This window comes from Pongo abelii, chromosome 6 (genome assembly GCF_028885655.2).
Source record: "Pongo abelii isolate AG06213 chromosome 6, NHGRI_mPonAbe1-v2.0_pri, whole genome shotgun sequence".
NCBI classification, from domain to species: Eukaryota; Metazoa; Chordata; class Mammalia; order Primates; family Hominidae; genus Pongo; species Pongo abelii.
The window spans coordinates 82,693,089-82,981,446 of record NC_071991.2 but is presented as its reverse complement, the minus strand read 5'-3'; the positions used below and the strand labels follow the sequence as shown (position 1 = coordinate 82,981,446).

General features: G+C 35.9%; 1 protein-coding gene and 1 long non-coding RNA gene across 5 annotated transcripts; one reads left to right on the top strand and one right to left on the bottom strand.

Moving 5' to 3' along the window:
- Positions 1–69,632: 69,632 nt before the first annotated feature.
- CALCR (calcitonin receptor) lies at positions 69,633–222,899 on the bottom strand. Of its 2 annotated transcripts, XM_002818256.3 has the most exons (16): positions 222,867–222,899; positions 222,464–222,681; positions 141,598–141,668; positions 132,623–132,699; positions 125,106–125,259; positions 123,288–123,398; positions 117,890–118,002; positions 114,567–114,658; positions 107,857–107,904; positions 106,613–106,739; positions 88,909–89,062; positions 83,493–83,553; positions 83,343–83,409; positions 81,236–81,454; positions 79,549–79,590; positions 69,633–71,726 (listed from the first exon to the last, which is right to left on the bottom strand). In XM_002818256.3, exons 3-16 carry the CDS (start codon positions 141,623–141,625, stop codon positions 71,493–71,495), a joined length of 1,527 nt encoding a protein of 508 aa, XP_002818302.1. In that variant the 5' UTR covers positions 141,626–141,668; positions 222,464–222,681; positions 222,867–222,899; the 3' UTR covers positions 69,633–71,492. The 2 variants fall into 2 exon arrangements, with proteins under 2 accessions (XP_002818302.1, XP_002818301.1); XM_002818255.4 differs by lacking the exons at positions 107,857–107,904; positions 141,598–141,668; positions 222,464–222,681; positions 222,867–222,899 and having other exon boundaries at positions 71,118–71,726; positions 132,623–132,673.
- On the top strand, positions 181,834–207,737 carry LOC129060408 (uncharacterized). 3 transcript variants are annotated; one of them, XR_008527102.1, is made up of 5 exons: positions 181,834–182,357; positions 199,048–199,176; positions 199,799–199,973; positions 206,609–206,733; positions 206,847–207,737. It is a non-coding gene; the product is annotated as an uncharacterized LOC129060408 (long non-coding RNA). The 3 variants fall into 3 exon arrangements; XR_008527103.1 differs by having other exon boundaries at positions 181,840–182,357; positions 199,854–199,973; XR_008527101.1 differs by lacking the exon at positions 199,799–199,973.
- Positions 222,900–288,358: the final 65,459 nt, after the last annotated feature.

The following is a 288,358-nucleotide window of genomic DNA, read 5'->3' as shown; positions in this document are numbered from 1 at the left end:
GCTAACAAAAGTTAACAGAGGACTTGACTATTTGTGGATTTTTATTTTCTTGAAATTCTTGGTTTTGTTCTGAATTTTCATAGTAGGCATAGATTACTCTTACATTCATAAAATGGGTTTCAAGTTTCAAAAAGAAATAAGTGAACCATAGTTCTTTCAGTAGTATAGGTTACATGGCATCCATTAAAATTTTCCTCCCCATTCAATCCCAGCAATAAAGTACGTATACTAGTAATAGTCATTTAGGCCATCACAGAAATATGTTACATATTTAATGTGGTTGATGGGTGTTTCTTTTAATAAGAATAAGTTTAAAATGGAACTTTTTTTTTTTCCATTTCAAAGCATCTTGATATAACAGGAAGAGAATGGGTTTTTCCATCCCCGTATATCTAGTCAAGAATCCCATCCCTTCTGCTTCCCAGCTATGACTTTGGGCAAGTTGGCCAACATTTCTGAAGATGAGTAGGGCTACTGTATGGGATTCCTGGCAAACGGTCTCTCTTCTGTATTCCATTCTGGGGTGGTGAGTCTGAGGCTCTGGAAACTTCATGTCCTAGGTTTCCTTGCCAGCTGGATTCCAGTATGGTTTCATCAATGGGAGCCATTTGCTGGTGATTGGCAGGTTTCTAGATTCTTTCAGCATCTGCCTAGTTGCAGATGACAACTCCAGCTCCAGCTCCAGTTTCCAGTTTCTCTAAGTGCTCTCAGTCTCAGCTGCACTAAGTTCAGAATAGCAGCTAGCTGTTCTGCATCAATTGGTCCAAGCACTCCAGTGTGGGCCCCAGAGGTATCAGCATCAGCCACACTGCACATCTCCTGCTCTATGTTCTCCCTCAAAAAGCCAAGCACCATGGGGCTGGGCCCTCACCTCAGGGGTTCAAGCATCAGTTCTGGAAATGGAAGAGGGGGTCTCTCCTTTGATCCCCTGGGTTCTAACAATTTAATTGTGCCCTTCTTTTACCCAATGTGAATGCCTACTAGTCTAACCATATAGCTAAGAAACCCCTTTGTTCATTTATCCTTGCAGTGGTTTTGTATCGAATTTGTGCCTCAGCAAACCACCTATTTTCAACCCTTTGGGTTGCTTAGGAGTTGTCCAAATGGTGCATTTTAAAGTCGACCATGTCATGGATCTATTGTATTTCTTAAAACTGTTAATAAAAGATCAGTCAACAAACCTGACTACATCTGCACATCTGCAGAGTGTTTCAAAGTCTGAAAATTCCTTTATCCACTGTAAAGGCAATTTAACCCCAGGAAGTTCCACGTCCTAAGCAGGTAAGTTTCCAGTTGATCAAAGAACTGATTTCCCCCAAATAAAATTTTAGTCTTTCCTCCAAACCACTCACTTTTGACTCCTTACACCTTCATTCCATTTTTTTTCTTTTGGGTGGAGGTGGGGAAGGAAATAAACTATAGTAATACAAAATGTTACTTTAAAAAAGACCTCTACTTTAAAGTTCCCTAGAGTCCCTTAAAAGTTTTTCAGTCAGTAGGTACTCCCTCCAAGATAATGCTCAAAGTACTAAGGATCTTTTTATTCATACATTCAACTTTTAGTTGTGACATGACATTATCACTGATGTGATATATACATGACATATACAACTTCTCTCTCTAGGTAAGAAAAAGAATACAACGTATTTCTAGCATTTCCTGACAGATTCAATAATCAACAAGTAAAAGAAATCCCATCAACCCATAAGTTTGTTATTAGTCAACATAGGCTTTTGATGGATGAAGTCATTTTGGGAAATTTCCTAAATTCTAAGGTGTACAGAGGAGGATAACTGGATCTCAATTGTCCTCTGAGTCCTATGCTTCTCTGGATCAATTTTAGAGAACACAAAGTTTTAGTGTCTTTTTCCACTTCGATCACTTTAAATCAGAAGGAGTACCTGGATGAAACAAAAATGAGTTTTCCCAACTTCCATATTGACTACATGTGCTCCGGCAGTATCACAAGTGTTGAGCTTCTTTGTCACACAGAAGTTTCAGGATTACCTTGTCATGCTCATTTAAATGTATGATGGATTGATTTGTCTCGCTTCACTTTTCTCTCCTACTGTTTGAGGTTCCTGGGAGGAGTTGTTTGGAGTGAAGGGAGCAGGGGATGATCTGAAAAGCTTTGAGGTCTGTCTGGAAACAACTTTAGATGTGTAAATTCTGCAGAGCTTAAGACTTCTCCTGCCTTTATGATAGAGACAGTTCTCTCAACACATCATGATTGGTCCTGGTTGGCCCTAAAGGAAATGCAGTCCTTTCAGGGTGTGTAGGATGAGGTGCTATTGCTGGGGCAACACATCGGAGTCTAATTGCAGGAGTTAATTTACTACCTGGAAACCGGAGGAGAGCTGTGAAAGGAAACTGTGGTGGCATCTGATCCTGAACCAGCTAAGTTTTGAGTCTTTAAGAGGAGGTAGTTTTCAAGCAGAAAGTGAAAAAACCATTTTCACAAGAGGCTTGGTGAGACTCAAGAGCACAAGAGGTAATGCTCATGTCCAGGTACAAAGTTATGCTGAGAGTGGGAAGACAATCACCTTGACACAAACCACAGAGTAGCTCAGGTACAGTGAGGATTGAAGGGATAAAGCACTCTTTTGTGCTTAACCCTAAGGTTTTGCCATTTTAGCAACTGAAGGTGATTATACTTTGGGCTGTTTCTGAAGACAATATCCAGGAGGATCCACCATAGGGATGTGACCAAACACAGGGGATGACTACATAGCTGGATGAATGACCAGAGGACAAGGCAGCATGGCCCATGCTGAGAGAGGAACAGCACCCTGTTTAGGGTGTAAATCATTCCTGGGGGACAAGTGTGCTGGGAGCTGGTGCTTTCCAATTAGACACATGAAGGCTACCAAATATATACCCACAGACCGATTGAAAGTGGACATTTTCAGATTACACCTTACTTATATATTTAACTTTATATTACTATTACATGTTAAACCTCACATGTATCTAAAATGAAGTTACCAAATGTTTGACTTGCAAAATATTTTCCAATCTAAAAGCCATAGTTTTCATTGTTTCATCAAGACCATTGTTCTTGAGATATCTAGTTAAAATGTCTTAATTCAGTCTTCTTATCTTTGTGGTTTTCCAATGCCACCAAACTAAGACTCCAGATAAAAACCATTTTCCTTTGCAATGACTAAAATCAAACATCTTAGATTTTTCTATCCAAATCATTACCCTATTTGCCATCACATTTCAGTTCTGGATATGTCTGAAAGTAAAAATAAAAACATTTTCTATATCACAAGAAAGCTTATTTGAATAGGAACTTCGGTTAACCACAGTTTCTCTTCTACTTCTACTAAAAGAAATAAGCAAATGCAGGAAGAAAGACCTCTAAAGAAATATTTTAGATCTCCTCTGGCACTTTGTATCTTGATGAATTGCGCATTAACTCCAATTGGGCTTTTCTGCTTGGTTTTGCCGTGTGCATTTTGATGGCGTGTGGCTGCTGCACTAACGTGGTTTACTGCCAAGCAGCTGGACCATTATAATGGAAACTCTGAGCTTGTGAGACACAACCACTTTTAAAAAAAATTTAATTTACCTTTAGAATCATATCTTATTTTTCAGCAAGAAGTTGTCTTTATATTTCCCACTAATTTCAGAGGAAACACTGACAAGTTAAATTTTAGCAATTTTAATTAATTAATCAAAACAAATAAGGTGATTGTATAGTTGGTTCTATTTGGCTTTCAGCTGTCCATAGAGATGATTAAATGTTTTGGCAAAAGTACAAAAGCTCAGCAGAATTTGATAGACCAGCTCTTTTCTCCACTAACGGACATGGCTGATACGTAGTCTTGGAAAGGAGAAAGATAAACTGTTTTTGATAGTGGATTAAGGGCAGACCTCTGCCATGACCTAGAAAAGAAAGTGCTAAGATGAACTCTCCCTCAAGTTCTTGAAGGGAACTTAATCCTACCTCTTTCCAGAATGACTATTGTATCTTCTTTATTTCTGCCTGGCTGGGCTTAGTGTTCCATTGACCTTACTCTTCCTGTTGAATGTGCAGAACTTCCTCCAGCATTCAGAAAAGTGGGGATGTGGCTCTGGGAGAATGTGAGGGTAACACTATGGTATAGTAAGTAATGCAGGCCCAAGAACAGGTAATTTAAAGGCAATCCTGTTTTAAAATTACTCCAGATGACAGAATGTGTAAGTAGGGTCTGCAAGGAAATTCATCAAACCTCAGGGACAGAAGGACTGTATCTTTAACCCAAAGAGGATGTTATCTGAGCTATCTCAGTAAGAAAAAAACCCAAATCTTTCATTAGAAGACTGCCAGAGAAGGCAAGCCATGTCTACCTCATTCTAGTACCCTGGAAATACACCACTCTGTCAGCTATGATGGTTCCCCGAGTACTTTCTCCAGTTTTCTAGCCAAACCACTCTTAAGCTCACCAAATCTCATTCTCACTTTACTACTGTTGACATTTCTAGGGCCTAGCAAACAGTAGAATATTTCAAGTTACAGAATGTTCTTTGCCAAGAGCAAGAAGGAATTCTGAACTGCTCATATATCAGCAGTCAGCACTTTCCAAAATTGAAACAACTGTTTTTTTTTTTTTGATAATGGGCTACACTTTTCCCTCAAAAGATAGAAAATAAAATACATATCATAAAATGACTGTAATTGCCTATAACTTTTCATTTTTATTTCAAATATTATCTCAACTTGAAGATCCTCCCTCTTACCTACCATCATTTGGATTGGTAACTTCAATTTATAGTTACACTCTTACTTTATAGAACATCACAGTTAGAGATGTTATTCTTTTAGGAAATAATCTCACAGCACTGTTTCTCACATTCTACAAGTTTTTAGTCAACAGTGGCATTATACTCTCTATAGCTACAGAGAAAAAAATTAATCCTTAAGGAGCTAACAAATTTTCATTTCAAGCTAATTGAGTCCCTCATTTCAGGCACCTAAAAGTCCCTCACAGACTAGCACAACTCTAGCTCCCCATAAAGGGAATGTTATGCTCTATGCTCTACTTGCTCTTGACTACAGCATTTTAATGACAATCTTCTATGAAAGTGAAAACACTTCTCTGAATGTATGCATGTCCCAGGGTTCAGATGACCCATTCTAAAATCCCACCTTCCTATTTTCGGAGAAACTGAAAAAGTACAAAATAACTGAAGATGAAGAAAATAACTCAATTCAGAACATGTCGCTAAATCCCTTGTCATTGATGGTGTAGACAAGGACAATGGCTTGAGATTATCTCCTTCCAACATCCTATTCAGATGTACACATTTACACTCTAGCAAGCACCTGGAGTAATTTCTAAATAATTTTATCATAGCTTAAATCAACTTTGTATTTAATCTAAATTGTTACTATTTTGAAGGTTTGCCAGTGATAAATACTGTAGAAATAAACACATAGAGACTAAAGTTAAACAGAATTATTTTACCAGAGCTGAAGAGGAATGCTTAGGTAGACTAACATTATCCTTCCAAAGAAGATGTTCATATGTAAAGAATGAATACTTTACATATGGGTAGCCAGTTTTCCCAACACCATTTATTAAATAGGGAATCCTTTCCCCATTTCTTGTTTTTGTCAGGTTTGTCAAAGATCAGATGGTTGTAGATGTGTGGTATTATTTCTGAGGGCTCTGTTCTGTTCCATTGGTCTATATCTCTGTTTTGGTACCAGTACCATGCTGTTTTGGTTACTGTAGCCTTGTAGTGTAGTTTGAAGTCAGGTAGCGTGATATGTAGAAAGCTGAAACTGGACCCCTTCCTTACACCTTATACAAAAATTAATTCAAGATGGATTAAAGACTTAAATGTTAGATCTAAAACCATAAAAACCCTAGAAGAAAACCTAGGCAATACCATTCAGGACATAGGCATGGGCAAGGACTTCATGTCTAAAACACCAAAAGCAATGGCAACAAAAGCCAAAATTGACAAATGGGATCTAATTAAACTAAAGAGCTTCTGCACAGCAAAAGAAACTACCATCAGAGTGAATAGGCAACCTACAGAATGGGAGAAAATTTTTGTAATCTACTCATCTGACAAAGGGCTAATATCCAGTATCTACAAAGAACTCCAACAAATTTACAAGAAAAAAACAAACAACCCCATCAAAAAGTGGGCAAAGGATATGAACAGACACTTCTCAAAAGAAGACATTTATGCAGCCAAAAGACACATGAAAAAATGCTCATCATCACTGGCCATCAGAGAAATGCAAATCAAAACCACAATGAGATACCATCTCACACCAGTTAGAATGGCAATCATTAAAAAGTCAGGAAACAACAGGTGCTGGAGAGGATGTGGAGAAATAGGAACACTTTTACACTGTTGGTGGGACTGTAAACTAGTTCAACCATTGTGGAAGACAGTGTGGCGATTCCTCAAGGATCTAGAACTAGAAATACCATTTGACCCAGCCATCTCATTACTGGGTATATACCCAAAGGATTATAAATCATGCTGCTATAGAGGCGAATGCATACGTATGTTTATTGTGGAACTATTCACAACAGCAAAGGCTCAGAACCAACCCAAATGCCCATCAGTGATAGACTGGGTTAAGAAAATGTGGCACATATACACCATGGAATACTATGCAGCCATAAAAAATGATGAGTTCATGTCCTTTGTAGGGATATGGATGAAGCTGGAAACTATCATTCTCAGCAAACTATCGCAAGAACAAAAAACCAAACACCGCATGTTCTCACTCATAGGTGGAAATTGAACAATGAGAACACTTGGACACAGGAAGGGGAACATCACACACCGGGGCTTGTTGTGGGGTTGGGGGAGGAGGGAGGGAAAGCATTAGGAGATATACCCAATGTAAATGACAAGTTAATGGGTGCAGCACACCAATGTGGCACATGTATACATAAGTAACAAACCTGCATATTGTGCACATATACCCTAGAACTTAAAGTATAATAAAAAAATAAAAATAAAAAATAAAAAAAATAAAGAAGTGAAACATATAGTCAGTAGGAGGCTTCTATGGGCTTCTCCCTTGCTGGAGCAAGCCAAAATAATAAACAGTTTTACATTCCTAGTGCCAGGACCTGTCTCGGGTCAACAAAATCTGAGACAAGTCGAGGTAACAGAGGCAGCTGTTTGAATAGATTCATTGGAGAGTCTAAGGCAGCTCTCCCCAGACCAAGCTGTATAGGAGATAAGATAGAAATAATCACTCCGGTACCACGGTAGGCAGGCCTTGAATGTACTGGGGCCCTTTTAATCAGATTTAGCAAGCATTTTCTGCCTCTGACCTTCTAGTTGGAACAAAATTAGTTACCAATAGACTTAGGCAAATGCTATGCTGTAGGCACATAGCCTCAATCTATATAAGGACTAAGAAAATTGTAACGCTGAGTTGGTCTGGTGGAATTACCTCTGGCCTTCTCACTGTATCCAGTTACAGTAATAAATTCCCCTCTTCCTAGTTTGTCTGCTTCTCATTATTGGGACTTGAGATAATGCAGCCAGACCTGACTTCATTCCAGGAACACTAGTAGGAATGTAAAATGGTATAACCACTCTGAAAAACAATTTGACAGGTTCTTAAGCAGTTACACAAACACTACCATATGATCCAGCCATTCCATTCCTAGGTATTTTACCAAGGGAAAAGAAAGCATATGTCTACACAAACACTGTACATTAATGTTCATAACAAATTAATTTATGATAATCAAAAGCTGGAAACAACCCAGCTGTCCATCAACAGGTGAATGAATAAACAAACTAGTGTATCTGCACAATGGAATTCTCCTCAAAAAAAAGAATGAATACACTCCTGAGCTATCTGTCTCTGCATCATTGCTAATTTATGAAAAGAAAAAATAAATTGTCATAATTTATAGCCCCATTTCCATTCTCACAAGGTTCTAGCTTCCACCACATGATTTACAGCCCTTTATCCATAGTGTGATCAATCAAGTACTACCAAGACCAAATTTCCTTTCCCAGGTATCTATTTAGCTACTTCTCTGGCTCTTACTCTAATTAACATGTTTCTAGATTGACTTTTCAATGGTTCACAACTTGCCACTTAATATTTATGGGCTGTGGCTTCTCATTTTAGAAAAACATATTCCCTCTTTAACAATTCCCTCCAAATGAGTAGCAAGTTTACTGGTGTGAGCAATCACCTGCCCTTGTCGGATGTGGCCTCTCCATAGGCTTTACCATTGCCAGTTGGCTTTTTTTCTGGGTCCTGCATATGTTTTACAGTGTGAGACTCTGGTGCTAATTCTGAATAACTGAGAACCTTGTTCACCTCTCCAATTCTATGATCCAGATGTTTCCATTTCCATCTAGAGTCCAGTCCACAACCACTTCTCAATGAGGACTGTGTCTGTCTCCTGTCTCCCAGCAGGGCTCCAGTCTGAACCATGCCATGTAGAATGCATGAAACAGCAGCCTGTGGAGCAACTGAGAGCTGTGTCTCCTCCTTACATTTGCCGTTGCAGAGCACATAAGTAGTAGCTGCATTATAGCAGTGGGAAAATCCCTGACCCATTTTCCCACCTTTCCGTTACTTCTACTTCACACAGCCAGGAAGAAAGCTCAGGCAGAAGAGAGCATGAGGAATGCACTTCAAAAGCATGTCCACATCACACTTGCACAGCTTCTGTCCACATCTGTGCTTCTTCTGCTCTATTTTTTGATATGACAAGGAATGTACCATCAGCAGAAAATGGTGGGTGGTTTTAAATCTATCATCACCTTTTCACATAGAAGAGAACCAAGGTGCAAATGGCATTATACACATTGTCCCTAAGTTTGGGAAACTGGTGGGCAATAAAGTTGGATTAAATAAATGAATGATTGGGCTGAGTCAACACCAAGCCCATGATTCTACTGTTCCTCAAGTAATGCTTCAGACCCTATGTTCACTCAAAAGTGGCATGTGTATTGAAGTTTAGCTTTTCTCCTTTTCTTCAGCTCCCAACTAGACCCTCCCAATCAGCCCTGCTCCAGGTCAGGACATAGGACATGCAGGGGCATTTAGAGGGTATTAGAAAAAAGAATAATGATATTGGAAGTATGGGGAGGCTGATGAAGGGAAAAGGAGTATAACATGTTTCTAGTACATTCTTCCTTCTCTTTTACCATATACTGTTTCCTGCCACGTAGTTCAGAAGGGTAGGATTTGCATGGAAACTGTCCAAAGTTGCTTCTGATTTGAGCCTAAGCATTAAGGTCTATTTTGCCATTTCTAGCATAAACCAAACAGGTTTAAAAATGGCATGCTTGGGAGACCGTGGGCTGCTATGGTTGTATTGAAGGATCAGTACAAGAGACTCAAATACAATGCAAAGAATTTCACAACATTAAAGAAGGACAATGGCACAATGGATGAAAATTGGAAAATTTCAGAAACCTGTACTCAAGTTAGAGAATATTTTATTAATTAAAGCAAGAGATACTAAGAACTTGGAATCAGCCAATGGTAGTGTCAATGAAAAGGGAATAGCAAGTATGAGAGGAACTTTGTGGGCAGAACAAACTAGAATTAGTATTTCATAAGTTGTGGAAGATTAAGGGAAATGAGGAGTTGGAAATGGCTTCAAGATTTCCAGCCAGGAGACTAGAAGGATGTTTATGGCATTAACTAAGAGAGGAGGTTGGTGAAAAGGAAAAGATGTGAAGAAATAATGTTGTAGGTAGAGAAAATGTTGGGTTGGATTTATAATATGTTTCAAATATAAATAAAAGCATGAACAAACGAACAATATGATCCAAGTTTGTCAAGAAACTTAAAGATTGTCATTTTAATCTTTTTCTTGCTGAAATTTATAGTCTTACCAAAACCCAGTTCTTATTGGGAGATTAATGACTAAATATATATTAAACTTTGTTTCTCTAAAACTCTGTTCCTTTCTGTGGGAGATAACAACCAGCAAATTATGACCATGAATCAAGAAACCTGTAATCAAATAGTTCATAACTATGAATAGTTCATAAACAAATCACAGCTTCTTTGAAGCAGGCTGTAGATTCACACTTCTCTAATAGCCTCTAATTTTAAGCAAATAAGTGAGTATGTATAATTTTCTACATTATTAAATAAACTTGTAATGATAAACCATTAGAATAATTATGTTCACCATTTTCATAACAGCAAAATGTCCAAAAGATTAGGGCAGACACACTTGGAGAAGGAAGAATATTCCTTATATCATGTTCATATTTAAATTTCCTTTAAAAATTTACTAGTTGTACTCAAAATATATAACTTTATAAGATTGTATAATCTTTAAAAGTATAATCCAGCATATTTTAGTGATCTGAAGCCATAGTCAATTTCAGACTTTTGCAGCAATGATTATTCTGCTTTTGGATAAAGCGAGCAAGTATTTTCCTAATAAGCTAAAGTGACAGTTTAAGTGCTCCTCTTAGTAAGCTTCATGTTTAATTCCCATGAAAGGTTTATGGAAGGTTCTCCCCTATAAAACTAGTATATTATATTTAAATTTCAATTATATGACAAGTTACACTCATTTAACCTTTCATGCAAGATTTGTGCTCTCTGAGTTATAGTTTTTCTGCTTCTTGCAAGTGATAATAATTTCTTGTAAGCTTAAAGGCAAAAATCACTATTCACCCAAAGCCAAAAGAAAGAAAGGTAAAAGACATGTAAAAGGCCTTTTTATTTCATAACCTAGATCAATCCATCATTCATTTATTCATTTATGTATTCATGTAACAAGTATATATTGAGTATCTCCATGTACAATTACTGTCATAGATAATTGCATTTACAAAGTTGACCAGCATAGGCCCTCTCTTAAAGTTTAGTAAGGGATGTAGACATGTAAACTAACAAATATTGAATGATCACAGCAATGATGGAATGACTTACCAGGTGATGTGGAAACACAGAGGATGGAGGGCGATCTATACCAGAATGGAGGAAGTCAGAGAAAACTTTCAAAAAGGCTAAGCCTCAGGTGAGTCTTGAAGGATGAATGAAGCCCCTGTCTCTTTAACAACTATGCTTGAATAAAATATAAAGATGCCAAATGCTATGATTGAAAGGACCCTAAAGATCCTTCCTTATAAACATAATCCCTGCTAACATGCCACCTTGTAAGTCATTTTATATTAAGACTCTGCCTGAGGAAGACCATTGTCAGATGAAAATTCTTTAAGTATAAAGGTTAACACAGGAATAAACAACCATCCATAGATTTACTCATATACTTCATCTATTTCTCAGCAATGGGCTAGATGAAGAAATGGGATTCTAAATAGAGATATTTGGCAGCAGGGAGCAAGAAGAGCCAAAATCCCATAGAATTCTATGAAGGGCAGATCCCAGTGTGGGTACAGCTATGGGGTTCAACAGACACTAGATTCTTGGCAAAGTTGTGACTACAGGTGGATGAGGAATAGAGCAGCCCTCAAGAGAAGAAGAGGGAGAAGTGGACCAACTCACTCATAATTTCTCCTCATGTTAAGTCTTCCCCACTTCCCAGGGAGGGAGAAGAAAACACTTGATAGTTTAGATCTCCTCAAATTAGAAGGAAGGCAATCCAGTGAGCAAAAGCCAAAAGGCAAAGCTTGGGCTTCAGTTTTTATTTGTAATTGAAAAGGCACCAATAATAGCCACTGAGCTGTCAAAAAGAATGTGAAGGTCAGAATCACGTTTAACTGCAAATACAAATCAAATATACAGAGTTGACTCCAAGCTGGCTGAGAAGATAGGAAACTGACACCTATTCAGCCTACATACATTGAAAAGCAAGCAGTGGTACCTATAACAAAGATACTGTAAGGAATCTGGCTTTTTAAAAATTTTTATTATTATTTTATTTTTTAAAAAAACATTCTGAGAAGCTGCACTCCCAGGAAAATGAAGTATATGTAAATTTCTCTATTCCTCCCTGGAATAAAACCCTGGAGATGATACACGGACAGATGATAGATAGATAAGAACTCTGAAAGATGCAGGGAAGACGACAGACTAGCTAGAGACCTCAGGACCCCCTGGCAAAAAAACAGTGGTAAATCCCTTGAGTTTTCTTTTTGCCTCATATATCCCAGAGTAGAAGTTGAAGAAGCCAGCAACACAGAAAAAACAATGGTCACAGATCAGAAAGAGTCCCAAGAAAAGCCTACTCTCTCTAACCAAAGGACCAGGAAAGAAGCTGTGATGGTTAACACTGAGTGTCAACTTGATTGGATTGAAGGATGCAATATTGATCCTGGGTGTGTCTGTTAGGGCGTTGCCAAAGGAGATTAACATTTGAGTCAGTGGGCTGGGGAAGGCAGATCCACCCTTAATCAGGTGGGCATCATCTAATCAGCCGCCAGTGAATACAAAGCAGGCAGAAAAACGTGAAGTGACGATACGGTCCTAGCCTCCCAATCTACATGTTTCTCCCTTGCTGGATGCTTCCTGCCCTCGAACATCAGACTCCAAGTTCTTCAGTTTTGGGACTCGGACTGGCTCTCCTTGCTCGTCAGCTTGCAGACAGCCTATTGTGGGACCTTGTGATCGTGTAAGTTCATATTGAATGAATACTTAATAAACATGAATATATATAAAATAAACATTTATACATATATATGTATATATAAATACATATATTTATACATAATGTATATATATTCATACATAATGTATATATATTCATACATATACGTATATATATTCATACATATACGTATATATATATTTTTATATATACGTATATTTTTTTATATATACGTATATTTTTATATATACGTATTTTTTTATATATATACGTATATATATTTTTATATATATACGTATATATATTTATATATATACGTGTATATATATTTATATATACGTGTGTATATATATTTATATATACGTGTGTATATATACACGTATACATATTTATATATATACGTATATATACATATTTATATATACATATATACATATTTATATATATACGTATATATACATATTTATATATACATATATACATACATACATATATACATACAAATATATACATATGTATATATATTTATATATACATATGTATATATATTTATATATACATATGTATATATATTTATATATACATATGTATATATATTTATATATACATATGTATATATATTTATATATACATATGTATATATATTTATATATACATATGTATATATATTTATATATACATATGTATATATATTTATACATATGTATATATATGTTTATATACATATGTATATATATGTTTATATACATATGTATATATATGTTTATATACATATGTATATATATTTTTATATACATATATGTATATATATTTTTATATACATATATATTTTATATACATATATGTATATATATTTTTATATACATATATGTATATATATTTTATATACATATATGTATATATATTTTTATATACATATATGTATATATATTTTATATACATATATGTATATATATTTTTATATACATATATGTATATATATTTTATATACATATATGTATATATATTTTATATACATATATATTTTTATATACATATGTGTATATATTTATATATACATATATGTGTATATATTTATATATACATATATGTGTATATATTTATATATACACATATATGTATATATATTTATATATATACGTGTATATATATTATGTATATGTATATATACGTGTATATATATTATGTATACGTATATTACATATACGTTATATATATATATAACGTTATATATACGTATACGTATATTACGTATACGTTATATATATTACGTAATATATATTACATATACATATATTACGTATACATATATTATGTATACGTAATATATATTACGTATACATATATTACGTATACATATATTACGTATACGTAATATATGTGTATATATACGTATATTTATATATATATACGTATATATACACATATTTATATATATATATACACATATATATATACTGACTAATACAGAAGCCTAGCAAAAAGAAAATCTTTTAGAAAAAATTACCCCACTGCTCAAACACCCCAAATAAAATGGTGGACCCACCCTCATCCAGGCCAGCAAAGGCTAAATGAGGAGCCTAGGCTTCCACCACCACCAAGCTATAAGGAGGCATCCCAACCTACCCCGACTTTCATCAGGGTGTTGTCAGGGAGAGCTGAATAAAGAGGCAGAACTTTTATCCCCACAGGACAGTGCCAAGGTTCACTCCCCATCATCACACCTCCTCACTTCCACCTTACCCTACTCTCTGTACTTTCCTCCTGATGAGGAGCAGCAACCAGCAGGGAAACCTAAATTTCTACCCCTTCTCAGCAGCATTACAAGGAGTAAAGATAGCAGACACAAATTACCAATATCATGAATGAAACAGAGGATGTCACTATAGTATCTAAAGACAACAAAAGGATTAGAAGGGTATACTACACACATACATTTGAAAGCTTAGATAAAATGAACAATTCCTCAAAAAACAGAAACAACCACATCTCACCCGGCATGAAATAGATAATTTGAGTAATTCTATAGTTATTAAAGATTTTAAATTTGTAAGTTAAAATTTTCCAGAGGGGCTGAAAGCGGTGGCTCACACCTGTAATCCCAGCATTTTGGAGGGCCAAGGCTGGTGGATCACTTGAGGCCAGGAGTTCACGACTAGCCTGGCCAACATGGTGAAACCCCATCTCTACTAAAAATACAAAAATTAGCTGGGTGTGGTGGCAGGCACCCATAATCCTAGCTACTTAGGAGACTGAGGCAATAGACTCACTGGGAGGCAGATGTTGCAGTGAGCCGAGATCGCACCATTGAACTCCAGCCTGGGCAACAGAGTGAGACTTAAAAAAAAAAAAAAAATCCAAAAGAAAAAATAAAACCAAATCTATGTAATCTCTCCCAGAAAAGGGAAGCAAAGAGAATGCTTCCTAATTCATTTTATGAAGCTGGTATTACCCTGATACCAAAATCAGACGAAAACATTAAAAAAGAGAGAAAACTACTGACCAATATTCCTCATAAATATTGATGCAAAAATTATTAGGAAAATATTAGCAAATGGATTTTGGCCATATACAATGAGAATTATATACCATGACCAGGGGGTTTATTCCAGGAAAGCAAGGTTGGCTCACTAGTTGAAAATCAAAGTAACCACCATCTTAACAGATTAAAGAAGGAAATCACATGTTTGTGTCAAGAAATACAGAAAAATTATTTAACAAAATTCAGCACACATTCACGAGAAAAACCCAGAAAAACTGTAATAGAGGAGAACTTTCTCAACTTGATAGAGTATCTTCAAACAACCTACAGCTAACATTTTACTGAATGCTTTCATTCTAAAATCAGCAACAAGGCTAAGATGTCCACTCTCTTCTTATTCAGTATAGCACTGGAAGTTCCAGCAAGAAAAGAAAGAACAAATAAAAGGAGTAGAAATAAAAGTCATATAGATAGGAAAGGAGGAAGTCCAACTGCCCCTATTTGCAGGTGACATGAATATCTGCATGAAAATTCCAAGGAATATATACAAATACTCTTAGAACTAATAAAGTGAGTTTAGCAGGGTCCCACGATACAAGATAAAATATAAAAATCAGACTTTATATATAAAAAAAACCACACAATGAATCATAGACTTAAATGTAAAACTATAAAAATGTTAGAAAAACACAGGAGACAATCTTTGAGATCTAGGGCTAGGCAAAGAGTGTTTAGATTTAACACCAAAATCATGGTCCATTAAAAAAAAAACTGATAAACTAATTAATCAAAATGAAAAACTTTTTTTCTGCAAAAAACTCTCTTAAGGTGATTAAAAAACAAGCTTCAAGCTGAAAGAAAAATTGCAAACCACATATCTAGCAAAATACTAATATCTAGAATAGATAAAGTTTTCTCAAATCTCAATAGCAAAAAAAGAAAAAAATCCACTAAAAATTGGGCAAAAGACACAAGAGATTTGACCAGAAAGGATATACAGATACAAATAAGCACATGAAAAGGTGTCAAAACCATTAGCCATTAAGGAAATTAAAATTGCACTGAAATATCATTACATAACTATCAGAAGGGCTAAAATACAAAATAGTGACAACATAAAATTCTGGAAAAGACAGAGAAATTGAATGACCCATTGCTGGTAGGAATGTAAAGTGGTACAATCACTCTAGAAAACAGTTTTTTAGTTTCTAAAAAACTAAAAATGTAATTTTCATATGATCCAGTAATTTCACTCCTAAGCATTTATTCCAGATAAATAAAAACTTAAGTTCACATGAAAACCCACACATGAACATCCATAACAGCTGTATCCATGATAGCCAAAACTGGAAACAATCTAGATGTCCTTCAACAAGGTATTCAATTAGGAAAAGAGGAAGTCAAATTGTCCCTGTTTGCAGATGACATGATCGTACATCTAGAAAACCCCATTGTCTCAGCCCAAAATCTCCTTAAGCTGATAAGCAACTTCAGCAAAGTCTCAGGATACAAAATCAATGTACAAAAATCACAAGCATTCTTATACACCAACAACAGACAAACAGAGAGCCAAAGCATGAGTGACCTCTCATTCACAATTGCTTCAAAGAGAATAAAATACCTAGGAATCCAACTTACAAGGGACGTGAAGGACCTCTTCAAGGAGAACTACAAACCACTGCTCAATGAAATAAAAGAGGATACAAACAAATGGAAGAACATTCCATGCTCATGGGTAGGAAGAATCAATATCATGAAAATGGCCATACTGCCCAAGGTAATTTATAGATTCAATGCCATCCCCATCAAGCTACCAATGACTTTCTTCACAGAACTGGAAAAAAACTACTTTAAAGTTCATATGGAACCAAAAACAGAGCCCGCATCACCAAGTCAATCCTAAGCCAAAAGAACAAAGCTGGAGGCATCACACTACCTGACTTCAAACTATACTACAAGGCTACAGTAACCGAAACAGCATGGTACTGGTACCAAAACAGAGATATAGATCAATGGAACAGAACAGAGCCCTCAGAAATAATGCCACATATCTACAACTATCTGATCGTTGACAAACCTGAGAAAAACAAGCAATGGGGAAAGGATTCCTTATTTAATAAATGGTGCTGGGAAAACTGGCTAGCCATATGTAGAAAGCTGAAACTGGATCCCTTCCTTACACCTTTTACAAAAATTAATTCAAGATGGATTAAAGACTTAAACATTAGACCTAAAACCATAAAAACCCTAGAAGAAAACCTAGGCATTACCATTCAGGACATAGGCATGGGCAAGGACTTCATGTCTAAAACACCAAAAGCAATGGCAACAAAAGCCAAAATTGACAAATGGGATCTAATTAAACTCAAGAGCTGCACAGCAAAAGAAACTACCATCAGAGTGAACAGGCAACCTACAAAATGGGAGAAAATTTTCGCAACCTACTCATCTGACAAAGGGCTAATATCCAGAATCTACAATTAACTCCAACAAATTTACAAGAAAAAAACAACCCCATCAAAAAGTGAGTGAAGGATATGAACAGACACTTCTCAAAAGAAGACATTTATGCAGCCAAAAGACAAATGAAAAAATGCTCACCATCACTGGCCATCAGAGAAATGCAAATCAAAACCACAGTGAGATACCATCTCACACCAGTTAGAATGGCAATCATTAAAAAGTCAGGAAACAATAGGTGCTAGAGAGGATCTGGAGAAACAGGAATACTTTTACACTGTTGGTGGGACTGCAAACTAGTTCAACCATTGTGGAAGTCAGTGTGGCCATTCCTCAGGGATCTAGAACTAGAAATACCATTTGACCCAGCCATCCCATTACTGGGTATATACCCAAAGGACTATAAATCATGCTGCTATAAAGACACATGCACACGTATGTTTATTGCGGCACTATTCACAATAGCAAAGACTTGGAACCAACCCAAATGTCCAACAATGATAGACTGGATTAAGAAAATGTGGCACATATACACCATGGAATACTATGCAGCCATAAAAAATGATGAGTTCATGTCCTTTGTAGGGACATGGATGAAATTGGAAATCATCATTCTCAGTAAACTATCGCAAGGACAAAAAACCAAACACCGTATGTTCTCACTCATAGGTGGGAATTGAACAATGAGAACACATGGACACAGGAAGGGGAACATCACACTCTGGGGACTGTTGTGGGGTGGGGGGAGGGGGGAGGGATAGCATTAGGAGATATACCTAATGCTAAATGATGAGTTAATGGGTGCAGCACACCAACATGGCACATGTATACATATGTAACTAACCTGCACATTGTGCACATGTACCCTAAAACTTAAAGTATAATAATAATAAAATAAAATTAAAAAAAGAAAAAAAAAGAAACCTAAGTGGTTAACAACTATGCCGTGATATCATCAATCTCACTAGTAAATAAAGAAATGCAAATTTCAAAAAAAAAAAACAACAAAGAAACAAAAAAAACCCAAATGAATGGTTGAAAAACTGTGGCATATTCATACCAAGGAAAACTATTCAGATACATTCAACAACCTGAATAAATTTCTAGAAACTTATGCCGAGTGAAAAAGCCAATTCTAAGGTTATAATCAGTTTAATTCCATTTATATAGGATTTTTGACAGGACAAAATTATAGACATGAAAACAAATTAGTGATTGCCAGGAGGTAATGAGGAGGTGAGAGTGAGAGGGAAGTGAGCATGTCTGTAAAAGAGCAATAGGAGGGATCCTTGTGGTGATGAAGGCATCCTGTATCTTGACTATATCAATGTCAATCTCATGCCTGTGGTACTATAGTTTTGCAAGATGTGGCCATTGGGGAAAACTGGGTAAAGGCTAAAGATGATCCCTCTGTATTATTTCCTACAACTTCGTGCTAATCTACAATTATCTCAAAATAGAAAATTTAATTAAAAAGTCAAAACAAAAGTGTGCTGTTTCTCTGCCTAAGGGGACTGGAGAAATTACATGGGGGCCCAGAAAATAAGAAAGCAACAGCCCACTCAATCCTGGCTAAGGAATTAGAAACAAAGAAGAAACCAGGAAGCAAAACAAGATTTCCTTCTTATGACTTGGTAGAGCTGACAGTTGAGCCTGACGTGGAAGGTTAGGTGGTTGGGTTATGGTCAACTGCCATTTGCCATATGCTCACTGTATTAGTCAGGGTTTTGTACAAAACCAGCAAGATGTGTACATAGAGAGAGACATTTATTTTAAGGAGTTGTGTGTGTCTGTCTGTGTGTGTGTGTGTGTGTGTGCATTCAAGCAAGTCAAGTTTTAAAAACTAGGAAAAAAAACGATGACTCACCTGGTGGGAAAAGATAGTTATAACCATCAGACAAGGCATCCTATGCTTCCATGCTGTCTTTAACACTAGCAGAAAAAGTAACTTAATAACTCTGCTGCAAGATGACTGGCTGTTTTCTAAACTATCTGAAGTTCTCTCAGGCCATCCGTGGGATAACTCCATTTTATTTTCTCTTCTACAAATATTTTAGGTGTAATCTCACATGCCACAATTTGTTTGTCACATGTGTCACCTGGGTATGATGGTTCGATTCATAAATTTCTCTTATTCTCTGCTAATTTTCCTCTCTCTCCTGTTCACCCCCAAATCCCAAGCTTCTCTTTTAACTCATAAGACATTTTAAAGATCCGTGATCTAAGCCGGAGAGGCTAGTCTAATTGAACAGCATTGTCAAAAAAAGGGCTAATATTATATCTCCAAAAATTTACATAGTTTTTATTATTAGAATGCTTTTCTCTGTACGATATTTTAAAATCACAGAGTTGTTTACATTTTCTTGTATATTTACATATTTTAACACTTCAAGACTTTAAAAAGTTTGAGCTTAGAATGGACTCACTTTAAATGCTTCTGTAAATTAAACACAATATGAAATAAATACACCCTGAAATGTCATGATGGCTTTGTTCACCTTTGCATTTGGTTGAAGAGACTGAACACAAAAATCTGAAGCACACCATTGTTTTTGGAACATAGCTTACTTGGTCCAAATTGCCAGGAGTGCACCAACACATACAAGACTCTTAATGCAAACCAGGAACAGATGGCCTATCCTGACAGAAAAATTACACACAGAGGCCCCTTCTTCTGCATGACCTCTTGGAGCTGGAAGTAACTTGTAGGGGTTGGTCCTGGAGGAAAGGAAGATTTTCCATTTTTGAGGGCTGAGTGGGTGGTAGGATGCAGCAAATCTTTCACTACTTCTTGAGAAAAAAGTCACATATGCTAGACCCTTAAATATTCTGGTCCAGTACACTTTGAAGTTTCTCACCCAGCATCACATATCAGCATCCTGAACATGTCCTTGTTAGTTTCTCTATCCAGTTTTACGTGCTCATTTTGGTCCTTTCCACCACACCCTCCTTCTGAAATAGTTCTTCCACACTTACCATGGTTCTACTACACTTACCATGGTGCTACTTCTTCATGTGGTGTTATCCCTTCAGCTTGGCCAGTCTTTCTAAGCTGTCTATTGGCCTTTTCTGTATCTTTCCCTGTGGGTTAGATTTTCAAGGCCATTGGTCATGTCTGCTACTTATCTCTGAACTCCTTCCATTTTGCCTACACTTCTCAGGTAGTGAGCTGCTCACCAGAGTATAACAGAAGGAACACACAGTCTCCCAAGATTATGATGGAATTCCTTGGGGTATGCTATTTAGTAATTTTAAAAAATTAATTTCCCATTTAAGATTTGAATATAATTTTATGTCTACGAATAACTTTAGTTGTATTTCTTCTCCCTGGATCTATCTTTCTAGTTCAAAAAGTTATTTGTGAAAGTATTTCTCCAATTGGATTAGCTTTGGTTTTTAGAAAGTGTAATATTATTTGTATCATTTACTTTTTTTTTTTTTTTTTTTGAGGCAGAGTCTCACTCTGTCATCCAGGCTGGAGTGCAGTCATGCAATCTTGGCTCACTGCAACCTCCGCCTCTTAGGCTTAAGCCATCCTCCCACCTCAGCCTCCCGAGTAGCTGGGAATACAGGTGGGTGCCATCACACCTGGCTAATTTTTGTATTTTTAGTAGAGATGGAGTTTTGCCATGTTGCCCAGGCTGGTCTCGAATTCCTGAGCTCAAGTGGTCTGCTTGCCTGGGCCTCCCAAAGTGCTAGGATTACAGGCATGAACCACCATGCCTGTAAAATTAAAATTTTTTAAAATTATCTTTTAAAGGTAATCTTTGTCCTAATTCAAGGTTGATAAATATCATGTTCAATATCCTAAAATGAAAAATTTACAATTTTTTGTAAAAACATGTAAAGATGTAAAAATACATCTTTAAAAAGATGTATTTTTCAACCTGAACCTGACCAAAAATTTTGCATAAATGAAAATTAAAAAGTACTTTTTAAAATGCAAAATCTTTCAAGTACCCTATTAGAAATCTGTTTAGAGAATGCCAAACTAAATCTATTTACATAACAAATCCCTACAAATTGCTTTTTAAAAGCAGGATTAAGGTGCATTATAATTAACCTTTTGCTTTAACACAGCATCAAAATAACAAAGTACTTTGCAAATTACGTAGTTTTCTAGTTTGTCAGGGGAAAAATGTTCTCAAGTGTGTCTTATATAAGAATGATTATTCCAGACTATTTGAATTATATAAGTACATATAATTTTAGAATTTTTAGGAAATGTGAAGCAATAAAAAGAATCTTCAAATAATATTAATTCAAATGTATATATTCATAGCAATTTTTTTTTTGAGAATAAGACATCACTCTATGTGAGGTAGTAAATACCAAAACAAACAAAATTCACTGGTTTTGTCAAAGAACAAAATAAAACCAATCAAAACAAAACTCTTCTTGTCCATCCAGGCAGCTGAGGAAGGCAGGAAGGCAGGTAAGGTCAGTTCACTGAAAATCAAATGTTTTACCAAAAGCAAAGAACCATTTATTAAAAAAAAGTCTTGAGACCACCAAAAGAACTACCATAAACAAGAAGCTGTCATGGCCATGTGTGCCTGTAATCCTAGCAGTTTGGGAGGCCAAGGTGGGCAGATAACTAGAGCTGAGGAGTTCAAGGGCAGCCTGGGCAACATGGTGAGGATTATGCCATGTTGTGTGTATGTGGCGTGTGTGTGTGTGTGTGTGTGTGTGTGTGTGTGTGTGTCTCGAGCAGATTCTGGCTGCCCCAGACTCACTAATGCTGCCTCCTGGTTGTATGTTCTCCAGGAGATAGTTTTGGATCCTTCATCTATTATAAAATGCATTTTGTGTGATTTTCTTCCTTTTGCATTATATTGCATGTTATCAATTTAAGGAAATAATCCTTTGGAATTGTTAAAAAAACAAATAAGAAGCTGTGATGTGACAATGAAAAATTGCTGGGTCTTAAAACATTTGTAATTTGTGCATTTTAGGATATTGAACATGATATTTATCAACCTTGAATAAGGACAAAAATTATTCATAAAAGAGAGAATACACTAAACAAATGTTGTCTACTTGTATCTGACAGGAAAGGTTTTCCTCTTTTTAAAAAGATAATTCATAGGTCCAGCCCTGCCAAAGAGCAACACTGGATCATTGCACGTAACTGAAGCATTGACTTGTTTTTCACCTGAAAGTTTTCAGAATATTCTATGTTTATTACCAAATGGTAGATCAGGTATAATAAAAATAGACACCAACCATCCTCCTAGGAAAGACTTGAGTAGAAAGTAATGGGATTCTTAATGCCTTTCACATGAAAGACACATATGGTAATTAGTTTATTCTCCTCATGTATGGTGTAAATAGCAAAATGTGACTTTGAGTGGTTATTGTAGGCACTCTTTCCTTAGAGTTTCATTAGAGTTTGAAAGTATTTCTGGGAAAACATCAAGCAAAATATTCCATGTTGCTAACTGTAATGTATGTAAATGGGGTTTTCCACCTTTTGGTGACTCATCTTGACTTGATCCTTAATCAGAATTAGAAAATTCCTAAATTTATATGTGGAGGAAGGAAGCTTTGGGGCTCCCCTCCCCAGTGAACTAATACTTAATGTAAGCCTGACTTCAGACATTGTTATCAACCAGGGGTCTTAGTTGGTCTTGAAAGATCTAACTTGTGTTGTAATAGGACTGGGACTATGAGGAATCAGATGTAGGATCCAGAAAAGGAAGATTTTCTGGACTGACATAATATCTAAAATACCTTAATACTGTACTTCAAAAGTAACTTGAATTTTTAGTAAAACATACATACATATTTAAAAAATAAATCAGACATATATGAGGAAGGAAAAAAACTCTACCAGGTTTCATTTCCCAGAGCATTACTGGTATAATACAAAAGCATTTGTCTAATCTTCCTGGCAGTTGAAGAGGAAAGGCAAATAGGGCATGTTATGTAGAAGTCAAGTCTACTTTAAGGCAATTCCAGGTACATTTATGGGGATCAGAATTGAACTGAAGCTTGTACCTTCCTATGAAACTTTTTTTTTTTTTTTTTTTTACAAGATAGCTTTGTATCGGAGGATAACTCCCCTTGCAGGTAGGACACAAAGGAAGAGGCCCTGGAAAAACATGTAAGTGTCAGGCCTCCGAGCTCAAGCTAAGCCATCATATCCCCTGTGACCTGCACGTACACATCCAGATGGCCGATTCCTGCCTTAACTGATGACATTCCACCACAAAAGAAGTGAAAATGACCTGTTCCTGCCTTAACTGATGACATTGTCTTGTGAAATTCCTTCTCCTGGCTCATCCTGGCTCAAAAGTTCCCCCACTGGGCACCTTGTGACCCCCACTCCTGCCCGACAGAGAACAACCCCCTTTGACTGTAATTTTCCTTTACCTACCCAAATCCTATAAAACGGTCCCACCCCTATCTCCCTTCGCTGACTCTCTTTTGGGACTCAGCCCACCTGCACCCAGGTGAAATAAACAGCCATGTTGCTGACACAAAGCCTGTTTGGTGGTCTCTTCACATGGACGCAAGTGAAATTTGGTGCCTTGACTCAGATCAGGGGACCTCCCTTGGGAGATCAATCCCCTGTCATCCTGCTCTTTGCTCCGTGAGAAAGATCCACCTATGACCTCAGGTCCTCAGACCGACCAGCCCAAGAAACATCTCACCACTTTCAAATCCAGTAAGTGGCCTCTTTTTACTCTCTTCTCCAACCTCCCTCACTATCCCTTAACCTCTTTCTCCTTTCAATCTTGGTGCCACACTTCAATCTCTCCGTTCTCTTAATTTCAATTCCTTTCATTTTCTGGTAGAGACAAAGGAGACACGTTTTATCCGTGGACCCAAAACTCCAGCACCAGTCATGGACTAGGGAAGGCAGCATTCCCTTGGTGTTTAATCATTGCAGGGATGGCTCTCTGATTATTCACCCACGTTTCAGAGGTGTCAGACCATGCAGGGACACCTGCCTTGGTCCTTCACCCTTAGCGGCAAGTCCCACTTTTCCGGGGGAGAGGCAAGTACCCCAACCCCTTCTCTCCGTGTCTCTACCCCTTCTCTGACTTTCTGTGGGACAAGAAACCCCCAACTCCTTCTCCTTCACCCCTAGTGGCAAGTCCCATTTTTCTGGGGAAGGGGCAAGTACCCCGACCTAGTATCTGTGCACCCCAATCCCTTATTCTGTGCCCTGACCTCTTATATCTCTGCGCCCCGATCCCTTATTTCCACACCCCAACCTCTTATATCTCTGCACCCTGATCCCTTATTTCCACACCCCGACCTTGTATTTCTGCACCCCGACCCCTTCTCTGCTTTTCTGGAGGGCAAGAACCCCCCACCCCTTCTCCACATCTCTACTCTTTTCTCTGGGCTTGCCTCCTTCACTATGAGCAAGCTTCCACCTTCCATTCTTCCTTCTTCTCCCTTAGCCTGTGTTCTTAAGAACTTAAAACCTCTTCAACTCTCACCTGACCTAAAATCTAAGCATCTTATTTTCTTCTGCAATGCTGCTTGACCCCAATACAAACTCGGCAGTAGTTCCAAACAGCCAGAAAACAGCACTTTCAATTTTTCCATCCTACAAGATCTAAATAATTCTTGTCATAAAATGGGCAAATGGTCTGAGATGCCTGACATCCAGGCATTCTTTTACACATTTGTCCCTCTCTAGTCTCTGTTCCCAATGCAACTCATCCCAAATCTTCCTTCTTTCCCTCCCACCTGTCCCCTCAGTCCCAACCCCAAGTGTCGCTGAGTCTTTCTAATCTTCCTTTTCTACAGACCCACCTGACCTCTCCCCTCCTCCTGAGGCTGCTCCTCGCCAGGCCGACCTAGGTCCCAATTCTTCCTCAGCCTCCACTCCTCCACCCTATAATCCTTTTATCACCTCCCCTCCTCACACCTGGTCTGGCTTACAGTTTCGTTCCGTGACTAGCCCTCCCCCTCCTGCCCAGCAATTTACTCTTAAAAAGGTGGCTGGAGCTAAAGGCAGAGTCAAGATTAATGCTCCTTTTTCTTTATCCCAAATCAGATAGTGTTTAGGCTCTTTTTCATCAAATATAAAAATCCAGCCCAGTTCATGACTCATTTGACAGCAACCCTGAGACACTTTACAGCCCTAGACCCTAAAAGGTCAAAAGGCCGTCTTATTCTCAAAACACATTTTATTACCCAATCTGCTCCTGACATTAAATAAAACTCCAAAAATTAAATTCCGGCCCTCAAACCACACAACAGGATTTAATTAACCTCGCTTTCAAGGTGTACAATAATAGAAAAAAGTTGCAATTCCTTGCTTCCACTGTGAGACAAACCCCAGCCACATCTCCAGCACACAAGAACTTCCAAACGCCTGAACGGCAGCGGCCAGGCATTCCTACAGAACCTCCTCCCCCAGGAGCTTGCTACAAGTGCCAGAAATCTGGCCACCAGGCCAAGGAATGCCGGCAGCCCAGGATTCCTCCTAAGCCGCGTCCCATCTGTGCGGGACCCCACTGGAAATTGGACTGTCCAACTCACCTGGCAGCCACTCCCAGAGCCCCTGGAACTCTGGCCCAAGGCTCTCTGACTCCTTCCCAGATCTTCTTGGCTTAGCGGCTGAAGACTAATGCTGCCTGACCATCGGAAGCCCCCTAGACCATCACAGACACTGAGCTTCAGAAAACTCTCACAGTGGAGGGTAAGTCTGTCCCCATCTTAATCAATACCAAGGCTACTCACTCCACATTACCTTATTTTAAAGGGCCTGTTTCCCTTGCCTTCATAACTGTTGTGGGTATTGACGGCCAGGCTTCTAAACCTCTTAAAACTCCCCAACTCTGGTGCTAACTTAGACAATACTCTTTTAAGCACTCCTTTTAATTATCCCCACCTGCCCAGTTCCCTTATTAGGCCCAGACATTTTAACTAAATTATCTGCTTCCCTGACTATTCCTGGATTACAGCTACATCTCATTGCTGCCCTTCTTCCCAATCTAAAGCCTCCTTTGCGTCCTCCTCTTGTACTCCCCTACCTTAACCCACAAGTATAAAATACCTCTACTCCCTCCTTGGTGGCCGATCATGCACCCCTTACCATCTCATTAAAACCTAATCACCCTTACCCCGCTCAATGCCAATATCCCATCCCACAGCATGCTTTAAAAAGATTAAAGCCTGTTATCACTCACCTGCTACAGCATGGGCATCTAAAACCTATAAACTCCCCTTACAGTTTCCCCATTTCACCTGTCCTAAAACCAGACAAGGCTAACAGGTTAGTTCAACATCTGCGCCTTATCAACCAAATTGTTTTGCCTATCCACCCCATGGTGCCAAACCCATATACTCTCCTATCCTCAATACCTTCCTCCACAATCCATTATTCTGTTCTAGATCTCAAACATGCTTTCTTTACTATTCCTTTGCACCCTTCATCCCAGCCTCTCTTTGCTTTCACTTGGACTGACCCTGACACCCATCAGGCTCAGCAAATTACCTAGGCTGTACTGCTGCAAGTCTTCACAGACAGCCCCCGTTACTTCAGTCAAGCCCAAATTTCTTCCTCATCTGTTACCTATCTCGGCATAATTCTCATAAAAACACATGTGCTCTCCCTGCTGATCGTGTCCGATTAATCTCCCAAACCTCAATCCCTTACAAAACAACAACTCCTTTCCTTCCTAGGCATGGTTAGTGTGGTCAGAATTCTTACACAAGAGCCAGGACCGCACCCTGTAGCCTTTCTGTCCAAACAACTTGACCTTACTGTTTTAGCCTAGCTATCATGTCTCCGTGCAGCAGCTGCTGCCGCTCTAATACTTTTAGAGGCCCTCAAAATCACAAACTATGCTCAACTCACTCTCTACGTTTCTCATAACTTCCAAAATCTATTTTCTTCCTCATACCTGATGCATATACTTTCTGCTCCCCGGCTCCTTCAGCTGTACTCACTCTTTGTTAAGTCCCACAATTACCGTTGTTCCTGGCCTGGACTTCAATCCTGCCTCCCACATTATTCCTGATACCACACCTGACCCCTGTGACTGTATCTCTCTGATCCACCTGACATTCACCCCATTTCCCCATATTTCCTTCTTTCCTGTTCCTCACCCTGATCACGCTTGATTTATTGATGGCAGTTCCACCAGGCCTAATCGCCATACACCAGCAAAGGCAGGTTATGCTATAGTACAAGCCACTAGCCCACCTCTTAGAACCTCTCATTTCCTTTCCATCGTGGAAATCTATCCTCAAGGAAATAACTTCTCAGTGTTCCATCTGCTATTCTACTACTCCTCAGGGATTATTCAGGCCCCCTCCCTTCCCTACACTTCAAGCTCGAGGATTTGCCCCCACCCAGGACTGGCAAATTAGCTTTACTCAACATGCCCCAAGTCAGATAACTAAAATACCTCTTAGTCTAGGTAGACACTTTCACTGGATAGGTACAGGCCTTTCCTACAGGGTCTGAGAAGGCCACCGCAGTCATTTCTTCCCTTCTGTCAGACATAATTCCTCCGTTTAGCCTTCCCACCTCTATACAGTCTGATAACAGACCAGCATTTATTAGTCAAATCAGCCAAGCAGTTTTTCAGGCTCTTAGTATTCAGTGAAACCTTTATATCCCTTATGGTCCTCCATCTTCAAGAAAAGTAGAACGGACTAAAGGTCTTTTAAAACCACACCTCACCAAGCTCAGCCACCAACTTAAAAAGGACTGGACGATACTTACCACTTTCACTTCTCAGAATTCAGGCCTGTCCTCGGAATGCTACAAGGTACAGCCCATTTGAGCTCCTTTTTATTAGGCCCCAGTCTCATTCCAGACATCAGACCAACTTGGACTGTGCCCCAAAATACTTGTCATCCCTACTATCTTCTGTCTAGTCATACTCCTATTCACCGTTCTCAACTACTCATACATGCCCTGCTCTTGTTTACAATGACAGTTTACACTGTTTCTCCAAGCCAGCACAGCTGATATCTCCTGGTGCTATCCCCAAACTGCCACTCTTAACTCTTGAAGTAAATAAATAATCTTTGTTGGCGGGACTATGCTGAATCTCCTTAGGCACTCTCTAATCAGATGTCCTGAGTTGTCCCAATTCTTAGACCTTTTATACTTGTTTTTCTCCTTCTCTTATTCCATTTAGTTTTTCAATTCATACAAAACTGTATCCAGGCCATCACCAATAATTCTAAATGACAAATGTTTCTTCTAACAACCCCACAATATCACCCCTTACCACAAAATCTTCCTTCAGCTTAATCTGTCCTCTCTAAGTTCCCACACCGCCCCTAATCCTGCTCAAAGCAGCCTGAGAAACATCGCCCATTATCTCTCCATACCACCCCCCAAAAATTTTTCACCATCCCAACACTGTACTACTATTTCATTTTATTTTTCTTATTAATATAAGAAGACAGGAATGTCAGGCCTCTGAGCCCAAGCTAAGCCATCATATCCCCTGTGACCTGCACGTACACATCCAGATGGCCGATTCCTGCCTTAACTGATGACATTCCACCACAAAAGAAGTGAAAATGACCTGTTCCTGCCTTAACTGACGACATTGTCTTGTGAAATTCCTTCTCCTGGCTCATCCTGGCTCAAAAGCTCCCCCACTGGGTAACTTGTGACCCCTACTCCTGCCCACCAGAGAACAAACCCCCTTTGACTGTAATTTTCCTATACCTACCCAAATCCTATAAAATGGCCCCACCCCTATCTCCTTTCGCTGACTCTCTTTTGGGACTCAGCCCGCCTGCACCCAGGTGAAATAAACAGCCATGTTGCTGACACAAAGCCTATTTGATGGTCTCTTCACACGGACGTGAGTCAAAGTAAGAATTCTTTATTAACAATCATGACAGGGCATCCATATGTCTCTGTCTCAGTCTGCCTGTCTGTCTGTCTGTCTAATCTATTTATCTTATTTGTCTATCTTTTTATGAATCTAATCTATCCTATCATCTATCATCTATCTATAATCTATCCAAGTGTTTATCCTATCTATCTATCTATCTATCTATCTATCTATCTATCTATCTATCTATCTATCATCTCTCTCTCTCTCTTTCTCTCCTATATCTGCTTTCAGGGTATAGTTGGTATATTTATAGGGACTAAAATAGAAAAGACCCATATAGTATACTGTGATGCAAATCAAGTTATTCTCAGCATATACTGTTCGGTTTGCCCTGCCTTCTTTTGGGAATTGTATCTCTCATCTTCTGGGAACCATTCTTTCCACCACTGCAGCCATAACAGAGCTCTCATGGTTTTATCCAAAGTTGTCATCTCCCAGCTACAAAAATTAGTCCAAGGATGTCACTACTTCAGGCTGAGCCAGTCATAACCCTTCCCCAGGATTTTAAAAACTGAGTCCAGAGAGCACAAGCTCAGTACCCTTTCATGGGTGAAGCTGAGACTAGAGATATTAGGAGCTGTAGATACCCATGTTTCCAGCATGGCAGAGTCCAGACTGAGAGAATGAGCCTGGCACACAGGCCTAGCATAGACTTGAAGAGAGAGACAGTCCTGGCAGTGTCTGAGTTCTTGAAGCCCAGCCTGCTCTTGTGCCTTCCCAATGGTTTGATTTTGTGAACCAAAAATTTCTTTTTATTGTTTAAGTTACAGTTGGTGGTGTCATTGCATGTGGTCAAAGAGTCCTGACTACTTTTGATAGGTATTTGTAGGTTTTACTAGCCCATCATCTTTTTCTTCTGTTTCTAGTGACAGCACTTTGATTTTCTTTTTGTGAAGCACCCCTCTTCATTCTGGTAAACTGGATCACACAGACTCTCATATACCCACTTCTGGCTGCAAGCATGGACGTACAATCCAGGCATGGCTAATAAGACTTATTCTCAATTTTAATTGGAGCTAGGGGAAAAAAGAAGCTAGAAATGTCTGGGATTATTAATTATTATTAATCAAAGAAGCTTAAGAAATAGATCCATGGCTCAGTGTAAGCTACTTTGCCTCAAGAATACGTATGTGCCAAATTTTGATATACAAAACTTTACAACTAAACTCTCTGTTCAACAAAAGGTAAGAAGAAAGGAAAAGTGATTTCTTACGTAATGAGAACCTTAAATTCACAGTTAAACGTCACAGTTTGCAAAGTAACTTGGTGAGGCTGTCAGCATCAGGGCTGTTGCCATTAGTATACCTTGTTGTCACGTGCAAAAAACAAAGTGTAGAGAGGCCAGTGATTCATCTAAGGCCAGAAACCCTGGTCTTGGACCCATGCTCTGTCTGACCCCAGAGCTCCTTCCACAGCCACACTCAGCATTCCTCCAACAGGCTCTGAGGGGCTGCCCCAGGGCCCTGGGAAGACTGTGCTCTTTGTCTGAGATTTGTCATTATCTTAATGAAGAGATTCTCATAAATCATGACTCTTTCTGATGCTAAAAGTCCTCTGCTAAGTAAACACAAATGCTTATTGCAACAGTGAAATCTTCAAAGTGTTGGTTCTTACAAAGACCACGAAAAAGGGTTCTTTCAGCTAAACCTCCCTATACTATTTATTAAAATACAGTGAGGATTAGAGAATCACATTTCAACATATAAAGTCACCTAGAAAAGTGTTTTTGCAAGACTGTTCTCCCAAGATATTCCCTGAGCAAAATATACCCGTTGTTTTATTAGTTTTCTATGGCAGCTGTGTAACAAATTACCACAAACTGGGTCACTTAAAACAACAGAAATTTATTCTCTCACAGCTCTGGGGGCCAGAAATCTGAAATCAAGGTATTGGCAGTGTTGGCTGTTTCTGAGGGCTCTAAGTGACAATCTGTTTCATGCCTGTCCTCTTCTATCTACCAGTGACAGCCAGCAATCTTTGACACTCCTTGGCTTTGAGGTACATCATTCCAATCTCTGCCTCTTTCTTCCCATGGCTGTCTTCTCTGTGTGTGTCTCTTTCTTCTTATAAGGACACCAGTCGTATTGGATTAAGAACCTGTCCTACTCCATATGACCTTATCTTAACAAATTATTTCTACAGTGACACCATTTCCAAGTAAGATTACATTCTGAGGTACTGGGAGTTAGGCTTCAACACATATTTTTTTTTTTTTTCTGAAAAGAAATTTAATACTATATTGAACTAAATCAAACTGAAAATACAATTTTTATATCTTTGTTGTCTGTCAGAGGGCCAGTCTAGTAAGAGTTCACTTATTTATTAAATTTTGTAACTACTTCTTAGAAATATTATGTAACTTGTTGGGTGGGTTTTAATACAAATAGTTATTTCCTGACATTTATCAGGTTAGGTTTACTCTCTTTGTCTCTGTTGTTTTTATGTTTTTATTTTTCTTTTCTTTTTTTTTTTTGTGAACATAGGTTTTTATTTTTATTTATTTTTATTTTTTTCTTTATTATTATTATTATTATTATTATTATACTTTAGGCTCTATGGTACATGTGCACAATGTGCAGGTTAGTTACATATGTATACATGTGCCATGCTGTTGTGCTGCACCCACGAACTCGTGATCTAGCATTAGGTATATCTCCCAATACTATCCCTCCCCCCTCCCCCAACCCCACAACAGTCCCCGAAGTGTGATGTTCCCCTTCCTGTGACCATGTGTTCTCATTGTCCAATTCCCACCTACGAGTGAGAATATGCGGTTTTTGGTTTTTTGTTCTTGCGATAGTTTACTGAGAATGATGATTTCCAATTTCATCCATGTCCCTACAAAGGACATGAACTCATCATTTTTTATGGCTGCATAGTATTCCATGGTGTATATGTGCCACATTTTCTTAATCCAGTCTATCATTGTTGGACATTTGGGTTGGTTCCAAGTCTTTGCTATTGTGAATAATGCAGCAATAAATATACGTGTGCATGTGTCTTTATAGCAGCATGATTTATAGTCCTTTGGGTATATGCCCAGTAATGGGATGGCTGGGTCAAATGGTATTTCTAGTTCTAGATCCCTGAGGAATCGCCACACTGACTTCCACAAGGGTTGAACTAGTTTACAGTCCCACCAACAGTGTAAAAGTGTTCCTATTTCTCCACATCCTCTCCAGCACCTGTTGTTTCCTGACTTTTTAATGATTGCCATTCTAACTGGTGTGAGATGGTATCTCATTGTGGTTTTGATTTGCATTTCTCTGATGGCCAGTGATGGTGAGCATTTTTTCATGTGTTTTTTGGCTGCATAAATGTCTTCTTTTGAGAAGTGTCTGTTCATGTCCTTCATTCTTATACATCAATAACAGACAAACAGAGAGCCAAATCATGAGTGAACTCCCATTCACAATTGCTTCAAAGAGAATAAAATACCTAGGAATCCAACTTACTAGGGATGTGAAGGACCTCTTCAAGGAGAACTACAAACCACTGCTCAAGGAAATAAAAGAGGATACAAACAAATGGAAGAACATTCCATGCTCATGGGTAGGAAGAATCAATATCGTGAAAATGGCCATCCTTCCCAAGGTAATTTACAGATTCAATGCCATCCCCATCAAGTTACCAATGACTTTCTTCACAGAATTGGAAAAAACTACTTTAAAGTTCATATGGAACCAAAAAAGAGCCCGCATCACCAAGTCAATCCTAAGCCAAAAGAACAAAGCTGGAGGCATCACACTACCTGACTTCAAACTATACTACAAGGCTACAGTAACCAAAACAGCATGGTACTGGTACCAAAACAGAGATATAGATCAATGGAACAGAACAGAGCCGTCAGAAATAATGCCACATATCTACAACTATCTGATCTTTGACAAACCTGACAAAAACAAGAAATGGGGAAAGGATTCCCTATTTAATAAATGGTGCTGGGAAAACTGGCTAGCCATATGTAGAAAGCTGAAACTGGATCCCTTCCTTACACCTTATACAAAAATCAATTCAAGATGGATTAAAGACTTAAATGTTAGACCTAAAACCATAAAAACCCTAGAAAAAAACCTAGGTATTACCATTCAGGACATAGGCATGGGCAAGGACTTCATGTCTAAAACACCAAAAGCAATGGCAACAAAAGCCAAAATTGACAAATGGGATCTAATTAAACTAAAGAGCTTCTGCACAGCAAAGGAAACTACCATCAGAGTGAACAGGCAACCTACAAAATGGGAGAAAATTTTCGCAACCTACTCATCTGACAAAGGGCTAATATCCAGAATCTACAATGAACTCCAACAAATTTACAAGAAAAAAACAAACAACCCCATCAAAAAGTGGGCGAAGGACAACACATATTTTTTTAGCGGGAAACAATTCAACCCATACACTGGTCAAATATGGTTGAGAAATATTGCACACTATACAATCCTCTTTGCAAATGTGTATTAGCATATTAAAGGTTTTGAAGCCAATGAATCTGTTTGATTTTCTTTTAACCTAGCATTTCCAAAATGTGTGCAACCACACATTATTTTATTCACTTAATATCAATGAACATCCTGAGACTCAATGTTCTGAGAGGCAAACCATTTGAAATGTTCATCAGGATGACCTTCAGCATATCAGAGACACTCCCCCACTTCCTAGTTGTTAATGAGAACCTCTGTGGCTGGCATGCTCAGTAGTTGGTCAGTAATGACAATATGGTTGGAAACACAGCAAAACTCTTTCCACGATGCTATAAAACCAGCATCTGTGCATCTTCTTATAATTAACTCACTTGGCAGTATGGCAAATTCATCCCAAAAAAGATGTGGGTGAGAACTTGTACTTAGGTAAATGTAAAGCCTTATCCATTGCTGGGAAAAGATAACTGGAAGAACATATCCTGTGGCTATTAGGTAAGAAGCGCTATGAAACTTTTTTTCTAGTTAGAAAAGTGTGTGTGTGTGTCTGTGTGTATGTGTGTGTGTATTCATCGAGGGCCAAATTTATACTTTTCTCAAGTTCATGTATTCTAATTTCATAGCACGGTGCTTTGGAGTCACCAATTCATTTAACATTTATTTTTAAATACCCACTGTAATTAATCCAAAATATATTTATTAAATATGAAGCACTGGGGATGCAGCAATGGATGAGAGGAACAGAATCCCTGGTCTCAGGAAACTTATATTCAAGTGGAGTAAAACAAAAAGTAAACAAGAATAAAAATAAATAAAATTTCACCTATACTGATAAATACTATGAAAAAAGGAAATGAGTCAGGGTGATATAATACAGAGAAACTAGGTGACTGCAGGGAGAATGATACTTTAGATAGAGTTACCAGTTGAATAAGTCATAGTTTTCCACAGAAACATGTGTGTGTGTGTGTGTGTGTATAAAATATACAAAGTAAGGATTTGGCTTATGGCATAATGGAGACTGGAAAGTCCAAATTCTGCACAGCTGATGTCCCAGTTCAAACCCAACAATTAAAGATGCTGTAGAACATGGTAAAGCTGATGTCACAGTTTAAAAGTTGCCAGGTAAAAGAATTCTCTTACCCAGGGGAGGTTCAGCCATTTGTTCTATTCAGTCCTTCAAATGTTTGAATGAGACCCACCCACACTAGGGAGAACAATCTGCTTTACTCAGTCTGTTGATGTAAATGGTAATCTCATAAAAAAAATTACTTCATGGAAACACTCAGAATAATGTCTGACCAAATGTCTGGATACCCCATGGCCCAGTCAAGTTGACATATGAAATTAACCATCACAATGGGCATCTTTGAGCAAGCTAGATTTGCATTGAGCCCTGAGTTATGAAAAAAAAAAGCCAGCCAGGGGAGATCTGCTGGGAAAATAGGCACCCCCTACTTAGCAGTATATGGTCTTTAATTCAGATGCATGCCTCACATAATGTGGGTAAACTGAACACCAACTGAAATAGAAACTAAAGTTGAGTAGAGAAAGCCTCACCACAGCCCTGCCCTGGGATTTAGCATAATGGAACTTCTTAATATGCACTCTTCTGAACACTTTAGGTTTCACAATCTGAGAAATACAAAGGAAATCCTGAATAGCATCTCTGAAAAAGGACATGATACACTAACTCTAAGCTTTCAATGAATTTCTCATGCTCACATGGTGACTTTACAAAGGATCTACTTTCAGGCACTGCTGTGGTTTCTCTCTTTCCTCTTTAGTTCCTTTTCTTCTCACCCATTCAAGACATCCAGTAACCACAAATCTACAAGGAATCCTTTTAGAATGTTTAGGAAAGCAGCATAGAGCATTCTTCTCCCAAAACCTGCAAACTTATTTTAGAATATGTTCCACATCTGGTGCAGCCCAACTAGACCTGGTTGGTTTGTCAATTCAGGAACTCCAAACAATGCTAAAGGTTGTATTTTTCACTTACAAACTCATTAGACAAAAGACTGCTTACTGCCAAAAGCAGAAATGGATGATGCTACCAGTTTAAACAGACATGCACGTGTTCACTCAAGTGAAGTTTCGGTTTTACTCCAATGGGAATATTTTTCTGTAGCTGACATAGAAGGAGAGGCTCTGGTCAAAGCAAGAACTTTCTGAAATCACCCATCTTTTCTGAAATGGCATATTTCATATGTGTTAAAGCTGTTGAGCTCAGTAAGAGAAATGAGACCAGAGAAACTAGCCAATATTCATATCTCGATAGGGCCCAGGAGGATGCATTCAAACTAGGGAAACTTATTGTATTAGGATTCCCCAGAAAAACTAAACCAATAAGAGATGTTTGTGTGTGTGTGTGTGTGTGTGTGCGCGCGTGTGTGCACGTGCATGCGCACGTGCTCGTGTGTGATTTAGACCTTCAAACTGATTAGATGAGGCCCACTCACATTAGGGATGGCAATCTACATTCCTCAGTCTACTGATTTCAATGCTAGTCTCATCCAAAAATAACCTCACAGACACACCTAGAATAGTGTTCGACCAAATACCTGGGCACCCTATGGCCCAGTCAAGTTGACACATAAAATTAACCATTACACTTTCAAATAAAAGTATATCTTAAGCCAAACATTACAATTAATTTTTTCATGGAGGTTATAGAGGCAAAGACTTGCCTTTTCTCATCCAAAAATTAATGTTCCACTCAGAATATTTTCAGGTTAAGGGTGCCAATAAGAAATACTGGAATTTTTATGCCATAATTTTTTGTGTGCAATCTGAATTATACCTCATGAAACTTTTTGCAATTAAAACTTATTGAAGTTATTTAAAGATACAGATTCTCTTTATATTGTCCCTATCATTAAACAACTCATAAACTTCCTTCATGAAGGATCAAATTGTCTCGATAGCCACTGACCAGCTTCAGAATAAAGATAAAATCTCAAATAAACACAAGCTTTGATTCAATATCATTTTTGATTCAGTAGCATTCCTTTTGTGAAAACAGAATACAGTTAAAGAAGCACAAATCACAAGATTTAGTGAAAATACTCACCCCCCAAAAAGGACAGATACAGTTCATCTCTTTCACGTATATTGAAATGTTTGAATTTTAAGAATTAATTCTGAGATTGATGACTCTCAGTTACTATAAGGTATTTAATCAATGTCAAAACAAAAACAAAACAAAAAATGTCTCAACCCTCAGCTATTTACCAATAGTGTGCATTTACCAGACTGAGATATTTTAGAAATATTATGTCAATAAATATTAGGCCCAAAAGGGTTTGAAGGTTCTGCTTGAGTTTTAGAGTGAGGCAGGCCTCAATGATAACAAGTATAATGATGTACGGGAGTAGAACAAGTTTCAGAAGGGGCTTTGTGTTTTGTTCTCACTGCCAGAGGAATCTAAATGTGTTCTTAGTGTGGGGCCCCTTTCCCGAGGAGACTCTTCAAGATTTTGTGCTTCATCACTGACATAGAGCTTGTTGGTTACTGCTTTCTTTTACATCTTGCTTCTGTGCAGGACTCCGGATGGGGCTAGGAAGGCAAGGAATGTTGTGGAGGGTAGCTACAGAGCCCTAAGATGCTGTGGGGGCCTCTGGGTCTGAGCCTTTGACTTGTAAATAACAGGGAGTAAGTTGTCTCTGAGGTAAACCCATGTATGTTGTCTCTGAGGTAAACCCAAGAGCAGAGGTAGAACCAGACCCCGCAGCAGCATCAGTAGCAGCAAAAGTCAATGGGAATGGGGAAGACCAGGTCCTGCACCCATTTTCCAGAAACCATGGGAGACTCTGTAATTCTTATATGGTCTTAGTGGAGGGAAGGGCCCCTAAGCATGACTGAAATTGAACTTCTTAACATTGTAGCAAGTGTAAAATAATACATAAGTGTATTTTTTTTCAGCAGCTTTATTGAGGCAAAATTGACATACTATAAACTGCACTTAAGATGCCTTAATAATAGCTAATGATGTTGAGCATCTTTCCATGGTCTTATTTTAGTCAATATATCTTTTATGCTGAACTATCTTTGTATATTTTGCTCATTTTTAATTGGGCTTTTGTTCTCTAATGTTTGAGTTTTGAGGGTTTTTCAGATACTCTAGATGCAATAACTTCAACAGATATATGATTTGCAAGTATTTTCTCTCAGTTTATTACTTGTCTTTTTTCTTTTAATAATGTCTTTCAATGTGCAGTCCATGCCTGTATTAAAGTGCAGAAGTTCTTAATTTTTATGCAGTCCAATTTATAAATACTGCTTTTATGGAACATGCTTTGGATGTTGAGTTTAAGAAATCTTTAATCCAAAGTCAGAAAGAATTATTTCTGTTTATTTCTAGAAGTTTTATAATTTTAGGTTTTATATTTAGGTTTAGGATTCATTTGAGCTAATTTTTGTATCTGATGCAAGGTATGAATCTATTTTTTTTTGTTTTGGGGGGTTTTTGAAAGTGCTTTTTTCTTTTTCTTTTTTCATACAGATATCCAATTGCTCTGGAACCATTTGGAAAAGACATTCTTTCTCAAGTAAATTATCTTTGTATTTTGTTGAACGTCAATTGACCTATATGTGGCTCTATTTCTGGACTTTCAACTAAGTTCCATTTGTCTATATGTCCATCATGACAGCACTACCAAACCATCTTGATTACTGCACCTTTATAAAAAATCTTGGAGTAAAAGCAGGTAAGAGTGTTGAGAGCAGACATCCTTGTTTTGTTCCCAATCTTGAAGGGAAAGAATTCAATTTGTCACTGTTAACTACAATGCTGGCTGTAGTGTTTTTGTAGGTACTCGTTAGCAAGATGAGTAGGTTCCCCTTTATTCCTTTCCCTGAGAGTTTTTATTATGAATAAATGCTGATTTTTCTCTAAATTGCTTTTTCTGCGCTATTCTTTCGCCATTGAATTTATTCCAATGGAACCAAACTGGAATCAATAGCAAAAAGCTAATAGAAAAATCTCCAAACACTTGGAAACTAAGCAACACACTTCTAAATAATCTATAGGTCAAAGAGAAAGCCTCAAGGAAGTCAAAACATAAATTGAACTGAATGAAAGTAAAAATACAACATATTAAAACTTGTGGGAAGAAGCTAAATCACTACTGAGAATGAAATTGTACCAAATGCTTACATTAGAAAAACGTCTCAAATTAATAATCTAAGTATCCATCAAAAAAGATCAAAGTGTTTTGAGAGCCTCCAAGTAAATTGGGGTTTCAGTACCAGAGTGGCTGGCAACCTTGCCCTAATAGAAATTGAAGGGGAGCTGGGTGTGAGTGTTTACAGCATGCCTTTCATGGGATACTCCTTTTTTTTTTCTTTTCTTTTTTTTTTTAAACACTGGAAGATGGCCTAAAGCCTAGTTGTTTGACTGGAGACCCATGGCTCCTTTACACAGGATCTTTATTTATAGTGGTAGATGCTCTTGTGGTTATTTTCTTTATACCTGCCTGATCTTTATTCTGGCACTGGGAGCGCAACCTTGTGCTCTCCCTGGCATTTGGGGGCAACTCAACCTGGGGCAGCCCTTACTTAGTCCTTCAGATGGAAGATGCAAACTCAATATACTACTACAATAGGAAACAAGTTCAAAGATTTTCTACTTACAGATTCTGGGCAAGGAGGGTGCACTGAGTTGGGAGGGCAGGCCTCTGTTTGGGTCACGTGAGGCAGGAATGCAGAGTCAGGTAGGGAGAGATGAGCGCAGGGCAACTGGCAGTACATATAAGGGATGAGGGTGTGGGTTGCTTTAAGTTCCCAGGCAAGAAGTTGAATGGTTTGTCCAAAAGAAGTGGAAAGAAAGTGGGGAGAGATTCCTTTGAATTCTTATCTCTGGCCACCAGCTTGAGCCATCTGGATGTGTTGTAGATCTGGAAACTGTGTCAAGAGTGACTTTCAAGTTTATGAAAGTAAAATTCCCAAAGTCAAGGGTGACTGAGCTGTGCTTCTGGCTTGAGAAAGTTAAACTTGTATTCAAAATGAATGCTGAGGCAACATAAAATTATAATTCATTACACAAAGGAACCCAAAGAAAGAAATTAAAGAAAAAAAAGAACAGAAGTCATTAAAATTGGAAACGGAAAAGCTATAGAGAAAAGTCAATGAAACAAAAGGTGATTCTTTGCTAAGGCCGGTAAGATTGTCAAACCTCTAGCAAGATTTACAAATGCTAAAAAAGAAAAGACACAGATTACCAGTATCAGGAATTAAACAGGGATGTCACTACAGACACTGCAGACACCAAAAGGATAATAAGGAACTATTACAAACATTTGAATAGCTCTGTATCTACTAAAGAAACTATAATTGTAATTTAAAATTTCCAAAGAAATCTCCAGGCCCAGATTGTTTCACTGGAGAATTTTATCAAACAGTTAAAGAAGAATTAATACCAATTCTAAATAATCTCTTCCATAAAATAACAAAAGAGGGAACATATCCCAATTCCTTTTATAAAGCTATTATTACTCTAATACCAAAACCCTACAAAGACCATTCAGAAAAGAAAACTACAGACCAATATTCCTCATGAATGTAGATAGAAAAATCTACATTCTAATCTAATTAAAATATTAAAAATACAATTCAGTAATATATAAAATGAATTATAAACCATGGTCAAGTGATGTTTATCCCAGAGATGCAATATTTCAATATTTCTAAAAGCAACCAATGTCATCAGCAATAAAATACAGGAGAAATTACACGTGGATTACACTTTCCTCACTGACCAGAAGTACAACTACATTACAAACACAGAAACATTTTTCCACTAGACCTTCTCTGAGCATCTCTCTTCATTTACAAAAACTATCAATTTATCAATCCATGCCATCATGATCACCACCCTATTGTGGAGCTCCACCTACCTTGACAATTTCTCTAACCAACCAGAAAAGGAAAAAGGGGGTTGTCAGTTATTTTTAAGAGAACAAAAATTGATAAGAAAGAGTCAGGGACAGCACTTCTGGCCTCAGATATATAGCATGTACTGAGTTTTGGCGGTGGAGGGAAGACTCTGAAGTAATGACTCAGAAGTATCACCATAGCTGGGAGGACTGAGACATTTGATGGGAAAAGAGTGATAGAAGAATAGATCTCATTAAAAAGAAACTGATCTACAAGAATGAGTAGAGAGTAGCACTGGATGTAAGGACAATGCCAAACAGGGAGCATTTGTGTTGGGACAGAAGGAAATCAAGTTTAACTATCATATGTGTATGCAACAAACCATCAAGCTAGAGGCTGTAGTGGGGGCAGAGTGTGGGACTGAGCAGTGGAGGACTATCTCCATTTACTGACCACAGCATGACTGTGTGAGAATCTGTCTCAAGCACTTTCACACACATTGTCTTACATTGACCTCATGTCAACCCTTAGATGTAATTTCCATTTTACAGATGAGAGAACAATGGTTAGGAGCATTTATAAAAGTAAAATTCCATCACAAATTGAGCAGTGAAGTCAAGTTAAACTCAGGCTGGAGATCCACGGTAGCTTCCTATCACCTTTCCTTGAGAGGCAAGATAGAGCAATGTGGTGAACCTCGAATCTGAGACTACCTTCTATAAGGCTTATTCTGCTAAAGGAAGCTTATTCTGCTGAGGAATTCTTGCCTTGCTTTCCTGATGGTTTCATCATTCAGGAAGTAGTGGAATGAACAAGGGACAGTGAACATTTTTAAGAGGTATTTGTTCTACTGCAGTTGATATGAATATTGCCTGCCACCCCCAGAGTTGTGCAGTATACGGCATGCAGCCCCGGGATCAGCTACTTTATTTTTTTTAATTTTTAATATAACTTATATTTTAGGTTCAGGAGTACATGTGCAGACTTGTTATATAGGTAAACACGTGTCACGGGGGTTTGAGATACAGATTATTTAGTCTCCCAGGTACTAAGCCTAATACCCAATAGTTATTTTTCCTATTCCTTTCCCTCCTCCCACCTTCCACCCTCTGGCAGGCCCCAGTGTCTGTTGGAACAGCTACTTTAAACATCATTCTTCAAATAGTAAACTGACTAATAAGGTAAAGATGATGAGAACCTTGGTAGAATAGAATCAGATTCTTAGGATTCATAGTAGCATGGTCAAAAATGGTCCCTAGACCATAATAATAACTTAATATTTACCCAGTAATGGGATTGCTTGATAATATGGTAGTTCTATTTTTAATTTTTTGAGAGAACTCCATACTGTTTTCCACAGTGGTTGTACTAATTTACATGCCATCAACAGTGTATAAGGATTTCCATTTCTCCACTTCCATGCCGGCATTTGTTACTTTTGGTCGTTTTGATAATAGCCATTGTAATTGGGGTGAGATGGTATCTCATTGTGGCTTTGATTTGCATTTCTGTGATGATTAGCGATATTGAGCATTTTTTTCATATAATTGTTGGCTACTTGTAAGTCTTTTGAGAAATTCCTATTCAGGTCTTTTGTCCATTTTAAAATCAGATTGTTTTTTGCTATTGTTTGAGGTCCTTACATCATTTGTATATTAACTCCGTGTCAGATGCATGGCTTGCAAATATTTTCTCCCACTCAGTAGTTTGTGTCTTCACTCTGTTGATTGTTTCCTTTGCTGTGCAGAAGCTTTTAATTTTGATGTAATCTGATTTGTTGATTTTTTATTTCGTTGCCTATGCAAGAAAAAATCCTTCTCCAGACCATGAAGCATTTATGCTCTTTCAGGTCATACATTCAAGTCTTAATCCATTTTGAGTTGTTTTTTTATAAGGTGAAAGATACTGTTCTAGTTTCATTCTTCTGTGTATGAATACTCAGTCTTCCCCGCACAACTTATTGAAAATACTCTTTCCCCAGTGTATGTTCTTGGGGTCTTTGTTGGAAATCTGTTGGCTCTGTGTGGGTTTATTTCTGTATTCTCTATTATGGTCCGTTGGTCTGTGTGTCTGTTTTTATGCCACTACCATGCTGTTTAGGTTATATAGCTTCGTTGTATATTTTGAAGTCAGGTAGTGATGCCTTCAGGTTTGTTCTTTTTGCCTAAGGTTACTTTAGCTATTCAGGGTCTTTTGTGGTTCCATAGGAATTTTAGGATTGTGTTTTCTATTTCTGTGAAGAATGCCATTGGTATTTTGATGTGTTTCTATCAAATCTATAGCTTGCTCTGGGTAGTATGGAAATTTTAACAATATTAATTCTTCTAATCCATGAATGTAGAATATATTTCCATTTCTTTGTGTCCTCTTCAATTTTGTTCATCAATGTTTTATAATTTTAATTGTAGTGTTCTTTCACCTCCTTGATTACATTTCTTCATAGGTGTTTTATTATTTTTATACCTATTGTAAACAGAATTGCTTGTCTGATTTTTTTCCTGGATAGTTTGCTATTGGCATATAGAAACACTGCTGAATTGTGTGAGCTGATTTTGTATTCTGCAACTTTACTGAATTTGTTTATTAGTTCTAACAGTTTTTTTTTGTATGAGTGGAGTCTTTAGGGTTTTCTATATATAAGATCATGTAATCTGTAAAGAGGAGCAATTTGATTTCCTTCTCACCAATTTAGATTCCCTTTCTTTATTTAAACTAGTTGCTCTGGCTAGGACATTCAATACTATGTTAAATAAAAGTGGTGAAATTGGGCATCCTTATCTTCTTCCAGATATTAGAGGAAAAGCTTTCAACTTTTCCCATTTCAGTATGATGTTAGCTGTGAGTTTGTTTTATATGGCCTTTGTTGTGTTGAAGTGTGCTTCTTTTATGCCCCATTTGTTGAGTTTTTAATCATGAAGGGATGTTTTCTCAAATGATTTTTCTGTGCTTATTGAAATGAAAATATGAGTTTTGTCTTTGATTCTGTTAATGGGACGAATCATATTTATTGACTTGCATATACTGAAACATTCTTGCATCCCTAGGATGAATCCCACTTGATCATTGTGAATGGGCATTTTAATGAGCTGCTGAGTTTGTATGCTGGTATTCTGTTGAGAAATTTTTCCTCTATGTCCAACAGGAATGTTGACCTATAGTTTTTTGTTGTTGTCGGCCCCTTGTCAGGTTTCAGTATCATGATAATACTGGCATCATAGAATGGGTTTGAAAGAATTCTCTCTTCTTTAATTTTTTTCCAATAGTTTGCATAGGATTGGTATTAGTTCTTTAAATGCTTGGTAGAATTCAGTAGTGAAGCCATCAGGTCCTCAGCCTTTCTCTGATGGGAGAGACTTTTTATAACCCATCCAATCTTGTTACTAGTTAATCGTCTGTTCAGATTTTCCTTTTCTTCATGATTTAATTATGGCAGGTTGTATGTGTCCAGAAATTTAATCATTTTTCCTAGGTTTTCAAATATGTTAGTGTATCATTGTTTATAATAGTCTTTTATGATCCTTTGTATTTCTGTGATATTGGTTGTAATGTCTGCTTTTAAATTCCTTATTTTATTTATTTGAATATTTTCTTTATAAAGTTCGTTTAACTAAAAGTTTATTGATTTTGTATATCTTTTTAAAAAACCAACTTTTCATTTTGTTAATTTTCTGTATTGTTTTTTAGTCTCAATTTCATTTATTTCTGCTCTGTTCTTTATTACTAATTCTTTATTATTTCTTTCCTTCTACTAATTAATTAATTAATTATTATTTCTTTCCTTCTAATTTTGGGTTTGCTTGGTTTCTCCTTTTCTAGATCCTTGAGTTTCTTCATTAGGTTGTTTATTTGGAATCTTTTTACTTTTTTGATATAGGCATTTATTGCTATGAAATTCTCTTTTGTACTAATTTTGCTGTATCCCATAGATTTTGGTATGTTGTATTTGCATTTTTGTGTGTTTCCAGAAACTTTTGATATCCTCCTTAATTTCTTTATTGACCTATTGGTCATTCAGGAATATGTTTTTAAATTTCCTTGTGTTTATACAGTTTCAAAAGTTCCTCTTATTATTGATTTTTAGTTTTATCCCATTGTGGTCAGAAAGGATACTTGATATTATTTACATTTTAAAAATGTGTTGAGACTTATTTTGTGGCCTAACATATAATCTATCTTGGAGAAATTTCCATGTGCTGATGAGAAGAATGTGGAATGTTCCCTAAATGTCTGTTAGGTCCATTTGATTTAGAGAGTAGTTTAAATTTGATGTTTCTTTGATGATTTTCTGTCAGGATGATCTGTTAATTGCTAAAAGTGAGGTGTTCAAATTCCCTACGATTATTTATATCTTTTTATATCTAATAATATTTGCTTTATGTATTTGGGTGTTCTGGTTTTGGGTGCATTTATGTTTACATTTGTATCCTTTTGCTAAATTGACCTCTTTATCATTATATAATAATTATCTTTGCCTCTTTTTACTGTTTTTGATTTAAAGTCTATTTTATCTGATGTATGTATAGCTAGTCCTGTTCTATTTTGGTTTCCATTTGCGTGTTATGTCATTTTCTCTTCCTTTAAATCTATGTGTGTTTTTACAGGTTAACTGAGTGTCTTATAGACAGCATATAGTTGGGTCTTTTTAAATTTTAATTTCACCCACTCTATGTCTTCTAATTGGATAATTTAATCCATTTTCATTCAAAGATATTAACTTTTGCCTTTCTGTTAATTGTTTTATGGTTATTTGGTAGACATTTTTCACCCTTTTTTTCTCTCTTGTTTACTTTTGTGGTTTTGTGGATTTTTACAGTGCTAGGCTTTGATTCCTTTCTCTTTCTCATTTGTGACTCTGCTGCATTTTTTTCATGATTACCCTGAGGCTTACATTAATAAATAATATAGTTATAGATGACTATTTTAATCTAATAACAACTTAATTTTGGTAGCATATAAATATTCTAGACTTTTACCCTCCCAGCCACACTGGTAATTTTTTTTTGCTTTAATTTACATATTTTTATATTGTGTAATCCTTAACAACTAATTTTAGCTATGGTTATTGTAGACCATTTTGACTTTCACCTTCATACTAGAGATTTAAAGATTATATCTCATCATTAAAGTAATAGAGTATTCTGAATTTGTTTATGAGTTTACCTCTACCAGTGAGTTTTACACTTTCGTGTGATTTCATGGTAGAAATTAACATCTTTTTGTTTCTAACTGAAGCACTCCCTTAAGCATTTCTTGTAGGGCTAGCATAGTGGTGATGAATTCTCTCAGCTTTGGCTTGTCTGGGAAAGACTTTTTTCCTCCTTCATTTCAAAATGATAGCTTTACTGGGTATAGTATTCTAGGATGGAAGTTTCTTTTTCTCCTTCAGCACTTTTAATGTATTATTCCATTCATTCTTTCTTGGCCTGCAAGGTTTCTGCTGAGAAATCTGCTAATAATCCAATGGGAATTCCCTTATATGTGAGTTGACACTTTCATTTGATGCGTTGAAAACTCTCGTTGTGTTTGATTATGACAGTTGATTATAATATGCCTTAGAGGGGACCTGTTTGGGTTGAATATAATTGGGATCCTTTGGGCTTCATAGATCTGGATATCCATATTTCTCTAAAGACATGGGACATTTCCAGCTATTATTTTGTTAAATAAGCTTTCTGTGCCTTTCTCTATCTCTTTTCTTCATGAAAATCCCATAATGTAAATTTTTGTTTGCTTAATGGTTTCTCATAAGTCTTACAGGATTTTTTTTGTTATTTTTCATTCTTTTTTCTTTTTATTCCACTGACTTATTTCAAAAACCCTGTTTTAAGTTAAAAAATTCTTTCTTCTGCTTGATCTAGTCTGCTGTTGAAGTTTCCAACTGTATTTTTAATTTTTTATTGAAGTCTTCAGTCCCAAGATTTGTTTTTTAAATTGATATTTATCTCTGTTAAATGTCTCATTCAGATAATAAATTGTTTTTCTGATTTGTTGAATTGTCTATCTGTGTCCTCTTGTATCTTGCTGAGTTTCCTTAAGTTCATTATTTTTAATTTATAAATTATGATTTCTTTGGGGTCAGTTACTGGAGAATTACTGTATTTCTTTGATGAAATAATGTCTCACTGATTTTTCATATTTATTGTATCCCTGCATTGATAATATCTGTGTGTCTGGTGGAACAATCACCTCTTCCAATTTTATAGGGTAGCTATCATAGAAAAAAATTTTTGCTTGTTGTCTTGTCCTAGGGTGTTGGTTTGGTAAGATGCATTGTCTTTGTTTCCTGGTGTGTGTAGTGTAACATCTGTGCAGTTTCTTCAGCAGTATTAAATGTCAGTGATGCCTGTGAGTGCCTCAGTGGCCTAGGCTGGAGGAGTTTGTGCAGCTGCTCTGCTGAGTCAAGCCTGGCTCTCCCACTGGGGTTAGGGGTGCTGGCTGTTCTCTGTGTTGAGAGTGTGCCGGGGACGCTCTGCTTGTCAGGTGTGGTCTCCCAACTGGGGACAGGAGTGCCAGGCTATTCCTCATGCCAAGGGTACATGGGAGCTGTTTTGCTGGATTGGACACAAGTCTCCATACTGGGCAGAACTGCTTGTTTTCTAGGGCACAGGACATTACATGAGCTTAGGTGCCAGAATTATGACTGTTCAACTGGACTTAGGCTCTGAGTAGCTGGGTTTGGGGTATTGCAGCCATTAGGATGGGGAAGATGGAGTGCCTCCTAGGTAGTTTATTCCCAGTGTGTATGAAGCTGTAACTACTCCACTGGGAAATAGTGTTACCATGTATATCTGCCATGTGCTGGCAACAGAGCCTCAGAGATGGAAAGATGCAGTACCTACTGGCCCCTAGAGCAAAATCTGCTTTAGAAGTGGCTCTGGTTTCACAATGGGGCTTGAATCATGTGAGAGAGCAGAAGGGGAACAACATGAACGTCTTTTTTGGAGTAATGCATCCATGTGAACTCCAGATGGTTTACTAGACTGGTCTCAGGGCCTACGAAGACTACAGAGTTCTCGAGCAGTGAAGATTGTAGGTGTCTGCAGCTTTAATGGGGACAGTCGGAGGTCCCCTGCTTACCCTTTTCTCACAGGAAGAGTATCTCCCGGTCCCAAGCTGATCCCATCTGGGAAGACAGAGTGGCAAAGGCAGAGTGGGCTTTTTTCCCCCCTTTTAATGTGGGCATCCTGAATCTCTGCTCCCCAGTGTGTCTGCCACTCGCCTGCTGTACTCCGAACCTCTCCTTCAGATACTCTAGTCAAAATGTGGTTGTTTATTAATTGTTTTGGGTCCATTTTGTGTAGGGGGATGAACGTTAGGCACCTTTAGTAGGCCACCTTGTTGACATCACTCCAGAATATTCTGTATCCCTTATAAGACTAATGTGATATAAAGGTTTGATTCACGAGCACTCAAAAATCCACAAGCATTATGAATTAATAAATCAATCAGAATTTCATCATAAAAAGTGTTTCCATTGATAAGAATAAGAATTTTTTTCTTCAGTAAATGAGGTATGGCATGGGCTTACCTCACCCATGGTCTGTTCCAGAAGTCTAAGAATTTGAATACTTTGTTTAGTCTTTTATTTTCTTCACATTCGTTTTGGGAAAAATTCCCTGAACTATAATTTTTAAAAAGTGAGAGGTGGGCTTGTCTTTTTAGACTATAGTCCTGGTTTAGATTTCCTCGATACAGTTGGTTTTAAAAACCTTAACTGGAAAAATGTATAGCTGTTCTCCCCTAGTTGAGTGCCTTTTATCACTTAATGGTTGTGTGACATTGAGCAGGTTAGCTGGCTGAGCCTTAGTTTTGTGATCCATAAAATGAGAATATTACCTTTGTGGATATGATGTTTCAGGCAATTAAATGAGATGATATAAGTAAAGTGCTTAGCATAGCATACAACCAAAGTAAAACCTCATTTATCCTCATTGAAGAAACTCTCCTGATTTGTCAGGTGAAGCCATGATGTTTCTTCCCTTTTTAAAACATGCTAGTGGGTTCCCAGGGCATGCTGAATGCTCATGACTAGAAGTTGCTCAAGATGGTGTGATCAAGGACCAACAGCAGTTGGCATCACCTCCATGATCATCTGGTGTTAGTAACCCAACCTCAGACCTGCTAAATAGGAGTCTGCATTTTAACAATCTCCAGATGATTCATAATCACTAAAGTTTAAGTGATTCATAATCACTATTACAAGTATACCTGCATAACAAGTACTTGTTCCCAAGTCATTTGATACTAGTTACTCTTGCTTTTGTAATTACATAATTTAACTAAATATCACATGAAGCTAATAAGAGTGTGAAAAGAGAGTTGTGTTTTTCTGAGAAAATTAAGTTAAATTCTTTGGAACAACAATGATGAGTGAGTTACAAAAATTGTTGTTGAATTAAGGATGAGTGAGACAACTTTAAAGGTTGGAAAATGCTAAAAATATATATGAATATTACTCTTTAAGTTCTTCTCTTGCATGTTTTGCTTCTGGACTTTACCTTAAAGAAATTTAGTAACATTTAGTCATTGGCTGGTGCCACCCTGAGAAGAGTGTACACTCAGCTTAAAAAATGGGTACTGGGTAGCCAGTACTTTCTGAGAGGGGTAACAAAATGACACTCTCCATGTCTGTCAAAACCCCAATCTGTGTTCTTTTAAATATGTAAACCTGGGGATTCAAGCTTGGTATAAATAAATAAGCCTAGGAGACCAATGTCTCACTGACTTTGTTGGATGAAAACCGCTGCCAATGCAAAGACTTTGAACATCCTGGGTGCAAAAATGATTTATAAATTTTAATGATGGTGCTTGGAACTTGGCAAACAATCAATTATGCACAGCAATCTCTATAAATATAGTCATCAACAGTCATCCCCAGAGCTGTGAATTAGTTCCTATTTTCAAATTATTGTGAATTTGCTAACTAATCAAAATTCTGAACACAAACGGGCTTATTGCAGATACATGATGCATACTAAGCCACCAGGGAAGTATCTGAGTGGGCTTAGTAATATGTCTTCCACCACTTGTATTAAATTTTACAAACTAAAAACAGCCAATAAAAAGAAATGTTTTTCTGAAGCATCTATGTATATCTCAAGCTTTGGCACATAAAGACAAGCTTATTTGGCAAAAGAAGTGAGATTTAGAGTATGAAAGCTTGCGTTTGAGGCTGGCCTCTGTCATTTAGTTCCTGACTTAATGTCATTAGGAAATTGGTAATGACCATATTATCTGCTGGAAGCTTGGGAAGGAAAAGGGAAGTTGATTTGCTGATTTCTTACAATGAGTCAGTGATGTTATTATATTTACATATGACTAATTTAATTCTCAAAATGCTGAGAAAATTAGACATTATCTTCATTTAACAGATGGGGAATATGATATGCAGTTACTAATGGCAGAGGTAAATTTTTACCAAATTCTATTCAATAATAGAAGCTGTGTTCATTTCATTATACCAACCTGCCTACAAATAAGAAGTTTGTGAAACTCATATACATATAAGTTAGTATTATAAATAGAATGTCAAAATGTGTCCTATTTTTAACTGAGACTACAATGGCCAAGAACAATATGTTAGGTGTCTAATATCCCTACAGAATGTCCTAAAGCAAGGTGTTAGCCCACATTGGAAGTCCCAAGGTATTGTAAATATGTTTTCCGAATATTGTTCTATCATGCACTTTGAAGCACTTAAAGGATTGAAGTAAAGAGGCCTAAAGCAAAAGGATTTCTTTGGAGAGTTGTAAATATTCAACAATCCCCAACTTCCCCTTTTCTCCACCAATGGCATAAGGAAGGCGATGTCTTCCTCTTCATCATAAACCAGAGTAGAAGTGCTGAAATGAGGCTCACTGAGAGGAGAGAAGTTGATATGCTGAAAGAAGCGTGAGAAAACAGAGGTCAGATGTCCACCACAGAGCCCGTAATTGTGAGACAGGTTGAAGCTGCCCTGCCTTAATGGCAGATAGAGAGGGTTTCTGGGCTTGCATTCAGTGGGGCAAAGATGAATGCTCTCCAGGGATCAAATGTGAACTTAGTGAAGGGGAGCCAGCCTGGAATGAAGAGGTGACCTTACCAGAGCGGGTATATGGTGGAGTCCCAGGCTGAGAGAAAGTCAGCTCATAAGAGAGTAGTGTCTTCCCTTACCCTTTGCCCCCATAAATGAAGCCTCCATCAGAAGGTCAGAGGGTAGCAACCTCTGGGCAAGGATGTCTGAGGACCCTGCACTAGAAACAGCCAGAAACTGTGGGTCCTATACATCCAGAATGAATAAAGACAGATCACAGATATAACTACCATGTAAGACTACTTTTTTCTCTCCTAATACTGCCATCCCTATGCCTAACTCTGGAGGAGTCAGAAACATCAGCTAGAGTGTGGGGAAGAAAAACTGACCAGCCCTATCTCCCCTACCTCCACTGTAGTTTGCTCTGCTGGAGGCTAAAGGGGGAAAAGGTTTTAGGTTGAAAGAATTTCCAAGTTATGTGCTTATTACACTCTCTTAAACATTTTAATTCCAGAAATGAGATTGTTCTTGTGAATGCAAAGGTGCCTTCCCCAGACATTATCAGGCAGTGTGGAAGAACCAGTTTACAAAATGAGTTTAAAGGAAATGATGAGAATGAAAGAAAGTGCTTGTGATTTCTCCCTCAAGAGGTGAGATCATTCACACACCAGCTTTACAATTATCATCCAAAGTGTGGACTTGCCGATGGTCCTCATTCACACTCACTAGGTTGTGGGTGATGTTAGAGGTCAGGGGATTGAGGTTTCTGCGTGTGTAATTAGAGATCTGGAAGAAATCTTTATGATCTTTCAATATCTAGCACCCAGCACACTACCCCACATCTTACAATATTAAATGTTCCATCAACACTTGTTGAATTGAATGTAGTCCAAAAATCTTCATTTTACAGATTCAGAAAGTGATGTTCAGAAAGGTGAAGTGGCTTGACTAAGGTTGGATAACTAGTCAGGAACATAATTGAGACTGTCTTTCAGGCCATGATCCCCTTATTACATCTCCATTCTAGTGTAAACTGCTTCAAAAAACCCAGTTATGAGTCTGAGTAGCCTAGGTTGTATTGCTGTAACAAATTAGCTTACAAAATATGGATTTAACACAACAAAGTTCTTATTTTCTTGCATGTCCCTCATGGCTGATGCTGGCTAGGTGAGGGCTCTGCTGCAGTGAAGCCAGGTTGTTAGAGGGTCTTCTGCCATCTTACGTTGCTGTGACTTCTATAGTTGCTGCAGCAGAGAGAGCAATGAATAAAGCACACTTTTTTCACTCTCTGGAACTAGAAGCCACACACATCATTTTCTACACTCAGGCCATTGGCCAGAATAAGCACATAGTGCCATTACTTGCAAGGAAGCTGGGAAATCTTCCCATGTGCCCATGACAGACAGAATAACTGGATATAATGAAGCTGGTAACTGCTATCACGTGCAGAAATTAAAACTCATTTTAACCTTTGTTTTCTTGTTTATTGACCCAAACTCAGAAATGGTCTCTGTCAATCGTAAGGTCACATAGGAGGACTGCTGATGGATGGCCAAGGCAAAATATCTCTTTAAAAGCTTTTGGTGTGCCATGTATAAACTCATACTTGCTTAAGAAATTTCTGCAAAACAGATATTGCAGCCACATATTAGAGCAATTCTGGTAAAGCAGTCTGTAGTGCTGACATGGTAAAAGAAAGTCCTGTGATGAGATATTTTGTTAACAGGTGTTATGTGTTTTTTGAAATGAGGGTTTTCCAATAAAAAACAAGCCCTGTATTCCCAATAACTGAATTATCTCCTAGCAGGAAGATCACACTGCTTTCATAAATAACATATCCTCACAATGAATAGTTTCATATAAAAAATGTCAAATACTCAAGTTCAGAGAAAGAGTGGAGCATGGTGGCATGTGTTGATTACATGGCTTCTCAAACTAGTTCTCAAAAATCCATGTTTTTGTCACCATCCCTAGACATTCTAATTCCAGAGACTTGGAATGGGGTCTAAGAATCTGTATGTTTAATAAGCACATCAGCGATTGTGCTGCATGTGATCCTCGGCGTCCACTGAGAAACACTGGTATATAAAGAGCACAAGTTATGGAGTCAGACTTAGAATTTTGGCTCCAACACTCACAACCAGTGTGACTTCAGGTTTCTATATCTGTACAACCACTTATAGATTCTGGTAAAGATTAAATGAAATAATATATGTACAATGACTGGCACACAGTAGGCCCTTGAAAAATGCTAATTCTCACACACAATAGAAAATATATACCTGTTTAGCTCACCTTTGTTGCCATTTCGGAGAGTAATTATGTCTTATCCCCTCAGTATAGGAAACTCAGCACCGCCTGAAAAACTGCCTAAGTCTTCTTTTTCATTTTGTGACTAGTTATATTTTCCCACAAAAATGCTAATGTGAAATTAACTTTTATATTTGCTAAAACTACTAGAAACTAGAAATAAATCCTTAAAAAGTCAAGATATACTTTATGTTCCTCCAAAGTATAGGGGCATTTTTTAGCCTACCAGGTTTCAACTATTAATATTAACTTTCATCAGACTTTTTCCCCTACAGGAATATTGAATACAAGGTTCAATATGCCTTTGAGAACCATGTTTACATGTTGAAAATACTATTCAGAAGTTTATTTGATTTTAAAACTAATATTCAACTCATTAAAGTTATAAATTTAAAAGTCCAGTTTTTCTTTGTGCATTTAACTTCAGTTTAAAAATCTCATTATTCTATTCTTATGTCTACCAAATTTTAACAACTAATTTTAGAGGGCTTTATATAATGTTTGATCTCATTTATAACCTTAAACAACCCCAATATTTTAAACTGCACATATAAAATAAATGTATTTGATTTCTCTTTTATCTGACTCATCTAAGCAAATCTATTATGGAGCAATTTAGCTTATAAATGTAGTTATTCTAAATTTCCCTAAACATTTATACACTATATATCAACTCAGCAAGACTTCCACTAACAAGTTCATGTCTAAATCAGTTAGTACAAACTTTGAATTGAAATCACAAGGTTAACCTGTCACTTAAAAATATTTATTTTATTGTAGTAAGAATGCTTAACATGGGTAGATCTCTACCCTCTTAATATATTTTTAAAGTACACAATACAGTATTATTAACTATAGGTGCTATGTTGTACAGCAGACCTCTAGCACTTATTTATCTTCTATAACTGAAACTTTATGCCTGTTGATTGGCAACTCCCATTTCCCCTTCCCCTCAACTTCTGGTAACCACTATTCTACTCTCTGACTCCATGAGTTTGATTATTTTAGATACTTCATATAAGTGCAATCATGAGCTACTTGTCCTTCTGTCACTGGCTTATTTCACTTAGCATAAAGTTTTCAAATTTCATCCCTATTGCTAAATGTTGCAGAATTTCTTCCTTTTTTAAGGCTGAATATTATTCCTCTGTAATGCCACATTTCTTCATCCAGTCATTCACTAATGGACATTTAGGTTGTTTCCACAACTTTGGGTATTGTGAATAGTGCTGCAATTAACATAAAACTGCTAACAGCTCTTTGAAATCCTTATTTTCATATTTTAACTTTAAATTTTTTATTCATTTTAATTGACAAATACAAATTGTGTATATTTATTATGTGCAAGATATTTGAAATATGTATATATTTTAGAGTGGCTAAATTGAGCTAATTAATATATACATTATCTCACATACTTTTTTAAAGTGGTGAGAACACTTAAAATCTACTGTCTTAGCAATTTTCATGTTTTGAAATACATGTATTTTTATGCCTTGAAATACAATATATTGTTATTAACTATAGTCAACATGTTGTGCAACAGATCTCTTGGAATTATTCCTCCTGTCTAACTAAAATTTGGTATCATTCAACCAACATCTCCCCAACAGCCTCCCCCAACCGCTACCATTCTATTCTCTTTAAGATCAACTTTTTTGGATTCCACATATCAGTGAGATCATGTGGTATTTGCCTGGCTTATTTCACTTAACCTAATGTCCTCCATGTTCATTCATGTTGTTGCAAATGACAGGAATTTCCTTTTTTAAAAAGGCTGAATAGTGTTCCATTGTGTATATATACCACATTTTCTTCACCTGTTCATCCTTGGCTATTGTGAATAATGCTTCACTGAACATAGATGTGCAGATATCTCTTTGACATACTGACTCCATTTCCTTTGGTAGTACCCACTAATGCTTTTGCTGAGTCATATGGTAGTTCTATTTTTAATTTCTTTAAGAACCTCCATACTAGTTTCCATAATAGTTGTACTAATTTACATTCCAACAGTATGCAAGGGTTCCCTTTTCATCATCCTTGCCAATGTTTACCTTTCATTTTTTGATAATAGCCCTTCTAACAGGTGTAAATTCATAGCTCATTGTGGTTTTATTTGCATTTCTCTGATGATTCATGATGTTAAGCAATTTTATCTGCTTGCCATCTGTATGTCCTCTTTTAAGAGATTTCTATTCAGGTCATTTGCCCATTTTTAATCAGATTATTTGTTTTCTTGCTATCAAATTGTTTGAGCTCCTCATATATTTTGGATATTAACCCCTTGTCAGATATATGATTTGCAAGTATTTTTTTTTCCCATTCCATAAGTTGTCTCTCCTGTGTGTTGACTGTTTCTTTTTCTGTGCAAAAGCTTTTTAGTTTGACGTAATCCCGACTGTTCAGGTTGCTTTTGTGTTAATATCCAAACAGAAAAATCATTGCTCAGATCAATGTCATAGGGTTTTTCCCTATGCTTCCTTCTAGTAGTTTTACAGTTTCAGATTGCACATTTAAAACGTTAATCTATTTTGAGTTGATTTTTGTAGACAGTGTGAGATAGGATCTAATTTACAATAACTACAAAAAATATTCAGGAATGAATGTAACCAAGGAGGTGAAAGACCTGTACACTGAAAACTTAATAGTTTTCAAAAATAATTTTATGAAAAATAATTTCATTTAAAAATTAAAGAAGACACAAATAAATGGAAAGATAACCCATGTCTATGAATTGGAAAAAATAATATCATTAAAATTTACATATTTCCCAAGGCAATCTACAGATTCAAAGCAATCCTTGTCAAAATTCTAATGATACGTTTTCATAGAAATAAAAAAAATCCTAAAATACATATGAAACCCCCCAAAACCCCAAATAACCAAAGCGATCCTGAGCAAAAAGAACAAAGCTAGAAACATCACACTATCTAATTTCAAGATATACTGCAAAGTTAAAGTAGTCAAAACAGCATTGTACCAGACTAAAAACAGACATATACACTGACAGAACAGAACACAGAACACAGAAATAAATCCACTCATTTATGGTCAATTAATTTTGACAAAGATGCCAAGAACACACAATGCAGAAAGAATAGTCTCTTTAACAAATAGTGATGGAAAAACTTGATATGCACACGCAGAGGATTCAAATTATACCCTAATTTCACTTCTTTTGGATAAATACCAAGAAGTGTGTTTACTGGATCATATGGTAGTTCTATTTTTAATTTTTTGAGAAACCTTCATACGGTCATAGAGACTATACTATTTTGCATTCCCACCAACAGTATACAAGGATTGCAATTTCTTCACGTTTTTGCCCATATTTGTCTTTTTTTTTTTTGATAATAGTCATCCTAAGAGATGTGAGGTGACATCTAATTATGGTTTTGATTTGCATTTACCCGATGATTAGTGATGAACATTTTTTCATATACCTGTGTTGCCCATTTGTATGCCTTCTTTGGAGAAATGTCTATTGAAATTTTTAGCCCATTTTTAAACTGGGTTAGTTTTTTTTTGTTGTTGTTATTGAGTTGTAGGAGTTCCTTGTATATTCTGAGTATTTATGCCTTCTCAGATATATAGTTTACAAATATTTTCTTCCATTTCATAAGTTGCCTTTTGCTCTGTTGATTATCTCCTTTGCTGTGCAGAAACTTTTTAGACTGATGTAATTACATTTGTCTGTTTTTTCTTTTGTTGCTGTGCTATTGGTGTCATATTTATAATCCTTGTCAATACCAATGTCATGAAGCTTTTCTCCAACGTTTTCTTCTATTAGTTTTATAGTATCAGTTCTTACGTTTAAGTCTTTAATCCATTTTGAGTTGATTTTTGTTTATGGTGTAAGCTAAGGGTCCAATTTCAGTCTTTTGTAGGTGGATACTCAGTGTTCCCAATACCATTTGTTGAAGAGGCTATCCTTTCCACATTGTGTTTTCTTCACACCCTTGTTGAAATTCAGGTGGTCATATATGCATGGATTTATTTCTGGGCTCCCTATTCTGTTTCATTTGTCTATCTACTTATCTTTATGCCAGTACTATTCTGGTTTAATTATTTTAGTTTTGTAATACATTTCAAAATCAGAAGGTGTGATGCCTCCAGCTTTGTTCTTTTTTCTCAAGGTTAATTTGGCTATTCAGAGTCTTTTGTGGTTCCACAAGAATTTCAGAATTGCTTTTTCTATTTCTGCTAGAAAATTCCATTGAGATTTTGGTAGCAATTGCACTGAATCTGTCTATAACTTTGGGTAGTATAGAAATTTTAACAATATTAAATCTTCCAATTCATGAACACAGAATTTCTTTCCATTTTTGTGTGTATTTAAAATATATTTTATCAATATTTTCTCATTCTTAGTGTTAAAGTATTTCCCCTGTTTAGTTAAAGTTATTTCTAAGATTTTCTTTTTGGTGTTATGTTATTATAAACCAAATTATTTTCCTAATTTCCTTGTCAGTGAGTTTTCTATGTATAAGATTATGTCCTGTGCAAACTGGGACAATTTACATCTTAATTTAGATTTTTTTAAAGATTTTTTTCTTCTTTTTATTGTGGGCATTTAGTGCTATAAACTTCTTTTTTATTACTGCTTTTGCGGCATCACATAAGTTTTCATATGCGGTGTTTTCATTTTTGTCTCAACATATTTTCAAATTGCTCTTTCGATATTTTTCTTTGACCTAGTGTTTGCTCAAGAGTGTGTAGTAGTTTAATTTCCACAACTTTTTAAATTTTCCTATTTTTTTCCTGCTATTGATTGTTCCATTCCAATTTGTTAGAAAAGATACTTGGTATTATTTTAATCTTAATTTTGTTAAAACTTGTCTTGTGAGCTGACATGTGAATTATTTTGCACAATGTTCTGTATGCACTTGAGAAGGATGTGTATTCTTCTCCTGTTGGGTGCAATATTCTGCATGTTTTTTATATTCATTTGTTCTACAGTGTTGTTCAAGTCCACTTTCTCTTTATTGATCTTCTGTCTGAATGTTCTAGACATTATTGAAAGTTGTGTGTTGAAATAAACTGTAGTTGTTGTGTTGCTGTGTATTTCTTCCTCCAGGTGTCTCAATGTTTGTTTTATGTATTTGGTTTCATATATCTACATAATTGTGATAACTTCCGGGTGAATAGATCCTTTTAGCATTATAAAATGTTTTTATTTCTCTTGTGACGGTTTTGACACTTAAAATCTATTTTGTCTGATATAAATATGGCCATCTCTATTCTCTTTTGGTTATAATTTGTATGGAGTATCTTTTTCTATCCTTCACTTCTGCTCTATATGTGTTTTTAAATTTAAAGTGAATCTCTTATAGACAGCATGTAGTTGGATCTTGTTTTTTTGTCCATTCAATCACTTTATGTCTTTTGATTAGGGACATTTTAGATTTAAAGCAATCACTGATAGGAAATAACTTGTTATTGCTTTGTTGTTAATTGTTTTCTCTCTGTTTTGTAGTTTTTTCCCCTCTTTTCCTCTCCTGCTGCCTTCCTCTGTGTTTTGTTAATTTTTTGTAGTGACATAAAAACTTTGATTTCTTCCTCATTTTTTGTGTATTTTTGGCTTCAATCAACTTGTCCTTTAAGCTTCTTGAATCTGGATGTCCATTTTCTTCCCCATATTTGGGGATTTTTTTGATCACATATCTTCAAATAAACTTTCTGTTCCTTTCTCTTTCTCTTCTTCTTCTGGAATTCTCACAATGCATATATTGGTTTGCTTGATAGTATCTCATAAATCCGTTAGGCTTTCTTCCTTCTTTACTGTTTTTTTTTTTGTTTGCTTGTTTGTTTCTCTGACTGAATAATTTCAAATAATCTGTATTTGAATTAACTGATTCCTTTTTCTTCTTAATCAAGTCTCCTGTTGAAACCCTCTAGTGAAATTTTCTATTCAGCTATTGTATTTTTCAGCTCAAACATTTGTTTGGTTTTTTAAATATTTTGTCTTTGTTGAGATTTTTATTTTGTTCGTGCCTTGCTTTCCTGAGCTCATTGACCATCTTTATGACACTTATTTTGAATTCTTTATCAGGTAATTCATATACTTCCATATCCTTGAAGTTAGCTTACTTATTTTATTTTTTGATTGGGCCATATTTCCCTGTTCCTTCTATTTATATGTAAACTCTGGATAATTTCTTGTCACTCTTCTTCCAGTTCATGAATTCACTATATCTCTGCCTGATCTCCAATAAAACTATCCCATCAACTGTCTCTCAAATATTATATTTTTTCATTGTAGAAATTATATTCAATTATTGTACCATTTTATCACACTTTGTAAAATTATTTTATCATTTGCATATATCTTAATATTTTAATATGTTTAAACATAGTCAGCAAAATTGTTTTATAGTCTGTATATAGCAATTTCAATACTTGATATCTTCTCATATTTTTTTCCCAGTTGTCCTCATATAGCCTACTTTCTTATGTGCTGAATTATCTTTGACTGTGTGCTGGATAGCATATTTAAATTTTTCTTTTTTGACTATTAAAAAAGCTTACACTTAAAAAATAGAGTATTTAAGTGTGCTTCTGCCAAGCACTTGGGAGCATAAGTATTTCTGGAGAACTTAAAATGAGTTCAAGGGTTTACACTAGGGAGTGAAGTGAGCTCATAACTCCATAAGAGTTGTTTCTTTCTAATTCATCCTTATCTTGAAGGTATAGCCTTTTGTGGATGCCAGCTTAACATGGGGAGAAATTTTTTTGTCTGTTATTTGCCCATTCTCCTTTTCAGTCAAAATTAAGATTCACATTGGCAAATACCCTCAGTGTGCAAGATGATTTTAATATTTAATCAGAAATTTTAGTTGTTTTCTAAGACAAAATTATCTGAATTACCTGATCAACCACTAATAGAAATAAGAGTTTCAGCTATGCATTTTTCTTCATAATGTGCTTCATGCTGCTTATAGAGTTTTCTGAATAACATACTGATTACTTTAGATGCTCTTTCCCCCTCTCCTCATCAAGTCCACTTTTGGTTGTACAAGCAAAACAGTGATTTTTCTATACATTTGTAACATACTATTCTGGCCTTCCACCCCTTCAATAGGTGAGTCCTTTAAAAAAAAAAAAAAACAGAAAGCTATCACATTTTTTATTGCTGCTGTCTCTGTAACTTTGTAAGATCCATGTGATGTTACTTTTCTATTTGTTTTCAAATTTCTAAATCACCGTGGTATTCTCAAGCTGCCCTGTTATATAATGATTGTAGGACATACAAATTATTTCTGACTTTTTTCCTAGATAATTTCCCATGAAATGTATCCTATTCTTCTCCTGTAGTTCTATTTTATCTGTCTGCTGGGGTCCTCCAGAAAAGATTTTAAAGCTATGTGTGGAAACCATTATCCCTTTCTGTCTAATGTTTCAGTTTAAAAATGTCTTCATTTTACCAATAGGTTTTCTGTCCAATGGAATCCTTTCAGCCTTTAGGTTGGACAAACAGGCCCTCAGCAGTTACTCAATGTACTGTTGCAATAAGATTCAGAAAATCAAATTCCTTTTTTTCACTGATATCCTCAGATGAATTCTTCTTATTTTATCTTTCTTTTCTGGCAAAACTGCTACTTCATTTGGAAGAAGAAATGTAAACTATCTGTGCTTTCATGATCCTCAGCTTCTTACCTATAACCCTCTGTGAAAGGAAACATATTTTTGACATTACTATGTATTCTCATGGGAATAAGAAGAGTATATCTGTTGCATGTAATGAACCTTTGTAAGCTTTTGTTCAGGGCCTAGATATATGGTCTAAGAAGCTAATTATTCTAGCCAGGCCAAGTTGTGATGTTAGGAAAGAAACCCACTCAAAGTATTTTAGGACAAAAATGGATTAATTGTGAGAATATAGGGCAGCATTATAGAATTCAGTTGTGAGAAATACGGCCAGGTCTCTTAAGATAGCATTAGGAGAAATACCTAATGTAGATGACGGGTTGATGGGTACAGCAAACCACCATGGCACATGTATACCTATATAACAAATCTGCATGTTCTGCACATGTACCCCAGAACTTTGAGTATATGCGTGTGTGTGTGTGTGTGTGTGTGTGTATATATATATATATATATATATGTATATATATATATATATGAATAATCGAGCAACTATTTGGACTTATATCTCTAAGGTCCATCACCATGGTTAATAGTTTTTATGTCTATTATTGAAAATTCCCAAGAGAGGTAAATTGATTAACCCAGCTCAAGTTAGGTGACTGTCAACATCCAATGTTCTATGGCAAAGACAGCAAGGTCACTTGGTCTAGACATGTTGGCCAAAGCCATGGGTAGGGGACAGTCTCTTAGATAGTGGTGTGTACAAAGAGGTAGTTAGTGGCTTATTAGTACATCAACACACTCACTGTTCTAGAATGGGTAGAGATTTATCCACTTTTTAAGCACATTAGTTGCCTTCTTTGATTCAATCATTTCAAGACATATACTGACAGCAGGGAGTAGACATGTTATTTCTTATTATTAACCGCTGGTAAGTTTTCTCTGTAGGCTGGTAAGTTTTCTCTGTTATTATTCTTGCTGTTGACTAAACACTCCAATTTTACTCTCCATGACCACTTAGCTATCTTACAAATCACATAAAGTTATCTTTTCTATGTGTGTTTTTCTATTTACTAAGTTTCAAACTTTGACTTCGTTTCCTTTCTGATCTTTCAGAATTACTTTCTTCTATTCTTTATAGTCTTCCAATGAACTGGAGGAGGGTTGGTTTCCCCCAGTTAGGAATACCTGTTTGTTCCTAAAGTACATAACATCTGTGACAACTTTTGAGTCAGACAAACATAATGCCTACTTTTCAGGTTCCCCTCTCTCACGACATTGGGTGGAAACTCTGGTGGTTCTCCCGAGAAATACTAAATACTCTGTTCCTATGTGTAATAGGAGCATCACTTGAGTAAGCATTTTGCTAATTAATGAGTCTGTGCCTATCTTCACATTCTTGTTAACCTTTTGGATTGCCTTTGTTGCATCTTCTGTGAACTGCGTGTGCATATCCCTTATCCATACTTTCTTGTTGATTTGCTGAAGTTCTTTTTATGTTCTAGATATTAATTCATTGTCAGATTTGTCTTTAATGCTATCATTTGTCAATTCAAGATATCTGTTTAATAAGGGACACTATTTCTTGTTATCAAATATTTTTTATTTTAATGTAAACAAACATTTCTTTTTGCCTTTTGATTTACACTATTTGATAAATTTTTTCCTACTCTAAAATATTTTCATACATATTCTTTTTAAAAATGTATAGATTGATCTTTTACAATTAGATGCATAATCTCCTAGGAACCTACCTTTTTATGTGAGATTTTTCGGAGTTCAGTTTTATTTTTCTCCATGTTGTGAGCCTGTTTCTCCAACATCATCTATTAAGTAACTCATTATTTTTCCCTGATTTGTATTGCCACCTTCATTATATATTCTGGAAAATCTTATATATCTGAAAATTATTTTAAGATAAAAATTAATACTTCCTCAATACATTTCATAGAACTTAACTGAAAAATGATCTCAGGCTGTAGTTTTTGACTACATATTTTACTCAAGTTCTCTTTTTGTGCCTATTTTTTTCATATATAGATATCTTTAGAAATTTGTTTCATCTAAGTTTTCAAATTTATTAATGTATGCTTGCATACTGAACATATATATGTGAATGCCATAATTATATTACTGTTTTTATAATCTCTGTGATACCTTTATTATCCACCCTTTTATTATATATATTTGAAATAAGAAGTCTCTTTGTACCTTGATCAGTCTCACTAGAGACCTTTTTTATAATACTATATTTTCAGATACCAAATTGACATTGCTGTTAAACAATCTTATGTTGGAAACAAGAAATGTTTCTAAATAACTCTTACTTTTTAAAGAATATTAAGAATTATAGAATGGTGCCTCAGGGTCAGGTTAGTTTTAACTAATATGGTTAATTCTGTTAGTTTTGGTTTTGTTGGTTTTCTCTCTTGCTCTTTCTCTCTCTCATTCCTTATTTCACTGATTTCTATTTGAAACACTTGTCCCTTTGTGACATGTGTTTGATGAGTTATTTTAGAACATTTGACTCTGCTATAGAACGTGGAAAGTGAAAAAGAAGTATGAATAACAGGTAGTTAGTAAACTGTGAGATATATTAGACATAGAATGAGTTGAATAGAGCAGATGTGTGTTCAACATAGACTTAAATTTTCTACCCCTGGTGACACCTGTTCTACTTCTTGTGTCCTCTGCCCAAGAAGTGCAGATAAAACCCATAGTTGATAATAATTAGAAAGCTCAACAGTAGCCACAAGTACTTGTCCCTGCAACTCCTTGATAGAGTAAGTACCATATTTTGGCTCTAGTCACCTTTCATACCCTGTATCCCATTGCTCAAACTTCAACTCTGGTTTCTCACATCCACATCTTCAGCAGGGAATATGTGATTAGAGAGGACATGTGAACACTGTACCCAACGATTCACGTACTGTGGCTATACCATCATGCTAACACTCTATCCTAAGTGTGCTAACCTACCTCATCTCCTTCCCAAAGCTTCCCACTAAGTGTTTTCAATTGCTTAAGTAAGCTGCATGATTTGAGCATCTTAATTTAGTCTGTGAGCCTTTCTAGGATAGCTTGCTTGAAAATATACTTGGAGGTTATTGTTACATGAAAGTAATGTCTCATATGACATTGCCCTTCTTGTGTTTTTGCTTTTACTCTGTTGCTCACTTTCTGATTTCTTCTTAAAGGTATCTAAAGTTTAAGCTTCCTTCTAGGAACTGCTCTAGGCATGTTCCATAAATTTAGAGACATAATGGTTTCTTTATTGAAGTAGTATTAATACAGTTGGCCCTCCATAGTTGTGAATTCCACACCTGCAGATTGAACCAACTATGGATAAAAACTATGTTTAAAAGACAGTACAATTAACAATATGATTGAAAAAATAGAAATGAAAATTACATTATAATAACTACATATTATTTACACTGTATTAGGTATTATAAGTAATCTAGAGATAATTTAAAGTATATGAAATGATGTATGTAGATTGTATGCAAATACAACACCATTTTATATAAGTAACTTTAGCATCCTTGGATTTTGGTATGGGGGAGGGGTTCTAGAACTAATCTCCTGGTGGACAGCCAGGGACAATTGTAGGTAAAACTAATATGTTGCTGATATAAGATTGGTACCATTCTCTAATTCTTACTATCCTTTTAAAAGCAAGGATTATTTAGATATGTTTATTGCCTCCAACATCGGATTGCTTAGGCTACAATTTTGCTATTAATTTCTATTTTTTTTTGCATTATGATCAGAGATCTTCGGCATGGTATTAATTCTTTTCTTTTTTTTAAATTTTATGTTTATTGTGGCACTATTCACAATAGCAAAGACTTGGAACCAACCCAAATGTCCAACAATGATAGACTGGTATTAATTCTTTAGAATTAATGGAGGTTGTCTTTAGGATCTTAAATATGGCTGTTTAGTAAACATTCTGTCTATATTTAAAAGAAAGCATGTTTCCTGTTTGTTGAGTATAGTGTTTTGTATATTTTTAATTGCTTGAGATTGATAGTTGTATTTTTCAGGTATTTTACCATACTGCTAATATTTTATTTGTTTGATCTAGCATATGTGTTAAAGTCCTCAATTACAACCGATAAATCATCTGTAGGGTCTGAATGTTTGTGTTCTCTGAAAATTCATATGTTAAAACTTAATCCCCAATGTGACAGTATTAAGAGGTGGGGCCTTTCGGGGAGTGATTAAGTCATGAGTGTGCCTCGCTCATGAATGGAATTAGTGCTCTTATAAAAGAGGCCTGAGATCCCAGCTACTCAGGAGGCTGCAGCAGGAGAATCACTTGAAACCAGGAGGCGGAGGTTGCAGGAGCCGAGGTCACACCACTGCACTCCAGCCTGGGAGACACAGCAAGACTTCATCTCAATAAATAAATAAATAAATAAATAAACAAATAACTAGACCTGACAAAGCTCCCTTACCTTCTTCCACCATGGGAAGACAAATAGAAGATACCTTCTTTGAGGAACAGGCCCTCACCAGACACCAAATCTGCTGGTGTCTTTGTCTTGGACACGCCAGCCTCTGGAACGGTGGGCAATCAACTTCTGTCTAAATTACCCAGTCTAAGGTATGTTGTTACAGCAGTCTGAATGTATCAATATGCTACTCTTTATGATTTTTTTTGTCTTAAATTCTATTTAGGGCCAGGCACGGTGGCTCACTCCTGTAATTCCAGCACTTTGGGAGCTCAAGGAGGGTGGATCACCTGAGGTCGGGAGTTCGAGACCAGCCTGACCAACATGGAGAAACCCCCATCTCTACTAAAAACACAAAAAAATTAGCCAGGTGTGGTGGTGCATGCCTGTAATCCCAGCTACTCAGGAGGTTGAGGCAGGAGAATCGCTTGAACCAGGAGGTGGAGGTTGCCGTGAGCCGAAATCGTGCCAATGCACTCTAGCCTGGGCAATAAGAGTGAAACTCCATCTCAACAACAAAAAAATTCTATTTAGTCAGATATTAAGAGAGAACTTCCAATTTATTTTGGTTCATATTTCCCCAGCATAGCTTTTCCCATTCATTTTTAATCTTTTGTTTTCTTTTGTCTTATGTATATCTCTTATTGCCTGTTGTGCTTTGTGTCTTATGTGCATCTCTTGTTGTCTGTTTTTTTTTTCTATTAAGAGAATCTGTTTCTAATTGCCGACTATGATCACCTTATTATAAATGTTATATGAAGACTTATTTCACACATCTTAAGACCCATAGTCATTAACTTACCCATATTGCTTTTTAATTACCAAATCTCTGTCTTTCTCCTAAAAAAAATCTTTATCCTTCTCTCAGGTCACGATTTCTTCTTGCCCTAATCTTGTCAACATTAACAAAATTTTAGCTTGGGGCATTTATTTGGCCATTTTGGAGTTATTGCTAGTTGAGGTCTTTTGTCTTTAACCATACAGAGTTTTAAAACATATTTCTGTGAATATGTCCCCTCCTCCATTTTCATTTTTTTGTGTCTTTCTGGTACTCCTACTGTTGATATTGGCAATTCCATTTCTATAGCTGTTGGTCTTTCTTTTCTGCTTTCTATGTCTTTATTCTTTCCTGTTTCCTCTGAGATTTCCAATCTAGTTTTTAACTCACTAATTAATTTTTAAGCGGTGTCTAAATTATCACGTGTTACTTATTTCAACTATTCTGTATAGTGTTACTTCAGGTATTGCATTTTTATAACCAGTGGTCCCACTGGCTTCCTTTTTTTCTGTTGTTTCTTTTTAAATTAATTACTAATTATTGACATGCATGTGTCCTCTCTGCTTCTATAGTTTGTCCAAGGTTGGTATCCAGAGAGGGAACTAGCACTCTAATCAGTTTGCTATCTTGGCTGTCCCTTATGTTCCTCAGTGTCTCTTCTTTCTTGACTGTCTACCTTTTTTCATCATCTGGTGCATAGTTGAATGGGTGAATGATATTCATAATGTTCATCATCCTACTTATTCAGACCACAATTCTCGAAACTGATAAGTGGAAATCCTGCTAGCAACAGTATTAAGTGTAGCCATGACTACTTATATGTAGCTTTTTTGCAGGCCTGAAATTAGGACTGGTGTGTCCATTGAGAAACCATGGAAACTTTCCCAAAACATGTTTTGTCTCTCAAATATCTGCACAAAGACGACATTCAAAGTGAAGAAACTGCAAACTAGTGTTGTGTTTGAAAAACTCTCTGGCTAAAAATAGAAATCACCACTATGGAAAGAAACCCTTGAAACTACAGAAAAATAAATTTCATCTGAAGACCCCTTTTGGTTGAAGGAATCTATGGACATTCAATTAAGTTAATTTTGGACCAAAAAGATACATGTTGTGAATTATCTCTCTTCTCTTAACCTATGGGAACTTACTATGTAATATTTTTTAGAGCTAAAAAACGGGAACAGCCTTACCCGTGAGAGGCTGGCTGGTATAGTAGGACCACCAAGATGGCAATTTAAAAAGCAGAGGCATTGGGTATTCTTGATTCAAATCCTAGCTCAGCTACTTACTAACTGTGTGATTGTGGTAGGCAATTTATTCAATTTCTCTTCCATGTAATTTTCTCATCACTAAAATGGGCATAAAGAGAGGATTCATAATGTTATAAAGAGTAGGTGAGCTAATGTCTATTGGTCTATTACATTGAGTACAGTGTTTTAATGATTAGTGTTTATCTCTCTCTCTTTCTTCTTAAATTATCTCTCTATTAAATGGATGCTCTCAACATCTTTAAGCTCACAATATTCCTCTCCTGATGAGAGCATACAGAAGCTGCAATGCATGAGTGCAGTGAAGAAGGGACTACATCCTGAGAAATGCTTGCTGAACAGAGACTAGCCACCGATTCTGCTGTGCAGAGATTTCAGGAGTTTACAGCTGGTTCTATGTTTAGTTGTATGACCTCTGTATGAGAGACCAGTGTGCTAGCTTTAATCAGCCAGTCTGGCAGGTTTGGATGGAGACAGATTTCTCAATCTTTTCTGATTTTTTTTTCATTAAAGACATTTCAACTAGTTGTATTGAATTTCTATTAGGCACTTCACCTGCAAGACTGAGATTTTATTGGAGGCAAAATTTTCCAAATTAAAATAACAGGTCTCTTAAGTAAAAGAGACTATAGTGACATGAGGTGACATTGCTGGTCAATAGGTGAAGAGGGATGGCACAGCTTGTGTCTCAGTGGAAGAATTTCTGGGAAAGCTAGATAGAAGGCATTGAATTTCTGTAAATGGAAAATGGGCATTGATCAGTGATTTAAGAGACTGGCTGACCAATGCTTCAGATACTGGAAAATCTCTGAAAATTGTCAGAGATGCTTGCTAATCTGAATGGAGGAAGACATGATATTAGAAAATTTCCTGTTCTTTTTTGGTTACAGTTTCAGTGACTGCGTTTTCTCTCCTTCAGTGCTTCATATTATTCAGAGATATTAAAAAATGTTAATTTCATGTCCAGAAGAAAAAAAATCAGAAATAGTTAGTCTTAATTTGCAAATGTTGCTTCTCTATCTTCCTTTGCCCTCACATGCACATATTATCATCCTTTTCTGCATGTTTCCAGTTATTGTTTCCTGTAACCTCCTGCTTGATATGAGTTATTAGTTCAGTAAATCAACTTTCATAAGCTTAAGTTAGGAATGTCATCTTGTTTACTCTGTCAAAATAGCAAATAGAATTTCCTGCTTTAACTTGATTGCTCTTCTAATATGGATTCTGATCTACCCTCTTCATAAATAATTTAATTTTAAACCCCAAAGTGTTAACTCCTGCGATAACTAGTTAAGCTGTAATCTAACCATGAAAGAACCACCATTGTAGACCTTGTTGTCAAGAAAGTGAGTCCTGCTTGAGACTTTGTCCTGAGATGTTCTGAGAATGTTTCTTACAACTAGAGCTCTTATGTCCAGTGTTAATGAGGAGGGAAGATCACACTCAGCTACCACCTCCAGCCACATGTGTCACTTTGCTCTTCCACCCTCAAGATATCAGTGGTTATGGTTTTAGGGTAATGGTTCACTTAGCAGGTTTTGATTTTTACCCCTGCACCAAAAAGAAGCAGTCCCTACTGTAAAGAAGGTTTGCCTTGATAACTACCATTAATAAATATTTGTTATATAGCAGGATGGGAGGCATATGAAACATCTGTTGAATCGATGTCTAATGAAAGAAGTAATGAATCAGAATGATTGTAGCTCAAGGATGATAGCATTTTTGTCATGTTTTTTCCAACATTTTCCCCTGCAGTAACTGTAATATTCATTTGCACCTAAAGGCCTGTTTTGGATCAAAAAATAGGAGTCAAAGCAAAAGGAGAGCTGACCGTCTGAGTACAAACTTATCTCTTGAGGAATCATGTTTTATGGTATGATGCAAAATTGTTTTTGTTCCTCAAGATCACAATGATAATAATATCTATTTGTATTCCCCCCTGGAATGTAAGAGAAAGATGTAATCCTTACATATCCTTTCGGAAGAAGTTTCCCAGATCTCATGAGGCCACAATTTTGGATGTTCTCACATAATGAGAAGAATCTACAAATTGCTCCTCTTCCCCATTTTAGTCCATCAGAGTTCTCATTTAATCCTCATTTTTTCCATTTCATGCTTTCCAGATCTGAAAATCCTTCCAATGGTGGCCTTTATGCATTCTAATGATAGTTAATTGGTTGCCTTTCATCTAGCCTTAGTCTCTCTCCCAAACTATATTAAAAGCCAATGATTGTAACAATTCTAAGGATCTGATGTGATATTGGACAGGTCAAGTCTGGTCCCAGAATAATAAATAAAAAAACAAGAACAATAAAAGGATATAATACTTTCTTACACTTGATTTCTTTGCTGTGCTTCCTAAACCTATACAATATTGATTGACACTTGTGTGTGGTTTTGTGTTATCAAGTGCATGAGAACAGTGTCACTGAATTTACAATCAAATTGAGACTAAAGATGTTTGTACTAATAAAGATAATAACCTTGATATTTTTGTGTATTGTTTCTAACCTATGCTTTTAGATTATCTTTCCCACTCCTACAGTGCAAACGAGATGGGATGGTAGCAGCCCATGGCTGAAATGAAAAACAGCATGGAATGAGCAGGAGACGAGATGAATGAATGAAAAGATGAATAATATATTTCTTTAGAAAAATATGCAAATATACATCTTTTTGCTTTTAACATACTCTGTATTAATTTATACATATACACAGGCATAAGCATTTCACATAATCTGGGCAGAACTATGTGCAATTCTATAATAAGCTATTTTGTTTTCTTCAGCCACTACTATATTAGCATAACATCTAAAATATTTTAGCAATATATTATCACATTTGTACCACAGCTGACAGAAATACTCTGTTTTCCATGTTTGTAAACAAAAATAGAACAATACTACATAACACTGTGATTGGAAAAATACCTTCTTTTCAATCCCCCCCTTACATTCAGTAAAGGAGACTTAAACTACTTTAGTATCCCAAATTCATTTTCTCTGTAGAAATATAATTTTCTCTGGGTGCGCTAAATATGTAACCATAACAAATCAATTTATTATCTTTCCACAACTAAATCACTTCTGAAAGGCAGTGGCAAAATATGACATAAATGAGACTGGAGATTTGGAGGGTTTCAATGTATCTCCTCATTTAGTATACAAATTAAATAATGGTAACTCTGATTACTGTTGCAAATTCACAAATTAATTTCAGGTGCCAGTAATGATACTGGTTTATTCAGGATTTTCAAAAATCTTATACTGGGAAGTAAAGAGAGATATGAGAATATAATACTGGATTTTAATGGGAAACGTTAAACATGAATTGATTTATGGTTAAATTTGGAGCAGTTAATTTTTTCCCCTCCTGTTTTGGTAATAACAAGAAACAAGAGGTCAACCACAAACTGATATCTAATTAGCCCTCCTGGATCTTCCTGGAAAAGACAAATCTTTTTAAGCTTTGAAGCTGGGTGGAAAGCAGTTAATGGACTTATGTGGAGTCTTTTAATTACCAATATTCAACAAATTTATCTTTTACTGCTAGATAGCACCCAAGGGCAAGAGGTAATCTGCTTTATAAACCTTGGAGTAATTTGCTTTATAAATCCTGGAGTTTAGGGAAGTGGCAAACTCTCTTTAAAGGGAGTATTGTCTTCTACTAAGAATTATATTTTTGGCAGTTTTGTAAAAATTTTTAGTGATAGATTCTTTGTGACCTCTCAGTTTATAAACGTCAGCAACCAAAATACATTCAATATTAAGACCAATTCTTTACAACAGCTAGGTCCTGCCCAATGGACAAGCTTGTCCAAAACCAAGCTGAACATGTAATGTTTTCAGCAAATTGACTCTAAATTTCTTTTGCATTCAAAGCACACATCTTCCTGCCAAATGCAGGTCTTTTTCTTCACATATTTACTCATCTCTCTATTAGAAAGCCGCTTTGTCTTGCAGAGGTCACGTAGTTCATGTGGTTTACATTGTAAGGATGGTAAAACATCTCAGTAACATCAGAATTGACTGAAATTAAAAAAATTAAAAATCAGATCCATAGCCAAATACAGAAATATTCTAATTCAAAATCCGGAGTTAAAAATAAACATATTGACAGTGATTTTAATTTTTCAAAGGTATAAATGGCTCAGTATTGACAAGGAGCACCCTGTATCTGAACTAGGTCAATTTCATTGTTTTTCTTTGATACTTTGCTTGCATTACTGTGACATTTGCATCTCAGTCCTGGATGAATGATGGAGTTCACAAGTTGCAGTGGGAGGCTCCATTCCTAGACTGTCTCCCAAAGCAATAGTACCAAGAATAACTTTCTTCAGATTTACAATGGACAAATTCACTGAATAATTCTGCACAAATGATATGTTCGGTTCCTGGGAGGATGGAGAACACTTTAAATGCATGGTCTTTCTCCCAGGAAATGATGGCTCAGTGATCACGATGCTGTGTTTGCTTCACATTCAAGCAGATGACTCTTGCTCTATGATATTCAAAGGGATGATCTCAGCACTCTCCTCGCCTTGGTTGTTGGCTGGTTCATTCCTCGGCTCCTGATGGCAGATGTAAATCGGGATGTCGCCAGCCTCCGCAGCAGCAGCTGCAGCGCGAGCCGAGCGGTTGGAGGGGCGCCTCCCCCAACGCTGGTTCCATTGAATTTTGAATTGGGCCCATTGGCGCTTCACAGTGGTTTGGACCTGGAAGAGAAAAAGGAGCCTTGTTTTTATATGATAGTCAGAAATGATCCATGCAAAGTGTATGAACATCATTCTTAGAGCTTATCAGATTTAAAGAAAGTTAAATTGTAATTCTGATCTAAAGGGCTGGGCTGTGTATGCTGTGGCCACAGAATATACCAACTTGGAAGAAGAATTTGCAAATGGAAGAACTGAGTTACTTGCTTAAATTACCCCTGGCAAGGTTGTTTGCTAGTTTTAAGAAAAGGTTTCTTTAGCTTTCATATCCAATGAATAAAAGTTGATTTGGTTTCACAGGTAATGTGGTATACATGTCATAATAGGGAGAAAGGTTGACAAAACTTTTCATATGCTACCATCCCTGATAAGGCAGAGGTTTTTAATTTCAGTGTGCACATGAAAAATATATATGTAAACCATAGCACAGTTCTGGATTTTATGATAATGGCCTCGTACAGTGAACTTTTCCTTGTCCGACATGACTTGAGATGGGGTATGCCAGATACATCTCTGGTTAATACCATGACAACTTTTTAAGAATAATATTTTATTTCTCTTTCTTTTGAAAGACTTCTAAAATGTAAACAAACTTGCCAGGCTTGTTTTATAAATACGATAAATTATATATTGAAAACAAAAGGCAAAGATGCTAACATCAGAAAGCTCTAAATATGAAAACTACAATAACCACAACTGAAAACAGTACCACAGACAGTGAATTTGCTTGTCTAGCTCTGCTTTTTATAGAACCGAATTCAATTTAGTAGTTAAGTTCCTCCTTCCTGTTGTCTCCAAACTTCTTGCTTTTCTCTATAGCTGAACAAAACTAAAAAAGAGATTATTGCAATAATCTCTATTCTGTATTTCTGAGTTTCTATTGCTCAATACATATGACAAGCTTACATAAAAATATTTGCATCAATTTATTATACATCCTTAGTTCATTCTGCTGCCAAACTCACATATGACAGCTAAACACATGAGAGAGAACCTGGGGAATATATAATGTGAAATAAATCATGTAACTACTTGACCATGGAGAATCATTTTATCTACTTTACATTTGTACAAATCTGAAAGATGAGAAAAATGACAGCAAAACTGATTAATGTTATAAAACTATATGTATATATAAGGCTGAATGGTTCTGTGGCAAACATACTTTTTTTTCTGTATCTAGTAGAGTAATAATCTCCTCTGAGAATAATTAGTATTGTTCATATATTTTTAAAGATTTTACTCAGGGAAAGACAAAGTCAAATGATTCCTCAAAAAGCAACTAAAGGGGGTAGTTTATCTTCACACAGCACAGCAACTGTAAGGTTCGAGGTGACAAATGGCAATCAGAATTATTTAGCAATCTGATAATTTGGAATATTAGACTTTTCAGATTACACAGGCAACACATCCTGAGCTTTGTTTTATTTTGTTTTGGGGTTAATGAGTGCTTGCATGCAGGGTACTTTATATGTAAAGTGATTTAAAACAGACAAAGACAAAAACTTTAAGTGCTAAGGAACAAGGTGGACCATGCAGCTGAAAGTTGTATTGAAAAAAGTCACACAAGAACAAAAGATAGAATAACAAGTTTCAGCTGTTTATTGAGTATTTACTACATACCATATCATAAGTATGTGATTTGTATTAACTTATTTAATCCTCACAACAGCCCTATGGGAAGGGCACTACTATCTTCACTTTACGGATGGGGCACTGAGGTTATGCAATGTGTCCAAAATCATATAGCTAGAATGTGGCAAAGCCACAGTACCAAGCAGAGCCTGGCTTTATTTGGGTGGTACTATTACCGTAGCTTTAAATGCCAGGGTTATAATCTAGGAACCATCAAATGCCCCATTGAGAAACTGGGAAATATACAGGTTCAGCACACTTTTGGAGAAGCAATGTCTCCAGTCAAAGGAAGCTGATAGGCCGGTCGTGGTGGCTCATGCCTGTAATCCCAGCACCTTGGGAGGCCGAGGCGGGAAGATCACAAGGTCAGGAGATCGAGACCATCCTGGCTAACATGGTGAAATCCTGTCTCTACTAAAAATACTAAAAATTAGCCGCCGCCTGTAGTCCCAGCTACTCAGGAGGCTGAGGCAGGAGAATGGCGTGAACCTGGGAGGCGGAGCTTGCAGTGAGCCGAGATCATGCCACTGCACTCCAGCCTGGGGGACAGAGCAAGTCTCCGTCTCAAAAAAAAAAAAAAAAAAAAAAAAAGCTGATAATTTCCACGGATTCAGCATCTTTTAAATACCAAGATTATCCTTGTAGCTGAAACTTACACAGATATTTACAAGTATCCAAGCAGGCAGTTATGAGTTTAGAGTTAGTTTGCAAAAGTATGCAGCATGAAAAAGAGGTCTTTTATTTCTCACCTGTCCTTTTAAAATAACTCCCATCAGAGTATCCATTTATATTAATAAAGTACACAGCCCAGCATGGGGCCAAATGGTTTGATTTCTATTTTAATTTTTTAAAGTTATTATTACAGAAAGGTTCACGGCCTTCTCTAATTGCGTCCAAAATCATAACCCATCCTTTTGTGTGGACATGGCAATCTGCTTTGATTTGTAAACTATTCATATAATAACAGGCCCTTAGCAGCATATAAAAGACACTTAAAAAATTATAGACTAATAAAGGCAATTATCTCCTACAATATCACAGGTTGAGTCTGATGCTGCTCTGATGACAAGAATAAGGGCATTTAATCTGAAAAACAAAACAAAACAAAATAAGGAGAGTTTTGTTGCTCCTGAAAATAAAAGAAATGTTATCAGTTGTAAGTGGGATAAATGTAACAACAAAAAGATTTGAATTATATAAATTCATCACTCACTAAAAAAGCAATACACACTATTCACTTTACATTTTTTCCTGATTATATCCATTTATGTATTGCCAACTTAAAAAAATACAGCCCTGGACTCACAGTTTGAAGACTCAACTATTATACCTGGCTCTATTAATAAGCTTTGTAAACTTGGTATATTTAGGCTTCAGTTCCTACATTTGTACAAAACAAAATAAGGTTAGAGTCTTCATGGTTGGATTTGAATGTTTTTGTGTTTCACCTTTTTTTTCTGAGTTCATTCTGAGTACCTACTATAGTTATGTACTGCGGAATAGAAGGTGAAGTTTTCCTCTGGAGTTTTGATCCAATGAATGCAAAGATTGTAACGCCTACTCCTTCACACTGTCACCACAATCTAACAGACCTGCTGCAACCTGAGCTTAAGCATTGGGAGATATACCTAATGCTAGATGATGAGTTGGTGGGTGCAGCGCACCAGCATGGCACATGTATACATATGTAACTTACCTGCACATTGCGCACATGTACCATAAAACCTAAAGTATAATAATAATAATAATAATAATAATAATAAAAGAAAAAAAAGATTTAAAATCATGATTTAAAAAAACACTTTAAATTCTCTGGAAGTTACAAAGTAATTGCACACTTTAGATGGTTTTTTGTTTTGTTTTGTTTTTTTGTTTTTTTTGAGATGGAGTCTCTCTCGCTCTGTCTCGCAGGCTGGAGTGCAGTGGCGCAATCTTGGCTTACTGCAAGCTCCACCTCCCGGGTTCACCCCATTCTCCTGCCTCAGCCTCCCAAGTAGCTGGAACTACAAGGGTCTACCACCAAGCCCAGCTAATTTTTTTTGTATTTTTAGTAGATATGGGGCTTCACTGTGTTAGCCAGGATGGTCTCAATCTCCTGACCTTGTGATCCAGCCGCCTTGGCCTCCCAAAGTGCTGGGATTACAGGCGTGAGCCACCATGCCTGGCCTAGGTGGTTTTATACAACTTCTGAAAGCTAGATTCCTATTAAGCCCTATTAATTAGATGCTAAGGGATACTTGTGAATATTATTTACAAAGTTGTTGCCAACATTCTTTTCAGTCTTTTGGAGGCCATAGCAGCAATATCTCTACTGGTCTCTGATTTTATCTTACAAAATTTATATGCTCTATAATTTGAGTTAATTGAGTACTTGATTATAGAATCAGAGCTTTCTGATTCCCATTCATTATCTCTTTTCTTGTATTTGGGGAAGGTTCCTTGCTCTAAAGGATAACAATACATAAGTATCATTTATAATAAAGTTAAACTTTTTGAAAACATTTAAGCATTGTATTTCTTAATTTTCTTAAATAAAATTTCCCACATCTCCCCAGTTCATTAAGTCAAGGTCATCCACTGCTTGAAGAACAAGTATGATTGTGTCTAGAATAGTGGTTCTTAAAGTGAAGTCTCTGGGTCAGCAGCATCAGTATCACCTGGGAACTTGGTTAGAAATGCAAATTCTCAAACCCCACCCCAGACCTACTGAATAGGAAACTGCTGCTGGGGCCAAGCAATCCCCGGTTTCACAAATCTTCCAGGTGATTCTGATGTACGCTCAAGTTTGAGAATACTGGTCTAGAACAAATAAAATTATTGCTTAGCTTTGAGACTGAGTCTCAAAGCTGGCTTTCTTATGTCTCTAGAAAGACATTGTATTGAAAATCAGACTTTATTGAGTGGGAGAATTCCTAAACAGAAAAAACTTCTCTTTGCATATGTTGTGAAAATCTTACTGGTCTGCAGATAGTGTTTTACTAAAAGCTACAGGGTAGAGAACATGTAGAATATGATATAGGTAGAGACCCTCACAGACAGGAAGGGGAAGTGGTGAGTGCACAGCCCTAAGAGGCCTGAGAGGAAGAGGAGAGAAAGATGCACAAATGGCCTTGCATTTCCCCTTCGTGGTGGGAGTACCTGGGAAAATGGGCAGAAGAAATCAAGGAAGAGATAATTTGCTTTCTTAGGAACACTCCATTATATCAAGTTTTTCTTTTTGATTTGAGAGCACAGTCCTGAAAATAGCCAGCCCTGAAAAGAAACTCCACATTTGCCCCTGACACCATGTCCAACAGCGGAGCAGCAATGGCTATGGCATGTGCTGAAGACAGATTCACAGGCTCTATGTGGTGTGAAGAAAGGAGCTGGAGTTCCAGGCTCCTCGGGCGGCTTGGCGGAAAGAATTTGTGAATCAGAATAGGGCTGTGGCTTCATCAAGGAGGCCACAGGTGAAAAGACTTCTTGAGGGCTTAGTAGTGCGGGGAACCAGTGTGAACTTCAACAGTGGGTGCTGGCATTATAACTTGGTAGCCAGTTGCTCTTTTGGACAAAGGTTTTTTGAATTGACTGAATATTTTCTATAAAAAGACTGCTGTAAACCACTAGAGGTTGGTGGAATAGTCTCTTGAAAGCAAGATAAGCTACAGGAAATAAAATTTTAGCTTTTGCACACTCCAATTTGTGACAGTTAAATGGAGATGTTTCTGATCATGCTACTTCCATCTATAAACTATTTTATCCACGATGTACGGAGAATAGCAAGACACAAGAAAAGGGAGAAAATCTAGTGTGTTGTTAGAACTTTCTTTTCTATGCTACTTCTTGGAAACAAATTGTGCATTTTTATAGGTGCAATCATCTTTTTCAGGTCTCTTAGGTACCTAATAATTTACTGATATGTTTGGATAATCAATGTCCACTCACTTGGAAGAGTCATTGTAGGAAATGCTTGATACATAAGCATGCTCTCATGGTCACCTCCTGATTTCTATTACTTTAATTCTTCAAGTTCCTTTCCTGCTTCTAGTCTACCCACTGCCTCTATATAATTCATTTTCATAATGATCATTTCACTGATAACATAACAATAATGAATCAAAATTCAAAAATGAAATAATAATTTCACTGATAACATACCAATCATAATCAAAATTAAATTGCACATAACACAATGTGATGTGATCTCATTATTACGTTGAGTTAGCCCCCTAGATTTCTGCTAAAACTCAGTATTCAGCCAGGCATCATCCCATCACAGCCCTATCTTAGATGCAGCTGGAAATAACTTCCCGCATGTGTGAGTGCCCTGCCTGTGTTCAATATTGTAAGGTGATGCATTCGCAGAATGCCCAGCTGAGACCCAGATGCCTAAAAATCCATGGGCCTGTGATATTACATTTGGCACAGTACACAATTCTATATTATTAGAAATGTCACACTTGTACCTTCCCCCAGTAACGGGATCTTAATGAAAATGGAAATGGTTTCCTTACTTCAAAATCAGAGATAACATATACTCAAATGAACTCGAGACATTCAATTGCTAGGGTACCCCTGGGTTTGCTTTCTATGTCTGACACTTCCAATGACAGTATCATAGATAAGACACAATAAATATTGTGGTATTTTTACAAATGCATGCAATCCTCTTGTGTTTTTCCAGATATGCCCCACTGAGCCTGATTTCTCATATTAGCTCTATTTTGATATTATTTTAGATAAAAAATTTATTTTGCATGCCACCTGAAACAACCCAAAAGGCATGGATATACATTCACAGAAATTGATATAAACATGGGGTGACTTATGCCCTACTCATTTATTATTTTTTATCATTCTAAAAAATATTAAAATTCTAAAAATATTGCCACTCTAACAGTGGGCAATGGAAGGATGTCTTTTCATTTCTATTCTAGGCCCTTAGTCTAGCCCTTAGCAATAGTAAATGCACAATGTATTTTTGTTGAATGAAGGAATGAGTTGGTAGATGAATGGATGAAGAAAGGAAGGAATAAAATGTAATAATTAAAATGGAGAATAGGAACAATAAAAACTTTGTCATGTTGGGGTTGGAAACGGGTATGAACAGGTCACAGAATAGCAAAATATTGTAGGCACTCACTACATATTATTTAACTTAGAAAAAAGATAGAGAATAAATGATCAACTGACAATGGTTAGAAATGTTTCTAATTACTAATAGGAAAGTAATATATTGACGTCTTGGCAAAATGTGATTTGCCCTGTATGGAATTATTCTTACTAGGAATTGATTTAAAATGTTCAAAAATGCTTTGACATTAAAAGTTGTGTGGTCCTAGAAAAAGCATACTAACATAGCTCCAGGAAGGAATTATAGATATAGATAAGTTAATTGAGAGTTAGTCAATTTAATTGAAAAACAGGAAATCTGTGTTCCAGTCTGGGTTATAACCATAAGTGCATTTGTGACATTGGGTAAATCACATGATCTTTCTGGAGTTTAGATTTCTTCCCTGAAAAATGAGGAAGATTTTGAATCATGTTCCCTAAAACCCTGGAAGTTCTTTGGAAGGATGTCTGGAGCTATAGAAGTTCCACTTTTATGTTTTATAGATTTGGCTCCCAGGCAAGATTTGGTTGGAAGAAAGGGTAACTCTGGCTAAAAACACCCTGAGAACAGAATGGATCAGCCATATGGCTCTCTAGATTTTACTGATCTAAATATTCACATTGTAGATTATTTGAGAATCCTTTTTGAATCTTAACTTCAGGGTGATTTTCAAAACACTGAATAAGTAGTAGGGTGTTAGCACCAAGCAACTGGAAAAGAAGGTGAGGAACTAGTACAAACCAAATGGAGATGTCTCTGCCCTAGTGAAGGCTTGGGTCTTCCAAAGGGAATAGGAATATGACTTCTCTTTGTAATGGCATCCAGAATAGCTTTCACTATTGCTCCTGAGGGTGCTGATCTGTTCAAGATGCAACCCAAGGAAATTAGCTGCCTGTGTGAATCATATTTGCCATTGTACTACACATCCATAGATAGGATTCAGCTTGGAGTAGTGGAGAAAACATAATGTTGCTAATCACAAAACCCTATGAGGTCAACTGTAGAAGTGAGATGAAATGAAATGTGTACGGAGGCCCTTTGGAAAAAATGCTGCCTTTACATAAACAAGTGATAGTATTATATGAAATGCATGCTTACCTCATTGTTGCAGAAGCAGTAGATGGTCGCAACAAAGAAGCCCTAAAAAGCGAAGGAAAAATACAGTTGAAGTTATTTTTGTGTGCTTTATGTTGTTTAGTAAACAATATAATAGACTGCCCAGAGAAGGCCTGATGAAGGAAAAAAAAGCAAGAAAAATAATTATCTACCATTCATAGTCAGTGCTGCACTACAAGAATATTCCCTTAGAAATATATTTTTCTTGTTAGGATTCCATTGTTTGGCTAAAAGGACAGCTCTAGTAAATCTAATTAATATTTTGCTCCCTTTAACATGGAGATTTATAGCAGCATATGCTGATTATGGTGAATTTGAAAAAAAAAACTACACTTAGAAAATTTAAAAATGGAGACCTTGCAGAATTCAGTAGAGGGATCTTTTACAAGGACAAGTGTCATAGTGGGTGGCTGTGGGTCTGTGTCCTATGTTGTCATGGTGAACTAGTGCAATACTGTACCCACCGCCAAGTTCATCACTCAGATAAGGACATGGACTAAGAAACTGCCTGAGTCCTGGTCACTGCTTGAAGATTTCTTGTGCCCAAGTTTTGATTATGGCCAAAAGAACAGTTTGAACTATTCAAACGATCCCTAAACTTTCTTTCTAGCCCTATTAATTTTGACCTCCTCCTCACATTAAGCCTAATATAGAAAATAAAACTATTTTGAAATTTGTAATAGAGACAGCAAAACTCTGGCCTAAGAGTCTGTGATAGAATTACTCCTGCCGAGGACTCCCACATCCTATCTTGCTATCCAAATACAGCGTTATGCTTCCAATGGGGCTTTAGATCTGGGGAAAGGTGAATGCAACTAGGGCAGCCATTCTGCTATCCAGTGTGGCAGACACTGGACAGCCCAGGACAGCCTCTGAGAGCCCACTGCATTCTCTCTTACATGAGGAGAGGCCTGGATACAACTTCCCTTTATAGCACTGAACCGTCATGAATGGATTCCTAACATTCGCCTGACAAATGGAGAGTGATAGAGCAGGAGGCACGGACAGCCTTGTGCAAATTCCTCATTACCCCAGAGCCAGCACTTATTTATAAAGGAAGATCTGACAATTTCTGTATCTATGACCAAGGAGAACATGCCTGGATGGGACCAGCTGAGGGCCCTGGGAATGACAGGAAAGCAGGCACAGAAAGAAACAGCAACAAAGAGCCTCAAAAATACTGGTGTCCTTCAGAATTTTGGCTGGGCTTATTGAATTGGAGGCTTAAATGTTAAGACATTGAAGATCATGGGCTTGTCAGGTGTGTGCAGTGGCTCACGCCTGTAATCCCAGGCCGAGGTGGGCAGAATACCTGAGGTCAGGAGTTTGATACCAGCCTGGCCAACATGGTGAAACTCCGTCTACTAAAAATACACAAATTAGCCAGGCGTGGTAGCACACACATGTAATCCCAGCTACTCAGGAGGCTAAGGCGGGAGAATTGCTTGAGCCCGGGAGACGGAGGTTGCAGTGAGTTGAGATCGTGCCACTGCGCTCCAGCCTGGTGGACAGAGTGAGACTCTGTCTCAAAAAAATAAAATAAAATAAAATAATAAATAAATAAATAAATAAACAAATAAAATAATAATAAAAGATCATGGGCTTTAGAGTTAAAATCAGCTAGCTGAATAAGCACAGTAGTTGGAAAATACACGTTTGGCTTCCTGACCTGGAAATGAATCAGAGAGTGCATCACATAATCATATATCTTCCCAAGCATCTTGTTGGAAGGTCTCCAGGGAAAGACGACAAACTGGATTCCCAGCAGGGGCACAAGGATCATGGTGGCCTTCACAGCCTTCAGGTACATGTGGGATTCCGCCTCATGGGTTTCCCTCATTTTGGTCACAAGCACCCGGACAATGTTGAGCAAAAAGAAGAAATTGACCTGCAAATATACGGTGTTATGAGCAAATCATACAGAAAAGTATCACTTAAGAATGCGCACTGTTCTCAATTCTTGTTTATCCAGTGTGAGCAACAAATGTTACCTACATAGAACATGAGAGTCTACCTGAGAGGTAGCACAATTTGCTCAGCATTTCTAGGGCTCTAGAGAAATGGTTTAATTTTATGTTCCCTCCAGCAGTATATAAAACAGTTCCAGTTGCTCATCACCCTTGCCAACACTTGGTATGAACACTCTTTTTAATATGAGCCTTTCTGTGGCGGGGTGGTGGAGGGGTGTAGTATTACCTCATTCTTGTTTTAATCTGCATTTTCCTGATGATACACGAGCTGAACACTTTTTCATAAATTTATTAGTCTTTATTTGGGACATTGCAGATACCTTCTCGGACTCTAAGTTTTGTCTTTTCAGTCTTTAAATGTTGTCTTCATGTTAATGTAGTTGACTTATCAATCTCTTCCTTAAGTGCCTTTTGTATCCTGCTTTAGAAATCTTTCTGTTTCTGAAGCTCATGAAGATACTCACATAATGTGTCTTTTTTGGGGGGCCTCTATTGTTTTGTCTTTCACATTTAAACCTACAGTTCACTAAAAACACATTTTTTTGTGTCTGGATGTGGAAGGAATCAGAATTTACTTTTTCCCCACACATATGCAACTACTAAATACACGTTTGATATTTTTTCTGTATGTATATCTTATTGACCATCTCCTTCCTCTGCCCAAAAGTGCTGCTGTCATAAATCAAGTGCCCATATTTACACAGGCAGCTCTTTCAAAATGAGAAAAATCAACAATTAAGGTATAAATGATTCACCTTGTTAATTGCTGAATCTTTTTTTTTAGTTTTGAAATGCACTAATGTGCATTTCCTTTAGTCATGAAATTAATAAGAATCCCAAATATATCAATTTCTGTTAATTTATGGTCATTCACAGGGAAGTATGCATATACTCATCTCAGATACACATTTATAATTTGGATCCTAGAATCTGCATTTCCTTAAAAATTTCTAGATAATTAAGGCAAGAAATACGTGTTTTAGAATTTTAAATACAAGAATAATTGCTAAAGTTTTTACTTCACTTTACTTCATTTATTATTTTATTAGGAGATATTTTATAATCATGAATTTATGAGTAGCTACTATTGTTTTTATTATTTTTAACAGATAAAGATATGGAGCAGTACTAAGTTTTAATGACCTAGAGTTAGAGATTATCTCCCAAAAGTACCTGAAAGATTATTTAATCTAACTTTTTCCTTAAAAAAATCAGGGGACATTTTTAGGTTAATTGATTTACCTAAATTTTCAGAGCTGGTAGATGATAGAGCTAAGACATGAGGCCAAGTCTACTGAATCCTAGGTAAGTAAGAACCGTAGCATCCTCAGTAAGAATCTGACATTTGGCTGGGAGTCCACTATTTATTACTAACTCACTAATTGAGCTTGTGTTGAATATTTGAATTTCTGGACCTTAAGTTCACAGAACCAAAGATTTTTAGAGCTCTGGAATGTCAAAGTTTTCAAAGATCCTAGATGTTCATAACACAAGCAAGCTTCTTGCAGCCCCTTGGCCTCCCACCTTTACCTAGGAGAATATAGTAATAAAAATCTTAAAATATGAGCTACATTGCTATTATAGTGTGAGTCTGTAATGAAAATGAGCTCAAGATAACCACTCCATGTGTAAGTAAAAGGCATTTTTTTGAAGAGTCTAAAATCAAATTGCTTTTTTTAACTATAGAATACCGTCAAATTAGCTTCATTTTGAAGTTATAAAACATATGATACATAGAACTATATATGCAGAAATCTCAACTAAGAGATAATACTACTAATATTGCAGTAAAAAACTAATTCTCACCACAAGCGCCGCCATGACAGGTCCATGGATTATGTAAAGCAAATGGGTTTCCACACTCAGCCAGCAGCTGAAAAAGGGCAAGGGGACAATTAATACACAAATACATTTTGTTTATGAATATGTTAACTTAAACATCACCATAATACTTACTTGTCATTGAAGTACACGGCCCTGGTAATAGCATGGATAGTGGTTGGCACCAGCGGGAACCCTACAAATGTGAAAAGTACAAATCACACTTGGTTTCTTGGTCATAACCTTTAAGTACAGCTGCATGGAAAATGGTAGTGTACTTGCAAAAATACTGGCAAATTGAGTGCATCTGTCAAGATGTTCCCCTGATATTTTCACAAAAATCATCTTTGGTCAAGCCAGTCAAAATGCTCCCAGTTAGAACATCATGTGCTTCTGGAGAGTTTGGTTAAGAGCATCCAAATAATTAAAAGCCTTTTACAAATTGCTGAATGTAGTAGGTACACTATGACTATTATTACCATTGTTATGTTTATAATGATGACTATTAACTGAGACCAGAAAGCCTTTCATTGTAGGTGAACTGGGCTCTCTCATGGAGAGGAGCTGGGTCACCCCAGAGGGATGTGACCTGGGATGGTGTATGAAAGCAATAGTCTGATTGCTCCTAAAGCCTTAGCTGATGTTCACATTCTTTCTTCTAGGCTTTTTTGTTTTTCTGTATGTTTATATCTCATGGAGTGATTCTGTTTCCTTTTAATATGAATACTTCAGAGAAGCCAGTACATTCCCTACCTTCTGTAGGTTCTGGCTAGAGAAACTTTATGAAGGCAGCTTACTGTACCTCCTTGACTAAACTCAAAAAGTGCCAGTAAAAAAAAAAAAAAACTTTTTAATTTATAAACAGAAAAATGGACACAGTTATTGGAATATGTCCTTCTAGATTATAATTTTTTAAATCAATTTTTATTCTGTAGTATAACCTAAAGTTGTAATTTTCATTAAAAAAGAAAAAATAAGTCTTTTTACTCAGATGTACAACAATAGAATATTGTTTGATTTGACTGAGACATCTGTAGAAAGAGGTTTTGTTATTGTCATCAGATTAAGAAATGTGTCTTAGGAAGGAATTAAATCAATGCATTTTTATTTTCTGTGAGTTATATACAAAAAGGGGTCTCAAAATATTGAATTTTCACCGAAGAACAACCTCAGCTTTTAAACCTAGGAAGCATATATTCAATAGGACCATAGATTTAATGTTTGGCCTGAAATAATTTTGAGTTTGCTTACACAAAACGTGATTGTGTTATTCGCAGCAGTTCTAACATACCATTTTTCCACGGGCTCAGAAAGAGAAACAAAGTCTCTGGATTTATTTTGAGATGCGTATTTTAGAATTAGAGAGAAAGAGAGGTATATGGAAAACTGAATCCTACCTCATCATTTTGTAGAAAGGAAAGTGCTTTCTACTTCATCTGGAGATGAGTATAGACCCCACACCTTTTAATGCCCAGGGCTCTTTGCTTTCTTCTAGCTATGATGCCTCCTTTTAGGTAGTTTGCTTTTTCTGTTTTTTTTTTTCTTTTTTCTTTCTCTTCTCCCCAAGGTCCCAAGATCCATAACAACCCATTCCTCCCACCAAAGATGATGAGATTCAGAATAATCCTGTGTAGGGTTCATTTTTTTAGAGGGATTTAATAAATTCTATTTGTTCAATATAGAAGTCCATGGGGGAAATTTCCTTCCCTTGATTTCTAACAAGGGGAAAACGAGCAAGGCAAGGCAAAGAAACAGTCTGGAGAGGGCTGCAAAATAAGTGATCTTCCTGAGAACTAAACTTCAGTATTTGAAGTTACTTCAATTGGAGAGAAATCGACTACTAAGTGGTGCCATGCAGACTTGGAAGGGAGCAACTACTGAAAGAACCATTCTTTGATTTTCTGTTGGGGAGAATTTCACCAGCAGATACTTGTTCATCCAGTGGCTGATGTTTACAATGTCTCTTATAAGTCTTTGAGATTGGTTCCAAATCCTAGAATTGGTAACATTATTCACAGCTGAATTAAATGAATGGGCTTTACATCACCTGCAAACAAATTAGGTGCTATAACACAACTGGGCTTTTTTGGGCCATATTTTCTGCAGTGTAACTTTCAAGAATCTTTTAAAAGTATGTAGATTTTGATTTTTTTCTGGCATTGTAAAATTTGGAACCTATCATACTCTCTTCATGTGAAAAATTTTTTCAAAGGACAATAAAAATATTATCCAGAAGAGACTTATTCTCTTGCTCCATTAAACTTTATAAAGTTTCTGTGAAACTATTTTTTCTTGAGAAATTAATTGGTATTAATTTCACCCATTGTCCTCCCATCCAAAGATAATGCTTGCTTAAAGTTCTAAGAAAGAACCCACTGCTTTAAAATATGTCAATTTTGTTCTCAGGGTTCAGATTTGGCAATGTGATTTTTCAACAGTAATGAGTTTGGTGGAATTTTGGTGTGTGCGTGTGTGTGTGTGTGTGTGCATGTAGAAAGATAGTCTTAGCTTTGGCATGCTAAAAACATTACATTTTAGAACTATTTGGTTGACTATCTTTCCAAAAGTCCACCTACAGAAGTGCAAATCCCTCTAATTCCTTTTTTAATTTAAATTTTTATATTATTGTGGCAAGAACAATTAACATCATGTCTGCCCTCTAAACAGATTTTGAAGTGCATAGTAAAAAATTGTTACCTATAGGCACAATGTTGTTCAGCAGATACCTAAAATTTACTCATCTTGCATTACTTAATCTGTAAAACCATTGATTAGCAATTCCCCATTCTGTGCTTACCTTACTAAGTGTAATGTTCTTTGGGATTCTACTTGAATCATTCAAATGAAGTTTTAAATGGTTGTTGATTACAGAAGCTTAAGGTATCACATAAACAATTTACTTATTATCATTGCCTTTGTTTTTGATACAGCTGAGCAGCTTGTTCCTTTTTTCCTTTGAATTGTTTATGTGTTTTAAGCAGATATCTTCATTGAGCTGTCTATGACGATGCCAAAAAGTTTTATAACTAATTCACAATGCACCAGTATACTCCAAGAGCAGCATAAATTGTTCCTTCCAGGGTGCCCTTGTCTCTGCTGAATGTCACAGACAAGAATACATTTACAGCCTTTTTTTCCCATGAAAAATTTTCTGAGTATGGCAGATAGATGTTTTGAACAATCAAAACTGGTAAAAGAAATATACCACAGATTTTATTTCAAAGGAAATAAATCTGGCAGAAAGTATGTGTGTGTTTGTGTGTGTGTTTGGGGTGGAATGTTATTTTCAGGTCTTTGACTGGAAGGCATTTGATCAGCACCAATTATTATGATTGTGATGATCAGAATTGCCATTGGAGTGATTAAATTGTATCCAGTCTATTCTTGGCATGACCAGATTTGGAAATCTAGAAATTGTTGAGAGGGTGTACATACGGATGAGAAGGCCAGGGAAAGGAAAGATTAGTCTCTGTGGAAGGCTGGGGCTAAAAGAGAAAAAAAATAGTAAAAGACCATTTTGAGTAAATTTTGACCTGTTTTAGGACAGGAAAGAGCAGGAGAACCTGTTACCTGATGTGGAACCAGCAGGATAGTGATAGCCTGATTTCTAACCTCACTGGATGGTTAAGGAAACAGGGTGCAGCTGCTGCTCTCCTTATAAGGGAGCAGCCATGCAGATGAGGTGATCTGGTGCGTATCCTAGACAGCCTGTACAGTTCACAAAGACCCCTTTCTCAGTCCTTTGCTGGAGGGTTCACAATCTCTAGACATGTTCACACTATGTGACAACATCCCCCTCAATTTTCTTGGCGACAGTTTATTGAACCAGGGTAGGCTACCTGCCTTCAGTTGGATCAATCAGATTTTCTTGTCCTGCTATTCAGAATTGGAACTTAAAGATGGGCATTTAGTTTCTGTGAGTGCCTGGAACAGAAACATGTGTACTCAGGAAACTTTGGGGGAGGATGTATTTACTATGAAAACTGGAGGGAGCAGAGACCTTGTGGTCCATGGTCTGTAAAGAAAGAGAAGGGTAAAAACAGATACGCAGAGGAAAAACAAAAGACAAAAGGCAGGGGGAGAGAGCTCCTGGCTTATCTGGTCCCAGGCTACAGCCCTTTTAGTTGCCTGACTGTATTTCTGCCCTTAGATTCCATGAGATACACTAGATTCTGACAACTTCTCTGTATTTGCTTAAGTTAGAACATCTTACTCTGTTGCTTGCAACCAAATAATTGTAACATCATCAATTCAATTTTGAGGCATCCTGCCTATCTGCCCCATTGACCCACCATTATCGGATTATCCCATTGGGCTTGGGCAATGCATTTGGTTAAAACCATGTACTCCTGTTATGTAAGGGTGTTATGGAAACCAGTATGGCATAACACCAGCCCCTTTCTGCAGTTTACAGACTGCAGGAAAGACTCTAGGCTGCTTATATGACTTCCCAAGCACATTTCTATAAAGTTGGCGACAATGCCTGTTGGGCAGGGCTTTAAATACAAAAGGTGATGTTTTTAAAAAATCCCTTGGATTATCCTCCCTCCTCACTACACCTCTCTTCTCTTACCAGTATTTGTAGGGGCTCCCCAGCCTGCTGCATTAAAGAGCAAGCTTAGTTGAAGGCCATCCACAGCCTCTGCTCTCAGAGTCACAGTCACCCATCATGTGGGGTCGATGTGGTGAGAGAAGCCTTTGGCTCTATAGTCAGTGAGGGATGGCCCGCGAGTTCCTCCTCTGGTATGGAAGTTTCAAGGTAAGGCTGAAACTTTTTTTTTTTTTTTTGATAAGGCAGCATGTGTTTTTATCGCAGCATTTATTTTCTTTCATTGCCTCACCTTCTGTTCAGTTCCCTTCCACCAGGGGGAGCTGGACTTTCAGCAGCCTTGGGGGAAAGGGAGCAATTCTAGAGCATCCCTGAAGGACTTCAGCACCCTGCCTTAGTTTGTACAGAAGCAGCCACAGCTTAAACAATCCAGCCCTAAGCTTTCCCGAGCCAATGCCATGTGCTATGATGTCACACAGGCTCTACTTGGAAGCCCTTGTGGTTATATCTGCCTCTCAGCTGGACTCCACTTCCTGAGCTTTCACTGGAGGAATCCTGCTGATGAATTGACAGGAAGAAATGTTCTTGACGAAGGAAGATGAAGCCAGGGTAGGGGAGGTACATAATTCAAAATGTGAAATTCTCCTTTGCTCTACAAACATGTGATGAATAAAGCAGAAGGAGGCCTAATCAGATCTTCTCTCAATCAGGGCACATTTTGTGTCCATCATTAGCTAGGTTTGTTCCCTGAAGTTACCCTTTGGAAGTCACCCTTATCTTCCTTCTCTGTGCAGACCCTCATGTTCAGCACAGTTGGATTGAGATTGTTAAAAGGCTTCTACAGGTCTTTTGGAGACCGAACTCCTGCCAGTACCTGTGTTCCATCATTCCTTGAAGGACCTGGGTCTTGACTCTATTCTCTGAGACCAAGACTAGAAGAAGACTGAAAGCATACAGACAGAGGTGAAAGTGACTCAAAACTTAGCTGCAGAAAATACATACCCCAGCCCAAGAGATAATACCACCGCAGGCGTTGCTTCTCAGTAAACACAGCCACGACAATGAGTGTATGAAGATAGATCCCTTCACAGAGCATCCAGAAATAGTTGCAGGCCATCATGTACTGGTGGAAAAAATGCAAAATCTTGCAGCTCACCTGTCAGAAAGAAAGAAAGATACTCAGAGAAAGACATAGGTAAAGATCTGCCAGTGAGCACAGAGCAAATGTGAAAAGAAGCCAAAGTATCTGCATTCAGCTTGCAAGGCAGTTTCCCAAGCATCTGTAAACATGTGCCACCTGCTATACCCACAAATCAGAGTGAATGCACAGATCACTGCTATTACATGTAAATAGCCAAATAAGCCAGTGGAAAACTAGTCCACAAAACGTTCTTCCTTGTTGCATTCTGGGGACTTACACAGATGGGTTCATTTTCCTGCAATTTGTCAGACTCATAATCTTAGGCACCATCTAAGGATTTGATGCATGACTTTTATGGCCCCTTTTCTATGGCCAATGAGGCAGATAACCCATATATTTTTAATGCTGCTCCTGAAATTCACTGATTTGTTGATGATGTTCCTTTAGCAGTAAAGAGGAGAGAGTCAGGTGATAAATTTCATGTATAAACCCAGGAGATATGCTGAGCCTAGCTGCTGTTTATGCTTTTGTTTTCATATGGGAGCCTTGGTTTGTATATTGGGATCAAGTGCTCTCTGGGCACAGAGATTAGGATGACATCCTTGCTGAGAACTCAACGCAGATGTAGGAGCCACACCTTTGGAAGAGTCAGATTAATATTGTTGTCTGTTAGAAATAACCATTGCTTGTACTGAGTAATGGAATACTTTTATTTACTAGTCACTCCTGGAATAGGATTTTTCATCTTGGTACATTAGCATTTTGGAGTAGATTTTTTTTGTTGTTGTGGGGGCTGTCTTGTATATTGTTGGGAGTTTAGCAGTATAACCAATTTCTATCCACTAGATGTTAGTAGCATCTCCCACACACTCTTGACAATCAAAAATGTCTCCAGATGTTGCCCAGTCTCCCCTGGGGAGCAAAATGTCCCTAGTTGAGGATGCCTGACTGAGGGTACTTAGCTGTGCTTATGTCTTAAAAACAATAACAACAACAATAATGACAACAGAATTTAGCATTCAAAATCTTAGGTATTAGGGAGTGGTTAATTGCATTACTATTATTTTACCAAATACTCTGTTTTACATTATGTTGCTTCTTACTTTATTTTGAATTTGACTGCATTTTAGGCCTTTTCCTTAAAAAGCAAGATAGCCATGAAGTGACTTTCAGTACTGTAGCAACCTTTTCCAAACCATACATTTTATTTAATGCATAAGAGTAATAATTTGTTTACTCAGAACCTGTTGTGCTGAGCCAACAGATATTCTACTGTGTTTCCTTTTCTTTCAAGGTTTATTGAACATAGGGAAAAGCCCCCTGGGCCCAGGAGAAGGCAGATATGACATTGTCAGAGGTAGAATCAACCTCTGATTCTGACCAAAGTGGTACAGTGGTGCAGATAATTAAAAACACCAGGTAATCTAAAAGTAATTTATATTTGGCTCAGAAAAGCACTGGCTTCCCTCCCCCCCATCTGATTACCTTCCTAACTGGGATTATTTGATTTAATATAATGTTAGTTTTGTATTTTCTAAGCAAGTACTTGCTATATTTACATAACACCCAAATATATAAATAAAATGTGAAATTCAGTTGTTACTCTGGATTCATTTGGAAGACTATTCTTATTTAAAAGCCGTATTCTTTCTGGATCCAGAAATTAAGCATATGTTTTGGAGGCTGTCACTTGGGGAGAAGAAGATGGGAAGAGAACAAAGATGATGGTCTTATGCCTTTGTCACCCAGAGCAATTTTGGCTTCAAGTTTTATATACAGTTAATTATTGTTATTTTTGGTAGTTATGGTCTATAAAGTTGCTTCAAAAATTGAAATAGCAAATACTGAGCCATTGCTCCTAGGGGAAACACATGGTTAGGTTCCTGTAAGCCTCTGGTCACAAACATTTTCACCCAGCAATTGATAGCTAATTTGTTTTATGTGTTTTGTTTAAAGACACCTTATTTAACATATGTTGCTGCTTCATTCACACTGAACTCTCAGCCAATAGCACTATTACTTTACCTGAAGAAAACTTCTCCAACACACACATATTCTCTGTAAGCCACATCACAGCTTTCTTATACTTAGGAACATCACACAGCACTTCAATACTATGCTTGAGGGGCTATTTAAAACAATAAAATCACCAACCAATTTACAAATTCATAAAAATGTAAAAATTGTGGCACTAAATAGACCACAAAAAGGACATTTGTTCGTAGTGTGAGAACTGAAACAAGAAGGCACAGAGAGCATTTCCTTGTTTAACCTCAGCTGGGAGCTGCACATCAGGTGGCTCCAATTTCTGGACATTCTGTGAATGTCTGTGAATGATAGTGAATCTGCTAGGAGTATTGATTTGGGGGTTACAAATAATTTATAGGAAAAGACAAGTTTGCAAAAGTGGAATTCATGAATAAAAATGAGAATTGACCATATTTGGGTTTGACGTAAGATATTGCTTGGAGGCTAAAGGCCTCAAAAGCTCACATAAATTTTAAAAATCACCAGTCTATTCATTTTTAAAATAAACACCTCATGAAAATAATTAGAAATATCTGGTGATCAAGCTATTAGAATTTTTTACAAAAATAGTTTAGCACTTAGATGAGTGTTTCATAACTAAGGTGGTTTATCAGTGTCACCTGATAATTTTTTAAGAAATATACAGAACCATACCTCATCTCTCTTTTTGTTTTCAAACTATTTTTCAGAATTTCTAATTTAGGCCCCTGGTTAAGAATCCTGTGCCCAAGATATTCAAGGTAATTCAGTTACGTTGAACAAACATTTATGGAACACCTGCTATGAGCCAGGAACTAAGCTAGCTCTGGGAGTATCAACATGAATAAGATATTGTCATACAGCCCCTGACTTAATTATAACCTTTCCGTCAAGGGTGGAGTAAACCAGGCATTAAACAAAATGATGGTGCCTCTTGATTAGGGTTAGTCCTTACCTCCATTCTGAGATGGTTTCTTAATTAGCAGCATGGGGTATTAAGGAAGTCACTCAGATCAGATCAAATAAGCTAAGCAACTTTCCACTAGCTTTCTAAAGATAAGTCACACCAGTGTAATTTTGTGTAAGTAGTATGATCTCCCAAATTGCAAGACAAAAATTTGCACTCAAATAATATAAATGCATCACTCCCAAGTAAAACAAGGAATACTTGAAGCCAAAAATAGATAAAATTTGTGAGTTATACTCTATTTTCTTCATTAATATAAAAAGAGATAGTTGCCACTGTGAATGATATGTAAGTAAAAGCCATACTATCCACTTTGGCTTCAATGAGTCATATCATTATTCAGTGCCCTTACTACCAGTTCATGTTTTAATAAAACATACAGTTTGTTGAGCAGTATGTAACTTTCAAGTGGAAGGGATCCTTCAGTTTTTTACTTGGGTACACTATTTAATCTATCTTTTCCACAAAATGCCCCAAAGGGCATTTATAATAATTTGATTAAAAATGGAATCAGAATTATAGAACACAGGTTTTCCTTAGTCTAATAAATCAAGTCAACCGCAAAACTTCATAGAAGATAGATGTTCAGTAGTGAATTTATTTCCTATTATATTTTTCAAGGACACTTAAGAAAATTCCTCTAATCTACATAACATAGGAAATCTTGTGTGGTAATATGCTCAAGAAACATCGATGGGGGGCAAAGAGTGCCTCCAAATGTAAACTGCTTTGGAATTTTTGTTTTTTAGAAAAGACCAACCTTATAATAGGTAAGCAATGTTTTGAGGTGTTTTTCTGTTGTGGTGGGGGTAGAGGAAGACCTTAAGTATGAGAAATAGAAAGGAGACCAGAGCTTATCTGTGGAAACAACAAAAAGCAATGATCATGGCCTACGTCCTACTTTTGAGCAATTGAAAATCCACCATGAACTATTCTTGGCATCATTTGCACTACAGGCCTATTACCATGTATAACAGGGAGCTGAGGAATACTATCTTGCCTTTCAGAATGCCTTCCATCATCTTCAGAATGCCTGACATGCCATAGGGTTTCATTTCTTTAGCTTAAAGCTGTTTTCCTTACTAAAATGCCAATACCTCAGGAAGGGATTACACACACATTTTGTCCTATCACTCTTTGAAACCATAGAGTAGGAAAATTGAGGGGCTGGGGGATCACAGAGAATGCAGATTTGGAATGTGTTTTATCAAATATTTATTGAGCTTGTACTGTATTGCAGGCAGCAGGCTAGAAGATCCAAAGTTGTCAAACAGAGTCCCTACTCCTAAGAAACTTACCGTCTTCACAGGTTCACAAAGAGAAGACCCAGGCAAGTGTTGCCAAAAGTAAGCACTCTGAAAACTTTGGCAAGGGCCAAGCCTGTGCATATTTCATTTTCAGGGTATACTTAATTCTCATGATACATTTCGTGTGCACAAAAACTCTTAGCTTTCACACACAAAAAAACTACTGCAATTTCTCCCTCTCATTGGTAAAACTGGGGTATTAGATTCAACTTCTGTGTTGATTTCATATGGTTAGGTATAATAACACATTAAGGAAAATTTTGTGAGATGTTTTAGTTTTGTTTTGCTGTAAAACAAATTTGGCAAAGGAGAATTAAAAATAACAGCCATATGTTTCCTATATTCTGCCAGGATTTGATTAAAATGCATACTTTAGATAAGCTCTTTTGGTTTTTCAAAACAGTGGCTACGTTTGATGCAGTAACTGTGTTTGCATTTTTGTGTCCAATCCTGGGCTAGGGCTGCAAAAATAAAGTTCAATGCTTGCCATCAAAGAAGTTACCTTCTGGTGGGGAGACAGATACATAAACAAATAAGTGCCACTATGTACAATGATTTCTAAAAAAGGTAATTTTTGTAGCCTACTTTAAGACAGTTAAAAATTCTCTTCTCAGTTAAGTCAGAGGAGAAAAAATGGATCAGACTAGTGGGGCATGTGTTATTAATATTAAATAATCTACCCAGTTTGTGTGAAAATTTACAAGGAACACATTAGCAGATTCTGCGAAAGTCAAACACATTCTACTCTTCTTCCAACTTTTCTATTTTTGGCAGGCTGCAATACAGGCTACTTTACAGTAAAAGAGGTGGCTGACTGTTGATTCACTTTTCAAATTCACATGGACAAAACTGAGGCAAAATGAAGAGGCTGAAGAGTATCTTCTCTGTTTCTTTAGTTATTAGAGGGCCAAATAAATATGTCTGGAAACTTACAGCAAACAACTAAAACCACATCCCCCACTATACAAACATACTAATAAATAAAATATTTAAAAATTATTTTGAAATGGTCTAAATAGTACCAACTCCACAATACTTGGCACTGAATCAAAGCTGCCAATTTTATTTCTGCCAAGTTTTGTTTCAAAACAGAAGTAAACTTTGCTATATGTTCAGCGTGATCTCTAATGATTAAAGATAATTATTTACATTTCCCTGAAGCTTCTAAAAATGTTTTCTTATCAGTTTGCTTAAGCACAGAGGGAAGAGTGTGAAGTGATGTTTACTTGAGCAGGTGAAGAAGAATCAATAAGTCAATTTCTAAATATTTTACCTGAAGGAAAAGACATTTTAAGAGAGACTGAATGATAAAGATTTGTGGTCTATGTTGGTTAAATTAGCCAGGTTAATTTTTTTTAGTAAGTTTTATTTAATGTATATCTAGATTACATATTGAGTGAACGTGTAATTGCTGTTAAATATGTTTCTACCTGATTCATCATCTTTATGTCTCTGGTGCCTCTTCCATCTCCACCCTGAGGACTTAAACCCAATAATATTTATATAGAAAGTGAGCAGCAGTTGCTTATTAAATCAAAATGAATATGGCTTTGGGTAGTGTTTATAATGTTGTTCGATTGAAAATATTTTAACTCCTAATTCAATATTATTTGATCAAGTATCCAAACAAGAGCTGCTTATCAATGATCTGACAAATAAATTCCAGGGACTTTTTTACCTAACAGTACTACAATTCTTATAAATGTCTGCAAAGATCAGTACATATCTGCAGGGATCAGGCTGCCAACATCAATAGGAAACTTACAATGCTGGGTGAGTTCCTGTGGGGGCATCTTAAATTTTTGTCAAGTTTTTCTAGGTTTCCAGTGTGGGTTCTTTAGAGGATGGCAGTCCCTAAGGTCTGCTATACCCTGTCATTTATCCCCTGCAGTCTTGGTCGAACAGGTGTTTCCCTTTGCACTATGGTCTTCAGACTGGGCATGTGTATGTGCCTTTGGGTATAAGCAAAGGCTGCCCAAGGGGCATGTGAATATTCCATGGCCATTTGCACCATTTTGTAGCATTCTTTAAGCTATCCTTTTCCATCTATCCTTTCACTTTACAACATAAAAGAACACTTTTCATCTGGAACAAAATTTACTGTGGTTCATTACTCAGGTGTTAAACAACTTCCAAATGTCAAACAAGGGACAATGGAAAAACCTCCTTTAAAGATTAGTAAAGGTGCCCTAATCCTACCTTGAGATGTTCTGTTTTCTCTGTCAGACCTCTTAAAGCAAATAAATTTGATATGGGCTATTCTAGCTTATTGGAATGTTCTATGAAGGGTATGGCTGTTAGATCATCTTTTCATTCATACACTAAAAAATACATATTAAACAAGTATGATGTGCTCCTGGACTCCACATTCACATGGTTATGTGGTCAGTGAAAGACTACACATAAGTATATACACAGAATCTGAGGCCCCTCTTCTCTGACTCTTTTCTTTTTGAGATTTATTTCCTTCACTTTTGGGGAGCCGTAGTTGCCCTAAATTCTGTCTTATATTATTCAAGTCAGTAAAATTGAGAGTTTTCTATCAGAGTTTTACCTGTCCTGGAAAGGGATAAAACCAAGGGAACTCTACTCACAACAACTATCTCCATTTTAAAGTCTCATCTTCTTTCTAGCGTCTCCCTGTCTTGGTCTCTCTCCAGGGTCTTCAGATAATTTCTTTTTATATTTTGTTCAGGGTTTGTAGTTGTTATCTGTGAGAGGTTTTTGCCAGACAGGAGCTACTCAGCCATCACCATTTTATTTTTAATCAATTTTAGATAATGAACCACTGTAATATATACTCTGTAACATCACATGAAAATTATGGTAGTAGGATAATCATATGGGAAACTTTAAATAAAACAATTTTCTTCAAAAAGTGGTCTTATATGATTCAGATATTACAGGATATGTAGCTCAATAACAGTCCATCTACATTTCAGGAGTAATCTTTTTCCTCCAATTTATCTATTTAGCTGTAATATTTTTTTTTTCGAGACACTTCCTGCCTTCATGATTTGTAGTTTATGTTAATGCCTTTCTGGTCTTGAGATAATCCTCAGATAAAATATTTAAAAATATAGTTGCCTGTAAACATTGTAGTTAAATTTTGATTTAACTCGCTTTGCAAGTATAATTTTGATTATACTTGCTTTCACTTCGTAACAATAGTTCACATTTTTAAATTATTTACACTGCATGCAAATCATCCAGAACTTTTCAAATCCCTTGAACTTATTACATGTAAAATCCATAAGCACTTTTTCTCATAAAGAAGAGATGCAAGGCTTATTTATCAGCCAAATTCAATTACATGTGACACTAAGAAGGATGCTCGCCATTGAAGTCCTATTTATGTATGCAATTGAATATTTTTTCTGCAATGACCATCTTTACATGGGGCTCATTTAAAAGCATGTCCTTTTTTGCTCCCCTTATCATTTCAATTAAAAGAAAATAAGTTTTGTCTGAATCAAATATACTCAGAGTCCCTTCTCTCCACCCCTCCATCCCAAACTGTATTTCCTCAGAAAAAGAGCAATTACAGAGAAAACAAACAAACAAACAAACAAAAAAATGACGGAAAGGGTCCCACTTCATGGGGTCATCACATAAGTTTCATTTTTCACCAGTCAGCCTTTGTCCATGAGAAAGAATTTGAGATTCTGATTCAGAAGGTGTGGTGTGGGGCTTGAGATTCTGCATTTCTTATTTATTTATTTAAGCATAATAATCTTTTAATTTTATTTTTTAGTTTCTTAAATTTCTCCTTTTATTATAGATACAGAAGATACGTATACACCATGGAATACCATGCAGACATAAGAAAGAATGAGATCATATCCTCTGTAGCAACATAAATGCATCTGGAGGCCATTATCTTAAATTAATTAATGCAAGAACAGGAAAAGACCACATGTTCTCTTTTACAAGTGAGAGTTAAACATTGATCATGCAAGGACATAAACATGGAAACAACAGGGACTGGGGACTACTAGAGGCAAGAGGGAGAGAGGAAGGTATGTGTTGAAAAACCAGTTATTGGGTACTATGCTCACTACCTGAGTGACAGGACCCGTACCCCAAACCTCAACTCCATGCAAGATGCCCATGTAAAAGCCTACATGAGATTCTGCATCTCTAACCGAAGCCCAGGTGATGCTGATGCAGACCACATCTTGGAAGAATTTAGGCTTCAGAGAGAGTCTCCTCAGTACTTGTTGCAGTGAATTTACTGCAACTCCTGTTGTTGTAAACTCCTGTTGCAGTAAACTCACAACCCAATGAGAAACATCCTGACTTTGATTCACATATATTTTAAAACCTCGTAAGGAGGAATTACAGACCTTTTTGTCAAAATACCAGTTCAGTTGATAAACTAAGGGACAAAAAGACTCTCAGCTCACCTGGAAAACTGTCAACCTGTACAGTCTTTAAAGCCAGCTGAATGAAGTAGAAACTTCATCAGAAAGTCTAGCAGTAAGCAGCTTTGTAGGAAAATGCTGCAATCTTTCTCCAGAGGAATTTAAGGATGTAACATTTTCAATTAAAAGTGAGTCTGTTATGCAATCTTGAGATGATTCCTGATAAAGCCTCACAGAAAATGAGTTTGAGTTTGTGGAACTGTGTGGTTGTGATTTGGTGTGTTTAGGAAAAGAATTAAAAACAAACACTGGAGAAAAAGTCTCATCTGAGATAAATACAGCAGGAGATGATCCTGAAATTGGCAAAGGAAGCACTTTGGAAGTATTAAGAAGACAACGCCAGGGCAAACAGAAGTGTAGGCTATACACAACTCTGATTAAAAAACAAAACAACAACAACAAAGAAATGTGATAGGGGAATAAAAGTTAACCACTTAGTACTCTCAGGGTTTTTTCTCTATATGGTATAGTGAGAGTCTTATATCACTCTTCATTAGGAATTCTCAAGCCACCATTGATTTAGCTGTATATTTTCAGACCACAGCCCTTCAGGTTATTTGTTATTTACAAGCCTCTACATATGTGTATTCTACTTTTATGCTTAGTCCCTTTTAGATTTAAGCAGTGTTTTACAAATGCTCTGAGTTTCACACCTCCTGCACTGTATCACACAGAAATGAACAAGGTGCCACAGTTAGTAATTGACAGGTGATAAAGCCCTAATGATAAAGCTAACAATGATAATATAAATGATGATAGCTGATTTTTGAGAGTTGTGTGCCAGATGATGTTTTGTGGACTTTAGGCATATTGGCTTATTTTTCACAGACAGCTTTATGAGAAAGGTACTATTATGATCTCCATTTTATACATTAGGAAAGCAAGGCATGGTTAGGTTCAGTAACTTACTCAATATTAAAGATTCATCTGTTAAGTAGAAGAGCAAGGATTTAGATCCTGAAGTTCAGCAAGAACAATGATGTAATTTGGAGTAATCCAGCTAAGCACAACAAATATCAAATCGAGTGTCACTTCACAACTTTCCAGCAATGATCCAACATACCCTAACGGAGTGTGCAAAACCTCTATCATCTCAATTGGAAGCTCTTTGACAATAAAAACAAATATATAACAAATTCTGCACTAAGTTCATGACAGCATTCTCAAAGCAGGGGAAGCTAACTGCAAGTTTTGAGATGAAGACTTGCTATGTAAAACATGTCACGAGATACCATTTGTAAGTCACTAATTTCATGTGTAGAGGTACCACCAAGATTGGCCAAATGAAAGAAACTGGAGATTGGGTATATGTTTATATCCACTTTAGGAAGAGATTCTCCTTCAAATCTGTAAAAGAAAGCATCCAATTATAAATAATAACTTTAAAAAGGAATAAAGAAATCCTCTATACTTTTCTGCACCATGTGACCTTGGTTAAAAGACCATTTATTGGTTTTGACATGTAAGTAAAGTGAAGTAGCATAAATGACCAGGGTAGGATACTTCATTCCATTACCATGTCTTGGCATTATTCTCTCTGCATTGTCCTTCGAATGCATCATACACTTTCGTTCCCAATCTAGTTTTTCCATAAGCTACTGAAATAGATTATTTCAATCTGGTTTTATTTACCATTGACCTCTCATCTCAAAAACTCTGCTATCTCAGTTACCTCTCTCACATTTATATACTCTCCCTTGCACCAGCCTCCCTTGGGTTGGGCAGGAGTCCAGTTTCCACCCTGGGTTTGTCTTCTCTAGTGTCTTGGCTCTGAGCATCCATTCTAAGCTAATCTTCCTGTGACTATCTAAGAAGAAGCTCTGACATAGCCTGGTGGCTCAATCGTTCTGAAAAAATAAAGGTTAGAAGACATTCATGTTGCTTTCCAGAACTTGGAACTCATTTGACTTTACTTATATAAGAGGCTATAGAAAATAGGACTCGATTGTTTCAGTTTCTGAGGTGCAAAGTGCTCAGGTTTCCAGTAAAAACTAATCTCTCTGCATTGTGCCTTTCAGAACCAGATAAAAAATTTAGAGAGAAATTTATTTCTAAAAAATGACAAGTATCCTGCTAGCTTCCTTTAGATGCAGCAAGAACAATGCTTTTAATTCTGCCTCCTGACTTTCTACATGAAGATCATTGAATGAGCAGATAGAACAAAAAATAAAATAAAATAACATTTCAGATATTATGGAAATGAAATGCTCAAATGACACAAAGAACAATGGGCAATTTTCACATCACTCAATAAACTGAGGATGTATTCAGCCCTTCTTTATGCCATGAGTTATTTTGAGTTTAACTTTTTTAAAAAAAAGAACGTGGAAGGAATAAGATTCTCACCCTTGGCCGTTCAGGAGATAATATAACTTTCCAAAAACTACCCAGGGAAGAAACTAATGGGAAAAGGACCACAAATCCACAGGGTTTCTCCACTGACAGTGAGGACAGGGCATTGTGTGTGTGTGTGTGTGTGTGTGTGTGTGTGTGTGTGTGTGTGTGTTTTCCTTACCCTCAACAGAATAATAACCAAAGAAAAACCTTATAGAAATAGTGTGACAACATTTGGGATAAGACAACCTTCCACTTCAAAAAATAACTTTTTAATATATTCCCATGGGCATTGGTGAGGAAAATCATTGCTGATTCAGTGACCCTGAATTGGTCCAAAATGAAAACAAACAAACAACAACAACAACAAACACACACACAAAACCCACCCCTCTGTCTGTCTTTAGTTTGCTTAAGAACAAACTGTCTTTAAAAATTATGTATTGTGTTTTTTTTTTGAAGAAAACATATGCCCGAATTACTGACAGATGACATGCTGATAGATACGCTTTTCTTTATTTATAACTGTGGTTGTCGTTCTAATGTTAGTTGCAATTTCAATAAATATTTGTAGATTGACAATGTTCAATAACTTCTCTTTCCCCAATTTTTTTTGGCTGCTTTTCTTTGTTTCTTCTTCTTCTTCTTCTCCTTCTCCTTCTCCTTCTCCTTCTCCTTCTCTTCTTCTTCTTCTTCTTCTTCTTTTCTTCTTCTTCTTCTTCTTCTTCTTCTTCTTCTTCTTCTTCTTCTTTTGCTTCCGCTTCCGCTTCCGCTTCCGCTTCCGCTTCCGCTTCCTCTTCTTCTGCTGCTTCTTCTGCTTCTGCTTCTGCTTCTTCTTCTGCTTCTGCTTCTGCTTCTGCTTCTGCTTCTTCTTCTTCTGCTTCTGCTTCTTCTTCTTCTGCTTCTTCTGCTGCTTCTGCTTCTTCTTCTGCTTCTGCTTCTTCTTCTGCTTCTGCTTCTTCTTCTTCTTCTGCTTCTTCTTCTTCTGCTTCTTCTTCTTCTTCTTTTCTTCTTCTTCTTCTTCTTCTTCTTCTTCTTCTTCTTCTTCTTCCTCTTCCTCTTCTTCTTCTTCGTCTTCTTCTTCTTCTTCCTCTTCCTCTTCCTCTTCCTCTTCTTCTTCTTCGTCTTCGTCTTCGTCTTCGTCTTCGTCTTCATCTTCGTCTTTTTTTTCCCCTTGTCTCTACTTTTCTTGGCTAGGGAGGACCTTAATCTAATGTATTCTGGAGTGTCAGTTTTTCAAGAAAAATTCAGTATTTAAAATAATTTATTTCAAGTAATTTTAAATATACGATTCTGCATGTGACTTAGTAGTGTTGATGACATGATTCTCAGCCTTTGGATACTATTTTGCCTGTATCTTTAGAAGTGAAGAATTCTATTCCTAGAAAAGATGGGTCTTGAAAACAGCAATAAAATCTTTTCTAGTTCTTGTTTATCCCCTTCATAATGAAATTTATTACAGTGGGGAAAACTGCTTTCATGATACCTAAATTTACAGTTTCAACTGTAATCTACTTTAATAATCTTTTGGATGAGAAAAGATACTCAAGAAATTGGACTTCTATGACAGAATATGCATTTTCAAGGTGAAATACAATACAAATTTTACCATGTGTATTCCTGCTGGTGGTGGCACATAAGCAGTTTCAAGGATGAATAATGTATAAAATATGTCTTCTTGAGAATTATTTCCTTCCCTTTCTTAAACTGATCTTCCCATGCCTAGAGAGAGCAACCCTATGTTGCTTGTATATGGAGGGTTAGATAAGAGATCTAACAAAACTCTCATTGGAAAACGACGACTGTGTTAAAATAGAGAAAGTGCTTAAAAACAAATAGCCTAGTTTATTTCCTCTGGGTGAAGTGTATGCTTCACAATTTACAGACATGAATTAAGTTTTGTCATTGTAGTTATTTTGTTTTAGTCTATGCTGTTTATATGTATTTGAGGAGGGACATGTGTTTCCAAATTTTCTTTTATGGAAGAAACAGACATGTGAAAATATGCAAGAGGCACAGTGTGTTCTCACATATGATATTGCCCCATTGATCATTGTAAGTGGTTTGTTACTGGCGGCTTGTTTTCATTTTGTCTAACTTCAGAGGGAAATGGGCACTTTTAGGCATATAGAGAAAAATATCCAAATTTTTTGCCTCTTTGTTTTCTGTGGAAAAAATACAGTTTGAAATAGGTAAAAATGTGACCAAACCCCATATGTGTGGTTGCAAGACTCACAAAGCTATTTCCATGTGAGACTTGGCTCATTGCGAGGGATCGTGAAGGGGATGTCACAGATATGTTTCCAAAACAGTATAAATTCATTTCAGCCTGAGGGCTAAAAGTTACATTTTTGGTGGTCAATAAGTACTTGATTGATGGGATAAAATTCTATCTTTAAAATGTTTTATTGTTTTTCCTTAGGAAGTTTGCTCTCGCATAGCTAAAACCAGCAAGTCTGTTAGGTTAAAAATACATTGGAAGAACCAGGTGCTAGTCATGCCATAAAGATAAGCTCCTTTCCTTTCTTTCAAACATACTTTAAGAATGCCTAGTGTGTTTGGGTGAATCAATCTCACTCCTCCATACACAGAAGAAAGTTTCCTGTTAATTTCTCTGGCTCCCTAAATCTCACATTCATATTCTCCTAGGAAATCAGGTGCCTAGTGGCAGAGCCAGGTCCCTAGACACCTACTTATGGGGTTTATTAAAGGTTTCTAGGCGATACAGGAGCTGCAGGGCATATGTGGTTTGACTTAGTGGTGGCTGGGGGACAGCCTATGTGCTGTGGCTGGCAGAGTCCCTGGGCATGTCTACCCCTAAAAAGCCTATGAAAGTGGAAACATCTAGCAATGACAATGAATGATACTGCCAAGAGCAATTAATAGAGTGACAGATTTGTTGGAAAAGTCAAGTACAGAGACTTAGGGAGTTAGTCATAAGGCGAGAGTTGACAGCAACCTTGTGAGCAATCACTTGTAATATTAGGCCCTTAGGGGTTTTGAAAAGCTTTATGCTTCTTTGGGCTCCAGGACAACCACTGGGAAGTGAGTAGAGCAGTTTTTGTTATTCTCATTAGATGCATGAAGCTACATGGTTTCTATAATTTAGTAGCAAACTCAGAAAAAAACCTGAATTTTGACTATTTCAGGAAGATAGGTTGAACAAGATCTCACAGTGGATAAGAAGTCCCTTTTACATTTATAGGTGGGAGACAGGGAGATATGCGTGTGAGACTCCCAAAAAAAGAGGAGAAAGAGTCTATTCAAGAATTGTGATACTTCGTAATGTGACTGAGCATACTCCCAGATCAATGTAGTTGTTTATTCAAAAACTGAAGCCTCATTTCTTGGCCTGCTCCCTACAGAGAGTAACTTTCCTACGGTTTCTACTCTTAATGGGAAATGGAGAGCCAAAATGTGACTGTTTTCTGCAGAGAGATTCTTAGTTAATTGCTTCTACCTCTGTTTTCATCTCAGTGGAGTTCAGCTTCCCTAATTAACTGTAGTGGGCATGTCTGGTTATGGGCAGCCATCACTTTGGAATGGCTGAGCCCATTTCTTTAAGAACACATCTTTCTAGGGCAATAAATAAAGACAATCAAGAGCACCAAGTGGTAAAGAAGAGAGAGGTTGGCTTCTGTGTGAGATAGGTCTGGATTTGAATCCCATCTCTAAGTATTCATGCTAAGGAGGACACTTACTCTCACTGAGCCTCAGTTTCCCCAGCTTCAAAAATGGGGATAATTCCATCCATTGCTTGGATATTGCAAAGATTAAATTAGAGATAAATTTTCTTTAAATCAATTGACATTAAAAAGGAAAATTCATCAAGATAAACACACTTGGTCACATTATTCTGCAGGTCAGACTGGACTTTGATAACAGATGCCATGGTTTTAAAAGATAGATTATAATGTCTCTCTGCATATATTCATACTGCAAAAATTATTAACACTGTGGAGCCATTGGAAGCCAAATTAAGCTGCTTTCCCATGCCATGCCACTGTCACACAGGATGCATGCTCTGGGCAGATTTCACGCATTTTAGTTATTGGGTTGGCAGAATTGTCAAAAGCCAGTTTTGAAAGATGAGGCTATCTACAGATGTTTGCATAATACTGTTAAGCAGAGAAACAAAAATGAAAATATCCCTTGGCCCTTCACTGTGAGTTAGATAGCTTCTATTTGTGCTTCCAGATGCACTTTCCATCCTGCTCCCACTACCCTGGGCCCACAGAAATAAATCTGTGCATCTCCAGCAGGGCTAGGGCTGCCTTGCCCTCTGGTTTCTGGTTGAGCTCAGCTATGGGGATCATCAGTAGAGACTGGAAGATGAGAGTGAGTGAACAAGGGATATTTGTTTCTCCACTTCCTTTTGTGGGGTTGCCACAGGCTGGCTGTGTCCTAAGACAGAAGTCCTCAGTTTCCATAGGGCCTCCTTTACCACACCACCTCTCTGTCTTCGGGTTCATACACCTTTCCCTCCACTTGTCCATTCAGGCCTGGGGTGGTAATAGTCCCCACTGTTACTAGATTCCAGCGTATTGTCTCCACATTTGCATTAGGATAAAACATATGGATTCATTAATTTTGCAGAACAAGAATTATCAAATATTCGTAATTTCATACTCAATATAATAAACAGTTATATCATTAAACTATTTTGAATCATTCAATTAAAGTGCAGTCCATTAACAAATAAGGAAAAGATTTGTTGTTAAAATTAAGGAAAGCAGGTTTGCAAAGGAGAAAGCAGAGAAGTACTTAGGGATTTTTTGGGATGAAAATATTTACTGAGGGCAAAATAACTATTAAATAATAGAGGCTGCAATTATAAATTATTTAAACACTGGATTGATAAATAAAAATTTCTGTAAAGTAAATGGTTACTTGGTTTCACAGCACCAAAGTGATTTGATTTTTTAAAAATTAATCTGGTAGATTTGGAAACCTAATCAACCAGTTTGATGTCACTAAGCCCTCACTGATTTACAGAGACACATGTGACAATGCAAAGGAAAGAACAAAAACTGAGAGTAGGAGACCTGAATTTGAGTGCCTGTTCCCCGCTCCAATCAGTTATATGATTTGAGGCAAATTGCTTTGCCTTTTTATCCTCAAGTTTCTGATCTGTAAAATGACGAGTCAGGGATAAATAACCTCCAAAATCCCTTTTAGTTCTGGTTTTTAGTTCTGGTTTTTGTTTTGTAATACCAGGGAGTGATATCAATGAAAAAGCAGAGCCTCAAGGTGCTCCTCCTCTGTCTTCCCCTGCCAGTTTTTTTGCTTCATCCAGTAGTTGGCTGATGATTTCCAAACTTGGCAGCACAGAAGAAATATCCAGGGTATATTCCTCGGCTCCACCTCATACCTACTGACTCTCTAGTATCATGTGGATAGTAGCTATTTCATATTTATGAAATCTCCCCCGTTGATTCTGAAGTGCAGCCAGGATTGGAAATCACTGTGAAAAACACTGTCTTGGGTATAGCGAGAGAAGACTGATGACAAATATGGGTTATTCTGAACAACTCTCAGGACAATTCTGGTAGAAGAAATCCAGAATGGTTCTCAGTAATGGAGCTAAATGATTTCAACTCTCCTGTTCTCTATAGTACTCAAATAGAAGAAGGACAGTCACCATATTTGCTTGTTGCAATTGTGCATGTGGGCATGAGTTTCAGAGATGTATGTCCTGTTGCCCTAACTTTTGCATTTCCTGTGTCATTATAAACCTTTTCCAAAGCATAATGACACAAAACATGATCATATTTATATGGTCCATTAGCATAAGGGAATAGCTACTCATAGGAGAGATGACTGGACCAAGCCCAGCTTGGCATCAGAATGAAGAAGGGATCAATATCTAGGCACACCTGTAACCATTTGTGGCACACTAGGATCACTGGGAAGCACTGCCTTAGTGTACCTAGTATCATCTATGTTCACAAGACGTGCTCAATACATTTGTCATAGATGTTAATAAATTACTGGTTAGTCTGAGAAATGCATGGTTTGGGCCAGGTGTGGTGGCTCACACCTGTAATCCCAGCACTTTGGGAGGCCGAGGCAGGCAGATCACGAGGTCAGGAGTTCAAGACCAGCCTGGCCAATATGGTGAGACCCCGTTTCTACTAAAAATACAAAAAAATTAGCCGGGCATGGTGTCGCATGCCTGTAATCCCAGCTACTCAGGAGGCTGAGGCAGGAGAACTGCTTGAACCTGGGAGGCAGAGGTTGCAGTGAGCCAAGATCCTACCACTGCACTCCAGCCTGGGCAACAGAGTGAGACTCTGTCTAAAAAAAAAAAAAAATTATAGTTTGTTGTATGATTCTTATCTGCTATAATTTCTTACAGAAACTACATAGAAATGATGCACCTCACAAAATGCAAAACTCGACAGTAGAAGTAAATATGATTACACATGTAAACAGCTGCTTAAGTCCAACATGAACACCGTGTTCACTATTTACAGGTACTATATCCTTTAAAATAAAAGTAAAAACAAAACTATGCAGTACTTACCGGGTCCCTTCGCACGAGCTCTCCATTGGGTACTACTTCAACCAGGTGGATGATGATAATCATAGAATTCAGAATGTAAGTAAGAAACATGTTCTTGTGCAGGGTTACCCTTTGGCAGCCAAGGCTCCTGGAAGAAAAAGTAACATAAAGCATTAACCAGTGCCAAAATGTTGGAGTACTTGGAAAAAAAACATTTTGGTAATATTGTTCATTTTTTTTTTTTTAAAAAAAGATGAAAGAACATATAGAAAAAAGTAAGGCTGGTCCCCTCATTCAGATTTATTCCTACTTTTCTGCCTAATTTTAAAAAACATGTTTCCAATCATAGCAGGTCATAGTTTTCAGTCCTCAGGGTGACTTCATAAAATAACTGAAAGAGTGGGGGATAAAATCTTTTAATTATAACAAATGTTGTAAAATTAGTTAACAGAGGGACTCTTAGATTAGCAACTATAAGGGTCTGCAGTGTGCTTCAAATGAAAAGCCTGCTGTTCATTGTCACAACCAGGAAGAAAATATGTGGCCAGTGAGGTCACAGAGCGTGAAGTCAGAACCAAGGCTGCCTGTGACAAGGTACTGAATCTATGTCCTTGAGCCATTGCATACACACACTTCACGTCTCCTGGCATCCTCCTCTTCCATCATCTCTGTTACCATCTTCTTAGATCTTATATTCCAACTAGAATCATCACTGTAGTTCCTCTTTTCCAACCCTCCTGATGGTGGAGCTCAGACACAGGCAGAGAATTCTTAATAGGCTCAAATGAAATCTCATTATGAGGCATATTGTGATTTGGATCCAATGAGAGCTATCCAAGTGCTGCTGCTTCTTGGCAGAGTCATTCCCCACCTTTTGGGTATTAAGCAATTTGTTGGGGCTTTTATTCTTTTCTCCTCCAGTTCATAAAGTTGTACATATGTGTTGGTGTGAATGCTCACATAAACAAAAATTAATTCGAATATCCTATTTCATTTTTTGATGCAATAGAGAGAGCCTACATCATGGCTATAACAAAATTGCAGTGATTATTCTAGACAAATGAAAATCTTATATTTATCATATTCAATAAGGCAAAAAATATTAGTATAATGTCATTCACCATGTGAAAGCGTAAAACATGCCAATGACTCATAACACTAACTATTCCTAAAAATATCTTCATGGAATAAAGTTAGAAATGAAGAATTTTGAAAAGGAAATTCTGGGGAAAGATGAAATACAAAAATAGCCTGGGTTTACTTACAATGCCTTCCTATATTTCCAATTCAAAGGAAAAATAGTTGTCAATTTTCTGCAGTAAAAAGCAATTTAAGTAATAAAGGCAGCTGTTAGAGCATATTTTAACTATTATAGCTACAGTTTTCAACTTTTCGGGAAGCAATTATAGTAACTCATTAATAAATAATACTTTTAAAAATTTAACTTGTTAAACAGGGATAGGATGTAGAATTTACATCCATGAGGCAGGCTCTGATAAAGACAGGTTTAGAGAAGAGTTTTCTCTTACACACATGCTTCTGTGGACTACTCTATTCAGCAGTACGGAAGTCTGTTAAATAAATCAAACCCAACTGGTTTTATAATAGCACTAAAGGTAGGTCGCAAATTTAAATTTAAACAAAAAAATTACTTATGTGAAACCTCATGCTCATTTATACTACATAAACTTCCATCTGGTGACTGCTGCAATCAGCACAGTTGAATCTGTGACTTGCCATCTTTCATAGTCACAAGAGCGATTTATAATTCTCACTGGCGGTTAATTATGGGATTCATTGTTTAATTCAGCCTGGCTTAGACCAATGATAATTGACATTATCTAGAACTAAGGAGTATGAATGAATGTGTCATACAGCAATGATATTCTCAAGGCTGGTTTTCTTTTGATTGGGGAGAGTTCAATAATCTGCTGTTGTACATTAGCTTAAATGACTTCATGAACTTCATTCTCCTGTGTAAACCCAAGCCACCCTGAATAAAATATACTTCCTCTACCTCCAACTTACTCTCTTGTGTGCCTGCTTTACTTTTCTTCTTAAAACTTATCACCTCCTGACACAGTATATATTTATTTATTGCCTGTTATTCTCTCCTTTCCTCCCACTAAAATGAAAGTGCTAAAGAAATTTATTTTATACATCTAGAACACTCTCTGACACATCATTGGGCTTAATACCCATTTTTTTAAAATTTAAAAATGTATTTAAGAAAAATGTTCTGTTTTGAGCTGTGACCACTAAGCAATTTTCCAGTACACCAAAGAATTACATTAAATGCTAGATGATTTCCTACTTTATACTTCATATCATACTGAACACTTGCCAAATTCTTCAGTTTCATATTAACTAGCTAATATGGAACATTATCCTGTTGTTCAACACTAGTTAAAAACGAATATACCATACAGCATATATACATACAAACAGCATATATATATATATAGATAGATAGATAGATACAGTACATATAAAGAGTACTGTATCTCTCTATATAAAAATATATATTTTTTTCATTGGAAACACAGAGAAAATGATAGTTTAAAACTAGACAAACTGCTAGCCTTCAAAGGAGAAGTATGACTAATATATGAGTTTCTGTTTTTTGAAAGTTTTAGTATAATTTTTGCTCATTGAGTTTTAAAATTTTTATTATACTAACTTGATGACATTTACGGTCATCTTTTTGAAGTGAGTCGAAGGTATTGCAAATTTTTCAAAATTCATTCAATAATCCAAAATATATTATGTGCACTCATTATGATCCAGACCTGGTAGATATCAGGAATATAACAGAAGACAAACAGGCGCTCTTGCCTTCAGGGCCCTTATATACTATGCCATTTTTAATTTAATTTTACTGTGATAATTGTTCTGAAGAAGAGGTGTGGGATGCTAGAGAGAATTAATTGAACTTAACATTAAAAATCCTCAGTACAAATACGTTGCTTAAATGAACATGAGAGAAGCTGACAACATTTTTTTGTCAGATCTGAGATGTCTTAGGTAGAAATAGCACCAACTTGACACTAGCTATATTCTATTCCCTTGATTAAAAAAAACCCAGACATTTAGATGGACAGAACGTTGCTTATTATTTGAGTGATAGGAAACCATAAGTACCATAAATTCTCCAGTAGTAGGAGGATGAGACAACATAATTTACTGCTACAACATAATCTACCAATCAAGGTGTCATTCAAATGTGAGGAAGAGATAATGATTTACTTGAGTATGAATCTCAAGATGTCACATTTTAAGGCTAAAGCAAAAAGTCATTTTCATGGTTATAGTTCATCTGGTGTAAATCTTTCACATTTGTTTCAAGTTATTAGTACCCTATGTGTGTGTGAGTGTGTGCTTTTTGGGAGCTTGTAGTTGTATGAGATGGCATTTGATATTGGTCTTGAGTTTTGCCGATTGTGTACATCAATTTGCTATCACAGGGTAAGAAACAGCAGTATTTTCTCCTATATATCTCCTATATAAGACAGTGTAATTATAGTCACATTCAAAGCAAACAAAGAAAGTAGGAAAAAGAAAATAAGTAAAAGTTGTTGTGAAGTTACTGATGCATGGGAAAAGAAAATAAGTAAAAGTTGTTATGAAGTTACTGATGCATGGGAAAATATGAATTAGGAATCATTTCTGTAATTGGTACAAGCCCAAGTCATATCTTCTAGTGTAACTTTTAGTTTTCATTTACCTAGGATCATATATTATTCATGATAAACATGAGAACTGAAAAGAAGAGAGAAAATGAAGTGAAATGGATTGCATTAAAACTCCTGGGAAAATTCAAATGCAATATATTATATATCTTCCCTATTTGACAAGAGACTTTATGCCTTTTGATTTAGCACAAAATCCTTAACATTAATAAATTCTCTTTCAATCAAAATTCTTGCTTTTCCTATTACTACTATTCTATGGGTGAAGAATATGCCGTGGTATGATCAACTGTTATCTTTGGTGTCTGTCCTGCCAGTGGTGAGTTGGAAGAAAGGAGGTCATCTTTGATACCATTGATTTCATGGTTTCCTTGGAGCAACAGGAAGGCAGCTAGAGATGTATAATGGTGGATACTACACAAGGTACAGATTCACATACCCACACAATATGTAGAGGTGATGTAGAACAAAGAGAATAGTAAATAGTAGAGCAATCAGTCTTCCCTCAGTATGTTCCACTGGAAGCCACTTTTGTTGACCTCCATGATTACCTATATATGCTTTTTGTCAATGTGGCCAATGTAACGTAACGTAGACAATAAAATGAAGAGACCGTCTGTTTTCCAACCTATATTTCTATCAATTTTCAGGCAAGAATAACATTTAAAATACCAATCAGAAAGACATGGATAACAATCAGTCAAAATAAATGCTAATGAATGGTCTGTTATGCTTTTCATGAAGTGATACAATGAGAGGCTTACATATTTAGGATTATTCCACAGAAAAGTAAATTGATAAATTGTAATTGAAATTTATGGATAAGTAAATTTATTGGAAATTTGCTGAAAATGGTCAAGAACCAAACTCAAATAAATGTCCATTTATGTGTCTTTCCCAAACCAGTCTTCCCTAAGGGTATCTTCATTTTAGCTCTCTTGTTGACACTTACTATTGGAATCTAGCAGTAAGAGATCTTGCTGAACTAATTTGATGTTTATATTTAATCCCTTTCCATAATATCATTCCAATTTTTTCTGCGAAGGTTTTAAAGTAAATACCATCCTAATAATGCTGTCTTCTATCTTTAACTGGTATACCAGAAATGACCTGTGTATCATCTTGACTATTATTTAAACTTTTGAACAGTTAAGATTGTTAATGCTGACTTTTCCATGAATTAAACCTGAGAAACCTTGTTTTTTCTACATTTTCTCCTTCTCTAGGAAGAAGGCATAGAAGATAAATTTTCTTCTATTAAAATAAAGACTTTATATACATTTAAACATTAATTTTCCAACAGCACAAGGAGCATGATTTCTATTTGCTTTAAGTTTACATAATTCCACCTTTTACCTTCCCCTGCATGCTCAGAATAAAATTACATTAAGATTAAAGGCATGCTTTAATCAACTAATTCTGAGTAATATCCCAAGTTTTTAGTGAAATATTGGCAGTTCCAAAGCCTCTTGTATGATCAGTGACTTTAAATTTCTCTGCAGGCCTCCTAGGCCTGCTCATTTGAGGAGGACAGCGGCAGGGTTCCTCCTTTTTATGAGGCACATTTGAGGAGTTCTGAGGGCTTTACAGTGAGATTTCAATGAAATAATTTGTGAATGGGGCATCAGCTCTCAGAAGTGGAGCTGGGTAACTTTTCACTCTGGTTTCCTGAAAGTTTTATGAAGTTGTTTGGAGTTTGCAAAATTACTCAACCCTGGGAATACAGAATTAAGCAAGGGAGTGATGATATTTTTTGCTCAGGTTGTACACAGATGATCCCATTTAAGTGCATAAATTATGAAACCTATCATAATGTGCAGTAAAGATCTTAAAGGTGATGGTGACGTAGAGTATTTGAAAAAAATTTCTGGAAAAAATTTGCTAATTCACAAATAAATTCCAATGATAGATCAGTATTATTTTCTACTTCCACAATCACTTTTAATGTTTCTGAAATTCAAATATAAAAAACATTAAATGGTCAGGATCATACTTAAATTTTAAGAAAACAGATGCCCTTTATATTTTTAGTTTGGATAAGGCTTAAGATATCATTGAAAACCAGTACAAAAATTTTATACAGCTTATTTTGGTTTGAATATTTGGCATCTCAGCATATGTGCTTTTCATATCTCATTTGTCTCTTGTTGTGTCTGCTCTGAAGAACCAGCTATTTCAGTTCATTTCTTCTCATTATTAGGCTCAGATGATAAATCAATAAGATTTGTTTTTCTTCCCCAGATTTAAGTTGCTGTTTAGTTGGTTCTTAGAACTGAGAGACAGTAGGGCAAAGTTGGGTACTTTCTAGACAATCTGCCCCCACACTCTCTCAAGGGTTTGATCAGAATCATTTTGCTTTGGGACTAACTGGAGTTGAGAAATATTCTACTTTGCCCTCGTGCTGCACTTTAACACACCCATCTTCAGTAGCTTAATATAGAAATGATTGTTGAAAAAAATTCTTAATTTCTTTGCTGATTTGGCTCTCACATCTCCTCACTTATTTAAGTGACTGGAGAAATAAAGAATTAAGATCTATGCCTTTGACATTATTACCTTTAAAGTCCTGACTACAATTAGTTGCATGATTACAAATTTGGGGAATTTTTCTTTCAATTTTTTATGATTATATTTAAAAGACTTAAAAAATATGCTTTAGTGGCATATTTTAAAATAAAAGTTGTTTGAGAACCATGATGATGTGTTTATTTACCATAATGAAGTGCAATTGAAAAATGAAGACATTCCAAGATTAATCATGTTATGTGATTACTGTATTCTGATCATTATCATTGAAAATACTTTCCTATTCTGAGTAATTAATACTCCATGTCTTTTTGCTTTGTTTATCAGACTTTCTCCTGTTAAACCATTTATAGAAGGAGCTCATTGTCTGTTTGCTTATGTTATCATTTGCTATCCAGTTAAAAATTGCTATTCACCTCTATTGCTTAGTCAATATAAGAATCTTGACTAAGATATAGACAAAGATTGAAAAATGATGAAGGAAAAAAATAGTACTTGTACTAAGGATATATTTAAAGGTGATTATTATCCCCTTGGTTTAATTTTCCTTAGTACTATCCTGACAATATTTTAACAAAAATCAAATTAAGATTCTATTATTTTATGTTTTAAATTTATTTTTTGAGGTAAAGTATAGATGTATAATTTACCATCTTTACCATTTTAAGTATATAGTTCAGTAGTGATAAATACATACATATTCTTCTCCCCCCTCATTCTATACGTGAATCACCGTACATTTAATCACATACCACATTTATTAAGTGTGGATGATTGTTGGTCATATGCGTCTACAAAAGGGCTTTTCTTTATTATTTCTATGATACCACCATGACTATTATTACTACCAATAATATTAATAATAATGATATCAAACACATATTTCACTTATTATGTGTCAGACATGAATCCAGGCACCTTACATGTATTATTTCATTTTTACCTAATTTACTTCAGTTTCTAACATTTTTACTGAACCGTGGTGTGTCTAAAAAAAAATACACATATGGCTTACTCTGAATCTACATTTGTGAATATACTTGAGAAAGCCAGCTTAGGACAATGTTATGAGTGCTTTATTTTCACTAAGGTTTGTTGTGATGAAAGCATATATAACAGTTTCTAACTTAAATGTACCATTCCTCTAAAGATCCTATTTTATATTCATGTAAGATGACAAGATAATTTAAAGTATTCAAGTTTTCCTTGTGTGTTTTCTCATATTTTGCTTTCTAGCATAATTGTGCACAATAAAACCTAAAGACAAGCATTATTTAAATTAGGTTTTGTAGAAACATGCTCTGATGTGCTTGTTTATTCCTTAGTCTTACATATGCTAGCAAGAAATAATTATTCAGGGTATATATGGATTTGTGGCTATGGTCTCCAAAAATTAGAGTGGGAATAAAAGAAGGTGGAGAATCCTCTCCTCTACCCTTAATGGTAACTTACCCATGGTAAATTGAACCTTTACCATATTAGAACAGTGTACTTATGGATTCACAGGACTGTCTTATTTTGGGATGTCTCAAGATATAGTACTTTTGAAAATGATATAAATCTATCCTGTTCTCCCCAAAGATAGGATTAAAAGCATATTTAAATTCATTTCATTTTTCTTGCTACTTCATGACTCCTAATGTTGCATGTCACTTGTAATTTGCTGAAGACCCTTCCCCACCTCCACTCTTGCAGAATTCACCATTCATTTCAGTAACTTAAAGGAGGAAATAAAGAGCAGATGCTGTGAGTGTACTTACTTGAAAAACACGAAAATCCCCAGGGAAATCACTAGGGTGAAAATTGATAAAGAATGACCCACGATAGCCAAATAGTACAGAACATATGCATTCTGGAACAACAAAAAGTAAACAAACAAACAAACAAACAATGAATGAATGATTCATCAGAGAAAAAATCATTTCTATTTCTAAATATATGTAAATCAACAAATGTTTTCCTCCTTTTAAAAACCTACTACAATTACAACAAATATTTCAGATAATGAAATTAATTTTTAGCTTTACTCATGTCATTTTATGAAAATAAATTGTCATTTTCAAAGAATAAAGTTCCTCGAGATGAAGTTCCTCATTCAAAAATATATTTCAGAAGTAGCTTTAAATGCATTAAAAATTATCATCCCTAAGCCCAGTAAGCAATCCTGGTAGTTTTTTAACTTCTGGAATATTTTAGACAGTGGATACGTAATTCTATACCACAGAACTGGCAAAACAGTAATCGACTTTCCAAGCTGTCCTGACTCTCAGCATATACAGAGGGTGCGGAGAGTATGGTGGCAGGTTTGTGTACCTTTGTTTAAAATGATATCATTAGTATTTAGTTGGTTGAAGCTGAAACCTTTCCCCTTGGCAGCCATTTGATAATTCTTTTTTTTTTTCACAATCATGGTTAATTTTATTTATTCTCCCATAATGTTATGTTGACTCAGAAGAATGTCCTTCTCATAAAACGCATAACGTCATAGCATGTTTTTTCCTAGTCATCACAATCTTTCCTTTCCTTATAATATAATTTTATCACAGAGAAAACAGAGATTGATCCAGTCACTCATCTCTCTCTCTCTGTCTTCTCTGTCTCTCCATTTCTCTTTATCTGTTTCTGTGTTTCTGGTCTCTCTCTCTCTCTTTCACTCTATTTTGACACTAGCTTTTGCATGTTGTACTATTTAGCCAATTTCATCAGCTGTAATTGAAGTAGACTTGAATCTTTTGCAACTAGGGATTTTGTTTTCACTTGTTTTTCTTGGTGATGCATAATTTGTGTATTATTTTGTAGTTGTACTTTAATCTCTTGACTTTTGGTTTTAAGTTCCTTCCACAGTTTGTTGGGTATTGGTATGAATGCAAACGTAGTGTAGATAGGATGAATACCTTCTATGAAGTTCTTTGAATTCCTGGAATAAATGTAGCATTTACATATCCTTGAACATTTTGATTCTTGTCAATTTCCTCAGGAAGAGTCTGGGATTGAAGCACTAATCAGCTAAAATGCATCCAAACTGTTCAGAGCCCTTTCTTGGTTATGTGCATTATTGCTATCCTGAAATGAACATTCCTTTTCTAGGCCTTAGAATTTCAAAATGGACTAATTAGCTTCTCCTAAGTTGTGCCTGTTGCATCATTTGACCAGGCATTCCATATTTTGGGGGCATTTTCATTGTTGATCCCACTCTCTTAATAGCACATTTTACTCTTACAGGAAATGTTAATAAAGTTAGAATAGTTGGTTTATAATTGGAGGTGATAAAATCTTCAGGTAGCTTTCTTGGGAGGGATTTAGGAATCTTACACACACATACACACACACACACACACTCACCCATCTTTTCTCCCAGGAATTCATTTTCTGGCTATTTTTCTAACTTCACTTGTAGACAATATCAGGAGGGGCATTTTCTAAAAGTTCTTCCTCCTAAATAGTTGACTATGTAGAACACTCTTGCCCCTTAATTAATTTGGATATGTATCTGCACCCCCTCTTCTGTTGGTCTTTTAAAAAATCTTTGCATACTTTATTTCTAAGAAAAATTTATATAACTTAATTCATATTCTTTTCAGTTGCTTCCAGAGTACTCCTTTTAAAAACATTTGTTCTTCTGAAATAGAGTTGTCTAAATGTGTAAGATTAAATCAACAACTCTTAATTTAGTTGCCATCCTTGTGTCATTCTCAAGGTTGAGTTTTTTTTAATGAATTCTAGGTTGGTTCCTTCAAATTTTAATGTGACTATATTTATATGGAAGATTTGTGGAAAGCATTTTAATCATTATACTAAGTGCCTAGAGAGTAGCATTTCTTCTTCAAATTATTTCATTCTCAGATGTGGCCAGTGTACGTGAGAAGTCCAAAAACAACACTAAGAATGATTTGGACTTGCACTACTTACAACAATCCGGTTAACATGAGTATAATTTTTCTCTGTAACATCATAATCAGCACTCATTTGGAAAATTCACTACCCCGTGACATAGCTTATTAATCAGACTTTATTAACAGCTCTCCATGAGGGTGTAGACATACATCTGATTCTCAGGGTGACTAAACCATTTGTAAAGAGATAACTGGCTGTGGTGCCCTTAGCCTGTGCTTGTGATGAGGTGTCCCTCCTATTCAACTGGTCTCTAAGCTATATGTTCATCTCATTTGTCTTTGTTGTTATTTGTTTTGTTTTTAATAAAAGAAAACTTTTCTACACCCTGAGAGCATCTCAACAACAAACAAAAACACTAATGTGTTTTTAGTTTTCAACTGAATAATTATTTAGTATACAGGCCTATCTTTGACAGAAATAATAGGTTTATGTTAGGGTCAGCAGGGTTGCTTAGAGACGCCCTGCACAGCTAAACATTGACAAACTGTAACTCCCTGTTCTGTGGGGTGAGGAGGCTGGTTGTAGACTTAGTGAACTTTTCAGATTTTTGACGCATCTGAGGAAGAGAGAGCATCTGTTCCCCACCCCCCATTTGCTCAGATGAATGTTTCTAAGCAGAGATAATATTCAAAATATTTAACAGACAGTAAAATGCAAGTACTAAAAAATAAGAATCAACTTCCACTGAAAATAAGCAGCCATATCTGTATTAGTGGACTGATGAGATGCCCCACTTTAGGAGTTCTTTTTATGCCTTATTGTAAAACTAAAGTCATGGCCAACACAGGGGAAGCAAGCTATCTTGTGACTTGTGGAAAAATCTGTAGTTTTGAAACTCTTCCAGGAAAAGAGAGATGTTAGAGAGTCCCTTGAAATGTTGTCTAATTTCTGGCGACATTGGGAATCCTTTCTTCTGCTCTATGGACACTTATGCCTGTGCCATAAATGGACTGATTCTGTACGCTCATGGAACTTCAATTGACTCTTGACTCTGAGTGCCAACCAAGAAGTGAAATGTTATTTTCTCTAATGCTACTCTAGAGATTCCTAGAACTTACCAGTTATCATACGATTTCTTTCCACAAAACCTGTTGGCTTCTTGGTAGCAGATATTTTACAGTTATGCGTCTATTTCCTTGTACAAATAATGACATTCTTACTCAATACTGAAACGTGAAAAAGAACCTACCTTCAGTTTCTCAGGAGTGAAAGCATTGCACATAGTATAGTTGGACCAGGTTCGATTGTTTTCAGGATGTTTAAACCAAACACCTTTTTCATCACAGTATTTTGTAACCTTTTCTGTTAATGAAACATAACAGTTATTGTATTAATATCTCAAAATCCCAAAGAGGAAAAATAATAAATTAAAGCTTAAAAGCCATTCCAACATATTAATCACTTTATAGAACTTGAATGTATGTCAATAGAGACTATCACGAATCATGTATTATACAAAATGTATTAATATGCATTGTCTCATTTTATCTTTAGTAAAGCCATGTGAAGTAGGCATTGCCATCTTCATTTTACAAATTCAAAGCAGACAGTGAGAGGAGTCATGGAGCTTGAGATTGAACCAGGATTTAGACCCAAAGACATGGATATGGGTCAGACTCCAAAGTGCTACCTATACTCTACTTCATAATTTTTTAACAGACATTAAACTTTTGATTATAGATGGAAACTACTAGAGAAGAACAAGAACATACCTTTCTTTGTTTACTTGCAATGTTCTTTCATTAGATTAACTGTATGAAACAGTAATTTTTGGATCAAATGGTCAAATCTTCTCAATCCCATATGGTTAAATCCAATAGAACAAAGAAGTCCAAAACTAAGTGATATATCAAGAGGTCATTTTTCTGCCTCTCAAGAGATTTCACTTGAATCATCTCTCTTCATCCCACAGAAAATATCTAGGGATCCAGGCTTCAGCCTTTACTGTTGACTTTTTAAAGTATCTCATAGATGCTAGTTAATGAAATCCCTAACTCAGTTGGATTGGCATAGTAAAGATCTCCACCTTCGCTATGGGGGGGCCAGGCACTGTGCTCAGCACTTTGCAGAATTATCTTCTTTAACGTTAATAATGAGTCTTTGAAGTGAATATTGTTCTTCCCATTTTATATATAAGTAAATTTCCCTTCCATAACTAGTGGTAGAAAGGTCAGGAATCAAATCCGAGTCTACTTGATTCCAAATCTATTGCAGAGCTATTAAGCACTAATTAAGCCTCTTATTTCTGTGGCAATGTGCCAACTGGTCAGAGGAAACAAAACAGGCAAGCCCTTATTGTTAAGATGTTAAGATGCAGATGTAGGTGAGAAAATAAGATGATGTAAATGGTACCTGGAAGTTGGATTTGGCATAGAAATAAAAGATAACAGTGGTTTGGCCCAATTTTTTTTTTTTTTTTTTTGAAACTGATGCTTAGCAAAGAGGAGGAAAGCCTGACATCTTACTATCCCTCCAACCAGCAGGTCAGTGATTCTGGGGTTGCCCACTGAGGTTAAGAGTTCTGCTTTACACTAAAATATTTTGGAGGAAAAGGATAAGAAGATTTTCTTTGAGCCCTGAGAAAGAACTTTTCCAAGTGCTTGCTTTGTGGTGTCTTGCTGGTTCCCATCAGGCTTATTATTTTTTCAATTATTTTTGTGTGATATATTCAGTGCTGGTTACAGTATGATAAAGCCTTGTTGCTTTTTTAATTTTAATTTTTTTAGGCAGTGTATATGTATCAGTACAAAGTAAAGTTCCAAACTTGAAAGAAATAATAAGTTCTCATGGGGATGACTCATAATATCTTTGCTGAAATTCACACTAAAATATTAGGCCACTATAGCAACTACAATAATTTTTTAAAATAACATTTGATAACTTACAATATACCAGACCCTACATCAAGTGCTCCATCTTAAAAATAAATAAGAAAACTTCTTTGTTCTGTATTTTGTTAATTATTAACTGAGTATATATCTGAGATTCTGGGTAAAGTGCATGAGGCTGGGAAATCACAACAATATATATTGGGAGTAAAAAGTGGTCAGAATGGTGAGATAATATTTATCAAGACATTATTATCAGCAGGATAAACACGCTGTAAAACTAGTATATTGTTAGCAAACAACTAAAATGGCACTTAAATAAAATTAGAATTTGGCTGGATTGTCTAAAAAAAACCTCGCTTTTGTATTATAATACTGGTCAACAATATTTTAATTTGGTACTGGGACTCTAGAAGGTGAAATCTCATAAATGATCAAGGTTATCTATATTCCATTCCAGTGACCTAAAGAATTTTAGATAATGTTGTTGGCTACAAGATAATATTTAAATTCTAACCTCTGAATTGGCCAAGCAACTGAAAGAAAAAATCAGGTTGAATTAAATAACATTGAAATAATGAACAAGTAAACATTAAAATGAATGTACTTGCCAAATTTAATCTGAGTTATTTAGATACTCTCCAGTTCTTCAAAGCACCCATTCAATGTGTTTATTGTCTGAGAGATCAAATAGCAAGCCTAGATTGGTATAATATGCAGGGAGATTTTGCAAGTGTATTTGGAATCTTCACAAAATTTTAATCGTTGATAATTTCTCAGGGAAAATATTTTTGAAGCATTTTTCTATGTTAACAAAGGCAAAGCATTGTTGTATGTATAGGTAACGCTTTTACAGATGGCTATTTTCTTTTTTAGCACAGGATGTGGAAGTCAGAATCATATAGTAATATTTGAAGAACACTGCTATTGTTTTAAAGGCTAAGGAAATAACATACTGAAGAAAAGAGAAACTTATTTGGCAGAAAAATCACTGAGATCTGATAATATTTAAAATAATTTTCTATTAGTAGTTTTGGTTACTCAATCTGCTAAGAGCTAGTACGAAAATCCTTTTACCTTGGCAATTTTTAGGTATAATTCATCATTTTTTATTGTATGACTGAAACAGGTCTTATTGAACTAAATGCAAGATTTAAACTGCAGGTTATAGAGTTATTTGTATGTTTAATTTTTATTTAAAATGGATGAAAAAACATTTTTTCAAGCAAAAGATGTTTTCAAGCAACCTACTAGAATCATTACTGCTTCATGTAAATCTGTTACAAAGTTAAATGAGAAAACTTAAAACTGTAAATTTACTGAGATAGCCACTAGACAAACCCTATTTAAAGCATGTCTATTGGACACTAACAACATGTGAAAAAGGATTAGCACTAATCAGCACAAAAAATTGATGCTGAAAATTTGTCAATTATTTTGCTAATGTTATTTGTCAATGACAACCCTTCCAAGCTTACTTGCAATTTTAAAAAGTGGCCACAATTTATATTTATTAGATTGCAGAAAGTAGTTTTTTTTTTTTTTAATAAAATGAATGCAATTTGGTTTCAATGAAGTTATGCAGCCAGGTATGGGAAAATATATTGTATGCAGAGAGATACTACTCTTAAAGAAGGTCATTACCTTCCAATTCCAGAATATTTCTATCACCCCCAAAAAGAAGCCCCCTACTCATTACCAGTTAGTCTCTATTGTCTGATAGCCCCATCACACTGGGAGCCACTAATCTGTTGTTTATCGTTATAGATTTGCCTATTCTAGACATTTTACATAAATGGAATTATACAATGTGAAAAAAAAAAAAAAAAAAAAAAAGAAGGTCATTCTACTCATGAACAAGGCCATAGCAAATGGTATTTTTTGTTTTGTTTTAACTAAAGTCTGGATCAAGTCATTTCTTGGTTTTAACTGTTATAACTATCAAGAATTTGTTCTACTTCACCTGATGAGTCTTTCAATATTTGAAGAAAGGATTATGTTTACTCTGGGTCTTCCCTTCAGAAACCAAACACCCCCATTATTCACTCCCCACAGATTGTCCGCTCACAGCCTGGAGACTCTCCACATGTGCTTCGATAATTGATATTTCTCTCTAAAATACTCTATGTGTGGACTGACCCATGAAAAAGTACAATGTGCTTCTCTCACTCCAGATTCACACAGGGGAACTACTTGCAGATTTCGAGGTCCTATCCCTAGAGATTCAAATTCTATTGATCTGGACAGGGGTCAGGCATCTGCATTTTTTATAAGCTCATGATTTTTTTTTTATTTTTTTATTTTGTGAAAGGGCATCTGGGTTGAGAATCACTGTCCCAAACCATATTTGGACCATCTTGGCTCTGTGCCATTAAAATTGTTTGTTTGTCTTCAAGTGCAGGGCTGTAAATGCTTCCTTGTTAAATTTTGCTTTTTACATTCCAGCATACTCCTTCAGAATGTCAGCCTCTTTTGAATTTCAATACAGTTCTTCACTCTTTCACTATCTTTTACCAAGGACTTTTTCCAAAGTGAAACAAACCTCTGGCATTTCATTAATGTGTTTTGTACATCATTAAGATGTAAGCTTTAGGTCAATAAGAAAATCCTAAAGAATTTAAGTTTGGTGTGTGTGTGTGTGTATATATATATATATATTATGTTATATATATATATTTATAATTTAAGTTTGGAATATATGTATATATTTCAGATACACTTTTAAATTTATCCTGCAGCTGAGAGGTTTCTGCATAAGAACCAGGCTGAAAAGATGGATCGATGCCTGTAAATCTCTGATTTGTTGATCAAAACCTTGCCTTGTAGTCAATATTTATATCCACTTTGGCAAGAGCCCCATTGTTACTTTGGAACTGGCCTAGTAGCCTCAATTGCACAACAGCTCTTCGTGCCAATCAAGTTACTTCTAATGTAGTTGTCAAATCAAGATTAATGAAGCATCATTCATTGGGAAGAGTCAATAAGGGCCTAAAGGATTATCATCAAATAGCATTTAGTTAGAGATTCCAGGAATGTAGCTGATTTAGGGCACAGCACAAAGCCCTTTCTTTCTTCACATCCCAACTTTTCCATCACAATGGGAATTCCCAGAAGTGGCTGGCCTGCACTGGTTTTAAAAGAGGTCCTCTGCAATTCCACTTCCATTATCTCTGCCTTACTGAGGTGAAATTTTGTTTTTAGGGACAAATTACATCTTTTACTCTTGAAGGAAGCACAAAAAGCATTTTTCAAACATTGTTTCAGGGGTAGACTCATTTTTCTTCTTTAATTGGGACTCTAGAGCCACTTAACCCCTGTAGGCTCAGGCTGACTTTACTCTTGGGAACAAATTTCACCCATTAACAGGGACTACATGTTGTGCCCATAGCTAATCCACTTAGTTTCAGCATCTGGGTCTCCTTCATAATTAAGATTTCTACCCCTTTTTCAGTGAGACAATTGAAAAATTTTTAAAACTCACATTTAAATAAAACTATTCACAGAGTTTTAGAAAAGCTATTTTTATAAACCAGAATTTAATACCAACACATATAACTGACCAGCAATATGACTTAAAAAAAAGGACAGCTTGTAATATTTGTACAACTAAGAAGTATTTCAATTAAGGAAACACTTCAGAAGTTGCTAAAATGTGGAGTATGATTAGGTGGGTACATTTTGTATCTGATTTTCTTCTTAAAACCATGAAAACTCTAAAAGTTTCATAGCAAGAACATAAAATGAAAATAAACACTCTACCTGATGGATCAAAATCCGGAAAATAATCTGGGCAGAACTGATAGGACAATACTCCAGCAGGTGTGTCATCCCAGCACAGCCATCCATCCCAGGTGCGATTGCAATATGGACCTGGCCATTTAGAAGGAAATTAATATTGAAGCCATGTGGATTTAACTAAATGAGAAGATTGATCCCAAGATGATATTACATGTAGCTGAGCTCACTACACCAGTCATAACCACCTACATTTCAAACAAGCCAAAGTCATTTATTTTGGAAATAAAGTTTCAAATAGCCTTAGCATATCTGTGACCAAATTATCTCATTGGATGACAAGCAGGGCTCTATTTCTACTTTGTAAAAGGTTCCAAAGTTGAGTGTATCAAAAAAGCAAATGCCCCAAAGACTGCAAGACCCTCTCTCTCTCAAAAAAAAAAAAAAATTCTACCCAAAACCATGAAGATTTACCTCTATAAAGGTATGTATTCAAAAGAATCAGATTCAGGCTTTCAAGAAAGCTCTCAAAAATTATTTAAAAAATGAAAAGAGCTCTCAGTTCTGTGTTTTTATTGTCTCATTGGCTTCAACGAAACTGTTTCTCCTTTGTTTAGAATTATATCTAATGCCTGTTCAGTTCTTGATAAACACTGAAATTACTGCAGACAGAAGAATAATATGTATCTGCCTTTCAGTTGACTTGATGTTTTTGTTTAAAGGAAAATGGTAAAAATAAGAACTACAAATTAAAACTTGAACTATTTGAAAGCAAAGAATGTGCAGTAACAGAATATATTTTACCATTTTTTTCCCTACCAAGTTGGGTTGTCTTAAAATGTACATGGTAGTAGGCCAGATGCAGTGTCTCACGCCTGTAATCCTAGCACTTTGGGAGGCTCTCCTGAGCCCAGGAGTTGGAGACCAGCATGGACAACATGGCAAAACCCCATCTCTACAAAAAAATACAAAAATTTGCTGGGCATGGTGGCATGCACCTGTAGTCCCAACTGCTCAGGAGGCTAAAGTGGGAAGATCATCCTGGGCGAGAGAGTGAGACCCTGTCTCAAATATATATATATTTTTTACTATATATATATAGTAAATATATATATATATAAAGATATATATATATATATATCTTTTACTATATATATATATAGTAAAAGATCTTACTGAATCTTTTCAAATGCCTCAGGGGACAAGTAGGAGAATTTAAAGGGATGTTGCAATGAGCTTGCCCATCACATCTCCCCTTTTGTTTTTCTATGGGTCCTCTACAGCTAATAGAATATGTTTAGACCTGAAAATATCTGGGCAGTCACATACAGCCATTCTAGAGAAGCTGGTAGATAAACAATGTCTGGCTAGGAGGTATCTTTTTGTAATTCTCCTGGAAAGTGGGGCCAGAAAGTGTGGAAGAATAGTATGGGTTGTCAACCAATTGACAGTGAAAGGGAAGATACTACCTAATTAATCCAAGCAAGATAGGGTTTGATAGGGTCCACTTCAGGCAAATTCTCTGCCCACTATTTTCCAATTCTCTTTCCTGTCATTTTCTACATCCCCTCCCTCACTCGGTCCTTTATTGTTCCGGCTCGCCAGGTGTGAATACTGAATTATTGCGGTAATTTTATCATGAGGGCAGATGTTAGCCAAATTGCAGTCAGATGAACTTGAGCAAAGAAATTAGGCATATGCACTGCATGAAATACACAAACATACCATAGTGTGAAAACTGCTGGCATATTAAATTAAAATTATTCAACACATATTTAACCACAAAAGAAAATGTCTGTAGTGGTGTTTCAAACATATGTTCATATATATCCTTCTCTTTACCTTCTCCTTGGTATGGGGGTAACTGCTGCATTCGGTCATAGCATTTGTACTGTGCATCCATCATCTTCTTTCGTCCTACGACGTAAAGAAATGGCTCGGGCTCTATTGTTGGATAGGTTTGATTTGAAAAGGCAGGAAGAATTGGGGTTGGGTGCTGTATTAAAAAGAAAAATCAGTTACTTATAGACAGGAGGAATGGGTGAGCACAAATAAATGAGACAATGAAAAAGTTTGAAAACATTTATTTTTTGCTCTCTAAGCAATACTTATTCATGGTCTCTATGTACAGTTTTTTTCATATATATAACACAAAATGTTTTTACATTTCATCTACAAATTCTACCTGCACATTTTATATTTGCATTAGTTTCCATTTACTATTGAAAATAGATAACACCTACACACACTCATATACCTCTTTATCAGCTAGGATTGTTTCAACTGTATTATGATTCTAAAGCTTAGAAGTAAACAAAACAAATAATCTAATTTCCAAAAAATACAAATATTAAATCAACTTTGCCTTACTCTTAAGAATCATGAATCATGTTATTAAAAATAGACATAGTTCAATAAATACGCTTTTTTATTTGATTCTTTCAGCTAAATTTTATTGGTGCTGTGTACACTGCCAGAAATTTATCCCATCTATTCCATGGAACAAACAAAATATGTTTTCTGCTCCTCATAATTGACCACAATCTCCTTAAATTGGTTTCAACAGCAGATGACCTGTACAGGGCGATTCATGTTCACTAATGAAAAATCAATGTATTTCTTAGATATTTATCTCAGCATATTTGCATTTTGGTACAGATTGACAATAGTTTTTTTCAGTCTCAGTTAATCATCACCATCACAAGCCTCTCTTTTTCAAAGGTAATGTGGGTGTTTGAAAAGATCACTCTGTCACACTGTTCTTCCTAACTTGTGTTTATAAAGATTTCAATTTCTATTGTGGCTATGACCGATGTTTTTAGTGGTGTTGGAATCTGCGACTTTTTAATATCCATGTTCTGCATAGAGCTTTTTTTTTTTTTTTTTTTTTTTTTTTTTTGAGAAGGCCTAAAAACATCAGCCTGCACTGACTTTCCTTTTTTGAGAAGGCCTAAAAACGTCAGCCTGCACTGACTTTCCTTTTTCTGAATTTAGGAATGCTGCTTAATTTCTATCATACCCGTTGAAACTTCAATTCTAAGACTGAAGTTTCTCCAATTGTATTGATGGCAGAAGTGGTGTTATGTACTCTTCTATATGTGCTAGCTTCTAAACAAAACTCATCCCTATTAAGTTGACATGTATATTCCTGGCTCTTCATGGTGAATCCTCGCTGTTTTCCATGCGTGTCATTGTGTATGTCCTACACGACAGCACATCACTAACTGCTAAGCTGTCCAGCACACAATCCAATCAAAATTCAGAGTTTGGAGAGAGTAGGGAGCAAAAACATTCAGGATGGCTACAGATACAAGGTAGAATTTGAATTGAACCTTGAGTGTGTGTAGTTTCTGCATAGGCACAAGGGGGGTCGAGAAGCCTTTTGGGATGGAGGGACCTTTCCCACAAAAGTCTGGAGGTTGGAAATGACATGCATGAGCCACTGTGAGAAAACTATCTTGCCTGAAGGGGAGCATATTTGAGGGTAAGAAGGTCAGGACTTTGCTTTCAAGACTGCATTATCTGAATCTTCAGATAACAAAAAAGAGTTAAAACTTGTTTTGTCACTTTGAGCAGGTTAGCAACCTCTCACTAGATCCGTTTCCTCAACCTAGGAAACGTAAATAAGAAGAGTGGTAAGAATAATATTTATCATCTGTCATGTTGTGAGGATGAACAAGACAATAAACACCAAGTGTCAGGGACATGAAAGGTTCAAAACATTTTAGCTAGTATTGTTAAAACACGGTATATAACATAATATATACGACAAAGATGTTTTGTAGATTTTTGATCAGTGAAGGTTGTGAAAGGAGAATTTTTAGTAAAATTCATGCAGCAGGCATCAGATATCCACAGGTTAAAGTTGCAGGGTGGGGTCGGGGCAGCCAGGAAGTTGAAGGCCTGGCTGGACTAGATCAGTCCATGTTGGAACAAGAAAGTACCACTCTTAGCACCTTCTCAATAATAAAAACATGAAGGCATATTTGAATACAAGGAATGGGAAACAGTAATAGCCAAATAGCCCAGATATTTAGCCTAGATATTTTGAGAAAAAAATAGTTCCCAAAAAAGGGGAGATGCTGGGAAAGGAAAACCTTATTAGGGGGAACTTCTTCCCCTTGGTAAGTAAGTCCTATTTTGGGTTAGATTTGGAGATGGTAGCAAGCCATCCTAGTGGAAATAGCTTGCAAAGAGAAGAGGGTGAATACTTATCATTATTATAACATTACTGTGATAACTTCAAATGGACACCAATTGTGAATAAGGTTGACACTACTCTTTAAACATTTTGTTTATTTCTAATTTTAATGTCTCTTGAATTTATGTCAGAAGAGAAAGTAATGAACCCATAAAAATGATTATAACTGTGCAAATCCTTTACCAGTGTAGCTGAACACAATTCTTTTGCTATATGACACTTTCCCCACTGGTCTTCAGATCAGTCAGCAAATATTGATCAAACTTGATGAGCCCAACATTGTGCCAGATGCTGAGGATACAGTGCTGAATAAAATAAGTGTAGATTGTGCTCTCAAAGAGCTTACAGTCTGGCAAGATGGACCAACACTATAAAATATATTTCTGATACCTGAAATTATGAACAATAAAGAATCATCAGTCATAAAATTCTTAGATATTCCTAATGGAATTGGAACATGATTTGCAAAATTTTAAAAAAAGAGTAATTTGAAGGCATTCCATGTTGAGGTTTCTTTTTTTACTTTATTACTCAACATTTGTATGAATATGTGTGTTTTAAAAATTCAATTACATATCAGGTAACCATCAAAGCAAGAGTGGATCATGATGCCTTCACAATAGAGATATTAATTATTGTTTCAGCTTATACATTTATTTTAGATTCTTCTTTTGTGGCTGTAAAATCTTCAGTTAATATGAGAATGATCATTTGATGTATTATTAATTTCTGGACCATTTTCTCACCATCTTCAAATCGAATTAGAAGATGGAACATGATGTCATATATATGCTAAACACTAGGAACTATTTTGTTTAAATCTGGCTTTCTTCCCAAAAGTAACATTCTGAATTCTCTTTTTATATGGCTGACAACCAACTAAGAGATTTTCTTGCTCTAGTTGGAAATTCATGGAAACCATAGGCAAATAGTATGTCCGAGGATAACAAGTAGAAAACCCTACGCTTGTATTTTCAATTGTATTTTTATTTGCTTTAATGCAGTTTTAACATCAGTAACAGTGGAAATATGACAATCTGTATATGAGTAGTTATAATTCATGCTGATGAAAGTAGCTTCCATCTTATCATTCTTGCAATATTGAAACAAACTCCAGTGAACTTGTTTGAAGCTGGTTCAGTAGAGATTGTTTCAACACTGAAGGAATGAAAAATCAGAACCTCTGTTGTCAGATGAGCAGTAATAATCTGCATCAGTTCCTGGTCTGGTTCATATTTGAGCACTGAAGATGGAATTTTCCCAACAGTTGATGAATGTCTCAGTGGCCTTCTTCCTAAAATAACATACCCATTGGGGCATTATGTTTATACATACAGTCATCCCTTGGTATTCTCAGGGGATTGGTTGCAGGACTCCTGTGGATACCAAAATCTGAGGATGCTTAGGTCCTTCATATAAAATGGTGTAGTATTTGCATATAACCTATGTACATCCTCCTGTATTATTTAAATCATCCCTAGATTATTTATACCTAGTACAATGTAAATATGATGTAAATAGTTGTTATACTGCATTATTTAGGAAATAATAAAAATAGTCTGTACATTTTCAATGCAATTTTTTCCTGAATATTTTCTATCCGAGATCGGTTCAATCTATGGATGTACAACCCATGGATACAGAGGGCTGACTGTACAGATAGATAGATAGATAGATAGATAGATAGATAGACAGATAGATAGATATAAACATATAAATATATGTATATGTATGATTTTATATATATAATATATATATAATTACAATCATGGAATTACTACTGCTTAAAAATAACACATATACAAATTTCATAAAGTTTATTAAATGTTAAACTTTTGCTGATAATTTTATACAAATAAGAATTGCTGGGAAGGTGGTATCATTTTCAGCAATACAGAGACAAAATAAAACCAGTAGTGATTGGATGAAACTACCAAGCAATGTAAGAGACTTAAAATATCCTACTTATTATAAGTGTTATGTCTATACTACTTATCTCAGGGGGTTAAATAAAAATATGATTATATGGTCACATCCAGATAGAAATGAGATATTAAGGGCATATTGTTTTTCTGAATAAACATCAGTTTTCAAAGCTTTGCATATAAACCATCTTACATGATTTTTCAACATACAAACAAACAAAACTCTTAATTGTTGTCCCATGTAGCAGTTTAGCTGCCGTATATGTGATGTCACTCCTAAAGGTTCAAGTAAATGGCGCCACACATACGACCACCAAGCTGCCACCAACAGCAGTAGTCAGCAGCCCAAACATCATCGGTTTTTTTCAGTCGACAAATACTTTGAGTACCTCTCACATGCCAGGCACTCTTCTAGGTTCTGGAAATTCAGCAGTGAACCAAACTGGCAAGCCACCTGCTCTCATAGAGCTTACATTCTTGATTTTATCCACACTAATCATGGAGTCCACAGGAAAGCAATCTGATTTGAAATGGTCATATGCTTACGCAATTCCTACTGTGATGTAGGACAGTCAGGTTGCTTTTGGGTTACAGGCAGTTTCTAGAAGTACAGAGACACAGAGCTGTTCTTCATGGAACTTTGAGAAATGGTCCATCTTTGCAATAGTTCAAACCCACTGAGTGTATGGACCCAAGCTGCTGTGCTGAAGGGAGAGCTTCCTATTGATTGCCACAGGCAAAACTGCTCTAAAAAGTATGTAAACCTAGAATCCATAAACTGATGTAACCAATGGGATTTTTATGTCACCATCCTTAATGTTGATAATGTATATAATTATTTTTGCTTTTCAGTTACTTATACATTTCAAAATAAGAAAGGACAAAACACACTGTTGTAAAAAGTGTTAGCCCTGGTTTTCCCAGGTAGGATCAGATGCCTGACTGGTGTACTGTGTAATTCTACTTACATTATATAAACAACAAAACTGCATATATCATAAATTCAAAGCAAATGGGTGAACATAGCTAAGTAAACAAGTAACAATAACACCTGCTCTGAATAACCTAATTTTTTATGTCTTTATTATTACCATTGGCATTGTTGTTATCAGCATCATCACTGGCATCTTTTTCTGAGAGCTCACTGTATACCAACCACTGTTCTAAGCTTACTGTATACCTCACAGGAGGGAGAGGAATTGAGTGGGTGGTTATGGTTAATGGAAAGAGGCTAATTGAAGGTGGTGACCAAAACTGATACTTTAAAACCTATATGGAAATCAAGTTGATAGAGTTCAATAGTTAGTGTATTTTCACAACAATCTATTGTCTAAAAAGTAATATTTTGGATTAATTAGGAACATGGTCATTAAAATTTTTTTTCTCTGAGAAGTGTCAATGTGAACATAATAAATATTTTGAAGAAAATGGACATATCAAATTTTGTTTTATGGACAAATCCTCCAAATCAAATATATAATCCAAATACAGAGAGAGAAGCAAATTTCTCTCTGTCACAGCAAAGAGAGCACAAACCCATTTAAGTGCCCTGTTCAGTTTTGCTTGCTGGTCAAGAGGTGCCCACAAGCCATAAAATGTTTCTGTCCATGGCTCATGCAAAGATGTGCATTTTTTTCAATATTTAAATTATAGACTACATTAGTAAAAGTTTTGAATAAAAATGACTTACTTTGCTTTTTGAACACACTACAAATTTTCTAAAGCCTTTGTAATAAAAAGGTAATTAGATAACCTTCAAACAATTTTGTTAGTATTTAGTTCTTTCTTTAGTTTTTCTTCTGTCATGTTCAATATAATTATTTATGAAACATGATTATTCAAAAATATTCACATATACCAGATCACTTAGGATTTCATTTGAGCTATGAAAAATAACAATATCAATAATATATAGCAATATTTTTACATCCATAGAAGACCACATAAGGCCTGGGTATTTACAGACAAATTAAAATATTCTATTAGTTTCCATAGTAGTCTTGTTTAGTGTTTTTATTATATTTCCAGTGACATAAAGAAACCTGCATTTCCAAATACTAATTACTTTTAGAAAACTTTACTGTAATTCATCTAAAGAAATATTTAATAGGATAAAGTGATAAGACAACCTGACAATAAAATAAGTTATACTCATTATCCAAATAGGTGCAAAAGGGTTGCATTAATAGTCATTCCCATAAACCATTTATTTGATGTACAATATTACAAAATAAAAATTGCCTTACAAATTAAATTAACATTTATGAAATACTAGCAATATTTTTTTCTTGAATAATATAAAGACAAACAGTTTAGACAGACTTGTAGGCCTGTAACTACACATTAATAAACAATGGAAATCCTGGAACCCTATGCAAGCTTTGTGTGGGTCAGTATGACAGTATGAGATATTGAGTGAGCTTTGCTGCCAGCTGTAATTTATTAGCAAATGTTACTCTGATGTGATAGAAAGGATAAGAAGCAAGGCAGCTCCACATTGATTTAAGTAAAATTTACTCATCTCCCTTTCATGTGCTATTGGAGCTGATGTGATGGTAGGTTAACAATGTTGACACAAATAATAGGCATTGATAGTGTTTTCTAAGATGATTATATTTCCGATTACTTGCTAAATCTTTTAGGAATAAAACAATATAGAGTTACATAAACTGAACATAATTTAAAAGATTGGAGAAAGAGTTATAGAATAATAGTGGTATATAAAGACTTGAAGATTCCGTAGTCAGTTTTTGATGAAAAATACATTTGAAATCAATAGCCAGACTGAAAGAGTTCAGAAGTTTTAAAAGGATTGAACAGCCCAGATGTTTTAAAAGGATTGAACAGCCCAGAAACTATCATTCAAATCATAGTTTTGAACTAAGATTCAAAACATAGTTTTTTCAACATGAAAACATTTTACCTGAGAATATTATTTACCATCTATGTTAATTTCTAAGATAATATGGAGATGTCTCAAATTAATGCTAAAGTTTTGTAAACAAAACTCAAATTTCTGGGTAGACCATAAACACTAATTTAAATTAGAGACAGTTCAGAGGAGAGATTTGTTAACAAAATATTGAGCAAAATAATGGCTCTGAGGAACTTAGTTTCGGCTTCTAGAGACCAATGCCTACCCTTGCAAATGCTAATTAAATCAACACTCAAAACATTCCTCCTTATTCAGCATTCTTCATTAGCATGGCTTTGAATAATTTTGTTTTACTTACATTTAGAAGAAGAAACAGTGCCAAGCACCGGCTTGTAAATGTGAACCTCATTTTTGGTTTTTGAAGATCTGTTTGTCCTAGAAAAATATAAAAGCAACAAAGACTAAAATTAATATATCTCTAATATTGGCTATGGCATTTCATTTTCATTTTTTCTATTCGACTTAAAGAGGATCAACATCCCAAGACACCCTAAAAAAACACATGTAAGCAAAAACAGTATGCTTGTGATGCAAATGCAGTGAAGACTCCATTGCTTTTCCTGTCAACTAGATTGTTATACCTGAGGCCCTCCTATTAAGAAATTCTGGAACTACCTTTGCATATTAGGACAGAAATAAAGACATTCCAAGAGAGCAAGAGCAACCCATGTCAGCTTCAATTAACATGTGTCATTAATAGAGCTGCTGAAAATTGCAATGAAGACGTCCACCAAGAAGTCACCTCACTGGACATGAACAAATAAAATCTATAATTTGTGAAAGATTAATCGTCATGCCCTCTAGGTAGTCTAAGGCCAACTCTAAAAGTAGCCTTATTTAAAGCTTTGAGTAATTTTCTTTCCTATAAATGTTTCTTTAAGCTTCAAGTTGCTAGTAAGAACAAATTTCTTCCATAGCAATGACTGAGTATGTCATTTAACAGCTCACCATTCATACTGAAGAGCATAATCATCCAAACAGGCTGCTTAGTCACAAATATCAAACGGTTTTTCATGGCTCTGCAGATAATTTTACACAAGAAAATTTAACAAAGGGTTAAACATTTGAAATATACATATATTTATTTTCATCAGTGGGAGTTGTGTGAAACCTACATTCCAACTAGGGGTGAGCAGTTATGATTGTATCTTAATTGGTAAGTTCCTCTTGCACTATATCCACTGTATTACCTATAGAATTTACCTATCCTTTATTCAGGAGAACTTCCCCAACATAGCAAGACTGACCAACATGCAAATTCAGGAAATACAGAGAACACTACTAAGATATTTCACGAGAAGATCAACCCCAACACACATAATTATCAGATTCTCCAAGGCTGAAATGAATGAAAAAATATTAAGGGCGGCCAGAGAGAAAGGCAAAGTAACCTACAAAGCAAAGCCCATCAGACTAACAGAAGACCTCTCAACAGAAACTCTACAAGCCAGAAGAGATTGGGGGCCAATATTCAACATTCTTAAAGAAAAGAATTTTCAACCCAGAATTTAATATTCAGCCAAACTAAGCTTCATAAGCGAAGAAGAAATAAAATCATTTCTGGGCAAGCAAATGCTGAGAGATTTTGTCACCATTTGGCCTGCCTTGCAAGAGCTCCTGAAAGAAGCACTAAATATGGAAAGGAAAAATCAGTACCAGCCACTGCAAAAACACACCAAAATATAAAACCAATGGCACTATGAAGAAACTGCATCAACTGTTGTGCAAAATAACCAGATAGCATCATGATGATGGATCAAATTCACACATAAGAATGCTAACCTTAAATGTAAATGGGCTAAATGCCCCAGTTAAAAGACACAGACTGGTAAATTGGATAAAAAGTCAGGACCCATTGATGTGCTATGTTCAGGAGATCCATTTCATGTGCAAAGACACACATAGGTTCAAAATAAAGGGATGGAGGAAAATTTACCAAGCAAATGGAAAGCAAAAAAAAAAAAAAAAAATCATGGGTTGCAATCCTAGTCTCTGACAAAACAGACTTTAAACCAACAAGATAAAAAAAAAAAGACAAAGCCTTGCATAATGGTAAAGGGAACAGTTCAACAAGAGCTAACTACTCTAAATATATATGCACCCTATAGAGGAGCACCCAGATTCATAAAATAAGTTCTTAGAGACCTACAAAGATACTCAGACTCCCACACAATAATAGTGGGAGACTTTAACACTCTACTATCAATATTAGAGAGATCAATGAGACAGAAAATTAGCAAGGATATTCAGGGCTTGAACTCAGCTCTGTATCAAGTGGACCTAATAGACATCTACAGAACTCTCCAACCCAAATCAACAGAATATACATTCTTCTCACTGCCACATGGAATTTATTCTAAAATCGACCACATAATTGGAAGTAAAACATTCCTCAGCAAAAGCAAAAGAACTAAAATCATAACAGTCTCTCAGACCACAATGCAATCAAATTAGAACTCAGGACTAAAAAAACACATTCAAAACCACACAATTACATGGAAACTGAACAACCTGCTCCCAAGTGACTCCTGGGTAAATAATGAAATTCAGGCAGAAATGAAGAAGTTCTTGGAAACCAATGAGAACAAAGAGACAATGTACCAGAATCTCTGGGACACAGTTAAAGCAGTGTTAAGAGGGAAATTCATAGCACTAAATGCACACATCACAAAGCTGCAAAGATCTCAAATCGACACCCTAACATCAGAATTAAAAGAGCTAGAGAGGCAAAAGCAAACTAATCCAAAAGCTAGCAGGAAACAAGAAATAACTAAGAGCAGAGCAGAATTGAAGGACATAGAAACCCAAAAAACCCTCCAAAAAAATCAATAAAACCAGGAGCTGGTTTTTTGAAAAAATTTAAAAAATAGATAAGCCACTAGCTAGACTAATAAAGAAGAAAAGAGAGAAGCACCAAATAGACACAATAAAATATGAAAAAGGGGGTATCATCACTGACCCCACAGAAATACAAATTACCATCAGAGAATACTGTAAACACCTCTACACAAATAAACTAGAAAATCTAGAAGAAATGGATAAATTCCTGGTAACCTCCCAAGACTAAACCAGGAAGAAGTTGGAGCCCTGAATAGACCAATAGCAAGTTCTGAAATTGAGGCAGTAATTAATGGCCTACCAACCAAAAAATGCCCAGGACCAAATGGATCCACAGCTGAATTCTACCAGAGGTACAAAGAGGAGCTGGTACCATTTCTTCTGAAACTATTCAGAAGAATTGAAAAGGAGGGACTCCTCCCTAACTCATTTTATGAAGCCAGCATCATCCTGATTCCAAATCTGGGCAGAGACACAACAAAAGAAGAAAACTTCAGGCCAATATCCCTGATGAGTATTGATGCAAAAATCCTCAATAAAATACTGGCAAACTGAATCCAGCAGGACATCAAAAAACGTATCCACCATGATCAAGTCAGTTTCATCCTGAGATGCAAGTCTGGTTCAACAGACGCAAATGAATAAATGTAATCTGTCACATAAACAGAACCCAAGACAAAAAACACATGATTATCTCAATAGATGCAGAAAAAGGCCTTTGATAAAAGTCAACATCCCTTCATGTTAAAAACTTCAATAGACTAGGTATTGATGGAACATATCCAAAATAAGAGCTATTTATGACAAATCCACAGCCAATATCACATTGAATGGGGAAAATTGAAAGCATTCCCTTTGAAAACCAGCATAGACAAGAATACCCTCTCTCACTGTTCCTATTCAACATGGTATTGGAAGTTCTGGCCAGGGCAATAATCAGGCAAGAGAAATAAATGAAGGGTATTCAAATAGGAATAGAGGAAGTCAAATTGTCTGTGTTTGCAGACAACATGGTTTTATATTTAGAATACCCCATCATCTCAGCCCCAAAACTCCTTAAGCTGAAAAGTAACTTCAGCAAAGTCACAGGATACAAAATCAATGTGCGAAAATTACAAGCATTCCTTTAATCCAACAATAGACAAGCAGAGAGCCAAATCACAAATGAACTCCAATTCACAATCATTACAAAGAGAATAAAATACCCAGGAATACAGCTAAAGAGGGATGTGAAGGACCTCTTCAAGGAGAACTACAAATCACTGCTCAAGGAAATAAGAGATTACACAAACAAATGGAAGAACATTCCATCCTCACAGACAGGAAGAATCGATATCGTGAAAATGGCCATACTGCTCAAAGTAATTTACAGATTCAGTGCTATTCCCATCAAACTACCATTGACATTTTTCAGAGAATTAGAAAAAACTACTTTAAATTTCATATGGGATCAAAAAAGAACCTGTATAGCCAAGACAGTCTTAAGCAGAAAGAACAAAGCTGGAAGCATCACACTACCTGACTTCAAACTATGCTATAAGGCTACAGTAACCAAAACAGCATGGCACTGGTACCAAAACAGACATATAGACCAATGGAACAGAACACAGACCTCAGAAATAACACCACACATCTACAACTATCTGATCTTCAACAAACCTGACAAATACAAGCAATGGGGAAAGGATTTCCTATTCAATAAATGGTGCTGGGAAAACTAGCTAGCCATATGCAGAAAACTAAAAATGGACCTCTTCCTTACACCTTATACAAAAATTAACTCAAGATGGATTAAATTCTTAAATAAAAACCACAAACCATAAAAACTCTAGAAGAAAACCTAGGCAATAGCATTCAGGACATAGACAGCAAAGACTTCATGACAAAAATGCCAAAAGCAATTGCAACAAAAGCCAAAATTGACAAATGGGATCTAATTAAACTAAAGAACTTCTGCACAGCAAAAGAAACTATCATCAGAGTGAACCAGCAATCTACAGAATGGGAGAAAATTTTTGCAATCTACCTAACTGACAAAGGTCTAATATCCAAAATTTACAAGGAATTCAAACAAATTTACAAGAAGAAAACAAACAACCCCATCAAAAAGTGGGCAAAGGATATGGACACTTCTCAAAAGAAGACATTTATACAGCCAACAAACATATGAAATAAAGCTCAACATCACTGATCATTATAAAAATGTAAATCAAAACCACAGTGAGATACCATGTCACACCAGTCAGAATGGTGATTATTAAAAAGTCAAGAAACCATAGATGCTGGTGAGGCTGTGGAGAAAGAGGAATGCTTTTACACTGTTGGTGGGAATGTAAATTAGTTCAATCATTATAGAAGATAGTATGGCAATTCCTCAAGGATCTAGAACCAGAAATACCATTTGACCCAGCAATCCCATTACTGGGTATACACCCAAGGGAATGCAAATTATTCAACTATAAAGACACATGCACATGTATGTTTATTGCAGCACTATTTACAATATCAATGTCATGGAACCAACCCAAATGCCCATCAATGATAGACCATATAAAGAAAATGTGGTATATATACACCATGGAATACTATGCAGCCATAAAAAGGAATGAGCTCATATCCCTGCAAAGGATGAAGCTGAAAGCCATCATCCTCAGCAAACTAACCCAGGAACAGAAAACCAAACACCACATGTTCTCATTCATAAGTGGGAGTTGAACAATGAGAACACATGAACACAAAGAGGGGAACAACACACACCAAGGCCTGTTGGTCGGTGGAGTGTGAAGGGAGGAAACTTAGAGGACAGGTCAATAGGTGTAAAAATTTCATTTTTTAAAAAGAAAAAAATAAAATAAAATATGCACTCACATATTTAAAAAAACAAAGAATAGTAAAAAAAAGTATTTACAGATTTTTCCAGATACAAATTACTGTCTACAGTGTATGCCTATTATACTTGCCCCCAAAAGAGTAAATTCTATTCAGTTTACCTATTGGCATAACAGGAAATTGAGAATGTAAATTATAATTTTGAAATGTCATTTTATATGTTGATCATTATTCATTGTTTCTGATTTATTTCAAGTCCACTCAGTAAAATTAGAAGCATACACGCACACACGTATTAAGTGCTGAGGCACTACACGAAATGTAAATATGAGCTGGATGAGATATGATTCCAGTATAAGAAGTTCAGCATCTGAGTGGGGAAGGGTATAAATGATTTAAGATGTGGCAAAATAACTCAAATGCAGACTGGGTAAAAGGTTCAATGAAATTGCAAAAATGTAGGGCCTTATAAGAGGGTTATATAATTTTTGATTGGGGGATCAGGGAGGAAATTATATTTTGAGATAAAATTTGAAAACCTGAATAGGGTTTTGAAAAGCAAAGACCTCCTAGTCAGAGAAAGCACATAAAAACAACATATGGATCTAGGAAAACTTAGGATAACTAAAGAATAATGAATATAATAGTTTAATTTAGCTGGAGCATAAAGCCTCTTAGGAAGTGGAAATTAGGCTGAAAAAGTAGGTTTTGAGTGCTTAGGAAATTTATTACCCAAACTACCTATTTGGCATTCTGTGTATTTCTATGTATTTTCATCTACATATATACACATCCTAACAACTTTACCTAATGCTAAACCCTTTCAGATAAGAATTATTTTTTAGATAGTTATATATCTCTGGCACATCACAAAATTGCATATACATGTTTATTATTATTGATAATGATGGTGGCTTGTGATCTAATGAGTTAAATAAAACATGGAATTCTGATTTTTTACAACTGTATCCTCACCACACCACCACATTGGCAAATCTAAATGTATTATTTTCTCTGTCCATTTTCTTGCATTTCTCATATCAGTGTCTTTCACAATTATCCATGAATTGTTTGAATGAGAAAGTAGGGATCATTCCTGATTCCACTCACTTCTTCATTCCAAGCTTCTAGTCTCTAGGACTCTCTGATTCCATCTGCATTTCGGGATCTTTTCAAGCATGTCCATCCTATCTACTACCTTAGGGCAGGTCACCATCTTTCTCTTCAGTTCCCTGGCAACAGCCTCTAGACCAGTTTCCCTGCTTCAAGTTGTAATCCCTCCAACTCATGTTCTATATTAAAATGAGTGCAATTTTACTCTTCTTTAGCAATTCCCTACAAACTTTAAGTAAGTGCAAAGAACCATTGGCTAGGAATACAATACAGGATCCCCTTAAAGTAGCAAGCACCAGTGTGATCATGAAGAGAAATACAGAAAAATTAAAATTGTCTCTTAGATTTGTAGCTTGCTAAAAGGACAGATAAGAATTTCAGGAAAGGAAAGTAGGTGAAGGAGGCAAACTTTTAATTTGTGTCTTTCTTGTTGATTGGGAATATTACTACCTCCATATATTGGGTGAGACTTATTTCCTGGTGTGAAAGTTAGAGTTTTTGAGATGTATACATACTTGTGAAACTGACACAGTTTTCTTTGTCTATATCTTGCATTTTACAAAGTACAAAGAAGTCATAGACATACATTAAATTCCTAAAGGTGACTGCTCATGATTCTACTGTAATTTAGCCTCTGAGAGAAGAAGAATATGTAGAACACCATGGGTGGTGCCAGAATTAAAAGCCAAATCTCCTCTTGACATGATCCTACTCATTAATTCCAAATGTGAGAGCTAATATGGCAAGAAACCAGCCTCTTTATGAAGGTGAATATGTGGTGATTGGATGGTTAATTGATAGTACATGGTACTATCCATGCCATGTATTTGATATTTTGCAATGTAGAAGTTGCTGTTTGACTCAACAGTGTTATTAAAATGAGGAGCATTGGAGGCAATGAGAGGCTTGTCACTTTAAGGTGAATGAGGTGCACAGTCATCTTGCTGTAGGAAAGGGGACCCCCATGGTCTTAAAGCCCCACACATGACATTTACACATGTATCACAAACAGCTTATAAGAACAAAAATAGTATGAAAACAGATCAGAGAGTGAATATTCGGAAACAACAGAAGGGATTTAGATAAGAAACAATTTATTTTGTTTTGCCTATTAATTGAAGAGGTCTTAATTTTAAAGACTTGCATTATTTGGAACTATAACAAATGCCTCATGCCCAAACTATAGTAGATCTCTGCTCACCAAGCCTGCCTCTAGTCAGAAAAGTTGCACTGCAGTTGTCCTGGGTTAAACAATGCCTTGTAGATATATGGTTTTTTGAAAAAAAGCACTTTATGGTGACTCCTGAGGAGGGGAGAAAAAACATATACAGGTAGAGCTGTGAAGAAAGGAGGTGCTTTATCAGTTTCAGACAGAAAAGCAGGCAAGGAAGACTAGAATCAGGCTGAAGAATGAGACAATTTCACTTTCCTGAGATTATTAGAAGGAAGCAAAGAATGGGAGAGAGAGGTAATGAGAGTGATAACTGTGGAAAATCCGGGATGAACTGACAGAGGCCAATGGCTTAGTTGAAGAGATGATTAAAAGACAGAACGAAAGGATGGATAGATTGGAGGGTGGAATCTAGAGACTGATTAGTGTAGGATTTAAAACAGGCAAGATTCAGGGTGATATTGCTATGTTCACAGTTCAGTGACCTTCAGGAGAATAGCTGACCTGAGCCTTAGAGAGTGAAACCTGGACCCAGGTAGAAAGGACAATATCACCAAACAGCAGTTAGTTGGTATGAAATGCACCTTGAGAACTTTCAAACTGGAATGGAAATAGGTGATACAGAAGACCTGCAACCAGAAAATCATCTGGTACACCAGGAAGATCACTCAAAGAAAATCAAAACAAAGTTTAACTTCGACATAAGATTATGTGTTTACTTGCTTCTTGGTGAATTACCATCTCCATAGCAAGGATTTTGTTCACTCTTGCAACCCAAGAACCTAGAGAAGAGCCTGGAACACAGTAAATGCTAGTAAATGTTGGTTGCTTGGTTTAAGGGATAATTTAGGGATAGAACCTAAGGAATGTCAATCTATAATTTAGTAAGACAGGAAGCATTGTTCTTTACTTAAAGTGCCCTAATCGTGGAGCCAAAAAATTCTAATTTCTGCTTCTACCTTTATTATTATTATTTTTGAACAAAGAGCTTCACTTTTATACCAGCTTCTTATCTATAGAATGACTACTTAGTCATGCCCTCCTTGAATAGGAGAAGTATACAAGACCTGTCTCAGTAATCTGGCTCCTTAGGGTAATGATTTCCAACATATCTTTTAACCACTTTTTTCAAACAAAAACCCGGACAGGAGCCCCATCCTGCCAGACTCAATGTGGACCCTAAGCCAGATCAATGTGGAGCCTAAAAATCTGATTGTCATGGCTGATTTAGAACATGCAAATGAAGAAACCATTGTAAGAGGTTCAGTTACTGGTGGGACAACCGAATCTACACTGGTTTGTATCCACAAATGGGCACTTGCCACTAATCTTCTCTCCGGAAAATTGCATCCTGGGGTGGCAAAAGTGGGTGGATCAGTGGGAATCATTTATTCTGTGAATAAATAAAATCAAAATCAGTAAATCAATGATAATGATTGAACAGAATGTCTTCATGTAAGGGGAACAAATTTACTTGAAAAGTAAAGTTAAATTATTTTTTTGTGGAAAGAGTACAAAATGTCAATATCTGAAAATAATGTGTCTATTCTTATAGATCGACATTTCCAAAAGCATGTTCCATAGAAGAGCAGCAAGCCCATGAGAAGCAGCATAAAATAAAGTTTCCATGGCCAAATAAGTTTAGGAAATTAAGTCTTTCCTATTCTCTCAGAGATTTACTATGGACATTAGCACTTCAAAGACTCTAATTTTTCTGTACAAAAAAGATCCCTTTGATGTTAACTCTTCATTTCCCAAACCTGATTGACCATGAAACACTTTTATGGTGTGATAACAATTAATAACCCATCTATAGAATATACTTTGGAAAATGCTCTTTTAGCTCAATGGCAATTTCTAAACCACTCTAGTTGATTAAGTCTGCAAGTCATGAGAACAAGCTGCCCTTTCACTTATAATTTTCTCTCTTTCCCCTTCATGAAGCAAAAGTGGAATTTCTGAGGTCTTCAACATTCTCTAGCCTTGGTACAAAGCCCAATACTATAACGGGCATCTCACAGGCAATTATTCCTTTGGAGCAGTATTTGTCAAGAGCCTTTCCACCAATATCTTGACTATGAGAACAAGGAGTAGGATGAGGAATGTGGGCAAAGAGTAGTGAAAAGGAACATGGCTTGTCTCAAAACAGCTATGAGCTGTTGTCAACCAACGCCTAGAATCTTTTTCAAATATAAAATTTGGCATTTCTTTCTAGACAATTCTATTTAATATGTTTCTGTAGATGCAGTCTAAGTGAATAAGCAAATGAATTTTGTGAAACCACAGGATAGGCTGGTTTGTTGCCATAACAAAGCCTTCTGTTTGGATAACTCCTTGATTATATAACCTATTTGAAAATCATTCTTCATTATTACAGGAACTAACTTGCCAAGGCATAATATGGCCATAAACCCAATTTATGTTGCCACATAAAGCAAAACAGAGTGCCTTCCTACTCCTCCTCATGAGTTTAAAATGTCTATCTAAATCCAGGCTCCAAGTCTAGCTGGTAGAAAGACTTGGCACTTTCTGCATTGGAGAGCTGTTCTGGGTAAACAGCATGACACACAATGTAAGAGAAATAATTCAGATGATAGGGGAAACAGAACAAAAATGATGTCATATTGAAAGAAATAAGACTTTTTCTTTTACTCATGTCAATGACCTGACTCAGCCATGTATTTTTACATCATCATGCTAACTTAGCTCTTATTGAGCACATTGAGCTCTTATAAACTTAACCGCTTTGTAGCTTGCATTATGTGTATACATCATCTAATTAGCATTTAATAGTTACCGTGTTTTCAGTACCATGCTAGATTATTACATACATGTTCTTTGATTTAGTTCTTAAGACAAAATGTTGTAGCTTCTCCTTTTACACTTAGTTTGTGGATGAGCAACTCAAAGCTCAAGGAGATTAGGAGATTAGGTTAGTTTTCAGTCATGAAGTTACTGAGTGGACAAATCAGGTATTCTGACTCCTAGTCCTGTGCCCTCAGAGTGGTCTCTCCAACCACCAAGCTATTTCTGTTTTAACAATATCCCTGACTACAACCAGCCCAGGGCTTTCCATATCATACTTGTTCAATGCATGTTTTTTGAGGGTATAAATGAGGAGAAGATCTAACAGCATGTCCTTCATATCTTTTCAGTTTCCATGGAGAACTCAGTCTCAAATCACTCTTGATCTCTATTATATCTGTTTATCAACTCATATGTTATTTTCACTGTTATTTTTAAGCACATAGATGATGTTTTTATTATCACTGCCTAGAAGTTCAAAGACCAAAAGCCCACAGTCCAGAAATTCCTGGTAGGAATAATCCAGCATGGATATATATTTCCAGCTATTAAGGGGAAATGGCTAGAAAACACATTTCTACTCCAAGATGCTAGCCTAACCCTGGTGGAAATGGTGTAAACTACTTGACAAATTTTGAAAAGTTACTGGTCACATTTTTGTCAGCATTGCTACTCTAAGACCCATCTCCTTAAGTGACTTTAATTATACTTGCTAATGGGAAACAAAACAATGATATAATATGTAAAATGAAGCAATGATGTATACTAGTTTGGTGGAAGTTTTCAAAAATAAGTAGACTTTACTTTGAATTTGAGTATCACATCCTGTGAAACAGAGTGGTTAAATACAAGACTCAACACAAAGCCTTGCACATAGTAAGTGCTCAATAAGTATTCATTGAATGAACAGATACATGACATCTAAGTAGTTGGTCAGGCAACATTAATAAACAAGGAGATCTTAGAGAAATGGGTCAGAATTATGTGCAGTTCAGAATTGTGCCATTACTCAAATGGCTATTATTAATGGAAAATTGGATATGATTTGTCTAATTAAAACTAATTTAGGAAAAGGGCATTGTAACCTCATGTATACTTTATAGTATCAGAACTCTAAAAACAGCCATGATAAAGGGGAGATAGAAACTGTTTGATTCAAATCAATGTAATTAAAAATACATCATGCACTTATTAGATGTGTTTCAATGCTTTCTTAAGGTAAAGCTGAACTTTGATATGTGAGAGACTGGGAGAAAAATAATCCAATCTAAAGGATCAGCATGAAGATACTGGAATCACTAAGCATACTGAAGAAACCTTAAGTGGGCTAATTCCAAAACCTGTGTTCTTAGTCACTACATATAGACTGTCATATATGAAGAATAAAGTAAACTCAGTTTTGGACAAGTGGAAATTGAATTATCAGAAGGTCTTCTATTTTGAGAAACTGATTGTAATTAGCATGTTCAAGGTTTCTTTGTAACTTTTCAACTTCTGTTAAGATCAACTATGGCAAATATTTGAAGAAAAGTCAGTATGGCATAATGGAAAAAAAAATAGTGGGCAAAGGAATAAGAGATCCATATTGTAATCCCAGAAAAACTTCAAACTCACCACGTGACTCTTAAGCATGTTACTATATATTTCTGGGCATGCATTTCATTACTTATAAAATTAGACAGCTGGACTATAATTAAAGGTCTTTTTCACTCCAAGATAGGCTCTAATGTAGCCATCACTAAAATACAAAACATGTATTTGGCAGACAGAGACAAGATAGCAATGTATATATAAATATTGACTCTACTTGACATTGTAATAGAAAATAAACTAAAACAGAATTTCCACATTGGTTTTACAAAATATGATCTCTGTGAACACTCATTAATAACAAAAAGAGGAATGAGTAGTCCACTGGAACAAAGTTTGTGAAATGTGAAATACCATGTGCTCTTCTCTGGAAATTTGCAAGTGTTAGGATATTAAAAGTTCTGCAAAATCCTGCAACCATGGATCTTCTAAATAAATTCATTTAAATTAGCTGTTATTTCTAATTACATTTACCAATATTAATGTGCAATGAACATTCAAGGAATGGATGGCCACGTCTGGGTAATAATTGACTTCCATTGATTTCCTGAATGAAAAGTATGTTGGTCTCTTGATTAGCAGAAAAAGCTGCAGTAAAAGGTAAATGTTGCAGACTTATCAGCATTTCTTTACTATATTGGAAAAGAAATTGCAGGACTTTGCCATGCTTGTTTGGCTAAGTGAAACTCTAGTAAATATATGATTGGCTAAATATGTTGGTGCTTGGTTTTGAAAGTCCACTTTCACAAATACTGATGAATTACCCTTCTATTATATCTTACACAGGAGACGTACTGAGTGGAACTAAATTGGTTGGCATAAGTTATAAACTATTTTAAGCCAAGTTTAAAAATATTTATGTAGAAGTCAATGCCACATACATATGAAACCATTCTATAAATACCAACAAGAATTTAAAAGGGTGGGATTAAGATATAGTCCTTATACAAAATATCATCTTGTCCTTATACACACACTGTTGAAAAAAATCCTCTTTCAGAATAAAGTACACCTGATTTTATTAAATGATGAAACTGGAAGGGATCTTAGAATTCAAATATCTCCAACTTCTTACTCTATAGATGAGCAAAAGAAAACCTACTGAATGATTTATTTTAAATCTGTTTGAAAGTTAGTGGAAGAGCTCTAATTAAAACTCTATCATAGGGTCCAACCTAGTTCATGTTCTAAATTACTAATCTGTCTCGCATTAAAGATTTTTCCTAGTTGGCTTCAATATTCTGCAGTGAAGTTCTAAAGCTTGGTCTAGTTGGGGTAGAAATAACCATAACGATAGTTCATCCTCTTGCCCAGTTTAATTTCTCTTAGTCACCTTTAACATTCTGTTTGGTTCTGATATCAAGACTATTTTAAGAAAGAATGTGCTTAGACTTGAATAAAATGAGGTTAAATAAAAGGACATCTGGGATGTTATTCAATGTATTTAACAATTGTTGCCACTGCAACATCCACCAATTAGAACAATTGCTGGCTGTTAGCCCACAGGCCCTGTTGTACCAATACTTACTAGCTATAAACCAGTCTGGGGTTCCTAATTTTCTGCCTCTCCCCCATAACCTTGCCATGCATTGTACATACATTTATCTTTGTATGTTTGTGTTTGCAGAAATGGAGGTGGGGTAGAATGAAGCAGAACACTTATTGTGTTTATAAATTCACTCATCAAATATTTACTGAATCCAGATGCAGTACTTGCTCTTATGGAGTCTTTCTGTATTGCAGAGAAAGCTTGAATGGGAGCTATCCTCATGCACCCTCTTAATACACATATCTCCCAATCCTCTCACCACTTATGGGATTTCATACAAAGATATTTCATCTAGAACCTTATAAAAGACAAGCTTGCTCCTGCATTTCCAGTTCCAGTGCATATATTTACTAATAAAGAAAAGCACCATCAAATGTAATTTAATCATTACAAACTTTCCTTTTCTTCCTATTAAATTATTTAAGAATCCATTTTCCTGAAATTTGAGTGCCCTTGGAAATTATCCTTTCTTCACAGCTGTGTAAGTAGTTCAAAAGTTCTGTAAAATTAGCTAGATTCCCTTGAAAAACAGAGCAATTAAGTGAGATTAATGATATAAGGGATGGCCAACCAAGTTGGATCTCTAAATGTCAGCAACGATATACAAATAGTTTTCATCATAGCAGTTGTTTCCTACCATGACCCTAAGAGCTAACAGTCAATGGTCTGATCTGACGAACTTTATCTAAAATGATGATGTTAAAGTCAATTTCAATGTGCAATTTAATTTTTCAGGTGAACTGAACATCCTGCTTTATTCAAGAAAGCTTAGTCCTTGTGAGAAACTTGCATATGACTCACCTTGCCAGTTCACATTTAAAAAATTAGCACATTATAATTTTACAAATTTATGAGGTACAATGATGAAATCACCAGTTCACTTTTTAAAAATTAAGTATATAAAAAATTACAGCACATAAAACAAGGTTTAATCAACCCCACAAACTTAATCAGGAATACCAAAGAATTAATCTTAACTAATGTGATTTTGTTTGGGGATGCAGATGGGATAATAACTGAGAAGTTCAGTTATTTCAGAATGTGTCTAGAGGCGTCTACATGACTTAGATCCATAGGTAATCTGGTTCATATTTTTCTGATAGCTGACTCATATTTCTAAGACATCTTGTATCTCCTCACCTCTCTCTGGTGGTGGTACACATTCAGTGATAGGAGCTAAAGGACGCAGTGTAGAACTAAACCAGAATTTATGCAAAGACAATGAGCTGAACTGGAATAACTGAGTTGACTAAATTAATCTGAGCAGGATCTGTCGCTTTCCCTGAAGGAACCCTGGCTAGCAATAGCTTCTCCAACTGCCAGTTGACTCTTACTTAAGTTCACTGCTTCTCTGCTGTTGCTAACGTGCAGGTTCTGGGTCCTGAACTAATTGCTGCCAGGTGGGTAACAGGAAACAGAGCTCCAATCTTGGTCTCTGTTCTCAGAGAAAGTTCTGATATTTTTTGGAAAGATATAGATGAAACCTCATGTTTATCAAGAAGCTCTATCTGTTATCCTTGTTGGCTGATACACAAGAATATATGGTAGTCTTTGGCCAAATTAAAACATTAAAATGGACTCCTTTTCTGAGGAGTGGTTGGGAGTAGGGGATAACTAGTGGGAAAGGAAGGAAGGAACTAAAATTAACTGAATGCATATAGGAGCCAGGCAATTTATACACATTACATTATCCTCCTATGAAATGCAAATAGGCATTTAAATCTCCCCTTTATATATGAGGAAATTAAGGTTCACAGAAGTTAAGTAACTTGATTAAGATCTCACAGTCAATAAGTGGCAGAGACAGAACTTGAAAATAGTTCTTACTTCAAAATCTATTTTCTTTCCATATTTCACACTGATTCTAGAAACATATGTATTTACATAAACATGCACACTGAAAATAATGAAGTTTGAAAATAAGTTGTCAATGATTTTTTTCTTTAATTGATCTACCCTTAAAGATTATATAACTAACTTCCAGCTAAGTTTCGCTGTATCAACATTATAAGTTTGTAAACTGTAAACAACTCTATATGCCAAAATTCTTAAAACATCCAGACCCTTTGACTAAGGTTTTTTTCCTCTTGATATTATAAATTGGTCCAGATTTGATTGTAGAAATGTCCATCATAACTTTGTCTAATGTGGTGGAATTTGAAAGTAATCTAAATGTCCAAAATAATGAATTTGTTAATCTTTGGCACACCTATACTGATGGAAAACTCTGCAGCCATTAAAAATTGTGTACTAGAATATTTAGTTATCTAGATAGATGTTTTTGGTATGTTATTACTTTAAAAAGGGACTACAAACTGAATGTATGACGTAATCTTATTTTTATAAATATATATTTATATGTGAATAGAAAAAAGGCTTGAAGAATATAATATTATGCAGCAGGCACTATGAGTATACATGTTTTACCTCCTTTAATCTTTTCAATAGCCTTCGCATGTAGATACTATTATTGTTACTGTAATTTTGCAGCCATGAAAACTGAGTCTTAGAGAGGCTAGGTAAAATACTAGATTTGCTATGTAAAAAATAACCTCCAAATCTCAGTTGTTTAAAAGAACTGATTTTTTCTTTTCCTCAAGTTACATGATAACTGTGGGCAGCTGAAGCCCTCTGTGGATCTGCTCCACATGATTTTCTCTCTGTGACCAGGGCTGATGGAGCAACACTCGTCTGGAATATGCTGTTCTCAGGGCAGAGGATGGTCCTGCCAGGGGAGCAACGCTTTGCTCAGATGAGGTAAGACATAACTACTCACACCCTATTGCCCTAAGCAAGTTACAGCATTAAGGCCAAAGTTAACATATCATGAATACATATGCTTTTTCTGAGTAAGGAGAAAGCAAATAATTAGAAACACACACACACACACACACACACCCCCACACACACCCACACGACACAGAGGAAAATTGCACAAGTTTCCACAGCAAGGTGACAAAGATGGTACTAGAACCTCTCCAGATGGTGGGATTGAAAGTGATTTATTTGATTTGATTTGATTTTGCTTGCCTGCATTTTCTAATTTTTGCAATATACAGGAATTGCTTTTGAAAAAAAAGAGGAAATGAACTATTTTGTTCTTGTTCTGTGTTTTGTGCACTGTTGCTGATAGGAATGTTCCCTATGGTGTAGCTTTGGAGTACAGAATAAGAAAATAGTAGGCGGAAGAGGGAAGTTATACTTGTCTCACCTTAATTGCTTGGGTCTGCTTTTAATCTGTCTTCAGATAACTGGAAATATACTTTTTAAAAAGTTTGACAATAATCCCCAATAAGGAACAACCCTCAAATTAAAAGAAGGCTCTTAAACCAATGGGAATGCCATTTCACTGAGAGCTATTCTTTATAATGAAGGCTTCATTCATGATACCAACAGCAAGTTGCAATAAAAAAATGAATTAGCACTAATTAGCAATACACTGAAGACAGAATATCTGATGGGCTTTCTAATTACATCTCTTAAGAGTGCCCTGGTGGTGATTAGGTGTTAAAAAATGTATTTCACAAATGTAATTACAAAACTATAAAGGGAAATTAATTTCAGTGGCCAATGAAGAATAGTCATAATAGACCCATAAATACAGCTTCCAACAATATACAAACAAAGACAGAAAGCATTCAGTGATATTATAGAAAATTGCCCACACTTTCCATTTTAATTCTTATTGTTGTTTGGCTTCTTTGGAAATTCCCCCCAACAGGGAAAAAAAACAACAAATTCTATCTTACATTTCACACTTGCCTTCCCTAAAAACACTATCATTGTAATATTGGTTAAGTATAGCTAAAAACAGTTATTTCTGTGCTGGAAATAAGGAAACCCCTGACTGCAAAGTAATAGACCATGACATAGTTTCAATATCTAACTTCAGCAATATTTGGTGCTCAACGAATTCCGGTAGAAATTCTTTAACCATGTATTATTTCCTCTGCTCAACAGCGTCTTTTTCTTTCTCCCATCGTATGTAAAACCTGTGATCTGCCATCTTGGGCAGACACTCAAATAGTACTCGTAAATATGTCTACCATGATCCATAAGTTTTTAAGACCTAAGAGAGATACGTGTTCAAAATGTTCAATATCCTCAACTACTATTCCTTTTCTTTCCTTTTTCCCCCTAGGCAAAACTGTATTTTTTTAAATTTAGTACAACAAAGAATTTAAGTTTCCTGAAATAAAATAACTTCATGCCATAAGAATGAGGTAAAATCTGTCCAGTTAATCTTTTCTGGTATTATCTTAGGAAGACTGAGTTAGTGTTATCTATTCACTCTGGTAATAATTGTGACTGACATCTCCAAGTTCCTTCTAAAGCAGACGCATCCATACAAGACTTATGCAAGAATCTTAGGGGTGCAGCAATATTTCCATATGGTATCTCACCTCCTCTCTGAAAATGCTGCTGCAAAAAGAGCTTTTATAGTATAAGCAGTGGGGCCCCTATGGAAATTTATATCTGCCACTCCTGATATAGTCCCACCACCCATACTATTTAATAACAAGAAGTGTCAAGGAAGGTACCAGTTCTGAGTAATTTCAAGGACATCTGAAAAAGGCCTGCAATTCAAGCATATTTTCAATGATGTCTAGATAAGACTAGATACAGCTAAGTGAAAAAAAAAAGCCTATAAAAACTCAGTCCCCGCGATGTTCTTTGCAGAACTCCCCCCCAAAAATAGCTTGAGTTTCCTTTTCCAAGAATCAGTTGGCACATCCAGTTGCATCTGTTTTTGTCAAAGCAGGAAGAGTTTGATACATTGGTTGTGAAAATAGTTGTACTTTAATTTGGGACATGTGGAAGGATATGAATTAGTGTGATAGATTCAGGAAAGTTTAGTCACGAAAGATGTTTGAGTCAGACAGTCAGACATTAGAGATTATCTAATATGAAACCCTCATTTGAAAATGAAGAAACCAAGACTCAGGGAGGAGAAAGAACTTGTCCAAATTTATAAAGTGTATACACAGCAATGGGAATCAGGTATGTGCTGGATGGTCTTCTGTGAACATTTCACTATGTCTTTCTCTCCCGTCTTCTCAACCCTGTCTCCTTCCTTCAGGGAACTTTGCTAAACTTTTATCTCCACTATAATACGTTATAAAGACTAAATAAAGAGAGAAGTAGATAAGCCATGTCTACAAAATAGGATAAAAAGAGAACCTCTCTTGTGCAAAATAGGAGGCAAAATCATGCGCACACACTTCTTTTTACCATCTCATTCTAGCTAGAAGTTTGTACAGGTTAAAAGGCCACCTGGGACTAGGTATGTTCAAAATGGCGACTCCACCTTCCCTTCTCTTTGCCAGCCCCGTGTACAGGAAGGAGCAGGTAACAAGGTGCCAGCTAGGCAAAGACTTTATTTGCATAATAAGATTAGGGGCCCCACGCATTATGTAAACATCACACCTGGTCCAACCAATCTTTGGGCCCTATGTAAATCAGACATTGCCTTCTCAAGCCTGTCTCTAAAATCCGGTGCACTCCACCTCAGGCCAAATGTCCCACTCAGGTGTCCCTCTCTTTCAAAAGACAGAAAGCTGTTCTTTCTCTTTCTTTTGCCTATTAAACTATCACTCCTAAACTCACTCTCTGTGTGTGTCTGTGTCCTTAGTTTTCTTGGTATGAGATGACGAACCCCAGTTATTTACCCCAGAAAATGATGCCGCTTCATTAGGTTTCTGGCTTTTACAATATGACTGATGCAGATGGGATTGGCTGAGATAGGGCACACTGAAGGAGGATTAGGTTTTTTGGGGAGGTTCATAAGTTTAGGACATTGTTTTTATTAAAGACCAATTTCATAGTCTCCTGCAGGTGTGTTTCTCATTTGCACACTTAAGGCCTCATAACCAACCCACAGTGACTTTAAGAGCAGTCACAGAGGTAGTGTTTAATGCTACTTAGTGTATTTCCTTAATGTCCTTCAAACAAGCAAAAAGCAACAATCTCCTCACTACAGACAAAAATTGCTAAATGGCCCTGTAGAAAACAAACAGGATTCTGTTGCTGTTATAACATGCTACCAAATATCCAGATGGCTCAATTGTTTGTTGAATTATTTGGTCAAACAGTTGTTGATTGTGATTTTTTTTTTTTTTGGCTTTACTTGGTGGTTGTGGGGCATAAGACCAGCAGATTCTCAGCTTCCTAGCTTATTTTCCTATGCATGAACTTTTCCTCTGGGAAGTTGGCTTAATAATCAGGTGATATGGTTTTACTGTGTCCCCACCCAAATCTCAGCTTGAATTGTAGTTCCCACAATCCTCACCTGTTATGAGAAGGAGCCAGTGAAAGGTAACTGAATCATGTGGGTGGGTTTTTCTCATGCTGTTCTCATAATAGTGAATAAGTCTCATGAGATCTGATGGTTTCATAAAGGGCAGTTACCTTGCACATGCTCTCTTGTCTGCCACCATGTAAGACATGCCTTTGCTCCTGCTTTGCCATGATTGTGAGGCCTCCCCAGCCATGTGGAACTGTGAGTACATTAAGCATCTTTTTCTTTATAAATTACCCAGTCTCAGGTATGTCTTCATTAGCAGTGTGAGAATGGACTAATACGTCAGGAAAGAATAAAGTCCCGAAGGGCCAAATTAGAATTAATTTAGGGTCAGTGAAGAGTAAGCAGCCTTAATGTAACAAGGAGGCCCAGAATACTTCCTTGTTGAACACACACACACACACACACACACACACACACACGAGTAAATAGACTAATAAGGTGAGAAAGTGGTTAAAAAGAAGTGGGGTCAGGGGAACAAGTCAAGTGTTACATGTCAGTTAATAACTGATGGAGAAAACATTAGTTTAGGAGCAGTACTTCAAAGGGAGAGCCAGCTGTCAGGGCAATGAGTAGTGAGGAGGGTAAGGAGCCAGGACTGAAAAGAACAGTGGTGCTGCCATGAGGGGCCCTTAGTGTAGGGTTTTCAAGACAGCCTAGATGTTGAATCAGGTGCCAAGGAAAGAAAGTGACTAAGAAAAGCAGAAGAAACCAAAGAAAGCTTTCCCTCCACCACTGTTTGTGCAGAACTAAAATCAAGCTGATGAAGTCTGCGTTAAAAAAAAAAAAGAAGGTCAGGCGCAGTGTCTCATGCCTGTAATCCCAGCACTTTGGGAGGCCGAGGTGGGCAGATCATGAGGTCAGGAGATCGAGACCATCTTGGCTAACATGGTGAAACCCTGTCTCTACTAAAAATAAAAAATAATAATAATAAAAAAAAAATTTAGCCAGGCATGGTGGTGGGCGCCTATAGTCCCAGCTACTTGGGAGGCTGAGGCAGGAGAACAGCATGAACCCAGGAGGTAGAGCCTGCGGTGAGCAGAGATGGCGCCACTACACTCCAGCCTGGGTGACAGAGTGAGACTCCATCTCAAAAAAAAGAAAAAAAAGAAAAGAAAAAATTGTTCACATGGACCAAGATGAAGAAGACAACCTTTCTTTGATTTTCATTTTAAGAATTAATATACCCAATTTCCTGAAACCTACAATCTCTGATTAACTTACAAGTTCCAGAACCATTTTATGATATTTCATAAGATATGCTCAGAGAATCTTATGAAAACATATGCAGTAAATACAATTCACACATATATTGCCATTTGGCATATAGCCAAAGAAAAATAAGTGTGCACTTATTTCACAAATGTTGACACAAGATAATTCTAATGTATATATTGGATATTTTACCAAACAAAAACAAAAACAAAAGAAAACCCCTCAATGTGCTTAGTCAAGAAAAGGGGAAAATGAATCAAAGCAAAAAGTAGTATATTTTCCAGTTGGGCATACTACACTCTCAAAACTGTGGCTATCAGAGAGCACGTGGACTCACAAAGGAGGGTAGACCTTTTTTTTTAAACAATTTTTTTTTAAATTCTTAACAAAATTCAATCAAACCATTACATAGAATTACTTTTACATGCAGTTTTATTGAATTTAAGCCTTAATTCTAATTCTGCTTCTATTAACATTGTTGAACTCTCATGTAGCAAATAAGCAGAGTTACGAATTTAAAAAGTAGTTGAATGGTCTAGTGGGTAGGGTCATTGAATTATTTTTAACTAACCCTGTTTGAAATGAAGATTAGTCAAGGCATTACAGGTAGAAGGCTAAGATTTCTGGCAAATCCATGTAGTGATCTGTTTGTTATAATAGCTGTGCGCCTAGAGTGGTGCCTAAGGCCTTTACTTTCATTACCTAAATTAACTCTCAACAACCCTCAGAGAAAAGCAGGTTTGCAGATGAGGAAGTGGGAGATTTGGAATTTATACCTGGTCTGTAAGATCTTACTGTCCATGTACCTAGTGACCCTAGGTAGATGCAGTAATGTACCCCTGTAGTAATGTCTCCCTGATTTCAGAGGAGTAATTTCTGTAGCGCTGTGTTAAAAATTGAGAACTTGGGTTTCTCTTTCCTACTCCCTCACTAAAACTAAATTACCTAGCTATTCTATCTCATCTCATGTGATTTGCTTATAAGATGAAATGGACACTCTTCCATTGAGAGGTGGGGTGTATGTTCTCTCCTCTTGAATTTGAGTAGAGTAAGACACTGTGGTGCCATATTGGCTCAGATAAAAGCATGGCAGAGAGGGATCCCATAAGATTCCCAGGCAAAATTCTTTTCTCCAAATTTCTTTAAATTGCCCCCAACAATATGGGGTTTTAGACAGGAAATGATGAAGTCCTACCTTTCACTACTAAAAATCTAATTTAAGGAGCCACCTTCTCCTAGAGTTGCAGGCAACTCTAAAATTCAAGTATTAGAAATATATTATCTGGAAAGGAAAAGATCCTGATAGGACATTTAAGAACTAATAGGCTTCCTAAGTCAAATGATATAAATAAACAGAAGCCCGAAATCTTTTTGGACCCTTTAGTACACAGGACAAAAACAAAACAAAATGAAAAAACTTTTAAGACAACTCAGCAAAAAAAATTCCAATTTACGATCAATCTAATACTCTAGAGGCCAACTGCTTTCAAAGCAGAAACTAGCTTTATTTTCTTTATAAATCTTTGGCCAAAGCAACATTTGGAATACTCACATATGTGGAGATTAACTTTCTGCCAAACATAGAAGTTTCCAGTTTATTTACTCAATAAAATAATTCACTCAAGTTAATCTTATTTATTCCAGGAATAATGTTGCATTTGTAGACTGTGTCCCTGACGATGAACTTAGAATCAAATAAATTGTATATATGACAATACTATATTATGAAAGTCTAAATACAGAACTGAAAAATTCCTATGGTAAAATTAGAAATATTTAAGTTGAATCCCCAAAAGTGGATATTTATAGGATTAATACATAAAATACCGTTTACTTACATCATTTGTTTGACATAAAACTTCCCTCCAATCAAGTTAGTTGGGCATTACATTTATAATGCTTTTAATATTTTTTTAATTTAGAAGGGATTTTTCAGAGATGATTTGGAGTGATCTATATCTTTATAAAGAATAAACAACTCTTACTAAAGACTTTTGAGATTTTTTTTCTTTGTATAAATTTCTTTGTCACGAGCAAGGACATTTATTTATTATTTCATTGATCAAAGCAGAACTCAGAGTAGAGTGGTGGGTACTCGATAATTATTTACATTGATTATATAAAACTATGTCTTCTCCTAAAAGCTGTTATTAAAGATCAGAGTAGGCTGGCATTTCTCTACTCCATGTTTTTCTTGTTCAGAGTAACATCAGGAGCTACTTAGGACCTGTCCAATGTCCATGGGGGAAAGGTCCCTCATTAATACTGAGGCTGAGTTCATCTTTCACTGGAGGTCAGAGATTCTCTCTGTGACAGCCCGGTGAAGACTCCTATCTGATTTGGTGGGCCAGGGAGGCATCCATCAGTGATTAGCAAAGCTTTCCCAAAGGAGTTTTAGTTACTTGGGAACATTTAAAACTACAAATAGCACTGCAGCTTGCACATGTATATCCCCCAAATTCTTCACTTCTAAGCCTGGACAAAAAGAGATGAGGGGTCTCTAAAGAGGGTGGGGTAAGGTGGCTCAGGCTTATAATCCCAGTGCTTTGGGAGGCTAAAGTGGGAGAATTGCTTGAGGCCAGGAGTTGGAGACCAGCCTGGGCAACATAAAGAGACACTGTCTTTACAAAATAAAAGTTTTTAAAAATTAGCTAGGTGTAGTGGCACATGTCTGTAGTCCCAGCTACTGGAGAGGCCAAGGCGGGAGGATTGCTTGAGCCCAGGAGTTCAAAGCTGCAGTGAGCTATGATAGCACCACTGCCACTCCATCCAGCCTGGACAACAGAGCAAGACCTTGTCTTTACAAAAACAAACAAACAAACAAAAATTATTTAGGAGAGTGATGAGATTCTATTTGAAGAATGGGTTGGAGAAGAGCAAGCGTGGAAGCAAAGCTAGTTAGGGCATGGGTCCTGGGGGATTAGGGAAGACTTCATAGAGAAGGTGACCTTGAATTGAGAGCAGGAAGAGAAGTGTAAAAACATGCTTAGTGAAAAAAAACCTCTCTCTCTCTCTCACTCTCTCTCTCTCTATATATATATATATTCACATATGCATGTATATATATGCTGATCTGTATAGCATAGGGACACAAACATATGTAATTAAGAAAATAAATCATAAACACAGTAACTAAAAATTCTGGAATAACAAGTTAAGTTACCTCTGAGTGAGAAGGAGTGAATGGTGGATGAGATTGGAGGATTCGCAGGTACTGCTAAAGATCTTCTTAAACTAGTACGTGGGTGTTCATTATACAATTATTTTTATGTCATATATATTTTATAACTACTCAAGATTTAATCTAAATTCCTTAAAAACAATTAAGTAATACATAATTTAGTAAATTAATATGTGGGAGAGTTTAAGACAAATCTCCCATTGTCGAGAGATCTAAATCTAGGCTTACATGGAGTTTTATAAAAATCACTTTATCAACAATTTATTGAACATATTGGTATATGCTCAGAGGTGAGAATCATCCACAATAAAAAAATTACTAGATATGTGAAAAGTGGGAAAATGTAATTCCTTCTGAAGAGGAAAAAAAAAAAAAAAGCAGATTCCTAGACAATGCAGTTGTTGGACTTTTCAGACCAATACTTTAAAACAATTATTAAACATACATTAAATAGTTACAGAAAATGATGAATACAGTGGATGAAACTGTAGTGAATGATGGCCATTGTGGATGAAGTAGTAGGGAATTTCAGGAGACATTTTAAAAATTTAATAAAGAAGCAAATGGAAATTCTAGGAATAAAAAAGTCCTATATCTGAAATAAAAATGCATTGGATGGGCTTAACAGCAGATTGGACCCAGCAAAAGAAAGAATCTTCTTTTCTGGGTAGGCATGCACTATTGGCATACAAGTAAATGTAGAGAGGCGGAGGTCACTATCAGATCCCACAGTTAAATCCAGCCATAAATCTGCCCAGTTTTAATTTCCTCCAGTTGGAACACTTCTTTCACTTAGAACCAGCCAAGCTTAATGCTCTTCCTTAGGAGCCAACAAAGCCCCAGCTAAAATGCAGTTCCCATTAACTACGGCCTCTTCAGTGGTGGCTGAAAGGTAGGCAGAATAATGTTCAATCTTCTCACCACATGTCTGGCAGAGTATGCTTTGTGACTATTACAGAAAGGACCTCAAAACATTTGGAGACCTGGTGTGACCAGGCATCATGCTATTTACTTTACATAGCAGCCCTGTATGGTATGTCGCATCTTCATTTTATTGAGGAAGCAACTCAAGTGCATCCCAGAGAGATTAAGAGACTTGCCCATGGTCTTTCATTTAGCAAGAGGTAGAATCTAAATTCAAACCCAAGTCTTTCTGACTGTACAGCTCATGTTTTCATTCTCCCAGTGCCTCAGGCTGGTTTCTTCTTTTAGAAAAGGCTTTCTTTTCTTTTATGGCATCACAATTTGTAATAAAAGTAATTCAGGGCCTTAAAAATGCATATAAGATGAGACTTTTGTAGAGTTTACATGGAATCAGCAACCATTTGAAGAGTATAAACACAGGGACATCCTCTTGCTTAATTAAATCCAACTGAGTATCCTAAAATATGTAAGATAATTATATTTTTTGATGAAATGAATTATTATGGCTTGTACAGACAATCTGAAAAGGCTAATTAAAAGGCAATTTCTCTTGCAGAGTGGAAGATGCTCTTCAGCAGTTCTTGAAGAGCTCCATGCAATTTGGCTGCATCTGCCCCTTACACATGCAGGGGTATCATATAATTCCAAGGAAAATTTTATGATTCTAAATAGCACTCATAAATTATTTTCCTTGATAAGCAGCAATACTGACATAACTTATGATAACTGTTTTCCTTCCAACAAATGATTATTGTATTTAGGAGCTGGCATCTAATTAGTAAGACAGTAAAGCCTGTTATATAACGAAACAAAATATTTAAGGCAAACCACAGACCCCATGAAGGCTAGGAATAACTATTAACATTCTTCTAATACATGTCCATTGCCCAAATACAGACACAGAGCTGCTGCCTCCCCACTGTTCTGCACTCTAGAAAGCCTGGAAACGTCACTTCCGTGTGAATCCTGACTGCTTTGCCTCTCAGTGCACTTCTAGCATGGTCTTCACGTAATACTGGCTTCAAAGGAAATTGGGGTACCTATGAGTAATCCCAAATGACAATTGGCAGCCCCAAATATTCCACATAGAATGTGAAAAAAATTAGTTTAAAGGAAGATCATTTATGTAATAAATGTTTTAAATGAAAAAGATCTTTCTAATAACGTCTGCTATTAAAAGAAGCATATATAGATTTATTTACTAGGACACCTTATTAAATACTACAGTATAGAAGCACTGCTTTCTCACAGAATAGCTGGTTTTAAAAACTATTTCTTCTCTTTTTATATTTCCATTTATTTGAGTAGTAGTCCCATGTTTCATTCTTAATGTTTCTGTATGTATTATAAAAGGTAATGTTTTCTAGAAGGTTGGTTTTTCAGTAAAACCACCTAAACTTTGCAGATGGCATTGTGGAATGAGTAAGTTACAGTTGAATTCCTGCTATGGTCTTTGCAAGCTGTGTGACCTTGGAAAAGTTAATTTTTTGAGACTCCATTTTCTCGTTTGAAAAATGGAGATTGTAATGCCCCTCTTGCAGTGTTAATGTGATCTTCAAGGAGGTTAGGTCCATAAAACAGTTGACATGCAATAAGTATTTAATATGTAGATATTTGTTTTTATTTACAAATAAACATATATTTATTTTATTTACAAATAAATATATAGATACTTCATTTACAAATACATATTTATTTCATTTCCAAAAAATATATAGATATTTATTTTATTGTGACCTGAGCCTGCTCCTTTTCTCATTCAGCATAAACTGTAATTTAAGAAAGTAGCCTCTAGAAGGCCTAATAAGTCAGTGAGAGGGTCAAGAATTAGACAGGTAGAAAGTCCTTTAAAAGCTTATAGAATGAAGATAATAACCTTTATCTTCTTGTACAATAAGATTCTTAGGAGAGAGTCAAACATTTGTGGGGTTGTTTTTGCACATTCCTGGTAAACATTTTTTCTTTCATGATCAAATTTTAACCTCTAAAATTAATAAAAATTGTTCTGTTCATACACATACTATCCTCTACACCACCTTTTCTCATTATGATTATAAGGAATAATTTTCTATAGAATCTTAAAATTATTCAGCTCTGAAACTGGTCTTTTTGAGTAATCTCGACTATTATATTGAGGCTATTTGGCCAGATTTTTTCCTGTACTCTGTTACTGGACTTTGTAGCTTAAAAACTGCATCTCACCAACACTGAGGATAGGGTTTAGTAAATAAAAATAACAATAGTAATAATAAGAGCTAATATTATTAGCACTAACTATGTATCAACAATGTTCAAAATGCTTTACATATGTCGTCTCATTTAATTCTCACCATAAGATAGGGTAGGTACTGTTGTCACCCCATGTTACAGATAAAAAATGAGGTACAGAGATATTAAGAAGAGAAGAAGGAGTAATTGATGTACTATGTCCTGGGAGCATCACATTAAGGCATGTTGCCCTAGATATCCTGAATGCAAATGAGCAAAGAGCTTTCAAATTAAAGAAATGTTGAAATCCTGTCTCTCTTCTTTACCCTCTCTATTGAAAGCTTCCTTTGAGTATATCATCCATATATAGAACCAGCTCTGCATCCTGAGGAGATAGGGAAAGGGTTTTAGGGAATGCCCTAAGTACTTATGAAGCAACATTTATAACTAAAATTAGAAGGAAACTTAAAGACTGTATACAATTACTGGAATTGCAAATAATGTTCAAGTCATATTGACCCATACTCTTGTCTTGCTTTTACTGCTCACTGTATCCATATCATCTTAGGCCAATCAGTATATCACTCTAGTTTCCCATCCATAAAATGAAAAAGTTTTATTAGCTGATATCTAAAGTCCCTTGAAACTTGACATCCTCTAGTTTTTAAATAGTTCAAGAAACTTCATCCTAACCTTTTATATGATATCCTGATCTTTAATATATTTTGAGACTAAGATCCTTATCAAATTGCCCTTGACCTCTACCCACAAGGCTAGCTTACTGTCTTAGTCATTGAAATAAAGTATGAGATATTTCATTTGCCTTGAAAACACAGAAAATGAGATTGACTTCCTATAGATCTAATCTGCTCCAGTTTGCTGACTGGATTATTTATTTATGCTGTGATACTCACCTAATAAAAGAATTAGTAAGTTTAGTAAGTTCCAATTGTGGTGAGACAAAGGGGACCTATTTTAGAGGAGTTATGTCCACCTTCCACATAATGAGAATAAACTGTTAACACTTTATGTAAGAGGAGGGATGAAAATCTTCTTGGTTGTTACATGCTATGATGAAATTTTAACTTTAAAGGCCTAATGTTTCTGCAGAGTTATTAGCCTGTTTGTTTGTATCAGTCTCAGTCTCCTTACATAGCAAGAGTAGATGGCCCAAACCAATAGAGACCAGAAAGGTCTGAGCAGAATTTGTATGAAGATTAGTATCCTTGTGAGTCCATCGTTCTGAATCTTTGAATCTTATACCATGTTGTAATTTGCAGTTGACTTCCACATACATGATCTTAATTATACTTCACAACAACCCTTAATAGAGGCAGCAAATGGCTCATGCCTATAATCCAGCACTTTGGGAGGCCGAGGCAGATGGATCACTTGAGGTCAGGAGTTCAAGAGCAGCCTGACCAACATGGTGAAACCCCATTTCTAATAAAAATACAAAAAATTCACCCGGCGTAGTGGCACGCACTTGTAATCCAGTTACTCGGAAGGTTGAGGCAGGAGAATATTTTGAACCCAGGAGGCAGAGGTTTTAGTGAGCCGAGATTGTGCCACTAAACTCCAGCCTGGGCAACAGAGTGAGACTCCTTCTCAAAAAAATAGAAGGAACTTGTTTGTGGTTTACCATCTATAGAGGCTAGATATAAGACAAGGAGGCCAAGGAATTTACATTTTTATCCAATTAATAAGTGCTACAGTAAAAACTAGAACCCAAATCTTCCCAGTTGAAGGCCATTTTCTTTGCCCCATTGTGCAGCCTCTATGATGTGCTTGAGGCCCCTTCAGGTCTAATTTTGAAGTCATTAGGTCTGGTCAGATATTCTTTAACATACTCTGTATTTACCAACAAAGGAGATAAACATAGCAAATTAGCTTTTCCTTATTTGTAAAAGTCTTAATTTAAAATCAAATATAGGGTTTGATTTTGAATTTGTAGAGGGTTCCCCTTTTTTGACATTCTGAAGGCCATCTCTTTTCTGGAAGTTTGTGGCTACAATTTTCTTTTGCAACTTTAGCAAGAAATAGACTTACACTTGGTGTTATCAAGGTAAAGAGGAACTATAATGGCTTATTCCTCTCTTCCCTTTTCTTTGCTGACATAAGGGCTTAGAGCAGGAAAAGACAAAGAAGTTATCCATAAACACTCAAAACAAAAGGTAATTATGGAATGGTTTTCAACCACACAGAAGTGGAGGAAGGAAATTAAAGTCCCCTCTCCTCCCTTCTCATTCGACAATATTCCAAAACTCTTTCACGTCATGGTTGCCACATTGAACAACCATAAAGAATGCTTCAAATCTTTTGGTCAATGTGCTTTGGAGATCTGATAGACAAACACCTGTAGAGCAGCATTTTCCCTCAAATCACAGGCTGGACATAGAGGGTTGACATTCTATGTTTGAATCAATCATTGGAACTTTGCTTATCACAATTTCATTCACCCTCAGAGCACTTACTATACTCTGCACAAAGCAAAGGACAAGGTGAGCTAAGATGGTGAATTTGTAGTCTATGTGCTGACATAGGCTGAATATAACTCCTATGCTCAGTTAAGAGGTAAGCTTACCATGAAAGAAATAGAAAATAATTTATTTTTGCCTGTTCAATTTTGGTTACTATATGCTATAGCAGAAAAGAAAAAAATATTATATAATATGTAATAATCGACACCTTTAAATCTGAGGTTGGCCACATATTTATAGTCTTTCAAACATTTGTAACTATAATACTTTTGTAAAGGGCTCATATTGAGCTCTAAATATGAAGGATCTGTGCTAAGGAATTCCAGTTAGTGCTTCAATACTTCAAGATAAATAATTTGTTGTTATTAATATCATATAAAATTATCAGAAACAAGAAAAACTTTCAATATAATAATACAATATTATTAATATAAGAATCTAATCTGAATTATGACAGTTCACTAAAGTTGACACCACTCTATTGCTGTTACCAAATCTAATGTAATTTAATTACTTATATTCAGCATCACATCTGTGAATGTGCTAATGCACTCAAAATAATTACTTATTGAAAACATTAAGAATGTTCTGATTTGGAGTATTTGATTTCATGTGCATATTTTAAAGGTACTATGTCAGTCTCCCAATAAACTTTATTTTCTCTTTCTGTAAAAATGCAACCAATTGACCAATAGATAATCCTAAAAGTTCTATTATTCAGAGACAATAGCTTGCCTCTGCATTATGAGCCATTAAGAATGGTAGCAGAGCAAATAAGTAGTGAATCTAGTTTATTTAGAAATACTTTTAGAAATCTAATGGAAAAGGTAATCTCATGCTCATGCAACTTAAAACTGTGCCAGTCAATTATATTCCAAGGCCATGTGGGTTCCAGCAACATCTATGTCCTTTCTAAAAACATGAACATGTTTTTTTTCTGGATTCAAATACATCTTCAAGTGTTTCTGACATCAGTAGACAATCCTTTTTCTTCATACCCTCCAGATAAATACATTTTGGCAAATTGAATTACACTGATCAAGTCATGATTCTTATAATTGTAAATCACTTTCTTTCAAGCCTTTCTCAAGGATGGCTATAAGGAAGACTAAAAAAATTTCTAACATGAATTCCTGTGTGTGGAAAAAATACTTATAAGCAGAAAATTTGTAGGAGTTCTGAAGCAAACAGCATGAAGTTATTGCCCTATGAGAGACAAACTCCTAGGCATCATCAGTTGCTATCTCCCTGACTCGGTGTGTTTGTGGCAAAGGAGGTGTGTCAAAGCGGGACCTTTTATTTTGACCAAAAATGCATGCATGCTTGGAAAATCTCGTCTGATTAGTAATGATTAATGGCACAAATAAAATACATCATTGTGATTATTATGAATAGTATTACTTTAGCTGTTATTATTTTGGTGTTTATGTTTCTCAAATATATCTGCTTATATATGTTTTCTTTGCTACACTCTTGTTTGATTGATTCTAATGAGATATATACACATACACCATTTGCACATTTTTCACAACTGAGTATCTCAAAAGTAGATTTGGATATTATAATTGCTGTCAGCCAGAAGGCAGTCATGACAAAGCTGTCTGTCCTTTCTTACCAATGCACATTCAAATTTGTAGAATGAGCATCAGAATTCAAAGCTGAGTAGAAAAATATGGACATGGACAATTTTGAGCCAAAAAGTGATTTAAGAATGTCAAAATCTGAATGTGAAGTTTTAGAGTGCATTAAACAATTTTGCTTTTATCTCTTTATTTTTATTTCAATGTTTCCACAAGACTGATATATTGTAAAAATCTATGTATAAATAAATCTAAAAGAATTATTTCAATAATCATAAAATAAAAATTAAAAATATAAGAAAGCATTGAGTCACAGTATAACTGAATTTTATTTTCTTTTTAATGATACATAAAATAATGTGTGTGCATAATTTCCATTATTATTCAAAACCAGTGTGACCATATCCCAGAGTCCTATCCTTTCTTTTACAAGTCTCACCTTAAAATTTTCCTCAAAATATGTAAAAGGTTTAACATCACCCTCTGTTACACATATAAAATGGTTTTAATTTGGCTCTTCAAAATCATGATAATCCCAAACTTATAAGCAAATATTTGGCATAAGTAGATGGCACAGTTGGATGATTGTTGTGATGTGATCTAAGAAACTGTGGTGCACCCACTAGAATGAACTAGAATGCCCCACTAGGAAGTTGTTTCTTTAGGCTAAGTTATTTCATAAAGTTTCAAAAATTTGTGTTCACATTGATTCATGAATTCAGGGCTCAGAATTTATTCTAAGAAAATAATCATATGTGGATAAAGATTTTGCTGCAAGGATACTAACCTTGGGGCTAGTATCATTACACCAAACAATGAAAACAGCCTAATGCCTCATAATAGGGAGATGGACACACTGTGGATTGCTATGCAGCAATTTAAAATTATGTTGGAAGAGAATTCAGTATCATGAAAAGATGTTGTAAACATATCCTAAAATAAAAAACAAACAAAAAGGAGGCTAGGAACCATTATGGCCAGTAGAACCCTTCAAAGAATAAATACATGCACGTCGAAGAGAGTCGAGAAGTATGTTACATGTATATACATAAGATTATCTCTAATTATAAGATGATGGATGAAGTTTTCCCATAATGCTACTTATTTTCCAAAATGATCTATATATTTCTTTAATAATTAAAAAGTAATAATAGGGTGTCAGAAGTCCTCCATAAAATATAAATGGCCCAGAAGGAGGATGATGTTGCATCACTCTTAAATTATCGCGGGTTTTTAGGAGACCACTTTAAGATCCAGAGCTGTAAATTTACAGTGTTGAAAGTGAAAAGAAATTACGGTTCAGAGCATAAGAGTAAGTCAAAGGAAGACAGACTTGGGTAGGACATTGCGGTGGCTTTTTGCATGTTAGAACCATGAGAGTATAAAATGGCTGGGCATTGAGAAGCAGGTATCACAAGGTTGCAAGGAGGATGTCATGATTAACCACTAATTTCACAGTTTTGCTTCTGCCTAGTCTATTATGGACTTCACAAGTAATTCCATCTTAATATAGGGAGTGAGAACAGAAGATGTTTTTACTACCCAATACCTATCAAACCGCCAGGCACAAAGCCCAAACTTTGAAAATGCTTCTAACCTCAGGAAATCTGAAGTAGTGGAAAGAACTTTGGATTACTATCAAAAAATCAGAGTTTGATTTGAGAACTTTTTTTTAATTTGCTAGCCATATGGCCTTGCACTAATGACTTGCATTTCTGAGACAGATTTCTACCCTATAAATTTAGATGATATTAGTAATGCTCCCTCACATAGTTGGAAAGATTTAATAATCATATATTATAAACTAGCAATGATTTGTTTCCATAAATTATTACTACACCTATTTTTGCAAAAGGCCTTTTAAATATAGCATTACAATCCATAACAGTGCTGCTATCTTTTTAGAATTCTTGAAGATTACATAACTGAAAACTAAAAGCAGGTGAACTATATGGAAAGAAAAACAAAACTTTAATTATTCTTACATTGAAGCTATCAAAAGTTTAAGGATCTGAAATATTAAAAATGAAACAAAACACACTGAACTTCTTTGTGTATAGTTACTGTGAAGACAGTCTAGCTCATTGACCTCTTAGGATTTCTTTTTATCTCATGGTTGTAATGAGGATACATTTGCAATCCAAGATAAGGAAATCTTGTTGAGTAAAATATTGACACAAGGAGAACTTTGAAAGAGATTAGTTCAATATAACTAAACAGAAAATCCAGAAATAAGTCCAACTCCCCTTAGGAATTTATTATAGGGAAAGGTGACATTTTATATTGGTAGGGACAAGACGGGTTATTTAATAAATGGCACTGGAACAACTGCAAAGCCTTTGGGAAAAAATGGGTTTCTTCTTCAGTCCCTACATCTAAATAAATTTCAGATGGATAAAATAAGTAAATGTAAAAACATGAAACATTGAGAACGGTAGATAAAAATATGTGTATTTTTGTAATCACAGAATAGAAAAAGAACTTCCAAGGGTGACATCAAATTTAGGAGGCATAAAAGCCAAGATTGATAATTCTGGCAAGATAGGAATTTAAAATTTATTTACAAGACCACACACACACACACACACACACACACACACACACACACACACACACACACACACACACACACTCCAAAACATAAAAAAATCAAGAACTGGGAAAAATATTCACAACATATGTGACAGAAAGTAGTTAAATTCCTATAAAAACAAATAACAAATCAATGAGATGAAAACTCAATAAAAATGAACAACAAAAAACACAAATGACCTATTCAAATATGGAAAAACTCTACTCATAAAGAAATACTTGACTTTATTATAACTAATTCTATTCATATTTAAATATGTGCAAATTAATGTCATGAGTTTTCCCACCTGTTAGCTTAGCAAAGACTAAACTGTCTTCTATTGTCCAGCATTGGTATTTATATGAAGAAAAATGCACTTCTGCATTATTGGTGAGAGCATAGAGATACAATCTTTTTGAAGGGCAATATCTGCAAAATAATTAAGCCTAACCAATTAGGTGGAGAATATACAAAGATGTTTATTGGAGCAGTTTTAGAAACAGCAAAAAACTAGAAACAATCTAGAATACTGATTTTTCATAAACGAAATAGAATATTATGTAACTATTAAAAAGAATGACATCAATCTCTATGGGATGATATGGAAAGACCTTCAAGGAGCATTGTTAAGTTAAAAATAAACTGTACATTAATATTTATAGTTTTATGCCATTCGTGTTTCTAATAGACATACATTTACATTTACCGAGATATATCTGGAATGATAAAAAAAAAAAAGAAACAGTTTAAAGTGGGTTCCTCTGAGGAGATGAGTTGTAGGATTGAGAGAAAAAAATTTTTATCTAAATCTTTTGTATTATTTAACTCTTACATAATGATCATGTTAATTATGTAATAAAAAGCTTAAGCCATGCTCTCTGAGTAGTGAATTATGCTTATTAACACTGCTGTATATAATCTTCTATTTTTTAAGAGCTCTTATATGAAGGCTATTTTACACTTATAGACCTTAAAGATGTTCAGTCTTCACTCGTACATACTAATGTTTTCTCCTGTTTTTCCTGTTGTGTGAATTTAAATTCTATAAATTTGTTTGTCATATATCTAGAATTCCTTATATTGCTGTAATTATCTGGTTAGCTTAACATAACTTAAATGAAAACTGATATGTGGCATCAATATGATAGTTTTAATCGCAATAATTTTATAGAGTAGTGATTCTAGGATTCGACTTTCTAAATTTACATACTGGCTCTCTCATTTATTAGTAGGGTGACCCTAAGAAAGTTACTTAACCACTCTTAGCCTCAGTTTACTCATTTGTACAATTAGGTAAATGATAGTCTGTCTTTGTATTATAGGGAAGTTGGGGAATTAGATAGATTAATACATATAAAATGTTTAGCAGTCCTCAGCACATAGTATTCAATAAATATGTTGAGCATTATCATTATTTATATTATTATTAAAATACCTTTGAAAGACATTTCCAAATTCAATTCTGTTACTATATAGTCTGTGATATGGTTAGGCTCTGTGTCCCCACCCAAATCTCATTTTGAATTATTATCCCCAGGTTAAGGGAGAGACCTGGTGGGGGGTGATTAAATCATGGGGGCGATATCCCCCATTCTATTCTCATGACAGTGAATAAGTCTCATAAGAGCTGATGGTTAAAGAGCAGTTCCCCTGTGCTCGCTCACTCTTCTCTCTCCTGCTGCCAAGTGAAGAAGTTCCTTGCCTCTCCTTCACCTTTGACTATGATTGTAGGTTTCCTGAGGCCTCCCTAGCCATGTGGAATGGTGAGTCAATTAGACCTCTTTCCTTTATAAATTACCCAGTCTTGGGAAATTCTTTATAGCAGTATGAAAATAAACTGATACAGTCTATCTTCAAATATAAACATTTTTCAAAATGTGTTCATAAATATAGAATAAATTGCTGTTATTTTTGAAGAGGAAGCAACTATTTTTCATTTGTTGAAAAATATCAGAGTTGCAAATATTACTTTCAGTTTCTCAAGCAGAAATAATGGAATATGCAAAAAAAGATGGAAAATAGCTGGTAGATATTAATGAAGGAGAGTGAGATGAAGATAGACCCTGAATTGAAATTGCCAAATGAGTTCACAAAGAGGAAGTAAATGCCATTCAACCTGATGGTGGGGAATGAGATTACCAGTGTATGAGAACTTAGTTCAATTAGTTAATTTTTACTTTCTTGACAGGTAATGTGTAAACAACATGTGTGGCATTTTACCCAGCTGTTTTCCCTACATTTCACTTATACCACGATTTAATCATTAAGAGAGTAAATGGAATATTTTCCATTTGTTGCATCAGAAGAAGCATTATTGACTATTTTTTACAGTCCTCATTGTTCCTTATTGTGCTATTTTTATTTGTATAAGTAAATGTTGCTGAATTTAGAAAATTTATTTTATTTCTAGCAAAGATATAGCATTCCTCCCACCCTACTTAATTTGTAATAATTCCATGTATAGCTATAAAAAAGAGAAAAACATCAACTCTACAAAAATTAGCTTATTTACCTTGGACAGAGCTAACTATAGCTACAAATATTCTGACAAGAAATGCAGGTTTCTTCTATAGAAATTGTCTGATTTTTATTTATTTTAAATGGTACATGGTGCACTTCCTACCTGAAAGTGGGGCCAATTTTTTGATGAACTCTTTTACTTTGAGTTCTACTGAATTTAAAGAAACAAAGGCCAAATTTTGGTGAGATTTTTAGATTTATACTTTTTATAGGGCCACTTTAAATGGTGTTGGAGACCATTAGCAACAAATACATGTAATTCGAGAAAGGTCACCATGACTTCCTGCAAATTAGGGGTTTTATTAGGAAACCATGGCTATAAAACATTTGGTGTTTCTCAGTTGGCTCCCTGTGTAGGTGGCATATTTCCTTCCCTATGTTTCACAGCCAGTGAAAGGTCCAAACCCTTCACCTGGTACATCTAATGTTATTCAAAACAAATCCAACAATTTGTCACATTAAAATCTTATTTAGTAAATAGCTCTAGGGACTATAAGTTCTAGTACTTCAGAGTTCCAACTGATTGATTTGTTGCCAGTAAGGCTAAAGTTGGGGCCAGCCTGGGTGGACCGTACCTCTGTTCAGTGGCCCAGACCACAGAGGTCACTGGATACAAAGGCACTTGGTAGGAAGATATGTCTGGTATAGCAGCAGTTGGCCACCTCTTCTATGCATGAGAAATAGTATACTGTCCAGACCCTACTGGCAAGTAGGAACAACCTCATTTTTATAGATACAAAGGAATAAGCCATATATTAAAGTGTGTACATTTGTATTTCCCAAATAGATATTTTTCCCTAAGCACAAAAAACAAAGGTACCAAGAAAGTACATCCTCTAATCAGGAAGCTAGGGGGAGAATCTGCTGCTGACAAGTAAAAATTACAGAGCTATAAGATCCCTTTAATTTTCATCCTAGATTCTAGATTTTATTTTTCTAAACCATTCTTTTTGTAGCCAGATAATTCGAAACCATTCTTTTTGTATCCATATAATTCATTGCTAGGGACTCTTTCCCATTCAGAACCGTGCAGAATCAATGATATGAAGATGCATAGATATTGCCAAACGTATTACATATCTATTAATACTATTCTATTCCATTACATATCTATTCCATTACATATCTATTCCATTACATATCTATTAAATACTTTATTAAATAATTCAAATCTGCATTAAGAATTAAATAATTCTTTCTCTTTATCGAAATCCCAAGGGGTACAACATTTTGATTGCTAACTTTTGTTATGTGGTCAAGCTCTGGCTTTATAGTATCATTTTGGAGAAATCAGAAAACTACCAACAAATTTCTGAATGCTCTTAACTTCAGTGAATTCCGTTTCCCTTTCCCCAATATTTTGTTTTGTTTTTTTGAACAACAGTTCAAAGATAACTACCATAATTATAAGTACGTAAATGAAACAATTTGTGTATGTTTGCATGAGTGTCTGAGCGGGGATTTATTATTTTTTTAAACACAGCATGAGGCATATCACTCACATCACAGAAAAAGCCATTTTTAAGTTTATCAACTTAAAAATTGAGTATCCAATTTTTTAGATGATAAATCTAGCAAAGATATAAAGAAAATAGCTTTAAATGTCTCAATGCTGATACTGATTTATCAATTTGTAAGACATTTGAAACTATTTCTCTTTTATATTCAAGATTTATCATCATTCATTGAATTGAATATTATGTGATTGTTTGCTTTAGATACTCTGTGGACAGGAAGTATGTCTCCATCTCCTTCGTTTTTTGCCCTCTAGGTCCTTCAAGGGCTTTCAGAACTGGAGGCTGAGTGTACTTGCACATAGGTGTGTTCACATACCTACCTGTCTACCTATCCATCTACCTACCATGTCCTTTTCATGCAAATTTTTAGGTGTTAAGGATTTACCTTGTAAAAATGAAGTATTTCAGACTTGCGGGGTAAAATTATTTCTACAATAATTTATTTCTACAATTTCCTTCAAATCTTCCCATTTTGAATCTAAGTGAGTCAAAAAGAGCTTAGTAGTCTTTGCAAGATCACAAAGCCAGTTCAAGGCACAGTCAGGAAAAGCCCAGCATGCCATCTGTGCTCCAGGCTTCCTTCAATTCCATCATGCTGTCTTGTTTTGTACAGTTCCTCTCATGTTAGTATGAAGATATATATGATTAAGAAAAAAGACCAGTATTTAAGTTAATGATTTTTTAAAGTCATGTTCTGTTATGCCACTGGCAAACCTTTTGGAAGCAAAAATCAAGGAATGAAGCGCAATCAATTTATTTTTAATTAGCTTATTACTTCCTGCTTTTTTTCAGTTTGTTGAAAATAGGTTAGGAAAATTGAGATGATTCTACTACTACATTATTAAAGTTAATGTTTTAAATTAGCATTTGAAGCAATACTGATCACTTTGAAATAGAATAGAATATGGTAAATTAAAATTTATTTGTTAAAATGAATGCTCAAGAACACTTCATCCATGAATGTGTTCCTGGATTAATCAGGTTGCTAATTTGTTTCCCTCCTTACCACTTATAATCTAGAAAAATTGCTTTGAATTTTCTCTCCAATAGTTTCAAATACAAACAGTTGCCTACTTCATTCTGGATAGTATATTCCTTTCCATAAGGATTTAATTTTGACATGCTTCTGTACCCCTCACGGTCTCCTCCCATTTTTTTGGTAGAAACACAGAAGGTGCTTAATAAAAGCCTTGAAATAGACTAGTGATAAAAGAATGAATCCATATATACATTGTTCTTGTAATCACTGCATTTGTTATTTAGTTCCTCTCCTGGACTGTGAGGTTATCGAGGGCACAGACTGTGTCTTATTTGCTTGTGTATTCCTGTCATCTACTAGATATTCAGTACTGCTTGAAGAATGAATCAATGATTTCTTCTCACTTTTATTTAGGTATATGTCTAATGTCTTTACCTAGTCTGAGAGTTCTTTGAGAAAATAACTCATATTCTATTGATCTCTGTAAGCTTCAAATGAGTTCTTATTATGCTATGAATAAAGTAGCACTTCAAAAGCTCTAGTAAATAAGCCAAACATCACCTTGGATTGCTTTTTTAAGTCTAGGATTTTTTTTCTATTTTTATAAGTACAAACTATGCTGTTGAAATAAAATTCGGGTCAATATAAAGAAGTTTCTAATATTTTTATATTATTCATTTGATATCTAATTCCAATATCTAATATTTTGATAATGAGGTAAGTTGCCTTTTGATGTCATTGATTTTCTAAGATCCAAAATCTAACAAATGTGCATATTACTGCCTAATAATTTCTCTAATGGATGCTCATACTTTCTAGAAATAATTACAGATAATGTATTTATAACTCTAAGACTCTGACTATAACACTACATAATTACATTTCCTACTTTCATCCTTAAATATGTTTCATCATACTAGTAGTAATGTTACTCATTAAGTAAAATCAAAAATATATAAAGAAATAAAAAGTTGGCTAGAATCTCACCACCCCCAAATGCCCTTAATTTTTGGTCAATTTATTTACTATTTTTTTTTCTTATTTTTTTTGAGACAGAGTTTCGTTCTGTTGCCCAGGCTAGAGTGCAGTGGCACAATCTCAGCTCACTGCAAGCTCCACCTCCCAGGTTCATGCCATTCTCTTGCCTCAGCCTCCCGAGTAGCTGAGACTACAGGCGCCTGCCACCACGCCCGGCTAATTTTTTGGTATTTTTTAGTAGAAACAGGGTTTCACTGTGTTAGCCAGGATGGTCTTGATCTCCTGACCTCGTGATCGGCCCACCTCGGCCTCCCAAAGTGCTGGGATTACAGGCGTGAGCCATCGTGCCCTGCCTGGTTTTTTTAAAACATACATTTCTGATTTTCTTTTCCAAGTTATATATATTCAAATTGCAACAGTATTCTTATATCTCATATATTTTATTATTAGCTTAATTTCTGCTTGAGGAGAAAAATGCTTTCTAGTACTGAGTAAGTGAATGTAACTCCAAGTTGTCCCATACTTATTGATTATGTTCTCTTCCCACAGAAGGCTCACATATGTAATTGTTCTCACAGATAAAAATGAAAATAATGTACATATGTGTATATGTGTGTAATTTTAATAAATATCTGTATCTATAATCCTTTGTCTCAAGTAGATAATGAGACCCCACAACCTTTTCCAGAAAATTAATCCCAAAGATACTTATCATAAAGCGTGCTATAAAGTGAATGTTGTGTCCCTACTGGTTTCTACTACAAAACTAAAGTTTTTAGGGCAAGTCACATAACCTCTAAGCATCAGTATCTTCATTTTTAAAAATAAAGGGCTCATATAAATATTTACCTTATTGGGTTCTTTGGAGTATTAAAAGAATCCATGCCTGCAACATGCTTAGAAAATATCTAATTGATACAAAATACTTCATAATTATAATTATTCTTACTGGGAAAGTCTTATGATCAAAAACATTAATTCCAAATTTTGAGGCTTAAAATTTTTTCTTTTCCTAGACTCAGGGAAATAAAAAATGATAATAGTTTCTTTTTCATAATAATATTTTGGAAGTCACTTAAACATTCCTATCTTCCCTTAAACATTCCTATCTTCCCTTGGTTCTATACATTCCTATCTTTCCACTTGACAAATGCAAAAAAATGTTAGGAAACATTACCTTTTAATACTAGCTCCCTGCTATACTTTTTTCCAATTATTAAAAAGATTTTTTTTTTAACAGAGTCTGGCTTTGGTGTAACAGAAGTTGCTAGGCTACTAGGGGCTTGCAGGCTATCTCGGAAGTGACCTGGTTGGATTTCTCAGTACTATGTTCAAACTAACAGCATGAAATACTTATCCCATCAATGGCAGAGAATTGTTGAGGTTAAGGAAGACAGCAGAATATGAAGCAGAGCAGGTCATGGTGTGTATGTTGAATACAGCAAAGGGGCCTTGAACTCAATTCAAACCTACTTTGTCAGAGGACAATGTATTCTTTCTGGCTAATGGTACTGCAGTTCATATATGTACTGAGATCAAGGATGGAGAGTTAGTCTAGAGATTTAAGTCAGTCAATTTGTCAATTTAAAAGTTTAATAGTCAGTTAGAAACCAGATTGACAATAGTCAGTCAGGATTAATTCTTAAATTGTGATTTCCTTGAAGATAAAATATTTCAATAATGGCTTCAAATATTTTTCTTCAGTTAGTGTTCTTTATGCAGTTTAGAGATTTGTTTTATATTAAGTTAATTTAAAAGTGACTGACTTTGGAAAAAATCTCTTTTGTGGGGAGGAGGCATGGGAATCAGTGTTTAATTCTACTGGAACACATGAGCACTATTAACCTTTGCTATTAACCTTTTTGCTTTCACTATCACTTGTAGACATTTAATTTTTATAAAGTCATGAGATGCAAAATAGTAAATAGACATGGACAGACGAGATGTGATTGGAATCAATGGATATTGCAAGACTTCTCAATAAACTGTTCTGATGGGAAGTCAACATAAAGATTAGAAACCACTACTTCAAAGTGATTCATGGGCAGTAAGATATAGAAAGGGGCTTTAGAGTCCATCTTCGTGAACTGGATCGTTTTTGTTTGTATGTTTGTTTAAGTGAGGAAACTTGCACCCTAAATGATAAAGTGATTTTCTCCAAGATGACACTGCTAAACAGTAACAGAGCATGGATGAGATACCATTTCCTTTGGCATCTATTCTTTTATCTTACCAATACATCACACTGTTACTTGTCCTTTGGAGGTACATGGCCAATATTCTCTCTAGAACAGTATAGCAAAGAAGGGGGGAAGAGGCAGAGAATTACCAATACTGACTCAAACAGTATAGCAAAGAAGGGGGAAAAAGGCAGAGAATAACCAATACTGATTCAGAGATATGGTAAAGGAAAAAATATAGATTGCAATTTATAATGTATATTATGATTCACATAGAATTGTATATGGGTTACTTATTTAAGTGTGGTCATAAAGAATGTTAATAAGACTTTTGAGATAAGCTAGAGAATATGAAATACTGTAAAGTCATAATATATGAAATTTTATTCCATTAAGGCAGGTTATAACATTTAAACAGCAAATTGTTGAAGAAGAAATAAACGACATCCTGTGTTTATTCAATAGACAGATAGTCCAATATGTTAATTCATAATTTTAGCGACAAAAATTTTACAAGTTTATTCAACAACATAGTTACTTATGACTTCAACATTTTCTTTTAAAGGAGAAAGAGTCTATGTTTGACAGCATAAGATTGTGACCAATTAAAAATAAAATTCTAGCTTTGGGTCACTCCATTCCATGAATACATGGCATTAAGTTAGTTATATCATAATATAAAGTGAACCAAATTGTTCCAAAGAACATAAAACTATAAAGTAAAATAGTTTTTGGGGAAAAGTCTATTGTTTTCTTCATACCTGATCTCTTTCTTTCAAATTTGGATTTGTATTATGAAATGTATTTTTCTTTATAAGGTATGTTTATATATGAAAAGTAGCTTTAAAGTTTTTAGTAGAACTTCAGATTCACCCAATAACATATCTTCTTTTTTCTCTCATTTTTCTAATAGGTGTCTTGGCAAGTGGAAGAATTCCAGGGAATTGCATATATATATAGTATATTTATGTTTATGAAATATGTACATGTCATTATACTAAAATAAACATATAAAATACATTTATACAAATGTATATATGACATACAACTTTTAATATGTTAATACATATTATATGTTATTCACTGAAAAGCATAAATATATATTTAAATGGTATATCTAAATATTGTCTCTATTTCTATAATGCAAGTTGTCCCAAAAAGCTTAGTACAGTTTTAAGCTTTAATCACTTCCATACTATAAATGCTACAAACTTATAAAAATAATGCTTGAAATTTAATTGCTTAAATTATTTTGTACTAGTTTTGCGATTTTTGTGTAATAATTTTTAAATTTCAGTTTGCTTTAGGACCTCTGAGTAAAGATGACAAATTACAAGTTAGCAGCCATTTTAGCAAATAACTGACTGGTTCTAGAAAGAGCACAATCAACATAAATTTTGCCCACTTCAAAATGCTGTGTAGGGATAGCCCTGCATATAAGTTTCTAAGACAAAACAGTAGTCCAAATCTATTATAAAAGATGAACATAAACAACAGAAGCACTTTACTCAATGGAGGCCCATTTCATCAGGGCAGAATTCTGTGCTCTATTATGTAGGTTTGATTTAGTGGGAAAGCAAATGTTATCTTCAGAGTTAAAATGATTAAAGCCACAGCATCTTTGGAAGACACAGACCGGTTCAGTTTTAATAACAGGGATGAACACTTTTGTTATTTTTTGCCTCAAAAAATTTAATTGGTAAGTATATTCAAGAAGCATTGTAACCTAATGGTTTATTTGAGGTTTCAGAATATGAGATATCATTATCTACAGCTCTGAAATATTTGTATTTTTTCCTCAGAGTCTAAACCGCTCAGAAAATGTTCTGGTACCTTTGATTAGTCCAAAAGGTAAGCCCATGTTTAAATAAATTTCATACTTTTCTAACAAAGATTGATGCTGCCTGAACACTTTCAGGCCCATTGCTTACTACACTCATTTATGCATTACCAGTGCCTAGAACAATGTCTGTTCAAAGTACGTGCTCAATAAGTATTTGGAATATTTCTGAGAAATTTAAAATTTTTTTATTATACTTTAAGTTGTAGGGTACAAGTGCACAATGAGCAGGTTTGTTACATATGTATACATGTGCCATGACGGTGTGCTGCACCCATTAACTCGTCATTTACATTAGGTATGTCTCCTAATGCTATCCCTCCCCCCTCCCCCCACCCCACCACAGGCCCCAGTGTGTGATGTTCCCCTTCCTGTGTCCAAGTGTTCTCATTGTTCAATTCCCACCTATGAGTGAGAACATGCGGTGTTTGGTTTTTTGTCCTTGCGATAGTTTGCTGAGAATGATGGTTTCTAAAAATTTTATGGTATAATATAAATAAGCCCTAAAGCATCATTCTCTATCTAATTTGTCAAAATAGATTTTATTCAAAAATGTAATAGAATCTTAAAGGACTTTGACAGATAATTGGCAATATATGTTATTCATCCTGTAGCCTTTAAAGAATAAGTTAAACACAAAAGAAAGGTCATACTATAATTTCCTAAAGTTGAAGTTCCATAATACTAATATTCTATTTGCCCACAAGATACTTGGCCTGATTAAGGCTTCTGATGTACCCCCATTCAAGTCGCTAATTTAGCCTGATACTGATAGTATTTAACCAACTTTATCGAAAATTTTGTGAGAAAGTAATTTGGCTTTATTTCTGTAAGAAATCTTGGTCTTCAATTTCTTTTGTAGTCACGGTGTGCTCTACAGCTGTAGGCATATGATTATATGAAAATGAGTTTATATGAATGCATATGGCATGCATTCATGCATGGATGAATGAATGACATCTGGACATATGATAAATATATAATAAAGATGTTGATATAGTTTGTATATTTGTCTCCACCCAAATCTTATGTTGAACTGTAATCCCCAATGCTGAAGGTGGGGCCTAGCGGGAGGTGATTGGATCATGGGTATAGATTTCTCTGGCTTAGCACTATCCTCTTGGTGCTGTTCTAGTGATAGTGATGAGTTCTTGTGAGATCTGGTTGTTTAAAAGTGTGTGGCACCTCCCCATTCTCTCCCTCTTGTTCCTGCTCCCACCATGTAAGAGACCTGCACCCCCTTTGCCTTCTGCCATGCTTGGAAACTTCCTGAGGCTTCCCCAGAAGCAGGTGCCACCATGCTTCTTGTACAGTCTGCAGAACCATGAGTTAATTAAACCTCTTTTCTTTATGAATTACTCAGTCTCAGTTATTTCTTTACAGCAATGTAAGAATGGACTAATACATATATATTTCATGTAATTGCAAAGCAAAGCAACAATTTGAAGAACCACAAGAACTACATATTTATTTTTATTATATTTCATTTATTTTTAAATCACGTATCCTACAGACGTCAGCTAACTTTTCATTTGTCTTTATTTCTTCTAATTTCATATTTGTTCATCTTGTATCTGAGACATATAACTTTGATTAAAATATTGGGTCAAGGCACAGTTTAAAAGAACACCAGATACTAGTATTTTCTCAATGAAGAAATAAATAAAGGAAAAGATGATGAAGGTTTGGATGAAGTCAGGGGTTACCACTCTAAAATACTTAGAATAGTCATTGGAAAATCAAATGAATGTTAATATATGTGAAGGCAAAATTTAAGTCTGTGTTTAGAGTAACAATCCAATTTACATCCTCCCTGTAATAGCAAAAGCCTTACAAATATCACTATTTCAACATTTCTATATGTAAAACACAGCTCTTGTTTTCATTGCTCTTTATTGTGCTCCAGTTTCACAGCATGATCTCTCAGGTAAATTGGTTAACCAATTGAACAAAGATATACTAAAAGGTATTTTGACTATTATTTTTAAAAATCAAGTTCCAAAAAGAGCTCCTTTCAATTATTACTGTTTTCACTTACTTATGGGGCAGGTCAACGTAATTGTCCCTTATTGTGGAAATGAGAAAATAATGTTTGAGAAGTTAAGTGATCATCACAGAAAGTCAGTGTCAGAAGTTGTGATTTTTTTTGATTTATAAATCATGATTTATTTGATTTATAAATCAAAATATTCAGACTGCCTAGTCCTTTTCCAACTACCATTAATAGATTATTTGGGTACTGAGCAGGCGGACCAGTTTTTGTTTGTTTGTTTGTTTTGTTTTGTTTTACATGCTACACGCTACATTGATTATGTGACTATTTCCACCTTTTAATCTAACTTTAATGCCACATCACTCAATCATAACACTCAATTTTTTTGATTAATATATTAGACAGGAGGTCTATAATTTCCTTTACTTAAAAATAATCTCAAATCATCCACAAGTGGTACATTTTAAAATTCATTAGAGATCTTTGACATGCTCTTCTATTAGCAAGATTTCAGAGAGCACAGATGGCAATTAGTCACACAGATGCTGGTGGTTAACTCCTTTGACTGAGGAGAGCAGCACTATCCATGAAAAGAACTTTCAAGTCTCTGGAAACAAACAGTAATATTAAATGCCATTCAAAGCATTTCCTGTCAATACTCCAGCCTTATTACATCCTTATATAAATTCTTTGCTCATTTTTAAACTTTCAAAATGGCTGGTTGTTGGAAAATCCAATCCTAGCAGGATAGAGGGTCCTTTAAGCTACTAGTTCTCCAAGTGTAGTCCCTGGACCAGCAGCACAGACATCACTGGAGAGCTTGTCAGAAATGCAAATTCTCTGGCCTCACTCCAGACCTACTGAACCAGAAACTTTGGTAGTGAGGCCTAGCAATCAGCATTTTGATAAGCCTTCCAGATGATTCCCATGTAAACAAAAATTTGAGAATCTTTGCTGTAAGTTATTTGGAGGTGCCTGGAGAAAAGGCTCTCCATAGAGATTATAATGGAATGTACAAGTTAAATTATTATTATAGTTTACATTATATTTAAATTATAAAACATTATTCGACCATAAACAGGATGTTAAATTCTTTTTTTAATGTCTGTATTTTGAATTCATTAGAATTAATGTAATTTAATTACGAATTTCTCAACGTAACACTATACGGATGCTAAATGTGCCTTTGCTCGGTGGAGAAGAATTTGCTTTAGGCAATAGGGGAATGGAAATTATTGAGTAGGAACCTGGGCTGAGTTGTTACTAAAGTCTTTGCATATTGGCAGGGATTTGAGATACTAAATTACTACCTTTGGTTTCTCATATGTCCATCCTCCATGCCCTGTGACTTCAGAAATGTATCCTTCCATCACACGTTAACTTTACATATTACAAAACAGAGCAGAAAATCACACGCCATATTGGAAAATGGAGAAATCAGCAAATTGTCAATCCAGAGAGCTAACATGGAATATATTTCTTTTGCTTGAATTTATTTTTATATACTCCTCAAAGCAATTTCACAATTCCATGGGAATATGGATATATGTGATCTTACAATTATATTTACATTCTCTAACCCCTGATTTCTTTAATTGTGTTCATCCTTATACTAGTTTCCACGTCAACAATGCCAACTGCGAACGCTACTTGTAATGGAAGCTTAAAAACAAACAAAAAGAAAAGTCCTTTAGCTTAGAATATTTGAAAGAACCCAAAGATTGGGTTAACTAAATCTTAATCAAAATTCAATGTGCAGCAACTAAAATTTTAATATGATGAGGTCATCATCAATGAATTATCATAAAGGTTTTTTTAAATTCATTGATCTGAGAATACTTAGTACATATACCGGATAAATAAATTAACAATGATCATGAATGTGATTAACATATACTCAAAGTTAAAAATGTAATTCTTTCTGATATTTTAAAAAACAACTATAATGCAAGATGAATATGTGTTTTGCTAGTATGAACACTATCAAATACCCTGAAGTACTATCTATTGATAGCCATGAAGAAATAATTGTCATAAATATATGACATGAATAAAATAAAGTAGTGGTAAAATAAATCAGTTTTCACTGCTTCAAAAGTTCCCTCTTTTTCAATTTTGGGAGACAGACTGCTAAAGATGATGAAGTCTGTCTAAAGGCAAGTGCAACCTCTATGATAAAAATCTATCTTCACAAGCCTCAAGGAGAGTATATCTGGTGTTGAAAGGTTTAGCTCCAAGAGTGTAACAGTGCTGAAGACAGGAAGGGAGCACTTGCCAGTTATTCAGTCTTTTCGACTGTCTTCTATCACTACTTTATAAGTCCTTCTGATATTTGTGCTGATGTTTGCTGCTCCTCTTTTTGCCTTAGGCAGAGTAGAGTAAAGTTCAGGAGGTTAGGTTAAAAAAGACCCCAACCAGCAGGGAATGTAGTTTATTGACGGGGTTCTTTACAGACGGATAATAAGAGTAATGAGAAAGCTACATAATTGCTCTTCATGGTGTGCCAAAAGCTCAGTCAATGGCTGATATACATGAAACAAAATTATTAAAGCACTTTATATCAGACACTGGAATGGTTCCCTAAATTAGAACAGACTTACTAACAGCCCATCTGGTTAGGTTTCGGAAGAGTGGACAGATTGTGGCCTATGGATGCAATTCTTTACAATACAAATAGCAGGTGTGATCCTTTGCCAAAAGACCGAAGAGGACTTCTGCAGGAATTCAATACAAATCTACATCATATAATAGCCTTGATTCCTCATGTCCAAAGCAAAAAAAAAAAAACAAAAAAAAAACCTGACTCAACCCTAACTACTTTTCTTTCATGAGCTTTCACAAAATGAAGGTGATAATAGTACTTGCCTTCCAGGATTGTGACAAGTATGAAGTGGAAAAATACCTAGAAACACATTTGAGGGATTAAAGATGGTAATTCTCTAAAAATAACCTGGAGACTAACATTTTAGAGGATAAAAGTGATGTCAATTTTCTCATTTTTATCCTTGTTATTCAATGAAATTGGTAATCTAAATTGAAAAATACTCTAATAACATAGTTTTGTTCAACTTCATTTTATTATTACATTTGAAATATGTAATAATGGTTTCATTATACATCATTTTGCTTAAAGTCACAGTTACCAAGAACCCATCGACAATATTAGGCGAGGGCTAACTGTACTCCCTTTTTCATGGGACTCAATTAATGTGGTTTTTATTTTGAATAAGCCAAAAGCATGTCTGATAGACACTTTCATTTTTTCTGTATTGGCTAAAATGCCCCAAAAATGGCTTGGCACCAATCATCCAGTATGATTTTATTTTTGCAAAAAGTTCTAGAACTCTTTCCTCCAGAAGCCTGACACTTTTTACAAATTACGCTTCATACTTTCAATGTAATTATCAGCCTTTGACCTCTGTTGAAGTGCAAAGACAAATAGGAGGGATGAAGCACTAAACGGCTATTGGTTTCTGTGTTAATGAAGCATTGAGATAAGGTTCCAATGGGAGAGGAGGTTGAAGGAAAGACTTTTTTTTAAAAATGTGGCATTGTTAGGTGCTTAGACAGGTACTAGAAGGTTTAGGTGGGGAAGCACTCCGAAAGGCTGGATTTACTCTGATTCAAAGGAAGTATACAGATGGGGTTCTTAGCTCATGAAAGTTAGTAGGTAAGTAGATCTAAAACCTGTAAAGTATCAATGTTTTAGAGGCTTTTTTCTCCTTTCCCAGTAAATTAAAAAAGTACTCAGTTTTCTTCTGCTATAAATGTTATTTCTTTGGGAAATAAATCTGGAGGTCACTGCTCATTGGTTTGGTAGCAGCCTGCTTTTACCTTCGTAATGTTCAGCAGTTGTATAGACACTCTTATTGCTCTAGAGACCATCTCTTTACCCCACATTTTAAAGTAGAAAACAGACCACCATTGGTTAATAAAGGATCAATGCCTTTATCTAACAGAAGCATAATTTTGAAAATACCACTATAAAAAGAATGATCTAAAGTAGAAATATGACTATAAAGGTTTTGTCAGTGTCATAAAGTTCTGTATCCAAATAGCTAAATATAAAGCTAAGAAACATGATTTAGTACCCATGTATCAAGTGTTTGACAATGATTGCATAACAGTCTAATATTTACAATAGCCCTAACAAGTGTGTATTATTATCTCCAGTTTAAAGAGTAGAAAGTGAAGCTGAGTATGGTTAAGGAGCAAGTCCAAAATCACACAGAAAGTAAATGGATGAGCTGAGATTTGTAAAGTAGGACAGCCTGCTCCAGAGCTCATTCATTTCCCTGTACACAATGCTGCCTCTTAAGATGTAGTCTCTCTGGTCACAAGTGCATGGAATTGCTCAAGATGGTAAGCCTGACTCCTTCAAAAATAATTGTCACTCTTTTGAATAAAGATATAAATGTAAGTAGACATTATCTCAACTATGTCAGTACCCTTTCCAAAAAATTCCACTTTTACTAATTACAATATCAAAAGAGGCCATTCTTAGGAAGCGTTTTTATTTCTAATAGTGATAATGAGGGAGTATTAAACTCATACATAACAGTGATTATAGAACTGAAGACAACAAATATTCTTCTGAAACTGGAGTTTCATTACATTTTTCTCTTCCTCCTTCATTTTCCAGTCAAATCATTGCAGCACAAGGCTTTACTGAAGAAACACACAGCTGTTACAAGAAATGTTTATTCTAATCCAAGTCCAGAGAGCCTACAGTGTTTAGAAATATATAGATAATCCCATATGGAATTATTCAAATACAAAAGAGAACATTTATTGAGTTACACTAAGTGTTTTATATAGAGTGTTCAATCTATATAGAATCCAGTGGAGAGACTGATTCTTACTTTCATCTTACAGATGAGAAAACTAAGGTTTAGAGAATTAAAAACTTGCCCAAGGTCATTAAATTAGTCAGTAATTAAGCTGTGATGCTAATCTTCCCAGCTCAGTAAACTCTATTGCCTCTCAACATTATTTACAAATTGTTTCATGGCTATTAATAATCTTTCCATAATTCTTCACTTGAATACTCAGAGAAATGAAAGTAAAACTCACTATTATTGAATCTTGCTGACCTATGATTTTTCATTTTATACTTATGCTCTAGTTCTCCAAGTACAATCAGCATTTCCTATAATAATAAGACATAGTTTATATGAGACATAGGTAATTACACAACTGAAATCTATGGGATAATATATCCTAAACAAGCTGAAGGGCAAATATTATTCTTCCCACTAAAATAATTACACCTAGCTGGATATTTCTCCATGTAAGCTTAAATTTCTTAAGTACATGGGCCTGTCTTGCTTAACTTTTTATTCTTTGGCACTTAAGCACACCTTTCACCAGTAAGTATGAGGATGACATAACATTATGTATGCTAAAGTCTTATGAACTGAAAATGGACACACAGATAATGATTGTTATGACACTACTACTTCTATGAATAAACTCACAGTTTTTGAATGCGCGAGTAAATAATGTTTTCATAGAGACCATAGGGCATCTCTCCTTGGTCCAGTAGTTTTCACTTGAGATATGTTGAAAATTACAACAGAATGTCAAAATTGAAATAATTTCATATTTAAAACTAGAAATAAATAACCTCAACTTATTTACCAAGGGCTGTGTATGCTCTTTATGGACTTGTCCTTGGCCTAAGAGACGGTGATGACTTCTGTGACCACATTATGAAGTTAGATGCTGACTAAGCCATATTGTGGGACCTTTGGAATTACCAAACAAAACTGAACTCTCTCAGCTAATGCTATAATATGTAAAGTTCTCTGGTTAAAAATAGAATTTTCAATTTAAAAATATACTTGAAATAGTTTTTTGCATCCACTCAAATCTCAGCCTTCTTAACGTGTATCACATTGAATAACTTTACGTATTTATTTAATGTTATTATTTGTATGTATGTCTATACTAGTGTAGATAATGCATTCAGGTTAATATTTTGCTACTGTCTTTGAGGAAAAGGAGTAACTTAACTGGTGAAGCTGTCCAGTTCTTTCCTGCTTCCAGTCATTGATTTTAAGTTGTGTGTGCAGCAAGTGTAAGAGCATTTTTAAAGTGGGAAATAAATCCTGATAGCTGTTTTCTATGCTAAATGTCTCTTGCCCTAGACAGACACACACTATTTCATGGAAGTGAATGGCATACTTTGTCACTAGGCCTAGCCATTAATTGTGTTTGTGCTCTAATGATCCGCTTAGAGAAATCTGTCTCATAGTGCCATTCACTTCTGTTTAAGAAATGTTAATGTGTCCTATTGACTAATTTTGGAAAGAAAAACCAGAGACTTTGCAGAAAACTCTGAATTATTTTGATTTCATATAAAGAGTAAAATCTCTAAGAATTATAGAGAATAGTGGACTACTGCATCATCTTTTTCTTTTCCCCCAAGAGGAAACCTTTTTGTTTCTTTCATATGTTCAGTAACTTCTGAATTTTTTTGTATTTTCTCATGAAGTTTATTTTTACTATTGTTGACTTTTTTTCTTTTGGGTCATTCTTGACATAAGAAATTAGTGGTGGAACTTAAGTATGAATTGCGCATTAAATAATGGTATTATATCACTGTTAAATTTCCTGATTTTGAGAACTCAACCGTAGTTACATAAAAGAATATGCTTGTTCTTAGAAAATACACACAAAATATTTTAGGGTAAAGTAGCACAATGTTTCCAACTTACCATTAAGTGATTTAGAAAAAACATAAATATCAACAATTATAAAGAACATGGATTGGTAAATCTGGATAAAGAACAAACAGGATTTTTTGTTACTATTCTTGTGACTTTTTTGTAAGTTTGAAATTCTATGAAAACAAAAAGAAAAAAAAAACAATGTAAAGAAAAAGTTGTGAGACAATTTTCCTCATTTTAAATAAGCATTCATATAACATTCATTAAATTGTTTAGTGAAGTAATAAAGTCTTTTTCTCTTATACAGTGTTCCAAGTTTTAGGTGAACATAGTGAAATTCCCTCATTGCCACCATCTTCTAATGTGAATTTAGTACTTCAGATGAGAAGAATATAGTTTAATATTTTGGGTAATGAAGGTATCATTTGCTAGGTTACCCCATGGAACTGCAGTATATCAGAACAGATTAAGACAAATATTGGTGGCTGAAATGGGAACTGAACTGATGTCTCCCGATGTTATTTTTCTTTCACTACGTTGCATTAGATAATGCTTTTATTAGTTTAGTTCTATAGTATACATTTTCAACTCTTCAATATACAGTTTTTTATGGTTATTATTAGTTTAAATTTAGCCCTTAGTAATTAGCTTATTTAATCAGTTTTTGCAATTTTATTTCAAAAATTAACAAAAATAATTTTTATGTCAGTTACTTAACTAGCTTGTTACAGTGCTTTCCATGAAACACATTTTACAAACTTCCTATCCTTGTTTTGATTATATATGTGCATACACACACACACACACACACACACACATATATACATACATACATACATGTATATATAAACCACCTGGATGAAAAGTCAACATTTTAATCTCTTATAAAAAGTTAAAAAACATATTTGATAGGTTTGTATTTTCCTGACCAAATTAATGAAATTGACTAGTTTATATGGGATCGTTTTAGTCGGGTCCCAAGACAATGTATTTTATGGTATCCCATTCATAAATGCAAACTTAGTTTATTTAAAATGGGTATTATTACATAAAACATTTATCATATTTTTCTAGTAGAAAATTAGCCAAATAATGCGTTCAACATGTGCCTTTTAAAATAAATCACTAAATTGTAGTAGTGATCATCTTGCTAAAATAATGGAAAATTAATGAAGGACATAGAACATATAATAACGGACTAACTTAAATTGTTAATAAAGCTACACACTCAAAATACCTTAAATATCATAAAGTCTCTTTCTTTATTGGGACCTTTGTGATTATTACAATAACAAAAATAGCCAAGAATGCATAGTATGTGTTCTGCTGAAAAAGCAGATAGGCCTGGATAACATATCTTTTCATGTGTCTGACTTCCTGGATAGATGATTATCTAGTTTATTCCTACCCTCTGGGATATTCCTAGCATTTTTAGTGTGAAGTATTTACTTCCTGTCTCAATTTCTTCTGCTATAGCTTTATGATAGTTATTCTTCTTCCACCTTCAGTGGCGATGGTAAATACTTATTTTTAGTTTTTGGAATTATCATCTTTTTAACATCACTACATGCTCAGATCTTCCCTCAGATTAGGGCTTCTATCCTGGGCTAGGTAATTTTTATTCCCTTAATATTGAAACCATTCTGTTTCTCAATCTTTAAAATACCTTTGCCTTCTTTCCTATATTCTGGTGATGCTTAACCCGTTTTTTCATTTTGATTGCAGACCCTTTTTGTGCATCTGATGAAAGTCATTGACCATGTACAGATAGGCGTACATGCTCAAGACTTCATGAACCTTTTCATATGTGTTGTACCTCCTAGGGCTTGTACATGCACCTTCTGGAATAGAGGTTGTCAAAATAAAATAATCTGCTCAGATTATTTAAACACTGGATTCCTGAGACCAATCCCCTGAGATGTTAGTTGAATACAACTGAGGAGGATCTAGAATCTGTATTTTAACAAACTCTAGGTGACACTGATATATGGGGATGGTATTATATTCTGAAACAGACTCCGCTAGAGTTTAAGAGTCTCAGATGAAGAATTTCCACTCTATTCTTCTTGCAGATTTTGTATTTCTCATCTCTTAGAAGAATCTAAACTCAGAGATCTTATATGCTTTATTCAGTATATGACGTTATAATATGTTGATATGTTACAATAGCTCCCCAGGAAGTTTTATTCTCACTCTCCTTCTTTCTATATATAAAGTCCATTAAAATCCCTGGGGTAAGGATTTATGAAATCCCAATCACTTAAATCAAAGGCCCATCTCTCCTCTGAAGCTTCTTGTGAATTTTGTAGCATATGATGATCTACATTTATTGACTATATCACTTGTTTGGCAAATATATCATGTTTTATGTATTCAAAATCTTGGTTGCCATTTAGAGTTGGTGTATGATGATTATCTCATTTCTGCCATTTCAATCAGGGGCTTTTAGGATCTAGTATTATGTATCTGTTTAGTTACCAATTGCTCAGCCCAGTGTTCTAGTAATAGTGAGAAACCTAAATCATTGTTAGTTGATGAATGCATGGCTCTATAAAGAAGTGTTCCTCTGAAATCAGTGACTCTCCTTATGAGTCTCTGACAATGTGTTCTTTGGTCAATTACACCCAAAGAGTAGTTTCTAGATGGTATAGGTCCCTGGAATCAGGCATATATGACCTAGGGTTATATCCCAGCTCTGATATTTATTGTGTGTTCTTGTGCAAGTTACCTAACACCTCTGAAAGGCTTGGTTTTTCCATATGTAAAAGGTGGTTGCTGAATGGGGAAAGGCAGAGCATTCTATGGCAAAGGCTGTGATGGAAAGAGCATGGTGTGTTCCAAGAAGTTAAAGAAGCTTCCCTCTGATGCAATTCTAGAGAGTAAGAAAAAAGAAGCAATTCACGCCTTTGTATGACCTGAACTGGAGAACCCACATCAAAGTAGGGATTTGTGGGGCCCCTGTCCACTGTTGAAGATATTCCAGGTCTGCAGTGAAATGAAGCAGAGGAGCATACAGCAGCAGAGATGAGAATAAGAAAGTACTTCCTGGTTTCCCAATGCCTAGTCCCATTCCCTTGGGGGAACTGTGGGGAGAAGAAAGAGAGTAGCTGCTTTCAGTTTCCGTTCGCCGCCCAAGGATTCTTCCAACAAAATACTTGTTGCCCTGATGACTGCAAATTAATTTTTATGTGCAATCAAAAACTCCGATTAATTCAGCAGGACTCGAAAAGCAGGTAATTCAATATTGGACCTGGTGAGTTTTCAGTGCCTGTGAAACAGTTGCATAGGTATATTAAGTAGGAAGACAGCAGTCAATGGGTAGGATACTACTTTTTTATATGTACGGCAGGTAAATACATTGGCCCATTTGAATACAGTCACTCTGTTTTTGGTAAAATTGTAGTTAAAACTATTTTGTGCTGATGTTCAACATTTTAAATACATGGTACCATGTAATAAAATTTTGTTTGAATTGAGATCCAATAAAATGTTTACATTTATTTATACAATTTCCAGCTATTTTGATCTTTATGTAACTCCCTGTGTTTCTTTATTTGCATTTACTTACAGCAAAATTGGAGACAAATTTAGTGCCCAATGGTAATCAGTATATTTTAAATGGCTAATAAACTCTATCTTTTCTTATTCCTTTTAAATAATTCGTATTTGTTTTATCTCTAACTGTCCTAATTTTAAAATATGTTCAAACTTTATGACAGCTCTAAGGAAAAAGTTATACATCTTTATTATATTTAAGTGGTATAAACAGAGAATGGGAGTATATAAACATTAACATTTTTCTATAAATCAACTTAATTCAGCATCTCTCTTTGCCCATTCATAATCAATCAGGATTCAGTAGAAAATAGTTCAATATTAATAGCAAAAAATTCAATTTCATTAAGAAAAATGACAAATGAGTGATTTGGCATGAAAACTCACTATAGCCTTAAAAAGACTGAAAAAATTCTGATATGTTTTGGTTTATAATTTGTAAAATATGATTGCCATGCAAATTCACTCTACTGGGCTGAACAAGACATACAAATTGGATTATAAATCCCAAAGCATCAAAGTCAAATTAGGACTTTGTAAATGAAACACCAAACTTATTATTATTATTATCCGAGATGGAGTCTCACTCTGTCGCCAGGCTGGAGTGCAGTGGCATGATTTCCGCTCAATGCAACCTCTGCCTCCTGGGTTCAAGCGATTCTCCCGCCTCAACCTCCTGAGTAGCTGGGATTACAGGCGCCCACCATCACTCCCAGCTATTTTTTTGTATTTTCAGTAGAGACGCGGTTTCACTATGTTGTCTCTATCTCTTGACCTGGTGATCCACCTGCCTCGGCCTCCCAAAGTGCTGGGATTACAGGAGTGAGCCACCGCACCCAGCCTTTATTTTTATGGTAAAAGAGCAACATAATTGAAGTTAAGTGCTAGAAAGTGGGGGAAGATAGATTCACTTCTATATTTGCATTAAATTCCTATTGACTTCAGAAAAACATACTGAATACTTTTATTATTAAAAAATCAGCTGCTGAGGTGTTTTATGTTCTCTTGGTATATGATTCTATGGGCTAGAGGACGCCACAAGATTGTGACTTATGTGCTAACATACAAAGAAAGTGTAGCTGAGTGCAATTCAAAGTTCCATCCTATCCATTTGTCCATGTGCAAATTTCAAGAGCTGTGTGGCTGGAACTATTCACCCTTCTTAAAGAGTTTGGTCTGCGGCTATCCATGGTAAACTGGATCTCCAGACTTCTAAATAATCCCTACAGTTTGCTATAGGGCATTAGACAAATCTGTGATGTTTTTACTTTCTGAGAAACTAATTGATAAGCATTATGTTAAAATTCATATTAGTAGCTGGTTTTTTTTGGATATAAACACAGTACGGCTGATTACATAAAATTTGGAAAATTAGAAAGAAATACATAGAGAAAAAGTCACCAAAAACTAATAAATAAGTGACAATCTTTGCTGCCATTTTGATATATTTACCTCTCAGTCTGTTTTTCTATGAATACAAATATATACAGTGATATGTTGCTTAACAACAAAGATAAGTTCTGAGAAATGCATTCTTAGGCGATTTTGTCATTGTGCAAATATCACACAGTGTAGTTACACAAACCTAGGTGATATAGCTTACTACACACCTTGGTTGGACGGGATAGCCTATTGCTCCTAGGCTACAAACCTGTACAGCATGTTACTATAATGGGTACTGTAGACAACTGTAACATGATGGCAAGTGTTTGTGTATCTAAACATATCACAGCATAGCAAAGATACAGTACAAATATAGTATTAAAGATATTTAAAATGGTGTACCTGTGTAGGGCACTTATAAATGGAGCTTACAGGACTGGAAGTTGCTCTGGGTGAGTCAATGAGTGAGTAGTGAGTGAGTGTGAAGGCCTAGGACATTACTGCATATAAACACTGTACACTTAGCCTACACAAAACTTATGAAAAAAATTTTTCTTTCTCCAATAATTTATATTTAGCTTACTGTAACTTTTAAAATTTATGAACTTTTAAATCTTTTGAATTTTTGGCTCTTTTGTAACAAAACAGCTTAAAACACAAATTGTACATATGTACAAAAATATTTTATTTCTTTATTTTATAATATTTTTTAAATTAATTTTTTTTCTTTTTAAACATTTTTGTTAAAAACTAAGACACAAACACACACATTAGCCTAAGCCCACAGAGTCAGGATCATCAATACACTGTTTTCTACCTTCATATCTTATTCCACTGGAAAGTCCTCAGGGGCAATAAAACACATGGAGTTGTCATCTCCAATGATAACAATGTTGTCTCTGGAATACCTCCTGAAGGACCTACCTGAGATGGTTTTGCAGTTCACTGATTTTTTTTTTTAAGTAAGTAGAAGGAGTACATTCTAAAATAATAATAAAAGGTATGGTATAGTAATACATAAACCAGTAACATATTCATTTATTAATACGTATTATGTAATGCACATAATTGTATATGCTACACTTTTTGGTTTTTGTTTTTGTTTTTTGTTTTGAGATAGGGTCTTGCTCTGGGGCTATAGTTATAGTTGTATATAGGACTATAGTTATACATACCAGGCTGGTGTGCAGTTGCACGATCTCTGCTCAGTGCAACCTTCACCTCCCAGGTTCAAGTGATTCTCATGCCTCAGCCTCCAGAGCAGCTGAGATTACAGGTGCCCACCGTGGCAACTGGCTAATTTTTGTACTTTTAGTCGAGACCGGGTTTCACCATGCTGGTCAGGATGGTCTCGAACTCCTGATCTTAAGTGATCTGCCCACCTCAGCCTCCCAAAGTGCTGGGATTACAGGCACGAGTCACCGTGCCTGGCCTGTATATGTTACACTTTTATACAACTGGCAATGCAGTAGGTTCATTTACACCAGCATCACCACAAGCATGGAAAGTAAGGCTACGATGTGAGCATGGCAATGGCATCACTAGATGATAAGAATTCTTCAGCTTCGTTATAATCTTATGGGACCACTGTTGTATATGCAGTCCATGTTTGACTTAAATGTCATTGTATGGCCCATGATTATATATATATACACACACACACAGCTGAGAATGCACAGTTATTGTGCATTTGGGATCATACTGTAACTAGATTTTTTGGCTAAGATTTTTTCCCAATGAGTTTTTTTTCAGGCCCAATTTTTTTTAAACCAAAATTATAACACACATTAGTCTATCAAATTGTTAAAGCTATCATATTTAATATTTTAAATTGTTTAATTGTATTTTTTCTTCTGTTACTGGCCTCAGTAATTATTACAATTAGTACTTAGGGTATATTTATATGTGATAATAATTGCTACAGTACTTCTGCCTTTTATATTTCAGTAGAAATTAAAAGTAAAAAAGACAAAAACTGCTTAACATACAAACAAAATAAAAAAGCACAATAGAAATTGAAAAATTTATAGCATAACTTAAGACAAATCATGACAATTATGACAATAAATGTAGTTGGAATACAATCTTCCATTAAAAGATGGTAACTTTTAATTTTGTTAAAAAAAACTATATCCTGCTTACATTGATAAGAAACTAAAACAATTAATGCCAAAATTAATGAATAAAAGAAAAACAAAATTTCTTCTGATACCAAATATTAATAAAATGGAAGAAGGGTTAAAAAATTAAAATCAGGTGGGATAGTGTTTCCATATGCTAGCTAAGGCTGGGTGTTCACAATTTTTTAAAAAGTCTTCTAGTTTGTAGGCAAGTATGGTAAAAATTACATTAATTTACATCTCTCATCATTAGTAAATTTGAACATTTTTTCATACATTTTTTTCTCCCCTTGGTATTTGCTTTCTATTTTCTTTGCATATTTTCATATTAGTTTGTCATTTTTGAAAGAATTTTAAAACATCTTAGATGTATTTTTAACAATGTATTATATAGATTGTGATTTTGCCTTTATTTTTCTTTGTAAATTTTGTTTATGAAGGTTTTTTTTTCACACATGAAAGATTTTAGTTTTTCACTGTGTGGTATTTTGCTTTTCTCCTTCAAATGGTCTGAGATATAGACTCATCTACATGTTTTTCTAATTCTTCGTAGGTCTTTTAATTGGAAGTTGGAATGGGACTTACCAAGCTTCTCAGCAGCAGTGTGACTTAAATGACCATTTCTTTATAAAGGCAGATTTGGCCAGGAGGAGCTTATGGCAAATCTTCCCACAGCTTTCCTCCAACTGCTCAACAGCAAAGATATTTATGTCACTGTGAGTCTCTACACCTGTGGTCAGTGATTTCATGCTGCTCATGGCTCATTTCATGCTGAGCAGCAGGAAAGGCCACTGTGCAGCTTTCCCAGGCTGAATATGAACTCATCTTTTCTGGAGCTGTCCCACACTTTCCCCAGACTGCGGAGAAGGGCAGAAAACATGCTCTATGGTACTACTGCTTGGACTTTTTCGTTAGGCTGCTTCATGGATAAGGTTGGGCCTGCTGCATGTTAAGTTGGTGGGATGGGAAGGATAAGGTACTCATGTGATATGTATCTTGGCCTACTTTGTAAACACAGAGGCCTTACACAAATGCTATTCTGGTTGATATTATTATCAGGAATAAAGGAACTTAGTTGGCTCCTGAATAAAATATGACTTTCACATATGCTGTTGCTTTTCATGTTACATAGATTAAAAATCCTGTCCTCTGGCTGTAGAGTGCTGGTTTTGTTAAATTTAGACTTAGAAGGGCAATAAATATTAAAAGAACTTAAACTATCCAATGTAATTTCTGCCTCTAGATAGGCTCAAACAAAGTGAATTTTGGTTAAGAAGTTGTATTTAACAGAAATTTAACGTGGTATGTCCTCATATTAGGATTATGTTGAATTAAAAGATCCAGGTCAAACGACCTTGCCTGCTGGACTTTGATGATGTTTTGCCAAAAAATGATGGAAGCCCCATCTTTGGGGCAGCTGATGCTAGGCTAGCCAGGACCCTGAGAACATGTTTTAAAAAGACCCTATGCTGGCAAGAAGTATAGAGATTACTTCATGGGACTTCTGAATTACCAATTATTTTTGCTGGATTTTTGACATAGTATTAAATTTTTTTTAATCTAAAGAAAAATAGTTGTCAACTTCCTGAAGTTAAACTTTAGTCCTGCTACTACCATGGGATCGACCTCATATCACCCCTTTTTCATCATCTGACAAGGGTGGGGATTGGAGCAAAAACAAGGAATCTCCTCACTACACTCCATGCTTAGGTTTCTCTTGGACAAAGTGAGCTTTTCTCTAGCAACTAAGCCTAATTAGGAATTAAAGTAGGGGCTAAACAAGTGAAATAGTGGTAAGAAGCTCTCCTACACATATATATTTGAGCACTCTCTCCCCTTACTGAAAGAAAATAACAAAAAAAATACTGCTGCAAATTAACAAATTCAGAAAATGCTAATATGAAAGAGAATGCCATATTCTAAGAAATTTTTTTTACCATAATCCCATAGGCAATGTTAATATTTTATTAATAGGATGTTAATAGCCCATTAACCCTAACAAGGTCCAGGTATCATGCAAAGTCCAGGTATCATGCCAGGTGTTTTATTATAGAGCAAACCCCTACATCCTGTATTTCCCAAGAAAGTACTAGCTCACACCTGTTGTCCTGATGTAATTTTAATAACATCCCTGTTCACTCACAAAAGCGTACCAGTTTGAATGATAATTTATATGGTTATACTATTTTTATGTGACTGATTACCCTTTATCTTAAAGAGAACTGTGACAAAGATGCTATTATTATGATCCTCATTGAGAAACTGATTTACATAAAGGTTAAATAATGTATTTAAAGCCACACAGTTTTTAAGTGGCAGTAGCTGGAAGTCAAACCCAGACTGTCTGGCCTCAGAGCCTGAAATGGTGGCTTCCCAACATTTGTCCTGAAGCTGGGCTCATGAGTGAGTGACTTTTTGTTTTCTTTTTGTTTTCCTTTTTTTTTTTTTAGACAGGGTGGAGTGCAGTGGTGGGATCACAGCTCACTGCAGCCTCGACTTTTCTGGCTCAAGTGATCCTCCCACCTCAGCCTCCTGAGTAGCTTGAGACAACAGGCACGCATGACCACACTTGGATAATTTTTGTATTTTTTTTTGGTAGAGATGTGGTTTTGTCATGTTGCCCAGGCTGGTCTTGAACTCCTGGGCTCAAGTGACCCACCTGACTTGGACTCCCAAAGTGCTGGGATTACAGGCGTGAGCCACCACACCCTGCACGACTTCTAATTCAAAGGATATTATTAGATTGGAGGAGAAACTGGATGCAGACTTGGGTTCTCTTCCTCAAGATAAACTGCTATGTATGCCTTCATTCTCATCTTTATCCTCCCACAGTCGGGTAAAGGAATTATGTGAGTATATGAAGGGACAAGCTCTCAGAAGGCACTGAGATGAAAGTGCGGAATGGAGATAGAAATTTTCTCACCTGACTCTAGCAAATACCAAAAAGCAAGGAAAAAGACCCTTGATCTCATGGTACGGACCTCTTAGGACAGGTTGTCTGACTTGTGGGAACTCTACTCTTGGTAGATCTGGATCAAAGCTAGAGATTGCATATTTTAGCTGGTAGTTAGGGTCGCAAAAAACATTATGTTAATTTATAGATCACAGTCCCCTTTGTAGTTTATGTTATACATAATGCTATAGATAGCACTGCAGTTTATTGATTTCTAATTTCTGAATGCAGAAAACTTTGGGGGATATATAAACAAATAATGACAAGTACTAAGTAAATTGCATTTCAAATGTCAGTTATTATCATGCTAACAAATTTACTTTTTTGTTACTTAAAATTTCCAATGCCTTAAAAATTGGAAGCATACTATTTAATGTGAATGATTTTTGTAGGTGGCTTTGTCCACGAAAACCACATTTGTACTAATACTCATTCAACAGAGAATTTGAAGCAGGCCATACTTAATTTGCTCCTCTGTTTTATGGACAGGAAAGCAGAGATATGGGTGATCTACTAGAAGTCCACACAGGTCAACTATGTGGAGTTTGAATTAGAATGCAGGTGCTCCCAGCTCAATCACAGCAATAGATAATCCCACGCAATTATGTTTCCTCACATTTGGAAAGTCACACCCGAGTATTCAAAGCAAGTAATTGGTCCCAGTAACTTACTTTCCCAGTAACTTAATGGGCTGTTTCTGAATCCACCTGACCTCTGTATCATGGACTTTCAGCTGTGCCATCTCATCAAAGGCCTCAGAACATTGTACAGGGGGTAGTTTGCCCCTGAAAAAGGAGCTTATGGGACTGTCCTGATTGCTTAAGCATGAGAACAGATGTTTATTTCAAGGCCACATTCCTCATGCTTCAGAACATTGCTTCCCTGAGACTTCCCTAAGACAGTGGTTTTCAAGTGGGTATACACATAACCCTGTCATGGAAATACTTTCTAAGGGGTGGGCATATGAGTAGTTTTGAGTGTCAATTATTGGGTTCTTAATCTCTGTATATTCTCTTTTCTAAGACTGATCTGTCTTACCACTTGTCTGAGGTATGCGGAGCTCTCTTTTCTCTAACTCCTGTTCATAAACACCCTTCTCCCAAACAAACAAAACAAAAGCCCACCTCTCACTCATCTTGGATAGAGCATCTTTTGGGGATATAAAGAACCTCTTGGCTCCAAACCCTAGGACTTGTTGGCAAAGTGAATGACTCTAATGACCAGTTAACAAAGCTTTTTGCAAGTCTGGTGGTTTCCAGTTCTTTGCTTTCAACAACATTATAGGAGGATCTAAATAAGTTGTTAAGCTGAAAAATGATTACACATAATTCTTAATGATCAATCATCATGTGATTTTTGACATGTAACTAGGGAGGAATTTATAGAACTAAGGGAAATTACTATAATAAAACTCCAATTTCACCTACTTTTAAATATAACCATGTTTTTTCAGCAATGAGGTCAGAAAAAACAAAATTGTGAATAGAAGTGAGGGTGATAGTTGTGTACTTCTTGCAAAATAGAATCTTTGAGCATGGATACATGAACTAGTTAAAATAAAGAAAAACAGAAAAAAAAAACCCCAAAGCAAAACACTTCATTCATCTCACTAAGAGAAGCATTTGTAAAAAAGCTTTACTTTAAATACTTAGGAATTATTAGAATTCATAATGTAGTTATGTTGTCTTGGCCAATTGTGAGTTGATAATGATTGTAATAATTCAATCCAGAAGAAATGTGTGTGTGTGTGTGTTTGTGTGTATGAATTTAAAGTTTTATTCCCTGGGACTTTTATTAAGGTTTACATTTTTATACCATTTTTTTTCCCCTGAGAATTGTAATGCTGTGATTATAAAAATTTTCAAGTAAAGAGGTATTATGTTGGATTTAAGTTATTTCCTTATTTTTGGGAAGGGAAATGGAAATATAGTCAAAGCATATGACAAAAAAGATATAGAATTTCTAATTGTTAAGTTTCTGCCAATTATCCAATGAAGGATGTCTAGTTGATCATTTAGTTTTTTGTGACTTCATGTTCTCATGTTTACAGTGGAGGGGTTGGATAATCACCATTTATTATTTTAGCTGCTGAACTCTTTATTCAGATGGAATCTTAAAATCTGAATGATGAGAAAGTATTCTTACACCTTTTTTTTATAACTAAGGGCAATAACATATTTTTCAAATGATTATCTTAGTTCTCAAGTCTATTCCCTTTTCTCAACCAGGGAAGATAGAGAGAAAAAAGGGATATCTGATAGAAAAGGGAGAATGAGGTCCTCTCAACTACTGAATTTTCCAGTTTCCTGAGCATTCTGAATTTGTAAACCATTTAAAATACTCAGCTTAGGAAGTTGTTGTTAAATAACATAAAGACAATTACCCTGGAGACTAAGAGATGAAGTTAATCATTATTTTCCATAGGAAGTTTTCTAGGAGAATAATTTTAGGTTAGGATTTGTGGTTAAGGTATCAAAAATGAAAACATCAAAGTAAAAAATTGAGACTTTGATTTTAAAATTCATTCAGACAATCTGACCAGATAAACCTCCTCTATTAGGGTTTAGGGCTTCACAAAGACCTTATTAAATAAAGTTAATAGAAAATGCAAAGCCAATGCAGCTATGTATCTTTGTAACCTAACTGAGATGTAAACACCATGAACAGTGTTTCAATATTACCATGATAAGTACATTCAAGAGATGCTATCCAGGAGCTAACCTATCCAAAATGACCACATGCTGCTGATAGAGCAGTGCTTTAAACAGCACAAATAGGCAATTCAGTTTCAATCACTAAAAATCTCATCTTCTGAAGAGATCAGACTGGCAATATAATTAAATGCAATAATTTGCTTCAGAACATAAATGATAGAGTTCATCATTTGTTGCACTTTAGCTAAATATAACAATATGTCATAATATGAGGTGGAATCTTTTTTTCATTTAGAATAGAATATTTAATCAGCTTTATTTTTAGAAATAATGACTTGGTTAGACAGCATTTACTACATATTCTATGTATATGGTTTTGTTTTCCCTTTAAAGAAAAATTAGTGAAGAGAATTGTCAATTTAGGCCAGGTGTGGTGGCTCATGCCTGTAATCCTAGCAAGCTGGGAGGCTGAGGCAGGTAAATCACCTGAGGTCAGGAGTTCGAGAGCAGCCTGGCCAACATGGTGAAACCCCGTCTCTGCTAAAAATACAAAAAATTAGCCAGGCATGGTGGCGCATGCCTATAATCCCAGCTACTCAGGAAGCTGAGGCAAGAGAATCGCTTGAACCCGGGAGGCAGAGATTGCAGTGAGCCGAGATCATGCCATTGCACTCCAGCCTGGGCAACAAGAGTAAAACTCTGTCTCAAAAAAAAAAAAAAAAAAAATGGTCTCGTCAATTTGGTCAATGTTGGCCACTTCAGTATTTTTAGAATTCACAATAATTATAACCAAGCATTTCCATTTGGCTAAACACACACACACACACACACACACACACACACACACACACACACACGAGAGACAGAGTTTTGTGACAATTGCTAAAGGGTATCAGACAAGAACAATATCTGAATGCGATGGCAAAACGCCTACTTGATATATTCAAATAACTAAAATGCACTGATGTTTTTGTCTGAATCATTTGCATAATTTGTACATGTGTCCTTCTTGTTGTTTACTTAGCTACTACTATGGTTGAACTGCAAAGAGTGCACCTGTGATACCAGCTTCTAGCAATCCAACACCAATAATCTTGATTCTGCAAATTTTCACTTCCAAGAAGTTTACTAAAAACATCTGTAATATTTAAAGGTAAATTTTTAATTTATATCTGCTTCTACTTATCTCTGAGGAAGAAAAAATAATTAGACATGCATAATTTAAATATTTGAAGGAAGAAGCCATTATGAGTGAGTCTAAAATTAGCAAGCCACCACAAAACAAGATATAAAAGCTTGAAAATTACTTAATTTCAAAATACATTTCTACAAATGGAGTAAATATGCTGAGTGTATGTGAAAACACTATGTATAAAAGCAAGTCCATCATGAGATTTTCAAACAAGTTGAAGAAAATTCTTTTTAAAAAAGGCAAAAAGCCATTAACAGAGTGTTAACACTGCGCCACCTAATGGAGAACTTGTCAACTCCTAAGAAATGCGCTCAAGAACTTGAAACGTGTATTTCATCAGGGAGGGTTCTAAGAGCCTTTGTCAGGGATGAAGCTCTGGATATATGCAGGCAAAACTTTTCCAACTCATTTGACAAGCGATGTCCCTATTTATTACCGAGGTCTTTTTGATTACATGATTCACATGCTCATAATCAATTCTTAAATGTTCAAACAACCATAACAACAACTTCTTTACGGGTTTTTTTAGTGCCAGTTGTTTTGGGATCCATTTCCACAAATATGATAGAAACTTTATTTGTAGGCACCAGGTCAAAAGTGACAGGAAAAGTAAAGAGGAGTTTGGTAAAATCTTGTAGGAGCTTCTGGTCTACCATCCCCTGACCCTTTGGAAAACAAATTTAAGAACCACCCTTTGTGGAGAGCATCTCCTGGATGGAGAGGATGGAAGGTGCCAGTGACCTCTACTGTCAGCAAAGGTATCCATAGTTTTGGACTGTAGGAGTCAAATTCTGCAGTATTTTGCTTTATTTTACAGATACCACAAGTGTGAAATTATATCCTGCTGATATAGTGTGTTAAGCCCATTTAAGTAGAGATTTCATATTTTGGTAAATATGATTGAGATAAATTTTCAATATAGATGACACAAATTAAGAAAAAGGTCTGTCAGCAGTCAGTGAAATGGATAATCATAATAAAAAGAACAGGACATTATATTGAAATATTTACCCTGAAATCAAAGAATGTCAAAGTGGCAAAGAATGTGCAGAGCCTGTCGATTTCGTGGCTACAAAGGTACACACTAAAACTCAGGAAGTGAAGTGATAGGAATAGTTTAATGCAGAGAAAAGCTTCAGTCATCACATTCTAGCCTTGCCATTTATCAGCTGAGTGATCTTGGGCATTGTTCATTAGCCCTTCAGACTAAATTTTCTCATCTGTACAAGGTAAATGTATTACCTAACTTACAAAGAGGCTATGAAAATTAAATAAGGTAAAATGCCCAGCTCAAGTTCTCAAAGCCAAACAGTTGTTCAGTAAATATTATGAGCTTACCAAAGTCACAAAACCTGTTGGCAGAGCTGGAGATGGAACTCGGGTTTCCCGATAGTTTATGTGATGCCCTTTCCAAGGCCACACTGTTTCAGGTCTTACATTAAGTCATTTAAAGCTAAGATTCAGCTTTACTGGTATGCAGATGAATGGGCCTATGAATATGATTTCAACTAAAACTAAGGTTAAAGACTGATCTTTGTGAACCCATTGATTGGCTATATTTTATTCAGCACCGTCTTTACAAAGCCACTTTCATGGCCTGGAGTATGGCTGAATCTGGTTTGATATAAAACCTTTATATTAAACCACATCTCTGTAATTATTCCTCTTTGGCCTTTTCCCATGTTCTCTAGAGGTTAGAACTAGAAGCCTAATTTCTTTGATAATTAGCATTATCTCCAAACATGAGTATAGCACATTAATAGATTGTTATATTAAAGAGAATTTGTGAATCTCAAATAAGAAATTGACAGAGCTCATAGGAAGAAATGCTCAAGTAGAGTTCCCCTCTTCCCTATGTAGCACTCCTCCCCAGTAAAAAGGGGATTTATTTTGTCCAGAAGGACATGGTGGACCATATTCAGTGTAGCACATATCAAAACTTTTGGGAAAGACCCAAGAAATTCTTCCTCACTGGATAAGATAAACATAGCACTTGTTTCTATGGCAATGGTAAAACAACGTATCCATTTGTCTGGTTACATAATGGACACCTGAACTCACATCTTCTTCTTTCAAAATATATCATGTTATTTTACAGGGAAAAAGTTTTCAAATAAAATGACCTTTTATTCAATTACGGGTTATTTTAAAAATCTGCTATCTCCTTTCTCATCAAATTTCACCCATGGTGGAGATATTTCACTGACAAGATGTTGATTGTCTTCCTGTGGAAGACAGTGTGGATTGGTTTGTGTTGCTCCATCAAAGGTGCAAATCAGAGGGAGAGAGATTTTGGTTCAATATGTCAAAGAATTTCCAGAGCTCCTCAACAAGGGAAGAACCGGGAGATCCTGAGGAGGTACTGGGTATTAAGGACAGGATCCTTTAACAGATGGAAGTTTGGTCCAGATAATGAGCAAGATCACTAGTTACATGAACATTCTGTGGTGCTAGGTTTACAAAATGCATGCCATAGAAAGATGTGAATGAAAACTTACCCTTTTTTTTTCTGCACAACAAATTTTGGAGGCAGATTAATACAAATGGTAAAGACACAGAGTGGGGTCAGACTTCCTGACAGCTCTGTCAATAAGCTCTGCTCATTATCAGCTGTATCGCTTGGGCAAGTTACTGATGTTTTCTGTGCTTTAATGTCCCCATTTGGAAAACAGGGCTAATAACAGCATATATTTATAGTGTTATTATGATGATTCCATGAGTGAGTACATGTGAAGTGCTTTGAAAAGCACTTGGTTCAGATTAATGTTCTGTACTCTTCCACCAAATGTTAGTGTCTTCTCCTTCTCCACAAAATTATATTCTATTTGACTATACAAAAGGATGTCTGTGTGATCCAAAAGCAAGCAGGGATGGTAACTACATGGTACAAATCCTATCCCATCCCACTCTATTGCCATGATACATATTGTCTTCAAACATGTCACTAAATCCCACTGCACCTAGATGTGACCTCAGCATCTTTCTCAAAGCAGAGATCTAGAGCAGACAAATGAAAAGAAACTTATTTGTCATTTCTGCTTTTGTTAATTTGTTTAAGAAATCTGAATTTAACCTTTAACTGTAAAACTTGTCAGGGTCAGAGATTAAACCTTCCATTGCTATATGTACTCCACTTTTTGCTTTAGTGTGACATTTTCACATGGATTTGTCAAATTACCACAAGACTGCTTTTATCTATTTTTTATATGAGAAGTTGTACATTTTTAATAAGCCATCATGAAAATTAGTGTATAAAATACGCTTTGTTGGAAACATCATTTCTCTTACAAGTCATGTGTTAGACAATATATTTATTTCTCATGAAATTCTATTTCCTAGTTTGGCAAGTAAGGTTTTCAACACTTGCTAGAATATATCTGTTTCTATTCCTTAGAGAATAAGAACTATCTTACATCTGCAAATTTTCCTTAAAGAAAGGAAAGAGATCAAAGAAGATAGAAGCTATACAGCAAAGTGACCTCAATCATTAAAGTTAACCCTGTCATAATTCATTTCCAACAAGGGATTTATACTGATCATTTACCCTTTCTGGTTGTGAGAACAAGGTAGCTAAACCTACGGGAGGCAGGGATGAGAAAGGACTATAGCAATACAGAGTCCAGCAATAGCACATTGGGAGGAGCAGAAAGTTTAAGACCCATTAGCAGGCTTATTTCCAGTTTATTCTAAGCACTATGTTCCAAAGGGAAGTCCCATTTCCCAGGTTAGGATAAATGCAGAATTCTGAAGGCAAAGATGATAGATGTTCAAATTGCCAGGCCATATCTATGTATTATATGTACATGTCATTTTAGAAAGTACACAATATCACTATTTGAGCACTTATTCTGCACTAGTCATGTGGTGAGAAGCTTACTCATTCAGTCTTTATTGACACAGTAAATCTGAGAGCTAGGATCATCCCTATTGATTATGCGAGAAAATTGAAGCATGAGAAAATTAAATTGTTTTCTGTAGGCCATATTGGCAGTAACTAGCAAGACCAAGACTTGATCTTAGAATCTCTGACTCCAGAGTCTGGATACTGACCCCAATGAGGGGACAGGCGGTGCTGGTTACAGGGAATTACCAGGTTCCATCTCCCTTGGGCTTGAGGGCTGCTGGGAACTTCTGCGTAAGCAGGTCCCAGCCAGATGAGAGGGGATGTCAAACAGACATACTACTCATGTATCAGTACTCTGCAGAGCACTGGAGAACTCCTCGGATGAATAAAAGGAGGTCAGGGTTTGAGAGTTGGAAGGGGACTTTTATCTGATCATGCTCCAGCAATGCCCCATCATTTCCGTACTTGAAAACAGTGTGGATACAGTTAATGCAGGGTCCTGAGGGACTATGGATGTGCTAGAAAAAGGCTGACTCATTACTCTCAAACTAGCTATGGGGAAGAAGTAACAAGCCTGCATACTCCTGGGGTCATCTGGAATAGACAGGAAAGGACTAGCGTTAGCAGCCCAAATAAATTTGATAGTGGTTTAAACTGCAAAAAGTCACTTATGGAGAAGGAAACAACAACAACAACAACAGAAAACCTAAGCATTTTGAATTATGTCTACCTTCCAGTTGTTTTGAAAGGTTTTACCCTTTCAAACATTTATCAAATGGGAAACATTGAATTCCAAACTTGGTAAATAGTTTATTGGTATAGTCCAGTAATTACATCAAAGTGGTATAGATTAAGCACAGCACTGAGTTTATCATATGTTTATTAAAACAGGTAGAAACATAAAGCTAACATATAATCTGAAATCATATTTTTAAAAACAGGTCTTAATAAACAAGAACTTGATAGGAAGGAAACTAGACTTGGGCTGATCAGTGGACAGATATTTATTGCATTTATGAATGAACAAGTTTTTCTGCTCTATTTTTATTTTAATGAAAACATTCATGTCCACTGAGATCTTTTAGAACAATAATGAAAAGAGTAAAACTCTTCTGTAATACAGAGGTGACTCAAATAGCAATTGCTTGGGACAGATATTTCACACTGTAGGGCTTCCCTTAACCAAATACTGCATCCTGCAAAGAGTTCCTAAATGAACATGCCATGGAATTATTTCTGAATCCATTAAGGTTATCCTTAAGTCATCAAGATACTTGGGGATACTCGAATTTTTTTCTCCAGGGCAACTGTTTGCTTTAAAACAGTAGAGTAGGGATGGAGGATGAAAACAGAAATGGAATTTGGATGGACCTTATTATCAGTGGCCTGATATCGGCATGAAAGCAAAGCCTGACACTAAAGGGCACTGATACTCTTCAGTCAGATATAAGTGAGAAGTATTTTGGCATTCTGAGATCCTCTTCAAGAACAACTGGTCTACACTGTTTGAGTTCAAATGTCTTTCACTTTTTCACTAAAATTTGCTTTAAAATATTTTCCATTATATTTTTTTCTGATTGCCTTTAACAAAATACATATTTTAAATTATGAAATCTAAACTGGAGATAACTTTTGTTTTGTAAGTTATTTTATGTGTAAAAGTTTTCCCTCATACCCATTCTACTTCTCCAGCATAACTTCTCAGAAGTAGAACCAGTTAACAATTTCAGGTTTACCTTTCTAGACATTTTTCTGTGCACATAGGCATGTGTAGAATGTATAATTTTACACAACAGGATCTTTTTTATCTATATATATTTTTTTCCTGAAACTTTCTTTTTACTTAATATATGATGACCATATTTTCATGTCAGTACATATAGATCTGCCTCATTCTTTTGAAATAGGTGTATGGCATAATACATTTGAGTATTTCCCTATTGATTGGCATTTAGGCAATATCCGTCTTTGAAATACTACAAATGATATTGCAAAGAACATTCTAGATGCACCTAAAGATATGTACAGAAAGACTCACATTTCTGTAGAGTAGAAAATATGTAGAAATGCTGGGCCAAAGCATATGGGATTTGTAATTTTCACAAGTAATACTAAATTTTCTGCTTCTCTTTGATTATTAGTGAGGCTAAATGTCTTATTATAATTACCTTGGCCATTTGGTTCATCTTCCATGACTTCCTACATTTTGTCCTTTCTATTTTGAATTTATAGAAACTCTTTTTACCTCAGTGTTTAATAACTTTGGAGTCAGAGACATCTGAATTTGAATCCCAGTTTTGTCTCTTTATTGCTAGATGACTGGCACTTTACCAAATGTCTCCAATCTCAGACTGCTTATGTATAAAACGAGGATAATAAGAGTACACATCTGATAGTTTTTATTTCTTTAAAAATTTAAAAATTGACAAATTAACATTATATATATTTATGGTATGCAACTTTATGTTTTGATACATGTATACATTGTGGAATGGCTAAATCAAGCTAATTAACATATACAAAAAAAGATAGTTTTTAAGTCTTAAAAATAACACAGTGATTGTAAATTTTTAGAATGGTGCTTGGTACAGAATATGTGTTCAATGAATATTATTTGTTCTATACATCATGAATACTTTTTCCATGCTGTCAGTTGATTGTGAATACTTTTCCCATGCTGTTAGCTGACATATTATTATTTTCAGAAATTATCACCATATAGAAATTTTATATTTAGATACAGTCAAGTCTTTCATTCTCTCTTTATCTTTTGGCTTTTGGGTTTTGTGTTATGTTTATGATTATAACACCTAGATTACAACAAATACATCATCTTGTATTTCTCCTAGTATATCAATATTTGTTTCTGAGTATGATAGAAGGTAGATATCTGTTTTGAATTTTCTGTCATTTTGCCACTGATTTAAAATGCCAGTGTTATCATATACTAAATTCCAATATGTTCCTAGACTTTATTTTCTTTCCTTAATCTATTTATCCTTTTCTGTGTCAGTACTGTAGTACTTTAGCTATTTCAGGTTCATGGTATGTTTTGACCCTTGAAAAAGCAAGACCCTAACTCTTTTTAATCTTTTAGTTATATTTGTTTATTTGCTTATTACCTAGTTTGTGATTTAGAGGCTTTCAGGGAAATGTCGCCTTGTCTTTATTATAATTGCCTAAAATAATACTTAGCTCAGACTAGGCGCTCAATATAGGTGAGTTGAATAAACAAACTTAAATCTCATAGTCTTTTTTAACACCTATTTTTTTACTGTTTCTTAAAAATTCTTACTGATGAAATTAATCACGAATACAGAAAACAATATAAAACAAAAATATAAATACGCTTCTACCTACTGCCTTGTATCCAATTTTTAGAAAGAAATAAAACAATTCTTGTGCTTTATAAAATTATTCTTCCAGTAGTAGTAGCTTTCAAAGTAGTTATATTGGTAGAATCTTTATTTCTTTGTATACCATGGTTTGATAATGTTTATTTATTTATGCTGTTTAAAATGACATTATTTACTCTGCTATTTGTTTTAGAAAGGAAAAATATTTCCTGGAACTTTCACCTTTAGTGAGTTAGAAGAATGCCATTTGAAGTAAATAGAGCTTTATCGTTTCTCTGTATCTCTCAAAGAATCAGTAGAGATATTGAGAGGAAAAAGGTAGGTTTCACATGTCTTGCTGTTCTTGATAGTCTTTTAAATAAAGACTTTTTATTATATTTATCATCATTTAACTGGAATGAAAAAAACCTTTTTTTTTCTTATTTACACAGTTCTTTCTCATATAAATTTGGAATACTGGAAAGAAATTACTGGAAGAAAAGAAAATATTGGAAACATGGGTAGTGATGAAGCAAAGAATCTGAAATGCTTCACTCAAAACCTCTTGAACTGTGGAAAGGGTGGGGAAGAGAATATGTCAAATGAGATCCCTGGGAAGGAATGTGAGCTTGATAGCTTGACCAACAGCAACAAAATGACCTGAGAACTTACTAGAAATGCAAATCCTTGGGCCTCACCTTAGACTGAATCAGAAACTCTGGGAGTGGGGCCAGCAATCTGTTTTGACAAGCCCTTCAGGTGATTCAATTGCTGATTAAAGTGAGAAAATCACCACTTGAGTGCAGCAAGGAGAGCAGTGTGTTGGGATGATATGGGAGGTTTAAAAATCTGTCAAATAACAACAGCAACAACAAAAAATCCTTGTCCCTGTCATCAACTTCCATGTCATGAGGATAAAAGGGAAGTTCAAAAAATTACTTGAGAAAATATGGTAAGACTGGCAGCAAATTGTAAATTCAAAAATTAGTAGGCATATTAGGCAAGCTTCTACCGCACCTCTTTCTTACCCAGATTCACGCACACAAACCAGGCTGTCCAAAGCACAGTCCTGCTTAATTAGATACTGAGGAGCCAAAACTTTTCCACCCCCTCCCCTCAGTCCCTAAGACACAACAAATCGGTTTCCATGATTGCTGTTCAGCAGAACCAGGCCAATCTGGTTTTCTGCAGCTTGCCTATTAAAAAGCGCCTTTCACACCCTCCTGGGTTATGTACCAAGACCTTTGCCCTTTTGTGGCTTAGCAGAATGATTTATTTGTGTCATTAGTCAATCTATTATTTCATCCAAAATATTTCCATTACCTGAAATAAACCTGCAGTCCCAATGATGAAAGCTGTGTCTCTCCTCACTTTTAGCAGTGGTGGTCAGTTGCTGGCAAGATACTCAGGTACTTAAAACTTTTTTTTTTTAATATTCCTACTCATTACTTTTAATGGATCAAAGCTAATCTTCTTTGAAGAAATATTTTGGTCTTTGACTATAAATATTTTCAAGCCATTTTCATAAATTGGGGGCAGCAAAAGAGATTCTAAACATTATCTCCCACCCACTCTCTCATACTTCTCACTGGTATTCCTGTCTCTTATACCTCAACTTCCCTTTGGAGATCGGGACTTTGTTGTCCTTTCTGTCTGGTGGCTGACATAACATGTAATAATCTCTCTGCTGCAAATTTCCACCCTAAATCACAGGAAGATATGAAATTTAATAACTGTTGAATCCTTTAAGTTTGTGATGCTCATTCTCACAACACAGTGTATATTCAGTATTTACTTGTTTCTGAATATGTGAGAAACAGGTATTTAAAATCCAACTCTCTGATGCGCTCAAAACAAGAGATGGGACCCTAATGAGTATGTTACAGTAAGAGAAAAACAAAGCCCTCTGAAAGAAAGGAAAAGAAACTGTTTTTCCTTCCTTATTTTCTCCGTCTGAGGACTGAACTATGTCATACTTCTGCTTTCTCTTTAAAAAGAAACTCTTTATTCTTTAGAATTATGATGAAAATAAAGCTTTTTACTAAGGAATCAGTGACACACCCACTTTTTTCTAATATTCCATTAACAATTAAAACAATGCTCTACCCTAGAGAGATGATGTCACTCTCTAGGTAATTTAAACCAAAAACAAAATAAACATAAATAAGCACACTGACTATTGGTATCTACAATTTTGAAAAATATATCTGCTGGTATGCACCTATTACACAATGAGGTATCTTTTATAGATACCTTCAAATTTTACCTTCCCCTTAAACTGGTGACCTTCAGCCACGGCCTCCTTTATGCACTGTAGGATCCTACTTTTCAGATCATCTGAAAATCTTTACAATTTTAATTTATACTATTTGTTATAATATAACTTTTATTGGCTTGATATGTACAATGAATCATTTTAAATTTTATTTGATTTTTCTATTGAAAAGTTTATTTGCTGTGACCATGTGGACAAAGACATCAAAGACACATATCTACAGAATGGTGGAGGCACATTTAAGTCAGTGGCACTTCTCAGCTTCTAACCATTACTAAAATTGTGGTGTGGGATAGTGAAGATAAGGTTTGGGATTAATATAGAATTGTGGGTGAGGGATAACCAAAAGAAGCTTGGGGGATGCAGATAGAATTTGTCTCAATCTCCAACTTCATCACTTAACCAGATGAACTACTTTAACTCATGCTTTAATCTGAGTTGTAGTTTTCTCATTTGTAAAATGAGGATCATAATAATTACAACAATAGATAGCAGTTATTGACTGCTATATGCTTTGTGCCATGACCAAAGTTTTTCCTACATTATTTACAATCCATGAAATAATCCTTTAAGATAGAAACAATTCCTTCCTAAAAGGAAACTGAGGCTAAGAGAGGCTGAATAATACTAATAAGAAGTATATCCTGTTGTATTTCCTTTCTGTTACAGTAGCACTGTGTCACGGAGTGTTGGGTGCAGATCAAATGAGATGCTGAATGTGTAAGCACTTAGTAGGTTGCATGCACATGACTCAGTCAAAGTTTAAGTGTTTTGTATCTGAACAGTGCTATTCTATAAAAATATATTCATACACTAATAACATCATTTTCTTTCAAGGGTAGCCTGCATCCTTGAAAATTCTTTAAAAAACCATAAAATGGTACTGCCTAGCATAAGGCTTAATCTTGGACACTCCTACAGAAGTTGCTTTGGGTACCACCCTTCATTCCCTAATAGCATTTTTGCTTTTTCAAAAGAGTCCAGATTTTAAAATTTTCCAAATAAATAAATACAATTCCTTCTCCAGTGTGAGGCAGGGGACATAGGGTTAAGAAATTTATAATTTTTAATTAAAAGAGTTAAAAAAATGCTATCATCAACTATCACCACCATTAGATAAAAAGAAGGGATATTTTTGATCCAGAAGAGAAAGAATATAATCCCAAAACAAAGTGTGATTCTTTAAATTGAACATACTTAATGGTAAGAAAAACTCTTAAAATTGTCTTCTATCTTTTTATTTTGCTGCCAGACAGTGAAACCCTGAAACCCTGTCATGGATCAGCATGGATCATTAGACCACATTTGAGAACCACTGTTTTAGATTAAAAGCTGTGTGAGACCCTGAAAAATCACAGGCTGTTCAGCAAACAGGCCCTGGGTAAGAATGTGTGCTCTGCCTTTAGTAGGAGTACAGGACGGCGATTCAGACCCTGAGCTCTGTAGTTGGGTATTTTAGGTTTAAATCCTGCCTCTGCTTCTGGTTATATGATCTCTACGTCTCTAAGCCTCATCATTTCCTGGAGTTAAAATGGGTATAACAATAAATCATGTAAGTCTCATAATACTATGATTATTATGAGAATTAAATGGAATGATTCATCCAAGAATCTTTATATTAAGCCCTCAATAAATGTTAGTTTTAAATTTAAGTTATTAACACTATTATTAGTAATAATAGCAATTATTTTTATTTTTATTTCTTATGATTATTAATTATTTAACTTCTTTGATTTTCAGTCTTCATATCTGTAAATTGGAGATAAAGTACCTAGTTTTCAGAGTTGCTGTGGAGCCTAAATGAGGTAATGCATGTTTGTACATAGCTTGGCATGTATCAACAAGCCTGATAATAGTGTTAAAAGCAAAACATATGCATGATTTTCACTTAAAGACTGAGCAATATCTATTCAGGAGCTCTACTTAACAAGTATTATAAAAAGGAAAAACAACAACAACAACAACAAAAATGAAGACATTATCATTAAAAAAACACCTCTAGCTTGGATGTGAGTGGTGGTAAGACCAGACATATGTGCTTTCTTTCCTGCATAAGCTTATATTTTCAGGTGTCCTGGACAATTCAAGGAGTCACCCATGGTGCATTTATCTCCCACACCTATTGCCCACTAGTCATCATTGTGATTATATCTGGAACCCAACCCTTTCTTTTATTTAATATGGGGTAAAATCTGGCCAGCTGGAAGATTCTGGACAGTGATGGAGTAAAACAAACAGATAAAATCAGCCTGCATTACTATAATCTTGGCTCTTCAATAAAGAATATCCTAACAATTTTCTAATTCATGGGGAAATTGGATAATCTAATGTAAGCAGTTAAGGTTTGAGATCAATATTCTTTCTTTTATTATTTTTAAAATGAGCTGGAGCAATGAAAGGGAAAAAGCTTTGGACTAAAGCATGTTCAAATATAGAACGTATGAAAAATTTAAAAACAGTAAATAAAAGAGCTAAAATTATATTAGAAAAGAAAATAACCTCAAATATGGTAAATAAATTTAAAAATATCAGAAATAGTAAATAAAAATCACTTGCAAAAGGCTGTGTAGCCTGAACACGGAAGTACACACACAGTTTCCTTTGAGTACCAGAACAAATCCCTCCCGTTGCACAAGTACACAGAGTGCCAAGGTAGTCATCATATAGGGAAATGAGACCATTTAGAACACATGGAAAAGAGTCGCCATGCTCCAAAATAGATCTTGGAAAGTTTATCATTTCCAAGTGAGTGAATAGGAAACTTGACTATTTTTAGCCTAATTAAAATTCAATGTATTTTTTACTTGCCATTTTTAGACCACTCTTTTTCTCTCCACATCATTACAACCACACATACCATGGGTTTCTGACTAATTTTCATGTAACTAATCAATGTATAGTTTTGAAATTCTATTTAAAGCCATGTTTTGCTAAGAGTTGTATTTTGCATTTTGTTAGCAGAAATCGCACCTTTAAAATAGTAAGGCAGATTAGGTTTTTGCATTTGATTCTAATTTTTATGAATGAGATGTCAACCTGGCAAAGCACAATTTCCCTTTTGTGTAAACCACAATGCAGAGTGGAATACTATAAGCCTGAGTACATCCCATGACAGCTGTAGAGGTTAATATTTGGAATAAATAAGAAAAATCACTATTTAATTCTCTTGACTTTCTATCCATGGATCTGCTGCTCAAAGGCACACAAAATGCAAAACTGAAAGACATTTTATATTATAATGACAGAGCTTTCGCCGTCATACATTTATAATGAGCACACTTCCCTTTTCTGATTTACTTACATACTGGAGCTAGACCTCCTTGGTTCATTTCCGAATCCATCATATTAGCTGTGTGTTCTTCAGTAGGATACTTACCTCTCTGTTCTTCAGTTTCTTTATGAGTAAAAGCGTGCAATAGTACCTACCTTAGAGGGTGGCTGTGAAATTTAAATACATTAAAATCGATAAAAGGCATAGAAAATTACTGGCTCATAGTAAGTACTATGTGTTAGCTATTATTACCATTATTGTTATTATTGAAATATTTCAATGTCTATTTCATATCCGAGTTTTCTTGAAAGTTTTCAAAACTTACTTTTTTTTTTTTAGAAAGTAGAAATTACACATTTCTGGGAATCAGGGATTGATCAAAGTTTCACACTTGTCTCTGTTTAGATTATATTCCAATCATTGCCAACACTATTATTTAATTTCCGAGAATCTACCAGAAAGAGAGTACTTTGAGAACTAAGTGGTGAATGTGTGGGGAGGGACAGAGTGCTGGTGAGCAGGTCAGATGGAAGGTTGTTGGAGTGGTCCAAGTGATAGATGACAGTGGTCTGGCTACCTTAGAGGCAGTGGATATTAAGCTTTTAACATGCTTAAGTTTAGTATAAAGCTTCTTCAAGTTTAGAAATAAAGACTCAAACACATTTGATCAAAGAACACATCATAAACATTGATAATACATTTTTTTTTCTGAGACGGAGTTTTGCTCTTGTTGCCCAGGCTGGAGTGCAATGGCACTATCTCGGCTCACTGCAACCTCCACCTCCCGGGTTCAAGTGATTCTCCTGCCTCAGCCTCCCAAGTAGCTGGGATTACAGGTGCACACCATTACCCCCAGCTAATTTTTTGTATTTTTAGTAGAGACGGGGTTTCGCTATGTTGGCCAGGCTGGTCTCAAATTCCTGACCTCAGGCGATCCACCTGCCTCAGCCTCCCAAAATACTGGGATTACAGGAGTGGGCCACCACACCCAGCCATTTTTTTTTTTTTTCCTGAAGGTAGTCCGTGTTTACTTCACTATGTCATACTTTGCAGAAAGCAGGCATTGTAGGCATAGGGCAAAATAAAAGTAATTAATTTTGAAGTAGGGGCAAAGGGGGTTTAGAGAGATATTGTGGAAAGACTCAAACAATGAGGCTTTTCCTTAGGAAGGCCAGCTTCTAGAATAAATGAGAATACTATATGAATGGTAGGTGCCGGACAAACTAGGAGAAGGGGAGGGGACATGAGAGACAAGTTCTGCCTCTTTTACAATGTAATGCAGAGCCACTCTTATTCATGTGTTTAACTGTCTTTGAGGTCATCTATAAGTACATTAATGCACATATTTTTCTGCATTTGCTTATGGCTCCCTGCAACTTTGCAGTTCCTTTAGGGAGAGCACTAGATGTGGAGTCAGAAGGCTGGAGTTTTCATGGCAGAACTATTACCTCCTGGTTGGAAAATAATGTCATCTCTGCTATGGTCTCCTCTTTAATGAATGCACTGGGCTCCTGAATAATAATAAGGGTAAAATATTAGTTATCAAGAAGATATATAGCATTACTTCAAATGTTAGAAATGCCTCTTTAACAAATTAAAATGCAGACCATAACTTCCAGTTTTGATATTTGTGGACTCCACATTGCTACTCTTCAAATATGCCCAGATATTAATATTTTAGTAGCTGAGAAGAAATGCTAAGTTTCTCACTGACCTTGTATTCACTAAAATAACACATCTAATTTGAAGAATATATATTTTCCTCATGGGATGCAATACAATTGTTTTCATTTTGAATGGGAAAAGAAGCCACCCAGTAAATTCTTATTTTTTTCTAAATTGGCCCTCGAGCAAGGATCATTCACCACTTTGCTGGGATTTTGCCTTAGTGCCACCTTTGCAGTCTATGTGATGTTAGTAATGAAAAAGTGGTCTAATATCCTGACCTTTCAGTCCTGCAGTAGGCCCAGTGAAGAAGGTGTTAAAGCAATTTGCATTATTATGTACCCTGTGCCATGAACTTCTGTGAATCTTGGGCTAAAGAGATTCCATTCCAATGTCCATAAACACCAATGTTTTCTATGATACATCCTCATACTTGAAAGAATTCTATCTGTCAGACTTAAGGTTAGAAACAAATAATTATGCTGGAAGTTGGGTTAATTAATGGATGAGTCAAGTCAATTTAAAATTTAAATTTGGCAGCAGTACAATTTTCCTTTCTTTTTCCCTTGTTGCCTGCGTTGACTTTATGAACACCTCACTAGAGAGGAAATCTCAAAAAGCAAAGCTTTTCTTTAAAAAATATTATTATTAAAGAGATTTTTTCCTATAATACAATAAATATAATTTTCATATTGATTAAGAGCTGACACCAAACTAAAATCCATTTGCAATTAAATTTACTTGATGTCTGCCTACTTAATAGATTTGGGACAGACAATAAAAACCTATGAAATCCTAGAAGAACTATATCACATTTCACTTTTTTTTTTCTGTGCAGTAACGTTATGTTTGTATACTTAGCTATCTGGAATGTAAACTTAATATGAAGTGTGATCCTGAACTATTCCAGGTTATACCAAAAGGCTGGAATTTGGTTATAGGTATAGTCACAGTTCCGGTGGCCTGATTGAGTTGGAGAGCTGAGTTTAAAGCCTATAGAGATTGGCTGAAATATCCATTGAGAGAGGCTCCCAATTCTGTTACTTACAGGCTCTAATCATCAAAGACAATTAACATTCCAATTATATTAAAATAAAGAGATGTCTCAGTCGCCCTCAAAATTCCATTTGAGTACAGTAGCAGAGAGAGCATAGTCTTTTGGTTTTAGGCGAACTTAGGTTTGAGTTCCAGCTCTGCCACTCAGAGATGTATGAACCTTGCCGGGTCCCTGTAAGTGTTCTGCCCTGTTTCCTCACCTATGGAATGGGCTTGATAATATACCATATGATCGTCTTAAGAAGTCACTGAGTATCATTGTATCCTGCACACAGTAAGGGCTCAATGAATAGTAGCTGTTTTTTTTTTCTTCTATTTTTAGTTATACCTGGGAAATCTAGAAGGTATTAATATTAACTTGCGGAAAATCAGCTATTCAAACTATTTAGGATTAATTGCTTTCAGGGCTTGGATCCACATTAGGAAAATGAGAAGGAAAAATGTTTAGTTTAGTTTTGTTTTTCTTGCCTATAAGAGGTATAAATACCACCTAAGTAGCTCCAGCCTAGTGCAAGAAGCAGAGGAGAAATAGAGGTATGACTTTGTGATTAAGAGGGCAGAGGATTGTTGGGAAACAGTTCTGCATGATTAAACTGAATGCTATGTTCTGAACATGTGTGCTATGTTTTAAATGCTCACTAAAGAAAACCAACTCAAACCCGAAATAGAAGAATGGATGTTAAGAATATGAATGAATTATTGGTTTGGAGGAAGTACTACAGATGAATAGCTGAAAGCTCTGGGGAAACAGCTAGTTGATAACTTAAAACAAGAAAACTTTAAGCCTCAGTGTGCAGGAGAAAAAAAAAACACTTTATTTATGGACACGTTTAGGGAAGTTTTAACTCATTTCTCTAAGAGAAGAGAGGGTCTCCTGGATGTGCTGGGACAAAGAAATAATGATGACTCTGTCCTTTGTAATCTGGTAGAGAAATAAGAAAATAATACAAAAGGGAGATTAAACCACCATAAAACAAGTATAAAATGGTATAATTTGTGATTCAAAAATTGCTATATTTGGCCTGAAAAATTTATCTATGCAACTTTTTTTTTTATAAAAAGGTTTTTTTTTAAATTATACTTTAAGTTCTAGGGTACGTGTGCACAACGTGCAGGTTTGTTTCTTAGGTATACATGTGCCATGCTGGTTTGCTGCACTCATCAACTCGTCATTTACATTAGGTATTTCTTCTGATGCTGTCCCTCCTCCAGCCCCCCACCCCCAACAGGCCCCAGTGTGTGATGTTCCCCGCCCTGTGTCCAAGTGTTCTCATTGTTCAATTCCCACCTATGAGTGAGAACATGCCACTGTCCTTGTAATAGTTTGCTGAGAATGATGGTTTCCAGCTTCATCCGTGTCCCTGCAAAGGACATGAACTCATCCTTTTTTATGGCTGCTCTATGCAACTTTTAAGTACGCAAACAGTCTGGGAAATATTTGGTATATGCAGAAATCCCAGAATTTCCAGATCATTATTATTGAGGGCAGGGGCTTATAAACTCATTTTTCCCCAATACACTATCACAATAAAGAGATTAAGAAAATTATTTCAATGAATGCAAGGCAACAGAGAAAAATACTTTACATACTACATGGGTATTTAATATATACCTATATATTCATACACACGCAAACACACACAGCTCACATGCATGGGACCTCTGGAAACTCTAAAACAAGAGATATCAATCATGATGTGATATGACATCTTTGTTGGGGGGATTAAACGCTGTCCAGGAAAGGCTAAAAAGAAGGAAGCAGCATGTAAGTTAAGCTTTAGGAGACTGCACCTTTCAAAAAGGGAAAATAAAATAAGGCAGGCGTCTCAAACTGATTGAAATTATTGTGTACAATCAGTGTCTCCATTTCCTCACTTCACATTTATTTCTCAACCCACACCCAACTCACGACTAAAATTGCTCTCAATTAAATCCAATTGCGAGCTCTCAATCCTTATCCCACTTGATCTACTGGTAACATCCCGCATGAGTGCTCGCTTTCTCCTTCCTGGCTTCCATAAAATTACATTCTCTTTCTCTCTCTCTCTCTCTCTCCTGTAGTCTTTCATCTCTGTGTTTTTTTTGCAGGATTGTTTTCCATTTCCCTTTAAATATTAGTGTTTTCCAGGATTCTAAGATGTTTTACTTTTCTTTTAATTTTCTACCTTTAATTTTTTCCTCTATGTTTTCTTTCTTTATTCCCTGTTTTTACTTCTCCAGAGATAATATGCTTTATTCCTATGCTGTCTGCTGAAATAGATTCACTATGTCTCTTAAATTTATATTTCTAGTACCAAATTCTCTCTTGAGGCACTAATTTCTATATCTACTTCTACTTAACATCATCACATGGATGAGCCAAAGATATTATTTTTTTTCCTCCAAATTCAACAATTTATCTTCCCTCTCCAAAATATTCCTTGTCCCGACTTGGTGAATGACATCACATCTCTCTTATTATCCACGAAAGAGGCCTGGAATTAATCATACAATTTTTCTCTTTCATTTTACCTCTAATTTCTATTGTTCACCAAATCCTACAAAATCTACCTTTAAAATAATTTCCTGTTTTTTTTTTCCTTTTCTGTCTCCAACAAGGAGGCCCTAATTGATTCTTCCCTCTGTCACTGCAGTAAGGCTGCGGGTGTCCAGTTAATCTGTATCCATCCTTTTTTCAATCTAATATGCCTCTTATTTTCCACCAGAGAGATCTACCAAAATGGCAAATCTGATTATTTCAGTAACCTATATTAACTCCTTCAAGGACCCCCACTATCTTCCTGATAAAATGCAAACCCTTTAGTATGGTAGGCATGCAAGCTTCTTTGTGTATAATCTGTGTCCTTTAGACCCTGCTGGGACAACAAAAATACCTGTGGTTTTCCCAGGTCACCATGTTGTTTCAAGCCACAATCTGGTTTCCTGCCTGTAACACTTCATTTCTTCCCCTCTTTATCTAGCTCATTCTGTTCTGTCGTTTCAATGCTGAATCATATGCCCTTTAGGGTAACCTCCCTAGAAAATTTCCCTGATGCCCGGGTTAGTTGTCTAGCTAGGCACCCTCATGGCATTTCTCTATTGGAATACATACCACAGGGCTGTATAATGTTTGTTGGTTTGACTGTCTTTTCCATTCCCCATGAAACCAGGATCTGTAATCTGTCACAATATCCCCTGATATCCCCTGACTAGGACATAATAGGCACTTAGTACATATTTATTGAGTTTTAAAATATGAGCAAAGCTATTAGGATGGAAATTTGTTAGATGTGTTATGGGAGAATGATTAATACATTTTAAGGATGGAGGAAGGTAAGATTTGAAATGTTGAATTCTGAACCACCGGACAAATAAAGGGCAGGGAGTGAGACTAGGTGAGACTAGGGTTGCAGCGAGACATGAAAACCAAAGAAAAGCAGCTCTGCAATGGAACCATTGATGTAAAGGGACACACACACACACACACACACACACACACATGCTTCAATTTTGAGGCAGAGTAATATAGACTGAGGTTGACATGCAAGGGCACAGGGTTGAAAGTGAAGAATGGACTCCAAATCAGGAGTCAATTTTTCTGGTGTAACTACAGCTTCAGAACTAAAATTAAGGAGCGGTTGAGGTTTTCTACCTGACTTGGATAGGAAAGCTACACTAGGATTATACCATGAAACATCTTAAATACCAGGCTGAAAAGGGGTTCTAAGTCTTGCAGTCCTTGGACCATTACTGAATAATTATGAACAGAGGGGGAGAAACTAGAGATTAGAAAACAAGTCTAACCATGTTCTGTAACACTGAATTCAGCACAAAGAAACTTAATGTGACTGAATATTAGGAGAATAAATATTTTATTAATGATAATAAAAACTTAAACTAGAGGTGTGGCACTGATACTTAGAGGAAGAAAAATGTAGCATCCATGGGAAAAACTGGAAGTAGTCTGAGACTTGATAAGAGAGAGGAAAGACATAAATTTTACTGAAATAGTTAAACATAAATTTTAGTGAAATGGGATAGTTAAATATTTCACTGAACCAGGTACTTTATTTCTTTGAGAAATAACTCCTTGAGTTTAGATTATCTGTGTTATTCTGGTACAAACAATACCAATTTATATGCTATTTTTAAAAAATAAACAGGGACTTTAATTTTTAACAGACAGAATCTTATACCTCAGGTATCCACTGGTACCCTGGAGGTACCAGGCAGCTGTGCAGAGCTGCAGGCATAGGCTAGGAAGTGCTGCCAGCTTCAATGAGGTATATGTTGCCTTGCCAACTTGTATTAGGGACATTTTTCTGTATTCTGTGATCCACTCTTTCTTCCCTGAAACATTTCTTTTTCTTAAAAACAAAAACAAAACTACATTCTAATCAGACAAAACTGTTTTTGAAAAGCCAATTCAAGAAAATTACTGTTAGAAGTATTGAGGAACAGATACTGATAACATTTTTTCTACTGATTCTTCTCCAATGTTCTATCTTCATGATTCACTTTTAATATAAAATTTTAAAGATCTCAAACCTCTCCATATTGCTGGTTTTCTAAATGTATAAGGGAAGCCAGAAACATATGTTAATATGATTTTCTGTGTTTTGATACTAGAATTGAAAACAAGTTAGTATCATTACGAAAACACAAAATCTTATCACTTGGTTTTATAACACTCATTATATGAAGCTCTGGAAGATCACATTCACATGGAAAAGCACATCGTTGTCACAGAAATGATGCTTTTAATTAAGTAAAAGATCCATACCTGATTGGGATGATTACTTATGTACTTGTCATTCTCTACTATACACGACATCCTTGAGGATAGGGATATGACTTATTTGTCTGTGTATCTTCAGGCTTAGTGCAATGCTTGGCATAGAACAATCAAAATTTTTTTGAATGAATGACATTTAAAAAAATATAACACATAGAACTTACTATGTACCAGACACCTATCCAAATGCTTTACAGATATTAACTCATTTAATTCTTATTCTACAAAGAAAATTAAGGCACAGAGAGGTTACATTATGTGCCCAAATCACACAGATAGAAAGTTATGGAGCCAGAAGTCAAGCTCAAGCAGAGCTGTGCCAGAATTTGTACTCTTAACTTATATTATCTCTAAATAAATGCTGCTGTTAAGTTGTAAAAAATACAAATATGTATATAAATATATAATGTAATCCATCATTGAACTTAAAAAGACCTGGGTTCAAATATATTTTTAATTTACTTGGTTCGTGGCTTTGAGCAAGTTCATTAATCTAATGGGTCCTTAATTTCCTCACACATAAAATAATAATAATAGCTTGCAACTCACAAGGCTACTCTTAGCTTAAAACATAATTTTTGTAAAAGTACTAGATTATCATTGGCACCGGGTATATGGTAGTTAGTGTGCCAAGGGGAATGATGCTATTTTCCTCTTTCTCTTCTTTCAAAAGGGTACGTATTTGTACGTTACACATTATACAGGTCTTAAGCAAAAGGAGATAAAATTGTATGTTTCATCAAGTATTATTTTCAACATCTCTTAAAGCTAGAGTTCATTTACTAAAGCATTTTCTGGATGGGCAGATCAATTTCAAACTCAATAGCTTGTTTTCTGGATAAAAAATGTTTTTCCGAGAAGCTGTTATGGTCTAAACATCTAACATCAAATATTAAAATATTTTTCTTCTAATTGTAAGATCAAGTTATACATATATATGTATGTTTATACATATATGTTTCTTTTTTTTAAAGAAAAAACTATTTGACCAGCAACATAACAAACAACATTTATTTTTTTCAAAAGCCTCCCACATCAATGAGTTCTACCAAGTCTGGTGGAAACCCTCTTGGTCAGTGGCTCTCAATCCTGGTTGCATATTACAATCACCTAAAGAAATACATCAAATTGCAGACCCTTTCCACAGATATTCTGATTTGATTGAATTGGGGTAAGGCTGAGCATCCGTATTTTTTGAAAGTTCTCCTATTAACCCTAATTTGCAGCCCGAGTTGAGAATACTGGTTTAGATTATCATTGAAACCATTAACGGTCTCCTATTTCCATTTCACTTGAACTCTAATAAAAACCAACAGTAGATAATATTTTCATTCATGTTAACATTGACAGAGTCTGAGAGGTTCATCAAGAACAGAATTGCCATGGCACAACTAAACTAATAGTTAGCTCCCTTTCTTCAACTGATTAGAGCAAATGCTGTCCATCCACCATCAATCATTACCTCCAGTTTCAAAATGAGAAACAGAAGATGTATTTATATCAGCTATTTCTTTTTAACTTTGAGAATCATGAAACAAAACAACTCCAAGATTATCTATGTGTTCTTATAAACTGGTTATAATGAAGATTTCTTGTTCACTTATTGTGTTGATGTAGCCAATGAATAAACTTAGAACATTTTATAATATGACCAGATATTATTCTTGGGCTATAGTTCATAAAATAAACTACAGGTTAGAGGCATTGAACCAGAACAAATCCTGGCTGATGGATGTTTTGAGTTATGCTAAAATATTGAGTAGAAATGAGTATCCACTGAGAATACCAACTTAAACTGTAAAGATTTTACAAATCTAATCATCTTAGTTTCTCTCATAATACTGGTGTATAACCAGCAATCTCAACTTTTTAAAGCTGAGTTATTTTACTACTGAACTCATAGGCTAGCAATATCCTATTAGAAATTACACTTTATAAATTCCATAATACTAAAAGAATTCCTACTTTGTCCTTAATGGTAAGTCAACTGGCCCAAATACATAAAATATTTGCTTTCTATGATCATTTAAGACAGACTCAAACTCGGACACTCTGTAATTTAAAGATTAGCTTTAAGAACTACATTGTAAAACTTTGACTTATTTTGAACATTTCACTTTCAATCACCGAATAATTTCAACAAATAGCCTTACATAGATAACTTGATTCCGGTTAACCACAGCCAGGAAATAGTCAGGGTCTCCTGAAGATCGGCAAGTGAAACCCTGCGTTCTCTTCTTGCATATATCACATAGTATTAGGTTAAAGCTTTCATATAAAACTTTTCTTAGGTAGATTTGCTAAATAAAGTCTGTATGATAGTTTACTAATCTCAATTGTATTGTTGATTTTTGACTTGGACCTCAAGGAAAATGAATGTTTTGAGAAAAGGAATTAATTTGTTACAGCTTTTCTTGATGTCTTTCACCCAGGCTTGGGAAGAGCTTCATGAAAAAGAGTACTCTTTTGGAAAACATGCACACAACATATTTTTCCTAATAGGTGTGAAGAATGGCTGCTATGCATAAATGATTGTTGGAAAACAATTCTCTGTAAAACATGACTTAACAAGCAACTCCATTCACTACTGTGCTCATTTCCAATATCCAGAACAACCGTGACACATCTTATAGATGCCGATATTATATGTTTGTCAGTTAATAAACACCCTTTGGGAAAATTCACAACTTTAAACCCCCGTAATTTTCCTACCCAATAAGTTGGAGAATAAAACTTTTGAGGGAAAATTGATATGAACAACATAGTAAAAGTCACAAGAAATCAAACGATTCTTCAATACGAAACCATAAGTTGTTGGCTCTTCCCAGGACACCTATTTTTCTTTTTTCTTTATCAAGGGTAAAGTAAAGCATCTAAGACCTAGCTGACCCTACATGAGAATCACAAGCACCACAATCAAACCACATTTCTATAATCAAAAAGCAAGGTGCCTATAGCACCTGCACTGTTAAACATCCCTTGGACAACCCAAATCGTTAAGTCCCGCTCATTTCCAAACCCTCCTTACCTGGAATTCTGTCACTGGGCGGCTGGGCACAGCTCAATAGAAGCAAAGGGTGTTCGCAGGTGTGGCTCCAGGGACTCAGGCGCTCAAGCTTCAGCGCCCATCTCCTGGGCAGGAGATGTCAGCCGCAGGGTGAGGTGCGGACGTGCGCACTTCTCCAACCCGGGAAGGTCCGCCAGTCGCGCGGCGCAGCCCACCCAGAGGCTGGGGGGCTGGCTTTCCTAGTTTGATGCGAGAGCAAACTGCATTAGTCTCAGTCCTCCCTCTCCGCCCCTCTCCTGGTTTTCTGACACTTTAAATCTGTCTTAGGTGGTTCAGACCCAAGTCTAGGTTGTCTTATCAGCTAAAAGACAACTGTTCTTTCCCCTGGCTTGCTTTCTACCTCCCCAGAGTCCGGGAGGCTCACCTTCCCGGCGCCTTCCTGCGCTCGCCCAGCTGTGAAGCTGTGCGCAAACTTCTCCCGACTTAAGAGTCTCAATCCTAGCCTGCGCTCCCGCCCCACCCCCGCCCGCCTCCCGACAGGCGGCAGACGAGGTGGCAGCAGAATTGATGAGAGCCAGCCCCCCTTCCCGGACCCCGCCACCCCAGTCAGCCCCCTCCTGTCCCAGGAGAGGGAGGGGCGAGCTGGTGAGCTCCGTGCGCCTCGCGCCAGCCCCAGTCGCCCCGGCCCGCGAGTGGGGCTGCGCTAGCGGCTGCTGTCTCGCTCCAGTCGGGGCTGGGGCTCACCCTGCGAGTCCGGGAGACTAAAGCGCCGCGTAAACACAGGAAGCAGGCGAGGGACCCGAGTTAGACCTTGAGTAGGGAGGGAGAGTGGGGCGACAGTCTGGGCTGGGAGACAGCTTTCTGGGAGCCCTGTCCCCTCCCCGGAGGATGCAAATTCCGGAGGGAGGTGAGTTTCCACAAGAACCTTACCCCAGAGACATTGTGACCCTGGCTTCTTCAGCCGCCACTCCGGGGACAGCCTGTGGAGGGAGGGTCGGTAGTGGGCTAGGTAGTGAAAGTGGGGTGAGGACGTGGGAAGACGGCTGGCTAAGAGCTGGGGTGCTAAAAGGAAAAAAGAGCTGAGAGGAAGGAGATGAGAAGAGACACCTTGGGGGTCAGGCAAGCCCTGGGAGAGCGTCCGGAGTTGGGCGGCTGTAGGCTGGGGGCATAACTTGGATTTGGAGAAAGAGTGCCCTCCGTGTAGGGGACTGCTGGTGGGCACAGTGTTTTAGGGTGAATGAAAACAGAGAGGACGGCGAGGGAAGACGGGGATATGGGGTGCCTGACTTGGTGCCGGACACTGCGACTCCTCTTCTTTCCCCCTAAAGCCCTCGATGTCAGCAGGAGTCCGGGACAATCCAATTCCAGGCGGGGCACAGCGGAGGCTGGCAGGCACGCCCTGGGAGGCAGGCAAGTTGATTCCAAGGACGAGTCACCCTCAACCTCTTTTAGCCTACAACTGGGTGGAGCAAGGCAGGAGCCAACACTTCTTTCCCTAACTCTGTTTAGGGGGTGTTGGACTAAGAAAACAGCATCCGGTGCGTCCCAGGACCACAAGGTGGCCGTACACCGTCGAGGTTACTAAACACTGTCTCCTTGGCAAAAGAAATAATAGCAATCTTACAATAAAAAAAAAAAAAAAAAAGAAATAATAGCAATCATTTAATAGGAGGGGAAGAAAGCCAGACGGCAACAGCACACTTTCCCTGGTGATCTTAGGTTCTCATAAGCACACGGGACAACACCAGGTGACAGAGAAGGAGGTGTCCTGTGAATGGAACTGCAGCCCTCACCCAACCATCCTTGGAGCTCTTTCATGGAAACATCAGTGACTGTAGGCAAAAGATGTGCCCGTTTTATTTTGCATGCTCCTGTTTTATTTTGAATCCTCATACCCCACCCCAGAGAGACAACAGGGACCCCTAATTTGTGTGGTTGAGGCTTTCAGGAGATCCAGTGGAGGACAGACTCAAGGATCAGATCAGCTCTCCCACCCAACATTCCAGGGATTTTGTTTTTCCAGGCTCCCTCCTCTATATACTCCCCCCTTCCCTGTCACCTCCAGTCTGGTGACCCAGAGGGCTGTGTGTGACTCACTATGCATTCAAACCCTGAGGCACTGCCTCACTGCAGAGGAAGATTGTACAGTCCCTTCATTCCCAGGATAAGTGAGAATGATGTTGTTAGCAGTAAGAAATGTGACTAGGAAAGGAGGCTGGGCAACTGGGAGACAAGGAAGCTTTGAAAGGAACACACACACACACACACACACACACACACACACACACACACACACACACACACACACACACACACACACACACACACACACAGTAACTTAAACAAAGCCTGTATAAGAAATCCTTCCGAATTCAGAATTTAGATACGAATCTTCACTCCATGCTGGGTTGGGTTCAATCTGTCTTGGGTTCAATAGCTCCCTGCTTTCCAACAGCTCCTGACCAGCCAACAGTTGACCATGACTTCCTTTAAGAATTCTCTTTTGGAATATTAATTACCTTCTTTTGGTGCAAACAGCAGAGAAATATTAAAGTTGTTTGAGAGTCTCCTATGGTCAACTGCTGGGGCCAAACATTGAGAATTTCTCAGGTTGTAGCCCAAGTCACTGAAATAACAATGATTCAGGGAGACTATTGCTGAGTAGAAAGTGTTGCTGCCCTCGGCATTGTGTGATAGAACAAGTACAAGGAGATTTTTCTGCTGGAGGTTAAATCCTAGGGCAGCCTACCTGATATTGACTACCAGTATTCTGAGAGCAGGATGGGCTTGATTCTATAAATCTAATGAACATATGTGGGATGCAGCCCTTAACCATAATGTAAACAAAGCGAAGTCTAAAAGTTATTGAGAAAAATGGCATGGGTGTATCATAAAACTTTAAACTGTTTGTGGGCTCTAAGCATAAGCAACCTCAGCTGATTAAAGTGTGAACTGTGTTAGATACAATATTGGGGGAAACAATGAGAGTTCTCTGTAGGCAGAATATTTCAGGGAAGGTGACACAGCAGAAGCAAGATCAGGGATGAAGCTCTCTTGTCCCCTAAGAAGATTAAATTGACTTTGTCAGTAACAGATATTTATTGAACACCAAAGGGGTTATGTACCTGTTGGAAACACTTGGATTTTACAGAAATTTAACTCTACTGCTTTCTTAATATTATCACAGTATTTTCTACATGGACACAGTGTGGTAAGTTTTTGGAGGGTGGATGTTAACATGGGGATGGTCTGATAAGGGGAATTGGCATTGTTTTGAAAATGTTATGAGACCCATTACTGGATCTTGAAATCAAGTTAGCGGGCATAAGTAACATTTAAAAAATGAAGTGGAATAGGATAGAAAAATAAGAGTTCATTGCCATTTGAAAGCACAAGAGTGGTTTCTTGAAACTTGTCTTATTTCTCTCTCTCTCTCTCTCTCTCTCTGTGTGTGTATGAAATTGCAAAGTAAAATGTATTTCTTTCTGTAGATCACAAAAATACCTTAAGACACTTGGTTAGAATAAGCTATTCTTCAAGTGGAATACTTTATATTTGCAAATAAGCTTTCAAATGAAATTAGTTCATCAAAGGGGCATTCAGAAAATAAGCATCTTAAAATGTGGTAGTCACACATTCCTGGTACTTTTATTGATTATTTATTTAAAAATCCCCTGTCTTTATGATACTTTGCCCCTTTCTCTCTGTCCCTCTTCCTCTTTAGAAAATTTCCCCTTTGGACAGTTACTAATTTAGGGAGAAGTATTCTGTGGATCTTGTCTACAGACTTTTCAATGCAAACTCCACTTCAATTATGAAACCCTCCATCTTCATTGCTGAGGGTGTGAAGTTCTGCCACTAGCAAAAGGTTATCTGACCTCTCAACTCTGTCTTTCCAGGCAAGGTTTGCCAGAGTTTGAACCATACATACCACTTTCTGGACACTTATGGTTCGAGAATTCAGTGACTTTTCCTTAAAAATCACTAACGTTTTGAATTTCAGTGAATGGAGGGAAGATTGCCCATTATTAAAGACTAGCTCTATTAATAACTATTCCTGTTAAATATGGTTAATGTGAGGGAGGTCACACTTTGTAGAGACTGAAAAAAGTCATTTAGTTCTTCTTGGAAAAAAATTGTTATAAGGTTAAATAGAGTTTATTCTCTTTTTAACAGGAATTTAGAGAAAAAATTCTGGACTCTCTCAGGAATCCAATGGTTAATTTGAATAGCTCCCTATCAGCAAAATTTTCCTTACTTTGAAATCCAGCTCAATCCGTTATGCTTATGTGTTGGTCATTTAGTACATATTTAACACCACATAATGTCACAACACACTTGGCTAGCCACTTATGGGGGACCCAAAAAGCACAATATGCAGCTCCTACCCTCAAGAAGCCCACAGTCTATTCAAGAACATTTGTTTCTTTCTTTTGTAGCCTCCTTCCAAATAGACAACAGCTGGTAGTTATTCTTTATATAATAACTCTTCCTAGATTTACAGGCCTCACCATGACAGGGCAAATAATAATTTGCCTTAGTGAAAAATAAATGTTTCCCTTTGAAAACAATTTGAACTTCGACCTGATAAATCATGCTCTCTTGAAGGAAGTGTCCTGCTTTGATTTTCCACCTGTCTTTCAGAAACAGGAGCTGGGGTACTTGTAAGTCTCTCTTCTCTCCTCATCTTTCCAAGGGTGTGACACGGTTGTGTTTCTCTAGAGAACGTGTCTTTTGTCACGGAAAAAACAAATTCCACTTGAACTAGGAAGTGTCTTTCCAGATTGTACTTACATAAACTTCACTTTGGTTAACTGTTAACTTAATGTGTAAATAATTCAGAGTAGGAGGAGATGGCAGGGACTTATACCATAAAGCAGCAGTGGAAACTAATTGCTCCATCTCTGATGAAGTTCAGAAATATCCATTTCCTATATTTTAAATAAAATTCTAAAGGGAAATCCAGGAGCCAGAAAAAATACTGCAGAAGCAAATGTATGCCGACATTCATTCATTAATTCATTCAACAAATAATGAAAAATTGAGGCCTCAAAGCTTATATTCTAGTGGGAAGAGGGAGATAGGTAATAAACAAAATAAGAAGTAAATTGTTAATTTCAGATACTGACAATGTTAAAAGATCATCGACAGGGGACTGAGAGGCAGGCATGGGGTAATGCTATTCTAGGATGGCCAGGAAAAGCTCTATTTGAGCTGAGATGTAAATGAGAAGCCAGTCATCATGAGTTCTGTAGTAAAATTCTCATAAAGTGCTGCTTCACCTCCCTTTAAATGAAAATAAATAACATTTGGGTCAGGAATCTACTCTTTTGGGATTGTGATATTGTGTGTGTGTGTATGCACATGTGTGTCTTTGTAAAATGCTCTTTGTAATTTATTCCTATTTAGTCAGTGCTCAGGAATCTAGGAGATGAGAGGCATGAGATAGGTAATGATAATTTTTCTGTACTTCTGTGTTGGTCTACATAAAGTTAAATTAGGAAAGAACCCTCACACGGCACTAACTTTTTAGCTTAGATTGTCTCAGGATATGTTTGCAACATGCTAGAATGCAAAGAAATATGGAACTTCCCCCAGAACTAAAGCAAAACTTGTCTTTAATGGCTACAAGTCTTACTTTTCTGTTTTCTGATTACAAATCAACAGTTCTATTAATTTTGCCTTACTGAACATCTACTATGTGCTGAGCATTTTATTAAGCATCTTAATGCATTTTCTTATTTTAACTCTATGAGGTAGGCACAATTATTATTTTGCATTATACAGATGCAAAGACAGCACAAGAAATGATTTGACAAAGGATTAAAGATTCTAACACAGGCAGTCTAACATATATATTAATACATATTCAGCTAATCTTTGTTCAGTTACTAACAGATGTAAGTCTACTTATAGGTAAAAAATAGCCAGGCATAAGATTATTTTACTAGGCAATTCTATACATATTCACATATTTTTAAATGACAACCAAACACAAATCTTTCAAACAAATAATTTCCAGTTCAGTCACAAACTGAACACCTAGCCATCTGAATAGCAGAGAGTTTTGTCTTTTCACCTGAGTATAGGCTAATGGAGAAGGCAAGCTATTTAGATAATTAATAAATAAAATTCAAACATCTGCAGCAGAAGTATTTCCCAGTGCCCTGGGAGCTCAAAACGGAGGGGATTAACTCTGCCGGGAAGATATTTGCTTTTACTAGTTATCATCTCTCTGAAATCTAATACACCAGCACTAACAGATTCTGGTGTGAGTGAGTGTTAGGAACACAGAGCTACACATGTTCCAGAAATGGACTTTTCCTTTTTTACTATAAGAGATGACATTTAAAATTACATAGCAAATATATGTGAATGAAATTGTGTAACAGTGGAATATGTTGTCCACCCAACTTTTCTTTGGATATTGCATTTAAACGTTTATCACAGATTCTTTCCACTCCATAGTTCAAACAGAAATGTTATTTGGGTGACAATTTGCATGGCTGGGGCATTTAAAGCATAGAAAAGAAAATGAAATCAGTACAAAACACTGAGAAAAGATACTTTTAAGGCAAAAGAAAAACAGGAAGTGTAACAACCCAATTGCTAAATTGGAGGCCGAAAACATATGAAAATGTTGCAGAATTTGGGATCTGCTGTCCCATCAACACCAGTCCTGGCTGGCAGGAGAAGAAGGAAAGAGAGAACAGAGAGATTAAGTTTAAGTCCTTAAGGGCTATGAAATCAGATGAGCTGCTCTACTTTTTGTAGGCTTCTCTAATTTTCAAAAATCATATGATTCTAAATGACTGAAGAATAGGCCCATGACAGGCATTTATAAATACTTCAGAAATTAAGTTTAATTGCATATATTACTCAGAAAGGAAGACGATGAGGGTTCACAAATGTTTCAAAGATAGAAACTGAAAAGAGAAAAGGAATCTTTCACCATAAAGAGAAAGAAATGACCAGGAACGAGGGAAGGGTTGGAGAGCAGAAAGGAAGTGGAAGAGATGCGGTATTTTATCCCTGGGGGGATTCTTAAACTCCCCTGGTCACTGAGGTTGTCATTCTTAAAAGTTGATTACAAAGTACTAAATTGATTACAGATTACTATATATATTGTGGGGAAGGAAGTGAAAATCACATCTTCAGAAGCTCACTAACTGCCTCTATCACTTTAGCTTCAGCTTTTACCAGCTTTCTCTTCTGTACTTCAAAGGGTGGCAGCATTTTCCCATGTCCTCTGTATTCCTGCTCTATTTAAAGAACGTTTTCTCTCTGTTATTGTTTCTTTCAAATATCTCTTCATATTTTACCTTGTCATTTAACCCTTTCTGATATTATTTTCCCATATACTCAAAATCTCTCCTCATACTTGATGCAGCCTGCCTTCACCCTTCTAAAAATAACTGTTTTCTTTTTTATTACTCAGTGATGAGCCACCTAGATTCTCAGCTTTTTGAAAGCAGCTCTGTAGTAAAATATTATTTAAAAGGAAATATTTTTATCTTTATCATGAGTCTGAGTTGAAATCTTCATAAAAATGGCCAAACCAAAATCACCCACTGTGATATGCAGAATAATAGATTTGGTTAAGGGATTTAGGGTGATGTTTTAATGTGCTGCAGATGACCTAGGGATCTTGCTAAAATGTCTGATTTTCGTGTCAAGAGTGGGGCCTGAGATTCCGCACTTCTAATGAGCTGTCATGCTGGTGAAATGTTCACGGGTTGTCTTTTAAGTAACAAGGCTTTAGAATCATTCCCTGCAAATATGCATATCATCTTATAAACTTTATTCTTTTAAAATTTGGAAATATACTTTAGTCTATAAAATACGTTACTGCATGACCATGGAAAGTAGGACTAATTCTGATTTTCTTTCTCTCAGAAATATCTTCTCAACTATCTGTACTGGGAATGTGGAGGACAGCTGCCTTAGGAAAGAGGTGGACATGCCCCTTGTGATGTATGAAGTTGGGAAATAAATTAATTTGTGGGGGATTTTATGGGTGTGCTTTATTTTTCCTGGAAGGAGATTTGATTTTAAAAGAACTAATATCCCTGAGAGACAGAAGGGAGTATTGGTGGTGGAGATGGTTGGCATTAGTGGTGAGATTGGTGGTACTGGTGCACAGGTGGTAATATTGATGGTGGCAGTGGTAGTAATGGAAGAAGTGGTGTGGTGGTGATGGTGGTTGTGGTGTTAGTTATGGTGATGGTGGTGGTGCAATGGTGGCAGTGGAGATGGTTGTGGTGCTGGCAGCAATGGCAGTACCGGTAGTGGAAGTAGTGATGATTTGATGGTGATTGTTCCTAGTAAGATAGTGATGGAGGTGGTCATGCGGTTGTTCTGGTATTGCTGTTGGTGGGATGATGACAGTGGTGGTAGCAGAAATAATGGTAGCAGTGGTGGTGATAGTGATAGTGATGAAGCTGCAGGTGGTGGTATTGATGTTTGTGGTGATTTGGTGGTGCTGGTGGTGGTCATGCTGATAGTCATGGTAGGGGTAATAGTGTTGGAGACTGTGGTTGTACTAATCCTAAAGTAATGGTGGTAGTGCTAATGGTTGTGATGGTGGCAGTGATTCTTGACATGTGGGTAGAGGTGGTAGTTGTGGCATTAGTGGTAGTGATACTGGTATTATCAATTTACACTAAATAATAGAGCAGATGGTTTTAAATCCTGCTGTAAGTCATCTCCCATTTTTCTATACTTGGGCAAATTGTTTGTCTCTGAGCCTCAGTTTTCCAATCTAAAAAAATACTGCTAAAAATTCTGAGGTGGGGCCGGGTGTGGTGGCTCATGCCTGTAATCCAAGCACTTTGTGTGGCCAAGGCAAGTGGATGACCTGAGGTTAGGGGTTCTAGACCAGCCTGGCCAACATGGCGAAACTCTTTCTCTACTAAAAATACAAAAAGTAACTGGGCGTGGTGGCGCATGCCTGTAATCCCAGCTACTCAGGAGGCTGAGGCAGGAGGATCGCTTGAGCCCACGAAGGTGGAAGTTGTAGTGAGCCGAGATCGCATCATGGCACTCCAGCCTGGGCAACAGAGTGGGACTCTGTCTCCAAGTGGGGGATAATTATCAGTTGTGAGTATCACCTGAGCCCAGGAAGTCAAGGCTGCAATGAGCCATGTTCATACCACTGCACTCAAGCCTGGGTGACAGAATGAGACCCAGTCTAAACACACACACACACACACACACACACACACACACACACACACACAACTTAACTATGAGTATGCTATGGGGATTAAATGAAATAAAGTATGTGAAGCTCTTAGCAAAGTTTAAAAAAGTCCTCTCAATAAATGATTATTTATTGGTAAAATTGCCTGACTCCATATTCACTTTTTTTTTGGAGACAGGGTCTCACTGTGTCACCCAGGCTGGAGTGCAGTGGTGCCATTTCAGCTCACTGCAACCTCAGCCTCCTGGGCTCAAGAGATCCTTCCACCTCAGCCTCTGAAGTAGCTGGGATTACAGGAGCATGCCACTATGCCTGGATAATTTTTTTATTTTTTTAGTAGAGACGAGGTTTCACCATTTTGCCTAGACTGATCTTGAACAAGTAAGCTCAAGGGATCCACCTGCCTTGGCCTCCCCGATTGCTAGAATTACAGGCATGAGCCACTGCTCCTGGCCTATCATTCTTAACTTGTAAGTGTCCAACAAGCGTGGATTTGGATGTTTTTCTTTTGATTTAGTTTATGCTTTCTTTCTCTTTTTTCTGGACACATTCTCATTTGCTCAGAATGAGAAGTCATAGATTTCATATTGACCTTTGATGGTAAAATGAATAAAGGCAGTTCAATCACTATCCTATTTTAAGATTTCTTTATGTAATTTCAGCCTTTTAGAAATTGATACTTCTAGAATTTGATAATGTATTTTTTCTATCCAGAAATTTCAGCAATCTCATAAACTGGGAGGTCAGAGACAGTGTCTTTGTAAATGAATGTGGGTGACTTTCCCTGCATTTTTATATTGCCTGTGATCCTCCCACAGTTCCATCTTCCTCCTGCTCACCAAGTGAGTGCTCAAGAAATTGAAAAAAGCCATGCAAAATCCCCTCCTTGAAAACTTTCAATGACTCCATAGAAAATCCAAACTTGCTGGCCAGACATTCAAGACCTTCCCAAGATGTACTCTAACAATCTCTGTAGCTAGTTTCTGCCCAGTTTTCTCTTTATCTTAACTTATGTTTTGGCCAAACTAGGCTTTTCCCCCATGAGTAAAAATAACTTTAATTTATGAGGTACCTACCATGTGCTAGATGCTGTGTTTAGCATTTTCATGCAGTGTCTTATTTGGTTTTCAACCTAGCAAGGATCATGTTGTTATCCTTACTTTATAGACAATTAAAGCTTAGAGTACTTAAGTAATTTTATTACAGTCACAAAATAAATAAGGATTCCAACTCCCGTATTTAGAGTTTACTCTTTCCAGGATCATGTGCTGTCTCTTTAGAGCTCTCTTGCTCACCTACTTCTGTGCCTTTGCTCATGGTGAGCTTCCATTCTGGAAAGCACTCCTTCCTCTATCTGTTCTATAAAATACTAAAAATCTTTCAAGGGTCCAATCAAATAGTACTGACTGCTTGGGTTTGAATTCTAGTCATGAGATTTTGGAGAACTTTATCTCTATGTGCTTCAATTTCTTGGCTAAAAATTAGAAATGATAATAATTGTATTTGTATCATAGAGTTGCTATGAGGAATAAATATTTACAGATTCTTATAATAGATGCTATACACATGTAAACACATGTGCACACACACACATATATATTCGATCTTTATCTATAGCTGTACCTATGAAGAAGTTAGAACAGTTCGTGTACCAAGTATTATGTCAGTGTTTGTTATAAAAGCAAAAGTTATCTTAGATATCTGGGAAAATCCTCTTAATTGGAAAAATGATAAATCTGAAACTCAGAGAAGGTTTGTAAACCTGTCCTAGGTCACACAGTTGGTGGGACAGCCAACTCTGGAATTCAGAATTTTCACTTCCTGTAACAGAATGTTTCTTTACATCTTTACACTAGACTATTTTGCCTTTTAAAACCTTTCTATCTTGCCTCTGAACATTCTTGTTCTTTGTTTCTCTCTTACAAGGAACATTGCATTATAACTATTTGAATATGTGTCTTATCATTCAAACTCAATTGTGAGGTCCTTACATGCAGGGTGGCTTTCTCATTCATCTTTGTTTTCTACACAATATTGATGCCCACAAATGTGCACTCACATAGCATTTCATGAATTGATTGAACATCTGCTATTATAATAATGTGAACTGATTATTCGTCTGATAGAAATTGAAATTGAGGTGCTTTCACATCAATTTTCAGTCTTCTCGGCAGCCCTAAGGGATGGGTACAATTTTACAGAGGAGGCAAATGAGGTTTAAAGGTTCAGAAAGGAAATGACTGGAAGGTTAATTACACAGGTGTTTCAAAACCAACCAAAGCAAAATGGATCATTGGGTCATTTGCTCTTTGGGATAGCTATGCCTTTGTTGGCTTCTTTGAGCACAGATAAATAAGAACATTTGGTCTATTATTGCTCTTAATTTCAACAACACGTCGATTTTCCTAATGTTTTTTATTCTCATATGTGTTTTCTTTATTCAGTCAAGTGTTTCAGTAACTTGAGTTATACATTTTTTTTTCTGTTTTCAAAAGTAATAAATGTTTGTTGTAGAATATTTAGAAAATAAAAAGAAAAATCACTCATAACTTAGAGATAAGCAACATTAATATTCTGGCTGTTCCTGGTAATTTTGTCATGTTAGAAATATTAACTGTATCTGCTTCTCTTTCTCTTATTTTAAATAATATTTAAATTGAGATTGTAATTTCTTTTACAACTTACCTTTTCTATTAATCATCTAGAATCTAATTAATAAAAGTGCTATACATAAAAACAGTGTGAAATGAGTTACTTCAAACCCAAGATGTTATATCTAAGGGCGTATAAGGTAAGAAGTTCAAAGAAATATAGAATACTTGGTTTCCATGCATTGGGGTAACTCTTTTCAGATATTTCCCAGTCTGAAATCTATTTACTTCTAGCTGCAACTATAGCAGCACAAATAACAACTGAAACTGCTATTGTGGTGGCACCTGTGTAGAGACAACATTTGGCAGTATAGCTAAAGAGCATCCATTCTCCGGGGTAATAGGCATCAGCATTTAGAACAAAGCACATTGAACTTTTCAACTAGAATTAGGGGAATGCACGGGATAAAGTCTCTGTATAGTATTTTAGGTTTATACTTTGAACAGTTGTAGACAGAAGATTGATACTTCTTTACATCTTGTATAGCCTTCCTAATGAAAGTAAATAATAGTTAATTCCCCAGAAGGTCCCATGATGAACACAAGTGAGCAATGCAGAATGTAGATGAGGAGGGAGGAGATTCTACTAGACCAGAATATTGATGTTGGGTCGACCTGAGTGTTTGCCTATTGCTTACTGAGTGAGGCCTAAGACTTATGTCAGTATGAATTAGGTATGACTGACAGTAACAGAGGAACTAAAAAGCCCCTCATAGTTTAATAATATGGAAGTTTATTTCTCTTTTCAAAAAGTTGATGGAGGTAGATATTTGAGAGATAATATGGCTAATAGGGTCTATCTCTACTGAGTCCCTGAAGATCTGGACTCCTTCCAGCTCACTGCTCCTCCATTTTTTGGGTGAGGCCCATGTCCTCATGAAAAAAGATAGAGTTCCAGTGACTGAAACCACATTTCCAGCAGCAGAAAAGCAATTTCTCATTACTTTCATAGTGTGAAAGCAGCATTGAGTAGTTGCAACAGAGACCTCAAATATTCACTATCTCATCTTTTACAGAAAAAGCTTGCCAACTCATGCTCTGGAATTGAGACTATGGTTTCACAAATTTTGAATTAATCCATTTTTTTTTTGTAATTGTCAGGTTTCTAGTTTGAAAAAAATGATTTCTATAAATTTGTATTACATTTGGATACATCAAAAAATAAGATTTAGTACTATTTTGTATATTATTACTTGGATAAGAAAGAGGAAGAAAGGATGGGGAGTGAGACTGAAAATAATACAGATTTATTTCTTAAAAAATTCTGAAGTAAATTGTGGCAAAATATTAGCACCTGTTAAATATTGGTGATGGGGCATGTGGAAGTCTGTTATTTCTGTATTTCTTTGGTATGTTTAAAACTTCTATAATTAAATAATTTAAAAAAGTTTAAAAGAGAGATGATTATGGGTTCCCTTAAAAATAAAAAAAAGAACTGTAGTTAAGTTTCAAGGCCATTCCAATTTGGATGTCCAGAGGAAGCTCCTTACAGAATGGTGTGTGGAGAAGGTTGACTCCTATTGGAGTGTGATATATATATATTTTATTATACTTTAAGTTCTAGGGTACATGTGCACAACATGCAGGTTTGCTACCTATGTATACATGTGCCTGGAGTGTGATATTTTTTGTGATTGAACCTCCAGAATCATATCAGCAGTTCCTGAGACTCTTCACATCTGTAAAATGTGTGCTACACATTTTACACCTCTGCTTGTGTACTACAAAAAGAGCACCCGCATACAAAACCAGAAAAGAAGGCAAATGTCTCCTAGAAAAGTAACAGACTGTGTTAGAATTCATACATTTCTGAGATGAGAAGGTTTGAAATACTAAGAGCTCTCTATTTTTTGTTGGCATAAAATCTAGATCATTTACTCATAGTAGGATAAATTATTTAGGAAGACCAAAAGCCATTATATAGACTTGTTTAATATTTAACTTTTTTAAAATGGGTACTTGTAACCTATAAGCATGTAGATATATAAGAAAAAATAACAACTCTCTCAATTATTTAAGATTTGCTCCTTAGAGACAATAGATTATCTCACAATAGATTGAACCTTTCTATATTAAAGAAGTAATGTTGCCATGTATTTAAGTAAGAAGAGAAATTTCAAAGCCATTAGTGCTATAAAATTGTATCCAGTCAGCCTTGAGCAACATACATAATCATAAGAAAGCTGCTCATCTGCCAAAAATTGGACAGCTTTACCAAATACAAGTTTAATTAACTGTAAAAAAATTAAATTTTAATAAATAATTAGAGTGATTATTAAGCATTATGGTGCACTTAAAATGTGTTGAGTAAACACTAGTGTGAATATCTTCCAAGTTTGATTTCCTACTCATTTTAAGTCATTATCTTTTGAGAATAAAACTAAAGCAACAGATAATTTTTTAAGGAAAAGGAAGAAATGTATAAAACAAGAAAGAACATTTGGATAACATGACAATACATTTTACATCAATTCTCAAAAATTGTACAAGGCAGAGTGCCTTTGTACAAGGCAGAGTGTTATATACTGAAGATATAAAAATGGGTAAAATATGGTCTCTCTCAGAACTAACAGACTAGTGGTAGAATGAGGATTAGAAATGTAAGTACCATACAGTAGATAAATGTTTTAATAGAGGTGTGTTACAAATGCTTTAAGAGCACTAAGGAGAGAGAGAATTCATTCTGATAGGAAGGACACAGAAGGTACCACAGATGTACACATACAGATAACATAAACAGGCAGAGAGGGAAGTAGAGAAGGCATCTCATGCAGAGGAAAGAGCACCAGGAAAGTCATCCAGGCACAAAGTGCATACCTTGTTTGAAGAAATGTGAATTTCTTCATCTTGCCAGAATGCAAGTTTATGGGAAATAAATGACCAGAGGTGAAAATATAAAGGTGGTTAGGGACAGATTTTCATCGAAGGCTTTTAAGGAAGAAGTTAACTATGGTCAGATCTGGGCTTTTGAAAACAGATCATCATCAGTTGAAGGGGAAGTAAATGGGAAGGATGAAAATGGTGAAGACCTTTATAAGGATATCCAGTGGTCAGGGTGAGAGGCGGGGGTCAGGATGGCTGATTTAAATCATTAGCAAAGACAATGAAAAAGACGGTATACATAAAAGGAAACTTGCAGAAGTAAATCCATTTGGTGATGACCGGGAGAAAGACACAAAGAGAGAAAGACACATATACACACAAACACACACACACACACACACACACACACACATACACGCAGGGAGAGAGAGAGAAAGGAGAGAGAGAGAGACAGAGAGAGAGAGAGAGAGAGAGAGAGAGAGAGAGAATGGGTATTAAAGGTTAATGACATTACCAAGGTAGAGAGCATGTGAATTAGGAACAGGTAAGGGGAAGATACAGGTATTTATTTTTCATGTTTGATGTCTTTGGGTTATTCATGCTGATTTGACATTCATGTGAGGATAACAGCATTCAGGTCTAGAATTCAGGGCAGAAGTGAGGCCAAGAGATGGACATTTGGGATTCATTTGTAAATAAGTGATGACTGAGGCTGTGGAGTTAGGTAAATTATTCAATAATAAAGCATAAAACAAGATAAAATGAGCATATATGTAAAACTTTCTGATTGGTGTGATACATTAAATGTGTTTTCCTTTTTGAAGCAAGAAAATCGCTACTTGAAGTTTTTCTTTTCATTCCCTGACAGAAATTTGGCTTGATTATGGACATTTTATCTCTCATTAATTATTATTTTTCTAAAAATTTTCCAATTAACCAGAAGACTTTTAAAGAATGCATGGTGCCCTACTTAGTACTGTTTCATGGCCCTTCCTTTCTTTCCTTACTTCTGGAAACCCCCAATCCTGTGATTAATTTCCCAATGTCTTTTATTGGCCTATAGTTACCCAGGTAGTTAAGGAAGCCAAATTATAGCAAACTTTTGGGAAGACCTTCTAGCATGACCCTTCCACAATCTGTTATTTTTTTTATTACTAATTTTATGTGTAACAGAGTATCATAAGATTTATACATAAGAATCATGTTACTTTTAAATAGCACATTTTCTTTAACAATGTAACAGTAGAAAAGTATATATATTTCAGTGAAATGGGAGATTAAAATCAATTCCTGCATTTCTGTTGCATTTTAACATTTTCCTTTTTATTATAGGACATTAATTATGTATGGAAAACGTTCAACAACTTTGTTGTCTTAGTTGCCTACTCTCTGTGAAATACTAGAAATGTGGGAAAAATGCAAGACAATTTTTACCTGTTACCATCTAACTCTGACTAATTCCTCCTAAATCAGTGTTCAAATAATTATCATATTTGATACTTATGGACCTAACTTAGCTAAAACTTCATGTATAAATTTTAAATTATTTGAATTATTTATTTGATAAATAGATAAATTTACATCTATTTTAATTTAAGATTATCTAGCATTTAACAACATCCTAAATCAATGGTCATTCAATCCAAGTAGTCCTGTATTGGTTAGGATCAGATTTGACTACATAAAATGGGAAAACCCAAAGTAAAAGGTTAACACACAAGGAAAGTCTTCACTCACTCCTAGAGGTAGGATCAGATTTGACCAAATAAAATGGGAAAACCCAAGTAATGTGTTAACACACAAGGAAAGTCTTCACTCACTCCTAGGGAAGTCCAGAGGTAGGCAGTCTTTGGTGTTGATGGCTCCAGGGTTATCAGAGATGCCATCTCCCTTTATCTTGCTGCTCTACCATCTTTAGAGTTTTCAGAGGCAACCTCTGCTTTCTTAGAAATCTTACACAAGTCTTCTGCTCACATCTCATTGACTGAAGCTGTGCCTTTACACAAGAAAATCTGCAAAATGTAGTCTTTTAGCTAGCATCCCTCACCCAAATAAAATTGAGTTTTGTTATGATGGCGAATGAAGAGAATGGATTTGGGGGAAGACAGTAAGCTATCCTATTACAGTCAGTACAATGTCACAATGTTGTTTTAATATAAAATATTTTAAAACTTGCTAGGTTAATATCTAAGCCCAGTGATGGAAATTTATAACATTCTCTTTTCCAACTCATCCTTTTAGATTTAAATTTATAAAATAATATAGATTCTTGTTTCCCAATGGCAGAAACTCAGTGTAGTGTAATCTATAAGGCCATTTAATTCAGAAAATAGGGCATTTATTAAATGTCATGTGTTGAGAAATCTCTAACTCTTTTGATGTCAGACGTCGAGAAAATTAATGCCTCCTTCAAATCTCACTATTAACTTATGAAACCATCTGCTAAGCCTGACTGCCTGTATTGATTTTTTCTTTTTAAAATTTTTAATTTTTAAAATAGATTTAAGGAGTACAAGTGTATTCTTATTACATGATACATTGTGTAGTGATGAAGTCTGGGCTTTATTGTACCCATTGCCTGAATAGTGGACATTGTACCCAATAGGTAATTCTTCACTTTTCACCCTCCTCCCAACCTAATTAATTTTTCCTGATTACATACTCCACCTTCTTTCACACAGACCCATCCCTGATCCCTGTGCTTCTAATAACTAGTACTTGACCCACCTCTGCTGACTTTCATGACAACTGCTGCCTTTATCCTCTGGATTTTCATTATCTATTTCCTAATCTCCTGCTATTATCAATTTCTTATCTCTTCGGTTCCAAAGTTCTCAATCTTCACTCTATAGAGGTCTGTATTCACCTGAATGTGTTTTAGAATTTGTGATCTCATTTCCAACATCTCAAACTCTGGAGAAGTATGAAATTTAGTATCAGGCAGATCTAGGTCCAAATCTCAGCTTTATCATTTATACCTGTGACTACAGATAAGTAGATTAATTTCTTTCAGCCTAGTTTTCCTCATCTGGAAAATTATAAAGAACATGTCTACTTCATTGGGTTGCTGAGAAAATTAACCAGGATACCACATGAAAATTTAGTTGTCCAATATTACCCTATCCCAACTATCACTGTAATTATCTTCAGAGCAAGTACAATGTCTATGTAATGACTCTCTGGGAGATTTTCTGGAAACAGAGTGGGTCTTCACAAATGATGTATGAAGGAAACTCCTATCGTTACATCTCATTGCAATGTGCATGCTTGTACCTAGGGGCATATCTAAGTTAGTAGATCAAGACATGACACTGGTATCAAGATATCATGGTTCCAATCTTAGAATCCACTTCTGTCAGTAGTCCTTAGAGAGAGCAAATCAGTCTGTTCTACAGTGTTTTCTTAATTTAGAGCTTTGGAAAGCAGAGGTTAGGCTCTCAAGTTTTTTCCCAAAAGGTGTTAGGTTTCTTAGGCTTTTTGTCCATTCTTCCCGTGATGAGCTTTACATACAATGGATGTCAGAAAAGACAGCCTGGATTGATTCACAAAAGGTTATTTTATACTATTGTCACAAGAACTTGCCCTGAAAAATTAAGCTTAATTGTTATCTTATTTTTCATAACAAAAGTTTATTCTAGCGGCTTTTTTTTCTGAACCAAGAACTTACAAGGACCTTATCAATGCTGCCTCTATTATTAGACATGCTCTTATACCTCAATTGACACACAGATATATTGAAATATATTTTTATAACATATTGATAGTGCATTGAAATTGGAAGTTTTCCAAAATCTAAGGATTGTAAGTTACATAGAATTGTTGAGTTTCTAGTTTAATTACAAATAAAGTACTTACCAATGTTTTCACAAACTATTTAAGCTCCAGCTAGAGCATGCATTTCAAAAATTGATACTTAGGCCAGGCGCAGTGGCTCATACCTGTAATCTCAACACTTTGGGAGGCCGAGGTGGGTGGATCACCTGAGGTCAGGAGTTCAAGACCAGCCTGGCCAACATGGCAAAACCCTGTCTCTACTAAAAATACAGAAATTAGCTGGGTGTGGTGGCAGGCGCCTGTAATCCCAGCTACTTGGGAGGGTGAGGCAGGAGAATTGCTTGAACTTGGGAGGCAGAGGTTGCAGTGAGCCGAGATTGTGCCATTGCACTCCAGCCTGGGCAACAAGAGCAAGATTCCATCTCAAAAAAAAAAAAAAAAAAAAATTGATACTTGTTTGAGTAGGTTTTAATATGTTGGATATTCTAATGCTAAGTGATGATGGGTTTCTGACAATGTATATAGAATGCTAAAATGATGCCCAAACCCTGTATCTTGTAGATTCAGATTCATCTGGTCCTGTTTTGAAGGTTGACTAGTGGAGCTGCCAGGGGCCATTTTTATGAAGAGCCATTGGAGCCCGACAGAGAGAAAACAAGGGCAGGTCTTGGGGCTGACAGCTAATCCTGCTCAACTAACCCTGGTTAGCAAAAGGCCCAGGGGGAGAAATGTCTTCATGACATTTTATTTATGTCATGAGGAGACCACACTTGCATTTAGTTATGGTAAACTGATACTCAGATTGTCCAGCTCAGCTCCCTTAGGCTCAATGCCAGAGTTCTAAAGTGAGGGGGAGACAATACAGAGTCAAACAGCAGGTGTCGCTAATATTCCTGTACAAAGCTGAGGGCTCAGAGCAGTGCTCTCTGTGGATACAGCATCAGGAGAGTTGAAGTGGATAGGAAAGCCATCTGTTCAATGATGCAGGTAACAGAAGAACATTTTACAATGGCTTCACTGGGCAACAGCGAGGGAGCAGCACATAGATTTTTCTTTAGGATGCTGGGCACTGTTTGGTACAGTGACCTGGGACTGATTAGGCTGTGTTTAGAGTATGGAAGAAGGTGGCAATTTTGAGCTATACAAAGAATATCTTCTAGATACCCAGATATTAGTTGGAGAGATAGAATTGGAAATTCCTGTGACATTCTAATGAGAGAGAGAGAGAGAGAGACAGAAATAATAAAGGAAGAGAAAGAAAGGGGGGTATGAAGAAAGATAGAAACTATAATATTACTAGGCTGACAGTGATAGCCAGGAAAAGACATAATAGGTAAACATTTTTCATTTTTCGCCTTTGCAATAATCAGGGTTCACATATTTATATGAGTGAGAGCTCATAATCCTGTATCAGAATATGATGGTATTTAATAATACTTCAGTATTTTCAGGGTCCTTTCCTGTTAGGGATACTACAGTGAGGTGGTTACAAATGGACATTGTGAGGCCAGCCTACCTGTATTTGCCTCCTCACTCTTTGTATGATCATGAACAACACATTTAAATTCCTTAAGCCTCAGTTTCCCTGTCTGTAAAATAGAGATGATAATAGCACTGCCCTCACAGGCATTTTTAAGAAAAATTAAGATAATCATATGATAAATTTAGTGTATACCAGAACTCAATGCATGTTTTTAATATATAATGTTCACTTATTTAGACTAACTAAAGTTTTGCTTTGTAAGGTTCTTTTCACACCAAACGGAATTTGTTAATCTGTCATGACATTGATAACTCTTGGAAACTTTTTGTTCTTCCTTCTCATGCTGGTTAAATTATTTCACAGTATATCAGCTATGATCTAATTCCACAGTTCATACTCAGGCAAAACTGCCTTCTCAAATAATGGGAGTTTGGTACAGAAGCTACAAAATCAGGGCAAAGGATGTTAAACTGATACTTCCAATGTGCCTTATTTTGAGCCTGATACTATGGAATTTTGCCTGCTATTACGGTACCCAATTATTGCTTGGAATAATTTTACATTTCCTCGCATTTTACAGCGTGGGGCTTTACTGACAATTTGACAATCAGATAGCCTAGGCTGATGCCATCATATCTATTTAATAACTTTGTTAACCAATTAATGCAAGCAGACAATTCCCATAATAATTGAATATTAAAAAGAACAACAATAAACCGTGGATACTTAGAACAAACAGCTGAACACTGTTTTAGCCCAGTTGCCCTCTTTTCCTGAAAGCTCCAAAGACATACACACACACATACACATATACATACATACACACATGGACACACACACACGAAGAAGCACAAAGAAGGCAAAGGACATTTCATTTTGGGATTGAATTTTTGCTCTGGAACCCAGTATAAGCTGTAGCAGGTAGGCTGGTCTTCAAGGAAAGGCTCTTTTCCTGTATATATGGTAGGCTACTTCCCTTCAAGACCCCTATGTGAATCTAGAATCTAAACCATGGATGGCAGGATGGCGACACCTGTGCTAATGTTTGAGAAAAAGTAGTAAAAGAAGGAGAGAGAGAGAGATAAAGATACAGATCTATTTATCTGTATCTATCTACATCTATCAGAGAGAGATAAAGATACAGATATAGATACAGATCTATCTGTCTAACTATCTATCAGAGAGAGAGAGAGAGAGAATTTGCCTCTATTGCCCAAAATGGAACTGTATTAAGTTGTATGGTCCAAAAGTCTAGTCCTAGCTCCCAGAAAGGAGAAGAGAAGAGAGAAAGAAACAGCCAGTGTTTTTTTGAGAAAAAAAACAAATTCTGGGCTTTTCTAGCAGACTTGTGGATAGAAGAGGAAAAAAGTAGGAAGAGAGAAGATTGTATAGACTTACTTTATAGTGGGAGCCTCAGAGTCTTCACCATCTAGGCTTCCTGACCAGACTTGTTAACCCATAGCTCCTCCACAAGAAATTTAATGTAGTATATGCTCTTCCTTGGTGTTAGAATGTTTTTCACCAGATTCTTGTTCCTCCTAGAGGTATAGTAAGAGGGAGAGGAGTTGAAGGAAGGCGTTTTAGTTTCTTTCTCCATAGACCGAAATTGGACTAATTTTGTTCTTTCTTCTCTTGATTAAATGCAGTGAAATGTCAGGTCTATGATCAGCTAAGTGTGAGGCTGTTCCTTCTGAGGGAAGATGTCTGCAGACATCAGTAAGTCCTCCCTGCACCACTGGAGTGGTTTTCTTGGGCACTTTCAGCACTCTGTTTTGTACATCTGATATTAATGATACAAGCAGTTCAGCTCCTCTGTTCTTGCTGTCTATTACAGGGTAACACATTAGTCTAAAACTTAGCAACTTAAAAAAATGTTTATTATCTAGAAATGGCTATTCTGGATGGTTCTGGTTCTGAGTTTCTCATGAGGTGATCCATAAGGTGTCAGCTGGTGCTCCAATTGTTGGAAGGTTTGATTGGATTGGAGAATTTGCTTCCATGATGACTCACTCACAAGGCTGTTGTCTGGAAGCCTCAGTCCTTCCAATGGACCTCTCTCTGGAGCTCCTTGAGTGTCCTGATGACATTGCAGCTGCTTCCTTGGGAGAGTGCAATCCAAGAGGAGAGACCAAGGAGAAAGGTGAAATATCTTTTATGTCCTAATCTTGTTTGCCATAACTATCACTTCTGCGACACACTATTCATTAGAAGTGAGTTGTTAAATCCAGCCCACACTCAAGAGGCAGGAAATAAAACATTGCCACTTGAAAGAAAGGGTATCAAAGAATTTGTGGATGTATTTAAAAGCTGTGCCATCCTCAAATCTTTTATAAACCCACTAGGCGCTTCCACAAACGGTCAAGATAAAACATTAATTAATGCTATCTAAGGACACACCAAGTCAATGATTTGCCATCTCTTTTATTCCCTACCTTAAATACTCCTCCTTCTTTTTATCCAATTGCACTCACCAGTGTTATACACTGAAATGGATAGAACTATAGACCAATTAGGCCGGGCGCGGTGGCTCACACCTGTAATCCCAGCACTTTGGGAGGCCGAGGTGGGCGGATCACGAGGTCAGCAGATTGAGACCACGGTGAAACCCCGTCTCTACTAAAAATACAAAAAATTAGCCGGGCGCGGTGGCAGGCGCCTGTAGTCACAGCTACTCGGGAGGCTGAGGCAGGAGAATGGCGTGAACCCAGGAGGCGGAGCTTGCAGTGAGCCGACATCGTGCCACTGCACTCCAGCCTGGGTGACAGAGCGAGACTCCGTCTGTCTCTGTCAAAAAAAAAAAAAAAAAAAAAAAAAAATCCTATAGACCAATTAATGCAATTAAACCCCTTTAATTATCAATAAAATGTTTATTTCCACTGAAAAAGGCAACTTACTTTTCTTAATTATTGGCTCACAAATGGATCACTCTTTTTTCCTTATAGTGGAATTAAAATTCAAAAGTTTACTCTTTAACATTTCTTCTTACTCTGTTTGGCCCTCTCTAAAAAGTTTCACTCAGTGACAGAGTGCCTTTGTGTGTGCATGTGTGTGTTTAGCCCATGCTATTTTGTACAGAACTAATACAGATTTTTTTATATCACTACAGAGAGATTATTCTCACCACAACTGTGACATATTATGTTAATGATTCCGATGAGATATGACCCTCTGATGGGCCCCAATGTGTGTTGTTCCCCTCTATGTGTCCATGTGTTGTCATCATTTAGCTCCTACTCGTAAGTGAGAATGTGTGGTATTTGCTTTTCTGTTCCTGTATTAGTTTGCTAAAGATAATGTCCTCCAGCTCCATCCATGTTCTTGTAAAGGACATAATCTCTTTATTTTTTATGGCTGCATAGTATTCCATAGTATATATGTACCATATTTTCTTTATCCAGTCTATCATTGATGGACATTTAGGTTGATTCCATGTGTTTGGTATTGTAAAAAGTGCTGCAGTGAACATATGTGTGCATGTGACTTTATGAGAGAACGATTTACATTCCTTTGAGTATATACTCAGTAATAGGATTGCTGGGTCAAATGGTATTTCTGTCTTCCACAATGGCTGAACTAATTTACACTCCCACCAACAGTGTATAAGCGTTCCTTTTTCTCTGCAACCTCAACAGCAACTGTTACTTTATGACTTTTTAATTAATAGCTATTCTGACTGGTGTGAGATGGTATCTCATTGTGGTTTTGATTTGCATTTCTCTAATTATCAGTGATGTTGAGCTTTTTCTCAAATAATTGTTGGCCACATGTATGTCTCTTTTGAGAAGTGTCTACTCATGTCCTTTTTCCTGCTTTTTAATGGGGTTGTTGTTTACTTGAATATTTGTTTAAGTTCCTTATAAATGTTGGATGTTAGACCTTTGTCAGATGCATAGTTTGCAAAAATTTTCTCCCAGCAAATGACATATTTTTATTAATACTTCCTGTCCACTCAGTGGATGCCTTCTCATGACACTGAAACAGTATGGTTTATATAGTCTATGAAAGTGAGCAGAAATTCCGTAGTTAAATAAAAAAAAAACAAACAAAAACCTGTTGTAACAACAAAGAGCAAACTCAGGTTTTCTAACAAGCTTGTAATGCAAATATTTGCTAATGATTGAAGATAAAGATTTTCAGTTGGAAGGCTTTTAATCCTCATTTTTGGTCTAGCACTCAAAGATTAATAATATAGACCTATAGTATTCGGAACCAAGTCACACATGACTTGATGTGTCTTTGTGAGAAATTATGTAGAGTCTCTTTTAAGACTAAAGTAATTAAGTTTTTTTCAATATCTAGCTAATTTTAAGACTCTCAATATTACTATTGTGAAGATTTAACTTCAGCAATATTACAATTGCTAATGCTATATTTAACTAAATATTGCTTATTTTATGCTAAAAAGAAAAATAATAGTGCCACCATAAGCGTACACATACACACATTACAATAGAATATATATTTAGAGTTCCATTCACATCAAATACATATTTTTCCTATTCAGATTAATTTTACGTAAGTATTTGTTGCTAGAAGAAATACTTATATACCTAAACAAACCCAGTATTATTAGACTATCAAGCAGCTTTTATTTAAATATGTAATAAACATTTGAATGTGAGAGGATATAAGATAAATATCATGTTACTTGTTGAATAAGTAATTATTGAAAATGTGTTGTGGGCAGATTTGACCAAATTATATTCTATTGAACACAAAATTTTAGTCATAAATAAATCATACGTCTAGCTGAGGTAGTCTTTTACAATTCTTTTAAAAACAGCAAAATGAGCTTTTTTTTGCATCTTGTTGAGAAACGAGGGTACATTTATATCCTATCTATATGTATGTCTTTTTTTTATACTTTCCTATTTTGTGCCAAAGAGAACATAGGACTTCATGCAATAAGATGACCGGTGTTTGTGTAAATGTTTTCAGTTGATTAGAATTTTAAGGTGTATCAAATGTATTTGTTTGGAATAACTGGACATGTTTGTATTAAATTTAGTGTAGCCTGTTTATTGAATTTTGTTTTCTTGTCTCTTGGTCTTTCATCTTCCCACATTAGGTCGACTGGGGAAAAGAGACTCTCTTCTTTATTTAATATGGGTGCATTAAATCTTTGGGGATCCTAAGCTCTCTCTTCAATATGCATAGACACTTCAAAAGCCTGAATAAGATAATGTGGTTCTAAAAAGTGATTTACCACCTTTTTACTAGAATATAATCCATAGTCAGAGATAATGAATAATGCCAGATAATGGACTCTATCGAGTAAGGCATGCCACTAGGTTCTTACACTGACCCTACAAATAATATTTTCCCAGAAAAAATATTTTAAATGAGGAAAAATCTTCTAGTCGTGCTGTTTTGTTGCCTTTTGTTTAGTAAGAGAACAATAACATTGTCTGCTGTGTAGGTTTTTCCTTTTAACGAGCTTCAGGGGCCATACACTTTAATGTGTAATTAAAAAGAATATATATATGTATATAATCATATATGTATATGATTAAAACAGAAGGAGTGTGCTTGGGAACTTGTGGTTTAAGAAAACTGCAGAACATTTTTTTAAAAGCGAATGCAAATTTAAATGAAATAAATGTTAACTAATTTTAGGCACTAGGAAAATGCCTCAACACTTTTTTTGTAATAAAGATACTAAATATATCCTGGTAGGCTTATAGAACTACGGGACCATTTTGTGTGGTATTTGCCTTCATTAGCCGTCTATCATAATGCCCACCCTATTTGACACTGATACTATCACTATGCTGAAAATAATGTTGCAATATCAGGTTCACACTGACTTCTCACAGTCCTTAAGATGTCCTCTTGTTCTCCCTCATGACCTTATTCCAAACAAAGAGACAACTCGCTCCTTTGGTGCTTCCACATTTAATGCACAACTCCATCTCTGGAAGCAATAATGGGGAACTACAGGGTGAATTCAAACGTAGTACTGTAGATTTCCCACAATGTTGTGAGATTTTGGGCTTTTACCATCAAGCTTTAGCGATTGTTTAAAGGCATGTAGTAAGACAGATCCTTATGCCTGAAACAGTTTCCTACCTCACTTGTCTTAGTCTTCCAGAGGAAGGAGGGTTTGTCTGTTTGTTTGTTTGTTTATAGAGAATTTATTATCTCTAGGAGAAAGCCCCATTTCTTGAAATTCTTCCCATTTGGATCAGAGAATAATATTTTGAGATCTTTACAGCGGTGTTTTCCAAATTGAAAAATACAACTTATAAATGGGTTGTGATATTGATTTAATAGGCCTAGACAAGCAATTATGATTAAAACACAAAATATAGCAGGTTAAGAGTGACGCAACTATGTCAGAATAGAGGATATCAGCCTTCATTGCATAGTAAAGGTCTTCATTCCAATTACATATATATGTAAGCATATGAATATGTTTACTGGTCCATGGTGGAAAAAAATGTATTTTTAAACTGAATTTTGATGAAACATACTTGAAAAAAGTAGTCATGTATAACAATATAATTTCATAAATGTTATGCTTTACAAAAGATTCAATGATTCAACTCAAGGAAATTGCCATCTTTATGGATAGAAGCACATCTATGTAGCAAGAGAGTCGTACATATTAATTTCCTATTTGGAAAGAGTTTGATACACCAAAGAGTGTTATCAAAGTTAACAGTAAGGGGAAAAGAAAATATGCCATTATTCAGAATACATACTCCTTAGTCTCCTAAAGGCCTATTGGTTACAAAAGTGTTGTTTAGGATCTCAGAAAGAGAAAGTTTGTTTTAGATAAAACACGTTCTCTTGTAGGCATCTGAAGAGTAACCAGGAGTGACAGACAGTCAAAACAGTTTTCTACTTTCTCAAACAAGAATTTAAACTGTCAGTGGTTCACTGAGTGATTATTTTCATGTCTTGTCCATTTTTCCTTTGCAATCTTGTTTTCATGCAATGAAAGCTTTAAAAATTCTATAGAATTCTTTTTATTTTGAGGACACAAAAGAAAGCTTAGCCATTTACCCTTCTGAAATAACTTCAAAATACAACTTCTTCCTCCATGGTCACCCTAATTTTTTTTATTTTGTAATTTGGACAGTTTCTTAGAATTGCTCAGCATCCCATGCACTGTCAGGGGGCATTAATGAGCCCCTTTCATCATGGGTGGCTCCTTTGCACAGTTGGAGACTTCACCAAATTATCTATTGCTAACAATATGCCAAAAACAGTTTTCACATGAAACTCATCTTTATGCAAATTCTGTTATCTGATAGAGAAATGATTACTGGCGTGGGACATGAATTCATTCGTGTATGCATTGCATATAAAATAAAATATTATAATATAAATTTAAAGAAAAATAAAAAAGGCTTCTATTTTCCATGTTAGCATTTATATAACATTTTCCTACATTCAAATAAGTCATGTATCTTAATAGCTTAAGATTGTTTCTCTGTTTTCATTTTCATTTTTTTGTGTGTGGGGGGGCAGGAGAATGAGGATGGTAAAATCAGTTACCACACTTTAAAATTTTACATTATGCTAATTTTCTGTTATGTTTAAAGAAATATACACACGCTTTCATCATTATTCCTACATTCTAAAATCTATCCTGGTGATCTCCATCTTCAGGTTGCACAGTCCTGCATTAGGCACAGATAAAGATGTACTAATTGTGGACAGTGTTCTTATTAGTCATAATATCCATTCTGATTGGTTGGAGCCAAGGCTATGTTGTTTACCATATATTTTTAGTATCTTCTCTTCTTATACTTTCACTCTCACTACTAACTTTTTGAAAAGTATGTTGACCCATGCAAAGAATATTCACAATACTTTCAGCAGGGGCTCTAGAGCCAATTTTAGACGCATGTCACCAAATTACCTTTCTAAACAGTTATACTCTCCGGAAGGCTTGCAGGAAACACAAAGAAAAGAGATGCCTTATTAATGAAATGTAAATAAAAGGTGAATTTAATGACACATGAGGGAAAATTTTCTGTGGTTAATATCTAATATCCATACTTTCAATATCTCTTCCTTCTGTGCCATACACCATGAACTAAGACATAGAATACCACTGCTAAATGTGATGAATAATATTGAAAAATTTAATAATAGTAAGAAGAATAACAGGGAGAGTTGGGATTGATGTGATTTTTACTTTCTCAGAAAGAGACTTTCTCTTAGTAGAAAATTTTTGTTTAGATAAAATCTAAAAACTCTGAGGTAAGTCCAGAAGTAGAATCAGTTAAAAAGCACCTGTTTTCTGCCTGGTCCCATTACTCTGTCTTAAAAAGTTTATTCTATTTTTATTAGAGGAATATCTTCCCTGGACATTAGAGATCTTTAAATAATATTCCACGAAGCTTGCAATATTTCACTGAATTTTGATTATTTCCATGGGAATGTGGAGACTGGTAACATCCATCTATTCCCACAGAAACTCAATGCCAGGTATGTTGATGTTATTTGGCAACACTGTTAATGATGGTTTCTTGAAAAAAATGTTTTCCATCTTTTTTGGTTCTTGGTTAAAACTCAAAACTTCCATGTAAAATTTGAAGTGTTTGACAAACTTAGAAACTCTCTAAAAATGCATAAAATTATAGCCCTATATGTCAAAAAAAATAGTTTTCCCTCTGAGGCTACAAATTCAAAAAGGTGACTAAGATGGAATATAATTACTTTTATTTGAATGAACAAGGCACTAGGGTTAGCAATGTCAATCTCATGGGAAGTTTAATGAAATCTCTGATGATCACAGAAGGTCTGGATCTTCCCTTCACATTTCATTTGAAAGATACTCTACTGGTACTGAGAAAAATGAATGGAGTTATTAGAAGCTTAACACACTTATTTCTTCAATCTAATACATTTTCAAATATCTAGCATGACAGGGGAAATTGATAATTTCATTAACCAGTTTTGGTTAACAGAAGGGTAACCAATAAACAGAATGGTAGTGAATAATAGGGACAATTTTTTAATCACTGCCTGATCCTTTCCAAGAACAATGGCTGGGAGCTCTTCCTTTCCTCACTATCACTTCCTTTACAGGTATCAAGGATTCACCCTTGGTGATAGAAAATTGATATATTCATGGAGATCTCAGAAGAGACTCGGCAGTGTTTTAGGCATTGCTTCTTCTATAGGAAAAGTGCAGGCAGCTGTGGATGAAGGGCCTTACAAATTGCTGATATGAATAGATAATGTGGCTAATCATACGGGAAATATGAAATGAGTTCTAGCATGGTGCTCAATCTATAGGTGTTGGATCAGGCCTTCTCGACTCACTGGTAAAGGTGACAAAGGGATAGGGAAACCCCTAGGTCTAATGTTTTCCTCTTAGGCCCTGTGACCTCCAAGTTTACACTTTATCACCCCTTTTCCCTCAAAACCAGCCCCAGAGGACTCTCACTGTCTGTCATTAATTCACCAATCTATTGTTGTGGCAAAACCCCTAGGCCCTGCTTCCTTCAGGGCTAGGCTTTAATTCTTAAGATCTGTAATCATCATTAGCTGTGTTCACCACTATTAGTAATCCTCTGTTTCAGGAAAAATTCCCTGCTTTAATTCACTGAGACTTAGTAACTAGTTTCTAATCAACAGAATATGGTGGAAATGATAATTTCTGTTTGGGATTAACAGACATCGTGGGTTACTCCTTGCGGTCACTCTTGGGTCACTTGTTCTACAGGAAGCTAGCTGCCATGTTGTGTAAATGCTCAAGTAGCTCTGCAGAGAAGTCTGTGTGGCAAGGAACTGTGGCCTCCTACCAACAGCCATGTGAGTCAGCCACCATGGAAGCAGATTACCTGCCCCAATCATAACTTCAAATGACTCTATCTCAACCAACACTTTGGCTGAAACCTCAAAGAGGCCCTAATTCAGAATCAAATAGTTAAGCTGCTTCTGGATTTCTGACTCTCAGAAGTTATGTGAGATAACAAATGTTTGCTGTTTAAAATGGCTAATATTTTGGAATAATTTTTTTTACTGAAGTAGATAACCAATTCATATTGTCTGGAGATTATCTCTGACACATCAATGGTATGATAACCCTCTTGTTACCATGAAGGTGTACTGAAGCCAGGTGCAAAATAGAGTCATATGATCAAGCCTAGCTGACAGTGGATTCAGTGGGTCTGTGGATTAATGAGCTTATTTCTTTAATACCTATGTGCTTAAAAGGATGGATATATTTAGTCAGTAATGGAACTCACATAGATTCCTTGACCTTTGGAATAATAGGCATTATAGTGGGAAAGGCCATCAGAAAGCCTCTTAAGCTTCATTGCACCATGCAAGATAGTACATCAGAGGCATCATAGGTAGAATGGTAGAGATTGAATGGCTACATTCAAAAACTAAAGAATGTTGATATTGCCCCTGCAGAAACAAGATGTACCATGGTGGGTAATGGTACACTTCTGAAAATTTTAAAAATTGGTAGCTCCAGTTACAACTTCTGTGCCATATGTGATATCTTTACTAGAACAGATAATATAGTTTCTGGCACATGGCATGAGGCCATTGATATGACATGAGTGTTTCTTTCAATTATCATCAGAAAAGGAGGTAAGAAGCAGTTCACCTTCATTTGGGGTGACAAAAAGTAGACATTCATGGCCTTGTGCCAGGAATATGTTGTCAAGTTATATAATGTATAGAGTCTCTAGAGAACCTCAATAGAACCACTTCATTGTAGAATCTTAGCATTGTGGAGTAAGGTCATGCTATACTAGCAGGGAGTTGTTTTTCATTCAAAATCAGTTCCTGATATAGAGCAATGAAAAAGACCATCATCTCCAATCCTAACAACAAAAATAGGTCATATAAGCTACTATAAAGTTATAGTCTCTCAGAAACTCTTCAAAGAGCTGACAATGTAAAGGAATACAAGCAAGCTAAATTCCAAAAAGGAATTAGCCCTTTTTAGGAGAGAAGATACCCATGCCTTCTGTCATCATGGGGCATGATGGAAGAAGGGAAAACCCTTTCAATAGATAGGGGCCAGGAGAAAGTTGCAACTTTTTAATGAACTTTGAATGGCTATACCTAGAGGACAATGAATGATCAGATTCCTGATAATCCTAGTCATAAAGCAAGTATGCACAGCCAAAAAATTCTATTTCATGGGATTTTCACTGAATGCACAGCAGCACTTTGTAAAGGATAGGTAGAGGGAAATAAAGTTAAGGGGCATACCCCCAAGGTGTACAGAGCCCTTATTAAGTGCAAGGCAGATGCTATAGGCTGAGGGTGGAGCAGGAGAGCTCAGAGAGATCACCTTGAGGTGGATACAAACTTCACCAAGTTTATACTTGGAAAATAAGTTTATACCTTGGAAAACTAGGGCCTAGGAAGAAGCGTAGAGAGTTAGAAAGCAAAGAAAATACTCCAAAGAAAACTGATCCATAACGCTGCCAGTTGGATGGTAGAAAGAGATCTTAGACATCTTTCTGTATTCAAGAAAGACCTAATCTCACCATCAAAATAGTAAATCCAGTGGGGAATTGGATCCAACTAAAAATTCAATAAAGCCAAGATAGAGTATACAACTCTAGGTAAGACTCACTCAGCAGCCCAATCTAGCGGTCTGAGGAAAAAGCATGTTATTTCCTAGGGTAATTTTATCTACATTAATTTAATCTCTGCTGTTCTTTTAGACACAGTATTTGTCATTTTGTAGGGTAATTGCAGAGCATATAAAGACGCAGGATAAGTCACCCACATTCAGAGAAGAAAGAGTGAGTGGAAGCAGACTTACAGATAACATAGATGTTGGAATTAGCTGAAAAGATCTTTAAAAGAACTATGATAAGTATATTACATAATTCAAAGTTAAAAGTGGTATGATTATTTGGAAACAGTCCTCCAATTCCTGACACTCTTTGTTGAGAGGTGATATTTATTTTACCTCCTCTTAAATATAGATAGGCTTTTATCTGCAATCTAATATGACTTTTGTCTGTGTTCCTATATGTCTTCTGGGCCTTTATTTAAAGATATCATGCAGCTTTTTTTCTTGTCTTATTGGGATGTTTCTCTGAGAGAAGCCAGATGTCAGATAAGACGTTTGACTCCTTTCAGATTGCCATCCTGGAGAGGACATATGTAGATACTTGGATCAGTAGCCCTAGCTGAGTTTCCAGGTGACAGCCAGTGTCAATGGTCTACTATGGGTTGAGACAACTTGATATTCAGATGAGTTAAGCCTTCAGATGACTGTAGCCCCAGCTGACATCTTACTGCAACGACATGAAAGACAACAAAACGTGAGTCTTTCCTGAATTACCACAAAATCATGAGCAATAGAATGGCTATTTTCAACTGTTAAGAATGTGAGTAATTTATTGTGCCGCAGTGGTAACCAGAACTAGTAGAGAACAGATGGTGGATTTCAGCAGAGAAATTTAAACTATAAGAAAGAATCAAGTGGAAATTCTAGATGTGAAAAATTGAATATCAGAAATAAGAACTCAGTGATGGTTTGACTGAACATGAGAAATGAGAGTATTAATGAACTTGAAGATGGTTAATAGAAATTGTCCAAATGAAGCAAATATACACACACACTCTCTCTCTTTCACACACACACACTCTTTTACACACACACACACACACACACACACCCCTGAGATATAATTTCTAGAGTTTCTTAGAGTTCCTCAGAAGTATGCTCCAGTAACCCAGAGTGGTAATTTGCCTGTTCATGCACCTTCTATTGCTTCTTTCCCTTCTGTGTCTCCCTTCCCTACTTTCCATTAAGTTACTTGCACTTGAATGCTCTCAAGATCTGCCTTTGAGGAAACTCAAACAATACAAGTGTTATCTCATATAAAGTGAGCAAAAATTCTAGGAAGTCAGTTCTATTATTAAACTCTTTTTAAACCTTTTAAAGGGAGGAAATTAAATGTTAGAGAAGTTAAAAAATTTGGCCAAGGTCATATAGCTAGGAAGTAGCTATATGAAAATGACATGAGAGGCTGCACTTAACCATACTCCATAATAACTTACGTTGTAATGGCATTGTATGTAACAATTTATAGGGTGCTCCCAAAACATTATCTCTTTTATGTATAGAACAAATGAGTGAGATGAGCAAAACTTATATTTTTGTTCAGAAAAGAATATTTTATTAGAAGAAGAAACTATTTTAAAGAGAAAGTGGCTCATTTAAACAAATACAGCTATCTACGGGCAGTGCCAAGACCAGAGCTGGGTCTTCTGACTTCTAACTTCTAGTCTACTGTACCATGTAATAGGGCTGTAGGTAACTGAGAAAATACTAATTTTTACTTCAACAATCCCCTTGATCTTCTACAATACTTCTGAAGTTGAATGACCAGTGTGAGGGTCAGTGGTAATATTCCCCTTTTTTCTTTATTAGTCTAGCATCTAGCTAGTGGTCTATTTTATTTATTTATTTTTTCAAAAAAAAAAAAAACAAGCAAAAAACAGCTCCTGGATTCGTTGATCTTTTGAATAGTTTTTTTGTGTGTCATCTCCTTTGGTTCAGCTCTGATTTTGGTTGTTTCTTATCTTCTGCTGGCCTTGCTGTTTGCTTTTGGTTCCCCAGTTTTATTTTTAGAGAACTAGATGTGATGTTAGGTTGTTAACTTGAGATTTTTCTATCTTTTTGATGTGGGCATCTAGTGCTATAAATTTCCCTCTTAACACTGCCTTAGCTGTGTGCCAGAGTTTCTGGTACAGTCTATCTTTGTTTTCATTAGTTTCAAAGAACTTCCTGATTTCTGCCTTTGAAAATTAAAAAGAAAAGATCAACTTTATTTTTTAGAATTAACAAAGCCAAATTGACAATATGTGGATGTATGATGGCTATAAAAATGGAAGTTATTCACAAACATAAACTTATTTCTTTGTATGAACAGCCTATTTCATGTTTCTGAAAGCTCAGTAACCTGAATCAGTGTGTTTATTGACATTTTCTTCTATTTGAAAAGTGTCTATTTTTCATAATAAAAAAGCTCTGGAAAAATCTAATTCTAAAGCATGTATTCATAAGTCTTATCATGGTACAAGGAAAATAAAGCATCAGCAATTGCAACTCTTCAATGTATTTTTTTCCATAAATCAAACAGAGAAATGGCTATTTCAGAGATTCACATGGTTAAGCCTTTAAGTGGCTTCTGAGGGTTGGAACTCTTTACTGTAATTTCTAGGAGTCTCCTCAGGCCACTCTCACAGAAATTAATGTCTGTTAAAAATCTCCTACTTATTATAAGCTCCATAGCACAATAGGGCAACTATAGCCAACAGTAATTTATTGTATATTTCAAAGTACTTAGAAGAGTAGATTTGTAATGTTCCCAACACCAAGTATGATAAATGTTTGAGGTGATGATACCCCAATTTCCCAGATTTTATCATTATACATAATATGCCTGTGTCAAGATATCACCATGTACTCCATAAATATGTACAACTATTATGTATTTGTAAAAATTTTTTTAAATAAAGTATTTTGTTTTACTTATAACTTAAAACAGGAAAAGAAAATATCTCTGGTGTATACAAAAGAACATTCGGTTAGTGAGATTTCTCTATCATAACTGCTTTCATCCGCATGTTGGAAGGACAAGAAGATGTATAAATGTTTATGGCTGTGTTAAACTTGTCATGTACAGCTTCACGGGTTGTACGTTGCACTGTTCCAGGGATGCCATTCACTTAGATCACAATATGAATAACTCTCTTGTCATAATGTACAGCACAACTGGTACAATAATACACAATGACTCCGCTCATTGAGGTCCACTGAGATCTTAGGATCACTAAAGAATGGACAGTTACAGCTATTTAAATTGTAGTTATTGGATTAATCCCATTTATAGTCGTACAATTTAATTAAAACATAACAAAATCAAATGCAGATGAAAACCAAAAACAAAGATGTATCTGTGTGGGATAAAGAGATAAAGAGACCTTTGCCTATTAAATGTGTTTTACACTTTCATAAGAATCTTAGCAGTCACTATTCTTGATTTTGTCATTCTGCCAAACATATTAACTTATTTTAATAAAAAGTAAAATGGACTGTCAATATTAGCTAAAGAGAATAAACAAACCTAGTGGGGAAAATAAAATATTTCCCCCAGACTCTAGTGTCATAAAAGTAAGAATAAATTACAATGAAATGCAAGGTATTTATGTAAAACTAACATTTTCTTATGAAATGGCAGTTGCTATTACCGGTGCTCCACAAGCATTATCTAATTTTATACTCACAATTTTCTATTAGTAGAAAAAGTTATTATACTTACTCTACAGGCCAAAAAATGGAAGGGAAGTTATTTAGTAATTTGCTGGAACAACGCATATAGGTAGTAAGTGACAGAGCTAGACTTAAACCTACATGACATAAATCCAGAGTTCCTTAACAGTTCATACAATACCTCTTAAAATGTTATTTAATTAAACATACAAAATGCCAAAGGTAGTTATGAAATAACACTTTAATGATAGCAGGCTTGAGTATCTGGTACCAGGCCTCAGGATCACCGTATGCTTCTGACACTGGAATGAGAGAGTAGGTGGCAGAACACTTATAGCTGAAGTAAAACTTCAGAGTTAAAACTGGCCTCAGCCTCTACTGCTACAACTGCTCCTGCATCTCCATTTTGTGTTGAGCTTAACAGAATTCTTTAAGAAAATAAGAATTGAAAAACAATTGGCAATGCAAATATCTTAATTGAAAGATATTCTCTATCTGGAACTGGAGCATACTGTACATTGATGAAAATTAAAATTTTCATCCTTGCTTTTCATGGCTCTGTGACAGAAGGGTCTATATTTCTAAAGCAAATATAATAAAAGAAATGCCTTGACTATCCTTGAGAAGTTCATCATATTATGAATCCCATGTCCTAGTGTTTCTCATGACCAGGGCTTGTAATAAAATGATTGCATTATTAAAGGAATCCATTATACCAACTCCACGAATCTTTGCTCAGAGAAACAAATTTCGTAAGTGGAATCAGTAAGCTGCTAAGAGTATGGCTACATGCATAATATATTTTCATAATTGTTCAAGACTTCCATTTATGGGAATTACTTAGGATCTATTGTTATATCTTAGTCTCCAATTTGGAAGAGTCAAGAAAGTGAAGGACAGATTTTGCAAAAGGTAGGACCACCTTGAGAGAATGTTCCATTCAACATTTTTTACAACAAAGTCCAGCATCTGTCAAAATGGTTCTCATCTTTTGGCTTTAAGGAATCTTGATTATAAACATGACAGTAAAAGCCAAGCATTATGGTGTATTCAGAGTTTGAAGGCAGGGTGCCTTGATTAGCCAGTATGTATCACAGTCCTCCTTACATAGTCTGGCATACAAGATGGAAGTCAATTCTGTAAATTAATAATTGGCAAGAACAAATTTGACATTTTTCCCTGAAAAGCTTCCTCAGATTTGTCTGAAAAGAACTGCATGTCTTTGAAAAAATATAAGAAAGCCGTTTTTTTAAAAACTGGAAATTATACTTTAAATTTGCAGAATGACTCTAAGAGAAAAAGTTTTCTAATTTTTCAGGACAGATTCAAAGGCCCGTTGAGAAGGAACCAGTTGAAAGTAGTGGAATCAATGTCCACTACATTGGACATGTATACATGACATGAATTTCCAAAAAATAGTCAGAATGCTCATAGGATGTGGAGGAGGAGGGGTGAGAGGGAGAATAACGGGTAATTTTATCCAACTTTAGCCATTGCACCAATTCCTTGGAGATCAAATGATGATTTTCTCTTGCTCTAAAAAGGAGCTTTTCAAATTGAGCCAGTTTCCTTGGCACCCAAAGCTGCTTAATAAACTGTACATTTTATATTATCTGTTAGTAAAATGTTTTGGGGTAAACATTTTAATAATGATACAAGACAAATGTGAATAAATAAATAACTGGGATACAAAATGCTCATGGCTAAGAAGAGCTGCTTTGGGCTGGGCCATCAGAACCAACAAAGGGCACCTATATATCCTCTGCCATTTGTATTAATTCCATTGAAACAGTTTAGAAGTGATGTTCTTTTTTTTTTTTTTTTTCCAGTATATTTTAGTGCAGTGACTAAATGCCCTTAAGTGCTGTTATTATTTTTTTTGTTGTTTTTTTTAAATTTATTATTATTATACTTTAGGTTTTAGGGTACATGTGCGCAATGTGCAGGTTAGTTACATATGTATACATGTGCCATGCTGGTGATGTTCTAAGGAAAAAAGGAATTTGTTTAAGAATTTGATTCATTTCAGCCCTATGCTCACTAGCGCCAATATTTAAAAATTGCTGATATCCTAGATAGAGAGGATCAGAGGAGAAGAACCCAAATGAGTGTATATTTATTTACTCTTCAGTCATAAAAGACTGCTTAGTAACTCTACAACTGTATTCCTCCTGCATCTGGTACCATCATCTCCTATGAATCCATTCCCCACCTCTTGGTTCTGAGGCCTGCCTAATCTTATCAGGAAAGAGATTTCAGGAAATACAGATCTTTGCCTGGAACACTAAAGATCAAGTCAATTTGATTTGACTTTGGTTCCATAGTTCTAATAACCGGGCCTCTGCTTTGTTCTTAGATACTGAACATTTGTTTATAATAAATTCTTATTTCCAATTGCTTAAGTTCTTACTTTAATTCCTTCCCAGTTTCCCAGCTCCTAAAAGACAGGGCCCGTGTATTTTCCTTTCCAATTGCCTTTCTCTTCTTGTCCAGGATCTTTAACTAATACATTTCTCTCTGCTGTCTCATCTTCTCTTTCTTTATTCCCATACAATTTTGTTCATTTTACTGTTACAGAACTTATCACTATCTTCTGTCAGGGAATATATTCTACTAATTGTATATTCTTAGAGATGATGACACAGATTCTAGCATAGAGAAAGTTTTCAATAAACTTTTTCAAATGAACGTGTCACCCTAGCTCTATGTTCCCTAATTATAGAAGGAAGCACGGTGAAATCCACCACAAAACCATCTTACTTACTCTTGGCTAAGCACACTCAAGGGATCCTTAGAATGTCCAAGTAGTCTTTGAATTCAGCTTCAAATGTTATATTCCAACACACACATAGTCCACAGGGTAATGGATGAATGACTGGTTTCTCTCACTCATCCCACTTTTTCTCATGTTTTTGTCCCGGGGCTTCAATTCTTAGTTCTATACTCTCTTTATCCCACCCTTTCTTTCTGCCAGTCCCTAGAAAAGTCAATCTTCTCTCCTGGGTTGTTAGTCATTATTAGTCACTTCTAATTCTGTTATTGAATACAGGAGTAGGATCTTGAAAGTAAAATAGGGAGGAGTAGAAGCTCCCGGGATGGCATTATCTTGAAGTAGAGAATCTGAAAAACCAGTGTTCTTTTATTATTGCAAAAGATGATTTTTATTAATTTTTAAATTTATTCTAGAATATTTATAAATTTACTATGTTGATCAATAAGAGAGATGGTAATACAGCATTTACAAATTTATGTTCCTATAAGAAGTTATTCTCTTGTGTCCTCTTATGTTAAAAGAATGACTCCTAGTCCATCCTGGGCTACATTACAAAAGACCCTCTTTATAATCTTGGTCTCCGTATTGTAGGTTTTCCTTTATTAATCTAGCCATTGTAGGTGCCATGATATATATTAAAAAAGAAGAGCTGAGTAAGGGTGACATAGGTGTTTGGATTTGCTAGGGTAACCACTGATCACCTTGTCTATTCTGAAGTAGTCAAAAAGAAAGCTGCAGGTGACAGAGGTTTCTAAGAGGTGGCCAGAGAGGCAATGTCCTCTATCTAGCCATGCTTCAAACCCCAGAGCCTGACTGTATTTCCAAACTTCCCATTGGTGTGAATTAATACATAATCCCACTTTTCTTTCCAAGCTAACATGAGTTGGTCTTCTACTACTGGCAATCTATTGAGCTAAATTTGATGTTGTAAACACAAATCAAATCATTTACAATGTTATTCTATCTGAGACCAGGAAATTGCCTTGCTTTAGATAAAAGCTTAATATAGGAGACAGGAAGACAGGAATTTACATCTGAACTGATAAGATAAAGGCATCAACATAGCAACAAGGTGAATAGGAAAACATTTTTTCAAGAGACCCAAATCGCAACCACAAAAAGATGTATTTCTATATACACTATTCTGGTGACTTTACTCATTTCATAGACAAATGGAAGAATGAATTTCATTTACTGGGGCAGACTGGACAGGGAAGGATCTTTCTAGAGCTAGCTATTCAGACTTCAGTGGGCAGTGAGGTAGAGAAATACAAGGAAAAGGGAATGTGGACCCAGTTGGATATTGGTAAGAAATGCCAGTCTATTAAATATAATAATAATGGTGGCCATTTTTATTGGCTATTATGGCTTTTAATGCCTTCTATGTGCTAGGCATGCCTCATGCCTTATTTTCATTCCTTCTAACAAGTCTACAAGTACTAATAACTCTTTTACAAGAAGGAAACTTTAAGCTCAAAAAGTTGGTGAAAACCACAGAGTTAAAGGGGAAGGGTAGAGTTTGTACTCAAATCATTTGAATTTCAAAACAGGTTTATTTTTCCCCACTACGCTAATCTAGCCACTTGAAACAGGGAGACCAAGGCAAGCAGTGACTGGCAATACGTTGACTTCCTGGATTTCCGGCAGAAGACACCAATATGGGCAAGGAAATTATTGAAATGTCAATCTTACTTTGGATATTTCCGTGGATTAAAAGAATATGTATACTAAAAGGCAAATTGTATACTTTCATAGTTTACGGAATAAACCATGGAGCTAGTTTCCCTGGGTTCAAATTACAGCTTCTCCACTTGCTAGTTTTGACATCTTGCCTAAGCTATTTAACCTCTTTGTTCTCCATTTTAAAAATGGGCCTATTAATAATATAGACCTCTTAGAGCTGTTATGAGAATCCAATGTGTTAATGTTTTTAAAGCTCTTAGAAGAGCAATGAACATATAGTAAGCATTACATAACCCTTTATCAAATAAATAAGTGCCAGAAGGTATAAGTGTTGTGGCTTAACTTTAGTATTGTGTATTTTTAACTTTGAATTGTTTCCTTTAGGTCAGGATTTCTTGGGTTTGACACGATTTTCATTTTGGGCTGTACTGTACTTCATTATGAAGGCTGTACTGTACACTGTAGGATGTTTAGCAGCACCCCTGGTCTCTACCCACTAGATGTCAGTAGCACCTCCCCAGTTGTGACAACTAAAAACGTCTCCAGACAAAGCCAAATTTCCGCTCGGGTTGGGGCAAAATTGTACCTCTTCTGCTTATAAAGCTTGGATTTATGTGCAATTATTATTTGCTTCAAACTTATAAAGTGGAGCTAATTGCTTCATGTCACTACTACCACAGACATTTCAAAATCAAAATAAGAAATGTGTTAGCAAAGTTCTTGAAAGAATGAGATGTTGTCATCAGCTTGCTCTCAAGTCTACTCGTTTGCATTCACTCATTTCTAAATATTGTATTTCTCTATTCCACGTACTCTGGCTTTTCTGTTTCTTTGTGTATTTCCCCTCTGTGCCCTTCTCTGTGTAGCAACGCCGCATGGCTACCAGCAGGTGGTATCCATGAATAATGTGATCTACATCTTTTCCCTTGCAAGCGTCATCAGATCACCTCTCCCACGCTGCTGTGTCGTGGCTTAGATGCTGAGAGTTCTATAGAAATAATCGGCATCTTTCCCTTACTTAGGAGAAACAAAAAGTTTTCAAATAGAATTTTGCCTTCGTAATTCTGAGGGCTTCCTCCAACACTTTGTATCTAGCAGCAGATATTATATACAACTCTACATGAGTCCAATGGCATTACTTGTAAGCAGACGATTAGAGTCATTTGCTTTGCTGAATATTCAGAATTCAGCTACATTGAGTACCCAGATTATATTATTTCACTCTTCTTAGCTGACTACCAATGACTACATCCCACAATTCCATGTGTCAATGTGGAAACTGGCTTAGAGATAATAAAAGACACCTGAATAATACATTTGCCTACTGCATTTTAAATGCCCACAAATGCAGTCTTCCCATTAGTATATCACAGTTTTACTTTTGATGGGTTCCAACTCTAGTAATGAATCATGATCATATGAAAATAAATCAACATTTCATATGCCACATGGTATTTAAAGGCATCCATTCATTATTTCACGTTTCAGGAAGATGTATATTAGATAATAATATTATAATTTATAAAGTTTCAACAAATTTCAATATGTTACAATCTTGTCTCTTCTCATGCAGCAATCTGAGTTTACCAGTTTTCCTTCCCTGGATTTTACATTCTGACTTTTAATTTGGCATAGGGGGAGCCCTAGCCCCACTATTGCATTGTCAAAATATTGAAAACAGCTCTTTGGAAAATGGGTACAGGAAATCTTCAGAAATAATGTAGTCATTTCTGAGCCCCTTTCCAGGAAGTAAAGTTGAGAACTGATAACCAAGCAAAGTTGAAGGGTAGAATTCTAAATTAATTTAATTCATCTGATACACTGGAAGGCTTTTGCTGTTTCACTTTCCCTGGGCCACTTCTATACTGGCTATAGAATTAGGTACAGCCAATCCTTTCCCGGAGCGTCACAATCCATATCTGGCCTTGTAGACCAATCAATATTGTAGTGATCTGTATTGATCTTTAAGAGAGTTAGCATGACTGGTTCCACCGTTTGATCAATTCTTGGGTATAGATCCAGTCTAAAAGTTCTGGTCCTCATGAAAATTTGATCAAACAAATTACCCCAAATAGAACTTTGACAGCTTAGTAATAGATTATCCTAAATCAGTAAAATAAGGTGAGGCTTTATTACTCAATATATACCAGATAATTTTAGATACATTTCTATTGAAGAATTATTATTAGTAGAAGTTGGGAAGATATATTTGCATAACATTTCACCTTTTTTTACATTATGAAAAATTTGCGCTGCATTCATCTAGCTATTATCTATCTATCTATCTATCTATCTATCTATCTATCTATCTATCTATCTATCTATCTATCTATCACCACATACATTCTTCCCTCAGGTTTGTCGATCATAGCATTTTGTCATATTGCTTTGATCCTTGTTATTTTTCAGAAGAAATCATTGCTGGAAATCCCTACATGTATCATCCCGATCACATTTCTATTTATCCTTTTTCAATCATTCTCCAGAATTTGGTGTTTAGCTTGCCATGAAAGTTTTTATTCTGTTTTATAATAAATGGTCTCATACTCATTGTTTCCTTCAAGTTGATTTTCATTTAATTTAAATTTTGTGAGATGTATCTATGTTGATACAACTATTATATAGATGAGAGTAGTGGAAATTATTTATCCATCCTTCAGTTGAAGAGCATTTAGGCTGTTTACAATCTATTTCTATTACAAACAGTGCTGCAACGAACATTTGTGTACATGTCTTCTTGTGCAATGTGTGAAAGAGTCCCTGACAGTAGATAAAAAAATGTGTCTTCAAATTTATCAGATATCCCCAAGTCATTCTTCAATTTACACTTCCTCTATTCATTTATAAGACAGTTTGTATTATTCCACAATGTCATCGACACTTAGTATTATTCGACTTTATTTTATTTGCCAGTCTAGGAGAATGAGATGGTATTTTATTGTGGTTTAATTTACATTTATATTATTACCAGTGTGTTTCCCTATGCTTATTTGTTATTGGGTTTTACTTTTTATTTGGAACCAACCCAAATGTCCAACAATGATAGACTGGATTAAGAAAATGTGGCACATATACACCATGGAATACTATGCAGCCATAAAAAATGATGAGTTCATGTCCTTTGTAGGGACATGGATGAAATTGGAAATCATCATTCTCAGTAAACTATCACAAGAACAAAAAATCAAAAACCACATATTCTCACTCATAGGTGGGAATTGAACAATGAGAACACATGGACACAGGAAGGGGAACATCACACTCTGGGGACTGTTGTGGGGTGGGGGGAGGGGGGAGGGATAGCACTGGGAGATATACCTAATGCTAGATGACGAGTTAGTGGGTGCAGCGCACCAGCATGGCACATGTATACATATGTAACTAACCTGCACATTGCGCACATGTACTCTAAAACCTAAAGTATAATAATAATAAATAAATAAATTAATTAATTAAAAAAAAGAAAAAAAATTTTGTTGCTATTATTTGCTAATTTTTAATCTTTGGTTGCACAACCTTGTTTCTTTTATTTGAAGAATATTTCTCCCCCAACCTTAACCACCCTAATCCTCCAATATTACCTTGTTATTTCTGATATCAAAGTTATTTTATTTGTGTGTGCTTTATTGTATTTTTTTAAACAAGTGTATTTAAAATGTATTTTTCTTACATGAAAACAGCTTTATTTTATTCAGTATTAAATAAATAATACACCTCTCCATTAAAATAGTTAAATGATACATAAACATATATTAAAATTAAGATCTCCTGTAATTTCACCATTCCTAAATAACTGCCACTAACATTTCAGTGCATCTTTCAGTGCAATTCTTGGGCATTCACCCACTCATATACACATATTAATAATTTTACATATAATTGTATCATAGACAATTTTCCCTCTTCTCCTACTTCCTCATCACTTCCATTTCTATCTTCTATCACTCCAGGTAAGGCATGTTAGTAACCTCAAATGTGTTTAAATATTTGACTCTGTACTAAATATAATTCCATATGCCCTTTTTCATTAAATTTTATTAGTTCTTTTACTATATTAAATTATTATATATGTTATATGCTAATTATTTTGTTATATTTTATTTTTATTTATATTATTGAATTATATCTACAGTAAATGCATCCATTTTAAAAGTAGAGTTGATGAGTTTTGACCAATATAAAAATACTGTGTAACAATCACCAAAATTATAATATAGAACATTTCCTTTACCCCAAAATATTTCCTGTGTCTCCTTTCAGCCATTCTGCTAGTGAGTAGAAGTATCTTATTTTAGTATTAATTTGCCAACTCCTGATAAATAATGATATTGAACATATTTTATGTACTTCTTAGATAGTTATATGTTTTCCTTTGTAAAGTGTCAGTTTAAATCTTTTGTCCAATTTTATTTCATTTTAATTTTTTTTCATTTTTAACTTTTGTGGGTACTTAGCAGGTATATATATTTATGGGGTATATGGGATATTTAGATAACAGGTATACAATGCGTAAGAATCACACCAAGGTAAACTGGGCATCCAGTCTGCTTTCTTAGTATTGAGTTTAAGTAATTCTTTATATCTTCTGGATTCAAGTTCTTGTTCAATATATGTATTGAGAATGTTTTCTTCTAGTCTGTGGCTTGCCTTTTCACTTTCTTAATGGTGTCTTTCAGGAGCAGAAGTTAATTTTGGTTAAGTCCAGTTTGTCGTTTTTCTTTGTGGTTTGTGCTTTTCATAGTCTGCCTACGAATTCTTTATCCATCCCAAGGCCATGGACATTTTTTCTTTGTTTTCTTCTAAAAGTATTTTAGTATTAGCCTTTACATTTAGGTTAATTAACAATTTTAAATTAATCTCTTGAGTGTAGTGTGAGTTAAAAGTTGAGGTTTATGTTTAATATATAGAAACTTATTATAATTTCTTGAAAATACTTCCTTCATTGAATTTTGTCTTTTTGTAAGAAATTAACTAAGTTCTTGTTGAAAGGCTCTGAAGAAAAATCTGCTTCAGATTTCTTTCAGGTTGTTAGAAAAATTTTGTTCCTTACATTCGTAAGATTGAGATCCTTGTTTCCTTGCTGACTATCAGTGTGGGGATGGTTTCAGCAATTAGAAGCTACACTCATTTCTTTATATATAGTCCCCTCAGTCTTCAAGCTAGCAATAACATGTCAAATTCTTCTTATACCCTAGAAATCTGATTGCATCTATGACCAGCTGGGGAAAATTCTGTACTTCTAAAGGCTCATGCAATTTGGTAAGACCCACCTGGATTATCTTCTTATCTTAAGGTCAACTCTGCCTACAACATATTCTAACCACTGAAATAAAATATATCTTATTAAAGGTCCCAGGAATGATGCAGGGTGTGCATGAGGGGGATGGTAATTCTTGGGGGCTATCTTAGAATTCTTCCTACCACAGTCTGCTATTTGGCCCTCGAAGATTCAAGTCCCTGCCAAATGGACATCCCATTCTCTCCCTCCCAAGCATTTCCAGGGTCTTATGTACCACATTACAGTATTGGCTCAAATCCAGGTTCTTATTTAAATCTCATTAGCTCAGAGTTTGGACTCTCAACATTTAAATCATCAAAATCACATACAGAGAAGGTTCCTGGGTATAATTCATTAAGTGCAACTCCTAGGGCACAATTACTGTTTACCTATGGATCTGTGAAACTAAAGAGATAATTTACATGACCTCAGTACTTCCTACACACAAGGGCAGAACAAGCATTGGCTAATAGTTATAGGCATTCCAATTCAAAAAAGGTAAAAATGAATGGTAAAAAGGAATAACTGGTCCAAAGCAATTCTGAAATTTAGCCAGGCTGAATCTAATCTGAATTGCTTGATTAGGTTTCAAAACTTGAGGATAATCTTTTATGGATCTTTTCTCTGTCCCTGAGCTCTCATTTGAGCCCTGATAGGTCTTGGCTATGATCTTTCTGCGCTTGGTTTCATTCTCTTTTAGTCATGTTTCCTTTTCTTTTTCATGAAAGATAATATGTGCATACACTTGAGTAATTTCATCAATATGCTTCCTTTCAAAAGTATAATGTACATCTAGCAACCTTCTTTGTCATGTTGTATTCTCTCTGATCCTTTTAATCAAAGCTAACTGTGATGGTTAATATTGAGTGACGACTTGATTGGATTAAGGAGGCAAAGTATCGTTCCTGAGTGTTGCCAAAGGAGATTAACATTTGAGTCAGTGGACTGGGAGAGGCAGACCCACCCTCAATCTGGGTGGGCACCATCTAATGTGCTGCCAGCACAGCTAGAATAAAGCAGCAGAAGTTGGAAAGAACAGACTTGCTGAGTCTTCTGGCTTTCATCTTTCTCCCATGCTGGATGCTTCCTGCCCTCAAACATCAGACTCCAGGTTCTTCAGCTTTTGAACTCTTAGACTTCCACCAGTGGTTTGCCAGAGGCTCTTGGGTCTTTGGCCACTGACTGAAGGCTGCACTGTTGGCTTCCCTACTTTTGAGGTTTCGGGTCTCGGACTGGTTTTCTTGTTCCTCAGCTTGCAGACTGTCTACTGTGAGACTTCACCTTGTGATTGTGTGAGTCAATACTCCTTAATAAACTCCCCTTCATATAATCATCTATCCTATTGGTTCTGTCCCTCTAGAGACCCCTAACTAATACACTGACTGTGTGTCTGATGGTATATTTTCTCAAGAACCTTTATATCTCATATTTATTTTTCACATGTGTATTTTTGAGTAATAATGTTCTTTAGTTCTCTTTTACTGTGATGTGTTTGCCTGTTTTTTGGTATCACAAGGCCAGCCTCATAAAATAAGCTGATACTTGTTTCTGGTAGATTGTATGCAAAATTGGTTTTTCTTTCTTAAGTATATTCTATAATTAACCAATGAAGCTATTTGGGTCTGAAGGATTTCTGTAAGAAGATTTTCAAGTATGGATCTATTCTCTTATAGGTAGAGATTTATTCAGGTTATGCAGTATTTTTTAGTGAGCTTTGGTAATTTGGGTCTTTCAATGGATTTGTTATTTTAATCTAAGTTTTATAAATTATGGCGTTAAGCTGTTTACAGTTTCTGTAAGATCTGTAATGATTTTTATTTTGCATGCCTCGTACTGATAATTCATGGTTTTTTTTTTTTTGACAAGTCTTACTGAAGATTTTTTATTTTATTGGTCTTTTAAAAAAACAGACTTCAGTTTCATAGATTTACATTTGTTAGTTTTTGGATTCCATTTTCGTTGATTTCTGCCTTTATATATAGTATTTCCTTCTTTCTGTTTGCTTTGAGTGTAATTAGCTGTTCTTTTTCTAGTTTCTAATGGAGACAATTAGATCATTGATTTTGGAGATTCTTTTTCTATATTAGCACTTAAAAACTAAAATTTCCTTCTAAATTTTGCTTTAATTGTATACAGAAAATGTTGATGTCTTTCGCTTATCATTAGTTCAAAATATTTTCTATATTTCTTTGGTGATTTTTTTTTATTTGGCCCATGAGTTATTTAAATGTAAGTTGTTTAATTCCCACATATATGGGTCTTTTCTAGATGTATTATTTTTGCTATTTGTAATTAAATTCCCCTTTAAATTCCATAACATATTATGTAAAATTTCATTCTTTTCAAATTTTTAAGATTTATTTTATTTTCCGTCCTATGTTCTATCTTCATGTACCTTTTATAATCACTTGAAAAACATATGCTTCTTCACTTGTTGAGTGTAGTGCTGATATAATTGGCAATTAGGTTAATGTAATTAACGTCAGTCCAATCGTCTCTAACTTTACTTACATATATTTACACCTTTGCCATTTTTTACTGTTTTATTTCTTTCTGTAGATTGAAATTTCCCTCTAGAGTGTTTTTTTTCTTTAACATTTCTTGTAGTGCAGATCTTTGGACAATATAATTTCTCAGTTTTTGTTTATATAAAAATTTATTCATTTCAATTTTATCTTTGGAGTTTTCTTCACTGGATGTAGAATTCTTAGTTGACAACTTTTTTCTTTTACCCTTATAAATACATCATTTCTTGTCTTCTGGTTTGCAGAGTTTCTGATAAGAAGTCATCTGTTATTTAATCATTGTTATTCTGTATATCACATGCCATTTTTGTCTAGCTGCTTTTCAGATTTTCTGTCTATCTTTGACTTTCAGCAATTTTAGTGTGATGTGTCTAGAAGAGTTATTTTTTATTTTTATCTTGCTTGGAGTTTGTTGAGGTTCTTGGATCTGGCACTCAGCCAAGAAGAGCATCCAACTCACAGATCTGGTTCCATATTACTCTATCTTTCAAGAGTAGATTTCCTTGTGGTCTCTGTTAGCCTTTCCTTTTTGTTCACTGGGATCTCCCTCACATTTATCATGTAGTTGTCAGCAGTGAGTTGAGCTGTTCATACTCTGAATTTTGGTCACTCTGTTTTTTTTTTCTTTTGTTTCTTGCACTGCCACGACTTCTCCCTTATATTCCCAGCTTTTTTCTCAGATCTGAACTGTAATTTTTGGAACTTTTACATGGTAGGGCTGTGGAATTTTTTCCCACTGCCATTTTCCATAGTTCTAGCCACTGGCACTAGGCAATGTCTTTAGATCAGCTATTTCCAAACTCAAAATTTCTATGTCTTCCAGTTACAGGGTTTTTAGATTAAATGCTCCCCCAGCTTCTGTCTACTTTTGGATATTTTCCAATGTCTTTAAATATTTTTTAAATTATACAATTTTTATCATTGTTAACTGTGGGAAATTAGTGTGCAACCAAAATTACTCTTTATAGGTACTGGAAGTTAGGTCTCGACTTTTTTAAACTTGCTTTTTGTACCCCCAAATTATTAAATATTTTTCTTATTATTTTATATAATCATTTTTGTTCTTACCTCCTTAGAATTTACATCTTTTTTTTTCTGAGTTGTATCTTCTAGTAGCTCTTTCAGTGAGGATTTATTATTATTACAATCTCTTACTTTTTTTCTTCAAATGTTATTATTTTGTTGTCACATTGAGTGGTAAAGTTAGGTAAAATAGGATTTTAGGTTGACTGTTATTTTCTTTAGGTAGTATGGCTCTGGTTGCTTTTAAGATCTCTTCTTTAGCATTCTGTATATTGTGCTCTTTTTTTTACTATATTGTAATATTTACTATATTATAGATTTACTATATTATAGATTAATTACAATTTATTCTGTTCAGAACCTGTTCATGATTTCTGAAGCTGATTCTGAGTACTCATGGTTTTTATAAATTCTGGAAATTCTAAGTTATTCTTTTCAAGTATTTTTCTTCACATCTTTGTCTCTCCGGAATGCCTATTAACTTACAATGGTTTTTAAAATATATTCTATATTTCTTAATTATTCTTTTCTATTTTTGTGACTAATTTAATATTTAGCTTTCAATTTAATAACTCTTGTTTCAGTTGTATGTATTGGTGGTTTAACTTTACATTATATTTTTAACTTTTGTTACTTTTTTTCTGTTTCCCTGTTTCAATTTCTGTTTTCTACCTTTAATATACCTTGAATATTTATTTTTGTAATCTCAACTAAACAGTTACAATGTCTGATGGACTGGGTAGGGAGGATCTTATCTCAATGTTTCTGTGACACATGACTTGTGTATTCAGGGCCCTCATTTCTAATGTCCATTTTTGCATGGTGCAAAAGCCTTATGCCTCATGAGTTTCTGAACCACAAGCCTCTTGGTAACAAAATGCAGCATCGGTCCTTTTTGTAAAAGAATATGAGTAATCTTAAAGAGATGCAAGGACTTTCCTTGTTTTAACCATACATACAATCAAGGATAAATATAATATACATATAGTACATGTTTTACATTATATTACTGGTAGTGACAGGTGCTTTGATCAAATCTAGACTAAATAGTCACACTTAAGTGATTATTACTTTTAATCAGCATTTAACAGAAGCAAATGACAATCTCATTGATAGCCAGAGCAAAAGAAAGGAAACTAACTCCTCATCTAAGACTTTAGGAAATGAAGCCAAGTAATTATTGTGGGAATAAGGATGAAGTGCCTGTCCTGTATTGTCCAACAGTTCTTCTTCTGTATAATTATTCTGACCTAGAATGATCAATGAGCTACAAACACAAATACTTATTGAAGAAAACAAGTTTTAATTTGCTTGTTTTTTATCTGGGCTCCCAGTCTTGGAAAGGAAAATATTTAAATTTGTATTTTTAAATTTCAAATCAAACTTATCTGTATATAAATTACAATCAATATAGGCTTTATATTCTTTATAATTTGTCTTTTCTGTACAATCAACATCAAAACTTGCCTTTAACTTATTCAATAAATCACCAATTAAAATTTTCATATATGTATTAGAAAAAAATGCACTGTGAAAAATATTTTTAATGAGATTTCCTTTAATTTAATGGATTGGATAAAGCAATGTACTAAGATTTAAGATACCTGGGTCATACTTTTGGTTATATTGCTTGGTAACCCTTATTTTAACTTCTCTGAGTTTTGATTTCTCATGCAAAGAGGAGAATCACGAATATAAATAGAAAATCACTAGCATCTCTACTAATTTTAACATCATATTGGACACCTACTCAGACCTACTGATTGTAAAACACTTATCATTTTTCTCAGTTCCAGTCTAGCTCCCCACACACTTTCTAATTCTTTCTCAATGCCCCAGAGATCCAAACTATGCTTATTCTTTTTCTGAGCTGTGGGCCACTTCACCCAGTGACTCTCAAATTATGTACTTCAAACCTTTGAGAACACATGGAGTTGTTGCAGTTATAAAGACACTGTAAATTCTTATATATATCACATATTTTCTGGAGACTAAAAGTGGTTCGTATGTATGCACTTCACTTTTTCAAATATAGGTTAATGCTCCTGTGATCAGCAAAATTAAAATAATTAATTTTTAATGTTTTTAAGTTCAGAAAAGATTTTGTCATTCTGAGTTTTCCAATCAGTGTACAATTAAAGTCTAACTACTCTTAGATAGAAATACTTGGAAATTTTGGCTTTTGATAATGTTAGGAATAACTAATCTTAAGCTGTTTACTTCCATTTCTTTCATTTCAATATAAGTTCCCTTTGAAAATAAATCCAGATATCAATTTTTAGCAAGGCTTCTTGGAAAATTACTGTAGGAAAAAATAGAGTAACAATTTGATACCAGCTCTGCCCTGTGGGGCACCTATGCTATGGCATATTATATGTAACATATATTTAACTTTCAGTAATATATTGTAATTGATTATATGTTTATCCCACCTACTGGATTATGGATTACTTGAGGATTGTAACAATTGCTTACTCAGCATTGACTTCTCTTATGGTGTCTACTCTCATGCTGCATAGATAATAGAATCTTAGTAAAAATTATTTGAATTGAATCAAGTGTTTCTGTAATTCTACCAGGTGCGCGAGAGGCTGCCAATAGATCTGAAAGAGTGGTAAGATCTTTGTTACTGAGAAAGTGGAAGTGAACAAAGGATAAGACTTCTGATTAGAGTATCATTCAAATAAAAATACTGAGCTATCTCAAAGACCATCCTGATACTCAGGAAAGTCGAAAGACCCTGAGTAGACTAATCTTATTCCCCAGGATTTGCAAGGTCCAGTGACCAGATGAGAGTAGAGTTGAATCTCCCCTAGGGAACATTAGGCATCAAAAATTTGTACATTTTTCAATACTTTATAGTTTTCAGAATGCTTTACCTTATATATTTTGGTTAGGTGTTGATTTCATATGAAACCAAACCTCTATTGTATTCATATTTCATGGCTAGGCTGATATCTAAGAAATTAAGAGTGGAAGAATTTCAGATTACTGGAGTCTTTGATGATGACAGTATCCTAGGAAAAAGCTTTAAATGTAATTCCAAAAAGAGTGTATGATGAGATACCTATTGAACAACTGAGTCATAGCTTAATAAAAATCAAGGTGATTGAGTTAAAGTTTTGTCAGATATCCAGAATGTTGCTAAAATCTATTCTTCTTCTTCCAGAACACTTGCCTACTTTGCATAGCATGGTCTATTTTATAGCTTTATTAATGGTCTTTCCACCTTTTTCTGAATATTCTTTTACCTACTATATCCCCCATATTGTTGCTAGTCATCCTTTTAAACACTGATCATGTCTGTCACCTGTTTGGAAAACTCCATGGCTCCCCATCCAAGGAGAACAAAGTGTAATCTTGTTAGCATGGCCTCGAGAAATTCAGTTAGAATTTCTCTGATAAATAATGTCAGATAATTTTTCTGGGTTGCCCAACTAAGGTTTCCTACATTAAATGGGAGAGACAGACAATATCTTCAGTTGAATGGCACCTGACTTTACTAGTACCCTTTTGAGCAGCTGCCACTTAAGCTCAGACTTTTTGACACTAAAGCAGTTTATTTAAGCCCGTAACCCTACGAAGACTAGCTCAAGGTTGCTCCATAAAAAATGAATGTCATTTTGAAAGTAAGCAGGGAGGGGGTGGTGTGGTTTCTCTGCTGAAGCACAGCCACATGGCGTGTCTGGCTGTATTCTCTCCCCAGGGATGCCATAGGATGCTGGAAGACAGGAAATTCTTAAAGTCATTGCCTTCCTGCCCATGAGTTTCAGCCTGTACCAAACCCTTTGCAGTATTTCAGGAAAATAAGATTCTTCACCATATACTTTATATCTATAGCCTCCCAATTTTCATGCTTTCTTCCATTGTATCCCAAGCTTTTTGCTATTCCTCCCATCCTCTGCACATCTATACCTTCATGACTTCTCTTGACAATATCTTCTCCAGCTCATATGCTAAATAGTTACATCCTCATTGGTCATCATAATAATTAAATAGAATGGTTCTGTAGAGCTTTTAGTTATCTGCAACACAACCATCCTGTTTCAATTCATTTTTCTCCCAAGGAAGCAAACTTCCTCCTCTAAAAAGCTATCTTTGTAGCATACCAGTTTGTTAGTGATTTAACCAATAAAAATATGAAAACATAATTTACTTACACTGACATGGACAACTGTGTCAGTGGGAGAAGAAATAGGTCTTTAGTATAACAGAGTTCTAAATATGCGTATTTGAATTTGCATATTTATACAAAACTCCAACCCTCTCTTTGTTTGATTTACTATTATTATTATTCCACCAGGGTTCGATTCAATTTTCACTGTGTTGCCTACACAAACTGTCCCCCAAGGTGACCTCCAGAATTGTCAATTTAGATGCTCAAATTAGATGCTCAAATAATTCAGATAATTGAACTATTATGTCATTATAAAAGTAGCCTAATATGTGAGTATTTGGGGCTATTTTATTTGGGTGATATGTCATTCTTCCTTACTGATAACATTTATGCTAAATGATTATCTTCTAACTATGTGTAAATTGTATTATGCTTCTTTGATCAAAATTATACAAATACTCAGTTGTTTACTTTCCATTGTGTCCAATATATACACTAACAAAAAAGTCGGAGAGTATGTTCGGTATCAGGATGGGGTGTGGGATGATTGCTTGGGCTGAAGCATGAATTAACTGTAGAAGGGGATAAGAATAAACATAGAGACTGTGGTAGGCAGAATTTTAAGATGGCCCCCAACACTGCTTTTCTCAGGTGTACACACACCTTTTCACAGTTGTTCAATCAAATATTAATCGAGGTCTCCTGTGAAAATAACTTGCAGATGAGATTAAGGTGGCAAATCTGTTAATGTAAACCTAGGCAGATAATTTATGTGGATCTGACTTGACCTAATCATATGAGCCACCTAAAAGTAAAGAATTTTCTTTTCTTTTTTATAAATTATACTTTAAGTTCTGGGATACATGTGCAGAACTTGCAGGTTTGTTGCATAGGTATATACGTACCATGGTGGTTTGCTGCACCCATCAACCTGTCATCTACATTAGGTATTTCTCCTAATGCTATCCCTCTTCTTGCCCTCCACCCACCAACAGGCCCCGGTGTGTGATGTTCCCCTCCCTATGCCCATATGTTCTCATTGTTGAACTCCCACTTTAGCAGATCACAGAAGAGGAGGTCAGAAATCTGAAGCACAAGAAGGATTTGTTGCACCAATGATGGCTTGAGTGAGGGGAGATACATGGAAGGAATGCAGGCAGCCTCTGGGAGCTGAGAGCAATTCCTGGCTGGCAGACAGCAAGGAAATGGGGATCTCAGTCCTACAGCTGCAAGAAACTTAATTCTTCTAACAGCAGGGATGACCTTACAAATGAATTTTTCTTCAGAGCCTACTGATAAGAACTCAGTTTATGTGAAAACTTGGTTTTAGCTTTGTGATGCCCTGAGTAGAGAATCTAGCTATGCCATGCTCCATGCAAGACTTTTAACTTTCAGAACTGTGAGATAATACACTGGTGTTGTTTTAAGCCACTAAGTTTGTGCAATTTGTTACTTGGTAGTAGAAAACTAATACAGAGGACACTGCAGTTATTGGAATGAGGGACAATGGCAGCTTGGAGTATGGCTGTGGAAATTGAAACAGAAAAAAACAGAACTGAGATATTCAGGGATAAAATTGATATGACTATGTGACAGATGGGGGGATAAAGGAGATAGATTAGTTAAAACATCTGTCTGGTTTTTCACCATGCATAGTTTTTCACATCAGAAGTCTACTGTGCTAAGTGAATTATTGGGTAGTTGTTAAGAGTTAGAGAATATTAATTGGGTTTAGATACGTAGAGATTGAAGTGCCTTGAGACACTTAACAGGAGCCATCAATTGGCAGTTGGATATGAGTCATTGGTATTATAAACCAAAAAATATCTGAGAGAAGTCTCAATTAATTTAGAAGTTTATTTCACCAAGGTTAGGGACCTGCCTGTGACACAGCCTCAGGAGGTCCTGAGAATGTGTCCCCAAGGTGGCTGGGCTACAGCTTGGTTTTATATGTTTTAGGGAGTCAGAAGACATCAGTCAATACATGTAAGATGGACAGTGATTCAGTCCATAAAGGCAGGACAACTTGAAGTGGAAGACTTCCAGGTAATAGGTGGATTCAAAGATTTCCTTATTGGCAATTGGTTGAAAGACTTTATAGAAAGACCTGAAATCAATAGGAGGCAATGTTTGAGTTAAGATAAGGGGTTGTGGGGACCAAGGTTTTTATTATGCAGATTAGTCCTCCAGGTTGCAGGCTTCAGAGAGAATACATTGTAAATGTTCTTATCAGACTTTAAAAGGTGCCAGACTCTTAGTTAATTCTCTCCTGGATCAGGAGATACAGCTTTGAAGGCCATTTCCATTTAGGGCCTGCTATCTGTCATGTTGGTATCTTATTGCTGTAAAGAGTCTGATTTGTCAGCCTTAAAGTCTGTTTTAATGTTAAATGATGGCCAGGTGTGCCTGAATTCCAAACGGAATAGAGTATAATGAGGCATGTCTGACCTTCTCTTCTCATCATGGCCTGAACTAGTTTTTCAGGTTAACTTAGGAATGCCCTTGGCTGAGAGGAGGGTCCATTCAATTGGTTGGGGAGCTTAGAATTTTATTTTTATTTTATAGCATGCTGGTGATAATTAAAGTCCTTGGCATAGATGACATCACTGATGAAGGATGTGGCATGAGAAGAGAACAGGACTTTAAGATTCTTAATATTTAGTAGCCAGGTGGAGGCAAATAAGCCCATAAGAGAAACAAGCAATTAGTGTGTAAGTAAAAACTGTGTTGTGTCATGGGAGTCAAGAGAATAGTATTTCAAGAAAAAGAACATGGGCAATGTAACAGGTGCTTCTGAGATGTCAAGTAAGAAATATTTTGGCAGAGTGGTTAGTAAAATGGTGTTTACTGGTTACCTTAGTAAAAGTTGTTTCCATGAAGGGATGTGGACAGAAACCAGACTGGAATGAGATAAAAAGTGAAGGTGAGGAAATGAAAACAAAATACTTAAGTACAGACTACTCTAAAGAAGTTTGCTTATAAAAAGGAGAAGACCAGGAAGTAGCTGGAGGTGTATATTAGTCTGTTCTCATACTGCTATAAAGAACTGCCTGAAACTGGGTAATTCAAAAAGGAAAGAGGTTTAATTGACCCACAGTTCAGCATGGCTGGGGAGGCCTCGGGAACCTTATAATCATGGTGAAAGGCACCTCTTTGCAGGGCAGCCAGAGACAGAATGAGTGCCAAGCGAAGGGGGAAAGCCTTTATAAAACCATCACATCTTGTGAGTACTCACTCACTATCATGAGAACAGTCTGGTGGAAACTGCCTTCATGATTCAATTATCTCCCACCAGGTTCCTCTCATGACACATGGGGATTATGGGAACTACAATTCAAGATGAGATTTGGGTGGGGACACAGAGCCAAACCATATCAAAGTGTTTGTTTTATTTTGTTTTCTGTGGGAGACAACATATTTAAAAGCCAACTAGAAGGAATCAGTTCAGAAGTTGTTAAATATACAAGAGAGAAGGAGGAAGAAATAACAAAGTTTTCTGAGAAGGTGAAGGAGATAAGATCCAAAGTACACATAGAGATTTAAGTTCCTTTAGTATAACGGGAGCAAAGGGACATTGATGGGTATACCTATCTTGTACAAATAGGTTTACATATTAGGAAAAAATGAAATTAATAGAGTTCCAGTCTGATGACTTCTTTTTCTTCCAAAACTTGTTTGAAAAGCACTGTCATCTGTTAAAAATATGGGAGGAGAGTGGGAATTATAAAGGTGAAGAGGGGTGGATAAAGTCTGAAATAGTCCTTGTGGAAAATTGGGGGACTCAACTGAATAGACCTAGACAGGTAGTCTATGAGGAAGCCTAAATGTCTTAACATTAATGAAGATTTTCTTGTCATCTTTCCAGCAGCTGTCAGCCTTTACCTTCTCCCACTCTGAGGTAGAACTAATCTTTAATGTCTTCTTCCCTTGAAATACCATGGCACATTTTTCATATCATGATAGAGATCATCTCGCTGTATTAAACCATCTGTTAGCATGTCTTGTTCGTAATGATAGACTATGAAATGAACAAGACCATTTCTGATGCCTTCATTTATTTTTGTACTTCAATAGTTTAGCAAATAAAGAAAAAAATGTAATTATTAGGCAAAAATAATGATAAAAATAACAGTAACAATTTTTAAAAATAAAAGTTATTGATCATTTATTTGTGTCATTCACTTTGCTAAATATATTTTTACTTTCTTATTTGTAATTTAATTTTGTCCATCCTAATTTGTTTATTTAATAGATTAGGAAACTAAAGCTTAAAGGGATTAAATATCTCCATGGTGACACTACTACTAACTGGAAACTTTTTTTGAACTGATGAGTGTTTGATTCAGAACCCACTGTTTTGACCACTGTCTTCTATTGGCTCTGTGTAATACTAATTAAATATTTATTTAGAAAGATTCTCATCAGAATTCATCTTTCAGAAGAAGTTTTTACTTAATATTTTAAAATTTTCTTCCTTATTCTATTGAAGAAAGAATGATGCCACAGAGCAAAATCAATTCATTTATTTATTTTGCGTAGATGGATTTATGTAGACAGCACTATCATAAAGGTACTGCAAAAGGAAATTCATGTACGAATATCCTCATCAACTGAATTAGAACTCAACATCATCATTGCTACATCATGCAAGAAGACTATATAGCAACTTAGTTTAGACAGGCATGAGTATCTGCTTAGTCTATTCATTAATAAAAAAGAAAGAATAATCAACTTTGGTTTCAGGACGTAAAATGATCCCAAAGTTGGCCAGATAAAAATAGGGTCACCTCAGAAAGTGGTTCTAAGATTAGTTTGAAAAGTGATTTAACACATTGCTGAAATGTAAGCGGATATCCAATCCAAAAGAAATAACAAAACAGAAGCCTTGTTACTATCCCCCAGAGTATGGTTTTTTTAGGAAAACATGCAGAGAAAGAAAGGCAAGGATAAAGTGCACAATGTGCACAATTTAGAAATAAATGGAAACCTTTTATGTGTTAATCATTTCTGGGATACTCATGCAATCTGTGTTTTATGGTCCATTTTATATATTTCTTTAAGCTGTCCATTGATAGAAAAGAATACATAAAAGCCTGAAAAGTTAGAGAGCTTTAGTAATTACATTTTGTCACTTACTAACAACCAAGGAAGGGAAAAAAACTATAATGATATTTAGTAACCCATGAATGTGACTTTTCTAATTTCTAATATGATAAATCAGCACTTATCAAATTTAGAATAAACTTATTGTAAATATCTATCTGTCCATCTATATGTCATTTATTTACCCCAAATATCTTATATATTGGAAATTTTTAAAAAAATGTATTTTAAATATTTATATTTTAATCTAATCTATGTTATATAATTTCAGATCTAAATGTCATAAAATTCATGATATATTTGTATATGTATGTGTATTTGAATGAAACATTTAATAATATTTACTTAAAAGCAAATTTCATGTATATCATGTAACAACTATGGATTTTAGTTTAGCTTAAATTTCATTTTGGGGGAAAAACATAATACTGACATGTATGATTTTTGGTAGGGAACTAAATATATGTTCAAATGTACATTAAAAGGTAACTACAGTAGAAACTATGAAAATATATGAAAACTAGTTTTATAACCTATATCAGGCCTCTGAGCCCAAGCTAAGCCATCATATCCCCTGTGACCTGCACATACACATCCAGATGGTCGGTTCCTGCCTTAACTGATGACATTCCACCACAAAAGAAGTGAAAATGGCCTGTTCCTGCCTTAACTGATGACATTGTCTTGTGAAATTCCTTCTCCTGGCTCATAAGCTCCCCTACAGAGCACCTTGTGACCCCCACTCTGCCTGCCAGAGAACAACCACCCTTTGACTGCAATTTTCCTTTACCTACCCAAATCCTATAAAACGGCCCCACCCCTATCTCCCTTCACTGACTCTCTTTTCGGATTCAGCCCACCTGCACCCAGGTGAAATAAACAGCTTTATTGCTGACAAAAAGCCTGTTTGGTGGTCTCTTCACATGGACGTGAGTGAAATTTGGTGCCGTGACTCAGATCGAGGGACATCCCTTGGGAGATCAATCCCCTGTCCTCCTGCTCTTTGTTCCGTGAGAAAGATCCACCTACGACCTCAGGTCCTCAGAGCAACCAGCCCAAGAAACATCTCACCAACTTCAAATCCGGTAAGCGTCCTCTTTTTACTCTCTTCTCCAACCTCCCTCACTATCCCTCAACCTCTTTCTCCTTTGAATCTTGGCGCCACACTTCAATTTCTCCCTTCTTTTAATTTCAATTCCTTTTCATTTTCTGGTAGAGACAAAGGAGACATGTTTTATCCATGGACCCAAAACTCTGGCACCAGTCACGGACTGGGAAGGCAGCCTTCCCTTGGTGTTTAATCGTTGCAGGGACGCCTCTCTGATTATTCACCCATGTTTCAGAGGTGTCAGACCACACAGGGATGCCTGCCTTGGTCCTTCACCCTTAGCGGCTAGTCCCGCTTTTCTGTGGGAGGAGCAAGTACCCCAACCCCTTCTCTCTGTGTCTCTAACCCTTCTCCACCTTTCTGGGGGGCAAGAAACCCCCAACCCCTTCTCCTTCACCCTTAGTGGCAAGTCCCACTTTTCTATGGGAGGGTCAAGTACCCCAACCCCTTATATCTCTGCACCCCGATCCCTTATTTCCGTGCCCCAACCTCTTATATCTCTGTGTCCCAATCCCTTATTTCCACGCCCCGACCTCGTATCTCTGTGCCCCGACCCCTTTCCCGCTTTTCTGGAGGGTAAGAACCCCCGAACCCCTTCCCTCCATGTCTCTACTCTCTCTTTTCTCTGGGCTTGCCTCCTTCACTATGGGCAAGCTTGCACCCTCCATTCCTCCTTCTTCTCCCTTAGCCTGTGTTCTTAAGAACTTAAAATCTCTTCAACTCTCACCTGACCTAAAATCTAAGCATCTTATTTCCTTCTGCAATGCCGCTTGACCCCAATACAAACTCGACAGTGGTTCTAAATGGCCAGAAAACGGCACTTTCGATTTCTCCATCCTACAAGACCTAAATAATTTTTGTCAAAAAATAGGCAAATGGTCTGAGGTGCCTGACATCCAGGCATTCTTTTACACATCGGTCCCTCCCTAGTTTCTGTGCCCCGTGCAACTCGTCCCAAATCTTCCTTCTTTCCCTCCCGCCTGTCCCCTCAGTCCCAACCCCAAGTGTCACTGAGTCTTTCTAATCTTCCTTTTCTACAGACCCATCTGACCTCTCCCTTCCTCCCCAGGCTGCTTCTTGCCAGGCCGAGCTAAGTCCCAATTCTTCCTCAGCCTTTCTCCACCCTATAATCTTTTTATCACCTCCCCTCCTCACACCTGGTCCAGCTTACAGTTTCATTCCGTGACTAGCCCTCCCCCACCTGCCCAGCAATTTACTCTTAAAAAGGTTGCTGGAGCTAAAGGCATAGTCAAGGTTAATGCTCCTTTTACTTTATCCCAAATCAGATAGAGTTTAGGCTCTTTTTCATCAAATATAAAAATCCAGCCCACTTCATGACTCGTTTGGCAGCAACCCTGAGACACTTTACAGCCCTAGACCCTAAAAGGTCAAAAAGCTGTCTTATTCTCAAAATACATTTTGTTACCCAATCTTCTCCTGACATTAAATAAAACTCCAAAAATTAAATTCCAGCCCTCAAACCCCACAACAGGATTTAATTAACCTCGCCTTCAAGGTTACAATAATAGAAAATAGTTGCAATTCCTTGCCTCCACTGTGAGACAAACCCCAGCCACATCTCCAGCACACAAGAACTTCCAAACGCCTGAACCGCAGTGGCCAGGCATTCCTCCAGAACCTCCTCCCCCAGGAGCTTGCTACAAGTGCCAGAAATCTGGCCACCAGGCCAAGGAATGCCTGCAGCCCAGGATTCCTCCTACACTGCGTCCCATCTGTGCAGGACCCCACTGAAAATTGGACTGTTCAACTCACCTGGCAGCCACTTCCAGACCCCCTGGAACTCTGGTCCAAGGCTCTCTGACTGACTCCTTCCCAGATCTTCTCGGCTTAGCAGCTGGAGACTGACACTGCCCGATCGCCTTGGAAGCCTACAGGACTATCACAGATGCTCTAGGTAACTCTTACAGTGGAGGGTAAGTCCATCCCCTTCTTAATCAATACGGAGGCTACTCACTCCACATTACCTTCTTTTCAAGGGCCTGTTTCCCTTGCTTCCATAACTGTTGTGCGTATTGACGGCCAGGCTTCTAAACCTCTTAAAACTCCCCAACTCTGGTGCCAACTTAGACAATACTCTTTTAAGACTCCTTTTTAGTTATCTCCACCTGCCCAGTTCCCTTATTAGGCCGAGACACTTTAACTAAATTATCTGCTTCCCTGACTATTCCTAGGCTACAGCCACACCTCATTGCCGCCTTTTCCCCCAGTTCAGTCTCCTTCACATCCTCCCCTTGTATCTCCCCACCTTAACCCACAAGTATAAGACACCTCTACTCCCTCCTTGGTGGCCGATCATGCACCCCTTACCATCTCATTAAAACCTAATCACCCTTACCCTGCTCAATGCCAAGATCCCATCCCGCAGCATGCTTTGAAAGGATTAAAGCCTGTTATCACCTGCCTGCTACAGCATGGCCTTTTAAAGCCTATAAATTCTCCTTACAATTCCCCCATTTTACCTGTCCTAAAACCAGACAAGCCTTACAGGTTAGCTCAGGATCTGTGCCTTATCAACCAAATTGTTTTGCCTATCCACCTCATGGTGCCAAACCCATATACTCTCCTATCCTCAATACCTCCCTCCACAATCCATTATTCTGTTCTGGATCTCAAACATGCTTTCTTTACTATTCCCTTGCACCCTTCATCCCAGCCTCTCTTTGCTTTCACTTAGACTGACCCTGACACCCATTAGGCTCAGCAAATTACCTGGGCTGTACTGCCGAAAGGCTTCGCAGACAGCCCCTGTTACTTCAGTCAAGCCCAAATTTCATCCTCATCTGTTACCTATCTCGCATAATTCTCATAAAAACACATGTGCTCTCCCTGTTGATCATGTCCGATTAATCTCCCAAACCTCAATCCCTTACAAAACAACAACTCCTTTCCTTCCTAGGCATGGTTAGTGTGGTCAGAATTCTTACACAAGAGCCAGGACCGCACCCTGTAGCCTTTCTGTCCAAACAACTTGACCTTACTGTTTTAGCCTAGCCATCATGTCTCCGTGCAGCGGCTACTGCCACCCTAATACTTTTAGAGGCCCTCAAAATCACAAACTATGCTCAACTCACTCTCTACATTTCTCATAAATTCCGAAATCTATTTTCTTCCTCATACCTGACACATATACTTTCTGCGCCCCAACTCCTTCAGCTGTACTCACTCTTTGTTAAGTCCCACAATTACCATTGTTCCCGGCCCGGACTTCAATCCGGCCTCCCACATTATTCCTGATATCACACCTGACCCCCGTGACTGTATCTCTCTGATCCATCTGACATTCACCCCATTTCCCCATATTTCCTTCTTTCTTGTTCCTCACCCTGATCATGCTTGATTTATTGATGGCAGTTCCACCAGGCCTAATCGCCACACACCAGTAAAGGCAGGCTATGCTATAGTACAAGCCACTAGCCCGCCTCTCAGAACCTCTCATTTCCTTTCCATCGTGGAAATCTATCCTCAAGGAAATAACTTCTCAGTGTTCCATCTGCTATTCTACTACTCCTCAGGGATTATTCAGGCCCCCTCCCTTCCCTATACATCAAGCTCATGGATTTGCCCTGCCCAGGACTGGCAAATTAGCTTTACTCAACATGCCCCAAGGCACGAAAACTAAAATACCTCTTAGTCTAAGTAGACACTTTCACTAGACAGGTAGAGGCCTTTCCTACAGGGTCTGAGAAGGCCACCACAGTCATTTCTTCCCTTCTGTCAGACATAATTCCTCAGTTTAGCCTTCCCACCTCTATACAGTCTGATAACAGACCAGCCTTTATTAGTCAAATCAGCCAAGCAGTTTTTCAGGCTCTTAGTATTCAGTGAAACCTTTATATCCCTTACGGTCCTCCGTCTTCAGGAAAAGTAGAACGGACTAAAGGTCTTTTAAAAACACACCTCACCAAGCTCAGCCACCAACTTAAAAAGGACTGGACAATACTTTTACCACTTTCCTTTCTCAGAAGTCAGACCTGTCCTCAGAATGCTACAGGGTACAGCCCATTTGAGCTCCTGTATAGATGCTCCTTTTTGTTAGGCCCCAGTCTCATTCCAGACACCAGACCAACTTAAACTGTGCCCCAAAAAAACTTGTCATCCCTACTATCTTCTGTCTAGTCATACTCTTATTCATAGTTCTCAACTACTCATACATGCCCTGCTCTTGTTTACACTGCAGGTTTACACTGTTTTTTCAAGCCATCACAGCTGATATCTCCTGGTGCTATCCCCAAACTGCCACTCTTAACTCTTGAAGTAAATAAATAATCTTTGCTGACAGGACTATGCTGAATTTCCTTAGGCATTCTAATTAGATGTCCTAGGTCCTCCCAATTCTTAGACCTTTAATACCTGTTTTTCTCCTTCTCTTATTCCATTTAGTTTTTCAATTCATACAAAACCGTATCCAGGCCATCACCAATAATTCTAAATGACAAATGTTTCTTCTATCAGTCCCACAATATCACCCCTTACCACAAAATCTTCCTTAGCTTAATCTCTCCCACTCTAGGTTCCCACGCTGCCCCTAATCCTGCTAGAAGCAGCCCTGAGAAACATTGCCCATTATCTCTCCATACCACCCCCAAAAACTTTCACTGTCCCAACACTTTACCACTATTTCATTTTATTTTTCTTATTAATATAAGAAGACAGGAATGTCAGGCCTCTGAGCCCAAGCTAAGCCATCATATCCCCTGTGACCTGCACATACACATCCAGATGGCAGCTTCCTGCCTTAACTGATGACATTCCACCACAAAAGCAGTGAAAATGGCCTGTTCCTGCCTTAACTGATGATATTGTCTTGTGAAATTCCTTCTCCTGGCCCATCCTGGCTCAAAAGCTCCCCTACTGAGCACCTTGTGACCCCCACTCTGCCCGCCAGAGAACAACCCCCCTTTGACTGTAATTTTCCTATACCTACCCAAATCCTATAAAACGGCCCCACCCCTATCTCCGTTCGCTGACTCTCTTTTCGGACTTAGCCCACCTGCACCCAGGTGAAATAAACAGCTTTATTGCTGACACAAAGCCTGTTTGGTGGTCTCTTCACAGGGATGAGAGTGAAAACCTAATTATTTGCAATACATGAATTTTATGCATAAATTAATCAACTGGTTTGTCTGTATATATTACAGATTGTTTATGATTTATGAGATACATCAGTATGGATGCTTTTGTAAGCAAGTAACAAAAAATCAATCAAAATTGGTTTAATGGAAAGGGGTTTTATTTACTCACATAACTGGAAGATAAGTGATAAAATGCAGTTGAGTATTAATGCGGTGCCCCCAGCTTCACTTTTTACAAATCTTCCTCTGTGAGGGATAATTTTCACATAACAAATACACCTGTTTTAATAGTTCTGTTTGATGAGTTCTGACAAACATATGCAACCTCAATCCTAATCAAGATTAAACATTTTCTTCAATCCCCCAAATTCTTCTGTGATTTTTGTAGTCAACCTTCCCCCCCACCCCCATCTGTAGCCCTTGGCAGTCACTTATCTGATTTCCAACTTTACAAACTAGTTTTCTTTTTGCAGAATTCCATAAATCATCAGTCATGTCTGGCTTCTTTTGCTCAGCATCACATTTTTGAGACATATTTAGGTGATTGTATGTATCAGTAGTGTGTGCATTTGAAGTTAATGCTTTTACATTTCCAAGTAGCATTACATTGCAAGAATACACCACAGTTTGTAAATCCATTCACCTGTTGAGGGAATTTGGATTGTTTCCAATTTGGTCTATTATTAATAGAACTGTTATGAACATTTGAATATAAGTCTGTGTTGGCATATATTTTCATTCTCTTGGGCATTGCTGAATTTTATGGTAAGTGTATGTTTATTTTCCAAAGTGGCTATGCCATTTTACAACCTCACCAACAATATATGAGACTTCAAGTTGCTCTACATTGAAGCCAACATATGGTATTGTCAATCTTCTTAATTCTATCCTATTATACTTATGTCTAGTGGTATCTCATTGTTTGATTTTCATTTCCCTGATGAGGAAAGATGTTGAGAATCTTTTCTAAGTGCTTTTTGGCCATTTATATATCTTCTTTAGTGAAGTTTTTAAAAAAAGTATTTCTACCATTTCTATTGCTTTGCTTACCTTATTATTGAGTTTTAAAAGCTATTTATATATTCTCGATACACGTTGTAGGGGAAAGGGTTAACCCAGCAGTCTTGAGTTGCTCAAACCTTGTGTATTCCCAAGAAAGGCCTGTTTTCATCACAAGCTTTTGGCCAGCTACTGGGAATTGAGCTCATGGAATGCTCTGACTGTTAAGAGTGTTTTGCATGCTTAGGGCCTTTGTGCCATACTTTAGCAGTTTGTCTAGATTTCTCAGAAATAATGTGATTTATATTGAGCACCAACAGGTAATTTTGAAATTAGATAGAGGAAATAGTGGTGTTACATTGTGAAAGTGCTAAATGCTTTAAAATGATTTTACTGTGTTGTACACTTTAAAATGATTAATTTCGTGTTATATGAGTTTTACCTTAATAAAAAACAGTAACAATTTTAAAAATCAGAAAAGGGGGCCGGGCATGTTGGCTCATGCCTATAATCCCAGCACTTTGGGAGGCCGAGGCAGGTGGGTTGCCTGAGGTCAGGAGTTCCAGACCAGCCTGGCCAACATAGTGAAACCCCGTCTCTACTAAAAATAAAAGAATTTGCTGGGCATGGTGGTGGGCGCCTGTAATCCCAGCTACTCAGGAGGCTGAAGCAGGAGAATTGCTTGAATCCAGGAGACGGAGGTTGCAGTGAGCCGAGATTGTGCCATTGCACTCCAGCCTGGGCAACAAAAGCGAAACTCCATGTCAAAAAAAAAAAAAAAAAAAAAAAATAGGAAAAGGATTTGAATAGACATTTCTCCAAAGAAGATATATAAATGACTAAGCATATTAAAATAAATTATCAGCATCAGTAGTCATTAGGGGAATGCAAATCAAAAACAGAATGTGATACTACTTTACACCCACTAGGGTATCTACAATAGAAAAGACAGAAAATAACAGTTGGAGGGGATGTAAATAATTTGCAACCCTTATGCATTGCTGGTGGAATATAAAATGGGGTATTTGCTGAGAAGATCAATTTGACACTTCCTC

Bases quoted from the DNA above. Each gene is read 5' to 3' on its own strand.
- CALCR (XM_002818256.3), bottom strand. From the start codon at position 141,625: ATGCAATTTTCCGGAGAGAAGATTAGTG. The intron at 118,003-123,287 runs GTAGAGTGTTTA...TTTCATTAACAG, and splicing joins TCCGGATTTTGATCCATCAG to AAAAGGTTACAAAATACTGT. The intron at 114,659-117,889 runs GTAGGTTCTTTT...TTGTTGTTCCAG, and splicing joins TCACTCCTGAGAAACTGAAG to AATGCATATGTTCTGTACTA.